The sequence below is a fragment of the Leopardus geoffroyi genome, chromosome C2 (genome assembly GCF_018350155.1).
Source record: "Leopardus geoffroyi isolate Oge1 chromosome C2, O.geoffroyi_Oge1_pat1.0, whole genome shotgun sequence".
Lineage (NCBI taxonomy): Eukaryota > Metazoa > Chordata > Mammalia > Carnivora > Felidae > Leopardus > Leopardus geoffroyi.
This window is the reverse complement of record NC_059333.1, coordinates 2,612,938-2,894,966: the sequence shown is the minus strand read 5'-3', so window position 1 is coordinate 2,894,966 and position 282,029 is coordinate 2,612,938. Positions and strand designations below refer to the sequence as shown.

General features: G+C 53.9%; 5 protein-coding genes and 2 long non-coding RNA genes across 14 annotated transcripts in view; 4 read left to right on the top strand and 3 right to left on the bottom strand.

Moving 5' to 3' along the window:
• Positions 1 to 61,145: 61,145 nt before the first annotated feature.
• LOC123610505 lies at positions 61,146 to 75,886 on the top strand. The gene is made up of 2 exons (XR_006718156.1): positions 61,146 to 61,935; positions 75,829 to 75,886. It is a non-coding gene; the product is annotated as an uncharacterized LOC123610505 (long non-coding RNA).
• LOC123610502 (heat shock transcription factor 2 binding protein) lies at positions 69,679 to 175,218 on the bottom strand. Of its 3 annotated transcripts, none has more exons than XM_045501225.1 (9): positions 175,063 to 175,218; positions 173,789 to 174,046; positions 172,867 to 173,017; positions 160,011 to 160,114; positions 147,006 to 147,155; positions 144,598 to 144,730; positions 140,322 to 140,439; positions 113,526 to 113,629; positions 69,679 to 70,413 (listed from the first exon to the last, which is right to left on the bottom strand). In XM_045501225.1, the coding sequence occupies exons 2-9, from the start codon at positions 173,822 to 173,824 to the stop codon at positions 70,205 to 70,207; spliced, it is 1,005 nt and encodes a 334-aa protein (XP_045357181.1). In that variant the 5' UTR covers positions 173,825 to 174,046; positions 175,063 to 175,218; the 3' UTR covers positions 69,679 to 70,204. The 3 variants fall into 3 exon arrangements, with proteins under 3 accessions (XP_045357181.1, XP_045357182.1, XP_045357184.1); XM_045501226.1 differs by having other exon boundaries at positions 172,867 to 173,014; positions 175,063 to 175,172; XM_045501228.1 differs by lacking the exon at positions 69,679 to 70,413 and adding an exon at positions 113,098 to 113,293 and having other exon boundaries at positions 175,063 to 175,172.
• RRP1B (ribosomal RNA processing 1B) lies at positions 175,190 to 200,316 on the top strand. Of its 4 annotated transcripts, none has more exons than XM_045501222.1 (16): positions 175,190 to 175,504; positions 182,463 to 182,545; positions 184,110 to 184,167; positions 185,448 to 185,533; positions 186,091 to 186,152; positions 186,502 to 186,631; positions 187,491 to 187,555; positions 188,001 to 188,182; positions 189,876 to 189,964; positions 190,588 to 190,685; positions 191,592 to 191,611; positions 192,283 to 192,411; positions 192,923 to 193,587; positions 195,545 to 195,700; positions 196,735 to 196,798; positions 197,577 to 200,316. In XM_045501222.1, the coding sequence occupies exons 1-16, from the start codon at positions 175,375 to 175,377 to the stop codon at positions 197,768 to 197,770; spliced, it is 2,211 nt and encodes a 736-aa protein (XP_045357178.1). In that variant the 5' UTR covers positions 175,190 to 175,374; the 3' UTR covers positions 197,771 to 200,316. The 4 variants fall into 4 exon arrangements, with proteins under 4 accessions (XP_045357178.1, XP_045357177.1, XP_045357180.1 ...); XM_045501221.1 differs by having other exon boundaries at positions 192,280 to 192,411; XM_045501224.1 differs by lacking the exon at positions 182,463 to 182,545 and having other exon boundaries at positions 175,392 to 175,504; positions 192,280 to 192,411.
• Positions 200,317 to 206,487: 6,171 nt separating this feature from the next.
• On the bottom strand, positions 206,488 to 220,887 carry LOC123610504. Its single transcript, XR_006718155.1, has 3 exons — positions 220,776 to 220,887; positions 207,832 to 207,917; positions 206,488 to 206,763 (listed from the first exon to the last, which is right to left on the bottom strand). It is a non-coding gene; the product is annotated as an uncharacterized LOC123610504 (long non-coding RNA).
• Positions 220,026 to 253,019, top strand: PDXK (pyridoxal kinase). Its single transcript, XM_045501229.1, has 11 exons — positions 220,026 to 220,317; positions 232,579 to 232,633; positions 237,666 to 237,770; positions 239,581 to 239,664; positions 240,676 to 240,722; positions 241,547 to 241,632; positions 242,214 to 242,259; positions 244,876 to 244,987; positions 245,926 to 246,062; positions 247,617 to 247,683; positions 247,940 to 253,019. Exons 1-11 carry the CDS (start codon positions 220,231 to 220,233, stop codon positions 248,050 to 248,052), a joined length of 939 nt encoding a protein of 312 aa, XP_045357185.1. The 5' UTR covers positions 220,026 to 220,230; the 3' UTR covers positions 248,053 to 253,019.
• A 4,391-nt stretch (positions 253,020 to 257,410) lies between these two features.
• Positions 257,411 to 260,622, bottom strand: CSTB (cystatin B). Its single transcript, XM_045501220.1, has 3 exons — positions 260,433 to 260,622; positions 258,116 to 258,217; positions 257,411 to 257,763 (listed from the first exon to the last, which is right to left on the bottom strand). The coding sequence occupies exons 1-3, from the start codon at positions 260,496 to 260,498 to the stop codon at positions 257,635 to 257,637; spliced, it is 297 nt and encodes a 98-aa protein (XP_045357176.1). The 5' UTR covers positions 260,499 to 260,622; the 3' UTR covers positions 257,411 to 257,634.
• An 11,322-nt stretch (positions 260,623 to 271,944) lies between these two features.
• RRP1 (ribosomal RNA processing 1) overlaps positions 271,945 to 282,029 on the top strand; it is a 19,073-nt gene continuing 8,988 nt past the window's right edge. For all 3 annotated transcript variants that reach the window (XR_006718154.1, XM_045501217.1, XM_045501219.1), the window contains exons 1-8: positions 271,945 to 272,174; positions 273,278 to 273,360; positions 274,716 to 274,773; positions 276,245 to 276,330; positions 278,015 to 278,076; positions 280,598 to 280,727; positions 280,816 to 280,880; positions 281,065 to 281,234. Coding sequence is in view for 2 of the 3 variants with exons in the window: in XM_045501217.1 (XP_045357173.1) it covers positions 272,042 to 272,174; positions 273,278 to 273,360; positions 274,716 to 274,773; positions 276,245 to 276,330; positions 278,015 to 278,076; positions 280,598 to 280,727; positions 280,816 to 280,880; positions 281,065 to 281,234 (787 nt within the window). In the remaining variant the exon portion in view is untranslated. The remainder of the gene's footprint in view (positions 272,175 to 273,277; positions 273,361 to 274,715; positions 274,774 to 276,244; positions 276,331 to 278,014; positions 278,077 to 280,597; positions 280,728 to 280,815; positions 280,881 to 281,064; positions 281,235 to 282,029) is intronic.

The window sequence follows — 282,029 nt, the reverse complement described above, 5'->3', positions numbered from 1 at the left end:
CGCTCCCAAGCCAGCCACCCTGGCACGGAGCGCAGAGGCCTGGCGGGGACACACTCCAGGGGGAGCCGGGTGGCCCTGGGCTCCCGATGGCCCACCAGGCTTTTGGCGACCTCGGGGCAGAGACACGGTGACGGCCCCGCGCAGCCCTGCTCCCCCCTGCCCTGAAGGGCACGCTCGGCCAGCGCTCCGTTACCGGCTGGGGCCGCACCCAGGAGAGGGGCAAACCCCAGGGAAACCCTCCGACCGGCTCATACCGTGACTTCATCGGCAGATCACCCCCTCCTGAGGTCCCGATGAGAGCCGAGTCTGCGTCCCCGTCCACGGGATGTGGACAGGACACGCACCGCCTGTGGACGGGAGGCTCAGATGGGGAGCGAGTGGGGCACGCGGGTGCTCTCCTGGGGACCCAGGCCGGCACCTCCCGACTTCGCCCCCAGGGTATGGCAACCAAATCCCCTCGATTTTCTATTTTGCTGCTCTTTGCTTTGCTGCTTAAGGCCAGGGCCTTGCAAGGGGCTGCTGGTCCTCGGGGCAACCTCCCCACTGCCTGACTGCTCCCCGGGCTGCAAGACAAGGGAAGAGGGAGCTGCCCCAGCAGGGGGTCTTGCCACCCCAGACCCCCCCCCCCAAAAGAGACGGGGTGGCAGCTCCCAGAAGCAGATCCCTGCATGTGATGGCAACAGGCTGGGACCATGGGACAGGAGGCGGGCAGACCGTGGTTCTGGCTGTGGCCCCAGGGACAGTGCCCTTCGGCTCACAGCTTCTTTGCACTGGAAGCTTGTCACCTCTCGGGAGCACGGCACAGTGTTCCGTCTGCCCGGGTGTCCTGGGGCCACCTCGATCGATGGGGGACAGAACCGATGGCCAAATGCAGCCGGGGGTGTGCTCGGCAGGCAGCAACTTCTCCTGCTTCTGCTTCTGGGATCATCTCCCTGATAAACCACATGCGCTCTGAATCCTTGTCCCAAAATGGAAGTTTCTGGGGCCTGAGAGCTTTAGCAGTTGCTTACACACCCAGCTGTCCCTCAATCTGAAGTCACCCAGGGGTCCAGGGAGCCTCCCCACATGGCTGTGACCATAGTGACAGCATGAGCTCCCAGCTCTGCTGCGAGACCCTGCCTACTGTGTCCCTAGAATGAAGGCCAAGGTCCCATCAGGTAGCTTCCACGAGGCAGCTCTGCCGGGCCCATGGGTTGTTTGTTTTTTCTTTTTTAGTGTTTATTTTTATTTTGAGAGAGGAGCAGAGCACAGGTGGGGGAAGGGCAGGGAGAGAGGGAGACACAGAAATGGAAGCAGACTCCAGGCTCCGAGCTGTCAGCACGGAGCCCAGCGCGAGGCTGGAACTCACGAGATGGTGACCTGAGCCGAAGTCAGACGCTCAGCCAACTGAGCCCCCCAGGCGCCCTCAGGCTCGTGATCTCTTGGTACAGAGAGTCTGTGCTCCACGCATTACACAAAGTCAACCCGTGCCGCCAACCTGGTCGCCAGCAATCACGCACTTCACCAGCCACGTGGAATCCCTCCTCCCAGTGACCCCCTGCCCTTGCCCAGAGAGCTGCTCTGGGCAGCCCACGAAGCTCCGTGCTCCAGCAACAGATGCCCTGCAGCCACCCCCCACCCGCCGGGTGACTCTGGATAGTTTGGGCTTTGCTGGTCCGGCTGAGTCCACAGCAAACCACCCTGCACGCCCCTCCCCTCGACTGGGGTCAGTGGGTCCCCCAAACATTCCACTAACGCCACCGCCATCGCCAACAGCAGCTACGCCGACCCAGTGCGTCTACATCACCACTGTCAATGCCACCGTCACAACCCTCAGCTCTGGTGGGGAAAGCCTGGCACACAGAAATGCCCGGCATTCGTTTGCTCATCGACACCTGGGGTCTCCCTTCGCTCTGAAAGTCCTCATGGCCAACCGCCGGCCCCACCGCAGAGCCTCGCTGCGTCTCAAGGGCTGTGCTCCCAGCCGGGCGCCCCGCCCAGCCCCGGAGCGGTGGGGACCTCCGGGGACCAAGGGTCCCGCCACGCCCCGGCAAGCAAGAGGGTGACCCAGATGGCCCCCTCCCACTGCCTCGCCCGTTGGAAAGGCTTCAGGAAGGGGCACGCCGCAGCCTCTGCTCTGGGGTCGCTCCCTCCAGCCCTCCCATCATTTTGTCCCTCAGGCCAGCAGTCACCGAGATGCCGTGGCTCATCCTCCAGTGCCCAGGGGCCACCGCCCAGCCGCCACACGCATGCACACGACAGGCATGCAACACACTCACCCAAGACACACACAGCACACACGCACCTCCCGGCACGCTCGCATCATAGACACGTGCACACTTGTGCTCTGATACTTTGTGCATATGTGCATGGTGCTGTACCCTGGTAAGTTGTCCTGTTGAGACCCCAGACTATGGCCATCCCCTCTGCAGGGTCAGAAGAGACTGGCCCAGTGGCCCGTGCAGAGGATTTCTATCTGCTGCTAGGCCTGGAGAAGCTGGTGACCCTGGAGAAGCTGCCGGTTCTGGAGAAGGTGCTGTCCCTGGAGAAGCTGCTGACCCTAGAGAAGCTGCTGACCCTGGAGAAGCTGGTGTCCCTGGAGAAGCTGCAGGTCCTGGAGAAGCTGCCAGTTCTGGAGAAGGTGCTGTCCCTGGAGAAGCTGCTGGCCCTGGAGAAGCTGGTGACCCTGGAGAAGCTGCTGGTTCTGGAGAAGCTGCTGTCCGTGGAGAAGCTGGTGACCCTGGAGAAGCTGCCGGTTCTGGAGAAGCTGCTGACCCTGGAGATGCTGTAGGTCCTGGAGAAGCTGCTGGCTCTGGAGAAGCTGGTGATCCTGGAGAAGCTGCCAACCCTGGAAAAGCTGCTGTCCCTGGAGAAGCTGCAGGTCCTGGAGAAGCTGCCGGTTCTGGAGAAGGTGCTGTCCCTGGAGAAGCTGCTGATCCTGGAGAAGCTGCCGGTTCTGGAGAAGCTGCTGTCCCTGGAGTAGCTGCCAGTTCTGGAGAAGCCGCCGACCCTGGAGAAGCTGCTGACCCTGGAGAAGCTGCTGTCCCTGGAGAAGCTGCTGTCCCTGGAGAAGCTGCAGGTCCTGGAGAAGCTGCCAGTTCTGGAGAAGGTGCTGTCCCTGGAGAAGCTGCTGTCCCTGGAGAAGCTGCTGATCCTGGAGAAGCTGCCGGTTCTGGAGAAGCTGCTGACCCTGGAGAAGCTGCTGATCCTGGAGAAGCTGCTGGCCCTGGAGAAGCTGGTGACCCTGGAGAAGCTGCCGGTTCTGGAGAAGCTGCTGTCCCTGGAGAAGCTGCTGATCCTGGAGAAGCTGCTGGCCCTGGAGAAGCTGGTGACCCTGGAGAAGCTGCCGGTTCTGGAGAAGGTGCTGTCCCTGGAGAAGCTGCTGATCCTGGAGAAGCTGCCGGTTCTGGAGAAGGTGCTGTCCCTGGAGAAGCTGCTGATCCTGGAGAAGCTGCCGGTTCTGGAGAAACTGGTGACCCTGGAGAAGCTGCCGGTTCTGGAGAAGCTACCACCTCCCACCCTTTCCTTGGCTCTCCTAGAAGGTGGCTGGGGCTTCTCCGGCTGCAGCCCTCCTTGAATCCTACGAAGAAAATCATCCTCTACACGAACTGCACCACCTGAGGAAAGTCAGGACCAGTTCGTACAGACTCGAGTGCAAGAGAAGAAAACCACCAAAGAAACCCAGCTGAGTCCGCACCTTTGCCTGGCCCTAGAATTTCATGCACCGCGTCCTCTAAAAAGAGTCGGGTCGGCTGAGTGTGTGTGATTCCAGCTCTGTGACGTTCTGGAAAAGGCAGAGCCATGGAAACAGCAAACACGTCAGGAGCTACTGGGGGTCGGGCGGGGAGCAGGGAGGATTTTCGGGGCAGGGGCTCCTCTGAGTGATTACGGGATGGGGCACACGTGTCACTTTACACGTGTCAAAGCCCACCCCAAGGAATGAACTCTCCAAGGAATGAACCTGAACGTGGGCCATGGGCTTCAGTTAATTACAGGACATCGAGACCAGCTGGTGGGTCTTTTTTTTTTTTTAATTTTTTTTTTAACGTTTTTATTTTTGAGACAGAGAGAGACAGAGCATGAATGGGGGAGGGGCAGAGAGAGAAGGAGACACAGAATCGGAAGCAGGCTCCAGGCTCTGAGCCATCAGCCCAGAGCCCGACGCGGGGCTCCAACTCACGGACCGCGAGATCGTGACCTGAGCCGAAGTCGGATGCCTAACCGACTGAGCCACCCAGGCGCCCCTCCCAGCTGGTGGGTCTTAAGGAGGACAGGTAGCACACTTCCCACAGGGGAAGGGGCGGGGAATCCGCACTTTCCCTCAAATCCTCTGCAAAGGGAAAACTGCTATGAAAGAAGTTAAGTCTATTAATTTGAAAGGAGGAGGAGGAGGCTGAGGCCCGGCCACTCCGAACAAATGCAGCGTCTGCAGGCTACCGACTGCCCCGCCGAAAGCCTCCTGCACCCGCACAGACACGGCCCACCCCTGGAAGCTGGGCTCGACAGTCTGAGCCCGACGGTCTGACCAGCTGCCTGGCCACGGTCCCTGCAGGCGGGTGGGGGTCCCGGGGACTCCGGGCTGAGCCTGGGGCCGCCTGCTCATGTGCATTGGCTTCGACAAATCCCCGCGTAGCTTCGCGGTGCCAGGACCTCCACGTATGGGGCACCGCACCCCGGGGTTCCTGTGGCCGGGCCCTTCTGCGACGCGGTGTCGGGGCCTCCCGGGCGAGCCTCACTCCAGGCCCTTGGCGGCGGACTTGGGCCTCGAGTTGTAGTCGTAAGGGGAGGCGCCCTGTGCACCGACCAGCCTGCCCGCTGGAGCCCTGCGCCCGCCGCGAGCCTGGGGCCAGGGCCGAGCCCTGTTGACTGAGCCCGGCCCACGCCCAGCACCGCCGCACCCACAGCCACCCTCGGGCCGGCCGGCTCTTGACTGCACGGCCTGGGGAAGGAAACCTCCCTCTTTCTTGCGTAAGGCCCGTTTTTCCGAATAAACTCCTTTTCCTAAGCAAACAATCCACATTCCTCAGCCTCTTCTCTCCAGATCATTCTTTCAGCCAGCTTTTTCTCAAGCCGGGTTCCAGGGGAGAAGGAGGCCCTGACCAAGAAATGACCCCGGTGGCCACGTCCTGGATTCACCCAGGGTGGCGGGAGGCCGGGACCTCGCCCAGTGGGGAGAGAAGGTAACCCGTGGGTGTCACGGGACGTGGGCTTGGCTCCCTCCCGGGTCCCGGGGCAAGGACCCCCAGCTCACCCTCTCCCCCAGCAACTGCTGTTTCTTACGGACGCACAGGTGCAGGCCCAGCTTCCGCTGGCCCACAGCCCGAGGCCCGGGCAAGCAAAGGACTCCCCGAGGTCCTGGGGGTGGTGGCGGGCAGGCGAGAGGAGGCTGTGTGTCGCCCTGAGGTCTCTGAGGGGCCAGCCTCCGGGTGACCCGGCTCTCGTGTCCTGGTGTGACGGGTCAGTCGATCAGTGACCTGAGTCCACTGAGAGACGACTGAGTCGCAAGCCTGTGTGATGGACGGCGGCTGGACTCACTGGTCTCTCACAATATATGCAAATGTCCCGTCATCGTGTCCTACACCTGACACTAATGTCACGCTACATGCCAGTCGCATCTCAGTAAAGACCGGGGCGCCTACGCGGCTCAGGGGGTCAAGCGTCCGACTTCGGCTCAGGTCACGATCTCACGGTCCGTGGGTTCGAGCCCCGCGTCGGGCTCTGTGCTGACCCCTCGGAGCCTGGAGCTGCTTCGGATTCTGTGTTTCCCTCTCTCTCTGCCCCTCCCCCGCTCATGCTCTGTCTCTCTCTCTCTCTCTTTCTCAAAAATAAATAAACATTAAAAAAAGAATGGGACATCATTGTCTTAGCTCTGGCTGCTATAACAAAAACACCACAGGCTGGACGCCTCAAACAATAGGTTGTATCTCTCACAGTCCCGGGGCCCGGAAGTCCAAGGTCAGGCACTGGTGGATCCCGTGTCTGCTGAGAGCCCACTTCCTGGCTTGTAGCCCACCTCTCCTTGCCGCGTCCTCACGTGGCAGAGAGAGAAGCAAGCTCTGTGTTGTGTCTCTTCTTATAGGGGCACTAACACATTCACGGGGACCCCACCCGCATGGGCCAACCCCCTCCCAAAGGCCCCACCTCCAGAGACCATCACACCGGGGGAGGGATTTCAACATATGAACTTGGGGGGCGCAAACGTTCAGACCGCAGCAATCACGAAAGCTTGGTGACCACCCTTCTGGAGAGTTCACGTGGCGGAGAGGCACCTCGCTGCCCCCAGGCCATGCTGCCCTGACACTGAGTTCCAAGCCCACCGGCCGCCCCGGCCACGGTGGGCAGGCAGCGGCTGAACACCCATGACGTGTGCCCGGTCTCCAGGCAGCTCTGACCCGCTGCCGGCCGCTGTCACCATGATGGCCTTCCACACATCGAAGGCTTCCCAGGAGCTGCTGGTGCCACCCCAGGTCTGGGCACTATGGCCCCAACGGGACAGAAATGCCAGGGTCGTATTGTCAGTTCTATCTTTTAGAAATTACCCAGCAACAGAGGGCTGGGGACTAAAACCCCCCGACACCCCTCTAGACACCCCGCAGGGGAAGCTGCAGGGTGACAGAGTGGCCCCCGACAAGGGGTCCCCGGCACACCTTCTGAGCTCCAGCCACAGACGGATCTCCCACGCGGACACGCATTCCCCACGTGGCATCCCTCTGCAGCAGAGGTCACAGGGGAGGCGCCTGGCTCTCCCTCTTCCGGGAATGAAAATGCGGAAGTTTTTAGGAATGGCAGGAATCACAAATTTCACCCAAAGGACGCACTTTCTTTGATGTCATTTCAGATCACAAATCACAAAGTCCACGTGTGATCGGTCTTTGGAAATATCCAAACACAGGCACAACGGGGAGTGGTTTAACCGGCACGTGGCCCACTCTTCCGTGAATCGTTTGGTTCTGCGGGGCCTCGGGCACAGAACTCTGGAGGTGGCCGCGGGGGTGGGGACGAGTGTAGCCACGGCCTTCCTCCCTGGTGTCTCCCCCCCCCCGCGGCCCAGCGCTGCATCACCATCGAGTCGTAGGGTTCTGCTGAGTCGTAGGGCCGGGCAAGAGCTGGGGAGCAAGTTACATAAACCAGGCAGGCAACCCCTGGCCCTGCTCGGATGCGGGACGCAGGCCAGGGCTCTGGGGTCAGCTCTACACCCAGGGGGCCTGTCCAGGCGGTGGAAGGCTCACCCACCCGGAGTCAGGGACACACTCCTCGCATTTCAGTCCCTGGTGGACGCTTCCTTAGCTCTGCTCCTTGGCTTGGGAACAAAACAGAAAGCCAAGCGGACATTTCAGGTGTCCGGAACATTCCGGAGCTCTGGTCCCATTGCTCAGGGCCAGGAGCACAGGCTGACCATATCCTGACCTCAGGACGGCTCCTTGAAGTTAATGTTGTTTTTTTCTTAGCTAAACCCCTTGCATTAAAAAGATTTTTTTTTTTGAGATTTCCGATGTTTTCCCTCTTAATTCCCAGAGTATTTATTTCAGGGCCAAACTCCAGGCTTCCAGCCCTTGGGAAACCCCATTGTCTGAACTTGGACCCGAGGATCCCAAGAACAGGAAAGCAAACCCCATACACGCGTGTCGCACATGCACACCACACACGCGTGTCACACACTCGCACACTACACAGGCACACCCACACACACACACATCCCCTCAGCCTGCCCAGACACCTGCACACCCACGTCCGTGAGCCCCCCCAAGAAGCCTCTGGCTCCAGGGGCATCCACGTGTCGCCCCACGAGGCTCTGCACCCCCAACCGCCTCCCACCGCCCCACCCCACGACCCTCCCTGCGCCCTCTGAGAAAGAGGGGGCCTCCAGCCGCCCAGAGAGCCTGGTTCCCCTGCGCCCTCCCACCCCGGGGAGCCCCTCCTCACTCCCTCAAGGGGACCGGGTAGGGGCTCCCCCCCCCCCCCCGACCCGGCCCCTTCATTGCCACAGCAGGCCCCCCGTCCCCCCATCTTCCCTGAAAACCTCACGCTGAAATGTTTGCTTGCGGCGATGCCCCTCCCCCGTGACGTCCCTCGGGGATCCTCGGCCCCGCCCCACCCCCGGGGCCCTGGCACTGCCCCTGCCGCTCTTCCAGCTCCACCCTGGCTCTCGGGAAGGCCAGCGTCCGCCTGCCTCGCCCTCCCCACCCCGCCTGCTCAGCCTGATGGCCTCGCCCTGCCGCCCTCCCTGCCCGCTGGGCCCCAGATGGGGTCATCCCCAGGCACCGCCCTCCCGCAAGCCCCGCCTCCCAGGCCGGGCCCTCTGGGGCCCCCGGACCGCATTCTACCGACCCTCCCGTCCCCAAGGAGACATCGTAGGGCCACCTTGGGGTGGACAGAGTCCACAAAGGCACAGAGGAGGGAGCATGAGAAAGGGCCGGAGTGTGTGTGTCTGTGGGGGAGTGTACATGTGGTGTGTGTGTTATGTGTGCATATGCATGCGTGTGCTAAGTGTGCACGTGTGTGCCGTGTGCGTGGGGTGTGTATGCCCGTGTGTGCTACGTGCACACGTGCTGCGGAGGACCCAGCATGCGGGGGCAGGGAAAGGAGTGAGGGGTCCCACGTGCCGGCTATCGGCCTCTCCTCTCTAGTCTGACCCGGCCCAGCCGACCGGCCCCGCTGGACCAGAGCCGCCCGAGGAGAGCAGGGGCAGGGACACCGAGCCCTGGTAGGTCCCCTTCGTTTAGCAGCTGGAAATGGCAGGAGCCCCAGTGACGCGGGGGAGGACTTGGCCCTGAAGGACACAACTGCTCCCCAGCAGGGGTGCATACCACTCCCCGAGGGCACGAGGCAGGGCCGGAGCCCCTCTGGCCTGTGAGACCCCCACACAGGGGACCTGGTGGAGCAGCCGGGGGGCGGGGGGGTGCGCGGGGACAAGTGGTCAGCTGGCGGCCCCGCTCAGCGCCCAGCCCCGCAGAGGGACAAAACCTCGGAGAAAGACCCCAGCTGGGACGGTGGTGGCCACCTGCGGTCGAAGACCCTCTGCTTGATCCGCACGGCGACGCGCCTCTGGCACCGGCATCGTCGTCCCCGTGAGCCCGCTGACCCGGCTGCCCCTCCCCGGCCCCAGGCTGGCCCCCGAGCTGGCGGAGGAGGCCCCCCAGAGGGTGAGCGGCAGTCGGGCCAATGCTGGCCCTGGCGGGGTGAGGAGGGGAAGGGGCCACGCACAGACCTCACCGGTGGCAGGGCAGCCCAACACAGAAGCACAGAGGGTGCTCCTGGGACGTGGGGCAGGCCCGGTCCCCTCTCTGCTCACGCCTCCTGTGCCTCTGCAAGCCCTCGTTTCTTTCCCGTCTGCCCCCTGCCCAGACGGCCGTTCCCCACGGTCACATCACCTAATGCCGCCCCCCCCCCCCGCCGGTACCCGGTGCCAGGGGGCCGTCGACGTAAGGGAGTCAGCAAACGGTGAGCACACTGATGAGGGTCCGTGGGGCAGGGTTCGGGGAGAGGCCGGAGTGCGGGGCCGGGTCAGCTGGACCTCGAGAGCTGGCAGGAGCCGCTGGGGCAGGCAGGCGCGGGCCTGGGGTACGGATGGGTGGCAGGTGGCTGGACGGGGTGCCCGACGGAAACGCAGGGGCACCCGGGTGGCGGGACTCTCGTGTGCACAGAGAGAAACCCAGCTTGCAGGGGGCTTGAACCAAAGGCAGCTCGGGGGCACGGGCACCGGACGCTGCAGGACGGGCACGGCAGCTGGAAGCTCCCGGCAGGCTCTCCTCCTGCTGACCTTGGACCCGGGGGACGGGAGCCCTCACCCGGACCCCTCCTGCCCCGGAGCTTCCGGCGGCACAGCGTCCTGCGCTCCCGGGGCCGCGGAGACGTGTCAGCGGGGCCCCCCTGACCCTGCACCCCGACCCCAGCCACGCCAGGTAGCGCCTAACGGGGCTCCGCGGCGGCCCGAACGGAAAGGGGGCCGTGCGGCGAGCGCGTGAGTTCCCTTTCTGCAGCGCAAACACGCGGACGGCACCCGTGGCCTCTGAGAGATGAGACGCGCCCTCCCACGCCTCGCGCCCCTTTTGCTCCCAGAGTGATGACGGGCGTCGTTCTTCACGGAAACGACTTCCTGGGGATTCCGAGCCGGCAGGCCCCGGCTGGCCGCGACACGGATGTATTTACTGCGCGTGGACTTGTTTATAACCTTTGCGCGGTCCTCCCACGGCGGGGCCTCTGCGTCCCAGCGGAGAACCCCCCCCCCCCGGAGGTAACGGAGCGGCTTCGGACGTGCCCGGAAAAGCTGCCTGGGACTCCCCCTGACCTGTGTGTGTGGGACCCGGTGTGTGTGCACGTGTCTGCGTGTGCTCCTGTGTGAGTGTGTGTGCGCTCAGGTGTGCAACGTGTGCAACGGTGTGTGAGGTCGTGTGCGTGTGACCGCACGCATCCGCGTGTGGGCACGTGTGTATGCACCCCGTGGCACGTCTGTGCTCGTGTGTGAGCGTGTGTGCGCGTGTGATGGTGTGTGAGCTTGTGTGTGTGTGAGTGTGTCCAGTGGGTGTGCCTGGAGCATCTCCGCTCAATGGCAGTGGGTTGTCACACGCTCGGCCTTCTCGGGGCCCCTCCTCTCCTGAGCCCCCCACTGGCACGGACCCACCTGACCCAGGTGCACAGGCGACTTCTCAGCTCCTCTGGGGCGGGCAGTCCCCCCGCCCCCTCGGCTGTCGGGGCCAGGCAGGCTCGTGGCCCAAAGGGCAAGGAGGTCGGAAGGGCCGGGTCCCCTTGCCGCCCTGGGCGTGCGAGGCCGGAACTCCCAGGCACCACGCAAAGAGGGGCCCCTGTGGCTCCAAACCCAGGCCGCGCGCTCGCGGGCACACGGGCGCTTCCCGGCATGGCCGGGCCAGCCGTCTGTCCTCCCAAGGACACCGGTCCCCCACGGGTTCCAGGATTCAAAGCAGAGAAGCCTCTTGCCATGCGTTTGCTCATGACTTCTTTTCTTTCCCCAAGAAAGTAAAAGGAAACAGGTCTTCCGACTATTGTGCTGGCGACCGCGTCCCTCCGAGTTTATCGCTGCCAAGAGGAAAGCCTGGGGCTTCGCCTCCGGATCAAGGCCCCACGGCTTTGGAGCTTCCCCACAGATGCCACTTCCTTCACCACCCGGCCCAGAACGTGCCCGCCGGGCAGGGAAGGACCCAGAAGGCTCAGCCAGACACGCGGCAGCCTTCTCAGGCAGCAAAACCATCCTCCAGTGGCATCCCAGGGCCGCGCCTCGACCGCCCTCTTCTGTACCCTCGCCTGACCTCCCCTCCCCGGGCCCAGCTGTAAGACCCTCCCCTGCGCCAGCCACCAGCCCCCCCTGCCGACACCCTCCCTCCTGCCTGCACACGCGAGCCAGCTCTGCCACCCGGATCCCCTCCCGGAGCTCTCTCTCGGCGCTGCACTGTCTACGCCCCGCGCTGAGGAACGCAGTGTAGACAGTTCAGCAGGTGGACGTGTTTCCACGTTAAACCACAGGGGCCGTTCTCACCGCTGGCCTGGAGCTCGGCTTCTGAACCCCGGCGCCCCCAACACGCATTCGGTGTCCACAGTAAGAACCTTCTTGACGCTCCAAGAGATCAGCTGGCTGGAGCGTGGCCCTCACGGGCCAGGGTCGCGAACCAGGCCCGTGTGGACCCCGACGAGCTGGGCAGTACGTGAGCCATGAGCTGGTCCGTGTTCCCGCAGCTCCCAATGTATGGGAGGCTGGACAGGAGTGGAGGCTGCCTATGTAATAATTAACCGCTATTTACTTGATTTCTACGAAAACACGCGCAAAGCTTGGACGGCCAGGACAGGCAGATCACAGGGACAGCCGCCGGTTCCTGTCATGGAAGAGCACCCCCAGATTCAGGGCAGACGATGGGCTGGACCAAACCCCGCAACCGTCCCAGAACGTGGAACGGAACCGGGAGAGGTCAGCGGTGGGATGCCTGAGGGCCCCGCGGGCCCAGCCCCTGAGAGGTGAGTGGGGGCACAGCTCAAGTGGACACGTGTGGTTGTCTCCTGGCCGCCCACTGCTCTCCGGGCCCTGCGGTGCTTTGGGAGGGGCGGAGACCCGCGGAGAGTAAGACAAGGCCGTGTGTGGTCCCCGATGCGGCTTTGTGACTGGGGCAAACTCCTCCCGGCTGGAGCCCGGCCCAAGGAGCTGCCTCTGGAGCCAGTTGTTGGCAGTGCCCCCCTCCCCAGAAGCCCACCAGAGTCGCCCGCTGACCATCCTATCACTAGTGCCTAAATGTAAGGCTTAAGATACGAATGACATAGTTTCCCTGGACTTGATTAAGATTACATTTCTTGCGGGGCGCCTGGGGGGGGGGGCTCAGTCGGTTGTGTCCAACTCTTGATTTCAGCTCAGGTCATGATCCCAGGGTCGTAAGATTGAACCTCGAGTTGGGCTCTGCACTGACAGTGTGGAGATTCTCTCTCTCTCTCTCTCTCTGCCCCCCTCCCAAAATAAAAGTTTAAAAACAGATTACGTTTCCGGCTCTCAGAAGGAATGGAGGTATAACGGCCTGAGAATCTCGCGCCAGCCGCACCCGTTAAAACGGCCGAATGCACAGGCATGGACCTCAGTCCTGGTGCAGGACCAGGGCAGGGCGTCCGCGGCACCTCGGGGCCTCACAACAGTGAGCACGAGCAGGACGACGGTGGAAGGGACTCCATCCTTCCGGACAGAGGAAGCGGGAAAGGGGTCCTTGTGGGGGAAATCCTAGACGGGCAAGAGCTGGAGACCCTGGAGCCCAGCAAAGGCCACGAGAGCTGAACCGAGGTGGAAAACGTGGCCCACGGCAGGTGAGACAGAACGGTGGTCTGACCCAGCTGGGCTGACTGCTTGCAGCTTTAAAATAAAAAAAAGGGGGCACTCGGGGGGCTCAGTCGGTTGAGCATGACTCTCGATTTCGGCTCATGAGTTCATGAGTTCGAGCCCCAGGGCAGGCTCTGTGCTGACAAGGAGAAGCCTGCTTGGGATTCTCTCCCTCTCCCTCTCTCTCTGCCCCTCCCCTGCTTGCACTCTCTCTCTCTCTCTCTCTCTCTCTCTCTCTCAAAATAGATAAAATATTTTTTAAAAAAATTAAAAAATAAGCAAAATAAAGAAAGAAAGTCAACATTTTCCAGAGGATTTTAACAAGACCCAGAGCCTACACAACATAATACCTAAAATATTAAGGATAATCCCAGCAACCCAAAATTACCTGGCATCCAAGGAACCACAAAAACCCTCAAGAGGATGACAACTGACGGTGCCCCCCCCCAACATGGAGCACTGCTGGAGTCACCTGATAAAGACTTTGAAGCACCTGTTGTAACTATGCTCCATGTGGTAAAGGAAAATACGCTTGAAGTGAATGGGGAGATAGAAATTCTCTGCAGAGAAACAGAAACTACAAAAAACTAAATAAAGATTGTAGAACTGAACGATAAAATATCTGAAACAAAAAACAAAACAAAACAAAACACAAAAGCAAACATTAGGTGGGCTTAATAAATGTCCGTGACTAGAACCAATCAGCGAACATATAGACAGATCCATAGAAAATTTCCAACCGATACAACAAAGAAATAAGACTGGAAAAAAGGAAAATGAACAGGACCCTGGGGACCCGTGGCGCACTATCAAGAGGTCGCCGTTCATGCCGTTAGAGTCCCAGAGGAGGGAGGGACAGCGGTGCAGAGAAGCATTTGAACTAATAACAGGAAGGGTCCCAAATCCGGGGAAAGATAAATTTACAGCTTTAACAAGCTCTGCAAATCCCAAACAGGCTAGACTGGAAGAAAACCACACCCAGACACATCACAATCTGCTTCAAAGCCACAACAAGGATAATGGGGACCTCGGAGCAGCTGGAACTTAATGGTACAACGAGGGAGAGGCAATTCCCATGATCATGGATTTCGGATGGAAAACCAGAGAGGCCACCAAAGGACCCGGAGGAACCTGAAATGCGTATTTCCAAGTAAAAGAAGTCAGTCCGAAAAGGCTACAGACTGTGTGCTTCCGGCGCAGATATTCCGGAAAAAGGCGGATCTACAGCGACAGAGACAAGGTTTCGAGGGGCTGGGGGAGGGACGACTGCACGCGTGGAGCACCGCGGGTTTTCAGGGCAGGGAAGCCACATGTAAGACACGTGAGACACGGTACGGGTTATACGTTGGTCCACACCGCAGGGGGGAACCCCACTATCAGCTGGGGGTTTGAGCTCAAAGTGATAGTGTAGCGATACCAGTCATCAGTTGTAACAAGTGTGCCTCATTAACACGGAGGGAAACCAAGCAGGGGGAGTGCGTGCACCTCCCTGTACTTCCTGCTTGATTTTTCTGTCAACTCAACCTGCTCTAAAAAAGACTGGCAGTTCAAAAGAAGTCAGGCACGGGATAAACAAGTACGAACATTTTTCCAATTTTTTAAAATGTTTTTATTTATTTTTGAGAGACAGAGTCAGTGGGGGAGGGGCAGAAGGAGACAGGGAGACACGGAATCTATTTTGTAAGTTTTTAAAATGTTGATTTATTATTTTTGAGACACAGAGCATGAGCAGGAGAGGGTCGGAGAGAGAGGGAGACACAGAATCTGAAACAGGCTCCAGGTCCGAGCTGTCAGCACAGAGCCCGGCGCGGGGCTCGAACCCACCATCGGTGAGATCCTGACCGGAGCCGAAGTCGGACGCCCAAATGACTGAGCCCCCCAGGCGCCCCCACAAACATTTTTTTAAGACAACACAGGGGCAGAAGACAGTGGGACGACATCTGCAAAGAAGGGTGATGTGGTCGGGGGCTCCTGTGCTCCGTCCGAGAAGCCAAAACAGAAACTACGCAGAGCGTGTGAGGTCGGGGCAGAAGATGACGCTCTCCCAGCAACCGCTGCAATAAACACACGGCGGTGAAGCCCAACAGCCAAGAGCGAAGTTGAAATGCAACGTGACAAAATACTGAGGTGGGAGCAGGGAAAGGGATCAGCGGGACGAAGCCAGAGGCCACAAACAGCAGGAGTGAAATGTGAGTCGGACCAGTTGCATCGAGAGCACGTAACAAACGGCCCATGTCTGTCGGAAAACCACGCCTCAGCAAATCCGCGATCACGTTGCCGGGAGGAACGTGATGGCTGGAACCGGGGGACAGCTCCAAGGCGGGTATGTTCTAGAACAGTGACCGTGGCACCAGGAGATGCACAGCAAGCCCAACGTTAGTCCTAAACTAGGCTCACGGCGGGCTTCCGGGACCCGGGGAACCTGGTGGGGGTGCTGCTCAGGGGCCGGCCGGTGGGTCTCTGGCCACTGCCCCGGGGGGGGGTCCTACCACCCCCTGACGGGTTCCCTCCCATCCCCCTGCCAGGGGAGCAGCGTCCTGGGGGTCAGTGCCCCCACACTGTGGTGGGGACAAGAGTGGGCTCCCACCACGGAGCTGGACGTCACAGAGCCTCCACTTCCCATCCTGAATCGTGTTTGGCTCCGTGCCGACAACATTCCTCGTCTGGCCATTTGCTGAGGGTGAGACAGCCAGACCCCCTTCCAGCCGCAGAGGGAAGCTGGGGCGGGGAGGCTCCCGCTGGTGGGGTGGGAAGGGGTCCACGCACGCCCGAGGCCAGGCCTGGGCACCACCCACCCTCAGGCTGTGACCGCAGGGCAAGCGGGGGCTGGGTGACCCGTGGGCACCACCTGTTCTCCAAAGGGACAGTGTGAGGCCGGTGGGGCATGTGCTCCACACCCCACTGAGCTCCCCGGGACTGGCAGCGGGAGACGGGGGCTCACGGGGACTCGTAGCAGCTGAGGGCAGGGCATGGCTGGCGCAGATAAACCGCAAACCTCCACCTGTCTGGGGGCTGTGCCCCAGGGAGCTGGACGGTGGGGGCCTGGGGGCCACGGGAGCACCCAGCCTGCCCCCAGGGAGCACGGTTGGGGTGCAGGCGGGAAGAGAAACGGGGCAGGCCCCTCAGGAGAACTGAGAATAAGTAGGCCACCCTCTTCTCTGGGCTCCCGGGGAACCGCAGGGCTGGGCGGGTGCTCCCCGGGGTCCCTGCAGGCACGGGGGGACAGGTGGGCTGGAGGCACTGGAGGCCCTGCAGGAGACCTGGGGGGTTGCGGGGGGGCAGCTACGGCCTGGATTAAGCCCCTAGGGTTCCGGGGCTTCCGGTCCCTTCCACCTCCTCTGAGACTCAGAACAGCCCTGGGCCCCCCTGCATTCCCTCCCCAGGCACCAGCACTGGTGGGGGCAGACTCCGCCCCCGTCCAGAGACGTTGGGGGACAAAGGGGAGTCTGGGTGATGCTCTGCGGAGACCCTGTTCAGGTAAGCGATGGAGATGTCCTCGGCGGGGGTGGTTGGAGATGCCTCTCGAGGCAGGAGTGGGGCAGCGGGGAGTCTGGCTGGGACGGGGCTCTCGCGGCGGCAGCCCTGCTCCTGAACCCAGCTGGCTTCACCAAGTCCAGATGCCTCCAGGGGCCCCCCTGAGCTCGCAGCAGAGCCAGGAGATTGAGGGGGTGCCTGCCCCTGCCAACTGGGGTGTGACGGATGGTGGCCCCCCAAACTATGCCCAAGTCCTGACCCCCGGAACCTGTGAATGCGACCTTATTTGGAAAAGGGGTCTTTGCATATGTGACCAAGGACCTCAGGATGGGAAGTCCCAGGTTCCCCAGGGGCCCCAACTCCAGGTGTGAAGAGAGAGACCAGCGCTGCCCTCCCCGACCTGGTTATGACAGCAGGTGACGCAGCCAGTCACCTCCCGGCCGAGGCCGAGGCCTGGAGGCTCAAGACCTTAGGCCGGCTGCAGGGCCGAATGGTGGTTTCTGGGTCCGCCCCTCTGCGTCCGTCCCTGTGCGTCCGTCCCTCTGCCGAAGCACTTTCTCCTCCAGGGCCACCCCACCCAGAGTCCTTTCCTGCCAGCTGGGGCTTTCCGACCAGTTACTCACCACTTTCCCGGTGTTTGTCCATCTGGGTTCCCCGCCCATTCATGGTTGTTTTGACTTGCCCGGGGCTTTTCGTGTGTCTTCACTGCCACTTATGTGAGGAGGGCTTCACGTGGCCAGCAGGTTACGTCGTCCCGGGGAAGCCGCGACCCAGGCCCCGGGCTGCACCAGCTCTGCGGCCCGTGCAGTGAGCTCCCGGGCCTGCTCCCACGTCCGCCTGTCCAGCCCTGCCTTCCTCCCCTGCCCCCCGGCTCCAGATCAGAGAACAAGCAGGGGCTTGACCAAGAGGCAGGCCCACCATCTGCCCTAGACTATGATGCTTGAGGGGTGGAGAGAGGCGGGAGGGGTAAGAGGACCCCAAGAAGACAAGAGGGGGTAACGAGACAAGAGCAGGAGGCAGCGGGGGCGGAAGCAGATGCTGAGACCAGATTCCAGTTTATGTGGGAGGTGACCCTGACCTAGCAGGAGGGGAGTCGGGGAGGGCAGGGGATGGGGTCCACCCGTGGGGGCCTTGGGGACACTTGGCCCGCGGCAGGGGAGCGTCCGGCAGACTTGCAGAGTCCGGGACGGCGGCGGGAGCCTTTGCCGGGGCCCGGCTCCCCAACCAGTCCCCTAGGAAAGCACAGGCCCGAGCTCCCTGTTTCCTGTGGGCAGGTCCTGTGGGGCCAGGATGTCAGCACTCGGGGCCGGGCCGACCAGCCTCCACCCCGGGAAGGCCTCACTCTTACGTGGGCCCCCCTGTTTGTACCCTCGCCAGCTGCAGCAGAAACGGGGCTCTCCACTTCCTGAATGCTCCAGAGGCTGAGCTCTGGTTTATTCCCCAAATAGGAAGTCTTCTGCAAGCTTCTGGCCAGATACATAGGGAGCTGACTTCATTTCGGCCACGACTGACAGGCAGGAAGTGTCATTACCTAAATGGGCCGATGGGCCGATAAGAAGCCCAAGGAGAAAGCCGTCCTCAGGCCTCAGCCTGGGGAACCAGCGGGAAAGGCCAGCGTGTCAGGGCCTCGGGCAGGGAGGATCCGTCCCAGAGCTCGGGCCGTCCACGCTGCCCCTCCCGCGTCCCCCGTGGGCCTCCGGAACACGCGAATGTACGAGGGCAGAAAAGTCCCTGAGTGTCAGAACAAGGGGCCCTCCCTAAAATATTCACACTTCAAAATATTATGATCAAAGCTAATAGTCCCACGATGGGGAAATCATTCTAAGAAGAAAAGGTTTGAGGGCGTGGACAGTTGCCCCATACTCAGCCGTCAAAACCCGCTTCGTGGAATCCCTCCCTCTGCCCGAGAACCACACCCGATCGCTGTCGGGCGTGTGATTAAGTCGAAGAATGTTAGCTTCACACCTGCATTCGGGCGGAGGACATCTTTCAGGCCCTGCAGGGGAGAAACGGCTCCCCAAGACGGAGGCCGCTGTCCTTGGCCCTGAGGGGGAGCGACAGAGAGGACAGGCAGGCTGGTCCCACGTAGAACAGCACAGTAGGCCGTGGTCGCCGCTGTTATTTCCACAGCCCCCACCTCCCCGCTCCTGCTTCCCCCGCTGGAGACGCCGGGGGCTCCCGGGGCAGCAGCCACATCGCCCCTCCTCTGGCATCTAGAGGCCGCCGGGCCCACAGGATGGCAGGATGGTGGCCGTGGACACGAGCCAGGCCTCTGGGCCAGAGTGCCACAGAATCGCGTGGCCGCCCAGGAGCAGGGCTGGGGCTCGGTGCACACGGGCCCTCCAGCCGACCGGCCGTACCCACCTGATGTATCCGCGTGCGGGAAACATTCCTCTCCTCCACCCAGCCCCCTCCTTTCTGGAAGGGCTCTCTGTGCCCCCGGAAGCCTCCGGCAACAACCCCCTGCCCGGCCTGAGGCTCTGAGTCCATCCGTGTCGTCCTTAAATGAGGCCCCGACGGCCAGGTTGTAGGTTTTGCAGAGAATCTCCCGCAGCTTTCCTCCTGGAGTCTGTCTCTTTCACGTAGGAGGATGCCGGGGGGCTGAGGCTGCCCCTCCTGAGGGCAGGGTTGGGTCAGGGTCAGCCCTGGACCGGCGACGGCAGAGGGCACAGCACCGTGCCGAGCGGAGGACCTCGTGAGCATTGCACAGAAGCTCCGTGGGGGAGAGGCAGCGAGGTGGACCTGGGGGCGGGGGACGGGAGGGCAGCCTGGAGGTGGCCTGCAGGCACCAGGCCAGGAGGCTCACGCACACCCCTCCGTCATGCCCCAGCAGCCCCGGGAGGAGAGTCTGGAGTTGCGGGGTGTGCCCAAGGCCACGCCACCGAAAGGGCGAAACCAGGGCCCCCCACCCTTACCCTGGAGGCTCCAGCGCCACGGCCTCTGCCTACCCTGGCTGCCCTGTGCCTGCGGGGGAGTCTCCCACGTGCCCGTGTCACTGTGGCTTGCTCGGGGCCGCACGCGTGGTCCGTGGGGGACCAGGCTTGAACACGAGCCCGTGCGACTCTGAAAGTTACGCAGGCCCCGGGAGCAGGCTGGGCCGAGCTCGGAAGGAAGAGTGACGTGCTGGCTCCCTGGAGGCAGAGGATGTGGGGTGCAGGTGTCGAGGGGCAGGCTAGCACGCGTGACAGAGCTCAGCCGGGGCCGTGGTCGGGGGTGGAGAGCCCCCAGGCGAGCCCGTGAAGGCGGGCCGTGGGACAGGTGGGTAGAGGGGGGGGAAGAGGCATCCGGGGGTTGGGGAGGTGACCGTGGCGCCCTGGTGAGGGTCAGGGCAGGCGAGTCACCCCGTGGGGGCAGACAGCCCGAATCTGCTGCTCAAGGTCACCATGGTAACCACTCCTGAGAGTGCCCCACGCGTGCGCTGAGCCAACGCTTAGCATGCGACATCATGGCAGGTTCTGCCCTGCTCCCAGGGAAGGAAGCTTATTGGCTCGGGGTTACCTGACCCAACTATGCCTTCAGCCGGAGGGACAAGCCCGTGAGGACCCCTACCGACATCGTCACATACAGACCCCAGGCCTGAAGCCCTGGCCAAGCCCCCAGCACTACATGGACGGGGTTGAGTCCTTCTCAAACTCCACCAGGTCCCCAAGCTGCCTTCCCCATGCCTGGCCCCCAGGTAGGGCAGGGTGGCCGGCTCCGGGCCTGAGCTGGCCCCTGGCCATCGTGGGAGTGCAGGTGCCTGAGCTGGGGGGAGGGCCAGATGCAGACCTGCGCAGATATCAGACGCCCCAGGTGTGACCTCGTGAGTCACTGTCTCCAGACTCAGGCCTCTTGACATCCCAGCCCGGATTATAGGAGGGTGACGTGGCTTCCAAGGACCCGGGGCACACCCTGTGCCTGCTCCCCACCACAGACAAGCCCGGTCCTGTCACCGCCGCCCCGCTCCCGGGCCTGGGCCGCCGCGGCACCCTGGGATCTGAGCCCCGGGCCTGGGCGGGCCCCCCACCCACGGGCCAGGGGCTCTGGTCCGAGGTGCTGGGCTGGGTCTCCGTGGACCGCTGTCCACCAGAGGACACTGTGGACAGAGCAGGAGTGTCCCCGTTAACCCCAGACCGGGCACTGGATGGCACAGCCTGAGATGTGGCACTTAGGGGCCCTGGGCACAATGATTTGCCACCTGGGATGGAGTCCAGTCTGCAGAGGGCGGCATGGCCCGGGGAGAAAGGCTGACCCCGGGGGTGGACGGTGCGTGTCTCCTGGGGACCACGAGGGGCTCAGGCATGGGGGGCTGCAATCTAGACCAGACGTCCAAGCGAGCCTCTGGGTGTGTCACGTGCTGGAGCCTGAAAAGCCAGGAGCAGCCTGGCCGCTTGGGGCTATGGGGGGTCCCGGGGGGCAGGGTCTGTCCCCTCTGGGTCTCAGGTGCTGGACTCCAGGGGGCCCGCTGTGTCCACCCGCAATGTCAGAGACCAGAGTGGGCCCTTCTTGAGCTTTTAAGGGCAAGAATGGGCCTCAAGACAGCCCTCGCCATCCAGGGGTCCTTCCCTTGAGCCACCGCTGCCAGCGGCCTGCCCTGCCGGGTCACCCCGCCCACATGTGACCTCCCCAAATGTCCTCGCAGGTCAGAGGCTCAAGGTCATTCCTCACAGCGGAGCAGGACCCTGGACAGTCAGAGCCCGGGGTCCTAGCGAGGCCCTCACTCAAGGGCAGTGGCGGGGGGGGGGGGGTCCGAGGCAGTCACGGGACTGGGTGGGAGGCGGGTGGGGCACGGCTGCTCCCCCACATCATCGTCAGCTTCCGATCGTTGCCTACACGTTTCGTTCCGCTCTTTCAACCACCAGCGCACTCTTCGAATGGCTGTGATCGGTCCCGCTTTGTCCCACAGCCTCGCTCGCCATTCTCAGGCGGCATCTGCGGAGTCCTGGCTGTCGCCCCTGAGCCTGGAAACACCCGGTCTCCCTCCCGCTGTGGATCCGGGTAGGATGACAGATGGCCTCCTTCCGCCCCTGCGCCTGCTGGGTGCTGCCCTCCTCCTGCCGCCCCGCCGTTCGTCCTCACCTTCTCTAGACGTGTCTAAAACCCGACCCCACCACCCCGTGGCCCCGTCCCATCGGCCGGCTCTGCTCTGGATCCTCCTGGTGGGTCTCACAGCTGCCTGCACCCTCAACCAGCCCCCTTCTGCCAAGACCAGCGCGACGGGGCTCCTCTAGCCGCCTCGACAAACCCTGACAAACCCAGCGAGCGCCCCCACTCTCCCTGCCCTACACCCTCCGTCCAAACGTGCTCGCTCGCTGGCCACTGCCCCCATCGCCCCTCCACATCCCGCTCCTCTGCCCCCTCCCCAGGCTCTTCTCTGGGGCTCCTCGAAGACACGTGCTGTCTGCACATCTCTCGGCGCCCCTGTGTGTGCATACGTGTGCGCACGTGTGTGTATGCACATACGTGCACGCACGTGCGTGCGCGCGAGCAGGCGTGTGGGTGTGTGCATGTCAGCATGCTCGTGTCTGCGCGTGTGCATGTGGGCGTGTGCACGTGTACGACCGTCCTGCGTGTGCATGTGGGCACGCACGTACATGTGTGAGCGTGCACGTGCACGAGTGTGCATGAGTGTGCACGTTTCAACCTTCATCTCTTCTTGTTCGCACTCTGGGCAGACCCCCTGAGCGCTGTCTCCTACCTCACTAACCCCCCGTCAACATCTGCTCCAGCCCGTCCCGTCTTGGGAGGCTTCTGTATCAGGGACTCTATTGTTCATCTCTAAGATCTGCCCTTTTCACGCCCAGCCATTCCTCTTCTGTGTCCGCCAGTTCGATTTCATAATTTTATTTGAATGAGTGCAGTTCCCGGGGCGCCTGGCTGGCTCAGTCGGTTAAGCATCCGACTCTTGGTTTCAGCTCAGGTCGTGAACTCACGGTTCGTGGGCTCAAGCCCCACGTTGGGCTCTGTGCTGACAGCTCAGAGCCTGCTTGGGATTTCTCTCTCTCTCTTTCTCTCTCTCTGCCCCTCCCGGCTTGCATGGTTGTGTGCTCTCTCCCATGCTCGCTCGCTCGCTCTCTCTCTCTCAAAACAAATAAACACTTGTAAAAAATGTATGAGTGTGGTTTCTTCACTTATTTCTTTGAGCATCTTACATTACTTGGGAGTTTTGATTAGACGCTTCCATAAACTTAACTCGAATGGGAATGAACTCATGTCTGAGCATGGGTTTTGTTGACTCTTTTTTTTAAAAAATTGGGATGAAATCCATATAACATAAAATTAACCATCTTAAAATGTATAATTCAGTAACACTTCATAGATTCTCAGAGTTGTACGACCATGGTTGTTTCTTAACATACAAAAGCTTGTATTTTTACATTTGGGTTTGCAGACTTATTTTCAGTAGTTTGCCTCTGTTGCTTTATTATTGGGATCTCTCTTCTGTTTTTTTGGGTGTGCGTGTGTTTGTTTTTGTTTTTGTTTTGCCTCTCCTCCCTGTCTAGAATTCTGCGCTTGTGGGAGCCTGTAGTCAGCCCCAGCCGCAGGCCTCCTGCAGAGTCAGGTGCTAACTTGTGGGGGGTGGCACCACCTTGACTCTCTCCCACCTCCAGGCCTGTCTCTGCCCCTCCCAGGAGTCCCTGGCGGGAGCGGGAGCCAGCAGCAGCCTGCGCGCCCAGCCCCCTCCCTTCCTTTACTCATGGGCCCGGGTTCTGGGAGCTGGGACCCCAGAGGGCGAAGGCAGACCCACCAAGCTCTCCCACAGCCCGCGGGCCTCGGTTCCAGCCTTGCTCACGTCCCTCCAAGATGACCCCGCTTCCAGTCTGCAGAGACGCTGGTCGTGCCCACTGAGCCCCGTGGCCATCCGCCGTGCCCCGCGGTGGGCAGAGGGTGGGTGTGAGCTCACAGGGCCACCTTGCCCCAAAGCCCACACCTGTTTCCCTGCAGACTGAGTTTTGCTTTGTTTGGTAGAAGCGAGGCTCTCCGGGCTGGGCAGTGAGGGCAGGGCTGTCCTGAATGAAGGAGGCTACAGCCAGCAGCTGGGCCCTGAGCCGTCCCCACGCTGACCCACCGAAACCCTTGCCGACGTCGGACGCGGGACCCACGTGCGTACATTCCGGGAGAAGAGACTTGGTGTCTGACAAGGGGTGGGGACCACCCGTCGGTCTAAAGCAGGTGTGGGGGGAGAGGCGGGAGGGCACGGTGGGGCCAGGCCCCAGGCATAGACACGGAGCAGGGAGGACCCATGCGCTGCAAGCCCCAGCGGGCCCAGGGGACAGCAGTGAGCTCTGCGCCACCCTCCGGGCAACACTTGCACACCTGGTGGTGGACGTGCCCGTGACCTCTTGTCCCCCCGTTCAGGGAACACTTCGTCCCCGAACAAGCCCAGGAGGGGCCTCCCTGGGCACTTGCTGAGACCCTGAGGGGATGCTCCACAGACATCACTCTCTCTGGCATCCGCCAAGGCCCATCCAAGGCTTTGGGGAGACCTGGAATATAGTTTGGAGCAAGATAGAGGAAATCAGTTCTACGAAAGCCAAGAAACAAAATGGCCTTAATGGACCCGAAGATCAATTCTCTAGATGATCCGTTTATCTAAAACTTCCGACACATTTTAAACCTGGTCTGGGCAGTTGGCCGCAGCCCTTTGCCAACAGGGGCACAGCAGGGGCTAAAAATTCTGGCCAAATGCCTTGGCCAGGATCAAGGGCACATTCAGAAGAAAAGACAGTCGGTCCAGCTGGACCAAAGCATATCGGCAAACGTAGCTGCCATAAAGCAGCAAGGAAGAAACTTGTGCGGACATTCTCAGTTACTCGCCGGAAAGATCTCTTGGGGCCACCTGGCTCTGGGCAAACGGGCTTCGGCTGACTGATGTAATTCTGAAGATGCAGGGAGAGCAGAGGTCCAGAGTGCTGCGGGTCCCAGCAGCTGCGTCTCGGCCAGCTGTGTGGCCTCGGGCCGGTGACTCTCCCTCTCTGTGACTCAGTTTCCCCCCATGGGGTGGTTGTAAGGATTCGGCGAGATCACACAGCCCAGGAAGTGGCTTTGCAGGTCAGTAACGCTCCCGGTGAGAGAGCCCCTGTTCCTCTGACCCTCTGCCACCCGCCACCCGGTACGGCCTGCCTCCACCGCGTCAGGACCTGTGCTTGAGGACAGAGGGCCACTCTCCGCCAGGCCCCGGGAAAGGGACGGGCGCACAGGTCCTCTCTGGAGTCCACATGGACTGCCAGCTGTCCCCTCCCCTCCCCACCCCCAGGGCTCCCCACCCTTCCCCCTGCCTCCCCGCCACCAACATGCACTCCAGGCTGCCCCACCCAGCAGTCCCTCCCTCCCTCCTTCCTCTCTTCTTCCTCCTCCTTCCTCCCCCGCCTCCCTCCTTCCTCCTCCCTTCCTCCTTTTTCCTCCCCCCTTCCTTCTCCTTCCTTCCACTTCCTTCTTTTTTCCTTTCTTTCCTTCCTTCCTTCCTGCCCCCTTCCTCCTCCCTCCCTCCCTCCTTCCTCCTCCCTTCCTCCCTCCTTCCTCCTCCCTTCTCCTTCCTTCCCCCTTCCTTCTTTTTTCCTTTCTTCCCTTCCTTCCTTCCTGCCCCCGTCCTCCCTTCTTCCTCTTCCTTCCTCCCCCCTTCCTTCTCCTTCCTTCCACTTCCTTCTTTTTTCCTTTCTTTCCTTCCTTCCTTCCTGCCCCCTTCCTCCTCCCTCCCTCCCTCCTTCCTCCTCCCTTCCTCCCTCCTTCCTCCTTCCTTCTCCTTCCTTCCACTTCCTTCTTTTTTCCTTTTTTTCCTTCCTTCCTTCCTGCCCCCTTCCTCCTCCCTCCCTCCCTCCTTCCTCCTTCTTCCTCCCCCCTTCCTCCTTCCTTCTCCTTCCTTCCCCCTTCCTTCTTTTTTCCTTTCTTCCCTTCCTTCCTTCCTCCCCCCTTCCCCCCCCCCCGGTCCTCCCTTCTTCCTCCCTCGTCCACCACTATTTTTTTTTTTTTTTTAACGTTTTTTTTATTTATTTTTTGGGGGACAGAGAGAGACAGAGCATGAACGGGGGAGGGGCAGAGAGAGAGGGAGACACAGAATCGGAAACAGGCTCCAGGCTCTGAGCCATCAGCCCAGAGCCCGACGCGGGGCTCGAACTCACGGACCGCGAGATCGTGACCTGGCTGAAGTCGGACGCTTAACCGACTGCGCCACCCAGGCGCCCCCCTCGTCCACCACTATTAACTGAAGTGTTTCCCCAACACTTTCCTTGTATGTTGTACACGTACATCAGAGTTCGCACACCGTCCGGGAGCGCCCAGCTCCACGCCCACCCCATTCCTCCTTCCTACTTTGGATACGTTTCAAAGGAAATCCTTGTAGCCGGTTTTTGAGAGAGAAAAAGCAATAAACAATCTAAACCTCCGCCAATAGGGGAGTAAACGCGGCGTGTCCCAGGGAATGCTGTGTGCACCTGCAGGAGGGGCTCCCCAGGACAGCTGGGCAGGCCGACGAGGGCAGCCCCGTGTGCACTGGGCACACGCACCGTAGGCACGCGTCCCCGCTTGTCCTCTGCAGGGCCGGTCCTCGGAGGGGCCGCCAGGGCGGAGCCCAGATGCCTGGGGTCAGGGTCGGGGTGGGGGAGCCCCTGCAGAGACCCTCGCTCTCGCCCTTCTGGGGCCCCTCCAAGTAACCCACTTGCACCCGAGTCCCTGTCCCCAGCTCTGCTTTCAGGGGACCCCAAACTAAGATGCGTCTCTGGCATGAAACAGCGATGGAGAGGTTCTAGAAGCGGGTCACACGGTCGTGGCTGCACCGCTTGGTAGTGTGACTAAAACTCACCAACTTCACATTTAAAACAGGTGGATTTTATGGGATATAAATTCTACCTCAATAAAGCTTTGAACAAAAGGTGCACGTTAGGCCAAGTGGGGCAGCCCATGGGGGCAGGGTGGGGGCCGGCGGCCCCGCCCGTGGTGACCCACCCGCAGTGCCCCGGCTACGGCCCTGCGGCCACAGGGCTCTCTCCTTGCTCCGGCTCATTCCTTCAGCTCAAACAAGAAAAACCTAAACAAACAAACGTGGCCGGCCGCGGAGCAGCAGCCGGACACGGTGTTCCCCGCTGCGGTGGGAACATTCTGTCTCGGAGCCCCCGCGGCTCCCTGCGCAGGGAGGTGGCCGGCCGCCAGCACCCGCGGCTGCCAACCCCGCCCCCCCCCCTCCGCGGGTTCCAGTCCCCTCTGAGGGGCCGTGACCCCAGGGGCACCTCTGCAAAGGGGGCCTGGCCCCAGGGAGGCCCGGAAGCTTCGCGCACCTCCCGCGACGCCCATCGTCCTGCTCAAGCCCCGGCCTCTCCCGGCCTCTGGCGGCCCGGCCCCAGCGCCCCTCCACCCGGACAAGCCAGACGAGTGCCCGCCCGGTGGCCCACCCCAGCGGGCGGACGACCCTGAACAAACCGGAAGATGAAAAGGGACACGGCCAGTCCCAGAAGCGCATGAAGAAACGACGCTGAACGGCATCCTTTTACGGTCTTGGTGCCTCGCTTATCAAACTTCGTACAGAAATAAAGGGAACTTGGAAGCACTTTTCTTAGCCAGCCAAGGCTTGGTTACAAGCTTACGCAAATTCCCTCAAACCACTAAAACCGCAGGCACCGCGTTAGCACGGGCAGGTGCTGCTGAACACGGGGACTTCTTGCGCGACACGCAGAACATTCGCAAGGGTGATTATCAGCCGAACTGGGGCCACAGCTGCACCAAAACTGGGTCTAAAACATCGGTCTTTGCTCTCACTGGTTATTTATTTCCGTACTTGTCTTTAAACCTCCCTAGCTTCTAACTCTGCTTGTTTTCAAGTTTTCCTGGAACTTAAGTGGTATTAGGTTGCCTTCCTGGGGTCGCAGAGTCCCATGTGACCCGAGAGGAAAATTGATGGTGATGATGGGACAGAATATCCACCTGTTGAATGACTGACTGATTTTTTACTTTTTATTAGGAAATCATCAAACATATACTAACGTGGACAGGAGAGCCCATCACCCCCATAGCCATTGTTGACAGTGACCAGTGACTGCCGGCCAGTGGCTCCCGTCCACACCCCACCACGCCGGCCAGTGGCTCCCATCCACACCCCACCATGCCGGCCAGTGGCTCCTTGTCCACACCCCACCACGCCGGCCAGTGGCTCCTTGTCCACACCCCACCACGCCGGCCAGTGGCTCCTTGTCCACACCCCACCACGCCGGCCAGTGGCTCCTTGTCTACACCCCACCACGCCGGCCAGTGGCTCCCGTCCACACCTTACCACGCTGGCCAGTGGCTCCCGTCCACACCCCACCACGCCGGCCAGTGGCTCCTTGTCCACACCCCACCATGCTGGCCAGTGGCTCCTTGTCCACACCCCACCACGCCGGCCAGTGGCTCCCGTCCACACCCCACCATGCCGGCCAGTGGCCCCCGTCCACACCCCACCATGCCGGCCAGTGGCTCCCGTCCACACCCCACCACGCCGGCCAGTGGCTCCCGTCCACACCTTACCACACTGGCCAGTGGCTCCCATCCACACCCCACCATGCCGGCCAGTGGCTCCTTGTCCACACCCCACCATGCTGGCCAATGGCTCCCGTCCACACCTTACCACGCCGGCCAGTGGCTCCTGTCCACACCCCACCACGCCGGCCAGTGGCTCCTTGTCCACACCCCACCACGCCGGCCAGTGGCTCCCGTCCACACCCCACCACGCCGGCCAGTGGCTCCTTGTCCACACCCCACCATGCCGGCCAGTGGCTCCTGTCCACACCCCACCACGCCGGCCAGTGGCTCCTTGTCCACACCCCACCACGCCGGCCAGTGGCTCCTGTCCACACCCCACCACGCCGGCCAGTGGCTCCTTGTCCACACCCCACCACACTGGTCAGTGGCTCCCATCCACACTCTACCACGCCGACCAGTGGCTTCCATCAACACTCCACCACACCAGCCAGTGGCTCCTTGTCCACACCCCACCACGCCGGCCAGTGGCTCCCATCCACACCCCACCACGCCGGCCAGTGGCTCCCGTCCACACCCCACCCACAACCCAGCTTGGGTTTACCCTCAAGTAAATCCCTGACATCAGACTGTTCCCACCACAGGGCCGCAGAAGCATCAGCAAAGACACTCTATACAGAAACAATCACACCGTCATCAGCACCCCCGGAAATGAAACGAGTGCTCCCTTAGTACCATCAGGGTTCAAATTTCCCCATCGTCTCGCGAATGCTTTGGGACAGCTTATGTCTGTTGACACCAGTCGGTGTGCTTCACCAGCTGCTCTGTCTCATGTGGAGGCGGCCGAGAGACCCTCGTGGTGGAGCCAGAACGCCCCTCTGTCCTCTGAGCTTCAGGAAGCTTCTGGAAGCCGGTGGTTCCACCGGGAGCTTCCATTTCTTTCCAGTGGACCCGAGGGGCGCTGTGCCATCCGCGGGGCACAGTGTCTGGCTGTCCCTCTCCTTGCGATTAGCCGGATGGGGGTCTGGATGTGGTTGGCGTGTCCCGCCCGTTGTGAGGGCCCCCGCAGCCTGGTCACCACCTCACTCCCGTAGCCGTTCCGTTATTTCACTGGAAGCGGCAAAATGGCAATATCTTAATTTCATTATTTATTCTTCTTCGTTAGCTGACTTACCGACTTTCTGTTTGCTGGGAAAGGCAGGACAGATACTTGCTTGATTCTGTCCCCTTATCAGTTTTTAAAGAATGAGTCGGTTTCCTAGCATCCTGCTAAGGTGAAGCTCTAATTAATTAAGTGGAAGGTAAATACACAGGATGGCAGCACTGGGCACGAGCCGTGCACGGGGAAATAAGGCAGGATCAGGGTGTGAGCAGGGCCCGCGAGCTGTGGAAGGCCGCAGGAGACAGAAAACCTCACCTCGAGATGCTGGAATGAGACCAAACAAAGTGAGGGCATGGGCCTTGTGGGAACCTGGGGAAAAGCCTTCCAGAAAAGGGAGTGTCACGTGCAAAGGTCCTGAGGCAGGAGAGAACCCCATATGCTCCAGTCTCAGCACTAAAGGAAGTGTGACTACAGAGAGGAGGCTGAGTATCTACAGCCCTTACAGAGCTCAAATCTGTGCAGGCCAGAGTGAATCCTATCAGAAAACACCCCTGAGATGGCTTCGGGCGGGTTGCGGGTCACTGGAGGGCTCTGAGCAGGCCCAGGTCTGCTGTACGTTATCAGAGTTTACCGGTGAGCAAGGGGAGAGGCCAGAATGACGCTTGGGGGTGGGTTAGGTCAGAGACGGAGTATGAACTCACGTTGGGCTTACAGAGACACGATGATACCCAGAGAACATTTATAGATGCCCATGTGCACACGGTCAGTGTTTTCTGTCTGTCCACTGACAGGGCCTAGAAGCCAGGACGCCCAGTACCGTGAGCCCGCCCAGCCCCAGACCTTGGTTTCCCCAGCCATTCTCCCGGGAAAGCAGCGGATTCTCGAGGGCAGTGAGTGTGCAAGAGGGGCCCGGAATGTCCCACACTGTGATCAGGGTGATCCACGTACCCACGCGGCTCAACAGTCAGCACAAAGGCCCACGGCAATGAACGACGTTAACACCAGGGGACACGGGAACCCCGCACTATCTCGACTCCTCTGTAAATCTAAAATGAGAGTCTGTTTAAAGGCCAAGAGGAGGGGCGCCTGGGTGGCGCAGTCGGTTAAGCGTCTGACTTCAGCCAGGTCACGATCTCGCGGTCCGTGAGTTCGAGCCCCGCGTCGGGCTCTGGGCTGATGGCTCAGAGCCTGGAGCCTGCTTCCGATTCTGTGTCTCCCTCTCTCTCTGCCCCTCCCCCGTTCATGCTCTGTCTCTCTCTGTCCCAAAAATAAAGAAACGTTGAAAAAAAAATTAAAAAAAAAAATAAATAAATAAATAAATAAATAAATAAAGGCCAAGAGGAAGCTCGGTGGGGTCTGGGCCTCCCTGGTCAGTCTCACAGGGAGGGGAGAGGTGCAGGGGGGCGGCCAGTGGAGGAGCAGGCTTCCAGGCACAAGGAGAAATGGGGTGAGGTTTGGGCCTGAGTGGAGGGCACCCCTGAGACTCCCGAGTGAGGATGGCCGTGATCCCAGCTGGGGACAGAAATGCGGGGGTGGTGGTGGAGAGATACTGGGGTCTGAAGTCCAGGTCCTGGGGAGCGAGGGGTCCTGGTCATGGGTGTAGACCGAGGAAGGCCTGCAGATGAGCCCCGGGGAGCTGACACCTGGGTGGGGGGCAGTCCAGGGGGCTATGCAAGAAGCAGAGACCTGGTGTGCGGGGGGCTGTGTCGGGCCTGCTCAACAGACCCGGGCCTGCTCAGAGCCCTCCAGTGGCCCACAACCCTCCCAAAGCAATCTCAGGGGCGTTTTCTGAAAGGATTCACTCTGGTCTGCATGGATTTGAGCTCTGCAGAGGCTATAGATACTTGGCCTCCGCTCTGGGGCCACACTTCCTTTAGTGCTGAGCCTGGAACATAATGGGGATCTCTCCTGCCTCAGGACCTTTGTACATGACACTCCCGTTTGTGGCTTTTCCCCAGAAAAGCCTTTTCCACAGAAAAGTGTGTGGCCCCATGCACTTCCTCAGACGACGGGACCCTCCTCCTGCCCAAGGGGGACAGGAAGACAGAGAGGGGCAAACAGGGAGCATGGTGTAGACAGCTCTCCTGGGACATGGGGAAACATCAGAATTTGGAGCGGGGGACTCGGGGGGGAGGTGCATGATGTTCCTGGGGAAGCAAGGGTGGGACCCAGAGATCTAAGGAAGGGTGAGCAAAGAGGGACACGCGGACAGGTCACCAGGCTGCAGGAAGGGAGACGGACTGAGGACCAGACCCCACGACCGGATGAGCCCGTTCCATGCCTCCTGCCACCAGGCCAGTAGGGGCCCCCAGGCAGGGCACTGGGAACGGCCAGGGTGGGGGTGGGCAGCTGAGGGAGGCCAGGCTGGGGCTGCCGTTCAGGTGCAGGCGAGGGACCGAAGGGTGAGCCTTCCCAGGTCAGTCCAGCGGAGGAAGAGGGACAGAGAAGTTTCCAGGCCGCACGCCAGTGATTAGAGTGATGTCCCGCCGCTGGACTGGTTGAGTGGGTGAGGGTAGGAAGGCGTCAGGCACCCCAAGGAAGCAAGCAGGAGGGGGCAGGTGCCGGGGCTGGTAGGGAAGGCAGAGCAGGGGCGAATGTCAGCAGTGACGTCTAGGGGACCGGAGCGAAGGACTGAGCAGGGTCCGCTCCAGGAAGGAAGGGGTGACGGGCCTGGGGACGCCCCCAGGGCGGCTCCGCAGGGCAGGGGACAAGAAGCCAACAGGTGGTGGCAGAGCGCCCTCCGAGGGGCCATTGAGGCCCGTCTGCCCCGAGCCTGTCTAGCCCCGCTGGCCGCATCCCATGACCTCCCGACAGCCCGGCCGCGGTGGGGTCAACACTGGCAGGCAATCGGGACCCCCCCGGAGAGCAGTCCCTGAGACAAGGTGGCTTTCATGGTAACAACAGCTGCCCTCACAGCTTCCTCCCAGGCAGTCCTCACGGGGACCTGAGCCCCTGCTGTCCCCATTGGAGAAGACGGAGCTCCCGCGACCCCGCGGTGCGTGGTGAGCGTGGGGGCCCCCGGGTCCCTCTGAGCCGCAGGCGCCCCTCTGGCAGAGCCCAGGCCCAGGGGACTCCTGGGGCGTCACAGCCCGTGCCGGCCTCCCCTGCCCGTTTCCCCACCGCCCACGGTCCGTCAGGGTGTGTGACTCAAGAGGAGGCGGGGCGGCCAGGGCAGATCTGGAAGGAGCTTCAGGAGGGACGCTGGGGACCCTCAGGCATCCCGGAGGGGTCTTCCTCTGGGCGCACTTAGCAGACGTGTCCTGGCTGTTGTCCAGCAGGGGTGCGGGGGACGAGGCAGACGGTCTGGAGGGCCCGTGGAATGCCTCCTGGGTCCGCAGCCTGTCTGTGGACGTCTCCGGACGGAGTTGTGTCTGCAGGTGTGGTCGGCAGGTGACCAGGGGAGGCCGTGAAGGCGCCGCCTCCGCGGGTGTGGCCGCCGGCCCTGCTGTCCCCACCGGGGGAGGTGGGTGGCCTAGGGAGACCCTGTGATCGAGTGATTTACAGGAAGACGTTTATATCTGGTCTTCGTCCTGTTTTGCGCAGAGCTCTTGAATCCCTCGGGATCCCTAGGCTTATCCGCAACAAGCCCGTGACCTGACCTGAGTCACATCAGCCAGGCGACTTTGGGACAGCCGCTAGAGAACCCTGGGGTGGGGCCGGCTTTGGGGGGCGTGCAAACTGCGAAGACAGGTTGACCTTTTGGCCCCTCCCCCAACTTCAGGGAGGGGCTGGGGCTGGATTGGGGTCCATCACCGTTGGCCGGGACTCAGTCAGTACACCTGGGTAATGGAACCTCCACAAATCCCCAAAAGGACAAGGTGCACAGGCTTCCAGGCCGGTGACCACGGAGGCCCCGGGAAGGGGGGGGCGGGGGCAGGGGGGCCTGAGAAGCTTGGAAGCCCTCGCGCCCCGTACCCGCCCTGGGCCGCTCCTCTACCCGGCTCCTCCCAGTTGTGTCCTTTATGACAAACTAATAGCAAGTCAAGCATTTTCCTAAGTTCTTCTTGTTTGTTTGTTTTTTTAATGTTTGTTTATTTTTGACAGAGGAACACAGAGTGCGAGCGGGGGAGGGGCAGAGAGAGAGGGAGACACAGAATCCGACGCGGGCTCCGGGCTCCGAGCCGTCCGCACAGAGCCCGACGCGGGGCTCGAACCCACGCACCTCGAGATCGTGACCTGAGCCGAAGCTGGACGCTTAACCGACTGAGCCGCCCAGGTGCCCCAAGTGCTTTCCTAAGTTCTGTGAGCAAGCGATCACACCTGAGGAAAGATGGCAGGGGGGACAGCAGTGTGGGCACCTGGGGACCCGCTCCCTGCAGGTGGTGTGAGTAAGGGGCGTCCGGTGGGGCTGAGCCCCCTGCCTGTGGGGTCTGCACCAGCCCTGCTTAAGCAGGGAAGAACTGGGTTGATTTGTGGGGCACCCCGCTGGGGTCCCTCACACTCTGTGTGCACAAACAGGCCCAGTGGGGTGGAGCCCGGGGAGCGGGCCCAGGGCCCCAGGACCCCCATGGCTGCCCTGGTCTGTGACAGGGACCACCCACCCCCAGCCTGTTGTGTCTCAGCCCAGGAAGGGCCGGCTGAGGGTGACCCACCAAGAAGAGCCTGGGGTCACGGGTCAGGCTGCAGGGGCCGACCTCACTGCCCGAGGACATTGCACCTGCCCTGGACCCTCCCTCCTCTCCAGGTGCCCCTGTCTCTCTCCGTCTGTGCTGTCTCTGCCTCTGTCTCTCTGTCTCTCTGTCACACACGCAGAGAACCAAAGTCCAAAAACACCAGACCCTCCCGTGTGGGAAAAGGACTCGTGCTTTCTCTCACTTCAGAGTATGTGGAAGGGGATGTGTTGGGCGCAGTGGACCCCGGTGGGGGGACACCAAGGCCTGAGACGCGTGGCCAGGTGCCTGCGGCGGGGACGGGGGGCGGGGGACAGAGCATTACTCAGGGCAGGGCTCGACCTTGGGAAGTCGGGTTGGGTGGAGGGCACAGTCCCTGACGTGGCCTCAGACAGGAAACGGGAAGGACAGGCCATACCTGCTCGGCTGCTTGGGGAGCAGAGAGCAGACGTGGGTCGGAATCCTGGGGTTCACACCCACTGCGGCCGACACTGGGGCTCTGGTGGAGTGCACCTCGTGCCCTCCGCCCGGGGAAGGAGGTGGAAATTAGCATCTCGGGGGGCAACTCCTAGGCGCAGAAAGTTCACGTTTAACCCCAATGGCCCTGGTGGGGTGGGGGTGGGGGGAGCCGGGTGACAGTCCCCGCTTCTGCAGAAGGCTCGGACCCGCCCGGTCTGCCTAGTGGAGCCCACGGACATCCGCAGGCCTGTGCCCACTTGGCGGGCCCTCTGCGCCCTCCTCCGGGTGACAGCGGTGCTCCCGGCAGGCCTGCGGGCTCTCGGGGACCTCGGGGACGGGACGGTGCCGGGGCTGACCACTTGTGGCGGAACGTCACAAGATGTGCGTCTGGCCTGTCCCACGCCTCCTTGGAGGTGAGCTGACACACGGGTCAAGGTGGGGGCTCTCAGGTAGGCTGAGTCAGACCGGCTGACTGGAGCCTCTGCTGTCTGTTGGGAGGCGCTCGCCTTGCAGCGAGACAGAGGGGGGAGGTCAGCTGCTCAGGACTCCTTTCCAGGTCCCGGTGGATCGCGCCATCCTTCAGGGTGAGGCCCCAGTGCCGTGAGGCCCACCTCAAATGCCATTCTCAACGGCGACGCCTGAGAACAAACAAGAAACCAATGCCCGATTTCACCACTTCTGCTCGACAGAGCGCTGGACGTCCCTGCCGGAGCAGCGCCCCGAGACAGAGAGACGTGAGGCATCCAAACCCGAAAGAGGAAGCCAAGTTACCTCTGCGCATAGAGGACACGATCTCAGAGGGAGAAAACCCTAGAGACTGCACACGCACGCACGCGCGCACGCAGAAGACAACCACCGTCGGGACAAATAAACGAGGTCGACGAAATCGTCGCAGGGTGCGGAACCAGCTCGCAGAGGTCTGTCAGGCTTCTGCACACAAACAGTGTCTGGTCCGGAAAGGAACGTGAGTAGGAAAAGAGTTCTGTTGACAGCAGCAGCACAAAATCGCTGAAACACCCAGGAATAAACACGGTCAAGGAGGCAGAACGCTGGTACGCGGAAACCAACTGAGGGCTGATTTTCTGTCCAGTCTGCGGGGCCGCAGGGCCTAGATATTCGGTCAGTGAGTCTGGGCTGCTGTGACACGACGATCGTAGGCTGGGCGGGTTGTAAACAACAGACGTGTCTGTCTCTCAGTGCTGGGGGCTGGGGGGTCCACGAGCGCAGTGCTGGCGCATTCGGTGTCCGGGGAGGCCCTTTCTGCGCTCACGGCCGGAGGCTTCTCTGTGTCCTCATGTGGGGGAAGGGCGGGTCTCCTGCTGAGGGCACGACTGAATCATGCCTCCTCCCCTATCATGATTAATCACCTCCCAAAGGCCTCACGTGACCCCTAATAACATCACACTGGGGCTTAGGGATTCAACACAGAATTTTGGAGGGATGCAAACATCCAGTCTATAGCAATGAGGGAGGGCATACTCTGACACCTGCTACGAAGTGGATGAACCCTGAACACGTCATGCTGAGGGACGCGAGCCGGTCACAGAAGGACAAAGGCCACCTGACTGCATTGGTCGGAGATCCCTGGAGCAGTCAGATCCAGAGGCAGGAAGGAGGACAGTAGGGACTGTGGAGGAGACGGGGAGTCAGCTCTTAATGGGGACAGTTCTGGACACGGACGGTGGGGATGGCTGCACAACAACGTGAGGGGCCTCGATGCCACTGACCTGGACACTTGAAATGGTTATGACGGTAAGTTTTGTGTTGTCGTTTTACCAAAAACAACAAAAACAAAAAAACAGGCCGAAAGGTCTGGGGAGAACTATGGTGTCACAGAAAAGCGTGGGACACAGTGCCCGTGTGCCCACGTGTGCTGTTTGTGACCACATGTGCCCATGAGTGCCTACGCACGCCTTCCTGTGATCACGTATGCCCTTCTTACATGCCTGTGCCCACTGGTCTGCGGTCCCTCAGCGGGGCCTCTCTGCCTCTGGAGAAGCAGAGCCTCAGGGAGGCATCCCGAGTCCCAGGGTCCCCCGCCAGCCACTGGGACAGCCCGCAGCCCCAGAGAGGCTCCTGAGAGCCTGAGCGGCGTGACCAGCTCCCCGGACGAGGGCCGCCCTGGACAGCGGCCTGGCTCCCCGAGCCTGGACAGACAGCTGGGACCCCGGTCCCAGTGCCTCCGTGCTCCCCGGTGAAGCCGGCGGGGTCCTCCCGGGAGTGGCTGACGCTCCCTTGTCCCGTGGTCACTCAGACTCACAGACGGGAGCCCGAGCTGGTACTGGGAGGTCACCTTTGAGGTCACCGGGTCAGTGCTTTAATGCAGGGATTTACGCCCGCAGCCGTGGTCAGGAACTTCACTGTTGGTGCAGCCGCGGGGTGTCCGTGGACGAGAACACGACGCATACACAACTCACAGAGAGCGCAAACCGCCGGGGCGTGCAAACGCACTGATGGGGGCTCTGTCAGAAGGATGCCGGGCTGGACACACGGCCCGGAGGGAGGGAGAGCCCAGGTGTGACCCCAGCACGTTTAGGCGCAGCGGGAGGAGTGGGCGGACAGACGGCCCTTTCTCATAAGGACACAGAAGAGGCCTTGGGACAAACGGCAGCTGCCCGCAGAGGGCCTGGAAGGACCGGCCACAAGTCCAGAGGAGGTGGCCGTCTAAACGCCACGTGCTTTTCTTGGCGGCCACGTGCTCACCCTGCGGTCACTATGCTCGCAGAGCCCCAAGGGCAGCTCTGGGCACGGCCCGACTCAGCGGGGACGAGGCAAGGCCAGTGCGGTGGCAGGGGCGGACAGATGCCACCAGCTGGGACAGACGCGGGAGGGGGGGGGGGCACCCGGCTGGACAGGTGGTCCCACCTCCTCACTGGACTGTGACCCTGCTGTCCCCCCACCATGCCATCCACTGAGCTCAGGTCTCTCCCCTTCCCGCCCCCAAGTTCACATTAACACACACCCCACCTACACACCACACACACACCCCCACACACATGCACACACTCACCCTGCCCCGTGCATCTTCCCGCATCAGGCCCATTCATCACCACCCTGCCCAGAACCGCCACCCCCTGGTTTTACCAGCAGTGGCTGCACGGCCCACAGCCCCCCCCGAACCTCGTGCGCGGTGATGGTTGGGGGTCGGGGTCAAAGCCCGCGGATCTTTCCTGCCGCAGCAGGAAGCCCCCACCACCTCCGTCCAACACCTTAGGGGTCTCCCTCACCACACACCTGCAGCCAGGGTCCGGCTGGCCGTCCCACAGCCCCCAGGCACACACCAGAGCATGAGGCCCCGCACGGGAGGAGGAGGGACTCGGGACAGCCGGGCGGGCCTGGGCCTGGGTGGGAGGAGTAGCATGAGCCCAGGCCCGTGGGGCTGCAAGACGCATGGGTTCTGCACGGGGTGGGGGGCTGGGAGCCCTCAGACCGCTCCAGGGTCCCCGTCCCAGGCACCTCACCCAGCCCCGTGGCCCTGGACATCTGTGCCCCCCAGCTCCAGCACCCCGGTGCACGGTCCACCCACGGAAGCCGTGTGGCCTCATCCCAGGGCACGCAGAGAGCCAGGCTGGCCCTGTCCTGCCCACGGAGGTAATGACGGTCCCCGCAGCTGAGGCTGGAGGGAGGCTACAGGGCCGAGGCGAGCCGCAGGGGGAGGAGGGCAGGGCTGATTTCTGTGTGACGTTAAGCACTCTGTGAGGGAGAGCGCACGAATGTTTGGCTTAAATAACAGTACAAGCACAGAGAAGACATGGAAAATGAAATGAAGTGTGGACGCTGCTCAGTCCTGGCGGCAGATATCGGGGAGGGGGGCGCTGCAGGCTGGGGGCCTGAGCACCCCACAGCCCGGCAGTGACCCAGGTCAGCAAGCCGACAGACCTGCTGACTTGGACACATCCGGCCACCAGGGACCAGGCCCCCTACCCCCCGCCGCCCATGCCCAACGAGTGCCACTCATCACCTCCGAGCCACTGCCAGGATCCCCCTCCCCAGCGTGGGGTCCCCCGTGTACGTGTGTATCTATGCAGACGAGCATACCTTGCACATGTGTGTGTCCGGCCCGAGTGTGTGCACAGCATGGGTGTGTTGTACACTGCACACAGGTGCTTGTGCCAGGAGCACACGCTTGAGATACACGCGGGTGTGTGCTGGGACCCGTGCGTGCAAGAGCCAGTGCCAGGCTGTGTGAATTCAAGCCCCCGCCTGGCGGCCACCGCACCTTCCCAGCCCGCCCCACCCTTTCCCGCAGGGCCAGGTAAGCACAGGCAGGGGCTGGCGGGATCTGGGTGCGACTGTGCTGGGCCATGTCCCCCGGCATCCATCCTGGCAGAGGGTCTGGCCTCTGTCTGGAGGTGGCTGGGACACAGGAGGTCCCCCTGACAGCCCCACGACCCCGGGAACTGCCAAGCACCCCACCTCCGTCTCTCTGTGAAACTGTCACTTGGCCAAGGACACGGCTTGGACGAGGATGCAGCCAGGCCTCAGACACCCCCACCCAGGCCCGGGTCCCCAGTGGGCTCAGAACCAGGCAGCCTCGGCAGGGGCAGCGGGTGCCGCTCCCAGGGGCAGGACGAGAGAAGGACAAAGGCTGCCATCAGCCACTGATGAGAGGGGACCTCCAAAATGGGGATGCGGCCCGAGGGAGGATCTGGTGGGGTTCAAAGAGCCCCCAAGGTGGGAGGGGCTAGGGCGACCCCAGCTGTGGGGGCAGGAGGGCCGCTGAGCACCACGGGGCTGGGGCGGAAGGTGGCCTGCTGGCCCATCCCGGAGTCACCCGCAGACACGTGCTCTGCAGCCCGAGAGCTGCTGGCTCACGCGGGCCAATGTGCGTGGAAGCTGCCGGAACACGGTTCCCTGTGCATCCAGCACGAGATATCCACAAATGTGGGAAGAGCAGGCAGGTGACCAGGGGCCCCTGGTGGGTGGAAGGTGGGAGGCCCCCCGGTGTACTCGACAGGCCACAGGCCAGGCTCGGAGGGGAGACAGGTGGCTGCCACAGCCCCCAGCATGGGGTCCCCGCAGCTCTGCTCCCATCACTGCCGTGAGAGTAGCAAAGTGAGACCCGCGGGGCTCCAGCAAGGGCCGTCACCAGAGTCTCCCGCAGAGCACTGTCCCTCAGGAGCAGCCGTGCACGCAGCAGCGCTCCGAACCCGTGGCCAGGGCAGAACGCTCTGTGTCCCCATTTGCAGGGCTGTGCCCCACCTGTGGGCAGGTTACAAGCACCAGCCTCTCTCTACCAGGTTGTCGTGCCGGTCTGTCCCCTGGGGCCCAAACCCAGCGCCGGCGGGAGTTCAGAGGGGGCCCAGGTGGGCCAGTGCCCCCAGTGCGCAGAGGCCTGGGGCCTCTACTCTCTGTTCTGGAGCAGGAGGGGCGGCCGGTGCGGGAGTCCCACGGCGCCACGGACTTCCATCAGAGCTTCCCGGAGGCCAACGAACCACTGGCCCTGCTCGCTGTGTTCCCCACCTCCCCCTTGGGTACTTCTGGGGCAGGAGGGGGATGGGCCGATTCCGGAAGCTTCTGAGGGTGGGACCCTGGAACCAAGATCCTTTCAAAGAGCAGGAAAACCTTGGCCTGAGGGTGGGGCTTTCCTTCTGGTTCCAAGGCCTGACAGCCAGGCCAGAGGCCACGACTTGTTTGGACCTTCAAAGGGACCCGGAGCCGCCCCGAGTGGTCAGCACCCCGCCTGGCTCCTATCTGTCTCTCAGCCCCAGTATGGGAAGGTCTTTGCTTTCAGATGGACATGGCCAGACGGTCGCCTCTGACCCCGGGGGGCCTGTGAGGGACACCAGTTCGTGACGGACACGTCCGAGGAGTCCGAGAGACTCTGGATGCTGGCTGGCTGTGACCCGCAGGGGGGCCCCCGCCCTGGGCCTTCCACCTGGGGCGTCTGTGCTGCCCGACCTAGACCACCATGCTGGGTCTCCAGACCCTCGCTCCGGCCCTCAGCACTTGGCAGGTTGTCTGTCTTCGGTGTCTCACCAGCGGAAGCTTCCAGACTTTTCTGCATGTCCTCGGTGCCCCCCAGAGCACCGTCTGCTGCTGCACCCGGAGCTCCAACAGCATTTCACAGCCAGACCTGGCCCCTAAATGGCCAGGTGACCATGGTGAGGCTCAACCTGGGGAGGTGAGGCCAGCGGCCTGGAGCCAGTGAGACAAGAGCCACAACACCCCATCCACCTCGTGGGCCAGGCTGGGGGGGAGGCAGCCCCACCACGGCCGCTCCTCCGGTGGGGGGCAGGCACCGTCACACTCCAGGACTGACCACCCCCCAGCCCCGGGCCGTTGCTTAGTGACCAGCACCTTGACTTCAGAGAGCAAGCAGCCGTGTTTTCACCGGAGTGGTTTTCAAATCAATGGCAAATTTCCTGTAGCAGAGGCAGCCAGACGCGGCGAACCCGAGTCTTTGCAAGCAGGCCATTCCTCTCTTGGCCTTGGCCGTGGGCAGGGAGGAGAGGCAGCGGCGGGAATGTGGTCCGAGGAAGGCCGGCGGGCCGCTGCTCTTTTCTCTTTGGCAGACACCCGCCCGGGTGGTGGTGAGGCCCCTCGCGCCCAGTGACCTTCCAGGGCCTCTGAGCCTCCGCACCCCCGACCCCCAGCATGGGTCTCCCTGCCCCAGGAGCAGGGCGCCCCCACGGGGACAACGAGGAGCTTCCGGAGTGGCCAACCATCGTCACCACTTTGGGAAATAGGCTTGGCGGGAATCCAACAGCACCTGCTAGAGGGAGGGACCCAGAGAAGTAACCCTCACGTCCTCACACCCCAGCGAGCGTGCACACACACGGGGCAGGTCCACAGGGCCTTGAAGATGGCCGTGAAGGGCAGGAGTGGATCGGGGTGGGGGGTCCTCCACTGACTGCTGGCTGTGGCACAGGCGGGCGGCCTGCCCGGACACCCCTCATTCAGCAACGGGGAGTGGAGAACACTCGGGGCGCAGATGAGTCTCAACAGAGGGCTGTGCTCAGTCCGCAGAACCCCAGGCTCATGTGGGCTGTCCCCACACCCCAAACAGACAGCAGCCTCACTTTCAGGGGATCTGTGGGGGCAGGAGGAGTCACCAAGAGACCTCTGATCCACAGGTGACTGCGGAGAGGTCCTGCATATGCTCCGTATGCAAACGGTCACAGCGGGTCGTGTCCAGGCTGGAGGCCACGGTTCTCGGTGACATGACAGATGTGGCGGCTGTCTGTGTGGAGCACCCGGTCCAGAGGGGAAGCAAGTGTTAAGTCACGTGTCAGAGTCCTGGGGCTGCCGAACCAAAGCACCCAAACCAGTGGGTTAGACAGCAGAGATTTATTCTCCAGGTTCTGGAAGCCAGAAGTCCGAGATCAAGGTGTCAGTAGGGCTGATTGCTCCTGAGGGCTGCGAGGGAGAATCTGCCTCAGGCTCTGGTGCTGGCTGATGTCTTTGGCATTCTTTGGCTTGAAGGAGTATCACCCCAATGTCTGCCTGTGTGCCCGTGTCCAAATTTCCCCTTTTTATAAGGACACCAGTCGAATTGGATTAGGACCCAACCGACGACCTCCCGGTAACTTGATCGTCTGCAAAGATCCTCTTTCCAAATAAGGTCGCATCCACATGTACTGGGGGTTAAGACTTGAACATCTTTGTGGGGGGGGGGGGGGGAGGGGACATGATTCAACTCTAACAAGTAATAAATCCCAAGTAAATATGTAAATTCAGATTTCCATAAGTGCTTGGAAGAAAAATATGGCAACCAGGGCGACATAATTAGGCTTCAGATTCAGGAGCCTGCTGTTATTAGAAGACGCCTCTCCACTGCTCTCTCTCACTGCCCGTAGTGAGGGATTGGGGAGGGTTGGGGAGCACAGGAGCCCAGGCAAGCCCCTGCCAGGCTGACTGGCGAGGGCAGGGGACCATGGTGCCACGCAGGAACGCAGCGCTGACAGGACCAGTGACCTGGTGCTCCAGCCCTTGGGAACCCTCGGGTCCCGCTCCGATGATGACCATCGGTGCCGGGGCCGCCCTACACACCGCTCTGACTTCAGAGTCGTGCTGCAGCGGTTCCGGCTCCCAGGGGAGTTCCGGCTTTAATGTTCAATCCTGCCCGCGGTCCCTGCCGTTTCCAGCAGCTGCCATCACCCCCTCGCAGCCCCTGCCCCGGGAGCCCGCTCTGGGAAACCAAAGCTGCAAGCAGAAGGCAATCCCCAAAGAGCTTTCCCAGGAGGAAGCACATCTCCCTCTTCCTTTTCCAGCTGCAGAGACCGTGGCTCCGAGGTGCCAGGTGGGCACACAGCTGTGGAATGGGACGTGCCCCACCCCCCTCGCCCGCCACCAGACTGCAGCCTTTTTCAGGGAGAGCAAGAGGAGGTGTGGGGGGAGGGGGAGGGGGCTTGGCCAGGGACTGGCTTTGGCATAAACCTACAAGGCTTTGAATCCACTTTGCAGTCACAAGACCCTGAGCCTGCACCAGGCGGACAGGAGGCCAGGTAGTGCGGCCCCCACCCCTCCACAGACAGGGAAGGCAGTGCTCCACCAAACGTTCCCTCAGGATCGGTACCTCCTTGAAATAGCAACGTATCAAGTGGGTCGAAGTTTCTGGAAATTGTATATAGAGTGACTCTGAGTATTAGGAGCATCTCTTGTGAGGGGCTTTTGCCTCCACCACCCCAAGGCTTCCCGAGCCTCGGGACCCCTCCCTCCTGACTCTCCCGCCTCTCCACCCTGACCCCAGCGGTCTCCCGGCAATCACTACTTCCTGTCACCATGGAGGAGTTTGTGCCTGTTGGATGTACAGATGGCATCAGGCAGTGCGTGCTCTGTTCTGCCTGCCTTCTTTTCACGAATTACGCCGAGCTCCATTCCGGCCGTGGCACGCCCTGGATCCCCGCGCCTTCCCCCACGGTGTGGGCGCCCACGGTTTACCCCTTCGCCTGCCGGTGCACATCTGGTCTGCCTCCAGTTTGGGGCTATTACAAACAAAGCTGCTGGCACACTTGTGGACGTGCCTTTGCACGGATCAATGCTCTCATTTCTCCAGGAGTACAACGGTTGGATGCTGTGCCTGGCACATGTTTCACTTTTAAAGGAACTCCCAGACTGTTCTCCTAAAGTGGGCGTCGGTTTGTTCTCTCAGCAGCAAGGAAGGCGAATTCCAGTTCATTCCCCACCTCGTCAACCCTTGGGATGATCAGTCTCTTAAAGCTTCAGACTTTGTAGTTAGTGCACAGTGGTTACCTTGCTGGGTTTTGATCTGCATTTCCCCGATAACTAAACACGTACACTTATTTGCTTACTTTCCATCAGTGTGTCGTCCTTGGTTAAATGTCTGTTCACGTTTTTTTTTTTTTTTTTTTTTTGCCCATGTTTTAAACTGGGTGGTTTGTACTCCCGTTTTGGGCTTAGGGAGGTCTTTGTATATTCTGGATGTACATCCTTCGTCAGGTACGTGCTCTGCAAAGACTTTTCTCCCAGTCCGTGGCTGGTTTTCCACTTGTTTATAATGCTTTTGGAAAAGAAAAAGGTCTTCATTTTGATGCGGTCCAAGGTACCCGTTTGCTTTTATGGCTCACGCTTCTGGTGCTATAGCTAAGAAACCTTTTCCTCACTCAAGGTTACAACTATTTTCTCCAACATTCTCTTCTAGAAATTTTAGTTTTAGGTTAGGTATCTTGGTCTACGACTTTGAGTTATTGCTTAGTATGTGGTGGCAGGTAAGGATCAAAGTTCCATCTGTCATCTGTGTGCCTAGGGACACCCGGGATGTTAAAAAAAAAAAAAAAAAAAAAAAAGACCCTCCTTTCTCCACTGAATGGCCTCTGTGCCTTTGCTGAGAATTGTCCGCATATTTCTGTGTCTGTTTCTGGACTCTATTCTATTCCATTCATGTATTATCTTCGCTAACGTCAACACCACACTATCTTGATTGTGAGAGCTTTATCGTAAGTCTTGAAATCAGGTACCACGTCTTCCAAATTCGTTCTTCCTCATCCCATTTACACGGGGTATGCGAGGTCTCTTACACTTCGAATGAACTTAACAATCAGCTTGCCAGCGTCTACGAGAGTCTTGGTAGGATTCTGACCGGGGTTGCTCTGAAGGAGCAGATCAGTTTGGGGGGAAGAGACATTTGCGCAAACTTGCGTCTTCCAACCCGTGAACAAAGTTCATCTCTCCATTTATTTAATTCACCTTAATTCCCTTCCATAATGTTTCCTTCGGCAATATTTTATAATTAATAGTCAGAATTAGCACATTTTTGGCAAGATCTATCCCTAAATATTTCATTTTTTTTTTTAACTTAAATTTTGGATTGTGTTTGTTGCTTGTAAATAGAATACTATTTCTGCACAACAATCTTGTATTAACCTTGCTACATTTACTAGTTCTAGAAGTTTTCCATACATTTTCCTAAGATTCCCTGCACAGTTAATCCTATCACCGGTGCAGAAAGACAACTTACTACTTCCTTTCTAACCTAGATGCTGTTTTTTTGTTTTTTGTTTTTCTTTTTCCTGCCTATTGCACATGGTAGGACGTCCAGAAAGCTGTTGAATCAAAGTGGTGAGAACAGACATCCTTGCCTATTCCCGGTCTTATGGGCTGAACTGTGTCCCCCTAAAAATTCCTATGATGTTCAAGTCCTAACCCACAGGACCTCAGAATGGGACCTTATTTGGAACGAGGGCCGTTACAGATGTGATCAGTTAAGACGAGGCCATACTGGAGTAAGGGGCCCTATACCCGATACGACCGCGTCCTTGTAAAGGGGGGTGTGGACACACACGTGCACACAGAGGAGGCCGACCGAAGATGAAGGCGGGGTTCCTGGTGGCACATCCACAGGCCGAGAAGCACTAGAGATTGCCGGCAAACACCAGATGCTGGAGGGGAGGCCTGGAACGGATTCTCCTTCGTGGTCTCGGAAGGAGCCAACCCTGAGGACACCTGAATTTGAAACCTCCAGCCTCCAGGCCGTAAGAGAAGAAACCTCCGTTGTTTAAGCCTCCGGGTCTGTGGTCCTTTATCACGACAGTCTAGCAAACTCAGAGGTGGAAAAGCATCGGATCTTGCACCATTAGGTGGATATCAGCTGTGGACTTTTCACAGATGCCCTTTATCAGGTTGAAACCCTCGTACTTGTAAGTAAAACAATAGAACGGAACAACTAAAATAAAATAATTCAGTTAAAACGCACAGCGGCGCTAACCGGTGTCCAGGCGGTGTGGCTCATCAGCTGTGCCCAACCCGGCAGACCCCGAGCCGGGCTCTTCTGCAGCCACACCTCCCGGGGCTGCTCCCCCGCCCCGCCCGGCCATGTGGACGCCACGGCACAAGCCTGCTGTACCTCGAGGAGCTCTTTGGGCAGGCCACTCTCTGGCCTCTGCTTTCCCGGCTCTGGAACAAGGGGGAAGCATCCTGGGCTGCAAGCTCTCCACCGGCCTGCTGTCTGGACAAGGCGGGACCCAGGACAGGCACGGGTGTGGTACCGGCTGCACCAGCATACATGTGCCGAGGACCCTCCGAGGCCGGCAGAGAGAACGGAGACCCAGGCCTGCCTTCGGGGAGCTGCCACGCCGCGGGAGCAGGCCTGTGAGGGTACCTGTAACCCGTGGTGGGGGGCCACGGGGCACAGGACTGGGCCTGGGGGACACAGGGAGCCCGCGCTGCCAGCTCTGGGGCTCAGAGCCTGCATTCCCTGGTGACCCAGGCTCCCGGCGTGGCCCCTTCTGCCCTGACCCTGGTGGGGCCTGGCTGAGGGACACCCAGGGGAACCTCAGAATGTGGAGGGGCTGCATCTCCAGGCTTCCTGAAATCTCCCCTCACCTCTTCCTGTCCAGCCCGCACCCACCCAAACCTGACAGGAGACCCTGGGTGGTCCCAGCTTGGGGACCCCCACACTCTCCTTCCTGCCCTCTGCAGGGATAAGCGCTGCTGGTTTTGAAAGTAGCCCAGATCCAGGCAAGGGAACGGGCAACAGGCTGCACACAGGGTCCCTGGGCCCCCCACCCAGCAGGGCTCCGGAGAGACGCCCCCACCCCTGCCGGAAGCCCAGGCTTCTCTGCAGGCGTCCTCACCTCCGTGGCCGCCCCCACCCCCCGCCACGCCAGCGGAGCAGCTCCGGGGGAGGTTCGCGCACCTTCCCCCCTCCAGTGGGGGTGGCACGTGGAGGCGCCTGCCCGGACAGGCAGTGCTGGCTGTCCGCCCAGCCAGGAAGAGTTTCCTGCCGTACTGAGAGCCAGGCTCCGGCGAGATCACATTTCAGCCGGTACAAAGACTGGTAATGGAGGTGCTGGCCCAGAAATGCCCTTAAAAGGCCGAGGCGGGCCTGGCTTCTTGTTCCCAGGGGGACGGCAGGGGCCGTGGGGGCGCCGGCCAGGGCTGCTCCGGGAGCAGGCACTCTGGTCTCTGTGGCGACAGCTGCCCCTGTCCATTTATAGCTCCCACCGGAACAGATGGCCCGACCCACGCCCTCCATTCCTGGGAGCCTCGGAGCGAGGAAGGTGGGTCTGCTCGTCACTGGACCAGTCTCCCAATCGGAGAACAGCCACCCTGGCCTGTCACTGATCACGCTCCTGGTCACTACTGCCTATCGTGTGCCTGGGGGGAGGTCACTGCCCTTCCCCGTCACCAACCACCTGCTCACTGAGAGATGGGATCAGTGATGAGCTCTGGTCTTCATCCCAGTGAGATCAGAATCCTGCACCCTGCCCAGAGCTCCAGCCCTGCTGGCCTCTTTGGGATGTCCCCGTGCCCCTGGCTCTCTCCCGCCGACCGGGCCTTTGCACCTGCTGTGCTCCTGCCGTCCTCTGGCTGGTCCTGTCCCCTGTGCCGACTGTCCGTACCCTTCGTAGCTCTCACCCAACAGCAGTATCTTAAGTCCCAGTCCCTTTCTGCCGTGCCCGCCCTGCCCTAGTGTTTACCGGTGCTGAGCTGTGAAAGGACCGGGAAGGGGGAGGGGAGAGAGAATGGCCGATGCAGTGGAGGCTCCTCTGGAAATCAAAATTCTTGGCTGCTCAGTAGAGAGGCAAAGGCCCCAAGTCTTGGCCCAGCTACCTGAGGTGCTAATACCACCACCTAAGGGCAGGGGCAGGGGCAGGGCTGCTCCCCTATCATCAGAGCCAGGGTGGGGCAGGTCTCATGCTCCTGGGGCTCCCGTCACCCCCGCCCCCCTTCCCGTGTAGCCTGCACTGTGTCCCCAGGCTCCTACCTTCACCCGAGCCTGGCTCTCTCCAGTGTAGGCCTTGGGCAGGTGGAAACCCCCAGCTGCCAGATACCTCTTGAGCCCCCCGGGGTCCCCCAGCGACCAAACGACAGCATCCAGTGGGGGACAACAGGTGCCACACACAGCAAGGACCAATCTCAGCGCAAATTCTTAAAGCCACCCTCCCCCAACACGCAACCCCGTTGGGTACATGCTCGGGGCCATCAGGACGCAGACACACCACCATCCTGGGAAGGAAGCCTTGGGGCACCCGCCCCTTGCTCCCTTGGGACCCCAAGAGCCGAGATTCAGATGCCACCTGGCCTCATCTCACACATGACTGAGGGCCTGCTAGGGCTTCCAGGACAAGACTAAGGGTCCTGGCCAAGGGAGACGCCAGGCCAAGAATCCTGTCCTGACCCCACCGGCTCTTCCTGAGAGAGGGTTGCTCTATCTGCCCGAGGCCACGGGGCCAGAGTCTGAATGTGACCCTTCCTTTTGAAGCAACGAATCAGCAAGCAGAGGTGGGCTGGCATTCTCTGGAAGTCCTGAGCGTCTCTCTGGGGGACAGCCCCGGCTGGAGGCACGCCCCCAAAACAGGCCCACAGCTTTGGCACGGCCCCAAGCCCTGGCCGGAGCCCCCTCCCTGGGCCAGTTCCTGGAAGCCTGGCCCCTGGGCCCCACAGGCTCCTCTGGGCCTGGAGCATTAACGGAAGCTGCCCCCCCAGCTGCGGCCCCAAGCCTGCGGACAGGGCTCAGCTTGCCCGCTCCCTGCCCTGCAAGGCCAGAGCCCAGGCTCCCCCGGGTTTGCTTCCAGTATCTGATCTGGGCTCCCTGGGGCCTGGCGTGTTTCCTGGAGAAGCTTCCTCAGGAAGCACAGAGAGCGACCCCATTTCCCATGTTCCCAGAACTAGCAGCGAGTGCAAAGAGTAATGGGCCTTCCCAAGTGGCCTGGGCCGTGAGGAGGGCTCGGGACCAACTGTGACCTGGGCGAGCCCAGCCCTGCCGTACCTCAGTTTCCCCCACCACAAACCAGGACGAGTCTCCCCTCCCCTCCTGGCCCCTGCGCCGCTGTGGTCTCCCAGCAGTCCCAAAACCTTCTAGAGAGAGCAGCCAAGATCTCCAAGAGCCGGTGTGGTCTCTGCACGCTGTTGTCACAGAAGGGGAGGCCGATGCCCAGGCGAGGCCTGGACGAGGGGCAGGGGGCAGAGGAGCAGGAGAGCAGCCTTTGGGCGGGAGCTGGGTGAGTGCCAATGCCATCCACACCCGGTTGTCACGAGGGCGGAGGACAGTCCAAAGCCCCCCCTGCACCCCCAGGATGCACACGTATTGTCGCAGGCCCGGGCCAGAGCCGGGTGTCCGCTCCCCTCGAGAGTCCCTGGGGTGGGGGACAGAAGACAGAGGACTGCACCCTGCCCTCGCACCCTGTAACGGCCCGTAAGAGGGGAGCCGCGAAGGAGGGAAAAGCATCCCCTGGGTTGTGGTCTGTGGGGGGCCGTCCCCCCTCCCTTCTCCCTTTGTCATGGAACCAGGGGCGCAGACCCTTGCTTCCTGACACACGTTCCGCATCCGTCCGTGCGGGCTCGGCGGTTTTCACAGCGATGCTGTCGGGGAGCCTGGTGGGCGGCCCCAGCCCCGGCCCAGCCAGGCACCAGGCAACCTCTACCCAGACTGTGTTCACCATCCCCTCCGTGACTTCGTCAGAGTCCCCTCGCATGCGCCTCTCCGCCTAACAACGTACACGGGCTGGGCCCGGTCCTGAGCTATGCCGCAAGCCCGGCGTCGCCTGCCCTCCCGCCGCACCCTGGGCGACCATGCGCTCCTAAGAAGCATGGGTGCCGCGGTGTCGCTGTGGCTGCTGGTCTCCCGCCAGCCCTGGAGGAAGGCCAGCCCCCCAAAGGGAACTGCCAGGCGTCTTAGCGCCTGCGGCCCAGTGCCCGAGCGAGACCCACCGCCTCTTCCCATGCCTGCTGGCGGAAGGGCTGAGCAGAGCTCCTGACCGGTGCCCGTGTGTCCACTGGGCTGTCGAACTTTTTCTCTCCGGTTTGTAGGGCGTCTTTATTTTTTTACGCACCGATCCTGTCGATTCAAAGCGCTACGGACACCTGCCCCACAGTGTGGCTGGCTCTTAACGTCTCCCTAAGGTGGTTTTGGTAAACTTACGCTCTTTAATTGGTAAACTTTCGGGACGTATCCATCCCTGGTCTCCTCGTTCGAGGACTCCCCTGCTCGGGGTCTGTAAAGACCCCCCCACTATTTTCTCCACCAGCCTGGAGAATACAAGGGCAGCTCTGCAACGTGGTGGCTTCTCCCCCAGAGAGAGATCCCTCCCGGGCAGATGGCCACCAGGAGGAGGCTCCCCAGCTTCGCTGCTGGCTTCAGGACAGACCACGAGCTTCGAAGGACCCTGCCGCCCGGTGACAACCAGGGCCAGGAAAGGATACCTCTCCGGGGCATCTCACAAAGCAGGAGGGGCTGGAGGGACACCCCAAAACAAACAAACCAGACAAACGGCCAGGGCCCCCTCAGTGGCCCGAGCAGGACAGGGGTACCCAGGAGTCAGGGACCCACATGCACCAAAGCCCAGGAGGGACTGCTGGGGCAGGGTCAGAGCTGACCGGGGCGGGGGGCCCCCGAGGCCCATGAGGACACAGGACCCTGGACCGGCCTGAGAAGTCAAAGCTGCCTGTAGGCGGGGCGGCCCCACCCTGTCCTCACAGGCACGTGGCCTTCATCGCGGCCCCCGGGAGCGAGTGGGCAACCAGAGAGCCCGGCCCCAGGCGGGGCCTGAGTCAGCACCAAGCGCAGCTGAGAGAACGGAACTGAACAGACCGTTCAAGTCAGCGCGGCAGCCTCGGCTCGCAGATAGAAACGTCGGCGATCAGGATAAAGCAGACCGACCGCAGCACGGCCAGCACGAAATCTGATGTACATGACCACAGGGGAGGGTTTCTCTGGACAGTCTCCTACCAACAGCAGCCCGCGGCCGGTCCCATCTGGATAAACCTGGAGCATGAACAGAAGGTCCCAGAAGCCGAGGACCGGCACGCGGACGGCCAGCTTTGCCGTGGCCGGGAGGCCGTGGCCACGTGACACGCAGGCTGCCCATTCTCGACCGGCACTCGGCCGCAAGCGGTCCGGGATTAGCAGGGTCCCTGGTGACACGGAACACACTGCCAGGGGGCGCCAGGAAACATGAGGGAAGTGCGGCCAGGGCATGATGGCCCCTTCTCGGTCCCCGTCCTCAAGTGCCACATTTACAGCACTCGTCCCTCACGCTGTGCTGAGGCGCTGCGTGCACGCGCTCTCCTCTGCTGGACTGTCACAACCTCTGCACACACCTCTCCTTGAGCCTCAGTGCCCCCACCTGGGAACCCAGGCTGTAACAGCCGCACGTTAAACGGGAAAACAGACACGGAAACACGTGCATGACAGCCGAGCGGTGCCTGCCACGGGGCTCCCGGGAGACGTCAGTGATGTGGACTTAGTCGTGTCCCCCAAATTCCTATGCTGGAGCTCGGGCCCCCAGCAGCTAGGACGTGGCTGTGTGTGGAGACGGGGACTCTGGAGAGGTAGTTAAGGTAGAGTGAGGTCACTAGGGTGGCCCTGATCCAATGTGACTGGCGTCCCCGTGAGACAAGGAGGCAAGGACACAGACACACACAGAGGGACGACCGTGTGAGGACCCAGGGAGGGGACGGCATCCACGCGCCCGGGAGAGAGGCCTGGGGAGGAGCCAGTCCGGCCCACACCTTGGACTCCAGCAGACGACAATAAACTGCTCTTTGAGCCTCCTGGTCTGTGGTTATCTGTCCCGGCAGCCGGAGCTGAGAGAGCGAGCGAGCTGGCACACGCCCAGACGGTGGCGTGCCCGGCCTGGCCGAGGTGGGCGCCGGCCTGCCCACGGGGCTCCCTGCACTGACGCAGGCAGGCTCTCCCCGCGGCCCCACTCTTGGCAGGCATCCTGATGCCATCAGTGGGGTGGGGGGTCCTCCGTTCTCCCCAGGCGATTGCTAACAGCTGTCTCCTCCCGTCACGCCCACCTCGCTCCCAGCTCCAGGGTCACCGCTCACAGCCCGGGGCTGCCGGGCCCCTGTCGTCGAGAAGGCATGTTTCACTGGGGAGAGGGGGCAGCTGGAAACCCCCAGCTCCGAGGCCGCTGCACATCCACGGAGCCGGCCTGTGTTCCCACATCTGGTCTTTCCCTGCCAGACCCTCAGACCCACAGACAGCTGTCCCTGGGAGGGAGGGCAGCGCGTACCACGCGGCCGGGGCCTCCCCGAGCCGGTGCTGCTGTGGGTGACTCTCAGGCAGGGCGGGGGCCCGCCATCCACCGAGGAGCCTTGGCCTCACCGTGTCCTCCGTCCGGAGCAGGCTCAGGCCCACCTGGTTCCCCAAGCAGGCCGTGCAAGGAGAATCCCACAGGGGAGAGCCACATGCAATCCTGCACAAGCTCCCGTGTGCACTTGCACTCAAACACGCGTGTAAGCACACACACTGTTAACACAGGGTTCGTGAGATGCTTTCGGAACCTGGTACGGAGCTGTGATAGGAAAAGACAGGCTTCGGTAGGCAGAGAAGGAAAGGATAGGGTGTGAGATGGGGGGGCAGGGGGGCATTTTGGAACAACGCGGGGAGCGTCTGACCACAGCAAAGCCCTTCGGGCATAAGGATCCTCGTAAGGACGTAACAGACACTTTCTACCCCCCGTCAGCCTCCCCTCAGGAATGTGACAAAAGACCTGACTTAAAATCAGTGGCCCACAAAACATACGACCCACGAGGAACGACTGGCCATAGACCACCCCTCACACAATGGAAACCAGCCAATCAGGAATGGACCACCCAGCACCTACAGGTGACCAGCCAGCAAGGGCAGCATCTGAGAACCTTATAAAACAAGCACCCTTGCCTACTGTCCCCGGCACTCACCGCCCAGTGTCCCCTCTCTGTAAACAGCGCTTTCCTACCATTCTCCCTTCCCGATCTGATCCTCGAATAGACTTCTGCCTGCGGCTCATTCAGTGTCCCCCACTTTGCTCTCCAAAGCGGCGAGAAGCCCGACCCCGGGTATCGAGGTAGAAGAGCCAGGTGGCAGCGACCCGAGGCTCACGGTGACCCTGGGAGGCAGACACTGCTTGTCCGAGCTACAGGAGGCGCAGCTGACCCCGAACCAGAGCACTGTTGCCCTAAGAGTGAGTCTTAAGAACCCCACCATGGGGCGGCACCAGCGAATGGGGCTGACTAAACGTCCCCTCAGTAAGCACATCTGTTTGTGCTTTCACACGGGTGTGGGCCCGTCCCCAACTGCCCGTGTCACCACGAGCCTCCCCCCGCCAGCTCAGGCCCAGGGTCCGTGCGTGGTCACCTTTAACGAAGACCAGACATCAGCCCCTTACTGCCGAGTTACCGAAGCACAAGCTCATGTCAGTCGAGCTGATGGGGCCGAGGGGGCGGAGGGCCTCCAGGCCTGTGGTGCGGAGGCCCAGCCCCGGACAGACATCGGAAACTGGGTGCTCTGGGGCCCCCCGCTCCCCAGAGGCTTCCTGGGCCCTTGTTTCCGTTCTCAGATGCAGCAGTGCACCGAGAGTCGCTGGGAAATGCAGGTGCGGCCGGGCTCCACCTCCTGGCTGCGGCCCGGTGCCCTGGTCTGCCTCCCACCGCCCCCACCCCGTGCAGGCCACGCTGGAGCAGAGGACGGGAGCAGTGCCTGCAGGGTCGCACAGGGCTGTCACCACGCCCCTCATGGCCCCTCCCAGCCCTCAGACAGCGTGGCAGATGGCGGGGATACAGCACAGCCACCCACCCTGCGGGGCCAAAGCATCCCTCCCGGCTCAGGAAACATGTGGCCGGCAGAGCACGTGGGTCTCTGTCTGGTGGGAAGCTGGGGCGGGGCGGGGCAGGGACGCCTGTTCCCGCCTTCCTTGTCCTCCTTGTGAAGTCAGCCTCCCAGCGGCCTCACCCCTCACTGGGGAGAACTCCCCTAGTCCCAGGTGGGGCCAGAGCACTGGATGTGCTGTGCTGGCACCAAGCTCTGGGGACGTGTCCGTCTCATTTCCTAGCAGAGCCGGGAAGCCGCCTTGTCACCCTGGCCGCCACGCCCCTGCATGCTCTACGGGGAACCCCAGAGAAGGGCTCAGGTGGGGGGCTGGGCAGCAATCCTCAAAGGAGAAGGGAGGGTGCAGAGGCCTCTTGCCCCACCCAACGGCACACACCCAAGAGCGTGGCCCACGCCAGCCCGAGGGCCTGGACACCCAGACACCTGTAAGGCCCCCGAGAAGCCTCTCCTGTACGCCCAGCACAGAGGCACATCAGTCCTCTGGGACAGCATGCCCACCTGTGAGCCAACTATTTCTTTCCAGTCACCCTTGGAGAACCTTCTTCCTTTATGTCTTCTCAGGAAGTCATCCTTGTTGCTTCTAGGGACTGGAGATCGGGGCGGGGGGGGGGGGGGGGACGGTGGCACTCTTCAAATACCAGAAAATCTGCCCAGTGTGGGAGGGGACAGTGGGTTTCTGAAGCACCTGGCACAGCCCGGCACCGGCCCAGCTGTCGGCACAGGAGAGGAAGGAGCCCCGGACCAGCTGTCCACAGGGAATGCTCCGCCAGCCTCTTCTAGAAGGCACACGGGGTGGGTGCAAAATATGTGGGCAGTGAATACGCACAGGCTGGGTGAGGTCCCATGGCAGAGAGAAGCCAGGGCAGGTGCGGCTCGGGCTCGGAGACTCAGACCTGCCGGCCGCTCAGCCTTGCACCCTCCACAACCAACTCTGTCCTGGCTACGCCACAGGGTGGATGGGTCCCGAGAGGTGAGCCGAGAGGGGACCGACGGCATTGTCCCCAGACGGCACGGCCCCCTGGCGGGGTTCACTCACCTAATACTTCCCGTGTCCACGTGGGCCAGGCCTGGTTCTCGGTCGGGCAGACCTCCAGGCCCCCTCCTCACGGAGAGAAAGCAAAAACCAAATAAGCAGCAAGAGCCACAGAGCCAGGCTGGCTGGTTCAGGCATCTGCGGTGCTTGGGAGCAACGGAGCCAGGGCCCGACAGCTGGGCTCTGCACACCTGCTCCAAGGGCCACGGGACGTCACAAAAGAAGTCTAAGCGAGGGAATGACATGGTCAGGTTTATTGAAAAGGTCCAGCTGGTCTCTGAGTGGAGAATGAACTGGGCACAGAGGCCAGAGCTTGGGAAGTTGAGGGATACTGAGGAGGGAACCAAGGCGCCCACGTTGGCCCTGCTGGTGGCACATTCGTGGCCCCGGGACAGGGCCGTAGCACCTGCTCGGCAGCCAGGTGCCGTCCGCGATGTTCTGAGGAGTGCCGAGGTTCTTCCGGGCACCAGCCAGGTGCCTGGGTACAGCACAGAGCCACTGAGCCGTTTCATTCCTCAGGGTCTGGCTCTGCCGGGTGACTATGGCAGCGGGCCAGCAGGCAAGGATTCGCAAGGGGGTGGCGCCCGTGCCGGCCACGGAGGGAAGTGTTCTAAGAAGGAAGTGGGGCAGGCTGGAGCCAGTGGGGACGGGAGGTCCAAGTGGGGTACCTGCTGGCCAGAGGGGGGGTCCTAGAGCGGACGAGCAGCAGTGAGGGGCAGCAGGGCCAAGGGTCTGGGTGGCCGGGGTGGCAACCAAAACTAGGGCTGGATGGATGGCTGAGCCACGAGGAAGAAGGGGTGAAGAGGCAGGCCACACTGGGAGACAAGGCGCCAGAGAGAGATCCGTCCAGCAGGAGCTTTTCCTCCCCTCTGGGACTCCAGTTAACAGGCACACCTCATGCCCTGGCCAGCCGCAGAGCCTCCTGGGGGCAGGACCCTCCCTCCTGCTCACGGCTCAGCTCTCCAGGTACCCCCATGCCCCCCCCCAGACTGCCCCAGACCACGACTGAGACTCCGCAGGCCCGGAGGTGACCTCCCTCAGCCTCCTCCAGCTCAGAGGCCCTTCCCTGGTGTGCAGGGCTGGGCTAGCCCAATCAGGGAACACGAGGAGGGGTCAGAACACAGGCCCCGAGATGTTACAACAGCCCTTCCTTGCCAACTCAGGATAGGTCTGCAATCCCACATGTGAGCCCAGAGGCCAGGACTAAGCAGATGTTTACGCGGACACACACTCAGCCTTCCCAACTATTTCCCAAGAAGCGATTGAGCCTGCAGGAAAATTCTAGTAACCGACTTTCTAGGAAGTGACGGTGTGGGGGCGGGGGGGGGGGGGAACAATGTCCAGGAAAGACAGAGCTCAGGGTCAAGGGCAGTACATTGCTGGAACATTCCGCTGCCAGGGAGCCGGCAGGCCCTGGGAGTCCTTGCTCTGACGACACCCTCTCCTGCCAGAGCACTGACCTTCGTGCCGGCCCTCTCTGCCCTCAGCCCCCAAAAGGCCTGGGGGCCTGACACCAGCGTCCACCTCCAGCCAGGCTGCACCACGGGCCCCTTCTCACCAGGCTGTATCAGCAGGAAGCGTGTTGGTGCCCAAGAGACTTCCGCCCAGAAAGAATGGCCTCGTGGGCCCGTTCTTGTCACTCGTGCCGCGCCAGCCCTATCAGGGTGTGCCAGCCGTGGCCCCCAGGCTGCCACAGGAGAAGAGCAGGGCAGGGGAGTCGGTCTCCAGCAGGCGTGGACGTGTAGAGCGTGACCTCCCTTTTCTGGCCTGGCCTCCCAGAAACAACACACCCCTCGCCGATACGGCGCTTCCTCGCGGCACAACAACCCACTTAGGCCCAGTAATCATCCCTCAAATCAAGCCTCACCGGAGCAGTTGCTGGCCATGTTATGAAACACAGCTTGGACACTGAGAGGCAGGAAGGAAAGTCGGACCCCGGCTGAGACCAGCCTACGTGCCCTCTGTTTCCCCGACTTCCCTCATGGCCCTCCTCCCCCTGGGCCTTCCTTTCCTCGAGGCAAGCGGCCTTCACCAGCGTTCAACAGCATTACAGACGCGATGCTTGGTCCAGACACTGGGAGACCAGCTACACGAGGCTCGAGGCCACGAGGGGGCCCGGCTAGCCTGCCAAGGCCGCGGGGACCCCAGCAGCCCGCTCCCGCCGAGCAACCCCTGGGGGCCCCATCCTGTCCCCTGCCCAGGATCCTCCCTTCCACCTGAGACCATGCTCTGACCCCCTGGCAGAGCCCTGCTTCCAAGCCCCAATTCCTTCTGTTGTGGCAGATCTATTGCCAGTGGCTCAGTCTTCCTCGAAATGTGACCCTGGACAAGGCATGGGTGTCTGGGGAGAACCCCTTTCCTGGGTCATGGACAACCTTCTTGCTGTGTCCTCACGTGGGAGAGGAAGAGATCCTCTCTTGTCTTTTCCTACAAGAGCACTAATCTCACCATGAGGTTCCCGCCTTCATGACCCACTCACCTCCCAAAGATCCCACCTCCCAACACCGTCACGTTGGGGGTTAGGGCTTCAACACATGAACGGGGCGGGGGGCGGGGAGGCACAAAGAGGCAGTCACCGTGACCACCGAGGCTCAGTGCCTGGGGGCCCTCTGAGCAGCTGGGGAGAACACACGCCAGCATCACCCGCCCTGAGCCGGAAGTACGGAGCACGTGCCCTGCCCAGGGGGTGCTGGCCAGGTGGGTCCAGGTGTCCCAGCGCCCTGTCCAAAGAGCCTGGGGCTAGGGCGGGGGACAGGATGCAGCTGGGGGGAGGCTGCAGGCTACATCTGCAGGCGGTGGTGGCCGGAGTGAAGACGAGCCAGGGGTCCAGGCCCCACAACAGATTGCCGCTTGGGTCACATGGAAAGAAACCCTGGGCTGAAAGCTCTCCGGGCCAGGCTAGAAACTCTGCGGAGCCCCTAGTGGCCTCCCACCTCGTTGGCACCTTTAGGAAAACCGAAGGCCGACTTGTGAGACACCAGGCACCGAGGGCAGCCAGGTGGGTCTCAGATGCATCCACACCGCCAGGAGCTGTCGAGGGCTGGCTGGCGGGACAGCCAGCAGGGTGGGGCCCGGGCCAGGCCGCCCCATCCGGCCTCCTGGGGACCTGCACCAGGACAGGCTTCTCTCAGCAGCGTCGCCTGCCCCTGCTGCACAACGTCTGCGGGAACATTCGGGTCCCTGGCTGGAGCCCCACCTCCCACGTCTCGTGTGTTTAAGGCGTGCTAAGGAAATGCAGATTTTAACAGGAGCCCAACCTAAACGCAATCAGGAAAAAATGAACACTGGGGCCGAAACCATGCGACATGACCCCAAGTCAAAAGTGGAAGCTGATCTGTGACGGAACTCACACCTGGGGTTTCTCTGCGTGGCCCTGCCCCTGTCTGCTATTAAATGAACTTCCAAGAGTGAATAGCCATCAGATCATGGAAGGACGAGCGCCCACGGAGGCCTGTGGCCGTGGGAACACACTCTCCTCTTCTGTGATGCGGCACCAACCCAGAGCTCCGTTCTCCCCACTTCCGGGGCTTTGCTCCAGATGGGGCTTCAGGACATACATCAGTGTGGCAAGAGCTTTCTGGTTCCTGCCTGAGAAGGGAGGGCTGCCCGCCAGGAGCGGTGGGGTGGTGGTCTGGCCACCGCCAGCAGGCCTGGGAGCCACAAGACATGTCTGCAGGTTCATACGGTACCCGGTCCAGACTGCTGCAACAGATAATCTGATCCCTGCCCTGGAGAGATACTACATGCAGATTTGGAAAGAACAGAAACAAGGTGAAGTTTGGTTTGTTCGATTTTCTTGGTGTGCATATCCTTTAGTCCCCGGGAAGCCCGAGGCACAAATGTCCCCCGCGCTGTCTGGAAGAGGAAACTCTGGGAGCTGCCCTTGCCCACCCCCCTCCCCCCACCGCCCCAGCTGGAGCAGCGGCCCCTGGAAGGAGGCCAAGCCCTCCCAGAACAGGGTCAGAGCCTCCTTCTGTGCTGAAGGCTGCCTCTCCCCAGCAGGGCAAAGCGTAGCCCAGAGCAAAATGTTCCAGAAGGACTTGGAAGCATGTGCTGAGCAGGGCAGGAGTTGCAATTAATGGGAAAAGCGAAGCCATCTGGCTGCCCGAAGTTCTGTGGTGCCCCCTCGGCAATGGCCAGCTGCCACCTCCAGGACTGGGGATTAATATCGGCTCGGACGACGGGTCTTGGCCCAGAATCCGTGTGACTGATTGCGGGACAGATAGGAAAGCTTTTCACCTGCCTGGAGCTCAGTCAGGGTTTCCTAGCAGATGATAGCATCGGGAGCCCCAGGGTACAGGCACTTTTGTTCCCTGCTTGGAGTCTCTTGTGCTGGTGACGTCCACAGGGCATAAGGCAGTGCCTGGTCTGGATGGTGCGGAGGGAGGAAGCTGAATGGCAGGCATCTGGGCCTCTGAGATAGGGACTCTTGTTCTAAAGCCTGGGCCTCTGGCCTGAAGATAGGGCTTTTCTGCTGGAAATTTCCAGGAATGGGATTTTTTTCCAGCACAGCAGAGAAAACAAGATTGAGAAAGGTCACAGGACAGTGGAGAGCAGAGGTAGCAGCAGAGGGGGGCTCTGCCTCAGGCCAGCCTGCAGCCCAGGACCCGTCATTCTATTGCTGGTTTTAAGGACAAATGTGAGCCTGACCTATGCCGGCCTTGGATGAGGAGGAGGTTTTAGGTTTGTCATGCAGGGCTCAGAGATGTCACCTGTCACCATCTCCTTTGGCCTAACCAAATGTCTGGCCACAAGTACACTTGATCTATAGCCAAAAATAAACAGATACACATCCCCAGAAACATGGGATACAAATGCCTTCGATGTCACTGGGAGTCCTGCACCCATGGGCTGTCCCTTGAGCACCCAAACCCCAAGCACCATCCAACATGGGGTTTCAAAGTGAGGGGTCAGGAGGAGACACATCTCCAAACCACAGCCCAGAACCACAGTCTGGTTCCCGTGGGGGAGGGCCACGTGTGCCCTGGAAAACCTTACTACGCATCTCCTTAGCTCCATGCAGGAAAAGCTTGGATACGACATCACACAGAAAATCACAACCGCTTTGTGACCCGTCCTTCTGTCAGGACTCAGGTAAGGAAACGCAGTGCCTGGCCTGCCTCATGAGGGAAGCTCTGTGGCCCAGCCGTCCCCTCTGCGCTCTTTGCTTGAGAATGTGGCCGAGGCCATGCCCTGGAGGACAATCTCCCAGGATGCTGCTGCTTCTGGAGTTTTATTCTTTTATGTGCTTCCCTTGTACTCCTAGAAAGAAATCTACACCTGGAGACTTGGGTTTTCTTGTTTGTGGTCAAATCCCCACTGGGATTTCATGGGCCTGCAGGACAGACACAACAGGGTAACCTGGCTGGATGAGAGCCAAGACGCAGGCTCACTGCTGAAGGAAGGTATGACGGACTCACCGCACGCATGCACAGGCGCGTGCACACACCCACCCACCCACCCGCACACACACACAAGCTCTGCGGCCATATCCACCCAATGAGCTGTCGGGGGCCTCGTTGCAAAGGCTTGAACTATGTCCACACCTGAGTCAGGCAGAAAGCGTCTGGGGGGAAGGCGGCGCTGGTGTCTGTGGGGGGAGCCACAGGGAGGCAGGGGACAGCTCATCAGCGGGAGCAGGTGCCCCAGGAAAGTGGCAGCTGTGGCTTTAGCCGGAGGCACCTCAGGCCACCCAGCAAGTGCTCCAGAGGAGGGGAAGGTCCAGAGCAAGAGAACCCAAGGAGCCCAGGGCCTCAGCCACCTGGAAAAGCCTCTCCCTCCTCACTCGCAGGGATTCCAGACAGGAGAGAAGCAAGGGAGGCAGGGGCTCCAGGAGCCAGCAGGGCACTGCCCCCTCTTCACCCAAGGGCGAACCTTTCGGCACAACCGCTGGAGGGGCTCCCCAGAGGCAGGAAGAGAAGGCAGAGGCTCCGCCCCAACTCCCTGCATGGTCCTCAAAGGCCCTGAGGAGAGAACCCTGGGGCCTTGTTCCCACACGCCCCAGGCTGCTATCCTGGCAGGATCCCAGTTTCGTTGGGGCAGAAAGCCCGGCCACCCCCTATGCCTGGCCAGAACCAAACAGAAACCACCCCTGCCCCCCAGGGATCCGGGCCACCGTCTGTGCCCCTGCCCCCGCCCCTGTAACCAGGAGGTACACGGAGGCGAGAAACCCATCCCGATGTGAGAAACAGCCTCCTACTCTCATAGCTGGAGGAAGTACGTTCCAATGCTACAGGGCGGCTCTAAGATATGCCCTGGCGGGGAGGCAGGCGGGGGAAAGACTGATTCATCCAGGAGAGCTCAGTGCTCCAAGTACAACGCATAAAGGCAGCCAGTGTGCGATGTGTGTATAAAGACTGCCATGAAAACGGTTCACCTCAGAACGCAGCTCTGGTGATGAAGAGGTGAGTTTCCAGCCCCAGAAAAAACATGCGTTTTTTTTCTGTGCCAGCAAGAGGGGCCTGCCCCCCTCTGTCCTCAGCGGTACCTTCCAAGCTCCAGCTGCCCTTACTTTCCCCTCCATGGGCATCTGGGTAAAGATGGGGAAGAAAAGCAGAAGTGCCAGCCCTCCGCACGGGGCTGCCTCTCCACCCCCTGCCCCCACAGCCCTGCCTCGTCAGCCCTACCCCAGCCCAGGCCCGGGCTCCGGAAGCTGGCCTGCTGGCCCAGAGCAGGCAGGAGTCTGCTCCCGGCCCATGTGCCTCAGCTCTAGGGGATCTCAAAGAATGACATAGAGAAACACTCCGTTCTCCTAGGCAAAGGTAAAACAGGTTGCAGTGACCCCAGGAACAATCAGCTCCCCGAGACAGAAGGAAATATTAATTTCGTAAATTGAACTACAGATACTGAACAGAATCTTTCAAAAATATAACATTTTAATACTGGCGATTAATATTAAATCACCAATTTAATATTGGTGCATCTGCCTCCATGTCATCTCCGTGTTACCACGTGACCAGGCAGCCACGGGAGCCTGCCACGTACCCGCGGGTGCTGTCCGAACGCCACTCAGGTGGGTGGGCCGAGGGGGTAAGTGGTGGACACCCGCTGCCTCCCCGGCCTCCCGCCACCCCTCCGTGGGCCTACCGGCAGCACCCAGAGCGTGCAGGCCAGAGGACGCCAAAGGAGCTGTAAGCCGGGAAGTTCCGAGAGCAGGACCAGGCCCCGGCCTGGAGAACAGGTGACCACAGAGGAGGGTGGACACGCCCCCAGAGGGGCGGAGGTGACATCGGGCTGTGACTAGGGACTACCAACGGCTCGACTGGACTGCCCGGGGCTTGTCCCCTGCCTGCAGACACACAGCCCTGTGACTGCCACCGCCAGCTACAGGGCCAGCATGCTCGCGGGAGGCCTCACGTTCTCCCGGAAATCACGGTGCAATCACACGCCCGTCGTGCCCAAGTACTTCGTTACGGGCCAGCCCTGCACCAGGCCGTGTGGTTCTCACACCCGGGGCAACGGGTCCCTTACCAACCACTCAGGGGTCCCCAGAAATTGTACAGGAGATGGGACACGTGCTTCCACGGATGACTGTGGAGAGAAGCTTACGGGGTTGGGTAGGTGCTCCAGGAGTCCACAATCGCTAAGAACCTCTGACCTAAGGTCCAGGAGACAGTGGGCCCGGCACAGCTGAGGCGCTGATGAGCTGGGCTGGCTGAGAGCAGGCTGGACCGAGTGGCTCTCCTCCCCCCACAGGGACACGTCACCACCCCCTCACCCGTGCTCTGCATGATGCGTGTGCATGGCAGCCAGTCAGGTGCAGGGCCCGGTGAGAACCCGCACGCTGGGCCTCAGGTCCGAGTGTGGGAGGCACTGGCCTGGGACACCGAGGCGTCCCCTGGGGAAGTGTGTGTCTCCTGGTCTGGGTATCTTAACCCCTGCGGCTTACAGGGGTAGAGCTGGCAGGCCCTAGTGGTTGAGCCACTAGGCTCAAGTCCGAGTGTGGCCACCCACTGATCCTAAGAACGAAATCAATTTTGTTTACGTTTTAAAACGTGAATCAGGGGCGCCTGGGTGGCTCAGTCGGGTAAGCGTCCGACTTCAGCTCAGGTCATGGTGTCGCGGCCTGTGAGTTCGAGCCCCGCGTCGGGCTCCGTGCTGACAGCTCGGAGCCTGGAGCCTGCTTTGGATTCTGTGTCTCCCTCTCTCTCTGCTCCTTCCCCACTCGCACTCTGTATCTCTCTCCCAAAAATAAATAAAAAAATTTTTTTAAAAATTAAAAGATAAATAAAACGTAAGTCAGATATTGCCCTGCTCCTAGCTCTCCAACAATCTGCCCTCACACAAAGCAAGCCATGAAGTCTGTCCAAAGCCTGTACCCACACCCTCCCTGCCATCTTCAAACTCACCCCAAACAGGGGTTCGAGGGCCCCTGTACGTCCTCTTCCTGCTGCGGGGACTCTCTTCTCAGATGTTCTAGAGCAACTGAATAAAACCATTTAGTCTAAAAAGCTGAGCTACAAATATGCCTTCAGTTTAAAAATGTAATTGGGGCGCCTGGGTGGCTCAGTCGGTTGGGTGTCCGACTTCAGCTCAGGTCACGATCTCGCGGTCCGTGAGTTCGAGCCCCGCGTCGGGCTCTGTGCTGACTGCTCGGAGCCTGGAGCCTGCTTTGGATTCTGTGTCTCCCTCTCTCTCTGACCCTCCCCCCGTTCATGCTCTGTCTCTCTCTGTCTCAAAAATATATAAACATTAAAAAAAAAAAAAAATTAAATAAATAAATAAATAAATAAATAAATAAATAAAAATAAAAAAAATAAAAATGTAATGAACCAGGGGCGCCTGGTGGCTCAGTCGGTTAGGCATCCATCTCTTGACTTCAGGTCAGGTCACGATCTCATGAGATCAGGACCCATGTTGGGCTCTGTGCTGACACTACTTAGGATGCTCTCTTTCCCTCTATCTGTCCTCTCCTCCCCCCCCCCCACTCAAAATAAACAAAACTTTTAAAAAATGTAATAAACTATATGACTGAGAATCTTTTTTTCTTTTTTGAGTCATTTGGGGTTAGATATGTTCTAAGAATATTACATACGCACATTCTTGGTGGGAAAGTAACAGCTGAGGGAGCTCCACTAGGAACAACTTACAATCCTTACAGTAAAAGCAACTCATGAAAAAAAAAAAAAAAAGATTTCCAAAATACAATGAGTATAATATACATGAGAAATTGTGTTCTGAAAATCATACTTGCAATAATATTTCCAAATGATGATCACAAAATTCAACAAGTGGTTGGAAAAACTGGAAGAATGAAGCTGGACCTTGACCTCACACCATATGCAAAAATTAATTCAATATGGATCAAAGACATGACCTGCAGAAAGAAAACAGTAAAACCCTTAGAAGAAAACAGGAAAATCTTCATGACCATGAATTTGGCAATGATTTTTTGGATATGATATCAAAAGCACAAGCAACAAAAGAAAAAACAGACTAAGTTAGAACTGATAAAAATTTAAAACTCTGTACATCAAGGGACACTATCCACGGAGTGAAAAGACAACCCGCAGAATGGGAGTATTTGCAAATCATATATCCGATAAGGGACTGATATCCAGAACATATAAAGAGCTCCTGGAACTCAACAGCAAGAAGCAAAGAACCCAACTCAAAAACAGACAAAAGACGTACATAGATATTTCTCCAAAGAAGGTACACAAAAAAACAAAGTAATGAGTTTTATAAAAAAGCGACAAAGTAACGAGTTTTTGTAAAAAAAGTAACAAGTGTCGGCAAGGACACGGAGACACGAGCCCTCATGCATTGGCACTGGTGGGGAGGTAAGACTGTGCCGCTGGTGTGGAAAGCAGTTCGGCAGTTCCTTTAACAGCCAAACATAGGATCGCCACATGACACAGGAATTTCACGTTTAAGGACACACCCCAAAGACTCGAAAGCAGAGACTCAGATACCTGTGCACCAATATTCGCTGCAGCATTATCCAAACGGCCAAAAGGTGGAAACAACCCAAGTGTCCATCAACAGACGAGAGGACACACAGAATACGGTACGGGCATACCTTGTTTTATTGCGGTCCGCTTTACTGTGCTGAACAGGATCTGTTCAGCAGATTATCTGTGAACAGATCCTGCATTTTTCAAAAAGGGAAGGTGTGTGGCCTCAGTCAAGTCGGTCAGCACCATTTTTCCAACAGCCTTTGCTCATTTCAGGTCCCTGCATCATGTTTTGGTAATTCTCACAATATTCCAAACTTTGTTATTACTACACATTTGTTATGGTGATCTGTGACGTTACTCTCGTACTTGTTTTTGGGTGCCCCGAACCGCACCTACAGAAGACGACAAACTTAATTGGGAAGTGTTGTGTGTGTTCTGACTGCTCCACCGACTGGCCATTCCCCCAACCCTCCCTCTCTCCTCAGGCCTCCCTGTTCCCCAAGACACATAATGTTTAAATTAAGCCAATGAACGGCACTACAAGGCCTCCAAGTGTCCAAATGAAAGGAAGAGTCACATCTGTCACTACGAATCAGAAGCTAGAAATGATGACGCTTACTTAGTAAGGAAGGCGTGTCGAAAGCGGACGGGCCAAAAGCTTGGCCTCGTGCACCCAGCGGGCAAAAGGCAATGCAAAGAAAAAGCTCTTGAAGGACGTTTTTAAAAGTGCTGCTGTAGCAAACACATAAAGGATAAGAAAGTGAAACAGCCTGATTGCTGAAATGGAGAAAGTGTCAGTGGTCTGGAGAGAAGGTCCAACCAGCCACAACACCCCCTTCAACCAAAGCCTCATCCAGAGCAAGATCCTAATTCCCTTCAATTCTGTGAAGGCTGGGAGAGGTGGGGAAGCTGCGGAAGAAAAGTCTGAGGCCTGCAGGGGTTGGTCCAGGAGGTTTAAGCAAAGACACCGTCTCCGTAACAGAGAAGGGCGCCGTGAGGCAGCACGTGCTGAGGCAAAAGCTGCATCGAGTTCTCCAGAAGATGTAGCAGGATAGTTCTCGCAGGCGTCTACACAAAACCGTTTTCTCAGCGTACAAGAAAGAGTCTTCTATCGGAAGAATATGCCATCTAGCACTTTCATAGCTGGAGAGGAGAAGTCGGTGCCTGGCTTCAGAGCTTCAAAGGACGGGCTGACTCCTCTCTCAGGGGCTAACACGGCTGGTGAACTTCATTTGAAGCCAGTGCTCGCTGACCATTCTGAAAGTCCTAGGGCCTCAGCAATTATGCTGACTCTACTCCGCCCGCGCTCTACAAATGGAACAAAGCCTAGATGACAGCACATCTGTTTACAACACAGTTTACTGAATACACTAAGTCCATCACTGAGACCTACCCTCAGAAAGAAGTATTCCTTTCTTTTTTTTTTTTTTTTTTTTTTTATTTTTGAGACAGGGAGAGACAGAGCATGAACAGGGGAGGGTCAGAGAGAGGGAGACACAGAATCTGAAACAGGCTCCAGGCTCTGAGCCATCAGCACAGAGCCCAACGCAGGGCTCGAACTCATGGACCGCGAGATCATGACCTGAGCCGAAGTCGGCCGCTTAACCGACTGAGCCACCCAGGTGCCCCAGAACTATTCCTTTCAAAATATGACCGCTCGTTGACGGTGCACCTTATCACCCAAGGGCTCTGATGGAGGTGGACAAGGAGATGAACGTTGTTTTTGGGTCAGCTAATACAACACCTATTCTGCAGCCGCGGGTCAAGGAGTAATTGTAACCGTCTAGTCTTATTACTGAAGACATACATTTTGTAAGGCTTGGCTGCCACGGATAGTGATTCCTCTGACGGATCTGGGTGAAATCAATCAAGTGAAAACCTTCTGGAAAGAATTCACCATCTAGATGCCATTAAAGAACATTTGAGATTCGTGGGAAGAGGTCAAACTATCCACGCGAACAGGAGTTTGGAAGAAGTGGACTCCAGCCCTCAGGCAGGACCTTGAAGGGTTCAAGACGTCAGTGGAGGAAGTCACTGCAGATGTGGTGGAAACAGCAGGAAAACCAGAACCAGAAGTGGAGCCTGAAAGAAGGAGCTGAGTTGCTGCACCTCAGGAGAAACCTGAACAGATGCGGAGCTGCTTCATTTTAAAAAAATTTTTTTAAATGTTTTATTTATTTTTGAGAGAGAGAGAGAGACAGAGCATGAGCGGGGGAGGGGCAGGGAGAGAGGGAGACACAGAATCCGAAGCAGCTCCAGGCTCCGAGCTGTCGGCACAGAGCCCGACGCGGGGCTCGAACCCACGGACCGCAAGATTGTGACCTGAGCCGAAGTCGGACGCTTAACCGACTGAGCCACCCAGGCGCCCCGATGAGGAGCTGCTTCTTAGGGATAAGGCAAAGAAGGTGGTTTCTTGAGATGGGATCTACCACCGGTGAAGGTGCTGTGAAGACTGTTGAGATGACAGAAGGATCTAGAACATTCCATACACTTAGTTGACAGAGCAGCAACAGGGTGTGACAAGTTCTGTGGGTAGAATGCTATCAAACGGCACCACAAACTACAGAGAGATCGTTGGTGAAAGGAAGAGTCGATCGTTGTGGCAAAGTTCACTGCTGTCTTAAGAGGTTGCCACGGACACCCCAGCCTTCAGCAGCCACCAACATGGAGGCGAGACCCTCCACCAGCAAAAAGATCACAAGTCCCTAAAAGCTCAGACAACGGCTAGCATGTTGTAGCAATAAAGTATTTTTTAATTAAGGTACATACACTGTGGACTTTTGACATATTGCTACTGGACACGTAACAGACGACAGCGTGGTGAAAACACAGCCTTTACGTGCACTGGGAAACCAAAACATTACTCACTTTATTGCCATACCCACTTTGTTGCGGGGGTCCGGAACCACACCTGCGATGTCTCCAAGGTGTGCCTGTATGTACATACAATGGAATATTATTTAGCCCCAAAAAGGAACGGAATTAGGACACGTGACACAACACGGCAGAACCCTGAAGACTTTACGCTCAAGTGAAATAAGCTGGACCCAGGCAGACAGACAGTTTATGATCCCACTTATAAGAGGACATAGTCAAATTCATAGAGTCAGAAGGAGAGCAAAGGATGCCAGAGGCTGGGAAGAGGGCAGTTAGGGACCGAGGAGACCTTGCTGAATGGGGACAGAACTTCGGTTTGGTATGATAAAAAGTTCTGGAAATAGACAGTGGCGGTGGTTACACAACATTGTGAGCCACCGAATTCTACACTTAGAAACGGTTAAAATGGTAATTTTATGCTTACCATTTCTGTCTATGTGGTAAGTTCTGCCACAATTAAAAACCACTTGAAGAATTACAAATAAAAAAAGGACGAGTCTTCATTTTGTAACAGGCACTAGCACATTCAAAGGTCCCCTCGTCCTGCACGTGGAGACGATTTTAAGGTGTGATCTCTCCGAGCGGAGGGGCGCCGGTGAGCACTGGGGACAAGTCCTGCGGGGACGCAGGTGCACCGGCGGTCTCTCAGCCCTGCACCTGACCCTGGGCTGGAGAAGTATCAGAGACTTTCCACCGGCCCCATCGCTCCGCCTTCGGAGCCTGCGTACTGCCCACGGGGTGCTGCAGCCAATGCTGGGTCTGCGCCACCCCGGGGCCTGCGCCCAGACCCCGCTCTGGCCAGATCTCGGGTGGTCAGATCTGTGTCCCAGGAGAACACAGAGAAAACTCTGTCTTCAGAGCTCCTCAGGAAGCTGGTAAGTCTACAAAAGTATCTACCGACTTGTCATGGCAGTACAGCTAACGGCAGGTCTGGCGGAACCAGTGAAACGGGCAGATTTACAGCTCTCCGGGAAACCCCTCCTTGCCCCGGTCTGCCTGCCTGCCTTGTGCGGGTTTCCTTCAAGCCCCAGACTTGCAACGCTCTGCGGGGCACCCCAATTAATTTTAAACCCCCCTGAATAAGTGAAAGGCACAGGGACATATAAACATCCAGGGCGAGGACGCCTTACTCCACTCTGCGCCACGGGCAGACCCAGCTATGAAACACCGTCCTCAAAGCCACAGCACCGTCTGCATCTGAACCAGGACCTCTCAGGTCCATGGGCACGAGGGCTGCTCTGAGCACCCGTGGGGGGCAGGGGCAAGGGCTGGTTGCGGGCCTGGGAGGCTCCAGGCTTTTCCAGAAAACACTGACAGCACCAAGGGAAAAAGAAAGAGTTCCTCAACTTAACAAGAGAGGGATTCTTTAAAAGCTAAATTTAAAAATATATATACCATTTTACTGCTTTTGTTTCTGGTTTTAAATTCGCAAGAGACTTCAAACACCGCCAAGTACATGCTTTTTTTTTTTTTTTTTTTAAGTAGGTTTCACACTCAGCACGAGGGCCAACATGGGGCTTGAACCTGAGATCAGGACCTGAGCTGAGATCAAGAGTCAGATACCTAACCAACTGAGCCCCCCAAGTGCATGCTTTTACATACTTTTTAAAAAAATATTTATTTATTTGTGAGAGAGACAGACAGACAGAGTGTGAGCAGGGGAGGGTCAGAGAGAGAGGGAGACACAGAATCCGAAGCAGGCTCCAGGCTCCAAGCTGTCAGCACAGAGCCCGACGTCGGGCTCGAACTCATGGACCGTGAGATCCTGACCTGAGCTGAAGTCGGACGCTTAACCAACTGAGCCACCCAGGGGCCCCGCTTTAACATACTTTTTAAACTGAGATTTTGTTAGTACTCGCGTGTTCCCCTTGACCTTCACGTGAAGAACAGAAATATTTGAAAGACTAGCCATTCCTTAAAACTGGCTTCCGGTACTTTTCCGGTGATATACATTCGAAACGTGCATTTGTCATGTGTTTCTCCCTGAAGGAGTTTTCATGAGGAGAAAAAGTATCCTTCTCGATCACATCCATCTACAATTAGCTGAACTACACAATACTCATGGGCTGGCCCAGTTCCGGGTCTCTGTAGACACTGCGGATCCGTCTTTGGCAGGAAAAGACCCCGCATTTCTAGAGGCAGCACAAACTAATTACACTAGTTTATCTCCCATCACCTTATCGAACACATAACCAAAGAGAGAATACCATGCTAGAACAGGTACAAACACACGACGCTCTCGATTTTATTTGCCAATAATCAGACCTGCAGAGCCACGGCGCACAGATGGACCGGTTTCTGCATCCGTGAATTTCAAATCACCTCTTGCAACATCTCTCTGGCTCTGACGGGCTAGTAGTTATTCCACAATCTGTCGGCTCGAGAGATTCAGCACCGAGCCTTTCCTCTAAGCTCCTGCTTCAGCCTCAGCCACGAACCACGCATTGCCTACAAAATCTACTTAAAAGAAAATGAAGTTATTCTAAAACGCCACACGGCAGAAAGAGCTTATACATGTATGCGAGGCCGCCACCATCCAGCGACGCCGGCCTTTGCTGTCACCCTCAGAGGATGCCCAGAGCCCGAGGGCCCACAGCGACAGTGTGCGGGAAGGAGCACAAGAAAGGAGCGAATGTGTTCCCTCAAGTGACCGTAGGGGTGATGTAGACGGCACTTCCTCTCACACGCAGGCTGTCTGTGACAGATGGGGTGTATCCTTCTCTGCTCTCTGCCAGTGGCCAAGGCGCAGCTGAGAAGGACCCGCATAGAGAGGGCACTCTGGCACACAGCCGTGTACATCATTTAAAGGATTTCGACCAGTGCACGGGCTCTTGTCCGTGAGGCCCTTTTCATGGTATCGTATGTGAAAAACCAGACTTCTGAGTTTATAGCCCAACGGCCCACAACAATATAAGGAGAGGTTTTTTCTACCGAGTGTATGCACTGAATGCATTGTAATATACCACTTCCTGATACCAAGATCATGATATTCCAGAAACAGCAGTGTGCACATCAATGACTCTTCTGGCTTTCTTTATTCAAAAATAAAACAGGCAAAAAAAAAAAAAAGAACTAAAATGCCCAATGTCACCTGAAATAGCAGGTTCACCAAAGCTTTAAAGGTAACCTTGCATTTTAGGGTATTAATTACAATTACTAAAGAGAGAATGAATTGTTTTTCAAACCATGTATCTCAGGAAAATGCTGACCAGTGGGGCAGGTGATCATTTCACCCCTTTGTACGAGGGAGCCCACAGGTCTCAGAAAGTCTCCTGAACAGCAGGGGCCACTCTAAGGCGGCCCTCTTTTAGGTACAGGACATGGGCCTTTCCAGAAGGATGGACTGTTCCACGGGCACCTTGGCAAGGTCACCCAGCCACCCACAGGAACTTCTGCTTCCAGGAGGAAGTTGTGTGGATACATATGCATTCACGTCCCTCTTGAGTCACTCACGGTCTACTGTCTGGGACACATGGCATGCGGTGATGGTTCCAGAATACAAAGTGGGGACCTGGGGGCGGGGGAAGGACACACACGCGCCCCTACACATCACGCTCCAGGGCGCGGAGGTCCTCCAGGAGCTCCTGGGCCACGGTCTGCAGGTGGGGGTTACGGCTCTTGGCCATGGCCAGGATGCGCTGCAGGGGCAGGGAGCTCCGGAACTCGGAGGCAGACTTGGAGAAGACTTCCGGCTCCAGGACCACAGACTGGACGAGCCGCAGTGCATGAAGGCACACCTCCGCGTCGGGGTCTGGGGAGAGAGGGAGCGCTTCCAGTTAGAGGGACCCTCTCCAGGACACGCGGCGACACCTACCCCTCAAGGGCTCTTGGTCTTTCTGAGGGCCAAATCCGACCACTTGGTAACTGCACACTCACCGGGAAAGTGTCCCTGCTTGACGTAAAAGCTTAGCTCACAAGAGCAACACAACTAACTCAATCACCATCCATTCTAGTAACATCCATCTTCAAATATGATTTGCAGTCAGATCATTTTAAGATGCTGAACTAAAAATGTGAGGGCCTTTCGTGTTGTCTGCTAGAATTCTGTCCACTTCTAGGATAGTTTTGAAAGGTGTTACTTCAGGGGCACCTGGGTGGCTCAGTCCATCAAGCGTCGGCCTCTTGATTTCACCTCAGGTCGTGAGCTCGTGGTTTGTCTGGCTCCGCGCTGACAGTGAGGAGCCTGCTTGGGATTCTCTCTCTCGCTCTCCCTCTCTATCCTTCCCTCTCTCAAAAATAAGTAAATAAGACATTGGATGAATTAATTAATTAATTAATGAATAAAAGGTATTGTTTCATTTGCCCTCCCAGTGCATCAAATCCCTCAGTGGCCACATACTGACGCTGAATCTCTTCAGGGCCACTGAGTTTCCAAAGTCACATTGTTTCCACTGTCCCTCCAAGGAATTCCCTCAGGAACTGCCTCTGGAGTTACAGAAGCTGGTACCCTGCACGTGTGGTGGCACCACTAAAAAGAGCCCAACACAGAGCTACAACCTTAACCGGGTTGGATGCAACTCTCCTCCTACTTCTCCCTACTGGAAAGCTTTAATATGCCATCGAGTCACTTCTTGGTGGTTTGTTGTGGATTTTTTTGTATTTATTTTATTTTTGAGAGAGAGAGAGGGAGACACAGAGCCCGAAGCAGGCTCCGGGCTCCGAGCCGTCAGCACAGAGCCCAACATGGGGCTTGAACCCACAAACCGTGAGACCATGACCTGAGCTGAAGTCAGACGCCCACCCGACTGAGCCCCGCAGGCGCCCCTGCCATCGATTCACTGTTGATTGAATATTGTAATTGGAACCTCTTTCCTAGCGCTCTACTTAAACCTTTCAAGAAGTGAATGGATTGAAAGAGTGGACTCAATCAGTCCTCAGTGGGAAGTGCCACATACCAGAGCCGCCCAGAGGCTTTTGCTGTTGACCCAGGGCCCCCAGGGCATGGCGACAGCTGCCGTGCTGTACCCAGGAGGGAAGGCAACACGGCCTGGGTGCCGGCCATTACAGCGCTCCTACTCTGGGGGAGGGGAGAGCAACTCTTCCTCGTACCAGACCCGCCAGAGACCCGGGGAAGAGCGTGGCTGCCACAGGGAAGTGTGTGCAGGGATCACCGGGAAGGCCCCACCACCCAGACGCAGATGGACAGAAAGCGAACCGAACGGACAGAGAACCTCGTCCTCCAGCGCCAGTCCGGCAAACACCGGCGGCCCAGGCGAGACCCCTGCGAACACAGATGCAAAGGGAAGGCCGAGAGCTAAGGGTGCGAAGAGGACACTGAGGAAGACACACGGGGAGCTCAGCCCTCACCCTCAGCACAAGGAGAAGAGAGGAACCCGAAGCCAGCAGTACACAGGAGGCAAGCACAGTGACGACGAAACCCACACCCTCCTCTCCCCCACGGACGTCCCAGCACGACGAGAGGCCACGTCCGCAAGCCAACGCCATGACCGTAGAGCCACAGAGCCCGGCACACCAGGCCACGCCACACCAAATGCAGCCCGGGAACCACTTCTGTGCAGGCCGGGAGCGAGGAGTGATGTGTACGTTTTGAAGAGTTACTTTAAAAAGAGAAAGAGAGGGAGAAGGATATGCAACAGAAACCACATGTGGCCCTAAAGCTTAAGATATTTACTATCCGACCCATTACACAAAACGTTTGCTCTCCTGCCCTGATACGACGTCCAACACCCAATCAGAAATGACAAAGACCAAGCAAGGGAAACCAAACACCCTCAGTGGCGATAAAGTAGTCAACAGCACCAGACTCACAGATGAGCCGGATACAGCGACAGCTAGAAAAGGAACTGGAAATAAATAGCATTAATAGACGGGAAAACACTGCTGTATGGGTCCTACGGCACACCTGAAGCAGTGGTGTACTATTTAAAGATTAAAGATTGTATGGAAACCTTAGGGCAAATCATAAAAAGTTTTTACGGTACAAATGACAAGCCAACGGTGTAGATAAATGGAATATTAAAATAATCCAACAGGGGCACCTGGGTGGCTCAGTCGGTTGAGTGGCCGACTTTGGCTCCGGTCACGATCTCACACTCCGTGAGTTCGAGCCCCGTGTCGGGCTTTGTGCTGACGGCTCGGAGCCTGTAGCCTGTTTCGGATTCTGTGTCTCCCTCTCTCTGACCCTCCCCCGTTCATGCTCTGTCTCTCTCTGTCTCAAAAATAAATAAGAATTAAAAAAAAAAAATTAAAACAATCCAACAGCAAACAAAAAAAGAAGAAAGAAACAACTAGAGATACGTTTGTATTCCTTTCTGTACACAGTAAATGAAACAGCATAGACACACCGATTGGAAGGCAGAGAACGCACAAAAGAGCAAGACCCTACTATACGCTGCCCACAAGACACCCCAGGAAAATATAAGGACAAAGGTTAAACATAAACAAAAATATTTAAAATACGCCATATAAACACTAATTAAAAGAGGGCTACAGAGCCTATGTTCTTACCAGACACAGTAGACCTCAGAACAAGAAATGTTACCAGGACTGAGGAGTGACACTGCATAATTATAAAGAGGAATGCCTCAGGAAGACAGAACAGTCTCAATTACATACGTACCTAATAACAGAGCTTCAAAAAACACAAAGCAAACTATGATAGAACTCTAAGGGCAAATCAATTCACAATTAGAGTTGAAAACTTTCATGTCCTTATTTCCATTATTGATTTTAAAAGAGGAGGAAAGGAAATCAGTAAAAACACAGAACCTCGGAACAACCCAAACTAATTGAGTTTAACAAGGTCAGCATACAAAGATCAACTGTATCCACATATCAGTAACAATAAACTGGAAACTAAATTTTTAAAGACTATCATTTACAAGAGCACCAAAACATAATACATTTAGGTCCATAAATCTTACAAAATATGTGCAATATTTGTATGCTAAAAACCATAAGACATTGATGTAAAAAAAAAAGACAACCTAAGTAAATTTGAGAGATAGAAGACTTAATATAGTTTTGATGTCAGTCTCCCCACTGATCTACGCCATGTAATCCCAAAAACCCAGTAGGCTTGTTTGTAGAAATTAACAAACTGATTTTCAAACTTATTTGAGAAAGAGAAGGAACTAAGACAGCCAAAACAATTTCAAAAAAGAAAAACACTGAAAGATTCAGACCACTCAATTCAGGACTTACTGTTATCAAGACAGTGTGATACTGATAAAGGGATAGTCACAGAGATAAATGGTATAGGGTTAGAGAATCCAGGAACAGACCGCAGTTTTGTAAAATCTCAAAAAACATATTAATACATTTTAATAATAATAATAATAAAATAATAGCCTTTTCAGGGTGCCTGGCTGGCTCAGTCGGTAGAGCGTGCGACTCTTGATCTTGGGGTCGTGAGATCAAGCCCCACATTGGGCTAGAGCTTACTTAATAATTAAAAAAAAAAAAAAAAAGATTCATCAGAGAACTCATGGCTGCCTTAATGTTGATGTTTCATTAAAGACTAAAAACAACCTATCTTGACAGACAGCCAGACCTTCAAGGTCCAGTACACTCTCCCTGCAGCAAACAGAAATTCCTCAGAAACTTCTCTCTAGCCTTGCCACTCCCTCCACAAAAAGTATATAACCAGTCACTTCTCACGATCCCAAGTGCAGGGCTTTCAGCTCACAGATCCTGTCTCCCCGCTTTAATAAAACCACCTTTTTGGTGTTATTAATTAATTAATTTAAAAAAATAGCCTTTTCTGGGGCACCTGGGTGGCTCAGTTGGTTAAGAGCCCGACTTTAGCTCAGGTCAGACTCTTGTGGTTTGTGAGTTCGAGCCCCGCGTCGGGATCTGTGCTGACAGCTCAGAGCCTGGAGCCTGCTCTGGATTCTGTGTCTCCTTCTCTCTCTGCCCCTCCCCCACTCCCACTCTGTCTCTCTCTTTCTCTCTCTCTCAAAAATAAATAGATATTTAAAAAAATAATAGCCTTTTCAACAACTGGTGCTGGAAAAATTGAACATCCATATGTAAAAACAGAGAACTTTAATCCATACCTTGCCTCACATATAAAACTTACATGAAAATTAATAATAGACTTAAATGTAAAACCCAAAACGAGAAGAAAACAAGACATAACCTTTGTGACCTTGAGCTTGGCAAGGATTTCTTAGATATCAAATGAAAAGCACAGTCCATACAAGAAAGAAAATGACAACATGAGGTACACAAAAATGGGACAGCCAACACAAAAGAAGAGAATCAGCCTGGTGACTGCACTGGAAGGAAATACAGACTAAGAGAAAGATAATCAGCTTATGTGCCAAAACCATGCAGCGAGGAGAATAACACAGAACTCGGGTCTGTTCAGGCCACAGATTAGCAAATTCTGAGTTATAACTACTCAATTTATCCTTTAAAAGAATCATGGAAAACCTTATTACCTGAGACTGAGAACATTCCTGTAGATGGCTCAATTATGAGTTTGGAGATGAGTGAATCAACCATAACGAGAAAAGGCATTCATCTGACACAGATGCAAAATGACACAGATGTGAAGTTATCTGACAAGAGTTTTTCAGCAGCCGATATTCAAGTTATTCAATGAGCAACCACAACATGCCAGAAGCAAATGAAAAAAAAAAAGGCTCAGCAAAGAAATCAAAGATATAAAGAACAATAAAAGGGAAACATTGGAACTGAAAAATAACAATAACTGAAATTAAAAACTTGACAGAGAAGGAATGGAAGGGACACAGGAAACAATCCGTGAAGAGGAAGACAGGACAATAGAAATCACCCAATCTGAACAGAGAGGAAAAAAGACGGAGAAAAAAAAGAAACAAAGCCCCTGGGTCCAGAAGGCCTATAAAGAAGATCTAACGTTCATGTCATTGCAGGGCTGGAAAATACCCAAGATACAATGGCTGAGATTTTACCCTATTTGGCCAAAGACACAAACTTAGATCCAAACAGGCGAGCAAACTCAAAGCAGGTCAGACACCAAGAAATCTACACCAAGACACATCCTAGCCAAACTTCTGAATACTAAAAACAAAGAAAATAAATCCTGAAAGCTGCAAGAGAAAAATGACACATCACATATAGGAGAAAAACAATGATACCGATTTCCCATCAGAAACCACAGAGGCCACTGGCGCCTGGGTTGCTCCGTTGGTCAAGCGTCCGACTTCCTTCCACTGAGGTCATGATCTCACGGTCCGTGAGTTCGAGCCCCACGTCGGGCTCCGTGCTGACAGCTCGGAGCCTGGAGCCCGCTTCGGATCCTGTGTCTCCCTCTCTCTCTGCCCCTCCCCTGCTCGCTCTCTCTCAAAATAAATAATAGAAAAATACATAAAAAAGAAAGAAACCACAGAGGCCAGAATAAAGTGACACATTTTCCACATGTTGAAAGAAAAGAGTCATCAACCCAGAATCCTATACCCAGTGAAAATGTCCTTCAGAAATGAAGAGGAATTCAAGACATTCTCAGATGAAGGAAAATCAAGAGAATCTGTCGCCAGCAGACCCTACTGTGACAGCCTGGCTGCGCCACACAAAAACGTGCACAGGAACGTTCACTGCAGCATGACTCGACTTACTCAGTAACAGCCGGTCAAGAGTGTGGCTCAGCTGTTCCCTGGTGGCGCTGCCTCGCCATCCGTTTCATTGGGTTAAATGGCCTGAAGGGACCTTGAACTGATGGCAGCCTCTCATGCATGCAGGTGCCCTAGACAGCAGCCCACAGAGCCACAAGCAAATGTAAGTCCCTGATTTGATTTCTCCCACAGCCCTGTGATCAACTGCCCCCCGCCCCACCGCCACCCCCACCCCCTCGCACCTTCCCCTTATGGGCCCCTTAGGTAAGAGCCCCACTCTTCTGGTTTCAACTGACCGGTCCAGCCTCAGCCCAGGGATCCCAAAGCCCCCCAGCCGCAGACCCTCATTAAGGCCCCAGGTCCTGCCTCTCTCTGTCTGCACTCTGCCTCGACTTCCCTGTGGGGCCCCCTCAAGGTGTCCTCAGGACCTCTTTTTCAGTTTCTCTTGTGGGCTACTGTTAGACCGCTGCTCACCATCCGGCAGCCTGTGCCCCACTTAGTGTTACTTTGACAATTCATAACACAGCCCCAAAGTGGAAACAGCCCAAATGTCCATCAAGTGGTCAAGGGATAAACAAAACATGGTATATCTACGCAGTGGAACGTTATCTGGCAAGGGGAAGGAATAAAGTATTGATACATGGTACAACACGGGTGATCCCTGAAAACATGCTAAATGAAAGAAGCCAGACACAAAAGGGTACAAGTTATAAAGTTCCAATTTGATGAATGGCTTAGATGAAGGTAAATCCATAGATACAGGAAGCAGATTAGCAGCCCCCAGGGGCTGGGTGGGGAGAAGGGGCGGGTGGCTGCTAATGGGCATGGTGGCTTCCACGAGTGGTGACGAAAATATTCTAAAATTACATAGGTGGCAGTCATGTTTGCACAACTCTGTGAATATATTAACAACTACTGAGTTATACACTACACACAGTTGAATTTCATGGCTGATGAGTTACATCTGTTTTTAGAAAAAGGAGATTAGTGGGAAAACTGGCAAAATTCTAATTAGAGCTGAAGATGAGGTTCTCACAGCGCACCAATGTGAACGTCCTCCACGTGAATGTGGTCTATGGTTACGTAAGGTGTTAACATTAGGGGAAGCAGGGTGAGTATCACTGAATTGTTTTGCTCCCACGGGTGATACGCCATTTCTCTGGTTGGCTTTCTACATTTTTTTCTTTCTTTGTTCCATCTCAGATGTACAATTTCTGCAACTTTTCTGAAAATCTAAAAGAGTGAACTGAAGAGAAAATAGCTCAAGGAAGTTCTCGGAATGGGAACGAATGACAAAAGAAATTTTGTCATAAAAATAAGGGTACATACAAGAAACTCTGCCTCTCCTGTTGAGCTCTCCCAATTGCGTTTGCTGGTTGAGGCAGGAATTATTTCAGTGTCCGATGTGGTTCCCAATGTAAACAGAGGGAACCTTTCAGACAATTTTAGAACAAATGGGAAAGATAAAGGATGGAGGGACGTAAAACTTACACTTCACCGGAACTGGAAAGAAGCTGCACAAGGAGACAGGGACTGGTTGTTATGTATAACGTAAAGCTACACAAATAAACACGGTTTTCTTGGACGGTGTTGTCAAAATGAAAGTAAAGTTTACACAGAGCAAACTGCACCAATTTCACACACGCAGCTCAAAAAGTTTGGACAACTGTATACACCCGTATAAACCCCAATCCTAAGGGGACGTGGAACACTTCCCTCCCCACAAAGCTCCCGCACACCCCCTGCCTCGTGGCCCATCCCCGCCCTCGCGCAAGTGATGCTCTGGTTCCCGTCAACAGAGATCCGTTTGCCTGTTCTTGAAAATCATGTACATGAGACCACACTTTTTTTAAAGCACTATTTCATCATTAAAGCTCAGGCGGCTCAAAACAAATAAAACAACATTCTGCTTGGTTTCTTCCTCCATTTTTATCAAGTCAGTCCCCTCTTGAGATTCTGGGGCTATTTTCTTCTCACAACGTCCTACTAATAAGCACTTGGATGGACAGGAAATCACTGCACCATACCGTGTTTTCCCCCAAACAACAGACGTCTTTCTTTGTAATTGTTTTTACATCAGGGAGTGGGGAGGATGTGGGGGAGAGAAGAAAGCCAGGAGAGTCACCGGCAATTATAAACCAGTAACGCAACTTCCCTGGGTGACATCCTCCGCAGCTCAGAGCTCTGATAAGCATGCAGCTCATGCAGTCACATCTGTCCCCGGCAGCAGCATCTGGAAGGAGCCACACGGTAGCCAGGCTTAAGTAACAGCATCACATCCGTGCTGCCCGCCGAAGCAACAGGCTCTGTGAGGGGCGCCATGGTGGGGAGCACCACCCACGCTGGGCCTGACGCCGGGCCGCTGGGCCGGAGCACTGACTGCTGGCCAAAGACTCAGTGGCAGGCCACACTCTTGCCTGTTACCACCTACAGGGATTTGGGGGAAAATCCGAACTGGCACGTTAGGATGTAACCATATTTTAACAACATGATAAGGAATTTCTACACTGCGTTTCTCTGAACACAAGTAGAAGTGAAATGTCTTACCGTAAAGCTGGTAGGTGCTGACCCGGGTTCCTTAGAGGGAAGCCCCTGACAGGCACACCCTCCCTCCACAGGAAGGAAGGTCTGCGAACTCCCCTTGCCCCCTTCCTACTCACCGTCCCTCCCCATTCTCCACACACACTCATCATCACCATCAAGTTCGCTCTATGGGTCCCGAGCTGGGTCCCCCAGGACACTAGTTCCCCAGACGGCGACGGGTGTTTCCATCTACCCCACACCCACCCCACTGAGCAGGGGAAGGAAGGAGGGGGCAAAACAGTACTCTGGGAATTAAGCCACAGCAAATTAAGGACTAGAGGACAAGGACGCGTCCCTGACACATCCCTAACTCCACACGCCCCCAACAGCCCGTCACAGGCCCTGACTCCGAGGGCCACACACCTCACACACAGGCACTCGAACAGACACAGACGAAACTCACCAGACCCAGCCCGATGGAGTTCCTGACAGCCGAAGCGGCTCCCTGAGGTAGAGCTCACACACACGCTCCCATGCACTCCCACACACCCATGCACACACACTCTAACACACGCTCGCGCGTGCACACACACGCACTTAAACACACCCGTGCACCCGTACTCTCAACACACACTCCAACACACATGTTCATGCTCACACACACTCAATACGCTCACACATACGTTCAGAGGGTCTTTCTGTTCTCAGTCATACTTGAAATTAAAACAAACACATTTGTCTTTCTTTAATTACCTGGTAATTACGCTTATTTTTTTAAAAATTCATATACTGAATGTATAAACAAAAATCGGAGGTGAGCCGGCAGCTACCTCCGTGACAGGGCAGTAGCAGCATATAGGGGACACATGTGATTCAGAGTCACTCACCACCACTGTCTTGGCAAAACTGTCTTTCTCCCTCTTTTTTTTTTGTTTTAAGTTTATTTATTTATTTTGAGAGAGAGAGTGAGCACGAAGGGGAGAGAAGCAGAGAGAGAGAGAGAGAGAGAATATCCCAAGCAGGCTCCACGATGTCAGCACAGAGCCGAAGGTGGGGCCCGATGAGGGGCTTGAACTCATGAACTGTGAGATCATGATCTGAGCCTTGGAGTCACCTAGGTGGCCCTTAGCAAAACTATTTAAACAAAGGCTTGCTGGGTAGTTGTCTTCTCATCTACGAACCGAGGGCTTAAATCATCCACAGCATTAGCGTAAAGACCAAAGGAGGAGGCGTATGAAAGCAGCTATCACAACGCCTGGCATGTGGCTGGTGTCCCGTACGTAGCAAGTCCCACGGTACACAGAACAAACTCACCCCACTCCCACACTTGCAACAAGGGCCTTCGGTGCCCTTCCAACAGAGCAGGACGCCCCGGCCCCAGGGCTCTTGCACCACCGATCCCTCTGGCTGCAGGGCGCTTTCCCAGAGATCCTAAGGTCCTTTGTGTGGAAGTCAACTGTTCAGGAGCCTTCCACAACCACCTTAAAATTAAGGTAAAAAACAAACACGGCCCTCCTATCCCCTTTGCCAGCCCTCCTTTTCTCAACAGCATTGTAAACATCACAAAACACACAGTATGTTTCGTTTATTTACTTTCTCTGTGGTCTCTCTTCACTCACCAGTTCCACAAAGGCAAGGATTTGGCCCTGACTCACTGTGGCATCCTGGTAACTAGAACGGTGCCTGGCACACCGCAGGGGTGGGCACGGGATAAAGGTGTTCTGGGTGGATTAAGGAATTACATAATTAGAAGAATGCACCGCTACCAGAAGTAAATCCAATATGAAACACTCAGGACCTCTATGCAGAAAGCACCACTCACTATTAAGGGAGGGAAAGATCCATTACGTAGTAACAAGGTAAGTGACCTACTGAAGCATCAACACTGCGAAGACGTCCGTGCAATTTCAACCAAACCAAAAGGTTTTGCAGCTTCCTCTGTGAAACCTGACAGGCAGATCTAAAACTGTGGGGCAGCAAGGCCATTTCTGAAGAAGAATAAGGGAGGAGGCAATGTCTGTGCTGGCTATCAAGACTGACCAATCTTGACAAGAAACCACACGAGACTGCAGAACGACAGAGAGACAGGGAATGGAGGGGAGGGCCCGGGACACATGCGGAATGCTGACAAAGGAACAAAGGCTGCTCTGAAGAGCCATGGGATGGGGTCAGGGGACATCCATATGGGAAAACGGTGAAACCGGATCCCCAGGACATAGCATACGCCCAAATCAGGGAGACGGTGCGACGAAATGTGAAGGGCAAAAAGAGGCGGCTTCCAGGAGATGACCCAGCACAGTACGTTCATGACCCTGAGACAGGCAAATCCTCCCTTAACAAGAAGCAAAAAGCATCCAGACTCCATTCAAACTGAGACCTTCTGGTTCATCAAAACACACCATTAAGGGAAATAACGTAAGACACAGAGCAGTAAAAAATATCTGCAACTTTTACAAAAGCAACAAAGATCCTGTTTCTGGAATGTAAAAGTTAGTAAGACAACAGACAACCCAACAGTAAAACAGGCAAGAGACTGGAACAGGACCTGACAAAGACAATATCCAAAAGGCCAAGTTGAAGTGGCCGAAGTGAAGGAGGCCGACAGCAGCAGGTGCTCGTGAGAATGGAAAGTACCCGAATGCTCCCATGCCGTTGATAAAACTTGCACTTGGGACAGTGGCCCATGACAAACTACTGGAGTTGAAAACACGCACTCCCACGATCCAAACTTCCATTTCTAAGAGACACCTGACAGGAAGGTATTTACCAGAAGACATGCACAAGAAGTCTTGGAACAAAAACCAGAAAGGATCCAAACAGTAACTGGAAAAATTCACGTAACGGAATACTATTCAGCAGTGGTTCTCAACTGAGAACCCCCCAGGGAACATTCCAAACATCTGTGGTTATCACAACGGGAGGCCGGTGGCGGTGGGGCGGGGTGGGGAGGGTGCTCCTGCCACCTAATGGGTAGAGGCCAGGATGTCGCTCAACATCCCAGTGTGCGTCACAGCCCCCACAACACAGAGCTGTCCTGCCCTAGTGGCCACAGTGCTGCGAACCCCGTGGCACGGCAGCGAGCACGTCCACAGAGACGCTCAGCAGCATGAAAACCTCACGAACAAGCTGTGGATACAAAAGCCCACGTGGAGGCACGATTGCATTCATACAATGTTCCAGAACAGGCAAAGGGGACGCAAGAAGCGATCAGGAGGGGCACGGCATTTCTGGGGTGCTGACAACTTCCCATTTCTCAGCCTGGGCTCTGGCAACAGTGCCCTGCCTGTGCAACACTTCTCTCTGTCACTTTTATCTTGTGCACTTCTCTCTAAACACACTGCACTCACTGAACTGATTTTGAAATCAAAGGAAATTAAGAAAGAAAGGAAAGGGGCGCCTGGGTGGTGCAGTCGGTTAAGCGTCCGACTTCAGCCAGGTCACGATCTCGCGGTCCGTGAGTTCGAGCCCCGCGTCGGGCTCTGGGCTGATGGCTCAGAGCCCGGAGCCTGTTTCCGATTCTGTGTCTCCCTCTCTCTCTGCCCCTCCCCCGTTCATGCTCTGTCTCTCTCTGTCCCAAAAATAAATAAACGTTGAAAAAAAAAAATTAAAAAAAAAAAAAAAAGAAAGAAAGGAAAGAGGAAAAGAAAGGAAAAGAGGAGGAAAGGAAATGAAAAGAAAGGAAAGGAAAGAGGAAGAAAAGGGAGAAGGCAGAGAGGAGGACAGAGAAAAAGAAATACCAATCTGCCCAAATCATACCAGCCATCTCCGGGCCAATGTAACTGCCGTGGTCCCCCTGACCCGACAGCCCGGCACCCAGCTCAGTCCTCGGGGCCTCCCACTGTATCCATATTTCTCCACCCTGGGTCCCCTGCTTGGCCAGGGGCCCCACTGCCTGGCTCAGCTTCCAACTCAGCCACTTGAGGCCTGGGTGGCACCAGCAACGAGCTCACAGGGCTGGTGAGGCGAATTCATGGCTTGAACGCATGGGACATCCTCAGGAAGAGCCCCGGCCCTGAGCAGGCGCTCAGAAAGGGGGGCTAAGAGCATCGCCTCATCAACTATGGTTGTCCTGTCTCAATGCAGTTATGTCTTGTCTTCTGGGATGGTCAATTTTACGTGTCAACTCCACTGGCCCTGGAGATGCTCCCGCTGGTGAAACACTATTTCTGGGTACATCTGTGAGGGCTTCTCTGGGAAGGGCAGCCCTGGGATCTCCAGAGTGAGCACAGAAGCCTCTCACAGTGTGGGTGCACATCATCCACACCCCGAGGGCCTGAGGGGAACAAACACAAGAAGGAAGGGCAACTTCATACTGCTTGTGCTGGGGTGGGGGGGAGGGTCGGCTTCTCCTGCCCTCAGGCACCGGCACTCCTGGCCCTCGGACATTCGGACAATTCAGTCCAAAACGCTGGCTTTCCTGGTCCTCTGGCTTGCGGAGCGCAGATGATGGGGGCTTCTTGGCCTCTAAAAGTAGGTGAGCCAATTCCTATAATACATCTCCTCATAGATACAAAGGTAAGAAAGGAGGGAAGGAAGGAAGAAGGGAGGGAGGGAAGAAGAAAGAGAAAGAAAGAAAGAAAGAAAGAAAGAAAGAAAGAAAGAAAGAAAGAAAAAGAAAGAAAGGGAGGAAGGAAGGAAGGAAGGAAGGAAGGAAAAAAGGAAGGAAGGAAGGAAGGAAGGAAGGAAGGAAGGAAGGAAGGAAGGAAGAAAAAAAAAGAAAGAATGAATGAATCCTATTGGTTCTGTTTCTCTAGGGAACCCTGATATACCTTCCCTGCAAATTTCCTGTTCTCGAATACAGGGTATGAGGCGGTAGCCCCCGTAGACCCAGATCCAGGGCTGTGCACGCTCCCGGACGCTCCTGCCTGGACAGACTGACTGATACTGCACGTGAGGACCAGCTGAGTGGGTGCGAAGCTTGCTACATCACAGTTTATGCCCCACTGTATACAGAGCGCATCTAGCCTTCCAGGCAGGCAGGAGAGCGGCTCCATATCCTGCAGCAGGGGCCTCTGTCCATTAGACTCAAGTCTCACCTTGGAAAGATTCTGAAGACAAATAACACCCAACATGCCTTCAAAATAAGCTACACATCATCACAGCAGCATATCAGCCAAGAAAGGAAGTATTTGCTTGGCTTTCCTTTGTTACTTGTGGTTCTTTTTTCTTTAGGTTGAAGAAATTGGTGCCTTGGGCATTAACCCACAATGTACAAGTATCTCTGAAGCCACCAGTGTCCTCAATGAAAATCTAAGAAGCAGGAATTCAAATGATACTCTGTACATCATTCGTTCTAAGTGACATGTGAGCATTTCAGAGAGTGTCTGGTCTCTGTCACGTCCTCTGTGAATCTTTTCGGCCGTTCACTGCATTGTTGCCTCAGGGACGGCTGTTCTTGCCCCTACAATGACATCTGACTATTTCAGGTTATTAACGGCGCCCTCTAGCCCTTGCGTGTAAATTTAAGGGTTTCTTACGCCACAAAAGACTCTCTACAATTACTTCTTTGTGGGAGAGGAAAAATTCATTAGATCAAAAGAATCCCATTAAAATAAAACCAAAATCCACCTTCACGAATCAACCGAACCTGACTGTCTAGTTCTCTACCCCAGAGGCAGTTACTGAGCCGTAAGCATGAAGCCAGGTCGGACTCGCGGCGTTTGACATGGCCACAGGAGCCTCGTGATAAAACAGCAGTTTGGGCGTATTTAGCATTTCGATATAAAAACTGGGAGCAAATACTTGCCTGGGTGACGTCTAATCCTGGCCGAGCGTCTTGTCACCCTTCTACGAACGGTCCCTCGGCCAGCTGCAGCACCCTTTTGCCACCGGGTGCCACTAGGAGAGGAGTTCCAGAGAATCCAACACCTTACCCTATCTTCTCTCAAAAAGCTGATGAAAGATGAAACCAACACGAAAAGGCAACGTGCCTGGGAAACACAGTAACGACCTTGACACGCACGGACACGCACGCATGGGAAAAGGGAGGCCAAGCAGGCTTCGGCACATCTGGAGTCAGCTCTGAAGACAGAGACTGAGAAAACCCATCATGGGGACTACAAAAGGTTGACCACAGAATCCTGTTAAACTACAAGAACAGTTAAAGTATAATTTTACTTTTAACATCTCTTGACAAGAACCAAAAGCTACCACGCGGAACAAAACCAAACAGAAGCAGTCGGGTCTCTCCATCAACGGTTGGCAAAGGCAGAAGAGGGTCTGTGCCTCTGCTCTTCAGCCTGGAGGGTCCGGCCAGACGGCCAATGTGGGAACTGGAAACAGCCTGGGGGTCTCCCGGCCACTTCCGGTGGTGAGAGGAAACCTTCCATCAGAGTTCTGGACTTGCCACCAAAGCAGTCAGCAGTGAGGACTGCATCGTCGTTCCAACGACACCACCACTATCCAGAACGTTTTGGGGGCCAGTCTGAGCCACACCCAAACATCGGTGTCACCACCTTCGATTCAGACCCCGGGTGCCCAGGCATAATGCTGAGTGTGCACCTGGTCGTGCCACACTGAACCAACAGCTTATTATGAGCGTTGCCCATGCGCTGCTGACAAAGGGGAGGGACCTAGTGGCTGGGCTTTAGCCCCCAACACACCTAGCACCCACACAGCTGGACCCCTGGCCTCCCCAGCCTACCAGCTCACCCACCGCAGCTTCGTAGCCCGGGAGCGCACGGCACAGCCCTTGCTTCATCCGGCAACGCCGTCTTCTCTGGGCTCAAGGACACCACATCCTCCTGGTTTTCCCCCCACCCTGTCTCGCTTCTTTGTGCACCCTCCTCCCCTTCCTCCCGCACTGAAGATGGCCAGGCCCAGAGACAGTCGTGAAGGCCTTGGGCGGTGCTCTGAGCAGGGGCAGAACCCGGTCATTCTGGCTCTCCTGACATCCTCCCGCCCTCCCCAGCCACACCGGCCTTTTCCACTCCAGAGCTCTCATCGCCCTGGGCTGGGGGCCGCCTGCTGCCCGGCCTCAGCCTGTGATGCTCTGCCCTCACATCTCTGCACAGCCTGCCCTTCACTTCACTCGGGCCTCACTCAAATACCTGAACAGCAGGTGTCACCCTCTGGCCCCTCACGCCGCCCCGCCGTTATTTGTATCCTATGACGTCCGCCGTTCCACGCACCGGCAAGTCTGTCCACCTGCACAGAAGTTCCATGGGGGAAGCACTTGGTCTTGTTACCTTCTGAACCCCCAGTTCCCGGGACAGGGCTCAGAGCTCAGTGAGCACCTGCAATAAATGAGCCGGTGCCACAGGCCACTGGGTGCCCTGCCCGTGACACCAGCCAACGCGGGGGCGGGTGAAGCCTCCCAGCTCAGCCGCACGGAATGCAGAGGAGGTGCCGAGCGCCAACAACATACTTCGTGGGAGACAAAAGAAATACAACCGCTAGTCTCGACTCTTTCCCAGAGATTTTTTTCCGAATCGGAATAGTTCCGGGCCACTAACAAGCAAGAGACCGGAAAGTGCAGATATGACTGCACTTACAATAAATACCTGCCGCGGACACTACGGAAGGAGTGATCACACTTGGGGATGGGGCGTCTGGACAGGCTCTCTAGACAATGGCTCCAAGTGGATTCTGAAGGTCTGGGAACACAACGTGTCTAACTATCGGGTGGCTAGGAGATGGATTAGTATAACTCCAGGGAGCAGGCTGCTTTATTTACTCTAAGTTTGTCTTTCCAAAGTCCGAAGAGAGATTACAGCTCCGACCCTCATGAACGAAAACGCCCGTAACGGCTGTGAGCGCCTTGGCGTCTTCCAGCGACTCATCTGTGTCTGAACTGCACTCCAGCAACAGACTCCTCACTTCTCCTTCCAAAATCACTCAACTTTTTCAAACCAACACTTTAGACAACAGATCACACACGGAAGAAAGTGGAAAAGGTGTCACTGAGCCCAACTAGGAATTTGCTCCTTTTCTAAAACACTCTTTGCATGGCAGATGGAGGAGCTCTGACACACGGGCAGAGCCTGAACCACGACCAGATCGGTCCCGCCTCGACACGTGTCAAAATACATTCAAACAAGCAGCTGTCAGTAGCCGTGACAGAAATAGCGCTGGCAAACACAGTTCTCAGAACAGCGTCATCATCCATTAAATGAAGGCGACGCGTAATTTCTACATGTCAGATTCGGCGCAGGGGGACCTGGTGCGGTCAGCCGGGCCCAGGAGGAATCACACAGGCTCAGGCACAGGGTCTGCGGTCAGGAGGCCAGGACGTGAACGGCAACTGTGGTACTTCTGAACGACAGGCCGCGGCAGGGGAGGCATTCACATCCTCTGAGCCTCGGTTTCCTCGTCAATAAACAAGACCACCCACCACCTGGAAGAGTCGTCAGGGAGCGCCGCAGGGAGCGCCTGGAAGGATGTGCCAGGGAGGGTACTCGAACCAGGACCCTTCCTGGCTATCGGGCCCCCTTCAGCCGTGGGATTATCACTCGCCCGTGGCCTGACAGAACTCGGGCATCTTATCCGAAAGAGACTTCCAAGAATCACCTTTTGGTTTAGTCTTCTGGGAAGTTGAGCTTACGGGCAATACACTTGAGATGTGAGAGTTTCTGGCAGGAGACGTGTTTCTATTTACTGGGCCAGCACGACGTGGGGACAAGCGGAGGCAGGAATGTGCAGCTTTAAGTGACTCTGGAGGAGACCATGGCTGTGACCCCAGAGGAGAACGTAAAGCTACCAAATTTCCTCACTGTGATCTTCTTCACTGGACTTCTGCCCTCACACGGAGACGAAAAAAAGACTGAAAGAAACACAAAAAAGCCAAAAGCAGCAGTGACCCATGGGAAGGCATTGAGCACGTCCCCGGACTCCCAGAAGGAGAGGAGGCCAAGTCATAAAAATTGTGAAGAAATCACGGCCGAAAATATCCAAAGGCGAGGAAGCTATAAAGCACAGCCCCGGGCAGACAGAAGCACACGCGGCCCCTGAGAATCACGCGGCCACGAGCCGGTGATGCGGACACACTCAAGAGTGACGGGGGTGTGTCACAGACAGGCCAGGTCCAAGGCCACGGAGCAGCAGCGTGGACAGAAGGCCAGAGAACGCCCGCCGGCCGCACCCCCGCACGCGGCCCGGATGATGACGGCGAGGGAACACTGCGCGAGCCGGGGCCCGAGCCCGAGCTGCAGAGCTCCACGCCCGCGGACCTGCGCCTCAAAACGGTTCGAAGTCCTGCCGGCAGAAGGAGAGTGATCCCAGGTACAAACTCGGGTCTGACACACAGGAACAGAGAGAGGCAGAAACAGCAAATATATGGATATTTTTTCCTCGTACCTTTTCTCTTTTTTTTTTTTTTTTATTTTTTTTAACATGTATTTATTTTTGAAGGAGAGAGAGACAGAGTGTGAGTGGGGAGAGGGGCAGAGAACGAGCGAGACACAGAATCCGAAGCAGGCTCCAGGCTCCGAGCTGTCGGCACAGAGCCCGACGTGGGGCTTGAACTCACGGACCGCGAGATCGTGACCTGGCTGAAGTCGGACGCTTAACCGACTGCGCCACCCAGGCGCCCCCCTTTTCAACTTCTTTAAAAGGCAGCTGTTTAGGGGCACCCGGCTGGCTCCAATGGTGGAGCATGCGACTCTTGACCTCAGGGTCGTGAGTTCAAGCCCCACACTGGGTGTAGAGATTACTTTAAAAAAAGTAAACCTTGGGGCGCCTGGGTGGCGCAGTCGGTTGAGCGGCCGGCTTCAGCTCAGGTCATGATCTCACGGCTAGTGAGTTTGAGCCCCGCGTCGGGCTCTGTGCTGACAGCTCAGAGCCTGGAGCCTGTTTCAGATTCTGTGTCTCCCTCTCTCTACCCCTCCCCCGTTCATGCTCTCTCTCTGTCCCAAAAATAAATAAACGTTGAAAAAAAGTAAACCTTAAAATAAATTAAGTAAATAAATAAATAAATAAAATAAAAGGTAGCTGTTAAAAGTAAATATAATAAAAATGTTTCTGGGGTTTTCCACACATGTATGGCAACAATTAGAAAAGGATGGAAGGGGGAAGGAACAGCAGTGCTGTAGGCTTCTTACCCTACACCTGAGCAGTAGAGTAGGTTTTGAATGTGGACTATGATAAGTTAAACTAATAAGCTAATGAGCCAATAAAGGAGACAAAATGAAATCACAAAATAATACTAACTTAATCCAGAAGAAAGCGGACACTGAAGGTAAAGAGAGAACAAAGAAAATATAGAACCAGTAGAAAACAAACAACAGGATGACAGATTTAAATACTCAGTAATATTTAATCTTCAAAATACAAGGCCCAACAATACATGGTTTACAAGAGTAATAATTTAATAAATGATTAATAAATAATAAATTAATTAATGAAGTAAAACCTTGTTTAGAACCAGAGGCCAGCAGGAGCAGCTCTCAGCCCCACCGCCCCTGGTCCACTACAGACCCAGCAAGGAGAGACTCCTGGGGCAGGAGGAAGGTTTCTTCCTGACCCTGGCAACAGCCCAGCCAATGAGAGGTCATCACAGCCCAGCCAATGAGAGACAACCTTTCTTTCCCCTATAAAATAGCTTCCTCTGCTCTATTCTTCAGACGTGTCCATAGTGTTGCCCTAGGTAGTTGGTACTGGGCTGCAGTTCTCTGTTACTCCAGAATAAACCCATTTTTGCTGGTAAGATAACTGGCAGTTTTGGGGCGCCTGGGTGGCTCGGTCAGTTAAGTGTCTGACTTGGGCTCAGGTCATGATCTCACAGTCCGTGAGTTTGAGCTCCGCGTCGGGCTCTGTGCTGACTGCTCAGAGCCTGGAGCCTGTGTCAGATTCTGTGTCTCCCTCTCTCTCTGCCCCTCCCCTGTTCACGCTCTGTCTCTCTCTGTCTCAAAAATAAATAAAAATAAAAACATTAAAAAAAAAAAAGATAACTGGCAGTTTTATTTTTAAGGTCAACACGTGGAAGTCACATTAAATATAAAGGGAGCATAGGTTAAAAGGATGGAAATATGGTTTTTTTTATTTAAAAAAAAATCTTAATGGTTATTTATTATTTTGAGAAAGAGAGACAGAGAGAGAGACAGAAGTTGGTCGCTTAATCAACTAAACCACCCAAGCGCCCCTCAGGTGACCTCTTGATCCCTGGATAATTTGCAACAAAGAGAATGCTTATGAATCTTTACGTTCTGTTCTGAATATATGTGAACGTATTAGGAAATACGACATTATTATCTATGACTAACATAGTGTGCCACTGCATGTTGAATACAAGCGTTTCTGCCTTTTGGGGAGCTGTGACGCCACCTGTTTATTTGCTTTGTGACACCACCTTACTTTTTCATTTGTTGTATGTGGCACGTGTTCTACTTTAGATTGGCTTATTTAATTTACGAATGTTTGGAGATTTTCCAGATATATTTCTATTGAACTCTAACTTAATGCTACTGTGGTCGGAGAACATACCATGTATAATTCCAACCCTGCTAAGTTTATTGAGACATATTTAAAAATTTTTTATGTTTTTTATTATTTATTTTTGACAGAGAGAGACAGAGCACGAGCAGGGGAGGGGCAGAGAGAGAGGGAGACACAGAATCCGAAGCAGGCTCCAGGCTCCGAGCTGTCGGCACAGAGCCCGACGTGGGGCTCGAACCCACCAACTGTAGGATCAGGACCTGAGCCGAAGTCAGGCACTTAACCAACGGAGCCACCCAGGTGCCGCGAGATGTATTTTATAGCCCCAACTGTAGTCTGTCTTGTAAATGTTCCACACGCTCTGAAAAAGAATGTATGCCCCTCTGTTATTAGGTGGCATGTTTGTAAATGTTGTACTTTGAAGGTGGTTGATAATGTTGCTGAGGTCTTTATCCTTCCTGGTTTCCTGTCACCTCTTCTGTCAGTTATAAAGAGAGGGATGCTGAAATCTGTGACCACCTCCGTGGATTCAGTTTTCCATTCACGTCTGTCAGTTTTCACTTCATGTGTTTTGCAACTCTGCTGGTAGGCGCATACACGTTTAGGACTGTTACGTCTGCTTAAGGAATCAACTCCTTGAAGGTTACACAGTGTCCTTCCTTATCCCTGGTCATGATCCCCCCTCTGAATTCCACTTTGTAGAGGTCAGTATAGCCACTGCAGTTTCCTTCTGATGAGTATTAGTATATCTATTTATATGTATGCATATATAAAGCACACATATAAAAACACATAATATATATTTATATATCCATTAAAAACATATTTCCACCAGGGGTGCCTGGGTGGCTCAGTCCGTTAAGCATCCAACTTCGGCTCAGGTCATGATCTCACAGTTTGTGGGTTCGAGCCCCGCGTCGGGCTCTGTGCTGACAGCCCGGAGCCTGGAGCCCGCTTCGGATTCTGTGTCTCGCTTGCTGTCTGCCCCTCCCCCGCTCACACTCTGTCTCTCTCTTTCAAAATAATAAATATTAAAAAAAAAAAAAAGAGGTCCCTGATATAAATGCAGACCCTAGAAGACACAGGAAGTCTAAGACCCTGCATCACTCCTCTGCCTTAAATGCACTCACAGACACTCCTCTCTTTGGTGGCTGCTGGCTTCCTCTCCCCCAGGCTTGCTCACTCCTCTCCTATCTTCTGCTACACAACGCACTCCGTCCATCCCGAGCCCTTCAGCCTCTCGTTCCCTCTGTCTTACTGCTCCTCTCTCAGACTGGAATGATGCCCTGGATGAGCCACCCCTCACCAGAGCAACTCTGAGGCCCCGCCTTCCCCACCCACTCAGTACACCTGTGCTGGGCCTGGTCACTCGTAGGCTCGCTAACGTTTAGAGAATCGATGAATGACACCACAAGAGAGCGAACACAGGAGTGAGCATGTTCCCCAGAAAATCACCCGCCACACCCCTGCATGGGTGCACAAAGCAGGCTTTGATCCTGGTTCCCCCACTTGCTGGCTCTATGGTTCCAGAAAAACCATCTTCTGAAAGCCACTGCTCCACAGGACAGATGGGCAGCCACAGCCCATTCCACGTGTGCCAGGCTCCTGGACGCTCAAGCACGTCATAAACTGGCTGTGTCCTGTGCAGTCCAGGGGACACAAAGTCCCCCCAAAAGCTTGTCCACAGTGCTGACTTCCCAGGGGACAAAAAGGAAAACCCACATCCTTTGAATGTAACAAATTAGGAACCTAACTGGAAACGTATGGCTAAAAGGTTGCGGACCTTGTTGCAGTCTCCAAAAGCCAGACCAGCCTCCTTCATTCACCTGATAGACGCCGATGGGACACGATGGGCCTCAAACCGCAGATTTGTCTGTGTACCGGGCAGGGACAGGGCAGACGGTGTGGCCTCCCTGGTGAGGCAGACCGGGTGAATGGAGGGCTGGCGGGGCTCGAGCAGGGCGACAGGTCACAGACAGGCAGTGCTAGGGAGGCCACTAAAGGTGGCGCAGGACACGGACCCACCCCTGGAACTAAGTGCCGTGCTCAGGGACGAGGGAGACGCCCCAGGCGTCTCAGTTCATCTGCCTCCACACCCCTGCACATCCTTTCCTCAGCTCTGATCCCCACGCTTTGGGGAAAACTCTGTGATGGGTAGTTTGCTAGGGAGTCAGAACTCAGGAAGAAGATGCTCTGGATGGAGACAAGAGGGTCTCAGTCAGCCCTCAGTACTCCATCAGCCGCCTTGCCTAAAACCCTCAGTTTCCATGACTAAGCATGCCCTGAGGCAGCCTTTGTTATCCCGACCATTCCCCGAAAGAGGGAGGGCCCTAAAAGAGGGAGGAGGCCCAGACCATGGGCTGGGCAGGTGTCTTGGCGGACTACCACCATCAAGCCTTCCCCTGGAAAACACTGCAGTCCCCTTGCCGTGCCCTTTCAATCCATGAGTCTATTCAGCGCTGAGATCCAGCAACACCCAATCCAGCATCCTACTCTCAGCTGCCACACACTGGCTGACTCCTCTGAAGACACCCGACAGAGCTACAGGTTGAGTGTTTGCCTTGAGAGCGATGGTTCCCAAGCCTCCTCCACCCGACACGCACACACCCATCCCTCCAGGACCCCAGAGTTACAGGGCACTGCCTTATGGAGGCAGCCAGCAATCCGCAGGACAGATCTCGGTCCCGCCCTCATCCCGCGCTCGGGACTGCTGCAACCGGGCCAGATCAGAGCCACTGCGCCTCCTGTCCTGCCTGGGGGTGGCTGAGGAGGGCCGGCAGACGCACACCCCCTGCCACACACCCGCTCTGCTCCCAGGCCCGAAGCACCCGCGGTGCCCATGCCGGCGGCCGATGCAGGAGCGCGTGAGGCCTTCGCTCCCCTTCCTCGCCTCTAACAGGGCTCCCACTGTGCCTTCACAACGGCCTGCCCACGTGTGCTTCTGATTCAGAATCGGAACTCAAACCGTCTGCGCCTCTAGGGTTTGGTCTTTTTCAAATGTTGCAGCGTATTTACAACGCAGTGCTGGAAACGGGCGGTGGGCCACGGACGAGGAACGCACACGCCTCGTTGGCACGCACGGGCACCTCACCTTCCTCGGGCTCCCCACCCTCCCTCCGCAACTTGCTTCAAAGCCGTGCAGTTTCGTGGAGAAGTCCTCAGCCTGCCGGGAGAACTACACCCTTCACCTGGGCTCTAGACTCCTTTAGGAACTTGAGATGTCTCTCTCCAGCTGCCACCCGGCTGCTGCCGGCCACCCTCTGAGGACCCGGTCCTTCCCACAAGGAGACGGTGGTAAAAACCACTTACGTGTGACCAGCAAGTTACCACTTACGAGCACTTCCACCCACGTTACGCAGTTTTATCGCGGGGAAAATCTCCTTAGGCCAAACGAAAATGAAACACTGCTGTCAAGTAACCCCGCCAAATCGATACGAGAGCACCTCGGCTGACTCTGCGGGGACAAGGAACGGACCGTCAGGATCCTGCTGTGGGAGGAGAAAATTCTTAAAGGCATCTTTCCTCCAATCCACAGTTAAGAGAACGAAGTTAGGTCAGAACGAAAGCCAGTGGCAGGTCCTGAGGGTACCGACATCGTAACTCAAAAGGCATTCCCACATTCCCTTGTCCAATTTCACGTAAGGATATCAGCGTCAGGTGTGGGCTACGTCCTCCTGGGCCCAGAGCTCAGTGACGTGAACTTCTATGTGGAAAAGAGGCTGAGCATTTGCAAAGTCGTTTTCTGCCTTCGTGACTGTCTGTGGCATTCAACCTGCCTTCCCCCACGCACTGAAACCCGCTCTACTAAAGCACCGCACTCCTGCCCGCGTGGCCTTGGAGCCTCCACACATCCACGAGCCTCAGTACCTTCGCGGGTAAAACACAGCTGCGGGGAAGGCTGCGCGAGATGTGGCGAGTGAGGGCGCCAGCCCCGGGCCTTCCAGGCAGGAAGTGCACAAGCCCAAGTGTGGTATTCGTATCCGCTACCCCTGCGGTTCACGCAGAGACGACACGGGCTGGCGGCGACGAAAATGTGAGCCGGACACACGTATTTCACAACGTTATATAGAAGTCGACCCTCTACTACCTTCCCTCACAGATCAAAGCCTTGCCTTAGTGATGCTCAGCTTTTTATTTTTTTAACTTACATCCAAATTAGGTAGCATACAGTGCAACAATGATTTCAGGAGTAGATTCCCTAATGCCCCTTACCCATTTAGCTCATCCCCCCTCCCACAACCCCTCCATCAACCCTCAGTTTGTTCTCCATATTTATGAGTCTCTTCTGTTTTGTCTCCCTCCCTGTTTTTGTATTATTTTTGCTTCCCTTCCCTCATGTTCATCAGTTTTGTCTCCTAAAGTCCTCATATGAATGAAGTCACATATTTGTCTTTCTCTAATTTCACTTAGCATAATACCCTCTAGTTCCATCCATGTTGTTGCAAATGGCAAGATTTCATTCTTTCTGATGGCTGAGTAATACTCCATCGTATATATATACCACATCTCCTTTATCCATTCATCCCTCGATGGACATTTGGGCTCTTTCCATACTTTGGCTATTGTCGACAGTGCTGCTATAAACATGGGGGTGCATGTGTCCCTTCGAAACAGCATGCCTGTATCCCTTGGATAAATGCCTAGTAGTGCAACTGCTGGGTCGCAGGGTAGTTCTATTTTTAGTTTTTTGAGGAATCTCCACACTCTCTTCCAGAGTGGCTGCACCAGCTTGCATTCCCCACAACAATGCAAAAGAGATCCTCTTTCTCCGCATCCTCGCCAACATCTGTTGTTTGAGTTGTTAATGTTGTCCATTCTGACAGGTGTGAGGTGGTATCTCAGTGTGGTTTTGATTTGTATTTCCCTAGAGATGAGTGATGTTGAGCATTTTTTCATGTGTCGGTTGGCCACCTGGACGTCTTCTTTGGAGAAGTGTCTATTCATGCCTTTTGCCCATTTCTTCACTGGATTATTTGTTTTTTGGGTGTTGAGTTTGAGAAGTTCTTTATAGATTTTGGATACTAACCTTTTACCTGATATGTTGTTTGCAAATACCTTCTCCTATTCTGTCGGTTGCCTTTTAGTTTTGCTGATTGTTTCCTTCACTGTGCAGAAGCTTTTTATCTTGATGAGGTCCCAATAGTTCATTTTTGCTTGTTTCCCTTGCCTCTGAACACATGTTGAGTAAGAAGTTGCTGTGGCCAAGATCAAAGAGGTTTTTGCCTGCTTTCTCCTTGAGGATTTTAACGGCTTCCTGTCTCACATTGAGGTCTTTCATCCATTTTGAGTTTCTTTTTGTGGATGGTGTAAGAAAGTGTCCAGGTTCATTCTTCTGCATGTCGCTGTCCAGTTTTCCCAGCACCACTTGCTGAAGAGACTGTCTGTATTCCATTGGATATTCTTTCCTGCTTTGTGAAAGGTTAGTTGGCCATCCGTTTGTGAGTCCATTTCTGGGTTCTCTATTCTGTTCCATTGATCTCAGTGTCTGTTTTTGTGCCAGGTGATGCAGACTTTTCAAAGAAAGCCATGATTCTGATCTATATTCCTAAGAGCTAAGCACCCTGTGCACGGTCTTGAAAATCAAATGTGTAAGTTACCTTTTTGGCTGACAAGTAAAATCGTGTAAAGTCAAGTGAAACAGCTAACTCAGTTTAAAAAGAAACTTCACTGCACATTATTTGATGCCAAAATAGTGCTTTTAATGATCCTGCTGCCATCCTCGTCCCCGTTCCTCACTGTTGATAACACAACAGCCAGCACTGTTAAGAAACTGCTCGGCTAAACCAGGGAAACTTGTCACTCGTGGGTCTGAAATGCACCAGTGCTGGCGACTCCGTGTGGCCCCGTGCTGGCCGCGCTCGGTCTGCAGACTGACTGAGCTCTCATACGTGCTCTGAAGCACACGTCAACATCACTGTTTTGTAGGTGAAGACTGGAGGCACAGGCCAGTCACCAAACTTGCTAGAGACAAAACAAACAAGCAGGATTCACACTCCCACCTCTCCTTGCCCCTTCTCAAGCACAGTAGTGGCTCCGTGGACTTCTCTGGTCTTGTACTACATATTTTGTCAAGAAGAGAAAAGCCCAGGGGCGCCTGGGTGGCTCAGTCGGTTGAGCGTCCGACTTTGGCTCAGGTCATAATCTCGCGGTCCGTGAGGTCAAGCCCCACGTGGGGCTCTGTGCTGACAGCTCGGAGCCTGGAGCCTGCTTCGGATTCCGTGTCTCCCTCTCTCTGTGCCCCTCCCGCGCTCATGCTCTGTCTCTCTCACTCTCAAAAATGAATAAATGTTTAAAAAAAAGAAGAGAAAAGCCGGTATGATGGCGCTGGTGGGATGTGTTTTAAAGCAAATACAGATGTCCCTTCCAACTCTCCCACCTGTATATGCTTTCACTCTGCGTTTGGAGAAACCTGAAACTGGTTTAGAAAATGTTACTGGATTTACCACAGAGCAGTGAGTCAAAATGGTTCAGCTCCAAGTATCAAACTGCAACTCAGAATGGCCTGAGCGGTGATGATTTATCATCTCACGTCAAGTGCAGTAGGGTTGGATTCGGTGGCTCGGTTGTATCATCGACGGCCGGGACCCTTGCTTCCCTCTGTCCTCTCCCCCACAGCATCTCCTATGAGGTAGCTCACGTTGCTCAAGCTGAGGTATAACGTGCTTCCTTGCCCATATCCAGTGAGGGAGAAACCCCTGCACCACCCCTGCGGTCCGGATGGGCCCACCTAGCTCATGCGTCCATCTGTGGACCAGTGACTGCAGACAGAGGATGCCATGCACCGAATGGCATAAGCCTTGAGGCTGAAGCCACTCGGTGGCACGGTGGCAGGACTCCCACGGCTGCCTCAGAGCCCTAACCCTCCCAGCTGCCTTACACATCGAAGCGAATGGGCAGATGTGAGAAGCTGGACGCCTGGGCCCCACTCCCAGTAACTAAATTGTGGCCTTTAGGGATGGAGACCCAAGCACAAATATCAGGGCACATGTATGTGTTTTCTTTCTTTCTCTCTCTCTCTCTCTCTCTCTGTTTTCTTCCACAAAAACCCCTACTGGAGTTTAGGTTCTACCTCTACGTCACATCGTCCATAAAAGGGAAAGTGAAGCCTTGAATAGTTAGATCCAAGGAAGAAAACAAAGGTGCTGGATAAGCCATTCACAGGGTCCTGCACACACAGCCACAGCCAAATACATCATGAAAGAAAGACAGTGTGGTTCCTAATCCCAGCTACACCAGGGTGCAGTGCCCCTGCCCAGTGCCCAGTTTTATGCCATACAAAAGAGGAGTGGTGATCTCAGAGTGCTATGATCTGCCCCATCGTGAGGGAGACGACTTTGTAGCCCGCAGTGATGCAAGCAGAGCTCTCACGGGTACTTTCCCAGATTACAGTGCGGGGGGGGGGGGGGGGGGGGCGGGCAGAGGATCCCCGCCTTCTGTGCTGTTCCTAGGCTGAAGTCACAATGGCCTTTGGTGCCTTGGCAACGTCTCTGCTCTACACAGGTTTCTGTGGCCTGCTGGGACACTCGGCTGGGAGTGTGATGCAGGCAAGACTAGAGGGTGCTCCGGCCGTGTGCCTGCTGGTCCAGCCAGGACCTCTACTGGGACCCCGGGACCTTGGGACACAGAAGTTTTTCTCTACAATTATAGCACTTGCGGTGTTATATTTGTGTCCAAGAAATATAACCCAACGAATACTTGGTAAACACTAACTCCCCAGTTAGAAACCTTCTAAAGGGTTTCTTTTGACTTCTGAATAAAGATGGCTTCCAGAAGGCTACATAACTAATGTCACTGACAGAGTGTGTTCACAGCTGGAAGGCATGCAAATCCAGTGGGAAATGTCATCAGCTGAGGATGAATAATCTGATAAAGAACAATAATCCTAAGCACCAGATCCTTCATCAGTGAGTCAATGAAGAATAGGCAGTGAGGTCTCTTCTTAAAGGATACAGAACCCATGTGGAGAACGTGATCATAAAAATCATTCTAGTGTTAGTGGCCAATAGTATAACAAACTACCAAAAACGAAGCAAATTTCACGCTGTAGAAACCTACTTTTTTATGTTTTGGGTTTTTTTTTTTCTTTTTTGAGAGAGAGCACAAACAGAGGAGAGGCAGAGACAGAGACAGAGAATCCCAAGCAGGCTCCATGCTGTCAGCACAGAGCCCAACACAACAGGGTTCAAACTCACGAAACTATGAGATCATGACTTGAGCAGAAATCAAGAGTCAGACACTTAACCAATTGAGCCACCCAAGTGCCCCCCACATTTTAGTAACCTACTTATATGCCAGAAAAGAGGTCACCATTTAAAGACAAACTGCAAGGGAAAGTAACTCCTCATCCAAGAAAATGTTACGTCACAGTGTGTTTTGAAGTAAGACATACTAATTTTTGTTTAGTTTTTAATTACTTCTTTCCTATTCGAAGTTGAAAATCTGCAAAATTAGAATCTGACTGCCGTTAGCACAAATGCCCGAAACTCTCTTCTTGCTACGCTGACCAGGGCAGCACTCACCTCCACACAATCGCCTCCTGTCCCCACCCCGCCATGTGCCTCCTGCTCTTGACTCTGTGCCCCACAGACACTCGGCTCACAGGTCACCAGTGAGTCTCCGTGTCCAAGCCTTTTCTCCATTCCCATTTTCTTCAAGTTACATCTGACACCATTAGACTCTCTTCTTCTCAGAGAACTATTTTCTCCCTTTTAAAAAATTTAGACAGCATTTCCATTTACTCCTCCACTGAATTCTCATGGCCTCCCTTTGAGGAAGACAGGAACAGTATTATAAATGGCAGCCTGAGTACCGTAAAATTACCCCATACCCCATGCCTCTGGCCTATCACATAAACCCCGAAGTTTCTCATTGCCAATGACCTGGAGAGTTCCATTTGGATATACAGTTTTTACTGTTACTTCAAACTGAGCATGTCCCACACCAAATTCATCTTCCCACATACACTAGCTCCCCTTCCTAAATTGCGACTGTGAGTTCATTATACCTACGTCAGACTATGGTAAATTTTAGATGGCTTTCAACTTGTTGGGTTTGACACATGTAAGCCAAATGTTTCCCAACATCCTTCAAGACATGAAGCGGCTGGGGCACCTGGGTGGTTTAGTCAGTTAGGTGTCCAACGCTTGATCTCAGCTCAGGTCATGATTTCATGTTTCATGTCGAGCCCTACATCAGGCTCTGCACTGACAGCATGGAGTCTGCTTGGGATTCTCTCTCTCCCCCTCTCTCTGCCCTTCTCCCATCTCTCTCTCTGGAGCTCGCTCACACTCTCTCTCTCTGAAAATAAATAAAACTTAAAAAAAAAATCCTTGTAGGGGTGCCCGGGTGACTCAGTCAGTTAGGTGTCCAAGTTCAGCTTAGGTCGTGATCCCACAGTTCGTGGGTTCAAGCCCCACGTCGGGCTCTGTGCTGACAGCTCAGAGCCTAGAGCCTGCTTCGGATCCTGTGTCTCCCTCTCTCTCTGCCCCTTCCCCACTCGTGCTCGCTCGTGCTCTCTCTCTCAAAAATAAACAAACATTAAAACATTTTTAATTAAAAATAATAAATAAATCTTTGTAAATAAAGGCCATAAATATTTTGCTCTTCAACCACACAGTTATCACCAACGTTCATGTGCTGGAGATGCTGCCTACTGGGACTATGACGTAAGACAGTACTCTTGAAAAGCCACACATCTGGGCTGACAGGGACACTGAGGTCATAACTCAACTTCCCCTAGCATCCAAACCTTTCAGTCTCCCTCTGTGAAAATAACCCAGAGACATACAATCAAACCCCCAATCTTCTCTGTGATATAACCAAATTTCAAACAATGGCTTTTCATCTCAAGATGATGGACAGCTTCACACAAACTGGTCTTTCACTCACTTGAGACATATTTTTGGTTCCATCTGTGAACCAAACGAAGATCCCTATGCTCTTGAAGCTTCCGTTCCAGTGTGGAAGACAGACAACAACCCCCATGGAACGAGGAGGGAAACTGTATTTGGTGTTAAAGGTGACCGGTGCCATGGAAGAAGATGAAGTGGAATCAAGGTGTGGGCTGCACGGGAGAGGTGCACTGCCCTGATGGAGAGGAAACTGAGGCTTACACTAACTGAAGAAAAGCAAGATGAGTGAGTCATAGAAGATTCCAGAGTAACTTGAAATTTGAGAAAGAGCTGGAGACCAGGACTTGGGAAGGACGGGACCAAGCTGACACCAGCTACGGGGCTCCTTCCAGCATTTCTTATCTCAGCATCCCTACCCTGGCTTCGGTGATGGTCAGCACGGATCGACTTTCCCCAGGCAGCCAGGACCGCCACAGGCGGCTCTAGACTCACGCCTGGTAGTTCCACAGCCCAGAGTGGGAAGAATACTCTTCCTCGCCGACTCCAAACCAGCAAAGTCTGAGAAGACGACTCCGGTCCTGCTCCGCTCACACACCCATCACTGAGATCATCACTCGGCACTGCTGGGTCCCTCCCTGACCAGGGTAGAAGGCCCGCTCCAGAGGAAGAAGGCAGGAGCACAGGGGGCAACCAGGGTGACAGCCCCAAAGAGACCGGGTCAAGGGCTCACTTGCCCAGCCCAGAGGCTAATCCCGCCAGCGAAGCCTAACTTGGAGATTCGGTCTCGGTCCGGGCTGTGTGATCGATTTGAGGGATCTGCCCGAAGAGTGTGCGGAACGGGAGGCGTCTTCGGGTGACGCTGGGCCAGCCGTGAGCCGCCACTCACCGTTTGCAGGCCACGGCGAAGAGCCCCAGAGGCTGAAGAGAAGGTTACATGGATTCAGAAGACCCCGAGATCCAGTCAGGGCTCAGGCCGATGGCGAACTGGAGAGCAAAGCCACAACGGAGGCAAGAGGCCGCGCAGAAAGCAGGATGAGCACTGCCGGCAGGGCAGCCACGGCCCGAGGGAGAGCAGACGCCAGCTCCCAGGGTGCCGAGCCGCACAGGGCCGCTTCCGCGGCACGAGGGCCGAGGCCACAGCTGAGGGACACTGGGAGAGGCAGGCTTGTGAGAACAGGAATTCCAGAGAAACCTAAGATCTGGTTCCTACAAAAACGCAACGGTCTAGTTGGAGATAACTGGCATTTGTGACACAAAAGAACAAGAAAATATGAAACTGTCTCTAAGTAAGATGGGAAACCAGAGCAGAGAGAGCGCCACGCGGACCGGGGCAACAGCAGAGGCCTCCTAAGAGGTACAACCTGAGCTGAGCCTCCAAGACGAGCGGGAAGAGGAAACAACGGACAGATGGGGGGATATTCAAAGTTGTGGGGATTTCTTATGTTTCTATGTATAATACAAACGAGGTCATATTTACACATTCTGGGGAAGCTACTTTCCCTGGGCAACGATACACTACAACTATCGTCCCACATTGTTCTACACTTGTACGACGGACACTTCAAACAGTTTAATTGTGGTAAAACTTACATAAAATTTACCGTGTTGACCATTCTCAAGTGTGCGGTCCAGCGGTGCTAAGTCCATTCCCAGCCTTTGCAGCCGTCACCTCCGTCTCCAGGACTCTTTTCATCTTGTAGAACCGACACTGCCTCCATTAACCCTTCTCCTTCCCCTGCCCCTGGCAACCGCGGTTCTACTTCCGGTTTGTGAGTGTGACTGCTTTACACGCCTCCAATGAGTGGAATCGTGCAGAATTTGTCTTTGGGGATTGGCTTGCTTCACCGAGCATCACGTCCTCAAGATTCAACCATGTTGTAGGTGTCAGAAGGTCCTTCTTCTCTCTGGCCGAAAAACATCCCACTGCGTGTATACTCCACATTTCCTGTAACCATTCATCCATCAGTGGACATTCTGGTTGCCTCCATATCTTGCTGCAGTGAACACGGCTATCCAAATACCTCTTCAAGATCCTGTTTTTCATTCTTTTGGGTAAATAACCCAGAAGTGGGATAAGATCCTTCACTTCCGCTAGGAGTCTTTCAAGCAACAGTTTCAACAGAGTTGCTCCGAAACACCAGCCCTCCCCAGGTATCACACTCGGCACGTGGCAAGGACTGGCGTTATGTTCTGCTGTCATGTTCTCCCATCTTGAAGAACTTTCTTTCTGGTAAAGAAGGTCTGCCAGCAACAAAATCCCTTGGACCTGGTTTACCCGGGAATGTATTTTGCCTTCACTTCTGAAGAATAGTTTAGCTGGACACCAAATTGTTAGTAGACAGTCTCTCGGAACTTTGAAAACCGCATCCCTCTGCTTCATGACCACCGTTTCTGACAAGCAGAGAGCTGTTAATCTTGCTGTGGTTCTCTTATACATGTTTTTCCCTTGCTGATTTCAAGATGTTTTCTTTGTCTCAAGTTTCAACAGTCTGACTGGGATTTGTCTAGACGTAGATCTGTGTTTATCCTACTTGGAGCGCACTATACTTCTTGGATGTTGTAGACTTGTTTTCATCAAAGTTAGGAAGTTTTCTGACATTGTTTCTTCAAATAATTTTTTTCTGTTCCTCTCTTGAATTTCCTTCAGGACTGTGCACATATTGGTGTGTCTGATAATGTCCCACAGGCCTCTGAGCTTGATCATTTTCTTCACTCGTTTTTGTTTCTATTCTCCAGACCAGATACTCTCTATTTATCTAGCTCTCAGTCTGCTGGTTCTTCCCACTACTGGCTCAAATGTGCTGTGGAACCTGCCTAGTAAAGCCCATTAATTTCTACTTTTTTCTAGATTTCCTCCTTGGACTTTATTTGGGTTGTTTCAATTTTTTTTTAATCTTTATGCTACATGTTTAGTTCATTAATCTTCTGCTTTCCTCCTTAAACTAATAAAATTTCTAGTAAATGCTTATTTGGGTGCATTTCACCATTTTTGATATGTAATATTTCTATTATTCAGTTCAAAATATCTGATTGATATTACGATTCCTTCTTCTACTCATGGGTTACTTAATTTTACTCATGTTTTTGTCACTAATTTCCAGCTTCATTGTACTGTGGCCGGAGAAGATATTCTGCATGATTCTGATCATCTGAAATTTGTTGAGACATGCTTTCTTTATAACCCAGAACGCTACAGTTTTTTGTTTTGAGACTATATTAGGAAGTGCATAGAGAAATTCACAATTGTTGTAGCCTTCTGATGAATTGATAAGAATATGCCTCGTATTGTCTTCCTTTTACTCTGAACCATTAACATACTATGGAGTTTTAGATGGAACTATATAAACAACATGTATTTTGTTGATTATGATAGTTTCAATCCAGTCTAACATTACTACCTTTTACGAGTCATTTAGTCCATTTGAGCATATACTTGGATTGAATGCTGCCAGCATATCTTTTCTTTTTTTGTTTTTTCTCTCGCCATCTTCTGAATTCCTTTTCACCTTCCACTTTATCCAGTATTCATATTATTTATAGGTGTATGTTTCGTTTCTATTATCTACACGTTACCCTAGAAATTTAAGCTGCGTGTTAATTATCAAAGTCTGAAATGAGCCATCACTACTGCTCTCCTCCTGGACAGCACTGGACTCATAATGCTGTAACTCAGCCTATCGCCCACCCAGGACACGGGCCACTGTTCTGCTCTTGGCGTTTCTAATTCTATCGCTTTGGTTTTGTTGGCTTTGTTCCATACAGTCCACGCCTACTTCGATTTATCCCCACATCTGCCACTCTCTCTGGCCCTCATTCTCTCCTGCATACTTTCCGTCTGAGAGGACCCTCCTCCTGAAGCACACCCTGGGAAGGTCTGTGGAGACAAAGCCTCAGTTCTTGTTTGTCTGAAACGTCTCCATCTCACCCCTGCTCTGAAAGAGACTGGCGGGAGGGGGAGACCTGCAAATCCAGGCTGACACCTATTCTCTTGGCATCAGATGGGACACTGTCGCTGTCCGGGGTCAACCAGCAGTCTAAGTGCCACTCCTCTGAAGGCACACCGTTTGCTGTCTGCCTGCCTCTCAGACCTTCTCCAATACTCTGTGGTTTTCATCATGATGGCTCTGAGGGGAGGTTGCATTTATCTTGCTTCCAAGTAGGTGGACTTCTCAAATGAAGTAACGAGTCTGGAGGACTCCTTCAAACATTGTTTCTGTTCCACTCGCTCCCCTCCCTTCCCGGACTCTGGTTGGTCACATGTGAAATTCGCATCTCTCTTCCACGTCCCCCGTCTGCTCCTATTTTCCATCTCTGTGCTTCATTCTCAATCACTTCTTCAGATCTGTCTATGTCAATTGAATTATCTCTTCAACTATGTATAATCTGTGTTAAACTGTCCCATAAATTTATAATAGCAATCATTATACTGTTTATCTCCAAAAATATTATTTGGCCCTTTTTCAGATCTGCCTGGTCATTTCTACAATGTCTTACTCTTTACTCATATATTAATCCCTCTTTTATTTCTTAAAACACATTAAATTTATTTTATAGTGACCCAATAATCCATATATCTGAAATCTTCTGCAAGTCTATGTTATGTGTTATTTACTAATGATGTTTCCCATGCCTCTTGTGATTTTTAGTATGTGAGCTCAGGTTCTTAAAACCTTATCTGTAAGAATTCTTTAAGGACTTGGTTGACGTCAAAAGATTCTCCAGAAAAGATCTTCATTGTTCTCTAAATGAGGACCACCCAGGAGGTGAGAATTAAGGCTTCAAAGCTGCTTGAAAACCAACCTATGGTGGTAAATTCTCAGAAGAGATTATCCTCCAGTTTGCTCAGTGCCAAAGATCAAACAGACAATTATCAGTTCACAACTTCTTGGGAGCTTCCTGGGTGCAATCTGAGATCAGCCCCTACAGACTGAGGGCAGGAAAAGACCAAAGAAAAAGGCTGCCACTCCAGCCTGGTAGCTGGCAGGTTTAATAAGCAAAGGGAGCTTACACACGAGGCTCGTCTCGGCCATCCACAAGATTTGCGGATCCCTGCACTCACCCACCAGAATAGAAGGTTAAAAGTACAACTATCCTATGATCTTGCAACTGCACTACTAGCTACTTACCCAAAGAATACAAGAACACTAATTCAAACGGATACGTGCACATGACGTTTATAGCAACATTATCTACAACAGCTAAACATGGAAACAACCCAAGTGTCCATCGACCGAGTAAGATAAAGAAAATGTGGCATATGTACATGTATGTATATACATGTATATGTACACACACCCACACCCCCCCCACACACACACAGGAATATTACTCAGCCATCAAAAAGAATGAAATCTTGCAATCTGCAATGCCATGGATGGAGCCAGAGAGTAGAATGCTAAATGCAGTAAGTCAGTCAGAGAAAGACAAACACCATATGAATTCACGCATCTGTGGAATTTGAGAAACAAAACAAAGGAAAAAAAACAGAGGGAGACAAACGAAGAAACAGACTCTTAACTACAGAGAACAAACTGATGGTCACCAGAGGGGAGGGGAGTGGAGGAAAGTGAAACAGGTGATGGGGATCAAGGAGGGCCCTGGTCACGATGAACGCGGTGTTGTACGGAAATGCTGAATCACTATCCTGAAACTAATGTGACACTGAATGTTAAATAAGTGGAATTTAAATAAGAACTTTACAAAATAAAAGAAATAAACACATAAAAACACTTCTATCTTCCCCCCAAAAAAGTTTACACAGAGGCCTTAAGTGGGTTCAGCCACGTACACTGTCCAGTCTCAACGCCACATCACCATCTCCAGGCTACGTTCTTGGGACGGCTTCTGGGAGCAAGAAAGACAAGCAGAGGGCACATTCCGAGAATGAGGTGGGGGGTGAGGAGCCTCCAGTTCCCCGGGTCCAACCAGGTCTCAAGCAGCAGTCGTGTCCTCTCGACGACCTCCCCTAAGAGCAATTTTCCTGCAGTCCCCAAGGGTTGGAGGAGTATCCTCAGTTTACCCCTCCAATGCTGGTAAATGCCTTTGGGAGTCCCTACCGGGCTACTCATCTGGGATGGGACCTGGGCTTTGTTTCTTGTCCCCACACCCTGGGAGGCCATGGAAACTAAAGGTCATTTTGACAAATGCCCTCAAGGCAGGAGTTAGCTCAGGTCTATAACTTCTTTGGTGTCCCACTTTCGCTTGTTTTTTTGTGCTTTAGATACAATTACTTTTCTCCTAGCTCAGGGGAGCATTTAAAAAACTTTTTTTTTTACGTCTCACTCAACATTTTGACCGTTTTCAATAAGGAGAGTTGGTCTGGGATCTATCCCATCATACCGCTGGCTCCCCACTCATGCCCTGCAAGAAGGGACAGAAGGGAGATCTGTAGGAGGCTGCTGGGAATTCTTTAAATGAAAGATGATGGAGGCTCAAAGCCAGGTGGGGTTGGTAGACGGCGGTCAGTTTCTGGACATATTTTGAAAGCGGAGCCATCAAGATCTCCTTACAGGTTGGATGTGGGTGTGAAAGGAAAAGGAGACAAGATTCACTATAAGGTTTTTAAAGGCCTGAGAAATCAAAATAGAGCTGTCATTAACGGAGACTGGGAAGGCCATGGCAAGAGGTCAGTGTGGGGAAAGATTAGGAATTTAGCCTGAACACGAGGAGTTTCGGTATCCATTAGACGTCCGCGGGGAGACGTCTGGATGCCTGCCAGACAAGGTCCGCACGGAGAGGTCTGAATGTTTACTCAGATATCCACGTGGGGACACCGAGGAGGCAGGTGGACGTATGTGTACGGAGTTCAGGACAGAGGTCTGGGCTAAACATACAAACCTGGTGGGATGATCAGTGTCTCGCACTGCTTACACACACTAAATAAATGTAAGACAGAGGCAAGTGCCTTCCTATTCAACATCGTACACACGGCCAGGAAACACAGCACAGAAGAGTTACAAGCGTGATCACGATACTAGTCTGCGCTCACGGTGACATAACCTGTGGTCATCATCCCGATACATTCTGTCCTCACCAGCCGTTTACTAGCTCTCCGTGCCAGCTCTGCAGCTTAAGAGGAATGTTGAGAATGTAGAGACGGCATGGGGAAAAGCCAGTCACAGAGGCACACAGAGGGAAGGAAAATGCAATCCGACAGATGTTAAAGGAAACGAGGTTGTTGGGCGAGGGGTGATTCACAGCAACCGGTTCTATACTCTGGGGTGGGAAGTCCAGACACGTGCTAGCGACCTGCTACCTTTAGGTCAAAGGAAATAAAAGGAAGTGAGCTTTCGCTGCCGCACAAAAGACTTACCTGCGGCACAACGTACTTCACACCGACTCTGTTAGGTGTTGGCCCTGGCGCTGCTGCATTTTAATACACATTAAGACTCTTGAGGTAGGAATCTCCATTTTGCAGAACAGAAGAGCGGGATTCTAAAAGGTGAGGTGAATTCCCAAGTGCAAAAGCTGCAATTCTAATCAAATGCATCCCAAGTCGACATTCTTCAAAATACATCAAATCTCCCAACAGGAGAGCTGATAAAAGCAGGACCCTATTATTAAGAGAAGAAATGAAATCTGTTTTCCTAGATCTCCTAAAAACTACAACAGACTCTTATTTGTCTGGTATATTTTCACAGGGCAGATCCACCTAAAAACAAAGGGATAGAACACGCCGGTTTTCAGGTTCTGTCCCAGCTCTAAGCAGTTACAAGAGCCTAGAGCTCTGACAGTCACACTAAGTCCACTGAGCACCAAGAAGCATGGATTACTTTTCAGGGAACTATTTTTGTTCCTATTTTCCTATTCTATAATAAAATATAGAATAGAAAATATATTCACCTTCCTATCATATGCACCAGATTCTATAACAAATTTCAAGGTTTTTAAAAAATGTTTTTAATGTTTGTTTATTTTTGAGAGAGACAGAGCACCACCAGCAGGGGCAGGGCAGAGAGAGAGGGGGACACAGAATCCGAAGTGGGCTCCAGGCTCCGAGCTGTCAGCACAGAGTCCAACGTGGGACTTGAACCCACAAACCGTGAGATCATGACCTGAGCCGAAGTTGGACACTCAACCGACTGAGCCACCCAGGCACCCCAACAAATTTCAATTTTTAAGCTGAAGTAATTCCACCAATAATTCGAGGGTCAAACGTCCTGGGTTTACTAGACCTTGCCTTTGTTTGACTGTGATAACAGCTCTAAGATACCAGGCAAGATGACCTTGTAAAAGATTTATTAGGGTTTGGGTTGCGTCCACTGTGTCAAAAGAACAGTTGTCTTCACGGACAAGAAAGACTGATGCCACAGTGGGGAAAAGTGGCATTAAGGCAACTTCACCACGGTCCCCTACTGGACACAATCCAAAGTTTAAGCAGAACAGTCCATTCGGGTCAAAGAGCACCATGTCCAGTGAGCGTCAGGGCCACTCAGACTGCTCATGCCTAGAGAGCTGTATAAATTGAAATCAGACCCAACAATTCTCTCTCAGCTGCAGACAATTTCTGGAGTACCATAGCTAAACAGGACCCTGTAGAACGTTTAAGGCCCTCCTTTGATAAGAAAGTAAACAGCGGACAGAAGGTGCTAGCTTAAAAAGAGAGGAGCATATGGTTGCAGGACCCCCCGTGTCCAAGGCCAAGCCCAGCCAGCTTACAGGCAGGTAAAGGCAGGGAGGCACCCAGAACTAGGCTGCCACGTCTGAGGTGCTTCTGCAAAGCAGCAGTCCAACATGGAGGCCAAGAGATGGGGTCTGGAGCCCACCTGTCAGGCTTGCCACTCAGCGGCTATACAACCTTGAGCAAGTCACTTCGCCTTTATGTGCCTGTAGTTGCCTCATCTATAAAAGAGAAGTTACAGGGGCGCCTGGGTGGCGCAGTCGGTTAAGCGTCCGACTTCAGCCAGGTCACGATCTCGCGGTCCGTGAGTTCGAGCCCCGCATCGGGCTCTGGGCTGATGGCTCAGAGCCTGGAGCCTGTTTCCGATTCTGTGTCTCCCTCTCTCTCTGCCCCTCCCCCGTTCATGCTCTGTCTCTCTCTGTCCCAAAAAAAATAAATAAATGTTGGAAAAAAAAAAATTTTTTTTTTAAAAAAAAAAGAGAAGTTACAGTATTTGCCTTATAATGGCATTTACAGAATGAAATCTGTGAATATATGTAAAGCATTTACAACAGTGACTGCCACTCAAAAAGTATCTAGTCATTGTCTCCCTCTCACCACCTCCTCCCCCTCCAACTGGCATCGTGGGCATGATGTGCCCATGACAACTGGCCTGGATGGGCACCTGACAGGTCAGGTCCAGGACACATGCTGGAGTCCACAGCCCTTAGTTCACACTCTCAAGAGAGTAAAAGCTGTCTGGTCAAGCATCCAACCCCGGGGGCTGGGAGTTATCACGCTGTACAGAACACAGCCCTTGAGACTATGGAAGTCTGGTGTTTTATCCTACTTGCCAGCTAACGGCTCAGCAGGTTGTAGTTTCACGGGTGCTGGAAGGAGAGACTCGAAACTCCTGAGTCCAAGATAAAGGACTGCACTACTCACCAGCAACCGCCACATCCACACTTGGGCCAGTTCAGTGAGACCCAATTCTATAGCGCCATGAACAGGCCATGGGTTGCCTTACACAGGAGGAACCCCAGATTTTTCATAATGGGCAGTAAGCCTACCTGACCTTTGCCCTAGAGGGAAGCATTACCCTTACTGCATGCTTGTAAACAAGCCCACCCTTTGCTCTGGAGACAGACAACATCTCTACCTACTAAGGGTGCTCACTATGCAAGCATCCTTGCAAAAACAGCTAGGAACAAAGGAGGTCAGTTCCTCTATTCTTAAGACATAAAGAAACATGAGAGATCCCTGTTTCCAACAAAACTAAATAAATGGACATATATACTATGTTCATGGACTGGAAGGCTCAATATTGCTAAAATGACAATTCTCCCCAAATGAAATGTCAATTCAGCACAACCCCGATAAAAATCCCAATAGGATTTGTTTTTGGTAGAAGGTGGCATGCTGATTTCTCAAATTATCTGGAAACACAAAGAACTTAGAAATAATGAAAAAAAAAACTTTGAAAAATCGAACAGTGTTGGAGGATTTACATTACCTGATGTAAGATTTATTATAGAGTATGATACTGGCATAAAGACAAAAATGGATCCACGGAACAGAATAGTAAGTCCAAACCCACGCTCTCACATACACTGTCGTGAACCTTTTCAGCAAAGGTTCAGAGGCAATCTGGTGGAGAAAGTAGCCTTCACAACAAATGGCATTGTACCAACCAAGCAGCCGTACAGAAAACAAGAACTGGGATTCTCACTTCCTGCCACACGCAAGTATTATTCCAAAATGGATCACAGACCTAAATCTGTAAAACTCAAAACTTTAGAACTTTTAAAAGAAAACAAATTTAGGGGCACCTGGGTGGCTCAGTCAGTCGAGCGTCCAACTTCAGCTCAGATCATGATCTCACATGAGTTCAAGCCCCCCACCTTGGGTTTGCTGCTGTCAACGCAGAGCCTGCTTCGGATCCTCTGTCCCCCTCTCTCTACCCTTCCCCTGCTTATGCTCTCTCAAAAATAAATAAAACATTAATACACCAAAAGCACAATTCATAAAAGAAAAAGAACAAGTTAAACCTCATCAAAATTAAGAACTTCCATTCTTTGAAAATGCTTTAAAGAAAATGAAGAGACAAGCCACAGACTGGGAGAAAATATTTGCAAACCACATACTGACAAAGGATTTGCACCTAGAATATACAATGAACCCTCGATACTCAATCAAAACAACCCAATTTTTTTTTTAATGGGCAAAAGATACGAAACGATACCTTATCAGAGAAGATACACGGATGGGAAATTAGTACATGAAAAGGTGTTCAACATCGTTAGTCATAACAAAAGTGCAAATTAAGACCACAGTGAGGTGTCACTATCTAAAGTCTAAAGTTAAACAGAGAGACCAGCGAGCACTGACAAGGTTATGCAGCAGTTGACATACTGCTGGGGGGTGTGCAAAATGGTAGCATACACTTACAATACACCTAGACGTTCCACTCCTAGGTATTTACCCAAAAGAAATGAAAACATATATCCATGCAAAGACATACTAGAATGTTCACAACACTTTTATTTATAATAGCCGAAACCTAGAGACAACCCAAATGTCTATCAACACCTGAATAAATAAAGCAACTGCAGTGCACCCACATCACAGGGCACTATTTAGCGATAAAAAGCAGCCAATTATCAGTCCACAGTAACAACACGGACGGATCTCAAAATAATCATGTTGAATGAGAGAAGCCAGGCAAAACAGAATACAAGATGCAGGAATCCAGGAATATAAACTCGTGGAAAATGAAAACTAACTTATAGTGCAAAAAGGTGATGAATGAGTGGGAAGATAGGAGCAGAGGGATGGGAGGGAGGGACCACCAAGTGGTACAAGGTACCTTTTGGGGGTGATGGCCACGTTCACTATCTTTATTGTGGTGACAGGTGCATATTTACACCAAAACTTATCAATTGATTGCCTTAAACATGTGTTTATTGTATGTCAATTATACCTCCAAACTGCTGTTACAAAAAATCAGCATTCACCAGCAAGTGGAACTGAAGCTCCAGGAGAGATTGACCTAAGTTATGAAAAAATAAGGAAAGTCTATTTTTGCACACTTGAGTGAAATACGTACCTACTAAACACACAGTGTTAAAAGTTATGATGGTGGCGCCTGGATGGCTCAGTTGGTTAGGTGTCTGACTCTTGATTTCAGCTCAGGTCATGATCTCACACTTCGTGAGATTGAGCCCCATGTCAGGCTCTCTGCTGACAGTGTTGGAGCCTGCTTAGGATTCTCTGTCTCCCTCTCTCTCTCTCTCTCTCCCTCTCCCCCCACCCCCACTCCCACTTGGGTGCATGCACATGCACACTCTCAAAATAAATGTTAAAAATAAATAAATAAAATAAAAGTTATGATGAACAGATTGGGACAAAATTTTGTTAACTGGGTGGTCAGACGTTGGCCACAACATTGTTCTAGATGTGTCTCCTGAGGCAAGAGAAACAAAAGCAAAAATAAACTGTTGGGACTTCATCAAAATAAAAAGCTTCTGCACAGCAAACAAAACCAATAAAATAAAAAAGTAACCTACAGAACAGGAAAAGACATTCGCAAATGACATGTCTGATAAAGGGCGAGTATCAAAAATACACAATAGAACTTATAAAACTCAACACCCCAAAAAACAAATACTTCAATTTAAAAATAGGCAGAAGACAGGAACAGGCATTTCTCCAAAGAAGACACACAGATAGTTAACAGGTACACGAAAAGATGCTCAATGTCACTCATCACCAGGAAAATGAAAATCAAAGCCCCAATGAGATCCCACCTCTCACCTGTCAGAATGGCTAAAATCAAAAACACAAGAAATAAGAGCTGTTGGTGAGGATGTGGAGAAAGGAGAACTCTCATGTACTATTTATTGGTGGGAATGCAAACTGGTGCAGCCACTCTGGAAAATAGTATGGTGGTTCCTCAAGAAGTTAAAAGCAGATCCACCTATGACCCAGTAATCACACTACTGGTTATTTACCCAAAGAGTATGAAATCGCTAATTCCACTAGCGAAAGCATATATGCACCCCTACGTAAACTGCAGCGTTATCTGTAGTAGCCAAATTATAGGAGCAGCCCAAGTGGTTTCATCTATTGATGAGTAAAGAAGATGTGGCATACGTATAATGGAATACTACTCAGTCATAAAAAGGAATAAAATCTTGCCATTTGCAATGATATGACTGGATCCAGAGAGTATAATGGTATGTGAAATAAGCCAGTCCGAGAAAGACAAGTATCATATGATTTCACTCACAATTAAGTGGAATTTAAGGAACAAACAAAGGGGAAAAATAGAGACAAACCAAGAAACAGACTCCTAACTATAGAGAACAAACTGGTGGTCACCCGAGGGGAGGTTGGTGGGGGGGGGGGGGGGAGATAGATGAAGGGAATCCAGAATACATTTATCATGAGGAGCAGTGAGTAACACAGAGAAATGTTGAATCGCTATATCATACAGCGGAAACTAATATAACACTGAAGGTTAACTACACAAAGACAGTAGACAGAGGTTTTATTTCAAAGAAAATAACAACCCCACATACACATACTACATATGTAACTCCAGGGCTGCAATCTCCCTGATGTCTTTTTCCCCACGTTCTTTCCCTGACATTCGGAGCCGCAGACGACACACCCAGTGCTGTACTGCCCGCAGAGAAAGGGATGGGTGAACGCCCCTTGCCAGCTGTTCTAGAAGATCATTTTTCTTTGTGTCACAGAATCATAACTGAGAGCAATACTCCAGAAGCAGAACCAGAAATAACCTAGCACCCCACTGAGCTCTTTATAGTTTGAAAGCTTTCTTTAAAAAAATGCTAATACCCTTGGGCCCGCCATCCCAACCTTACAGCTTCCTCCAGCCACAGAGGGGCAGGCGCCCAGGCTGGACAAGAAGACGCACGGGGGAGCCCTCTCTCCTCACCACTCAGCAGCCACCAAAGCAGCGGGATGAAGCCCGGGCTCTCGCTGATGTACTTCAGGCCTTTCAGGTTGATGCTCACGTTGTACAGGGACATCAGCAGTAACCTGAAATGTAAAGAAGGCAGGTTGAGTTGATGCCCCACGTGGAGTCTCGCCCCCAGCACACCTCCTGGTGAACACCGCAGGGGTCCCACTCAACAGGCCGGGTGACAGGGGCCGGAAACAGGGTGTAGGCCTCCAGGACGCTACAGGAAAATGGGAAGCTCCGGCAACAGGGCCACATAAAACCACCTTCACAAAGTGCACCTAATCAAGGGACACGACTGCAGAGAGGGTCCCACAGGAAACCTCAAGACCAGATTTATGCAGTCATCTCTTATTACCAGTCCTGCATTTACACACAGGCAACCCTCAATTCACAAGCATACTGTGTTCTAACAGTTCAATTCAGCTGCTTACAATTGAATCCTATCTTCTCATTCAATGGAAATTATCCAGATGTCTGGGTAGCCCACTCAGGCCATACAAATGTGTTTAATCCACAGCATGAGGGATGAAGAATGCCATAACCCCATTTCTAACACCGACAAGACAGTATCCAGAGTTAATCAGGATCTTAGAAGCTATCGTAAGAACTGACCACAACTGCTAAGTTAGAGTCTAATGAAAACTGGAAAACTGCCAGACAGATTTCTAGTAATACTGCAGAATACAGAGATCCCAAAACCTCACATTGCAAAGCAATTTAAAAGAAAAGAAATGAAAAGAAAAGAAAAAACAAGCTACACAAAGATTTTGCAAGCCCCTGAAAGAATGGATGAGCTTGCCAGAAGTAAAGGGAAAATACCCCTGACCAGGAACTCGGTGAGAGTGCAAATTCAGGGAGGCGTGACGACAGATTCCAGAAGCACACAGCTATGGTGCAGCAGAGTGGCTATGGGCAGCAGGACAGAAGGAAAGGTCTCAGACCCACGTGAGACAGGGGCTCAGATCACAGAGCCCTGCGGAAAACCAGAGAGAGTGAGCTGTCAGGCTGGGCATGAGTCCACACTTTGTGGATGGCCTGAAAATCCACAAGCCAATAATTTTAAGACAAAGGAGAGCCGGAATAGAACCCTCAACCCGATCTTCAAAGAATTGCCCCAAATACAGTACCAACAAATGTGAGTCCATAACAAAAATCACAAAAGCCATGAGAAACGAGATGTCACAAGTGAGAGCACAAAGAACCAATGAGAGTCAGAATTTTTCTACAAAGAGAACTGGCACACCCTGGAAGTGTCAACCACAGAACAGAAAATGGGTATATTTAGTAGGTACAGAGAATACAAAAAGAGGGGCGCCTGGGGAGCTCAATCGGTTGAGCGTCCGACTTCGGCTCAGGTCACGATCCAACGGTTCGTGAGTTCGAGCCCCACATCGGGCTCTCTGCAGTCTGCACGGAGCCTCCTTCAGATCCTCTGTCCCCTCTCTCTCTCTGCCCCTCCCCCACTTGCACACATTCTCTCTCAGAAATAAAAATAAATATTAAGAAAAATACAAAAATAAATTTAAGAAACGAGATAAAGGAGCTACGGAGTATTACAAGTGGCCAGCCCATTCAAAGGAGGACCTAGAACTTACAAAAAGTGAAAGGGTAACAATCAAATGGTGAAACTCAAGGGAAACTGAGGCAGTGGCAAGGCTGGTAAGGAGAGGCCCCACACAGAGAGAGAGAAGGAGTTAAAGGAGCTACGGCAAGCAGAGCACAGGCGGGGAGGAGGGAGCATAGGCAGGCGGGGACTCGGCCCGGGACGCCGCCCGGGAGCACTACAGTGCAGGGCAAAACCTCCGTGGCCCCGGCCCAGCCTGCACGGACAGACGGCGCCTCCACAAGGCAGCCCCGAAGAGGCCCCGTGAGCAGTAGGGGCTGGAAAACCAAGGACAGGGCCCAGAGTGTGTTGATCACCTCAGGGGAGCCGGAGTTTAAGAGTCAGGTAAAGCTAACCGCCTGTTAGGACAAACTCTTTCCCTTCAGGAAAAGATAACAGAACCCAGAGCCCACAAAGACAACCTGCAAAGTCCAGGAGACGCTGGAAGATTTACCCGGCAGGGCCCACTAGGGTGCAGAGAGAAGGCATTTCTTTGGGTGCAAATGCAAGGGGTGCCAAAACGGTCAGTAAACAAGATTTTTTTTTAATGTACCGTACGGCGAACTTTTAAAAAATCAAAACCACTGCAAAAACTCCGTAATAAGCAACACGTCAACATTTTAAATAAAGAAGGGATCAGTAACAGTGTCATGCCAAGACACATTGGAGCCTGAAGCAAAAGAAAATCAATAATAGCGATTCAGTCCATTAACAAGGGACTAATTAAATCAACTATGGTACATGCACACATGCACACCACAGAAATGTTTATTACGGTTTTCTGTTAAAATAGTTGGTTTCTAAGCTCCGTGGCTTATTCATTTTTGCAGCCACACAGCCTGCTGCAGGGCCTGTAAGCACTCAGTTTGAATATGGAAAGGGCACCAACCCCCAGCGACTGAGAGCGCCAGCAGGGCAAAGCACGCAGAGACAAGGCGTTCTCTCCCCGTATTCCCATGGGTGTTTGCAAAGTCAAAGTAATGCTACCAAGTTCAAGAAGACAACGCTAGACTAGCGCCCTCCAGGGCAGTGATGCCCAGTTCTCAGATGATGATCCTCTGCCTTCTCACGGGCCACAAAAGGAGCCAAACTTGCAAATCCTTTCAAGGTTTCCCGCGAATGTTTGCACGTATCCAAAACCTATTCATTAGTAATCTATTTAATGAGTTACTAAGCGTGGTTCAAATGTCATATTCATGAGGAAAATTCAGCACTTTAACTAGAACTTTGAGGCCTCCAACCCAGGAATCTAAGAAGAGAGAAGTTCTTTTCTCAGATCACCAACACAGGTAGTTGGAATTCCTCCAAGTTACACGTAGTGTCCCCGCGTTTCCATATGCTACAGCAGCACGGCCGAGTCACTGCTACAGAGGCCATGTGGCCCGCAAAGCCTAAAGTATTTCCTCTCTGGCCCTTTACAGATAAAGTTTGTGACCCCTGCCTTAGAGAATGAAAATAAGCTAGCTAATCTTTTTTATTTTGTTTTAAGCTAGCTAATCTTTAAACCTTAAAAGGCAGAATCGGCACGTGAGTGACAGCTGGAATACAGGGCAAACCCAGGAAATACAGCCAGTTGAAACGCTCCATTGACTGCCATTAAAGGTGGCAAGAACGACTCACAAAATTGATAAATACCTTTAAAATGCGCATTTGGTCAAAATCAGCCATCCGGAGGCAGCTAAGATGGGAACAAATGTGATCACAGTGATCTCATGTCATTGCCAGGCTATATCTCACAGAAGACCAGAGACTTCTCCAAGGTCACACAGGACTCAGCAAACAACAAACCCAGAAAACCTTCTGTTCCAAGATTTCTATTCTAACCACAAATATTTTGTAAATAACGTATCAAGTTTCCAACTGCAAAGTCAACAGAAACTGCACCATCGACTCTTCTGGCACTGAGGTATTAAAAGTAAACGTCATCTCCCAAACTGCTGTAGCACCAGGAGTCCGACTTCCCTCCAGTGACAAAAAAGGTAGGCAGATTCTGCTTCCTTCCACGAAGCTAAGCAGAAGATTTGTTACAAACAGATGCGAAGGCTCCAAAGGCTGGGAACTGCAGACACATCTGATATCGACAGAGAGAGGACTGAAACCCAGGCTACGAAAGAGACACTGGCAAACCCACTCTTTCCACCCGGCTTCCCCAGGCCGGGCTGCATAGATCGGCCTGATAAGAAGTCAGGAAGCCCTCCTGACAGTCTGACGGACAGGCTGAGTCATTACAAGTAAAGGTGACACTCCTGGATTACCTTACTCGTCTTAAAAGAAATGACAACTGGAAGTAGCAAAGAACAGGGACACCCAACACTTCAAAACAAGCCAACAACAGAAATAAACAAAAAGGCATAACCTCAGGAAACAAAGCCCCGACTGGTCATCTGGACTAAAACCAAAAGCAGCCAAATTAGCACCGTCAAGTAAAGCTAGGGAACAATGAGCGATAAAATGCTTATAAAAGCCCGCACATATTAACCGAGAGAGGCAAACGGCAGAGCCTTACCACCATACTTCAGACGAAACAATGCACAGAAACTGGCAGTTTAAGGCCCACCAACATATACATACTTTTTGAAATCTCACTGAGCATTTGCCATGGGCCAACTGTAGGAGCAAGTACCTGTCCCAGTAAATATTTTTGAAGCTTTTACTCAAATCCCAGTTAACATGCAGTGTAGTATTAGTTTCAAGCGTACGATATAGTGATTCGACACCTCCATACATCGCCTGGTGCTCAACACAAGTGCCCCCCTTAAGCCCCATCACCTATCTCACCCATCCCCACCTCCCCTCTGGTGACCAGCAGTGTGCTGTCTACAATTAAGAGGCTGTTTCTTTCTTTGCCTCTCTTCTTTTCCCCTGTGCTGCTTTTGTTGCTTAAATTCCATACCTATAAGTGAGATATGGTATTTGTCTTTCTCTGACTTATTTCACTTAGCATAATACTCTCTAGATCCAACCATGTTGTTGCAAATGGCAAGATTTCACTCTTTTTTAAGGCTGAATAATATTCCATCACACACACACACACACACACACACACACACACACACCACATTTTTATTCATCAATGGACGTTTGGGCTGCTTTCATAGTCTGGCTATTGTAAATAATGCGGCTATAGACGTTGAGATGCATGTACCCCTTTGAATGAGTATTTCTGTATCCTTTGGGTAAATACCCAGTAATACAATTGCTGGATCATAGGGTAGTTCTATTTTTAACTTTTTCAGGGAACCCCATACTGTTTTCCAGAGTGGCTACACCAGTTTGCATTTCCACCAACAGTGCACAACACAAGGCTTCCCTTTTCCCCACTTCCTTGACAATACTTGTTTCTTGTGTTGTTGATTTTTGCCATTCTGACAGGTGTAAGGTGGTAGCTCACTGCGGTTTTGGTTTCCATTTCCCTGATGATGAGTGACACTGAGCATCTATTCATGTGTCTGTTGGCCATCTGGATGTCTTCTTTGGAGAAACACCTGTTCGTGTCTTCTGCCCATTTTTTAATTGGATTGTTTTTTGGGTGGTAAGTTCTATTAGTTCTTTTTATATTTTGGATACTAACCCTTTATCAGACATGTCATTTGCAAAGATCTTCTCCCATTCGGCAGGTTGCCTTTTAGTTTTGTTGGTGTCCTTTGCTGTGCAGAAGATTTTCATCTTGACAAAGTCCCAATAGTTTACTTTTGCTTTTGTTTCCCTTGCCTCTGGTGAGATATCTAGAAAGTAGTTGCTACCACTGATGTCAAAGACCTCACTGACTGCATTCTCCTCTGGGATTTTGATGGTTTCCTGTCTCACATTTAGGTCTTTCATCCATTTTTAATTTATTTTGTGTCTGGTGTAAGAAAGTGGTCCAGTTTCATTCTTTTGCATGTCGCTGTCTAGTTTTCCCAACACCATTTACTGAAGAGACTGTCTCTTTTTCCGTTGGATATTCTTTCCTGCTCCGTCAAAGATTAATCGACCATATAGTTGTGGGTTCATTTCTGTTCCATTGGTCTACGTGTCTGTGTTTGTGCCAGTACCATATTGCGTTGATAACTACAGCTTTGTAATATAACTTGAAATCTGGAAATGCGATGCCTCCAGCTTTGCTTTCCTTCTTCAGGGTCACTGTGGCTAGTCAGGGTCTTTTGTGGTTCCATACACATTTTAGGATTGGTTGTTTCTTTTTTCCAATAACTACAGTAATTAAATACATAATCTGCTTGCTTTAGACTCTGCACCCCCTTATCAAATTAGAACCTACAAATCAGCGTATGTAACCTTAACCAAATGTCTACAGATTAATTTTTACCTACTGTGTAGCATTAAAGGCCCAGAAAAGATAGAAAGAACGATACAATACCCACCTCCCTGGTTAAGAAAAAAAAGTCTTATCACCATAGTCAAATCCCCTTTGTGAACTCTGTCTAAATGCATACCTTACCTCCATTTGTCCCATGACACAGCCACGCACTTTTAGACATTTTCACAGCACACGTGCAGAGCCCGACAATCCCATCTTCCGTGTCTGTATCGGTGGCAGCATACCGTACCGTAATATTGCACACCACAGTGAGATGTTTGTCCACATTGACTTGAATAGTATTTTCACGTGAATTAATCACACTCTATCTATTCTGTAGCTGACAAAGGTTTAGATAATTCCTAGTACGTGCTATTACAAATGCAGATGCCATGACATTTGTGCACTAGTGTCCTAGTGTTTACAGCTAAAACTTTTTCTGGAGTATGTACGCAACAGGGGATTACCTGTTCCAGGCATAAGCATATTAACCTCAACAGATGCTGCCCACCTGCCTTCGTCTCCCTCCCACCAGCAGCGGACAGGTGTAAGCATTCTCAGGCCTCACATCTCTCCACAGCTCTTAACTGTCAGACACTGATTTTTTTCAATGAGACAGAATGAAGTTATCTCATAATGGTAATAACTTGCATTATGATTGAAGCCAAGCATCTTTTTCCATATTTATGAAGCTTGCCAGTGTTTCCTTTGTGAACTGCCTGATGATCTCTTTTGCCCATATGTGTATTACATTATTTGCTTTTTTCTTAATGAAAATGCCAAATATAGTTTTTTTGTTTTTTTAAAAAGTGTACATAGAATGATCAAACTGGGTAGGCTGAAACCCTTAAAATGCCTTTAAGAAAAATCAAGGTTATATTCAAACTACCACCTACCAATTGAAAACTTAGTATTTGACTACTTCACTGAGTGTTAAACATTTTGTGGCTGCAAGCTCTACCGCCTGAAAAATAAAACACAGTAGCTCCCAGGCCCCAAATGTTAGAAACATTTTAGAAGCTTTGTTGACCTTTGTTAGTATCTGGAAATGCTGCCAACTCTAAGGAACTTGAACATAACCTAAGATTCTGTCCTCAAACGTATGTCCCTCTTCAAAATATTTAACCATTAACCAACATCCTAGAAATACGCTCTCATGTCCTTAATAATAACTTCCCAGGGCACCTGGGTGACTCAGTCGGTTGAGCGTCTCGACTTCGGCTCAGGTCACGATCTCTCGATTTGTGGGTTCAAGCCCCACGTCGGGCTCTGTGCCGACGGCTCAGAGCCTGGACACTGCTTCAGATTCTGTGTCTCCCTCTCTGCCCCTCCCCTGCTCATGTTCTGTCTCTGTCTCAAAAATAAAAATAAACACTAAACAAAATAATAACAATAGCTTTCCTACTACTTAGGATTAATAAAGTTTGGTAACAATTAAGAAAACGCAATCATGTTTGAGGATTTCTTTTCAACTGGAATTAAGCTATTCCTTATGTGAAGGTTTCAGCTCACCCAAATGCATGGTTACACTCTGTACGACTTTAACAACAAACAGGTATAACCAGACCCTAGAAAGTGAATGTCTGCCTCCTTTGCTCATTTAGCATCATTTACTGAGTACCTTCTGTGTATCGGGCCTTGGGAATACAGAGCTGAAGCACGGTCTGTGGCGCCCAGAAGTTTCCAGCAAAGGGAGGAGAGATGAGCAATGCATCCACTGAGTGCACTGTGGTGCCTGCAGAGTTCCCTCTCCAAGCTTAGAGTCCTAAGTGTAGTCCTAAAACACGGCCACTATGACATTTGGGGGAAATGCTTCTAGAATCATCTTTATAAAGTACAGTCTGGGTTCTCACCTTCCAAGTTCTCTCCTCTTTGGAAACTGGGATTCCACGGGAAAAATCAGCCCAATGGTCCTTAGGATGGGGAATCATCACTCAAGGAGGCTCAGCTCTGCAAATGTAGCTATGACCACGCAAGACTGCATCCGTTCCAAAACATAATAATGCTAGTTTGGCCATAAACTATGAACTGGTTTTCTGCAGAACTCACAAGCTGGTTCTGCACCAGAGGAAATCTCTGCACCTGGGAGACTGCAGGTACAAGACTTCTCACTGACTAAACCCTGCTGATGACATCTGGGAAGCCGTCAAGTGGACCAACAAACAACTTCAAGTAGCAGGGCCAAGTACATCCCCTACTGCAAAGGTGCTTCTGTAATCGTGCCTCCACGTGCCTGGGCGAAAAACACCTTTGCGGAGCTTCTGTCCTCTCCAGTCTTCCCTGACCGTCAACACCGTATGTTCCCCGGGCCCTGAACTGTGGAACATGCTGTGTCGACGACCTATGGCTGGAACCGAGGAACCACACCCCCTTCCTGGAGCACGCAGATGAACCCCAAACCTGGGGATGGTGTTCCGCTGAGAACCAGTGGTCTTTGTTCAGGAATATGGAGAAGTCCCCCCACCCCTGCAACCTCCAATAGCTTGCCCTGCCTGAGGTCCCCTTTCGCCAGCCGGGGAGCCACCTTGAACCCGGGGCCTCCAGCAAACCCGTTCAGTGGCCCTAAGTAGCAGGTACGACAAGATGCTAAAAGGCCTCGAATGGTCTATTTGATAGGATTGGTAAAACCACAATGAGAGGCAATGACAATCAGTTACTGAGAAAATCAAAAGAAATAGAAGGTACTTAGAAAGGCCCAAGTTACTCTGATTCCTGAAATCCAGATCCCCCACACAAAACAAAAATTTTGTTGGTCAGCTCTCGAGTGTCAAGAACAATGACAACACCTGTGTCACGCCACAGCAGTGGGGAGGGACAAGACCCAACCAGGAGAGGCTCAGCGTCCACCACGGCAGGCTGAGTGCCAGCGCCGTGCACGTTGGCCTGTGCGGCCCCAAGGTCCGGGTACAAGCCGGACACGGCAGAGTGTGCCAGGTGCCGCGCGCACGCCTGCGTGACCCGAGGCTGGAGGCGAGGACGAGAGCTGGCGCCGGTGGCGACGGGGGCTCCCGACCCGGACAGCACGGGCTGCCAGGTGATAACGGAAGTGCTGGAGAAGAGGTGGACGGGAGCCCCCGCGGCTTGCCGGCAGCTGGTAGCGCTGACCTCCCCCGCCTTGGCTGACGGAGCCTGGTGTAGGGCCGGCCTGGGCTGAGAGGCGGAGAGGCGGAGAGGCGGAGAGGCTGCTGTGTGAGGACGTGAGAAACACCCACAGGGAAGGCGGTCCCCTCGGAGGCCCCGATGCCAAGGCTCGCGAGATACACCACTATAGCGAACGGCAGTCTGGCCATCCTGCTGGAACAGAACAAAGCACCCGAGAGGCCCAGCAGCCGCTGGTGCGTCTGGCTACCAGATATAGGAAGTTTCTAGATTTGGAGTTAAAAAAGGGTCTTCCCCCAAAACAGGCAGATAAGCCAGGACAAGTGAGAAATCACACAAGCTGAGAGGACAGGACGCTGAAAACTCACCGAGGCCAAGTCACAAGAATGTCTCACTTGTCACCCTGTGGGTGTGTGCCACCAAAGAGACCTATTGGGTCCCACAGTAGGATCAGGTCTGTTACAAGGCCAGTGGCCCACGGGGCCCACAGGGACTTCAAGAGGAAGCAAAAGGAACGAGGCACCATGAGACACCACCCTTCATGTTATGTCAGGTAAACCCAAGGCCACCCAAACTCCAGCAGAGCTGACAAATGGGCCTGGATGAAGGTTGTCACAGCACAAATGGGAGCAAAAAGGCTGATAAGGGCCAGTAGAGAGGGAGGATTTGAAAATGCCGAAGCAAGAGATGACAACCAACTGAGCAAAACCGCAGAGGGCAGCTAATCAAAACCAGAGGCAGAAGGACCAGTCACCCAAAATCCCAGAAGGCCACAGGTTCCTCTGACACACAGAGAAGAAAGAGAGTGGGTGGGCATAAATGAGGCAGCCGCCATAAGTAAGGTCACAGCCACCCCCCAATCCTCCCCGGGTAGCAGGAAGGAAAGCCACTTGCTGGGAACACATCTGCAAGGGACTGAGGAACGGTGAAGTGGTCAAGGTCACAAAGAGTCTGAAGTCTGACCTGGCCACTCTGAAGACCAAAGCGGAGACTGGGGAGGACACAGACAAGGGGCCCGGCAGGGGCTTCAGACCAGGAAAGGGTGAGATGGCATGGCTGCACTGGGAACCTTCTGGTCAAGCATCACTGAGCAGCCCTGGCGTAGGAAAGGAGAAGGCCCATGGCCGGTCCGAGGCTGGAGCATCAGGAAAAGGGGGGTTGGGGGGGGGGCTGTGACCGCCAACAGGCAAGTAGAAACCTGGTGTGTTCCACAACGGGATCCCGGCGAGTGCGACAGAAGGCAAGCTGGCCAGGGAGGGTGACAGTCAGAAGGAGCAGGAGCTTAAGGGGCAATGAGGGGGGAGCAGGAACAGAGAGGATATGTACCTGAGCGCCGCAGCGGGCTCTGCCATGTCAGAGGCTGAAATGCGTGGCGGCAAGACCGGGTTATTCACGGTGTGGAGCAGCAGCGTCTCTGGAACTGAGAAAGGCAAGCAGCCTTGACATGAGAGCACTGAAAGCACCACCACAAACACGATCAAGACATTCAAGACCGAAGGGAACGGCAGGCAGGGGAAGCCACGACCCCCGTGCTTGCCGAGTGGACAAGGGGAGGCAAAGGTGGACGGGGAGGTAACTGGCTGCTTGAATTCCGAAGAAGGAAAAGGTTTGTTTTTTGTTTTTTTTTTAATTTTTTTTTTCAACATTTATTTATTTTTTTTTTTTTTTTGGGACAGAGAGAGACAGAGCATGAACGGGGGAGGGGCAGAGAGAGAGGGAGACACAGAATCGGAAACAGGCTCCAGGCTCTGAGCCGTCAGCCCAGAGCCTGACGCGGGGCTCGAACTCACGGACCGCGAGATCGTGACCTGGCTGAAGTCGGACGCTTAACCGACTGCGCCACCCAGGCGCCCCGAAGGAAAAGGTTTTTTATGAAGCGGAAGAGAAATGGATTTTTTTAAATGGACTTTAAAAACGATGGGGCGCCTGGGTGGCTCAGTCGGTTGAGCGTCCGACTTCAGCTCAGTCATGATCTCGAGGTCTGTGAGCTCGAGCCCCAAGTCAGGCTCTGTGCTGACAGCTCAGAGCCCGGAGCCTGTTTCAGATTCTGGGCCTCTCTCTCTCTCTGCCCCTCCCCCACTCATGCTCTGTCTCTCTATCAAAAATAAATAAACATCAAAAAAATTTTTTTAAATAAAAAAAAAATGAAAGCTAGGACTTGCAGTTTCCAGTTCTGCATGTCAGGAGCTGGGGGCCATCACGCCATCCTAACGATAGGTAAAAAGCTCAACAGACTGAAAAGTCCACAACTGCTCCTCTTGGATCCCAAGGAGAGGGGAGGACACAGGGCAAACTGCTGTCCCCAAGACTGGAGAGACAGGTGGATACGGGGCCACAGCTCACCGGAGCAGAGTCATGAGCAGAAACCAGCGCAGGAGCAACTGCTGGGGCAGGAAATCCTCAACGGTAACCGGTGAACCACCAGAAGCTCGGTGTAGACAAGCCTGAGCGTTAGAAAGTGCGGGGCTCCCAGCCAGGGTGGCCTCCACAGGGTGGCCTGTGGCGTGCACCTGCAGGGGCTCACCTGGGTGTCCAGGGCTGGGTGAGGGAAAAGGACCCGTTCTGAAACACACCAGGGCACTCTGTTCTTCCCAGCAAGGCCTGCCCTCAGGGGAAACTAGTTAACTGGACCCTAACTGACCTAGGAAAGGGAGATACCCAAGAGCAGCCCACTCCAGCCATCCTCTTCCACTGGGGGGGTGGGGGGTGGGGGGAGGGCAGGGGAGGAAAAAGCTGAGAAACACTCACGAAGTTCACAGTCCAGAGGCCCAGGCTCACTGTTAGACTGAGCCCGGGTCACGGGACTACAGAATGTGTCCTCCCCGTGACACCTCACCACCATGTTACTAAAAGGCTGTTTACAGCACTTCCTTCTACCCAGGTCACCTGCCTGGTTATCGAGAAAAAAAATCATAAGGCAAAAGGCAAAAAAAACCCATTCGCAGACAAGGCAAGCAACAACACAGCCAGACACGGCCGAGATGCCTGAGTTGTCAGACCAGGAACTCAGAACAACCATGACGAATACGCTAAGGGCTCTGATGGATAAAGCAGACCGCACGCAAGAGCAGATGGGCAAACGTAAGCAGAGAGATGGAAATCCTGAGGAAGAACCAGAAAGAAATTCTAGACACAAAACCACTGTGGCAGAAATAGAGGATGCCTTTCATGGGCTTCCTAGTGGGCTGGACATGGCTGGCAAAAGCATCTCTGAGCTGGACGACGTAGCCACAGAAATGTGCAGAACTGAAAAGCAAAGGGAACAAAGACAAAACCCAAACAGAACACCCAAGGCCTGTGGGACAGTAAGGGAGGTGTGACCTCCGGGCGGCGGGAATACAGGAGGAGAAGAGAGAGAGAAAGCTGCAGAAACATGCTTGAAACAACGATGGCTGAGAATTCCCTACCCTGACATCAGACACCAGACCCCAGATCTGGGAGGCTCCGAGGACACCAGCCAGGGTAAGTGCAAAAATCATGTGCCCCTGGGCACAGCACTGCCAAACTGCAGAGAATCAAAGAGGAAGAAAAAGTCCTGAGAGAAGCCAGAGAAAAGAACACCTCACCTACAGGACCAGAGACGAGATTCCATCAGCTTCTCTACAGAAGCCACACAAGCACAGAGAGAGGACAGTGAAATTTTTAAAGGGTTGAGAAGGGAAAAAACAAAACAAAACAAAAAAACCCAGAATTCTGCATCCAGTGAAAGTATCCTTAGAAAATGAAACCGAAACAAAGACTTTCTCAGACAAACAAAAATTGTAACGTGTTGCCAGTAGAACTGCCTCGCAAGAAACGTTAAAATCTCCTTAAAGGAACATAAGTCACTGAAGGAAAAGTTACAAGTTGTATTTCTCTTTTCCTTACTTGATCTAACAGCAGTTCGTTCAAAGTAACAGCGAGGAGGGTAGTCGTGATCATGACTGAGGAGTATGTGAAATGAACGACGGCGCTGTGCGAGGCTCGGGACGGAGGAGCAGGATGGTCGTGTTGCCATAAGGGGCCCCTGTACCTGGGAGCAGGCAGCGTTATCCGAAAGGGGATCAGGATTACCTGTAAATGTATTGCAAGCTGCAGGGCGACCACCGAAAAAGGTAAAAGAGAGATAACCTGAGATGCTAAGAACGGAGAGAAAATGGAACCATATCAAATGCTCAGTTAAAACCGTGAAAGGCAGAAAAAGAGTGGAAGACAAGAACAAGACGAAGACCACGGGCAACAGAGTAACAAGGGTGGTAGACAGTAGGCCAACTACACCAGTCGTGTCTTGGAATGTCCAGGGTCCAAGTGCACCAACAGAAAGACAGAGGTTGTCAGAGTGGATCAGAAGACACAGCCCAACCATCCGTAGTCTACAAGAAACCTACTTTAAATATAAAAATAAATATAGATTAAAAATAAATGGATGGAGGAAAATATAACATGTTATCACTAATCAAAAGAAAGCAGGAGCAGCTCAATTAATTTCAGAAAAAGCAGACTTCAAAGCAAGGAAAATTATCAGTGATAAAAAAGGGTATTGCACAGGGGCACCTGGGTGGCTCAGTCAATTGAGCGTCCAACTCTGGATTTCAGCTCAAGCCATGATCTCAAAGTTCGTAAGATTGAGCCCCGCATCAGGTTCTGCACTGACAGTGTGGAGCCTGTTTGAGATTCTCGCTCTCCCTCTCTCTCTCTGCCCCTCCCCTGCTTATGCCCTGTCTCTCAAAACTAAATAAATAAACTTAAAAAAAAAGAAGGGTATTACATAATAATAAAGGGGTCAATTCTCCAAAAAGACATAACAATTGTTAACATATACGCACCTAACAACAGAGTGTCAAACTAAGTGAGGCAAAAGATGATAGAACTACAAAGAGAAATAGATGAATCCACCTTACAGCTGGAGACTTTGACATCACTGCAACCACAATGGAATGCAACTAGAAATTAGTAACAGAAAAATAACTGGAAAATCCCTAAATACTTGGAGATTAAAGAACACACTTCTAAATAACACGAATTAAAGAAGTCTCAAGAAAAATTTAAAAATATTTTGGGGCACCTGGGTGGCTCAGTCAGCTAAGCATCTGACTTCAGCTAGACTTCATGATTTCATGCTCTGTGGGTTTGAGCCCTGCCTCGGGCTCAGTGCTGACTGCTCAGAGCGTGGAGCCTGCTTCAGATTCTGTGTGTCACTATCTCTGTGCCCCTCCCCTGCTTATGCTCTCTGTCTCTCTCTCTCAAAAATAAACATTAAAGGGGCATCTGGGTGGCTCAGTCAGTTAAGCGTCCGACTTCGGCTCAGGTCATGATCTCACAGTTTGTGGGTTTGGGCCCCGCATTGGGCTCTGTGCTGACAGCTCAGAGCCTGGAGCCTGCTTCCGATTCTGTGTCTCCCTCTCTCTCTGCCCCTCTCCCCCATGCTCTCGCTCTCTCTCTCTTTCAAAAAAAAAAAATAAATAAAGATTAAAAAAGAAAAAGATTGGGGCGCCTGGGTGGCGCAGTCGGTTAAGCGTCCGACTTCAGCCAGGTCACGATCTCGCGGTCCGTGAGTTCGAGCCCCGCGTCAGGCTCTGGGCTGATGGCTCAGAGCCTGGAGCCTGTTTCCGATTCTGTGTCTCCCTCTCTCTCTGCCCCTCCCCCGTTCATGCTCTGTCTCTCTCTGTCCCAAAAATAAATAAACGTTGAAAAAAAATATATTAAAAAAAATAAAATAAAATTGACAGAGAATACATATTACTAATATCAGAAATAAAAAGAGACATTACTACAGATCCCATGGAAATTGAAAGGATAATAACCTAATACTATGAACAACTGTATGCCCACAAATTTGATAACCTAGATGATATGAATCAATTCCTTACAAGACACAATCTGCCAAAACTCATACAACAAGAAACAGATAATCTGTATAGGCCCTTATCTATTAAGAAATTGAGAAAATAATAACTTTCCAAAACAGAAAGCACCAGGCCCAGATGGGTTCACTGGTCAATTCTACCAAATGTTTAAGGAAGAAATTATACCAATTCTCTACAATCTCTTTCAGAGGAGAGAAACAGAGAATATTTCCTAACTCATTCTTTGAGAACAGCATTACCCAAACACCAAAACCAGACAAAGACATTGTAAGAAAACTACAGACCAATACCTCTCATGAACATAGATGGAAAAACCCTCAACAAAATATTAGCAAACTGAAATTAAAAAAGTATAAATAGAATTTACACCATGACCAAGTGAGATTTAACCTAGGTATCCAAGGCTGGTTCGATATTCAAAAATCAATTACTATATGGGGCGCCTGGGTGGCTCAGTTGGTTGAGCGTCCGACTTCAGCTCAGGTCATGATCTCGCGGTTCGTGAGTTCAAGCCCCACGTTGGGCTCTGTGCTGACAGCTCAGAGCCTGGAGCCTGTTTCCGATTCTGTGTCTCCCTCTCTCTCTCTCTGACCCTCCCCCATTCATGCTCTGTCTCTCTCTGTCTCAAAAATAAATAAACGTTTAAAAAAAAAATCAATTACTATAATCCATCATATCAACAGACTAAAAAAAAAAAAAATCACAAAATCATACCAATAGATGCAGAACAAGCATTTGACAAAATCCAACATCCATCCATGAAAAAGTCTCTCGGTAAACTAGGAATAGTTTGACAAACTTGATAAACAGTATTTACAAAAAACCTATAGCTAACATACTTAATGGTAAGAAACTCAAATGTTTTCCACTAAGATCAGGTACAAGGTCAGGATGTCCCCTCTCACCACTCTTTTTCAACATCATGCTGCAAGTCCTTATTAATGCAGGAAGTTAAGAAAATATAGTAAAAGATATACAGATGGGGAAGAAAGAAATAAAACTGTCTTTGTTCACAGGTAACATAATCATCTATGTAGAAAATCTGAAAGAATCAACCAAAAAAGCCTCCCAGAACTAATAAGATTATAGCAAGGTTTTGGATACCAGGTTGACATACAAAAGTCAACTGCTTTCCTATATACCAACAATGTACAAGTAGAATTTGAAATAAAAAATGCAATATCATTCACACTTAGCACCCCCTACAAATTAAATACTCAGGTATATATCTAACAAGATATGTACAAGATATATATGTAGAAAACTATAAAACTCTGATGAATTAAATCAAAGAACTAAATAAATGGAGGAAAGAAAGAAAAGAAAGAGAAGGAGAAGAAGGAAGGAAGGAAGACATATAGACAGAGATATTCCATGTTCATGGATAGGAAGATTCAATGTGAAGATGTCAGTTCTTCCCAACTTGATCTTTAGATTCACCGCATCCCAATCAAAATTCCAGCAGGTTGTTTTGTGGGTATCACTAAACTGACTCTAAGTTTATACAGAGTGGCAAAAGACCCAGAATAGCCTACATAATATTGAATAACAACAAAGTTGTAGGACTAACATCACCTGACTTCAGGACTCACTACAAAGCTACAGTGATCAAGATGATGTGATACTGGAAAAAGAACAGACAAACAAATCAATGGAACAGCATAAAGAGCTCAGTAATAGATCCACACAAACAGAGTTAACTGATCTTCAACAAAGGAGCAAAGGCAATACAACGGAGCAAAGACAGTCTCTTCAACAAGTGGTACTAGAACAAGTGGACATCCACACGCAAAGAAATAAATCTAGACGTGGACATTACACACTTCACAAAAATTACCTCAAGGTGAATCACGGGCCTAACTGTAAAATAAAATACTATACGGCTCCCAGGGTGTAACACAGGAGAACACCTATGACCCATACATGGTGATGCCTTATGTAGACACAACACCAGAGGTCCAGTAAAACAAATACTTGATGAGCTAGACTGCATGAAAATTAAGAGCTTCTGCTCTGTGAAAGACCATGTCAAGAGATTAAGAAGACAAGCCACAGACTGAGAGAAAATACTTGCAAATGACACAGCTGATAGAAGAATATTATCCAAAATATACAAAGAACTCTCAAAAAACTCAAAGCCATGAAAAGATATGAAAGAACCTTAAAAGATTATTACTAAGTAAAAGAAGCCAGTCTGAGAAGGCTTTCAACTGTATGACACTGTGGAAAAAGCAAAACCATGGAGACAATACATAGATCAAGAACTGCCAGGGGCTGGGGCAGGAAAGAAATGAACAGGTCGAACACAGATTTCCAGGGCAGTGAAAATACTCTGTACACTGTTAATTAACATATGCCATAATACATTAGCCCCAATCCACGGAATGTGCAACACTAAGAGTAAACTTAGGTAAATTATGGTCTTTGGGTGACTATGTTGTGTCAATGCAGGTTCACTGCTGGCAAAAAAAAAAAAAAAGAAAAAAAAAAAAACCATTCTCGTGAATGATACTGATAGTGGAAAAGGCTATGTATGTGTTGGGACACAGTATATGGAAAAATCTCTGTATTTTCCAGTAAATTTTGCTGTGAAACTAAAACTGCTCTAAAATATTTAAGTCTTTTAAAAAAAATTCCCTTCTCTGGGTCTAAGGCACCCAAGCTGCTGAAAATGAGTAGCCTTTAGCCACAGAAGCAGAAAGGAAAGCAAACTTTCCAGGATAGAGGCAAGTTACAGTCAAGACAGGGAGAGGCCAAAAAGAAAAGTTTACTTCCAGTACAAAAAAGGTCCTGGTTCCAGAGGACTCAAGGTCACGAGTTAGCAGTGAAGAAAAGCATGAACAGGAGAGAGGGAAGATGGCGGCGTAGGAGGACGCTGGGCTTACCACGCGTCCTGCTGATCACTTAGATTCCACCTACACCTGCCTATATAACCCAGAAAACCGCCAGAGGATTAGCAGAACGGAGTCTCCGGAGCCAAGCGCAGACGAGAGGCCCACGGAAGAGGGTAGGAAGGGCGGCGAGGCGGTGCGCGCTCCACGGACTGGCGGGAGGGAGCCGGGGCGGAGGGGCGGCTCGCCGGCCAAGCAGAGCCCCCGAGTCTGGCGGGCAAAAGCGGAGGGGCCTGACGGACTGTGTTCCGACAGCAAGCGCGACTTAGCGTCTGGGAGGTCATAAGTTAACAGCTCTGCTCAGAAAGCGGGAAGGCTGGAGGACAAAGGGAGGGAGAGCTGCTGAGCCCCCGGACGACAGAGCTCAGTTTGGTGGGGAACAAAGGCGCTCGCCAGCGCCATCTCCCCCGCCCATCCCCCAGCCAAAATCCCAAAGGGAACCAGTTCCTGCCAGGGAACTTGCTCGCTCCGCGCAAACACCCAACTCTGTGCTTCTGCGGAGGAGCCAAACCTCCGGCAGCGGATCTGACTCCCTCCCGCTGCCACAGGGCCCCTCCTGAAGTGGATCACCTAAGGAGAAGCGAGCTAAGCCTGCCCCTCCTGCCCCTGTGCACCTTGCCTACCCACCCCAGCTAATACGCCAGATCCCCAGCATCACAAGCCTGGCAGTGTGCAAGTAGCCCAGACGGGCCACGCCACCCCACAGTGAATCCCGCCCCTAGGAGAGGGGAAGAGAAGGCACACACCAGTCTGACTGTGGCCCCAGCGGTGGGCTGGGGGCAGACATCAGGTCGGACTGCGGCCCCGCCCACCAACTCCAGTTATACACCACAGCACAGGGGAAGTGCCCTGCAGGTCCTCACCACGCCAGGGACTATCCAAAATGACCAAGCGGAAGAATTCCCCTCAGAAGAATCTCCAGGAAATAACAACAGCTAATGAACTAATCAAAAAGGATTTAAATAATATAACAGAAAGTGAATTTAGAATAATAGTCATAAAATTAATCGCTGGGCTTGAAAACAGTATAGAGGACAGCAGAGAATCTCTTGCTACAGAGATCAAGGGACTAAGGAATAGTCACGAGGAGCTGAAAAGCGCTTTAAACGAAATGCACAACAAAATGGAAACGACGAGAGCTCGGATTGAAGAGGCAGAGGAGAGAATAGGTGAACTAGAAGATAAAGTTATGGAAAAAGAGGAAGCTGAGAGAAAGAGAGATAAAAAAATCCAGGAGTATGAGGGGGAAAATTAGAGAACTAAGTGATACACTAAAAAGAAATAATATACGCATAATTGGTATCCCAGAGGAGGAAGAGAGAGGGAAAGGTGCTGAAGGGGTACTTGAAGAAATTATAGCTGAGAACTTCCCTGAACTGGGGAAGGAAAAAGGCATTGAAATCCAAGAGGCACAGAGAACTCCCTTCAGACCTAACTTGAATCGATCTTCTGCAGAACATATCATAGTGAAACTGGCAAAATACAAGGATAAGGAGAAAATTCTGAAAGCAGCAAGGGATAAACATGCCCTCACATATAAAGGGAGACCTATAAGACTCGTGACTGATCTCTCTTTTGAAACTTGGCAGGCCAGAAAGGATTGGCACGAGATTTTCAGTGTGCTAGACAGAAAAAATATGCAGCCGAGAATCCTTTATCCAGCAAGTCTGTCATTTAGAATAGAAGGAGAGATAAAGGTCTTCCCAAACAAACAAAAACTGAAGGAATTTGTCACCGCTAAACCAGCCCTACAAGAGATCCTAAGGGGGACCCTGTGAGACAAAGTACCAGAGACATCACTACAAGCATAAAACATACAGACATCACAATGACTCTAAACCCGTATCTTTCTATAATAACACTGAATGTAAATGGATTAAATGCACCAACCAAAAGACATAGGGTATCAGAATGGATAAAAAACAAGACCCATCTATTTGCTGTCTACAAGAGACTCATTTTAGACCTGAGGACACCTTTAGATTGAGAGTGAGGGGATGGAGAACTATTTATCATGCTACTGGAAGCCAAAAGAAAGCTGGAGTAGCCATACTTATATCAGACAAACTAGACTTTAAATTAAAGGCTGTAACAAGAGATGAAGAAGGGCATTATATAATAATTACAGGGTCTATCCATCAGGAAGAGCTAACAATTATAAATGTCTATGCGCCGAATACCGGAGCCCCCAAATATATAAAACAATTACTCATAAACATAAGCAACCTTATTGATAAGAATGTGGTAATTGCAGGGGACTTTAACACCCACTTACAGAAATGGATAGGTCATCTAGACACATGGTCAATAAAGAAACAAGGGCCCTGAATGAGACATTGGATCAGATGGACTTGACAGATATATTTAGAACTCTTCATCCCAAAGCAACAGAATATACTTTCTTCTCGAGCGCACATGGAACATTCTCCAAGATAGATCATATACTGGGTCACAAAACAGCCCTTCATAAGTTTACAAGAATTGAAATTATACCATGCATACTTTCAGACCACAATGCTATGAAGCTTGAAATCAACCACAGGAAAAAGTCTGGAAAACCTCCAAAAGCATGGAGGTTAAAGAACACCCTACTAACGAATGAGTGGGTCAACCAGGCAAGTAGAGAAGAAATTAAAAAATATATGGAAACAAACGAAAATGAAAATACAACAATCCAAACGCTTTGGGACGCAGCAAAGGCAGTCCTGAGAGGAAAATACATTGCAATCCAGGGCTATCTCAAGAAACAAGAAAAATCCCAAATACAAAATCTAACAGCACACCTAAAGGAAATAGAAGCAGAACAGCAAAGGCAGCCTAAACCCAGCAGAAGAAGAGAAATAATAAAGATCAGAGCAGAAATAAACAATATAGAATCTAAAAAAACTGTAGAGCAGATCAATGAAACCAAGAGTTGGTTTTTTGAAAAAGTAAACAAAATTGATAAACCTCTAGCCAGGCTTCTCAACAAGAAAAGGGAGATGACACAATTAGATAAAATCATGAATGAAAATGGAATTATTACAACCAATCCCTCAGAGATACAAGCAATTATCAGGGAATACTATGAAAAATTATATGCCAACAAATTGGACAACCTGGAAGAAATGGACAAATTCCTAAACACCCACAAGCTTCCAAAACTCAATCAGGAGGATATAGAAAGCTTGAACAGACCCATAACCAGCGAAGAAATTGAATCAGTTATCAAAAATCTCCCAACAAATAAGAGTCCAGGACCAGATGGCTTCCCAGGGGAGTTCTACCAGACGTTTAAAGCAGAGATAATACCTATCCTTCTCAAGCTATTCCAAGAAATAGAAAGGGAAGGAAAACTTCCAGACTCATTCTATGAAGCCAGCATTACTTTGATTCCTAAACCACACAGAGACCCAGCAAAGAAAGAGAACTACAGGCCAATATCCCTGATGAATATGGATGCAAAAATTCTCAATAAGATACTAGCAAATCGAATTCAACAGCATATAAAAAGAATTATTCACCATGATCAAGTGGGATTCATTCCTGGGATGCAGGGCTGGTTCAACATTCGCAAATCAATCAACGTGATACATCACATTGACAAAAAAAAGAGAAGAACCATATGATCCTGTCAATCGATGCAGAAAAGGCCTTTGACAAAATCCAGCACCCTTTCTTAATAAAAACCTTGAGAAAGTCGGGATAGAAGGAACATACTTAAAGATCATAAAAGCCATTTATGAAAAGCCCACAGCTAACATCATCCTCAATGGGGAAAAACTGAGAGCTTTTTCCCTGAGATCAGGAACACGACAGGGATGCCCACTCTCACCGCTGTTGTTTAACATAGTGCTGGAAGTTGTAGCATCAGCAATCACACAACAAAAGGAAATCAAAGGCATCAAAATTGGCAAAGATGAAGTCAAGCTTTCGCTTTTTGCAGATGACATGATATTATACATGGAAAATCCGATAGACTCCACCAAAAGTCTGCTAGAACTGATACATGAATTCAGCAAAGTTGCAGGATACAAAATCAATGTGCAGAAATCAGTTGCATTCTTATACACTAACAATGAAGCAACAGAAAGACAAATAAAGAAACTGATCCCATTCACAATTGCACCAAGAAGCATAAAATACCTAGGAATAAATCTAACCAAAGATGTAAAAGATCTGTATGCTGAAAACTATAGAAAGCTTATGAAGGTACTTGAAGAAGATTTAAAGAAATGGAAAGACATTCCCTGCTCATGGATTGGAAGAATAAATATTGTCAAAATGTCAATACTACCCAAAGCTATCTACACATTCAATGCAATCTCAGTCAAAATTGCACCAGCATTCTTCTCGAAACTAGAACAAGCAATCCTAAAATTCATATGGAACCACAAAAGGCCCCGAATAGCCAAAGTAATTCTGAAGAAGAAGACCAAAGCAGGAGGCATCACAATCTCAGACTTTAGCCTCTACTACAAAGCTGTAATCATCAAGACAGCATGGTATTGGCACAAAAACAGACACATAGACCAATGGAATAGAATAGAAACCCCAGAACTAGACCCACAAACGTATGGCCAACTCATCTTTGACAAAGCAGGAAAGAACATCCGATGGAAAAAAGACAGTCTCTTTAACAAATGGTGCTGGGAGAACTGGACAGCAACATGCAGAAGGTTGAAACTAGACCCCTTTCTCACACCATTCACAAAAATAAACTCAAAATGGATAAAGGACCTGAATGTGAGACAGGAAACCATCAAACCCTTAGAGGAGAAAGCAGGAAAAGACCTCTCTGACTTCAGCCGTAGCAATCTCTTACTCGACACATCCCCAAAGGCAAGGGAATTAAAAGCAAAAGTGAATTACTGGGACCTTATGAAGATAAAAAGCTCCTGCACAGCAAAGGAAACAACCAACAAAACTAAAAGGCAACCAACGGAATGGGAAAAGATATTTGCAAATGACATATTGGACAAAGGGCTAGTATCCAAAATCTATAAAGAGCTCACCAAACTCCACACCCGAAAAACAAATAACCCAGTGAAGAAATGGGCAGAAAACATGAATAGACACTTCTCTAAAGAAGACATCCGGATGGCCAACAGGCACATGAAAAGATGTTCAGCGTCGCTCCTTATCAGGGAAATACAAATCAAAACCACACTCAGATATCACCTCACGCCAGTCAGAGTGGCCAAAATGAACAAATCAGGAGACTATAGATGCTGGAGAGGATGTGGAGACACGGGAACCCTCTTGCACTGTTGGTGGGAATGCAAATTGGTGCAGCCGCTCTGGAAAGCAGTGTGGAGGTTCCTCAGAAAATTAAAAATAGACCTACCCTATGACCCAGCAATAGCACTGCTAGGAATTTATCCAAGGGATACAGGAGTACTGATGCATAGGGGCACTTGTACCCCAATGTTTATAGCAGCACTCTCAACAATAGCCAAATTATGGAAAGAGCCTAAATGTCCACCAACTGATGAATGGATAAAGAAATTGTGGTTTATGTACACAATGGAATACTATGTGGCAATGAGAAAAAATGAAATCTGGCCTTTTGTAGCAACGTGGATGGAACTGGAGAGTGTGATGCTAAGTGAAATAAGCCATACAGAGGAAGACAGATACCGTATGGTTTCACTCTTATGTGGATCCTGAGAAACTTAACAGAAACCCATGGGGGAGGGGAAGGAAGAAAAAAAAAAAAGAGGTTAGAGTGGGAGAGAGCCAAAGCATAAGAGACTCTTAAAAACTGAGAACAAACTGAGGGTTGATGGGGGGTGGGAGGGAGGGGAGGGTGGGTGATGGGTATTGAGGAGGGCACCTTTTGGGATGAGCACTGGGTGTTGTATGGAAACCAATTTGACAATAAATTTCATATATTAAAAATAAATAAAAATTAAAAAAAAAGAAAAGCATGAACAAATGGCACGCAAATCAGAAGGCAGCCAAAAATGATAACGTGAGGAGACCCACAAGAGGCTGGTGCAGGCTGAGATCCCAAGCAGGTCTGAGGCGAACAGTCTATCCACTGTCGCTCCAGGCTTTGCTCTCTGTCAGGTGGAAAACTGCCAAGCAGGCAAGCAAACGTCTCTGAATGCAAGTCTGCCCATCTCCCAGTGCAGGACAGGGGCTGCCTAACATGCAAAGGCCCAGAGCTTCACGTACTGGAACCAGAGAGACAAGACACACAGACCCTGTACAAAGCCTTGCCTCGGAAGTGCAGGAGGGGGCTAACTGGCCTCCAAACACTGACCTTGTACGGACCACAGAGGCACGAGAGACAACGGTGTAGTAACCAGAACACAAAAAAAACAGCAAGTCATTATGAAAAATACAACCCAACAGAAAACAGGCAAGAGACATGAACAGGTAATTCATAGGAAAAACAATGTTACGAAAAAGTGAAAAGAGTTTCAACCTTACCAGTAATATACACCTAAAGACAGGCAGACGGATGTAGATAATACAAATACCCTTTATTAGAAAATAATAAACAGTGAAGTGCTGAGGAAGGTGTGGGAGACACAGAACTCTGATGCCCTGTGGGTGGAAGTGTGTACTTTGGTGACCCATCTGGCAGCGTCTTATCAAACTAAAAGTGTGCACGTCTTCTCAAATATTGCATCTTTGGGAAAACTCCTAGAGAAAGAAAGCCTCACACAGGTTAGCAAGGAGATATTTGCCCAAGATGTTCACTACACTATTACATTTGCAGAGTAAAACCTGAAAATAACCTAATGTCCATCAATCTGGGATAAGATAATCCAAATGTTACATCTTTTTGGTGTAAGATATTTCAAAGGAATTAACTACGGGCACAGACAACTCGCAAAAATATACACAAAACTATACAAGTTATATGTTATGTTGTATTATATGTATCACTCGCGGACATGTATTTGTTGGTATAAAATACTGGAGCAGACTCAAGAATCTGGTTCCAGATAAGATGGGGGTGAACATGCCCCACCCTCTTGGTTCCACTGAATGCAGCTCTGAATTCTGAACAGAATGCACGGAGCAGCGATGTGAAGCCCCTGAAAAGGAAACAGCAGCAGAAAGAACGGGCACAAGTCCAGAGTTAGAAGAACCACCAAACACGCAGCGAGTTCACCACTCAGCCCCCAAGCCCAGGCGTGGCAGCGACTCGCATAAGAACGCGCACCGGAAGACCTCTTGTTGGGCTCCAGCAGTAGGAAGGGGCTCTCCCGGCAGCGGGGCCCCCAAATAACTCCCACTGTGTGGGCAGGAAATCTTCCTCACCGCCGGAAGGAACTGTGACCCTCTGAACCCCTGCTGCCGGGCACAGCTGCAGAAGCACAGGACGCAGCAGGGCATGCGGAATGCCGGCACTCCAGGCGAAGGGCTGGAAGGGGAGCCCTGGGTAACTAACAAGTACCAAGCACACCGTGGAGAGTTCAAGAGCTCACGTGAGTGACCCCGCAAGGTGGTTCGTAAACCCCGGCCTCACGCCAAGCTAGGCATGTGTGATTCTAATCAGAAAAAGCATACCCCAGCCTGAGAACTAAATTGCCAGCGATCACCAGGGTTTTAGGCTGACGCGGGTGGTACACGGGAGGGGCAGACCCAGCTGTCCTGCGAAGGCTTTCTGAAACTGCAAAGGACGCTGAAAACACAATACAGAGGAGGCAGGTGAGAACCTGTCACTTGGACCCAACCACGCTGTCTGCTCAAACAAAAACATCAACATTTTCCACAGTTTAAAAAAGACCAAGGGGGGGCGCCTGGGTGGCTCAGTAGGTTGAGCGTCCGACTTCAGCTCAGGTCATGATCTCACAGTCCGTGAGTTCGAGCCCCACGTCGGGCTCTGTGCTGACCGCTCAGAGCCTGGAGCCTGTTTCAGATTGTGTGTCTCCCTCTCTCTCTGACCCTCCCCCGTTCATGCTCTGTCTCTCTCTGTCTCAAAAATAAATAAAAACGTTAAAAAAGACCAAGGGTCTCAAAATATAATATTCAAATATCCACAGTACAACCCAAAATTACTCAGCACACAAAAAAATAGGGAAAATCCCAACTCACGTGGGAAAAGATAACCAAGAGACACCATGCCAAGATGACAGAGACAACAAAACGTTCCAAGGAGGAAAAGCCACCACTCAGAATGAACAGTGTAGGAGGCAGAATCCTAAAGTGGCCCAAGTCCTCCTGCCCTGACCCCCAGGCTGAACACGTTCAGTTACACGGCGGAGAGTCTCGGCACACCTACCTGAGGTTACCAGTTGGGTGCCTCTGGCTTATCAAAAGGGAGTTTATCCAGTTATGCCTAAGCTACACCCCCGAGCCCATCCACGTACAGCATTTTCTCTGGCTGGCAGTGGAAGGGGAAGTCTGAGAGCTTCCAGGTTAAGGACTCAGTGAGCCACTGGACCTTGAAGACGGGTGCCTCACAGGATCAGAAACTCCGTCAGCCCAGGAAGCTGAGACGGCCCCACAGGCCAGTCGGCGAGGAAACGAGGACCCGAGTCCTATAAGTGCAGGGAGCTGGATTCGCCAGCATCCTGAACGTGCCCCAGGTGGGCCCTCTGGAGCCTCTGGAAAAGAGCCCGGCCTGGACAACACCTCGGCTTTGGCCACGTGAGGCCCCGCTCAGAGAGCCCAGGTGAGCTCTCTCGGACTCCTGACCCGCAGGACTGTGAAGCAGGTGCTGTTTGAGCCACGAAGTTTGTTACCCAGTAGAAAACAAAGGCAGATTTTGGCACCTGGAGGTAGGACACTGCTGTAACCATCTCCTATTTAAGTTCACTTTGAGGTAATTAAGATGACCTTAAAGTGTCACATGATAGCATTTGGGACTCACCGATTGCTCTAAGGTGAGAACGAGAACACTCTTTTTGTTTATTATTTTTCTAAAATAGTACTGAACAAAGAGTGCATCCCTTAATTCTCCGGGCAACGTGTTTCTTCTATTTTTTTAGAATTATTGCCAAAGTAACTGTGTTTACTTGAAAAAGAGGCCCCATCGGCAAATTCTAACTAATAGGTAAATAAACATGAGCTTTTTAATATCATCCACCATACACTTTGAGTTTCGTGCACTGTCCTGGCTTCAAGTCTCCCAGAAGCTGCAGAAAGGTGTCCAACAGCACCCGACTTGAATTAACCAAGAATTCTCGACCACATGCTATGGCAGCAACATCTGCAACAGGAAGATAAAAAAAAAAAAAAAAAAAGCATCAAAATCACGGTTACTTCAGAGTCCGGAAAAGTCTGCCCAAGATGGGATGCAGAGACCAGAGAGCACACAGGGAAGCCCTGGGACCACCTGCAGAGAGAAAGAGAAAGACACCAGGTGAGTCCCCAGCTGTCCCAGCCTCCGGAGGCAAGCGGAGCCGCCTCAGCTGAGGCCCCGCACAGCGCAGAGTGGCACCTCACCCTCCAAGCCCGAAGCAAGAGAAGCGACTGTCCTTGTTTGAAGACCTGAAGTTTCAGGTGCTTTGGTACAAGCGATGGACAACAGGACATCGCTAAGGTACCACTGAAAACACACCTCGATAGGCAACGGCACCCAACGAAACACAGCAAATTTACCGGTAAATAAAGTCCCAGACCACGTGTCCCGTATCGTGAGAGCAAACGCCGAGCCTGTACTTCACTGACTTACCAACAACTACAGAGCAAACTACAAGGTAAATAAACGTGAGTAAATGCCTACAAATAGCTCCAGGATTAGTCCATCTGTCCGGGAACGCTCGGGAGTCAGCTCTAAGACTACACCATAAAGGGTTGCTCTATTGTAGTTTTTGCAGAAAACTGCTAAAATGTACCCATTTTTTTCTCGGTTTATTTTCCTTTAAAATTATTTGTAGGGGGGCAGGCGGCTAGGTGGCTCAGTTGGGTAAGCGTCCGACTTGGGCTCAGGTCACGATCTCACACTTTGTGAGTTCAGGCCCCGTGTCGGGTTCTGTGCTGGCAGCTCAGAGCCTGGAGCCTGCTTCAGATTGTGTCTCCCTCTCTCTGTGCCCCTCCCCAGCTCACACTCTGTCTCTCTCTCTCTCACTCAAAATAAATAAACATTAACAACATTTTTTAGATATTTATAGATACTTCTGTTACCATAATAATCATATAATTTTAATAAGTAATAAAAAATAATCTTTAAATATATATATTTTAAAGTTTTCTTTTTTAATATATGAAATTTATTGTCAAATTGGTTTCCATACAACACCCAGTGCTCATCCTAAAAGGTGCCCTCCTCAATACCCATCACCCACCCTCCCCTCCCTCCCACCCCCCATCAACCCTCAGTTTGTTCTCAGTTTTTAACAGTCTCTTATGTTTTGGCTCTCTCCCACTCTAACCTCTTTTTTTTTTTTTTTCTTCCCCTCCCCCATGGGTTTCTGTTAAGTTTCTCAGGATCCACATAAGAGTGAAACCATATGGTATCTGTCTTCCTCTGTATGGCTTATTTCACTTAGCATCACACTCTCCAGTTCCATCCACGTTGCTACAAAAGGCCATATTTCATTCCTTCTCATTGCCACGTAGTACTCCATTGTGTATATAAACCACAGTTTCTTTATCCATTCATCAATTGATGGACATTTAGGCTCTTTCCATAATTTGGCTATTGTTGAGAGTGCTGCTATAAACATTGGGGTACAAGTGCCCCTATGCATCAGTACTCCTGTATCCCTTGGATAAATTCCTAGCAGTGCTATTGCTGGGTCATAGGGTAGGTCTATTTTTAATTTTCTGAGGAACCTCCACACAGCTTTCCAGAGCGGCTGCACCAGTTTGCATTCCCACCAACAGTGAAAGAGGGTTCCCGTGTCTCCACATCCTCTCCAGCATCTATAGTCTCCTGATTTGTTCATTTTGGCCACTCTGACTGGCGTGAGGTGATACCTGAGTGTGGTTTTGATTTGTATTTCCCTGATAAGGAGCGACGTTGAACATCTTTTCATGTGCCTGTTGGCCATCCGGATGTCTTCTTTAGAGAAGTGTCTATTCATGTTTTCTGCCCATTTCTTCACTGGGTTACTTGTTTTTCGGGTGTGGAGTTTGGTGAGCTCTTTATGGATGTTGGATACTAGCCCTTTGTCCGATATGTCATTTGCAAATATCTTTTCCCATTCCGTTGGTTGCCGTTTAGTTTTGTTGGTTGTTTCCTTTGCTGTGCAGGAGCTTTTTATCTTCATAAGGTCCCAGTAATTCACTTTTGCTTTTAATTCCCTTGCCTTTGGGGATGTGTCGAGTAAGAGATTGCTACGGCTGAGGTCAGAGAGGTCTTTTCCTGCTTTCTCCTCTAAGGGTTTGATGGTTTCCTGTCTCACATTCAGGTCCTTTATCCATTTTGAGTTTATTTTTGTGAATGGTGTGAGAAAGGGGTCTAGTTTCAACCTTCTGCATGTTGCTGTCCAGTTCTCCCAGCACCATTTGTTAAAGAGACTGTCTTTTTTCCATCGGATGTTCTTTCCTGCTTTGTCAAAGATGAGTTGGCCATACGTTTGTGGGTCTAGTTCTGGGGTTTCTATTCTATTCCATTGGTCTATGTGTCTGTTTTTGTGCCATAAAGTTTTTTTTTACATTATTTTATTTTTTAGAGGCAGAGAGAGACAGAGCACAAGTGGGAGAGGGGCAGAGAGAGAGGGAGACACAGAATCTGAAACAGGCTCCAGGCTCTGAGCTGTCATCACAGAGCCCGACATGGGGCTCGAACTCACAAACCACGAGTCGTGACCTGAGCTGAAGTCAGATGCTCAACCGACTGAACCACCCAGGTGTCCCAATATATATAAATATTTAAAAGTTTATTTATTTTGAGAGAGAGAGAGCAGAGGAGGGGCAGAGAGGAGAGAGAGAATCCTAAGCAGGCTCCATGCTGTCAGCACAGAGCCTGACGTGGGGCTTGAACCCATGAACCGTGAGTTTGTGACCTGAGCTAAAATCAAGTATTGGAAGCTTAACGACTGAGCCACCCAGGTGCCCCTCTCACTGTGGTTTTGATTTGCATTTCCCTGATGGCTAATGATGTTGAACATCCCTTCATGCGTTTACTGGCCATTTGTATGTTTACTTTGGAGAAATGTTTATTCAAGACTTTTGCCCATTTTGAATTGATTTATCTTTTATTACTATCTTTGAAGCTTTCGACCAACGTGTAAGCGGAAGTAGAAGTGCGCGCTTTCTCTCTGTGAGTTCCCAGGTAAGCAACTCCAGGCAGGAAAAAACAAAGCCAAGTTGAGTTTGTAAGTTGGGCAATAGGCTGCTTTACCTGCTGGCCAACTGCCCCACCCCACACACTAACCAGTAATTCAAGCGGTTCAGACTCACAACCCAACAGAATGACAGATCATATTCATCACAGACCTCTGGGTCCCCTGAAAAAAGCAGAGAACCCAATCAAGTCTGCAAATGCCTTTGGTTTAAAAAGAGACCTTAAAACAACTTTAAAAGAGCAACGCGAGCCCCCTCCACCCCACGGTGCGATGTTGGAAGCACGCAGTGCCGTCCTGGAAAAGGGCTGGGCTCGGTCAGGACCGCCCCAGACACCACCCGCGTCTCAATATCCACCTCAAAGAAGTATCACCAATTTGGCAGGAATTATGAAGAACATGTCTACACAGGATCTGCCTCATTAGGATTTCAGTAGATGAAGGATGATGCCATGAGGAAAATAAGACTTCCTCTGTCTTTAATAGCAGAGAATTACCCTAAGAGTAGCACAGGATACAGCAGAGAGGACAGAGCAACGTAACAGAGAAGATTGTAAAGAACAAAACAGTCATGGCAACACATCTCTTTCACTGACTTCAGAACTGTGACACTCACCAGTATGTATCACTTCCCACTATACTGAGATATGACTTACTACATTATTTAGTCACTTGGCTTTATCCCTTACAGTAGTTTTATCACGTATTTGTATCATAAGAATAACTATAATCTTTGGGAAACAACTTAGGTTTCGTACCAAAACGACAGCAAGAGCCTCACTTAGGCTTAGCTTAAGGCTTCTACTTTAGCTAGACATTAGCAAAATAACCAGATCTCCAAATAACAAGTAGCTAAACTTAAAAGTTTTGTTTTGACTTCTTTCCATGTGCAGAACTGAACGGAACACACAGACTCATCTTGTTTCCTGGATCCGTCACCTTCCTCACCGGTGGGTGCTTATCAGAATCACCTGGGTACTGGTACTGGCCCGGCCCCACTGAATCAGACCCTCCAGGGTCAGGACCACAGGGCATCTAGAACGTTCCTGGAGATGCTCCTGCACACACACCCCTGGCTGTAATCACCACTCCAGCACACCTCTGACAGTTCACTGCATCTAAAAAGAATTACTTACTTGTTACGATCCCAGCCAAAGCAAACACAAACTGATTTTCATCAGAATCGAGCTCCTTGACATCCCCGTCCAGTGACTTCACAAAACTCTCCATTGTTTGACCAGTGATGTTGAAAAACTTCAAAGCTTTATCCTGAAAGTTTGGAAATGAAAAGTATCACACGTTTGCACCAATACCAGTACAAAACACAAGAGTGCAAGGGCGCAGAAGAAAAGCTTGTTTTAATTATCAGAAGCAGTAGTTAGAAGTCTGCTCCTTCATGACAAGTTCCCACTGAAAAGACCAGAAACAGGACGTTTGGAAAACTGTAGAAAAATTACCCTCGCAGACAGAAAGTAAAACAAAATCCACGTGAGGGAAGAGTTCAAATTTGTGCAGCAGTGGAAGCATCAGAGTGGGCTCACCCAGCATGCACCAGGAAGAGCTAGAAAAATACAGTGTTTGTTCTAGGCATGAAACCATAGGTTGCAACCTTTGGAGAACGGATTTTCAAATACAGTCGCAAGAGAAACTTCAACTTGTCAAGAGATGAAGGCAGTGAGCAGGCTTGTCTGGCAGTTTAATAAATCTGCGTTACTTGGCAAAAGCATCTCCCAGTTTGCAGAACCTCTGAAGCATTTCCTGGGGGGGGGGGGGGGCTGGGGCTCTAAGGAATAGCTGAGAAGCCAACGTGCTTGCAGATGGCGCGAGGCTGCTTCGTGGACTGATACAAGTGTTCTCAGACCGGGCTGTGGTGATGATCACACAACTCTGGAAATGGGCTAAAACCACTGAATTGTACACTCACAAATGGGTGAATTATATGGTACGTAAGTTACACCCCAATAAATGTGAAGATACAACCAATCTCTCCACCTAAAGTCACACATGTTTGGGGCGCCTGGGTGGCGCAGTCGGTTAAGCGTCCGACTTCAGCCAGGTCACGATCTCGCGGTCCGTGAGTTCGAGCCCCGCGTCGGGCTCTGGGCTGATGGCTCAGAGCCTGGAGCCTGTTTCCAATTCTGTGTCTCCCTCTCTCTCTGCCCTTCCCCCATTCATGCTGTGTCTCTCTCTGTCCCAAAAATAAATAAACGTTGAAAAAAAATTTAAAAAAAAAAAATAAAGTCACACATGTTTATTTCTCTAAGTCATAAGTAATTCATTGCAGGTCTCCCGCCAGACATCCCTGACTTGTACTTCCGTTCACGACCACACCACTCTCCTCGAGGGCAGCCACAGCCTCCCTGGTCCCTCTGGTCCTCTGGCACCACGCCTGCCTCAGGCGCCGAACCCCCCCTCCCGCCCCCGCCAACCCTGGCCCCTGCCCCATACCAGGTGCTGCCCGAGGCACCACAGGGCCCTCTGGGCTGGTATTCCTGGCCCGCCTCCATGCCCACAGCCCGCCTCCCATCTATCCTCGCTCACGGTCAGGATAGTCTTCCCAGAGTCTCCTGCCCCACCACTCTTGTACTCAAAACCCTCAGGGAATCCAGTCTTACCACCCACCGGATAAAATCTATGACCTGGCATTTGAGGGCTTCCAAAATCTCACCCTACTTCTGGGGCCTCATCTCACCATGATTTTACCATGCTGCCCCTCCACTGTGTGTCAACTGACCCACACACAGGCCCTAAAACAAATCTCAGACTTCTCACCCCAGGCTTTTGATTAGGCTATTTCTCTCTCCTCCTGAGATACTCCCCATTTTCTGCCACTGCCACGTATGCAAGTTAATCAAAGCCCACTTCAAATCTCTTTTCCTCTGGGAAGTCTCTCGGGGGATGTGTGTGTGTGTGTGTGTGCGCGTGTGTGTACTATTAACACAGGTATGTTAGAAAAACATATCACTTTCAACAAATCAATTCTTATGTTACCCACGGGGTAACATATATAAAAGCACTTTAAACTTTGTTAAAGGCAAGGCACCTGGGTGGCTCAGTCAGTTAAGTGTCCGACTTCGACTCAGGTCGTGATCTCACAGTTCATGAGTTCAAGCCTCGTGTCAGGCCCCGTGCTGATGGCTCGGAGCCTGGAGCTTGGAGCCTGCTTTGGATTCTGTGTGTGTCTCTCTCTGCCCCTCCACTGCTCACATACTCTCTCTCTCTCTCAAAAATAAACAAACATTGAGACAAAAATAAAAAAATAAAAACCTTGTTAAACGCGTATAGATGCCAAGTAACAATACTGGAGTGGCACTGTCTCCGCGAACACTATACAGATTGTGGGAGATGAGGGACCTTATTCCATTGACCTGACACACCGCCTAGAGCAGCTTATGCTGGACTCTACACAGCGGGTGTGCCGACACCTGATGCGTGAACAAAAGACGTGGATTTCACCTATAGGTGCCTCAGCAGACACACTGTACCCTCGGTATTCCATAAACACAGATCCACGATACGTAGGGAGCCGAGGGGCCATGCTTACTCCTCCCAGGATGGCCTTGACGACGTCCTCGCTGCTGGAGACACCCCACAAAAGCGTGCAGGCTGCCGCCCCCATCTCTGTACAGTACTCTGCCTGTTGCAGGAGTTGCTGCTTTGCTTCATTCAGCTGCTGTCGGAGAGCGAGTTTCTCCTAAAATCAAAGCGAAATCAGCAAAATAAATACCATTCAACCTTGAGATATCTCTATTGTGTTTCTCATTCAAAGGTTGAGAACAATGCATACGGAGTTATAGGAAACAGTTGGCAAATGAAAACTGGTCCTTAGACAGCTACAACCCGTATTTATTTTTAACTTTAGAGGAAAAATTGAAAAATAACACTCTGGAAAAACAACATACTGCTGTATTAGAGTTTATAAATACCGCCAAGGGGCACCTGGGTGGCTCAGTCGGTTAAGTGTCTGACTTCTGCTCAGGTCACGATCTCAAGGTTCGTGGGTTCAAGCCCCGCGTCAGGCTCTGTGCTGACAGCTCAGAGCCTGGAGCCTGCTTTGGATTCTGTGTCTCCCTCTCTCTCTGCCCATCTCCCACTCCCACTCTCTCTCTCAAAAAAATAAATAAATGAACATTTAAATTAAAAAAAAAAAAACCTAAAACATAAATACTTGAAGTTGAGTCTTCAACTTCAAGTAAAATGAAACATAAGGAGCCTCAGGCCCCCAGTGGCCACACCCAGAATCAAGGGCGCCTGGGACACCTCAATGAAGTAACCACAAACACAGCAGTCCGCAGAGCAGCATTTGTAGTAGAAGAGCCAGTCACCTCCAGATGGCTCACCCCACTGGAAACACACCACCTGGCACAGCCAAGCCCAGCTAGGACAGATGGGACAGAGGCAGGGAGAAGTGCAAAGGAGGGCCTCCCAGGCACGCCGTGCACAGCAAGATGAGCACCAGTGGGACACCGAGATGGAGGCCACCGGCGGCTTCCGAAGAACAGAGCTGGCAAGTTTCGGCCAGGCCTCTTAGCAATGAACTATCGTCCCGATAGTCCCTCTGACCACACAAACAGTCCTAAAGGTTCACTTCAGGTAGCTCTTGGGCAGGAAAGGGCTTCCTGACCCTCCCAACCACCACCGCTGGTTGCACTATTTGTGTTACCTGCAGTTCCCCCAAAAGATGAGAGCATTTCCTTACTTGGTAAGAGATCAACTTAAGAAATACAGAAGCCTGGTTGAATACATCTATACCAAAGCACGATTAGAACAACAACCCTCAAAGTTAAAGTATTTTAGATGTTTTAGGGGTTTCTTTTGGAGAGGTGAATGCAGAACAAATCAAGGGGAAAGAAAAGGAAGAAATGGGGCACAAATCAAACTTTGTTGACTTCATAATTTGGCCTAGGTGGCCATTCACATCTACTAGGGATGATGTATTTAGTATGCAGAGTTTCATATACATCCGCACATATATTCACACTCACTTTAGGAGAAGGATGGTCACTGAACCTGTGACACATGCTAATGTTGTCTTAGGTGATTACAAACACTCGCTGTACCCTAACAGGAGTCTGGACTCCTAGACTCATTCTTCAGGTGTCTATAGCTGAACCCACTCAAGTAGTGGGAATGCGTGCAAACCTACGTCAGGCATGTGCTTTAGGAACTCTAGCCTCTCTCACAGTTGAAGCAGTCTGCATCCCAATTAGTCTGGTTATGACAGTTCTTCGATAAGATCGCTCAGTAGCTGCTGAGAATGACCGGACAGGATGGTCTTCACTACGGTCACATTTGGTGGCTGCATGCAGATATGCCCCAACACAGGGCTGCACATACAGTACTGTATCAAAAGAAACTCAATGAAAGTAATTCCATTCACAGTAACATCATAAATAAAAAAAAATACTTAGGAATAAACTTAAGAAAAGCAATTCAAGAGGTGCCTGGGTAGCTCAGTCAGTTAAGCATCTGCCTTCAGTCCAGGTCAGATCTCATGGTTCACCCACATCGGGCTCTCTGCTGTCTGTGCAGAGCTTGCCTCAGATCCTCTGTCCCTTTCTCTCTGTGTCCCTCCCCTACTTGTGCACTCTCTCACTTGTGCATGCTCTCTCTCTCTCTCTCAAAAATAAATAAAAACTTAAATAAATAAAAAAAAAAAGATGTTCAGCCAGCTCAAGCTACTCTACCCCACCTCAAGGCCAATTTCAAAATGACAAATTCAAAAAAGAAAATGAGAAGAGTGGGAAACAGAAAAAAGAAAAACAAATGCAGTTCAAGACCTGTACAAAACTGTAAAAACTATAAAGCATTACTGAGAAAAAATATAGAAGATCTAAATCAATGGAAAGATATACCATGTTCGTGAGCTGGGAAAGTCAATATTGGTAAAATGGTAATCTACCCAAACCGACCTACAGATTCAATGCAATTCCTATCAAAATTTCAGCAGGTTTGTTTGTACAAAAGCATAATCTGATTCTGCAATGCGTATGGAAATGCAAAAAAAAAAAAAAAAAGCTTATAAAAAGAAAAACAATCTTAAGGAGGAACTAACACTGCCTGATTTCAAAAACAAAACACAAAAACTTACTAGAAAGCTACAGAAATCAAACCAGTGTGGCACTGGCATAAGTACAGACATACAGATCAATGAAACATTAATATTTATGGCAACTGATTTTAACTGAAGTGTCAAGGCAATTCAATGGAAAAAGTAGTCTCTTTGACAAATGATCACAAAACAACTAGAGAGATGGTCATATGCAAAGAAATAAAAATAACAGTAACTCAAAATAAATCACAGACCTAAATGTAAAATTTCTAGAAGAAAACCTCTGTGGCCTTGGGTTAGGCAAATATTTCTTAGATATGACAACAAAGTCATAATCCATTAAAAAAATAGCAAATTTAACTGCATCAAAATTTAAAACTTTTACTCTTCAAAAGACACCATTAAGAAAGTAAAAACGCAAGCCATAGACTAAAAGAAATTATTTCTAAATTGTACAGGAAAAAAAAGACTTATGAGTAGAAAATATAAACAACTCTTGCAACACAAAAATAAACAATCCGATTAAAAATAGTCAAAAGTGGGGCACCTGGGTGGCTCAGTCGGTTAAGCGGCCGACTTTGGCTCAGGTCATGATCTCGCGATCTGTGAGTTCAAGCCCCGCGTCGGGCTCTGTGCTGACAGCTCAGAGCCTGGAGCCCGTTTCGGATTCTGTGTCTCCCTCTCTCTGACCCTCCCCCATTCATGCTCAGTCTCTCTCTGTCTCAAAAATAAATAAACGTTAAAAAAAATTAAAAAAAAAATAGTCAAAAGATTGTATACCTGAAACTCATGTAACATTGTGGGTCAAATATGTTTCAATGACAAATAAAACAATTTAAATAGAAGATGGGAATAGGTATTTAACCAAAAAAATGTATGAATGAATAATAAACACATGAAAAGATGCTCAACATGAGGATAATGCAAATTAAAACCACAATGAGTCACCATTACACTCTCACCAACATGACTGTAATTCAAAGGACCAACAATACCAAGTGTTGACAAGAATACAGAAAAAGTAGGACCTTCACACATCGCTGGGTAGAATGCAGAATGGCACACTCACTTTGATAAACAGTTTGGCAGCTCCTCACCAAGTTGACCATATACTTACCACATGACCCGCAACTTTGCTCCTAGGTACCTGCCCAAAAAAGACTAAAGTATACGCCCACACAAACACTTGTGCGTGAATGTTCACAGCGGTATTACTCATAAGAGTCACAAACTGGAAACAACTAAATGTCTATCAACTGGTGAACAGATAAAATATGGTACAATAAAAAGGACAATTGACACGTGCTAAACATAAACGAACTTCCAAAGCGTTACACCAGACATACAAGACTACATATTGTATGATTTCATTCCTATAAAATATTCAGAAAAGCCAAATCTATAGAGACAGAAAGCAGATCAGTGGCTGCTTAGGGCTGGAGCAAGGACTAACTACAGACATGTGATGGAAATGTTCTAAAAATTGAACAAAATCCAGCACGCACACGTGATAAAAATTCTCAGCAAACTAGGAATAGAAGGGAACTTCAAGTTGATAAAAAGCATCCACCAAACACTGTAGCTAAAATCATACTTACGTTTATGATGGGGAAGGCTACAAATGAATGGGGGCAGGCGGTACATGGGAACATCTCCCTATTTTCCAGTTTTGCTGTGAACACTGGAATATTGCTCAGCCATAAGAAAAGAGTGAAATCTTGCCATTTGCAGTGACATAGATGAAGCTAGAGAGTATATATAACATTAGGCAAAAGAAGTCAGAGAAAGACAAATATCATATGATCTCACTTATATGTGGAATTTAAGAAACGAATGAGCAAAGGAAAAGAAAAAGAGGCGAACCAAGAAACAGACTCTTAACTACAGAGAACAAACTGATGGTCACCAGAGGGGAGGTGAAGGGGGGTGACACAGCTGATGGGGATCAAGGAGGGCACTTGTGATGAGCACCAGGTGATGTATGGAGGTGTCAAATCACTATATTGTACACCTGAAACTAATACTACACTGCATGTTAACTGGAATTGAAATAAAAACTTTAAAAAAAAGCTCTATTTTTTTAAAATCATAGTTAATGGTGAAAGACTGCTTTCCCCCCAAGATCAGGAACAAGGCAAGATTGTCCACTCTTGTCTCTCTTATTCAACATAGTGTCAGAAGTTCCCTACAGTGTAATAACACAAGAGAAACAAAAAGTACATAGAGCAGAAGGAAGAAACAGAACTGTCCCTGTTTGTAGATGACATGATTATCTGAAAGAGAGAAAGAAAGAGAGAGAGAGAGAGAGAGAGAGAGAGAGAGAGAGAGAGAAAGAAAGAAAGAAAGAAAGAAAGAAAGAAAGAAAGAAAAAGAAAGAAAGAAAGGGAAAGAGAAAAGAGAAAAGAAAGACAAACTTGGGGCACTTGGATGGCTCAGCTGGTTAAGCATCCAACTTCAGCTCAGGTAAGGATCTCATGGCTCATGAGTTCGAGCCCCATATCAGGCTCTCTGTCATCAGCACAGAGCCTGCTTCAGATCTCTGCCCCCCTACACACACATGCACACGTATGCGCCCTCTCTCTCTCTCAAAAATAAATAAACATTAAAAAAAAAACTCAAGGAATTTTTTTTTTAACTCTTAGTTGGGGCCCCTGGGTGGCTCAGTCGGCTAAGCGCCCAACTCTTGATTTCGGCTCAGATCATGATCTCATGACTCATGGGATTGAGCCCCATGCACTGACGATGCAGAGCCTGCTTAGTATTCTCTCTCCTTCTCTCTCTGTCCCTCCCCTGCTTGTGTGTGAATTCTCTCTCTCTCTCTCTCTCTCTCTCCAAAGAAATAAACTTTTTTTAAATTAAAAAACAGGAGCACCTTGGAGGCTCAGCTGGTTGAGCATCCTGCTTCAGCTCAGGTCATGGTCCCATGGTTTGTGAGTTCGAGTCCCATGCTGGGCTGGCTGCTGTCAGCACAGAGCTGTCAACGCAGAGCCCGCTTCGGATCCTCTGTCCACCCCCTCTCTGCCCTCTCCCACTCACACTCTCTCGCTCTCAAAAATAAACATTAAAAATAATAATAAATTAAAAGTAAAAGTAAAAAGTAAATAAAACTTCTAGACTCATAAGTGACTTCAGCCAGGTCACAAGTTACAAGATCAGCACACACAAAGCAATGACATTTCTATACATTAACAACAACAAAATGAAACCTAAAATTTAAAACACAACATCACTGGGGCACCTGGGTGGCTCAGTCAGTTAAGCGTCTGACTTCAGCTTAGGTCATAATCTCACGGTTTGTGAGCTCTAGCCCCACATCAGGCTCTGAGCCTGCTTCGAGCCCTCTATCTCCCCCTCTCTCTGCCCCTCCCCCATGTGTTCTCTCCCGAAATTTCCCTCTCTCTCTCTCTCTCTCTCAAAAACAAACATTTAAAAAATAAATAAAAATTAAAAAAATACAACATCATTTAAAACTGGTCCACATGGGGCGCCTGGGTGGCGCAGTCGGTTAAGCGTCCGACTTCAGCCAGGTCACGATCTCACGGTCCGTGAGTTTGAGCTCCGCGTCGGGCTCTGGGCTGATGGCTCAGAGCCTGGAGCCTGTTTCCGATTCTGTGTCTCCCTCTCTCTCTGCCCCTCCCCCGTTCATGCTCTGTCTCTCTCTGTCCCAAAAATAAATAAACGTTGAAAAAAAAATTAAAAAAAAAAAAAAAACTGTTCCACAGAAAATGAAAAGCACCCTGGCCGCTGGTCCCATGCCTCCCGGGGCCAGTTTGCCGAGTGCTCTGAGTCAGTGCCACAGGCCCGGGCCTTGCCAAGACTCCCCGCTGTCTGCCCGGCTCAGCCCTGCAACACCGGGAGACCTGAGCAAGTGGCCTGGGACTCTGAGCCTGCAGGAAGCAGACAGGCAGCTGCAGAATCCCACTGAAGGTCAAATACGCTGGGGCAGAGGTCAATGAGGTGGACAAAGGGGGACGCCCACCCAGGTAAGGAACTGGCCCACCAGGATCGCACGGGAGGCCCCGATCCAGGCAAACGCTGCCACTTGGTCATGACAGACCCAGATGCTCCCAGCAGGAAGGACCCCAAATACAGGGAATGGCACCATTTTCTGGTGGTCAACATGAAGGGCAATGACTGACATCGGCAGTGGCAGAGTCCTCTCCGATTACGTGGGATCTGGGCCTCCCGAGGCCTTCACCTTTACGTCTGGCCGGTTTATGAGCAGAATGGGCCGCTGAAGTATGCCGAGCCAGTTTTCGGCAACCAATCTGGAGACCGCTGTGGTAAACTCGAAGTGGCATCTGCCTGCAAAAAGTACAAGCTCAGGCCCCTGACGGCCAGCACGCGTTACCAGGCTGAATGGGATGGCTGTGCGCCCAGCTCTATGAGCAGCTGTCTGGGAAGCAGAGGGAAGCCAGGAGATGGAAGTGTCCTGGGGGTCCCCAGCAGTACTCTCAAGTTCAGTGACGCATGTAGATGTCCCCCCTTCCCCACTCCCATTCTCACAGACGAGACCTGAGCCATCACATAGTGGGTCAGGACGACTTTTCCTTCTGCCTACCCTTTATAATTCTACAGTGGGGTATAATTCTACACCCCGATTTATGTTTTGATCAAATCTGAACTCCATTCTGGGGGACATTTTGGTACTAGGATGGGATCATCAAACTGTTAACATAATAGCAACCCAGAACTTAACAAAAATTTCAGGTAAAAAGACCAGGTCTACAGTAATAGAGCAGAGCATCAAAGAATCTTTAAGGAAGGTTTGAAAAACAAAACAAAACAAAAAACTGATTCACTGCCTCTGCCTTTGTGAGGCAGCCCAAGTCGGGAATTGTGCATAACGGCATCTTCTAGGTCACATTTTCATGACAGTGTCTCTCACCAAGACAGCCAGAGGCTGGCATGTCCCCTAACCCCCAGTGTGTTACATCTCAGACTGGTTACTAGGGGTCAGTGTCTCTGGTTCCTTTAAAGACCAGTACTGGAAAAAGCAAGAGGGAGCATCACTTTGCAGTTAAGAGGCAGCCATCTAGATGAGCTGCATGCCGGGTGAGAGGTTGTCAGAAATCCCGTCTTCGCCTGTTAAATTGATCACTCTTTTCTGGTGTAAGAAAAGCCAATCTGGAGTTTTAGAACGTTCTACTAATTCAGCTATTCGCTTACAGTTAGATAAAAATTAAAACATTGGAATCAAGAAAGGAAAAAAGAGAAACGCTTAGGTAAAAATCTAACAAAACGTGTAGAATCTGTGTGCTGAAAGTTACAAACCACTGATGGAAGAAATTAAAGACAACCTAAGTAAATGGAAACACACACTTTGTTTGCAGACTGCCAGATGCAACAGAGACAACAGTTCTCCCCAAGCTGATCTACAGAAATGACACAATTCTCATCTGAATCCCAGCAAAAATTTTTACAGACACAGATGATCTTATGATAAAATGTATTTGGAAAAGCACAGGACCTGTCTAGACAATTCTGGAAAAGAAAAATTCGACGGGAAGAATCACTTTATCTGATGCTGAGGCTCACTATGTAGCCACAGTGATCAGACAGTGAGCTCTGAGGGAAGAACAGGTCGATGGGCCAGGGCAGAGAAGCCCGAACAGACCAGGCAGATGCGCTAAGGAATCGCTGGCAGAGCTACAAGAGGGAAGATCACCTCCCCCACAAAGCATGGGAGCAGCTGGACCAAAAAAAAAGAACCTCAACCAAAGTTCATACCTTACACAAAATTTAACCCAAAATGCATTGCGAACGTAACTGTGCAATATAAAAATATAAAACTGTTAGGGGAAAAAAGTCCTTAGGACCAAGGGCTACAAGAACAGTTCTTACAACACTAAGCGCATTGATCATGGAAGGGAAAACTAACAAACTGGACGCCACCCAGATTGAACCCTTTAGCTCCATAAAAGCCCCCATGAAGATGATGAAACAACATGGTCCACACTGGGAGAATCTATCTGCAAACCACGCGTCCAACAACAGACTTTTATCTAGGGTATGTCAAGAACTCTTTAGACTCAACAGTAAAATATATATATACATACACGTATATAAATATTAAAAAGATTTATATATAAAAAAAGACATGAACAGGTATTTCACAGAAGAGGATACACAATGGCCAAATAAGCGTGTTAGAAGATCTCAGCATTGTCAGCCACTAGAGAAATGCAAATCAGAGCCACAACTCACCTACCAGAATGGCTACAATAAAACCAGTGATAATACTAAATGCCAATTAAGGTGTGGAAGAAATGAATCACTCACACATGGCTGGTGGGAATGTAAAATGGAACCACCGCTCTGCAAAACAACTTGGCAATTTCTCACACAAGTAAACATGCATTAGCACATAACCCAGTGACTGCACTCTTGAGCCATCTATCCCAGAGAAATGAAAATGTACAATCGCACAAAAACCTATACTCGGATGTTTATAGCACCTCTACTCCTAATAGCGAAAAACCGGAAACAACCCACCAACTCCTTCCCTGACAGAACAGTTGAGCGAAGTGTGATCTAGCCATACCATGGAATACTACACAGCAATAAAAAGGAACAGACTATTGATCCAAGCAACAATTTGGATGAATCTGAGCGGAAAAAGTCATCTTCATGACATTCCATTTTCATGACATTCTTGAAATAAGATGATAGAGATTAAATTTTTTTTTAATCCTTATTTATTTTTGAAAGCGAGAGGGACAGAACATAAGCAGGGGAGGTGTGGAGACAGAGAGGGAGACACAGAATCTGAAACGGGCTTCAGGCTCTGAGGTGTCGGCACACAGCCTGACGCGGGGCTCGAACTCACAAACCGTGAGATCATGACCTGAGCCGAAGACCGACTGAGCCACCCAGGCGCCCTAAAATGATAGAGATTAATGTGTGACAACTATGTGCAGGTGGTTGCCTGGAGCGAAGTACGGGGCACAGGGTGGGTGTGGCTGTAGCAGGGAAGCATGGAGAGATGTTTGTTTGGTATCTTCAACGTGCTGGTGACGGATACGTGAATGTATACATGTGTTGAAACGGCACAGAACTGAGCGTGCGTGCACACGTACACACACACTTGAGGAGATACAAACGAACCCAGGTAAAGCCAGTGAACCCAAATAACTTGCGTGGGTTGTGCCAGTGTCAGTTTCCCGCCTTTGACCCCGTGCCGGAGTGATGCAAGACGCTACAGCGGGGCAAACTGGGTGGAGGGTACAGGGACTCCCCTGGACTTGTTGCGCCTTCCTGCAAATCTGTGATTCTTTCTGAAACCTTTTAACCAAAACCAAACTGCATTGTAGCAAAAGCTGGAGGGCTGCATGCAGTTACTAAAAATGCTCCAGTTTCACTTTTACAGCACATCAAGTCCATGTTGTGCAAAACACGTCTCAATAAAGTTGCTTTTAAAAAAGGAACAATGGGGCGCCTGGGTGGCGCAGTCGGTTAAGCGTCCGACTTCAGCCAGGTCACGATCTCGCGGTCCGTGAGTTCGAGCCCCGCGTCGGGCTCTGGGCTGATGGCTCGGAGCCTGGAGCCTGTTTCTGATTCCCTCTCTCTCTGCCCCTCCCCCGTTCATGCTCTGTCTCTCTCTGTCCCAAAAATAAATAAACGTTGAAAAAAAAAAATTTAAAAAAAAATAAAATAAAATAAAAAAGGAACAATAATCAAACCCTGATATAGTCACCTGTTTTAAGTGAATACTCCTACCTAACAGAGTACCGAGCATAAAGCTTTCAGGATTCCTTCAAAATCCTCTGTAGTTCATTTCTGATTTTAACTGAAACATACGATCAGTTTTTCTTTAAAAAGTTTCCCGAAATAATACAATGTTTGCAACAGCTTCCATTTACTATCACAAAAGTAGCAACTCTTTGCTAACAAATCAAAAACACAGATAACAAAAAACAGGCAGTCACATGCAAGTCTGTTAACTGTGAAAGGAGTGCACACAAGAAGACACACAGAGAAAATGAAACCACAGGCAAGCGACCGAAATGCCCCTCAGCACAGGTGAACTCGCACCTCATGTAGGCCAAGTTCACACACGTGGGACAGCCAGGTCAGACAGTAAACACCGGCAGACCCTTTGTGGGGAGCCTCGTCTAACCTCACAGAGACAGCACAGTCCTACGAAAAGCAAGTCAGATGTCCTCCAACAGCTCTGCCCACACCAGGAAAGCTGGGCTCTTTCCTCTCCAGAGTTCAAAGGTTGCCACTGCCAGGAGGACTCTCCTGCACTGTGCCAGCCCCTGAGTGCACATCAAGGCCCAGCTGGACTCCCATTGACCGGATTCAACTACTGCTGAGGAAACAGCTCAACTGAGGAACTGAGGCCGGGAACCAAGCTTCCCCTGTCCGGCAGCCATTCTCCGGCGGTGGGGGGGTCAGGAGCTGTTGCTCCCCCATCACGCTTCTTTATGACTTTGAGTCCACGCTGTGTTTTCTCACCTTTGCTTACATGTGGATCCAGTAACCGCTGTCTTTTCCTAATGACGTCTACCCATACTGTGGTTCTTACTAGCAGTGCTCTAATGTGGGATCCAGTCCCCGAATTCTTTCCTGGTTCCTCAACTCTAAAATAAGCTTCCAGCGTCCAGCCCCGTGATCTGTAGACACCTGGGCAGAGACCAGAGAAGAGGCCATGGAGGCAGCTCTCAGTTCTCTACAGCAAAAAGAGATGCGGCCTTGTTATGGCCAACACGAAGGGACTCCCATCTGTATCAAGTTGGCAGGAGAGTTAAACAGGAAACTTAGCTGGAAATAGGAAATAGTTTAATCTACAATATTCCCATGTTGTAACTAAGGTCAAAGTGTCAGGGCAATAACACGCTGGTGATCTGACACTACTTTACCAAGGTCATTTCATCCATTCTATACTGACTGGTGCTTTACCAGAATGGCTTATTTTTATGCACTGCATCTAAAATGCCCACAAAACATGCACTTTTTCCCTACGCTTAACAATTAAAAAAAAAAACAAACAGGAAGATTCTGCCCAGTTAAGTTTCAATTTAACAAGGATGTTTAGCAATTTGAGTAAGTATATTGAACCAACAGGTGCGTTGCTGATTTTTACCAAATTCCTTCTTGTATGTTGGTCAACTTCTTTCAGACCATGAAACTTTCAGGCCCAAATTAGCCACACTGGCATCTTAGTTGATCATGATCCAAACCATGACAAAACTAAAACTTCAATTATGTGACACTCAACTCAGTTTTGAGACTAAAACTCTTTCCCTTTTCCTACTTGCTCAGTATTCAAGTCTCTACAGACCCACCAGTTTTGGAACGCCTCGACGGCAGCCTCAAGCATTTGGAATCCCTTCACTAGAGGAGGCAGCGGGCCTGTGACCGGCTACCACACACTCCTTCACACTAACAGCGCCTGCTGGTCCCGCTGAGCCAGGGGCAGCACCCGCCGGGGCCCAGGGAACCAAATACCTAGCTGCTGTTACTAATACTGTTACAGTGTTATTACTGGGAAAACAAAAAAAACAAAAAAAACATGCACACTCCGAATTTTATCATTTTATCCAAAGTGACAGGATAGTTCTAGCTTCACAGAAAAAAGGGGGAAGTATTTGTTCCATAAAGTAAAAACGTGTAATTTTTGAGAATTTGAGAATATCTTAAATATTAAAATACATGGGTTATTTCTAAAATGTTACTAAATGGGGGTGCCGGGGTGGCTCAGTCGGTTGAGCATCCGACTTCAGCTCAGGTCATGATCTCACGGTTTGTGGGTTCGAGCCCCACGTCGGGCTCTGTGCTGACAGCTCAGGGCCTGGAGCCTCTTCGGATTCTGTGTCCCCCCCTCTCTCTGCCCCTCCCCCACTTGCGCACACACTCTCTCTCTCAAAAATAAACATTGAAAATTTTATTTTAAATAATAAAATATCGGTGAATGATCCCTTAATTATTAATATTTGTAGGTAATACATTTATCTCTGATTATGAATTATGATGTGCACTTTTTAAGATTCTTACTATACTCTGACTTTTAAAGCTTTGCAATGGTCTTTTAAACATAAAAATCGGGGCGCCTGGGTGGCGCAGTCGGTTGAGCGTCCGACTTCAGCCAGGTCACGATCTCGCGGTCCGTGAGTTTGAGCCCCGCGTCAGGCTCTGGGCTGAAGGCTCAGAGCCTGGAGCCTGTTTCCGATTCTGTGTCTCCCTCTCTCTCTGCCTCTCCCCCGTTCATGCTCTGTCTCTCTCTGTCCCCCAAAAAATAAATAAACGTTGAAAAAAAAATTTTTTAAACATAAAATTCAACAGAAAGTGACTATCACAAGTCACCCAGTGAACGTTCTCCACGTTAAATGGTCATAAAGGCCAACGTTTGACTATGTTCCAACCCATCCGCAATATATGCGTTTCAAGACACAACCTCTCGAGGCTGAAGGTCTACACAAGCTGTTGGCAACGCCACTTTGTGGACGCAGCCGTGACACGAGTGTGTTAAGCGGTGGCCCGTGAGCATCGTACCTTCTTCTCTCTCATGCTGTCAGCCTGCACGGTCTCCAGGCGGGCTTTAAAGTGCTCACAGTCCATTCTCAGTCGCTCTAATTCTTGCTCTTTCCTTTCCAGGTCTAGAAAAGAGAGGCATAGCAATACTCAGTGTCTCAAATCGCTACTCTTTGGTAAGAATCCGTTTTGCCTAATCTTGTTTCAGGAAAAGCAGCACTGCTTGTTCACAACCAGTCCTTGACCGATATTCTAAGAGTCCTGCTCGTTTCGGTTTTCATCAGTTTGCAGCCCGTAGCAGAAAGCACTATTTTTGTTGTCGTTTCTGGTCGTGTGTTTTTAAGACCTCGTTCTACTGCCAGACTTGTACTCGAGGCTTTAAGAAAGTGGGTTATTTAAAGGACTGAAGGCAGGGCTGAGAAGCCTGACTGTCTCGTGGCACAGACTTGTATCTGCTCCATAAAAAGCAGAAGGCAGCTCAGCGAGTAGACGGTGCCAGCCGGGGCTGATTCACAAAGCGCGTCTCACCAACTGGCAGACTGACTCAGGAGGAACAGCGGCAGTCAATGGAGGGTGGGAGCAACGTGGTCACACAAAAAAGGCCACGGTGACAGCGTGGCACCACGGCATTCTTCCTCTCAACCACATTCGCTTAGATGGCGATTCAAACAGCCAACACAATTCCCCAAAGACATTTATGTTAATAAGTCTGAAATCAAAAGCATTATCAACTTTAAATAAAAGCTATTATGACATTCATAAAGCAAAGAAGTCTAGAGCTTAAAATGTTAAGTGCCTCGACTTCAGGGACTAAGAAATCATCCATTTTTATGCTAATGTAAACCAAGATTTGAGGTGGAAGAACACAGTCCGCCCGTGCCCTGCTGTGTCCCTCGTCAGTTTCCTATTCGGAGGACTGAGTGGGGCTGAAAACCTACACTTCTAGCAAGTTCCCAGGTGAGGCTGATACTGCTGATCTGGGAAGAGACTCTGAGAAAGACCGCTTCGGGACCACGGCCTGGTCTCTGGTCACTAACGAAATGCAATCGACACCCATCAGCACCAGCAAATGAGGGAGCCCAGCCACAGGAGCACGGGGTGCGGAGAAACGGAGGGTGGCGGGGGCAGCAGCCTGAAAACTGGTGCCTTCCCCTACCTGAGAGGGGAGCTGGCTTACAGCACTCCCCCCAGTGAAGAGCAGACCAGAGGGGGCTGTGGCTTCATCGCCCAGGGTCTGACAAAGAGGGGACCACCAAGAACAGCAGGGGCATCCCAAAAGCTCTGGAGAAATGAATGCAGTCTGCATTTTCCAGGGGCTCATTACCCTAGAAGGGAGATTAGCACCTGAAGCTAAATATTCAGTTACAGATTATGAAACTGGCCAGAATTTCTCACTGAAAATGTGTTTCTGAGAAACCACGTGAATATGGGACTATTTCTTCTCCCTTAAATCAGTTCTCTTTCTCCCCTTCGATAACATATCATGCCACAGCAGGACTTTCCCGATTCTACACTCTGCCCTATCAATTGTGGCCACCGAAGAAATCAATGATCAGTCAAATGCTTTACTGTTTTTTTTTAATGTTTGTTTATTTTTGAGAGAGAGACAGACAGACAGAGCATGAGTGGGGGGGGGGGGGGGGGAGAGTGCAGACAGAGAGACACAGAATCTGAAGCAAACTCTGGACTCAGAGCTGTCAGCACAGAGCCCAATGCGGGGCTTGAACTCACGAACCCTTAGATCATGACCTGAGTGGAAGCCAAACACTTAACCGACTGAGCCACCCAGGCACCCCTCAAGTACTATGCTTTAAAAAAACTACACAGTTGCGCTTTGTAACAATGTTAAATTAAAAACATATATTATTTACAATTATGAATGAACCATAAATTGCATATGGTAGAAAGAAAGAAAGAAAGAAAGAAAGAAAGAAAGAAAGAAAGAAAGAAAGAAAGAAAGATCAAAAAAGGAACTAAAGTAATTAGTGGTGCCAATTTTTTCTTTGCAGTTCACTTTTAAATTTTCTTGTATCATTAAGCGGTGTATCATTCAAACATGGCAAAGAAGATAGAAAATTACATCCTTACAAGCTTTACCATGTATAAAATATGGAGGAATTAATTCTGACCACCCAGAAGATTTTCATTACAGTAACTTCATAATCTCTCGCTCTATATACCTGTATACAACTTTATCATAGGCTACCATAACACAGGACACAGTCAAAACGTCCCACTCTCCTACAGGTGCCCCACAGAATTCAAAGTCAGCACCAGGGAAGCCACACCCGCCCACCATGAGCCCACCCCAGCCCCCTGAGGCAGAGGGTGCCTTTCTGCTGTCCGAGGCCGCCGCCTTGTGGCCGGATGGGAGCACTGCCACCACTGTCCAACAAAACCCCCACCTTGCATTGTCAGTTTGGCCCCCAGCAGGGCCTGCGGTGTTTGCCAGAACCAACACCACAAGGGCAGGGATTTTCATGTTTTGTTTTCTGATACATCCCAAATCCCTAGAACAGCACACGGAATTTTATAAATATCTGTCACATAAATAAATTCCACTTCTCTACACATTCCTTCTGCTAATCCTTGAATAGAGAAAAATGCACAGCTACTTTGATTGTCTCGTTCTCATAATGAGAATATACCTTTCTTATGATTTTAATCCAGGGACAGAGGGGCGCCTGAGTGGCGCAGTCGGTTAAGCATCCGACTTCAGCCAGGTCACGATCTCGCGGTCCGTGAGTTCGAGCCCCGCGTCGGGCTCTGAGCTGATGGCTCAGAGCCTGGAGCCTGTTTCTGATTCTATGTCTCCCTCTCTCTCTGCCCCTCCTCCGTTCATGCTCTGTCTCTCTCTGTCCCAAAAATAAATAAACGTTGAAAAAAAAAAATTTAAAAAAAATAAAAATAAAATAAATCCAGGGACAGAAAGAATATGGACAGTAAATGATCCACTATGTGTAATCAAGACATTATCCTACCCAGCCTCAATATCAGAATAGGATCACCCAGCCTAAGATTCTTTCAACTGCTCACCTTTAGTGTTCAGAATGAAGGAGAAACCTTCTCCATTTAACTGTTGACTAATTAAAAGAGCGGCCAAGACAGACCACCGATGTATAAACACAACCTACATCACAGGCTACTTCAACGTCGATCTGGTTTGAAACTTACAATCCTTTTTTGATAGTTCCAATAACATGAGAACACCTGTATCTCTTAATGTTTAAGTTACTGGTGGGAAGGGTACAGTGAACTATTACAGGCAGGAGACAGAGCTATAACTGAAAAGCAGCATTTCTACAACACTGAGCCAAGAAATGTAAACCACACAAAAGAGATCGATTTCCCCTACCCTTTTTTTTATCACCAGGTATGCTTATAATAAGAAAGCAAACTATCAGTTGTTCCATGTACATTAATACGAAAGTATTGTTTTTGATCAAAATAGCCAAAAGTCTCAAATCCAAAATGAAAGCTTTTAAACAGCCCTTAACTTCTCCCTTTGCATCACTCTCCAATAGGTTCAGAAAAGGATTTACAGTTAGCCGCTATGGACTCCATTTACTTTGAACTGAGATTTGGAGGGTGTATAACAAAGCACCACAAACTGGGCAGCTTAGAGCAGAAACGTCTCCTCTCCTAGTTCTGGAGGCCATGGGTCCAAGACCACAGTTCAGCAGGCCCATGCTCCCTCTGAAACCCGCGGGTGAGGATCCTCCCTTGCCTTCTCCAGCTTTCAGCAGCCCTGCTGTTCCAAAATTCCCATCCGCCTCCGCTGTCATTGGCCTTCTCCTGGTCTCTTCACATCAGCTTCCTCGTGCACATCTTGTTTCTCGGTGTCCAAATTTCCCTTTTGTAAGGACACCCGTCATACTGGATCAGGGCCCACCCTAAAGACCTTGTCTTATCTTAACATAATCAGCCTGTCAGCAACGTAAGTTCAAAAAGTGATAAAATGAGAGTTCAGAATTCATTTTTAAAAAATCCTTCGGTTAAAGACATTACGTGAATTTGAAATCCTGCTACCCACTCTAAGCCAGAAAAACAACACTTTGATTAGCCATCGAATTTTTAAAACAAATCGAAGCGGGTGGGGGAAAAGAGGTGGAACCGGAACATGGAAATAGCATTTTTTTCTCCTGCACTGCCAAAAACCTGCTCCCCAAACCACTCTTCTTTCTCTACCTTAAAGGCCATTGGAGTTGTCTCTTGCAGGATGAAGAAAATGTGTGACTAACGGGAATTCGTTCTACTGTGGCACTGCCAATGGATGTGGCAGCACCTTGGATCACTAACTTCAACATCCGTGTGTTGGAGCCCCTTAGTCCACGGGTAAATGCCAAAGAAAAGGGGCCAGATTTCATCCTTTGTATGTCCGTACATTACCTAGCAACGCTTGGCAAACACCAGGCAGACAGGGCACCTCTACCTGAGTGACTCATCCACCACGTTCGCTGGAAGACTTGAAAATAAACACCATCACAAAAAATAAGATCAATCTTGCCAAATTCAAATGAATTCTGTTAAAGCATTTCTCAAACTGTTGAGTTGGGAAACGTTTCATTTATTGGCATACAGAGATAATGTTAACGACTGCGTGTCGACAGCGATTCGTTCAAATAACGTACGTCTCTGCCTTCTCCATCGCGGCTACATCCCCACTTCCTCTGTCCAAAAGCCTGTTAGGTCTCTTTTCCTCTCTCCCAGTCCCCTGTGCTCTGGACCATCTCCACGTGCCCCTGAGATCCACTCTCCTCCGTGCTCTGTGCTCCAAGACGCAAAAGTGAACACCCACAGCACCCAGGCTCCTGTTAGACCAGGACAGGGGCAGGGGCAAGAGGAGACACGCTGGGGCACTTACTCCCCACTGCATCATCGCTACCCGTCTTCCAGTGGCAGCAACTCCCCTTCCGGGTGAGGCAGGCCCCTGCCCTCCTGCGCATCTGGCAGCTCTTGGGGAGGCCCTGGAACCCCACTCCCCTAGCTCCCTAGCGTGGGTTCCCCAAACCTGGACCACACCCGTCCCTCCACAGCACACTCCATGTTACCCCTTTTGTTCCTGCCAACACATGGGGAAAAGACACTCTGACATTATCTCATTTGGGTCACAATAAACTTTCGGTTGTATCAAATAATCTTTTTTTCTTTTTTAAGATTTTATTTTTGAGTCATCTCTCCACCCAACGCGGGGCCCGAACTCCCAACCCCAAGATGCAGCGAACCAGGCTCCACCTGCTGAGCCCGCTGGGCACCCCGATAATGCCCTGTTGGCACTCACTCTTCCTTCCATCCCACTCTTCGCGATTCTCTCTCTGGTTCACGTTTCTGTGGTCCAGAAATTATCATTCTTCTCTGAGCTGTAAACAGAGGTCTTCCTCTTCTCATTAATACTACACTTGGGAAATTAATCTCCAAACACCCGTCAACACTTGAGAGACCATGTGGTACTAGTGGTTTTCCAAACCCGCTTCTAACAACCCAAGAGCGCCTAAGGGACACTTACAGCTCTCTGAACAGTTTTTCCACTTTTGCAGGTTTTTTACACTTTTTATTTGGAAACAATTTCAAACTTACAAAACATCACCCAAATAAAAATCATACAAAGAATACCCACATTCCCTTTCCCCAGACTCATCTACTGGCAACATTTCACATCTGCTCATCCCTTGTACCATGGACACACACACACACAATACGCACTATGAGCCAGCTGAGGTAACTTACATCTATCACAGCCCTTTACTTCTAAATACTTCAGTGGGTATTTCCCAGGAATAGGGATGTCCTAGACACCTACTCTATACAATTGTCAACTTCAGAAAAATTAATACCTCTATCTAATCTGCCACCGACATTCAAATTCTCTCAAATGACCCCAAACCGTCCTTTATAGCATTTTCTTCCTTCAAGGCACAACAACCAGTCAAGTGTCAGGCATTCCCTTCGATTGTCATTGTACTTTTGGCCTTCTTTAATCTGGAACATCTCCATAGTCTGTCTTTCCTGTAGGACATTACCAAATGTTTTTAACAATTTAAAAATCACAACCACATATATGGAAGAACTTACATTTCCAGCTATAATGGTGAGGGAACAGATCAATCTACCCACCAAGAATAATTACAAAAGCAGAACTTAAAAAAATGGACTCCTCTGAAAGTATGTGAGAGCTCCTGAATCACACAGGCCTTTAGGCTATAGGACCCAGAGACGAGGAAAGTGCCCTGAGGTACAGGACCCCAGCTTCCCACTTCATTCTTCCCAAAGACCCTGGCATAATCCAAAGCAGTACAGGGAAAGAGACAGCAAAGCTGGGCAGAGCAGCCAGTGGTGGCACAGAGCTGGGAAGTGAAAATAAATTCCAGAGCTATCAGACAGCCAAGACTCAGGGTGGGCCATGATCCCAGAGGAGATAGGAGCACAGAAAAATGAGCTGATGTCGGAGCCGTCTCTCTCCTGCAGGCACTCAGCAGAGCATAAGCAGAACACAGAGGCTGTAGAGGAAAGCAGACAGTGAGTGGGGGGAGGCGGGGGCACCACTTGCTGGAGAAAAATAGCATCACCGAAAGCCTCTACAAGTTTCACTTGAAAAACCCCACTAATCAATAAAAAATTACAAAGACTACCAAGAGGGAAATTAGACAATACAAGCAGATCAACAGGTGATCCAGATATTAGAATTATCAGATTCAAGGGCACCGGGGAGGGCTCAGTTGGTTAGGCGTCCAACTTCGGCTCGGGTCATGATCTCACAGTTTGTAGGTTCGAGCCCCGCATCAGGCTCTGTGCTGACAGCTCGGAGCCTGGAGCCTGCTTCGGATTCTGTGTCTCCCTCTCTCTGCCCCTCCCTAACTCACACTCTGTCTCTTTTTCTCTCTAAAAAATAAATTTAAAAAAGTAAAAAGTAAAAAATAGAATTATCAGATTCAGACTTTAAAATAACTAATTAATGTTACAGGAAAAAAAAAGGCAAAAACAGAATTTCATCAGGGAGCTACAATAAAACACAACCGAGTGGATATCAATATAAAAACTAATAAATACTAATCATAAGTTACATAAAAAAAAATAACAGAACTAATAAAGAATTCAGAATCAAATTCACACATACACGGCCATTTACAACAAAGCCGTCTCTGTACTAAAGGAAGGAAAGACTGTCTTTTTAATAAATGGGGCTGGGTCAGTTGGCCACATATGTCTAGTGACTTTTTTTTTTAATTTTTTTAAATGTTTTTATTTATTTTTGAGACAGAGAGAAACAGAGCATGAGCACGGGAGGGGCAGAGAGAGAGGGAGACACAGAATCCGAAGCAGGCTCCAGGCTCTGAGCTGTCAGCACAGAGCCCGACGTGGGGCTCGAACTCACGGACTGCAAGATCATGACCTGAGCTGAAGTCAGACGATTAACCAATTGAGCCACCCAGGCGTCCCCCCCACCCTTTTTTTTTTTTTCAATTTTTGTCTAGTGACTATTTTTTAAATAGACAGGGACAGCATGAATTATACAAGAAATTCATCATCACAGAAAGTTCTATTGGACAATGCCAACAGAGGCAAGATGTTGCTGCACAGGTGCAGCAGCAGGTGCTGTATTTTAAAGTACACAAAAGAACTTGTTTCTATTGCTAAAGAAAATTAGTCAAATATCTCTCCAGCATATCATGGCCACACTAGTTTGTATACATTACTGATATTCAAGGAACAAAACAAGGCTGGTTCACAATATTAACACGGTAATAAATAAATAAACATATTTCAGTAAATTTTAAAAGGTTAAAACTAATGTTGCAGATTTTAAAACGTTAGAAATAAGACTGCAATTTATGTTTGGTGTCAACACGAAAAATTATACGATCACAACTCAAGACTCTGAGGATCTGACTGCCACTAAGACATCAAGTTGTTTTTACATTGTATCACCTAACATCTCAAAGGCAACCTACGCGTTTGAAAAGTGGTCTATAGGACAATGGAGATTGAAACAGGCTGAATGTGGTGCTGGGAAAACTGGACAACAACATGCAGAAAAATGAACCTGGACCACTTTCTTATGCCATATGCAAAAAGAAACTCAAAATGGATGAAAGACCTAAATGTGAGACAGGAAACCATCAAAATCCTAGAGAAGAACACAGGCAACCATCTCTCTGACCTCAGCCACAGCAACTTCTTACTCGACATGTCTCCTGAGGCAAGGGAAACAAAAGCAAAAATGAACTATTGAGACCTCTTCAAGATAAGAAGTTTCTGCACAGTAAAGGAAATAATCAACAAAACTAAAAGGCAACTGACAGAATGGGAGAAGATATTCACAAATATCATATCGGATAAAGCGTTAGTATCCAAAAATCTATAAGAACTTACCAAACTCCACACCCAAAAAACAAATAATCCAGTGAAGAAATGGGCAAAAGACATGAATAGACACTTCTCCAAAGAAGACATCCAGATGGCTGACAGACACATGAAAAAACGCACATCGCTCAACCTCAGGGAAATCAAATCAAAACCACAATGAGATACCACCTTACACCTGTCAGAACGGCGAAAATTAACAACTGAGGAAACTATAGATCCTGGCAAGGATGTGGAGAAACAGAAACCCTCTTGCACTGCTGGTGGGTATGTAAGCTGGTGCAGCCACTCTGGAAAACAGTATGAAGGTTCCTCAAAAAATTAAAAATACAACTACCCTACGACCCAGCAATTGCACTACTAGGCATTTATCCAAGAGATACAGGTGTGCTGTTTCAAAGGGACACATGCACCCCTTTGTTTACAGCAGCATCATCAACAATAATTGAAGTATGGAAAGAGCCCAAATGTCCATCGATGGATGAATGGATAAAGAAGATGTGGTATATATATACATATATAGATATATAGATATAAATACAGATACACACACGTATCTATATTCGTATCTATATCTATACCTATAGAAGTATCTATAGATACACACAAACACACACACACACACACACACACACACACAATGGAGTATTACTCAGCAATCAAAAAGAATGAAATCTGGCCATTTGCAACTACGTGGATGGAACTAGAGGGTATTATGCTAAGTGAAACTAGTCAGTCAGAGAAAGACAAAAACCATATGACTTCACTCATATGAGGACTTTAAGAGACAAAACAGATGAACATAAGGGAAGGGAAACAAAAATAATATAAAAACAGGGAGGGACACAAACCTTAAGAGACTCTTAAATACAGAGAACTGAGGTTGCTGGAGGGGTGGGGTGGGGGGATGGGCTAAATGGGGGATGGGCATCAAGGAGGGCACTTGTTGGGCTGAGCACAGTGTTAAGTGTAAGTGATGAATCACTCAATTCTACTCTTGGAACCATTATTACGCTATATGTTAAGTAACTTGGAGAAAAGAAAAGAGGCTGAGTGACTTTTTCACTGTTTCTCTAAATGAACCAGTGCCAATCAAGAAAGACAAGGAATTATCAGACCTTGTGATGTAATTATGAAACAAAAGTATCTAACCCTGATTTCAAGCTTCAAGATCGGTATAACTGAAAAACACCCTGAGGTTGCACAGCAAGGGTTTAAAATCTTGACCATTCTTGATTTACGTCAAAGTCCACTTTGGTCCTCCCTTTCTCCCAGCACCGAGGGGCCTATGGCACCTTAGCTTCAAGAGATAGCAAGCAAGTTGGACAGAAGAGCACGCAGACACCGGGCGAGAAGTAACCTCAGGACCAAATATTCAGGCACAGAGAATAAAATGGGAGGCAAAAACAGGGGCCCTGCCCTCCCACCCACTCTTAACGTAAGATGAGAATAAAACTTTATCTGAAGGAAAAGAACGGTGTGCTATAACATCTAACAGGACTAACAGGAAGACAGATCTAGACAGTCAGATAAGAAAGTGAATCTGAACCTGAGTCTAAGTCCAATAACAAAATCTTTTAAGCCATGGTACAGTTTTGCTTAGGTTTTCGGGCGGTATTGCTTTCTTGGGGAAGGGGGTGTTTTTCTGGTCTTTATCCTAAAAGCAAGGAGAAGCCATTGAAGAATTAAGCAGGGGAATGACACAAGCTAACAACGGTTAAAAACTACATGGGCTGCAGTGCACACGACAGACTGGAAAGTGACGACGAGCGGACGCTGCCAGGAGGCAGAGCTTCAGGCAAAACACAAAACAAGACAACAGTGTCCTGGGCTTGGATCGGTGGTGGCCGTGGCAGTGGCAGTGGCAGTGAAGGCAGGCTAGTGAATTCACGATGCATCCATGAGTGGCAACGTACAGGACTTAATGGGAAGAGAGACTGGGGGTGCGGGGGAGGAGAGGCGGGCAGTGAGGAGGATCCCAGGTCTCTAGGCGGATGGAGGTGCTGGGGAGGCTGAGCAAGCCCAGCGTGGGGTGGGGTAGGAGGATGGATACCACGAGTCAGAGGTCAGAAAGTAGCCATGTGTCCTGCAGTTTGTTAGGCTGGGCTAACAAACACATAGAGCCAGCTGCCAAGTTAACAGGAAAGAACACACTGCAATGTCTTAACAGCCCCTCTTTCGGTGACCACTCATTCATAAAAAGCTTGTTTTGAAAAATCCCAGACTATCAGAAATTCTGCTGTTTGGAATTATACCACTAAAAAGAAAACATCCTCCTGTTCCCTGCAGAATCAAAGTCACTGGGACACAGAGCAGCAGCCTTGATTTCCTGCTGGCTGCAGAGCTTCAAATAAGGCACTTCAGACACGATGTTCCACATCTATCTACATTTTGTGGTTTTCAAAGACAAGGCCCGGGTCCACTGTAGTAGGATATGGCGACAGCCCCACACACGGCCCTATTTTACTTGGAGCCCATCAAAACATGTTTAAGGTGCACTTCACCTGAACTCCGTCCCTCCCCAAATCCCTCGGCAATGCCGGCCTTTTGTTGTCAAGAGGCCCACCGTTCCTCTGCTGTGTGGTCTCCCTCGTCGGGCTGCAGGTCCCTCCTGACGGCTGCAGGCTGGCTGCTTGTAAGACAAATGGTGAGAATTTGAAACTATCGTTAAAAAAAAGCAAGAAGAAACACCAAGGAGGAGTCGGATACAGGACCGCAAGCCTGGGGGTCTGGGCCGAGCCGAGGACCAGAGATCAACCCGGGAGCCACCGGCATGGAGACAGACATGAAGCTGTGTGTGCAGGAGACCACCCACGGAAAAGCCACGGAGTGAGGGGAGAAGGGGCCTAGGCCTGAGCCTCAGGCAGCTCCACTAGCCGAAAGGCTGCCGCACAGGAAGACACATCGGCAAAGCAGGCCAAGACAAAATGGCCAGAGAGCGGGAAGAGATGGCCGCGGGGCCTGAGGAAGACCAGGGGATGGGCGGCAAGAGCTCCCAAAGCCTGTGATCGAGTCACCGCGGATTCTTCTGTGGCCCTCGCTCCTGCACGCACCGCAACCTGACGTGGTGTCTCTAAAGACTGCCTCGTGCTGAGCAATCCGTGAGACCCCGAGCGCAGGATGATTACCCCGCGGAGAGACATAACCACCCAGCACGCTGACATACCCTGCTACGGGTCAGCACGTCGCCTCCCCAAAGACAAACGCGTGCGGCGACTGACTGCTCTCAGAGGCTCGTCGGATGAGCACGGGACCAGAAGCAGGGACTCAGAGGCCAGTGACCTGGAGCGACAGCGTAACCAGTGACACGAGCACATGCGGCAGGGTCCCAGCGGGAAACAGAGGTCCAGACGTTGAGATTCACGGAAAGGACTACTTACAGAGAGGAGAGCGGCACAGGGGACACAACGGGGTTGCTGAGGCACCCAGAAACTGGCAACAGCGCACCCGACGAGGGAATGGGAGAGACTCAGCGGGAGCTGAGACCGTCTCCGGGGCCCTGAGGTGGAAGCCACAGCTGTGGAGGCCGCAGGAGGAAACACCCCAACCCGTCTCCACCCCTGACGCCTTCCACTGGTGAGCCCTGGGCAGCCAGCAAGAAGTCAGAGGCGGGCAGTCTGCAGGAGCCCACTGCTGGGGGCACACACCACAGGGCAGAGGAGAGCGGGTCTGAGGATTCCCAAGAGAAAACGAACAGGGCAGGGAACTCCGGCAGCCATGCGCGTTTCCCCACCCAGCGGACGCGGCTGCGCCCTCCGCCGGGGACTCGTGCACAAACCTGGCGTGCTGTCCCCACACCTTCTCGTCGGCACTAGCGCTGGGGACCTGCCGCCTTCCTAGAGACCACCGGTGATGGTGAGCGTTCCGACGCAGTGTGGCGCGTCGGCCTGGAGCGCTGCGGGCGGACTCAGCTATAATTCAGCCTCAGCTACGCAAGCGCACAATCAGCCCCAGAGGCTGCCTTGAGGACGTCAACGGGCGCCCAGACTGCTACCCGACGGGCAGCCCAGCTCACATCTCCAACTCTGAACGGACAAGTCCTGGCAGTCCCGGACTTAAATCAGGGCTAGACAGTGACCTGTCCGTCCACCCAGAGACAAGTCCGTCCACCCAGAGACAAGTACGCACGCGCCGGTCTCTCCACACACGCTAAACTCCATGCAACCCGTCCACGGGGCGAGATCTTCAACTGACACACTTAGTTTTCAGAGCAGCGCTTTTCAATGACAAAAGCGTCACACGTGTTTGCCAGGGACGGGAGGTGGAGGGGAAGAGAAGCTGGTGAGATACTCCAGAAGAGCTGGCAGCCCTTCTTCCAACACGAGCTTAGGTGTCTGAGTCCCTCCTGTGAGGGCACCTCGGTTCCTTAGGTCCTATCTGACTCTCCCAAAAGGAATTACAAGGACTGTAGCAGCACCTCGAGGCGTATTTACAGTTGCCCTGTGGTTGTTTACGGGAGATTAGTCTGCTGGAACAGACAGCGTCGCCGTCGATGGCTGCTAAGGATAAGACTCACTTTTCTCTACAATCTTTAACTTCTGGAAGCTTTCCAGCACTTCCCCATTTAGTATTCTGGGCAAGAAGTCCCGGATTTGCATTACTTCAGTCGTCAGGCGTTCCAGGTCCTTCTTTCTGACTTTCACAAATTCTTCTTTAGATCCCACCTGCTAAAACAACAAGCAGATCTTAAGATGATTAACGTTTCTCTGTGGAGGACAACGACCGGCAGCCCAAGGCAGCCTCCTTTCCCTAGCGCCTCTATGTTCCTGATGGTTTCGATAGCGGGGCTCTGCTCTACCCAGCCGCCCTCTGCTCTGTAGGGTACATCTTGACAGCTGGAGCCACAGGCTGCAAGGGGAAGCCAGTTTTTGTCTTCTCCCTGCACCGAGGCCTGAAGCCATCCTCCTGAAAGCCAAGGACAGGCCCGGCACCCGGCTCCTCGGCGGCTCCTCGGGAGCAACGGGAAGGTCACTGCACTCCTGCTGGGGGCACCTGGCCCGCGGGGGGTCAGCTCACTTGGCATCCCCAACCCCTCAAGGTTGTCCGGGTCACGAGCAGAGGCACAGGCAGGTTAAGTGACCTCCTTAGGGTAACGCCGTTAACGGGACAGAACCGGACCCTGAACCCGGGTCTCTCCCGCATCACCTGCTGTGGAGGCGACAGCGTGGCGACCTGTGGCCTGCGTTCTCCCTGCACCTTGCACTGAGCCTTGGAAGGCGCGTTAGGGCCTTGCGAGGAGGGCCGGGCTCGGACGGCATGTCCCGCCGCCGCGCCCACGGCCCCCGCGCGGGGGTCCCCGCCACGCCCCCAGCCCCCCGCCCGGGCCACGCTGCCCCGCGGACGAGGCCCAGGGCTGTCCAAGGAGCCCTGGACAAGCCCAGGCGGGCCGCCACACGGCGCGAGAAAGAGAATGGCGGCCGCCCGGACCCCTCACTGACCCGGGAGGCCTCCTCAGCGCCGCCCGCTTCGCCCATGGCCGCCACAGCCAAGGCTCCGTGCGCCTGCGCGGCAGCGCACCCTCTGACCGCCCCCCCCCCTCACGCCAGAAAGAGCGGGAACGTATCCGCGCCGGGGGGTCAGGACGGCGAGCCACGAGGCTCAAACCTCGCAGAGTTCGCGCTGCATTTTCGGTTTTACGGACGAGGGTTGGGCATGGTGAGATCCCGCGTCGGTTCTCCTGGCTTAGCCGGGGCTAACTGCAAAATAGAAGGACAGTGAAACCCAAGTGTAAGTGTCAAGTTAAATAAGTCAAATCGGGATTGGGCCTTTCCTGTTTGGCAAGGGACGCTAGACCAACGGGCTGTGTGTTCAAAGGAACAGCCGCCACGCAGCCGGCGGCCATGCTCCCACGCTGGGCTCTAAGCTCCAATAGCAAGGCTCGAAGCTCTCCGACAACAGACTCCTCGCGAAGTCAGCCCTGGATAGGGAAGGTCAGTCTAGCCAGCTGGCTAAATAACTGAGACGACCACCATATATTAGAAGATGCCACCTAGTCCATTTACTTGCCCCAGTATGACCACTAAATTCACAAAATAGGGTGCAGCCTGTAGGTTCAAATGTACTGGGTTACTACGATAACTAAGACGTCGTTTATTTCTAAGCTGGCAGGAAGCCAACACTGCCAGAGTTCCCTGAATGCTCTCCAGGCCTAAGGATGGATTCACAAGCACTCCCTCCAAACTCCTGCCCCACACCGGGACCTGCCCCTGCCATCCTCTGCATTGGTTCCTGACCCTGTCCCTGGACCTGCCCTGCCCCTGCTATCCTCTGTACCAGGACCTGCCCCTGCCATCCTCTGCACTGGGACCCGACCCTGGCCCTACCATCCCCTGCACCAGGACCTACCCTGTCCCTGGACCTGCCCTGCCCCTGTGCCAGGACTTGTCTCTGCCCTGGGACCTGTCCCGGGACCTGGACATTGGGAGATGCTGGAGGGCCCTGCCTCCACCAGCTGCAGAGGCTCAGACCTGGACCCCGTCAAGGCGGCCCCTTAATGGGGCTGTCCCCAACATCCCGCCAAAAACCCCAAGGACTGCCATCTTCTCAGTCTCCATCCGGCAGAGGCGGCTCGAGGAGTCCAAGACAATTAAAAACTCAGTGCTGTCTATCTCGTAGGTGAGTGATCGATCGGATGGAGATTTGTAGAGTGAGTTTAAAGATTGTAGACTACGGCCATCCATCTCTTCCCGGCCAAGACCCATCGCTAGCTAACCTCGCCGCCAAACGCCCAGAGATGTGGCGACAAGAGACAGCGGAGGCGCAGGGGAGTGAAGCCGAGACCGAACTCGAACTGGGCCGCTCCGCCCACTGCCTGGGTCTGCCGCGCTCGCACCCAGAACGCGCTGCGAGCTGTGGCCGGCGCCTTTGTGACGCCATCAGCCCGCGCGCCGCCCCCGCCCGCCGCCCGCCGCCGCCGAAGCGAGCCGCCTTCTGCGCAGACGCGGCCCCGGGCTGTTCGGCGGCGGCGGCGGCGGGAGGCTGCGGGCGGCGGGAGGCTGCGGCCGGGGATGGTCCAGCGGGCGCGATGGCCCCCGCCATGCAGCCGGCCGAGCTCCAGTTCGCCCAGCGGCTGGCGTCCCACGAGAAGGGCATCCGGGACCGCGCGGTGAAGAAGCTGCGCCAGTACATCAGCGTGAAGACGCAGAGGGAGACAGGTGGGCGCCCGGCGGTCAGCCGCGCCACATGGCGGCCGGGCAGGGGGGCCGGGGGGAGCCGGGAGAGCGGCGGGCGCGGACTCGCACTCCCGCCGCGGCCCTGTGTGCCTCCGCGCGGTGGGACCCGCTTCCTGCTGGGGCCAGCCGGGTGTGACGGTGGAGGGGCTGCAGCCCGCAGGGGCGAGATGGTCTGCCGGAAGTCTCGGCGAGTGGCGAAGCCGGGAGTGGACGAGTCTGTCCGACCCTGAGCCTGCCCCTTGAGTCACCAAACTGAGCCCGGTTTCTTCTGCTGTGCTCTCCGTTGATGCACGTGTTTATCTGGCCCACACCCACCTGAGGTGCGGGAGTTACAGGGGACGAGAGAATCCCTACTTTGAAAGTTGCACTAGTAAATCGGGGCGGGGGCTGGATAACCAAAAGAGAGTTTTACAAGTGGAGGCAAGGAAAGGAAAGGAAAATCACGGGAAGAGGGAGCTCCTCTACATAGGCTGTTCCAGGAAGGCCTCTGGGTGACGTTCAACGGATTCCAACAGGCGGGAGAGAAGAGCGAAGCTGCCCTAGGAGTGGCTGGAAGACCAGTTAAGTGAGAGAGGGGGAGGGTGTTAGGACTTAAAGTTGGAAAAGACAGCAGTGGCCAGGTCACACGGGGCCTTCTAGTTCGTTTCTTAACTGCAGTGGGGTGCTGTTGAAGGATTTCATTTACCTGAGCCAAGGTGCGTTCTGTAAACCCTCGAGAGCATGAACCACCACAGGCGGTGGAGCTTTTACGTTGTGCAGGGATGAATTTGGATTTACTGCTAATGCTAATGCATTTAGAGTCTACTTGAAAGAACGGGTACTGTCTATCCCAGTACTGACTTTCTTTGTTTTGTTTGGAGGAGAAATCCCAAAAAGACTGCCCAGGGAAAAGAAAGTAACAGTCTGATGGGAAGTCAGCTAGAAAGGAATGAGGACCGAATGCCTAACGTCAGTGCTGTTAGGGACCTCCCTGAGGGATTTCATTCACATGGTTTCGGGCATCCCCAGTACACTGAAGGTTCCTAAGTCTAAGTCTCTAGAGCAGATCTGGCACCTGCGCCGGGGTGTCCCATGGGCACCTCGGACTCAGAGGCCCACAAGTGACTCGTTTTCCTGCCCCTAAAACCCGTTCTCTCCTGCTTCTCCTCTGCCGCCTGTGTTCTCGTATCTTGGATGCTGTCCCCACTATCTACTCACTCTGGCTGGACATGTGGTGACGGCCTAGACTCCTTCCGTATCTTCGCTCCCCACCCCTCACCCATTGTGTCTTGCTTCTACTATCTTTCACCGTCTGACATCCTCTGACCTCACTGAAGACCCCCTTCATCTCAGCCAGACCTCTGAACTTGATCACTTCCTAACCAGTCTCCTTAACTCCCTTGGCGCCGCTCTTAAACCCATCTTCGGCAAACCAGCCCAGGGCCATCTTCCTAAGGCAGTTCTGATCATGTCACCTACTTGCCTGGGTTTCCAGGTCTGCAGGTAATGGTCCGTCCTCCCTTTCTCTTCCTACCTCGGCGCCTACGTGCTTCGTCCTGGATCCACATTGTTTCTCACCTCTCTACCTTGGCTTCTCTTGTTCACTCCTAGCATCCCGTTCAACACAGCTTCCTCCGGAGTGCCTTGCCTCCCGTCTCACCCCACCCCTCCAGGATTCCAAACTATCCAGTGGGTCTCAATGGCAACACTTAGGTTGCTTCTTCCTAATCTGTTAGTGTATCATTCTGCGCCCCCTCCCCCCACCCAGCGGTGGAAGTTTCCAATCTGTCTGCTTGGCTGGAAGTGGGAGCAGTGGGGGCGCATGCAGGCATCCGCGGACTCACCTGTCTGAACACAAGAATGGAAGAGAGGCCAGACGCAGTACATACGGGCCAAGATGGCCAGAACCTGTTGCTCAGACCTTTTTGATGAGCAGGCTCAGGATATGAAACGCTGAGGGGACACAGGGCCATGATGCCAGGGGGTTTACACCAGTGCCCCCAGGGTCCTGTCTGCTCTGCGCCCATCACACTGAGAGTGATTTGTTTCACGCTTTTGTTTGCCACCATGTCCACGCTGCGTGGAGTACGCTGGGCCTGCATAAGAGGAGCTGCAAGGCGAATGTCGTAGGCGCGGCAAAATAGGCAAGGCCTCTGCCTCCACTATGCTCCCATCAACGTGAGATGCAAGGTGGGAAATAACTGGTCCTGACATTTGCATCTCACCGGCAGGCCCAAAGTCTGTTGCCTTTTGTCTCGGGCATAGTAAATAAAATCTCAAATGTTACTGATACAAAGAACTGCCCGTGAGCAACATAAATAGCTTTGTGAGATTTTTTGTTTTTAAGTAATCTCTACACCCAGCATGTGGCTCAAAGTCAGGACTCCAAGATCAAGAGTAAGATGCTCTACTGACTGAGCCAGCCAGGTGCCCCCGTAGCCTTGTAATTTTGGAAACAAATTGGAAATCTTTGTAGCGCTTAAAGGAGCTAAATGTTGCTCTGGTGCTTTAACTGTTCACACAGAGCACTCACAGAATGACCACTGTCTGCGGTTTTACTCTTGAGAGATCATTCGTCTGTCTTCAACAAATACAAAGCACTTACTGCGTGCTATTGTTATTCTTGGCCCCAGGGATAGGGCAGTGAACAAAAGAGAAAAATCCCCCCCCCCCCAGTTTTATTGATTCTGCAACTTGAAACATTTGACATCTACAGAAACTGAGATGTATCTTGAAGTCAACCTTGTGACTTTTATTTGCCCTCTTTCATTTGGTGACACAAAATAACTGTACAACTGAGAGTTGCCTGGGTCTCAGATACAGTGATGGGGGAAGTGTCTCTTCATTCTGACACGTTTGGGGGTTCCTGGACCGAGAAGTGAGAATAAATGAGAGCTGTGGATGTGTGTGTGGATGTGGTTTTGTTTTTTTTGTTTTTGCTTTTTTTTAACATTTATTATTGAGAGACAGACACAGAGTGTGAGACAGACACAGAGTGGGAGGGGCAGGGAGAGAGGAAGACACAGATTCGGAAGCAGGCTCCAGGCTCCGAGCTGTCAGCACAGAGCCCAACGCGGGGCTCGAACCCACAAACCGTGAAATCATGACCTGAGCCGAAGTTGGACACTTAATTGACTGACCCTGGTGTGGACTCACCCCCACCTCACATGGCTCCTGAGCTCATCGTGTGCTGACAGTGGCCGTCAGGCTTTCTCATTTCACAGCTTGTTGGAATTTACCCAGCCCATGTCTCACTTCATGTTCACCCCGTTTGTTGTGAAATAACTAAACCTATGTTGTTGCCAGAAACTTAAGCGACATTAACTTAAAGAAACTCAACCCCAGGGGCACCTGGGAGGCTCAGTTGGTTAAGCCTCTGAATCTTGGTTTTGGTTCAGCTCATGATCTCGTGGTTCTTGGGATCGAGCCCCACATCAAGCTCCCTCACGGGCCTGCTTGGAATTCTCTCTCTCTCTCTCTCTCTCTCTCTCTCCCCCTTTCTCTCTCTCTCTCTCAGTCAGTAAATAAACATTTTAAAAGACTTAAAAACAAGTTTAAAAGAAACTGGTATTTGGTTTTTACCACCTAAACTCCTGGGTGAAAATGAGTGGTTTTTCTACGTGTATTGAAAACACATGTTTCCAAAGGGAAAAGAGCTCCAGTGGCCTATGGGTGGAGAACAGACAATCCTTACACCTGCCAACTGGGTCGTGCTTCACTCTTACGAAGCGCTTCTCATACGTGCTTTTAGTTTTGTTCCCGACCATAAGCCGTGCACGTATTGTAGGCGAGGACACAGGCCTACGGGCTCGTTGACGGTTTTCTGCCGCAGCACAGCTAGTAAGTAGCAAGCTGGGGCCTCACCGTGGGTTTGTGACCACCACACTTTTGCTGCCTCACGTAGGATGAAACACTGAGAATATGTCTTCACGTGCAGCCCCTTTCCTGCCCGCCATCTGGGATCCACTGTCGCTCTGCTACTCTGCTGAAATCCACAGTCTTCCGTTACATAAGCCTCTCCAGAGCTAGCCGCACCTCCAACTCCTACAGGCGTGGGTTCGGCACAGTTACTTGGTCTGTCGCATCGTCACTCGGTGCTGATTTGACACACGGGTGCACTTAGAACAATCCTCCGGAGATAAACATACACTGTGCTATTTTTAAGCGAAAAAGGCCAGAATTTGGAGTATGTAGAACATGCGATGCTTTTCGGGTTATATACACAGCTATGCATCTGTGCATTTCTGTGCTGCATATAAGTATTATGTCGAAGCACAGGAAAGATCTGGATGGAAAGATGTACATTAGGCAGATAGCAGTGGTCCCTCTGGGGTCCAGGAGGTAGTGAACAAGGCACCTTTGATTGTGTAACTTCTGGTGTAATATATGAATAGGAATTTTTTGCAATAAAAGTGTGTTATTGAATGGGACTCTTTCAGTTACAACTTGACAGAACGTCCAAGCCAAACTAGTTTTAAGGGGAAAAACCAAGCACAGCCTCATGCAGGAGCTCGACTGATAGTGCCAGAACTGTTTCCTACACAGCGGACTCTGCTCCCCTAGATCGGCTCCCTTCTCAGGCAGGCTCCCCAGCAAGTGGCATGGTGGCCGAGTGCAGGTGCGGACTGTGTCCCCTTCCAGTCTGCTGGCAGAGAGCGACTCTCCTGAAGCCTGAGCAGGAGCCTCGGCGAGGAGGTCGTCTGTGCCTTGAACCAGCCCTGTGGCCAAGAGGACTCACGCTAATTTGGAATAAGCCCAGCTTGCCGGCTCCCCTCTGTGTCTGGTGAGCCCCACCTAGACCCCTGCCTCCCCCGCTGGGCCCTGCCTGGTAGGGGGCAGCGCTGGAGGGGCAAACGGTATGGCAGAAACGGGGATAGCCAGCACCAGGCCTCACACAGGAACCGGCGACATTCAGTCTTGTTTGCTCGTAAGTTTGCCTGTGGTTATGGCTTTCTAGTCCCCTTGTGAAGAGTTTTCTAGACAAAGAGAACGGAAACAGCCCATGGTAACACTGTGGTAACCTCATACAGTACTTGTTTCCTTGTTTTTTATTACGACTCTTTCAAACATATAAAAAGGGTACCCATCACTCTGCTGCAGATCTGTTAATACCTGGTTTGTGTAATCTGCCCACTTCCTCCTCCCACGAAAGCCTTAGGAAGCAATCTCAGACATCTCATTTCTTCTCCACGTACCTCAGTATGTGTCTCTAAAAGATGAGGACTCTTTAACATGACCACAGTACCCTTATCACATCTTTCTTAAAAAAACTCCTTTATATGAAATTCCTAATCTGTTGGGTTTTCCCATCATCATCTCCATTTTTCCAGGATTCATCAGAATCCAAGCAAGACCCGGTGTGCCTGTGGTCGTTCGGTCTGCAGCGCCCTTCCGTGGTTTTTCCTCTTGCAGCTTGCTTGTTGCAGGAACTGCGCCATTTGCCCATGGAGTCTCTCGTGTTTGGGGTTTTGCTAGCTACATGCCATGGTCTCACCTGACATACTCCTCTGTCCCCTGTATTTTCCCCCAAGCTGATATTAAATAGATTCGACATGATGTCAGTTCGTTTGGTAAGGCCATTTACTGGGTGGTGCTGTGCCCTTCTTTTGCGTTACATCCTGCATTGAATGGAGAGTCGGGTCTGCAGGCCCCGAAGGACCAGCGGGCGTCGCGGGCCAGATGGGTCAGTAGGTTTGGGTGTTGCCAGCCTCATGTATCCATTCCAAGTTCCACTGTGCTTTTTCATCTGATGCTTTCCCAGCCATTGGTGATCCTTGCCCCAACCCCAAATTCATTGGTCTTTAACATGACTGAATGTAAGTACAGGTCACTTTGACAGAGTTCCTGTGGTCCTGACTGCGGCGGTTTCCGATCTGGGGGTCTGGGGGAATCAGTCACCGGCGCCATAGTTGTGCCAGCAATAGGCGCCCAGGCGTGGCTCGTGCCATAACAACCGTTGGGGGGGGGGGGGCAGTTGCCACATGATTTGCCCAACCCCTAAGGGAAATGTATTGCAATAAACTTCACTGTAGTTTCTGGTATATGGATTTTAAGTGAGAAACTATCACAAAGAATAAAAATGTGCCCTAATAAAATTGTTGATATGAGAAAGGTCTTCAATAACTTGGAAACCAATACCTAGGTATGTAAATATCTTTAAAGGTACAAAGCTCACTCCAAATATACTAAGTAAACTTCAGTACATCAGAAAGGATTTGTTTGCCACTTTTTAATTCTCTTTTGGTATGTTCAAATTACATTGATTCCAAATGTATACGTATCGTGAGGTACTTGTGAGGTTTAGCTCGCTTGTCCTACTTTGATATCCCGAAAGATTTTTCCTAGTACCTGCTAGTGACGTATTAACACAGGCCATTTGTAACATGCCCCAAGACTCGAGGATTGTGTTTGTTCTCCATGACACCTGGGGTCTGCCCAGGACCTAGAAGGCTATGTGTGACTCGTAGCTCAGTCAGAGGTATAGTGCAGGGCTTGAAAATGAGTCAGAAGAAGGCTAACCAGGTTGATGTCCCTTCAAACAGGCTATCATTGCCCAGTAAATGAAAACCATAACCAGGAGGGAAAGAGATCAGGGTTTCGCCAAGTTTGACCTCGTGGCAGGATCCTTAAAAAGGTATCCTTGCAAAAATATCCCAGAGCTCTGCCGGTTTCCGTGGGGCCGGGTATACGGGACACGAATCCTCATCTTTCGTAGGATTCGCGGTTTTATTTTGGAAGACTGATGAAAGTGTTGGTGTGCAGGATGAGATGATAAAACGACATAGCCTGTGTGTGTTTATTTTTTACCACAAGGAAGTGTGTGCCTCAAATTTAAAAAGACATTGCGGGCGAAAGAATGAAAATGTGGTATTGCTGTCGCTGCCCGTGAGGCAGCGCGAGATGCTGGGACAGGAAATGGGAGGGTTCTGAAGTAAGACGTCTGTGCTGTTTTGTCCCCTAGGAGGTTTCAGTCAAGAAGAACTCCTAAAAATATGGAAAGGGCTCTTCTATTGCATGTGGGTGCAGGACGAACCCCTCCTACAGGTAACACACAGTTCCCTTGTCCTCTGGCTGGGTGTTGTGGCCCAGATGGATGGAAGGGGCTTGCTCGTTCCCTGCTGTGTCGGTCCCCCGTGCACAGAACCAGCTGGCAGTCACCGCCCGGGGTTCAGTTGCCCACCTCTCGTCCACCTAGAGAGGGACACGGTGCCCAAGTCACCTTTTCAAATGAAGAATATGGATAAAGGGAGATTTGGTATTTCGCTGTCATGCTTTCATAGGCTGGTTCCATGGTAGGTGTCACGTGACTTATTTTAGTTTCTGTTTCCTCTTCTATTATTCGTGGTCGATAAGGGCACGGCACTGGTCCGAGAGCCTGTGAGCACCGGGCTCTGGGCTCACCTCTGCCATGATTTAAGTGGGTGCCGGGACCGGGCAGCCACCTTGCCGGGGCCAGGATCTCTGTAAAGCAAGTGGTGGCCCCCCACCCGACATCCCACCCTTGAAGTCCGTGGAGACGCACAGATGTGCACGTGCTTCTGGACCCGTCTGCCAAGCACCCTGAGCCCCACCACCAAGGCGCTGTAGGGAAACAGCTTTCAGTGTCCACAGACCTTTGTTCTGGTGTGTAACAGCTAGTGGAGGCTAAGCCTTGAGGAACGCGGTGTGAAACGCTTCGATAGATAAAACGCCACAGATTGTATTTGTCTGGATTTTAATGTGCAACTTTGCCACTTTCCCAGACCGCGTAGTAGCGGGCTTTGATTTATTGCTTTTACTGCACTGAACATATTTTGAGTAGGACAGCAGGGCAAAATATTTGTAAGTTACATTCAAAAGTAACAGCCGACAGCTTTAGTGGAGGAAGAAAACGTGAACGAGAGCGTCATTTTCCAGTCTGGAGTTCAGTTAAAATGGGGGAGGAGGACTCGAGGCCAGGTGAAGCGCCAGGAATGCCCAGGAGGACTGTTCTTTTCTCACGTAGCTTGTGAAGAGGATTCTCTCGCTGACGCTCCCCAGGGTGGGCCTCTTCTCAGAGCCAGCCCGCCCAAGTCTCCCCACAAATGAGCTTTGCTGCGTTGTAGCAGGCGCTCTGCACCTGACCCCTTGCCCTGGACAGAGCCTGGAGGGGAGCCGTTAACCTCTGCTTCACCCCCCCACCCCGCACCCCCGCCTCTGCAGCCTGCCTCCGAGCAAGCCCAGCACAGGACTTTCTGGTTCCACACGCACCCCTGCGGAGTGGCAGTCCCCGGGTCTACCCATCGGCGATCCCCTCGCCGGCTCCCGTGTTCCAGGATCGGGGGCTTAGAATAGAATCTCACTTTAAGATCTATATTTTTGAAGCCAGGAATTGACAGCTCGTTTACTCCTGTAGGTCATTGGAGCTGAAGCTAGAGATACTTTTCTAACCAGGCAGCGTGACCCTCACGGGCATGTTACGTTGTAGTCCGCGGGGACCAGAAGTTCCACGTCCGGTAAAATTCAAATACTGACGTGACAGGAGGTCCAGACCCCAGCAGATGCGGGAGGAGAGCAGGCTGGGTGCTGTCCCCTTCACCGTGCTGCCGCCTAATAACCCCGCTGTCTCTCCCCGACCCCGCCTTTGCAGGAGGAGCTAGCAAACACTATTTCCCAGCTCGTCCACGTTGTTAACAACTCGGAGGCCCGTAAGTCCTGACGTTTTCATGACTTTCCAAACTTTCTTGTTCATCAGCTTTGGTAACTTGCCTAGGAAACTAGGCAGTATTGTTTCTTCTCCTTCCTTCAAGTTCCAGTTTTCCAGGGGGCTTGTTGCACGTGAACCTGGGGCTTCCTTCCAGTGTGCAGATGTCAGGCGACAAACCTTCCCTGTGGGAGAGCCGTGATGAGCTTAGATGTTGATCCCAAAAGAGGGCAAATAAAAGAGGCACCTTGTGCGGTTGAATCACGGGTGACATCTCAAAAGATTTCAAAACAGTGGTTTAAGAAATGAAAATCTCCAGAGTCTCCAGATTCTGAGTTGCTTTAACACTCCCAGGGGCCATGTGTGCTTGTGCCCATGTTTGCTATAAGCTCAGCATGCTTGGCTGTCCTCCTGGAGACCGGAGCCAGTTGAGGTCGCCATTGGTAATAAACCGTAAAATAGCCCCGCTGTACCAAGAAGAGCGGAGGGAGAGGTGAATCCTTCCTGAGATGTTCAGGCTTTGATCCCTGACAAGGGAAGAAACAGACGGCAGAGTTGGTGGGTGCTGCTTGGTGCTCCTTGGAGCAGAGCCATCCACCCGGCCTTAGTGACCCCAGTGGCTGTCCAGGTCTCAGCCAGGTCCCAGCCGACTTCCACACGTGGAATATCGTCTAGGTTTTCACTTATCAAGAAAGAATTACGCAAAAAGAAGTAAAACAGACCAAGAAAATCAACAGCTATTTTTGGATGGAAAAGTGGTAGTTTCATGGCCCAGAAGAGAAAAATAGAATGTTCTGTCAGAGCTCATCCAGCTGACGCAGAACATGAAACAAAAAGCTGAGTTTCTACGCAGCTCGTCCAAGTGTTCATCAAAATTAAGGGCTTTGGATCCATTGTTAGGTGTAGGTGGGTGGGAAGGGCCCGTAGACGTGGCTCAGAGAGTTTTTTATTTTAATAGAAATATTTAATAGACCAAAAATATTTTAGTAAAATATTTAATAGGAATATTGTAATAGACTTGGCCTTGTAAGTCGATAAAGACAAAGGCCACACGGAGCATTGTAGTTGAACATCAAGATAGTACCAGCCTTCCTGTCTTAGTAGGTTTTTATTCAAACATGAAGGAGATCACCGAGCGTATTTAATTATCGACCAAATAGCTGCCGAAAACCCTTGGAGAACGTAAATGATAAGTGATGCTAGTTTGTTTCTCTGTTACTTTCTTGCTTTATGGTAACGCATGAGCGTGAACATCAAGCATTCAAAGCCTCTTGTTCACTGCAGAACACCTGTTCATTCAAACCTTCTGGCAAACGATGAATCGAGAGTGGAAGGGGATAGACCGGCTGCGCCTGGGCAAGTACTATATGGTAAGATCTGAGCACCTTACCCCGTCTGCTTCAGAAGCCCCTGAAGGGGGGATGTTGAGCGTCTTGAGAACAACGGGAAAAGGTTTACCTGTGAAGCAGAGGGGGCTCCAGGCTTAGTGTGTTGAGAGGTAACACGATCAAGGGAGGGCGTTTGAATATGTGCTTGAAGGCGGCTCTGCTCTTTCAGCTGTTGGGGAGGAGTTTGGGATCCTTAGTTAACACTCTGCGGAAAAGGAAAAGGTAAATGCAGGGCGCCTGGGCGGCTCAGTCAGTTGAGCGTCCGACTCTTGATTTCCGCTCGGGTCACGATCTCACGGTTCGTGAGATCAAGCCTCGCGTCGGGCTCTGTGCTGACAGTGTGGGGACTGCTTGGATTCTGTCTCCCTCTGTCTCTCTCTCTCTCTCTCAAAACAAACATTGAAGAAAAAAAAGGTAAATGCGGTTGTCGTGACGATATTTTCACTTCGGAGATGCAGCTGTAGCAGTTCCATTGGGGTCTTTGCTGTGCCGACTGACCTTTCTTTTCCTTTTGTAACCAATTTGTTGTCCGTCTTTAGCTGATCCGTCTGGTCCTGAGGCAGTCCTTTGAAGTTCTCAAGCGAAATGGCTGGGAAGAAAGGTCGGTAAAGGGTCTGGGAAGGCACTGGGCAGCCTCGAAACCTGCGAGGTAGCAGTGGGTTCTTAAGCCTTTCCATGAGCTCGTACAAAGTGCCTCCTCTTTGCCTCCCGTTCTCTTACCTGCTGTGAGAGGCAGAGCTCCCCACGCGTGAAGAGCTCACAGCCCGGTAGAGGCTTCTCGAGGGGCTGAGCACACACGCAGCTCTTCAGACCGATTTCGGTGGCTGCTTTTCCCTCGTGGGACTGTTTCAGCCTTGCGTCGTGTTAGGCGGTGTGGCCCCGGGGGTGAACGTGACTGTGTTCTTGGGCCACGCTGCGGTTAACGCAGCCGTGTGCTTTGTGTTCCTCAGCCGAATCAAGCTATTCTTAGACGTCTTGATGAAGGAGATCTTGCACCCTGAGAGCCAGTCTCCTGATGGAGTGAAGTTCCACTTCATCGGCATTTACCTGGACGAACTGTCCAAAGTGGGAGGGAGAGAGGTAAGGAGCAGACTTCCCGCCAGCGGCAGTGACACGGCTGCTCGCCTGGTCCGGACTCTGGCTCTTCCCCACGTGGGCCTGGAGGGCGGAGGACAGGCTGCTGTCGGCACCTGTGTCCCCAGCGCCGCTCCCACCCGACTTGACAAACCCTTCCCCGTGCGGGAATGTATCCTAAGCGGCCAGTGGGCACGTGAACGAAGATCATGCACTGAGGGCGCTCTCGGAAGGCTTCCTTGTAAAACAGTTGAAAGCCGCCTACACAGTCCAGTGATAACAGCAGGATGTGCTCGCGGCGTTGACTCTTTAAAAAGCAGGAGGGAAGAAGCCATAGACGCAGCAGTGCCAGTGGCACGCCTCTTCCGACACTGTTTACGCGTGAATGGACAGTGCGGGAAAGGAGACGTGTTTTTAGCCTGCAGGTGATCTTCTGCATTTGGAATTAGCAGGCCTTTTTTATTTTTTTAGTTTCACACTATTTTACGAGTGTTCCGCGGCGAACACGTGTTCTTTTCATTAAAAGAAAGCAGGGATAGTTCCTTGGTCCGAACAGTTTCCGATGGTGTCCGAGCAGAGCCTGTCTGTAGGGGAGAGAGCGCAGAGCAGCACGGGTTGATGGGGGGGGGTTTCTTTGATGCCCCGGTGGCTGGAAGACAGCCGTGACCCTTAGATGACCTTTAGCCTGGCACGGAGCGTCTGGATGATTCCCGCAGAGCGGATCTTGGGAGCGGCTCTCCGGGAGAGGTGTTGACCTTCGTCAGCCTACGTGAAAACTGCAAATGCCTCCTCTCTCTAGGACCCATCGGGAGCAAAGGCTCTTTTTCTCCCCTCATTGTTTCCCTATTTTGTTTCTAAATTTCAGCTTTTGGCAGATCAGAATCTCAGGTTCATTGATCCATTCTGCAAAGTCGCTGCCAAGACTAAGGAGTAAGTGATTGCCATGTTTGTTTTCTCTGTTTCATTTGGTGCTTCATTGTGGGTGATGGTGGTAAACTTGTGAAGTGCCGTGCGAGTACCTGGGCTGATTAATCCAGAGCCGGGGACGGCTGAGCTCCGAATTTCTGGAAGCCGGACTCTGGAAGCTCAGAATCCTAATTGGGCTCCACTGGCTTTGCGGTGTGGTCTCAGGCATTCAGGAGCCCCGCCCTCCCTCGGCCACAGCCCTGCCTGCTTTCACCACGAGCCCCACCTCCGGCCTTGCACAGCCACAGCCGCGCCTGGCCGGCTCTGGAGCGTGGCAGCCGGTGGGTGACGCCAGTGGGTGACAGCAGGTGCCCGGTGGCTTCTCCCCGCCACACCCCTCCCAGGCCAGGGCCAGGGCCAGGCCCTCTGTTGTAACCAGCTTCTCGTCGCTCTTCTTACACACCCTCAGCCAGACGTTGGTGCAGACTATAGCTAGGGGTGTTCTTGAAGTCATCGTGGACCAGTCTCCTCTTGGACCTGAAGAGACCCTCGAGGAACAGAAGCCTCAGGTGGGCGAGGGTGAGCCCTCTGAAGAAGAAACGCCTGAAAACGAGGTGGTGTGGAGACAAACCGTCAGTAGAAAGAAGACCGGTAAGAATTTCCTGCGGCAGCCTTTTTTTTACACAAAGTTCTCATCGGATGAGCACTTTTTGGTATATGTGTTGGAATCTTGCTGACTACGACCTGGAGGTCAGCGCAGGTGGCTCGGCCGTGGGCTCCCCCAGAGAAAGGGCGCAGAGCTGCGTGGAAGGCCCACACCTGCCCAGGGGCCCCGGGTGGCGGGCACGTGCCTTCTCCCGGGACCACGACTCCCTCGAAGGTTTTACGTCGTTTTGCTCTTCCTTTGGTTTTTATTTGTTTTTATTGTTTTGGGTTTTTGGATGTCTAAAACATCCTACTGTTGACTTGTGTCTGCAAGGGGGTCCTCAGCAGTCACACTGCAAACACACACTTGTTTCTGTAGCTCTGCTGCCTGGTTTCCCAGGTCCCTCCAGGGCCCCTTCCCTTTGGGTGGGTAGCACTCGCTGTGGGCGGGCACTGCGCGGACTGCTCCTGCGTCTGTAGCGGCTGCACGTGGAGCCTGCGTCCCAAGTTGCAGACCATCCAATCTGGCGGTGGTTCACGGCGTCTCAGCGCGGCACTGACATGTCATTTAGCCCTTAAAAAGCAAAGATTTCAAAAAGTAATGGGATTTAATTTACACGTTTTTTAATAACAGAACACCAAACTCTCTGTACAAGGAGCCAAGTGTGTTTTTAACATTGTGCCTTTAAAAATCTGGAAAGAGGGGCGCCTGGATGGCTCAGTCAGTTAGGCATCCAACTCATGATTTCGGCTCAGGTCACGATCTCACGGTTCGTGGGTTCAAGCCCACATCGGGCTCCACACTCCGTGAAGAACCTGCTTGGGATTCTGTCTCTCCCTCTCTCTTGGCCCGTCCCCTGCTCGTGCTCTCTTGCTCTCTCTCCCAAAATAAATACATAAGCTTTAAAAAAATAAAAATAAACCTGGAAAGATACCAAAATGTCAATTGTTGGTCGTGCGTGGCAGTTATGGGTGACTTCTGTTTTCTTTGTACTTTTGTCTGTTGTAAGTTTTCCACAGTGACCATACGTTATTTTTTAACCAGAAAAATCATTATCTTAAAAAGGGAGAAAAAGTCTCCTCTTAAATTCCACGTAGGTGACAGAATTAATCAGATGACCTTGAGCAAGTGTCGTGTGGTCACGGGACCTGTCTCTGGCTCACCCCTGCGCACCAGGTTTCTGTCTGAACCAGAGACGCTCTCCCAGCCTCCTCTGTCGTGCTTGCTAGCAAGCACAAGGTCCTGCTCTCTTCTCCAGGCTGTGCCCTGAGGCCACACCACTAACGAACTCACAGGATTTGAAAAATTGTGAGTCTTTATCTACTTCTTCATGGGCCTCAACACTCCTCGAATTATCCTTTGACTGCTACAAGTTGCATTGGTATTAATTTGTCTCCTGCAGCTGCTCCGCGAGAAGTTAGTGTAATAACGGTGTGGATTTTTGCCACAACCGCAGGTTGACCCCTTGGCCTTGGGCCGGGGGCGCGGAGGGCAGCAGCTGAGGTGTCTGTGATGTGACTAAAAGGCAGAATGTGTAATGTGTGCTTTCTCCCAGAGTTCCTCTAACGAGACTCCTTGGGGAGATCATAAGTGTGTTTGCAGGGGCTTCTGTGCAAGGAGACGTGAGTGAGGCAGTGACTCCTCCGGAAGTAGTTGTTGCCGTGTGTTTGCAGCTATGTCTTGGGTGTGTTTTGACAGCACTGAGCCAGCAGCACTCCAGGATGGACGGCGTCCGCGACGACGCGGCGAGAGGCGGGCGCCTGGAGGACGCCGGGCCCCTGCTCCAGGTCGGTACGACGTAGATTTGCCGTGGAGTGGCCCGGCCGGCTGGGAATTAGGGTCAGAGCTCATTATCCACAAGGCCTGCCTGTTAAGTCGTCTTTAATCCCTCCACTCGCCGAAGTCACCTTCCTTACACGAGCTTATTGGAGACAAACGTAAACGTGACAGAATTTTGAAAGATGTCAGTCTTCACTTTGGCTTGAACCGTTGGATCTGTTCCATTCGTACGACAAGGCCAGCTCAGTGCTTCTCCCGTAAGGAAAGGTTCCCGTGTCACCGAGTGTAAGTTGGACACCGAGACTGAATTTGCAAAGAAGCACACACCCAGGCAGACTTTATGTGGTGTGTTTTCCCACAGGTCTTTTGTCGTTGTTGTTGTTGTTTAAATAAACAAATAAAGCAGATAAAGAATAGTTTCCCCAAGAACAAACAGCAAATTTTTCAAAGATACTGCTTAACCATCTGGTCGCCAAACCTTAGCACTCGTTTGTGTTTAATAAGACCGTCTTGTTGCTGGATGCTTCTGGAATCCACGCTGCTGCTTACTCTTAGCAGTGGGAATGACTTTCTAAGTCAGCGGTCTGGCTGCGGGTTTACGTCTCATTTACGTCTCATTGTTCTCACGCAGTTCGACTACAAGGCTGTTGCTGACCGACTCCTGGAAATCACCAACAGGAAGAACACCCCTCCCTTCAATAGGAAGCGTCTCTCCAAACTCATCAAGAAGTGAGTGACTGGCGGGCGCTCCGCTGACGTCCGCCCGGCCTTCCTCACTTGTAGCCAGAGCAGTGCTGCGCGCACACGGCTGCCCCCCCACCCCCCACCCCTGCAGCGGATGCTTCACGTGCCCGTAGCTCCCCTCCCGGGCCGCGTCCTGAGGGCATGAAGTATGCTGCTTAGGTGTTCGCGAGGTGGGCAGGGGTTTCGAGAACCCACTCCCTCACCCCCACCGCAGCCGGGCCAGATGTGGTAGTGGGTGTCGCTGTGGCCATCCCAGCGGTTCGGCACGGAGCACCATGGTTGGCGGCAGGGGGCACCCGAAGTTAACTGTCCTCCGTGTGAACAGGCGCCCTTCGGGGCACTTGACATGCATCATGTCATGTTCGGAGAGGCCCCGGAAGACCTGTCACTCCTGACCTCACAGATGGGCCGGCCAGGGCACAGGGCTGGTAACCGGCTGGCCCGAGGCCGCAGCCACCAGGTGACAGGGCTGGACTCAGACCTGCTGTCCGCGCCCCCTTCCCCGGTGCTCTGCCGCCGGAGTCCTTGCCTCCCGCCAGCACGCGGCCCCTCACCCTTTTGTCCTGACACCAGCACCGGGTGGAGCGTTTTCTCCTCTGGGCAAACGGAGAAGAGAACGGGCAGCTTCCGCCTGCAGAAGGAAGTTTTCATCTCTTCGGTTTATGTGAACGAACCAAGATGGAATCTCTGGGTCACCACATCCTGGAGGATGTTGGCGTTGAGGGCGATTCGTCCTCCACTTTGGGCCTTTGCCTCAAGCCTCCCCTTCTAGAGGGAGAAGGAAGTGAACTTAACACACGTCCCAATAGCACATCTTAAAAGTTATGTGCAGGTGTTTGCAGAGCATGGAAAGAAGGGGTTTCTCAGAACTTCTCTTGATTTCTCTTTCAGATTTCGGGATCTCTCCGAAGGTGAGAATGTCTGAGGATTACCCCTGACGACGTTACGTGAGCAGGGCCCCACTGAGACGCTCATGCCAGCTACTGAAACACGGGCTTGAGTGACACTGACTGGGAACACAAGACATAGCAGCCTTTCCCTGTGAAAGGTGTCAGCTCGGCAGGGCCCTTGTGAGAGCCACAGTGCCGGGCCTCTTCCAGCCAGCCCACTTTCCCGTCCCGGGGACCCAGCGGATCCAGACCTGAGGCCGGAGGGAGGAGGGCATCGTTGTCTTAGCGGAAAGGATTTCTGGTGGTCGAGGAAGGTGCCAGTTTGATTCCTTAGCAAGAAGAGAAGTTAAGCTCTCGGGGCCCCTTTCCTTTGTTGTGGTCAGTTGAGCCCCTGGAGCAAAGCTGTTGTCCACAGGGACACGAGCGAGCCGGTGGCTCCCCCAGCCCCCTGTGCGCCTGGGCACTTAGAATGGGGGGCAGCTGCCCCACCCCGGTTGCGGTGCAGAGACGGGCAGGCCCCACGGTGTCACCCGTCGTGCGCTGTCCCCATCGGTAGCTGGCAGGTTTGGGCTGGGGAGGCGGTGAGGAGCCCAGATGAACACACAGGACTCAGGTGGGGAATCTTCCCGTGTCAGGTGGGGACAGAGTCTGCCAGTCTCTAAGCTGACCAGAGTGGCTTTGGTGTCCAGCAGGCAGCCTATCCCGGCTCAGTTTTGCTGAGGACATTTCTGCTGAGGGAGATGACCAAACGCTCAACCGAGGAAAGCACAAGAAAAAAGGAAATAAACTTTTAGAGAAAACCGACCCAGAGGAAGGAGGAGGTGAGCTGCACAGCTTGCCGTGGACGCGGGATGGGGTGGAGGACGCGGGCAGCCCGCGGGGAGTGGCGTGCACCCCTGCAGCCCTGGCAGGCTGGGCCGGGTCTCCCCAGGTCCTTCCAGAGCCGAGCGTCAGCTTTGAACGTGTGTCGTTTTCTGTGGAACCGCTACGGCCTCCTAAGCTACAAGTGTTCATTTCCTCCTCGGGGCCGCTTCAGGTGGTGGCGAGGAGGTGGAGAACCAGATAGACCCCACCCTCGGGAGCCTGTGTTCTGTTTCCGCCTCAGGCCCGTGGGGAGGGCCGTAGGGCCTGAAAACCGTGGTGATGGCCGTCCCATCCCTGTGGGAACAGGCCTTAGGAGGGTTTGTGGTCCCAGCTGGGACAGGGAATGGCGCCCACGACAACGCTTGCGGGGTGTGGGGGACACAGAGGGCCAGGGCCCTTCTGGGGGTGGGACACAGGGAAACCGTCTCCCCGCCGTGGGCGCCTGTGTATTGGCGTGTGTGTCTCTAGGAAACAAGTCCTTCCTTGCTGAGGAAGAGGAGAGCGAAGGCAGCGTTCAGAAGAGAAAAGGGAAAAAGAGGAAGAAGGTCCATCTCCAACCAGAGCATTTAGGGTCGGGGGCTCCGGCCCTGCCCCCAGAACAGAACGGGGGCGGGGAGCCGGAGGGAAGTCCGGAAAGAGCCCAGAAGATGCCTGCGGCTGAGCCGGGGGCACCAGCTGCCCCTCGCCCCGAGGAGCACAGCGTTTCGGGGCCCGCCCCAGCGCAGGGTAAGAGGAAACGACCGAGGAAGAGAAGCCTGAGGGTCCAGGGCGAGAGCTCGGAGTCCACACCACCACTGCCTCGGGGGGACGAGGCCCGGGAACCGTCCCCTCCGGCATCCCCTGCCAGCGGAGCCCCGGTCCAGAAGAGGCCAAGGACGCTCGGAGCCCTCCCGATCAACGGCAGCGGCCCCCCCGCGCTGGCCTGGCCCCCACCCCAGCAGCAGGGCCGTCCAGCCGGCCTGCCCCCGGGCAGGAGACTGAAGAAAAAGAAGGGGGAGCCCAGCGGCCTTGACCTCTACGACGCGTCTCATCAGAAAGCCGCCATCTTGAAGAAGAGAAAGAAGATGAAAGAGATGTGTAACTTGGAGCGCCGCGGGGTGTTGAAGGCCGAAGCCAGGCTCGTCCAGGCTCCGGTAAGGCAGCCGTTGCGGGGGCAGGCGGGGGACACGTCCAGCCTCGAGGAAATACAGACTCTTGGTGGCCCTCCCCGTCCCCCATGAGGCTACTCCGAGGCTGTGGGAGGGTGGGCACCAGGCCGGGACGTCGTGCCCACGGCCGTGGGGGGCGCCGCCGTCCCACAGCGTAAGTGCACAGACCGAGTCGCTGTCGGGCGCTGGCCTCGACTCTCATCATCAGCTCCTGGCCAGTCCTTAGGCCCTTTCGGCAAAAGACGGAGCCCAGGATTTTCTTCTCTTTTGCTCTTTAACGAAGAGGCCGCCCCTGCTTATAGGTCTGAGCCAGCGTAAGCGAGCGGTCAAGCTCTGGGAGGCATCTGTACCCGTGACGGCACAGTTCCGCTGGGACACCAGCCACGCCAGTCACGTGGGGGCCGCTCAGGGCAGCCTCACGTCTCAGCGGTGGTGGTAGAAGCGAAAACCTCGTGAGCCACGAGGCTGCAGTATTTACTCCCCGCCCTTCCAGGACAGGCCTGCTGACCGCGTCCCCCTCTGGTACTTGCAGGCACTGCCGTGCGCGGTCAGCTCGCCGAGGCCTTGCTCAGCGGGAACTTGAGTGGGTTGGGTTACGTGCTGATCCCAGAACGATGGCGTCTCCGAGCGGTTAGCTCAGCTTGTGGTCAGAACAAGTCTTTGCTGGGGAAGCCCTCGGAACTCACCAGCGGGCTCCAGGAAGCCTTTTCTCACCTTTGACCTTTCCCTGACCAGCTCTGTCGCCTGTACCATCGCCCCTTGGCCCTTCACACGTTCACTTGCTGTCTTTTCCTTGCTGAGAACATCAGGGAAATCTGTCTCGTTCCTCCGGCCCTTGGCAGCCTCTCTCAGGATTAGAACTACCGCGAAGTAAGCCCCGGGGTCACGGGAGGTTTTCCTCCCAAACGAGGCCCTGTGTCTCTGCCAGTGGGGCTGAAGGTCCGCAAGAGAGGCCCCCCGGGTCTGCCCCTCGCCGGCAGCGCTGTGGGCTCTGCGAGGGCAGGCAGCCCACTCCCCAGCTAGGAACACCAAACCTGGTGGAAGCTGGCAACGCGACATCCGCTACGTTGGGCTTCCCGGACCCCGGGGACCCCAGAGCCAGAGCAGGGCCCTTGCCGTGGGTACTGGTCAGCTGTCAGACACCCAGTGAATGTTCCTCATCTGCCCGTAAGGGACCCGCAGGGCCTCACTGGATGTCACCCTCGCCCTTTCTTACCGAACTTTCAGTGGAGGACAGTGTCTCGGATCAGAAATGAGAAAATGGGGGCGCCTGGGTGGGTCTGTCAGTTGAGCATCAGACTCTTGGTTTCGGCTCAGGTCGTGATCTCGTGGTTCGTGAGTTCAAGCCCCTCGTTGGGCTCTGCGCTGATAGGGTGGAGCCTGCTTGGGACTCTCTCTCCCTCTGCCCCTTGCGTCTGCCTGCTCTGTCTCTCAAAATGAACTTTAAAAAAGAAAACGAATTACTTAACAGGTGGCCTTTGAAAGGCAGAAATCCTCAGAACAGGGGACCTAAGTTTAAAGATACACAAAGGCGGGTCTTGTGGGTGGGAAGACAGGCACCCTCTGGCCCGGTGGGCACGGTGCCACGAGAGCGAAACCGTGTGCGCGTAACTGCGCCCTGCCACGTGAAGAGGTGCCGTCAACCTCATCCAGGAAGCGGCGGGCGTGGGGTGTCTGAGCTGCAGACACTGCATCTTGGGGGTCCCGCCTGGCTGCGTGCACACCCCTTCCCCCGTCCCGCTTCACCTCCTTGTGCTTGGGTGTGACCCCTCCTCTCCCCCCTTCTCCTCTGCCCCCCCTCCTCTCCCCCCCTCTCCTCACCTCCCCTCTCCTCTCCTCCCCTCCCCTCTCCTCCCCTCCCTTCTCTCCCTTCCCCTCCCCTCCCCTCCCCTCTCCTCTCCTCTCCTCTCCTCTCCTCTCCTCTCACCCCTCCCTCACGTAGGGCGGTGGGGGGGCTCTCAGCCCCTCGAAGAAGCAGCAGCTGAGGACGGAGAATGACTTCGTGAGGTTCGACACCCCCTTCTTACCGAAGCCCCTGTTCTTCAGAAAAGCCAAGAGCAGCACTGCCTCTGCCATCTCTGTGCGCCCTGCCGGGCAGGTCCGTGAGCTCTGCCCAGCGCCCCGGGCCCCCCTGCCCCCGCCTCCACCCTCCCCACAGCCGCACAGCCCCTTCCTGCCTAAAGGCCACGCCTGGGGCTCTGTGCGCCGGGACTCTGCTTCTGCCCACGGCATGGCACGTGGGGGCCTGTTCAGGGAGCCCGGGTCTGCTGGGCAGAGGGCCCGAGCAGTCCTGGGGCTTGTCTCCTGGTGACCTGGGAGGGACTGAGGGATTGGTCGGGGCACCTGCAGGTGCGGCGGGTGGTGCCTCACCTTAGAATTCACGAAACGGGCCTAGAGGACGGGGGGAGGACTGGGACAAGGGCCCCCGCCCAGGACTCGGGGCTGGTCAGGGTGGGGGGAGGAGCAGGCACTGTCCCCGTCACAGTGGCGGGAGAGGGCGGCGCGGCGGCTGTCGTGGAGCACAGGGTCAGCTCTGCCAGCTGCCCCTGGGTGCTGCGGATCGAGGGACGGGCCGGGGCAGAGGCTCGCCGGGGAGTAGCTGCTGTGTAATAGCCTTGGACCCGTGACTGCCATGTTAACTAGTCCCAGGTAGGGCGTCCTAGGGACACTCGCCTGAGGGCCTGAGACTTGGCACACAGAGGACTAGTTCCTCCGGTAAAGCATTTACGGTGCGGAGTGGAATCGTGGGATCCACGCAGCAAAGGCGGGTGCTTCGTCATGCAGAGTGGTCCGCATCCAGGAGTTTCCCAAATGAGGAACGACTTAGTTAACTGATAAATTGCTGGGACACCGAGATGAGTCTGGGAGACTCTGGGAGGCGCGTCCTGCCCCCCTGAGCAAGAGCCCGTCCCGGTGCGTGGTCCCGTCCCACGTACGCGCTAAAACTAAAACTCGGTGGGGTCCTCACGGCCTAGAAGTGTGAGCTGCTTGCCGTCACTTGGAAGCTGTTAGACACCACCGTTCTCGGCTTCCCTCCCCAAGGACGTAGCACAAGGCCGCTGTGTGGCCAAAGATGCCAGGTCCGGGGCCTCCACCGCCACCAACTTACTCGCCTTTGTTCTCCTTCTGCAGCGAGACAAGACGCCCTCAAGCTCCAAGAAGGTCACCTTCGGGCTGAACAGAAACACGACTGCGGGTGAGTGTGGGGCGCGTCTCCCGCGGGGCACCTGCAGGTCCTGCTGTCCAGAGTTGCAAGGGTCGTGGGGACTCGGGGCCTCTGGAAGGAGGCTGTGTCCCCGGACCTGCCCACCCAGACGCTTCAGAGCCTGGGGGGGGCATCTGACGGCCCCCCAGCCATAGCTGCCTCTGCTGACATGTGGAGTCACCTGCCCACGAGGAGACAGGAAAAGAGAGACAGTCTCATCTCACTGCTTTTGGCGTTGGTGCCGCTCACTGCTTTGGTTCGGTTCAACGGAAACCACACGTTCTGAAAGTACACGATGAGTTTAAGACCTGACTCTTCATAGGGACCACAAGTAGTTGCGTGTGCGCGCGCAGGGTGGGGAGGGACCGTCAGGGAGGCCTTGTCCCGGGAGCTGGGGACGGCCGGAGTGGCAGGTCACCTGCAGAGAAAGGCTCCTCCTGCATCCGCTCGAGCCTCGGGTCCGTCCGCCTTCTGCCGCCACCCGGCCCCCAGCGTCCCTCTCAGAACCCGACCCCCCCCCCCCGCGCTGTCCTCAGGCACCTGTTCACGCGCTCCCGTGAAGCATCCTCGATAGGGACTCCCGTTCCCTCGAAAAGCTCCCGGCCCGCTGTCTGCAGGGCCTCGTGACGGAGCGGGCGGCCCAGCCCGCGCGGGGCCACCGGCGGTGTGAAGCGGCAAGAGCACCGACGGGGGACGCTGCTCGGGCGGGCGGGAGGGACGGACAGGCGCGGGTCCTGGTGACGCGTGGCCTTGCTTTCACCCGCCACAGAATTCAAGAAGACAGACAAGAGTATCCTGGTCAGCCCCACGGGCCCCTCCCGAGTGGCCTTCAACCCTGAGCAGAGGCCCCTCCACGGCGTGCTGAAGACCGCCACCGGCTCACCCACCGGCGCCCCCCTGGGGACCAAGAAGCCGCTGAGCGCCACGCCAAAGAGAAGGCCCACGGCTATGGACTTTTTCTAGGGCAGCAGCAGAGTCCTTTTAGAGACTGTTTTTGTACAGATATTCTATAAATTATAACTTTGAAAAGGTGGGCGGTTTTTATTGTTTATAAATCACCGTAAATCGTACAAACAAGGTCTGAGCAGAGCCACTAGCCCTCCACCCCTCTGCGGGCATCTTGGTGGTGGTTTTGCCACGAACGCTGTTGGTGCGTGAGCCCTCCGGGGTCTCACGATCGCGGGTGACTTCTCTGACCCCCACCAGTGCGGGAGCTGAGCTGTGTGACCATCACTCCCCCTGCTGCAGGCCCCGGGGGAGCCTGGAGGGGACGTCCTGGCCAGCCGACTGTTTGGAGCTTGGGTGCTCAGCGCTGCGTCTGCCGTGCTGGGCTGGTTTCCAGTGGCTTTCCACTTTCCCCTGGACTTGTGGGCATTTGGCAGTTTGTGTTGGGCTCAAACCCCAGTCAGCAACTCGGTGGTAGTTTCTCTGCGTGCCCAGCGCAGGGGGGGGTGGGGGTGGGGGAGTGTCCCTGCAGTGGGGGCGGGGAGAGAAGAGCCTCTGTCCTCGGGGCGCCTCTTTCCGGCCCTTGGGCCCGTCTCCTTCCCTGTGTTCCTACCTCTCAGGCCAGCCCAAAGTGTCCTCACCGGTGAGGGCCCCTCCTCGGCTCTCACCTGGGACCGCGAGCACGCGCCTTCTTCCCGGTCTCGTGCTCCGGTTCCCTTCCTCTTTACACGCGAGCCTTTGCGCCAGCACCCAAAGTGACTGGTGTCCCCAAAAGCAGCTTTCCCAACTCAGATTAAAATTCATTTCTTCAGAGGTGTGGCAACAGCGTCTGAAAACCCGAGTTCTTGCCAGAAGGCAGAAATAAGCAGCCGCTGAGGGTTCCTTGTGCATATTTATTTGCTCGTAGCTACCTTTTATCTGGAATACTGAAGCTTGCACTTGAGATTTTCATAGAGTTCTGATTTTAGTTAATTACACACATCAGTGGGAGGCACTCAGACTTCAGTTGGAAAAACAGGAACAGAGCATAGGGAAGCTACGTCTGTCCCTTGAGCCCGCGTGATGGACGGGGCGCAGATTCAGACATCAGGTCTTTGCCCAAGGAAAGTCACCGGGGCCCCCCAGCTCCTTTTTGAGTTAACGAAATAACAAATCGCACGCTTGAGGAAGAGATAGGAGATTTGGGGGTCTGTAGGCCTGGCCCGCGGGTGCCCAGTGTTTCCCTGGCCCGCTCTCTGCCCAGGGGACCTCCCAGGAGTGACAGCTGCCACCCCTATCGCTCCTCCCCCAGAGGGGACCCCAGCATTGCCTCTGTGGGACCAGTCACCACTTCGGGTGACAAGGGGCGCCCGTCGGGATCGTGGGACTGTGTTGATTTGATTTTAGTTTCTTAATCACGTAATCGTAGCAGGGCTTCATCTTCAATACTGCTTCTGCAGGGTCAGGTGACCCCCAGGGAAGGAAGTGTAACCCTTGTCCTTTGCCTGCTCTGTGTTAAAGTTGTCACAATTAGGCCACAAGGAAAATAACGAACACTGAACTGTCAAGTAGTCATTGTGACGAGAAGTCTTAACGTACGAGGTGACTTTGTGGTGGTGCTTGCATGGGGTTATGTGCTGCATTTGGTAAAATACTTAAAATCACCTTCAAAACCAAATCGGATCGTGTGAAAAGGTTAGATTTGAATATCCAAATGTTTTTAAGTTTTTGTTTAAAAAAAAAACGTTTTGTTATCCTTGGCCAGATTATTTTTCTAACAGTTATCGCTTTAGCTTTAAAGACGGGCCGTATAATCCAGCAGCGTGAAGGTGTCTTAGCAAGACTGCGCACCAGCTCTGCGGCCGAGCGCGGGCCTGCCCTTCGTGGCACACGCGCGCCCGTCTGCTCAGAGGCCCCCACAGAGCGTCCTAGAGATGCGCCTGCCGGTCCCACGATGCTTCTGGACCCGGGTGCCCTGGACTCCATCCACCCTTGTCTCCATCTGTCCTGACTCCATTCTGTGGGTGAGTTCAGTAGGTTTGCTGTGGTTTACTTTTAATGCCTACGTTTTGGCAAGAAAGGAAGGAAGAAGAAAAAGGTTTTCATTCTCATTACCTACACCCACAACAAGAATGTGTCACACGAAGAAAACGTATTTAGAATACCAATTTTCTATTTGATGCATGTTATTTTCCTAGGAAAATTGCTAAGGGGGCTTGGAAGTCCAAAAATGGGAATGATTTACATTAATGCTGGTGGTCTTACGGTATTTTGTAAAACGAGCATCTTCCCTCTTCCCCCGTTCGTCTGGTCGGGTTTGTACGATTGGGTTTTACACTTTATACACGTATCGTCCTTTCCGACTCCTGTTTACCCGAAAGCACAAAGAAGGGTCAAGGACACCTGGGAGCGGTTGTTAGTGTCGGAAAGAACTCGAAGTGGACCCTGCCTTTTGATCTGTGTGTCTTTGCATTTGCCTGACTCTGCTGGCACGATCCGTCCGTTTACAGTCCGTTTGTACTCACGTCTGCAGAGTGTGTCCGTCACGTCAAAGCCAAGGCCAATAAACACAACCTGTCTTTGCACTCGGGTCTGTACTTGACATGGGCTGTCCGTGGGCGTGAAAACACACGTCTCGGGGAACAAGTGTAATGGGGGTTGCGGGATGTTGACATCAGCCCTGGGCGCCCGACAGCAAGCCTCTCCAGGCACCTGCCTCTCCGCACGTCCACCGCCCGGAACCAGCGAGCGGTTGCTCTGGGGTCTCCTGGATGATTGAAGCAGAGACCCCACTGCTAGGCCTGACGCCTCTGCTCCACACCGCGCTCACTCTCATCTGCACCTGTTCCCAAGCAGATTTCCCGGCTGCATGTGGCCTGAGCCCCAACAAGTCCACAGAGGGTCACTCAAACCAGAAAACGACCAGAATACCAGGAAAGCCTCTCCCTGCTTTCCCAGGACCCACAGTCCTGACCTCACCCCAGGTCTCACCACCACACCCGCGTCCTTCGTCCACTTCTCTGATAGTGGGTGGTCAGGTTTCAGGCTCTTGCTGGCCTGAAACGTAGCTCGAGTATCAACTGGGGCTTCCATTCGAAACCTTGTGGAAGTTTTGAATAGTCCCAGTTCCGAATTCAAACTCCCAGAGGAGCTCTAAGGACACCCAGGCCTGACTGTCTGCCCAGTTCTCCCTGCACCCAGGGCCTCGCCCCGCCCTCCCTGTCCTAAGATGCTGCCGGCATCGGGGAGCGAACCGGTTCCCATCACTCATCCGCCACAGACCCGAAGTCGTGCTTAAACCATCGCTTTTCAGAGTGGTCTGTCACGGGCTTCCTCACGGTTTCCGCGCCCAGGCTCCGAGCTCCCTGTGGGTACCTGCTGTCCCATGCTGCCGTGACGGGCTCTGTGCGGTCCCTGTTTGTCCTGAGCTCACATGGGGTGCAGCAGAAAGCCGATGCCACGACAGGAGCCACCGTCCTTAGGAGGCAGGTTCCAAAACCACTATTTTCGCCCCGTATACAAACCCCATTCGTTCTTGGCCATTGCTCCGCTCAGCTGTGCCTGCTCTGTTCATGCTGCAGGGGCTACAGCCCGCGGAATCCGTGCCCTGGTGGCGCTGACCAGTGGGGAAGATGCACCGGGGACACGTGTGACGGCTCAGCTGGGGATCAGATCTGTCTGGGGAGGAGGAGAGCAGGGAACACATCAGGGTCTGGTGCTGTCCTGTGATCGAAAATCCCCCACCCCACACATCTGGCCGGTTTTGGACAGATCAGTGTCAGGCTTCACACCGTGTGAGCCTTTTTAAGTGTCTACCGAACTCAGCAAAGAAGTAGAGACAGTCTAGAAGGAGTGTTTCTTGTGTTGAGTGTTGGAAAGAACTTGAAATTGAATCAGTATTTTCATTTGTATGTGGTGTTTTTTCCTTAATTTAACTGACTGCTGGTGAGGACTGTTTACAAGAAGGTGGCATTTGAACAGAGGCTGCAAGAGCGTGAAAAGTGAGCCATGTGTTAGGTGCCTGGAGAAGGTACTGTGAGCAGAAGGGGCAGCACGTACCAAGGCCCTGAGGCAGAAGGAGTGGCACATACCAAGGCCCTGAGGCAGGTGCCTGTTCAGGGAAGTCTAAGAATGGTAAGGAGGCAGGACTTCCGGAATGGTAGTGTGAATTGCCCAGGGACACCTCTCCCCAGGAAAGACATGGGATAACTGGTCAGAATTAGCAACAACAACCATTCAAGGTCTCCGGAGATTGATCAAAGGGCTTACAAGTTGAGAAGCATTTATTCGATAAAGTCCACAGCGGCTGGGTAAGGACAGCGGGAGGGAGGCTGTGACGGCTGGAGGCGGCAGCATGGGGAAGCCCTCGGTGGGTGGGCTGACCTCTCCCAGGGAGGAGGCGCGACTCCAAGAGCAGGGCAGCGGAGGGGCCCACGGAGGAGCCAGAGGCTGGAGGAGGGCCGGCGTGGTGCCGCGGGGACGCTCCCAGGGCTCACACGCGGCAGGACTCTGTGACGCGGAGCAAAGTCCCGTCTCCAGCCCTGGGGTGTGGGAGCTCCTCCCACCCCCACCCCAGGCACCTTCTCTCCTGCCAGGCTCTGCCCTTCGCATGTAGCTGCGTCCACGCCTGACAGCTTCCAGAAGGTAAGTCCTCCTGTGGGTCCCTGCTCACAGGCTTTCAGGAGCCACGGAGGCATCAGGCCCTACGCAGGCACGGGCTCCCCGGGGCTGTGGGTTTGCCCCCTCGCGGCCCGGACGCCGGCCAGCGACAGGGCTCCACACCCACTGGTCAGGAACACACGATCTCAGGTCCCACCCAGACCCGCTGAACCAGCCGCGTCTCGCCTGGGCTGGGGGATTTGTTCCCGCACACGTGGCAGAACCCCAGGTCCAAAGCCCCGCAGCCCTTAGCCGGGGCCCTTGGTGCAGACCGGAGCTCAGCAAACACCGGCCGGACCGAACCGAATCCAGCTGGAAAACCACAACATCCAGGGGCTCTTCCTTTGCCCTACCTCCACAAGGTCAAGCCCGAGAAGCTTCGCCCCAGACCCGCGGCCCCGGCTTCCTTTCAGCCTTCGGAGAGCCGCCATCTGGGCTGGACCGTGTGAACATTTGCTGTGTGTTTTGTTCACGTTTTCTGTTTGAAGCCGCTCCAAGTAAAATATGGGCAACGTGACGTTTTATCCCCAAACGCTCCAGCCTGCTTTGCCAAAGAGTGACGTTCTTCCCCTGGAACCTGGTCACCGCAGCCACGCCTCCCACGAGGTCCTGCCCAAATGTCCCCGAGTTCTTGCCGACACGTTTTTTCTAACCAGGAGGGGGTCGGCCACTCCCGTTTGCTTACCGTGCCTTAGTCTCTCTCATTCTGGAACATCTCCCCTAATTTTTCTCGTGAGAGTGCATCTTTTGAGGAGTGTGTCCGACCTTGGCCCTGCAGCCCCCGGGTGGACTGGAGTGTCCGTGAGTGCCGGGGTGGTGCGGCAGGGCCCAGCACGGGCAGCCTGCTGAGCCAGGCCCCGTGGGCCCACAGCCAGGGCTGACAGGTGCCATCTCCCGGGTCCCGCCTCGAGCACAGACCGTCCCTGACTTTTGTCGCTGGGCCCCAAGAGGTCAGTAAGTCCTGGGTTAGCCCGTCAGGCAGCAGACACGTGGTGGGAGTGCACGGCCAGTGGACAGAAGCCACAAATACACGTTATCATTACGATTTCACCAACGCCCCAACTAAATATCACTTTTCTATAAAGGAAACATAAGCCAAATCAAAGTGTTATTTGAAAACAACATGAATGCAGAAAGGTGACGGGGCGTCCATCTGCTTTCTGAGCCCGGAGAGCCTGCCAGAACCAGGCCAGAACACCGGGTCAGACTGTTCCGTAGTGACCCTGCTGGGGGGTTGGCGAGGCTGGGAGGGGGCCCAGCCCCCACCCTGAGCCGCCCACCACAGAGAGCCCACCCGCTCCCCATACTCACCCGCTGAAGGAGCCCCGGGTCTCTGTCCTGGGGGCAGTCCCTGGGAAGTGCCAGCACCGTAATGCAGGCCTGAAAGGCCACGGGCTGCTCGGGGTCCAGGACCACAGGCACCTCAAGACATAAGGGAAGTCCGGGGGCGCCTGGGTGGCTCAGTCGGTTAAGCATCCGACTTCGGCTCAGGTCGTGATCTCGTGGTTCATGAGTTCGAGCCCTGCAACGGACTCTGTGCTGACAGCTCGGAGCCTGGAGCCTGCTTTGGATCCTGTGTCTCCCCCTCTCTCTCTGCCCCTTCCCCGCGCTCACTCTCTCTCTCTCTCTCAAAACCAAACATTAAAAAAAAAAAAAGTAAGAGGAGTGCCTGGGTAGCTCAGTCGGTTAAGCCTCTGACTTCGGCTCAGGTCATGATCTCACGGTTCATGGGTTCAAGCCCTGCATCAGGCTCTGTGATGACAGCTCGGAGCCAGGAGCCTGCTTCAGATTCTGTGTCTCCCTCTCTCTCTGCCTTTCCCCCGCTCATGCTCTGTCACTCTGTCTCTCCAAAATACATATTAAAAAACGTTAAAAAAAAAAAAAAAAAAGAAGAAGCAAAGGGGCTTTGTAGATTTAGTCGACTTAAGATGAGGTCATGAGGGTGGGCGCTAAACCAACACAGCACGTGTCCTCACAAAGAGGGGAGACGTGGACACAGACACACAGGAGGTGGAGACAGATCGGGAGAGGCAGCCACAAGCCGAGGAACAGTGAGGACGCCAGCGGCCACCAGAGGCTGGAGCAGAGTCCCCTCCGGGGCCTCAGAGGGAGCCAGCCCTGCCCACACCTTGATCTTGGGCTCCCGGCCTCCGGCGCCGGGAGAATGAGGCCGCCCGGCCTGTGGTGCTGGGTCACGGCCTCGGGGTCACGGGCAGTGCCGCACGCGAGGCAACAAGCAGAGAAAGGCCGCTGAGTCCGTCAGAGGTGGGACTGCCCGGGCGGGTCTCTGCTCCCTGTGAGCGCAGACCCGCTGAAGGAGGCTGGAGTCAGACTCGGAGGCCGGCCTCTCAGGGGCCTGGGTGTCAGCCCCTGCCACTGGCGGGGTGATGCCACGCTGGGACACGCTGCCTCCTGCCACACCCCAGCCCCGAGCAACACACAGAATGCCTCCTCCCGGGCAGGAAGTGGACCCACAACCTGCTACAGCCACAACTTGCAGTGCGGCCCTGATTACCGTACAAAGGACAGAGACGTTCCTGATGAGAGCGGCTGGCTCGGGCCCGCGCTCCGCCAGGCAGGCGCGGGATCAGGCGCGGGCTGGCCACCCAGCGCCAGAAACAGTGACTGGACACAGACACGCAGGCCTGTACTGAACCACTCAGAAGCCAGCGGGCGTTGCCCTTGGAAACACGGTTCCACCGGCCGGTGAACGGCTCCAGGTAAAGGTCAGCACGAAACAAAGTATGATCTGTCAATTTGCACGGCACTCGCACCCCTGCAAAGTCACATTAAAGCCACGCAAACACTTCTCTGTGCCCCAGTCGGTCACTCGGGCGGCCCTAACAAAACACCGCAGACGGGGGCTGAGACAACAGACTATTCCTGGCTGCTCCGGAGCTGGAAGTTGGGGATCCGGGGGCAGGCACGGTTGGCGTCTTGGTGAGGGCCATCTCCCTGGTTTGCGGACGGCTGCCCTCTCACCTGGTGGGGGGAGGGACAGAGAGCGCTCCTGGCGTCTCCTGTCATAATAAGGACACTGACCCCATCGGATCAGGGCCACCTTTATGGCCTCATTTAACCCCAACCACTTCCTTGGTCCTATCACAACACACTAGGGGGGACAGGGCTCCAACCTATGGGTTTGGGAGGACAGGCTTCAGTCCGTCACGGTGTTTAGATGTGAAACACACGTAGGTTCTGGGCTAAGGTCATCGGTGACAGGATTTCACCCACGTGAAAGTGTGCGGGGCGAGTTCTGTCTGCGTGGGACCATCTTGTGCTTTGCTGGGTGGGAAGCCTGGCTCACCCCAAGCGCAAGCCACGAGGGTGCCCTCACCCTCGGGCACACGACACTGGGCGCATGGCAGACGTACCCCGAGCAGGGCCCACCCAGCCGGGCGCCGCTGTTTACACACGTCACTGGAGCGCGTTCCGTCGGGACAGCATGTGGTGGGATGAGTCCCAGCTGGTTTCTAAGGACGAACCTGGGGGTGGCTTTCCTTGACTCTGTCCTGCTCAGGGGCCACTGTGTTTCTTCAGTCGGTGGGTTGGCATCCTTGGGGGAGAGTCTTGCCTACTATGTCTTCAAGTAACCCTTTCAGCCCTGCTCCCTCTATCCTTTAACCACACACACACTATGCCCTTTTTTTTTTAAAGAATAAATTCACAGGGGCGCCTGGGGGGCTCAGTCGGCTGAGCGTCCGACTTCGGCTCAGGTCATGATCTCACGGCTGGTGAGTTCGAGCCCCGCGTCGGGCGCCGTGCTGACGGCTCGGAGCCTGGAGCCTGCTTCGGATTCTGCGTCTCCCTCTCCCTCTGCCCCTAACCCATTCGCGTTCTGTCTCTGTCTGTCTCAAAACTAAATAAACATTTAAAAAATTAAAAAAATAATAAAAGAATAAATTCACAGATCTTATTTTTTAGGATAGTCTTCAGTTTACAGAACAATTGAGTAGATGGTACAGATTTAGAGTTCTCCTATACCCCTCCCCCCACACGGTTCCCCTTCTTTGAGCATCTCCAGTGCATGGGGCACATTTGTTCCAATGAATGGATGAGCATTACTTCATTATTCCTAACTGACGCCCACAGTTTATATTAGGCTCCCTCTTGGTGGTGTGGACTCTGTGGGTTTGGACAAATGTGTGATGGCACGCACCCATCGTACAAGCCTCATATAGTTTCACTGCCCTAAAGACCCTCTGTGCTCTCCCTACTCATCCCTCCCTGCCTCCCCTCCGCCCCGTGGCAAACACTGGTTTTCCTTTGGCTGTGTCCGTAGTGTGACCCTTTCCAGAAGGTCACGCGGGTGGGATCCTTCACGTTGCCTTCTTCCATCTAGCGACATGCAGTTATGTTTCCTCTGTGTCTCTCTGTGTTTTGAAAAAAAAAAAAAAAATTATTTATTTTTGAGAGAGAGCGAGAGTGAGCGGGGAAGGGGCAGAGAGAGAGGGAGAGAGAGAATCGCAAGCAGGCTCCAGGCTCTCAACGCAGAGCCAGCCATGGGGCTCGAACTCACACACAGTGAGATCATGACCTGAGCTGAAGTTGGACACTCAAGCGACTGAGCCTCCCAGGCGCCCCTGGACATAAGTTTTTCAACTCACTGGGCAAATATCCAGGAGTGTGATTGCTGGACTGAATGCTAAGACTATGTTTAGCTTTTTCTTTTTTTTTTCAGTTTATTTATTTTGAGAGAGAGAGAGAGAGACAGAAGCACGAGAAGGACAGACAGGAGAGAGAATCCCAAGCAGGCTCTGGGCTGTCAGAGCAAAGCCCGATGTGAGGCCCGATCCCACAACCTTGAGATCATGACCTGAGCCGAAATCAAGAGTCAGATGCTCAGGGGCACCTGGAGACTCAGTGGGTTAAAAGCCCAACTCTTGCTTTTGGCTCAGGTCATGATCACACGTCTTGTGGGTTCGAACCCTGTGTCAGTCTCGGTGCTGACGGCTCGGAGCCTGGAGCCTGTTTTGGATTCTGTGTCTCCCTCTCTCTCTGCCCCTCCCACCCTCATGCTGTGTCTCTGTCTCCTCCCAAAATAAATAAAAACATTAAAAAAAAAGAAAGAAAGAAAGAAAGAAACTTCCCTACTGAAATGCAGAGAGAAAAAAGAATGGGGGAAAAAAGTGAACAGATGATCCAGGAGCTATAAGACAATTACAAAGGTGTGGCACACACCATGGGATCCCCAGAGGAGAAGGAAGAGAGAGACGGGGACGGAAGAAATATTTGAAGTCATAATAGCAGATAACTTTCCAAAGTGAATGACAGACGCCAAACCACAAGTCCAGGAAGCTAAGGAAACACCGAGAAAAATAAATACAAAAAAAAAAAAAAAAAAAGAATCTACTCATAAGCATATTATATTGAAACTGCAGAAAATCAGAGACAAAGAGAAGATCTTGAAAGAGGTCAGAGGAAAAGAAAAGCCACCTTACCTGGAGAGCAGCAAAGGTCACCAGGTGAAGGAGAAGAGAGACGTGAGCCCCCACCTAGGGTCCCAGCCCATTCCCGTGACGTTTCCCTGCAAATGGAAGGAGATATAGACTCTCGCTGACAAGGCCTGACAGCATTTGCTGCCGGGAGACCAGCCTTGCGAGAAATGTTCAAAGACGCCCCTCGGCAGCGACACTCAGAAGCAGTCCTTAGCCTGTTCCCCCTCCCCGAGACGGGAGCTGAGGAGCCTGCTCAGACTCACACAGGCTCTGGTAGGTGACCCCCCCTCCCCATCCCCCGCCCCAGGCCCACGACGAGGCCGCTCAGGGCATTTCAAACCCATTGCCTCCCTTCCTACTTCGCCAAGCACGGCGGACTCTCTCTGGTCTTCACAGCTGGGCTCCTGGAGGTGAGCCCACCAAAGGCCCCCACCCCACAAGAGTTTGGACCCTCAAGTTGGTCCACACTCAGCCTCCACCAGGTTGTCAACTACAGTTTAACCGTTCCTATGGTTCCTGGTTCTGGGAGCTTCCGCCCCGGGGTGAGTCAACCTCAGCTGTGACTCTGTGTTCCCTTCTTTCCCTCCGGATTTGGGGGTGGCGGTCTACTCAGGACCTCAGTGCTCTGACAGGTCTAAGGAAAGTTACAGACTGTCAGTCTGCTTATTTTCCCCACGAGGGTGGAAGTGATGGCGTCCGGGCTCCACGCACGTCCGTGCTGTGGCCGGAGGTCCCGACCTGGCTTGGGTCTGAACAAGGAGAATGCGGTTTTGCCCACCTCTTTTCTAAGTCTGCACTTTTTTTTTTTTAAGCTTATTTTTATTTCTTTTGAGACAGATACAGAGAGCAAGCAGGAGAGGGGCAGAGAGAGAAGGAGACAGAATCCCAAGCAGGCTCCACGCTGTCAGCGGTCAGCACGGAGCCCAGTGTGGGGCTCGAACTCACGAACTGTGAGATCATGACCTGAGCCGAACTCCAGAGTCAGACGCTTCACCGACTGAGCCACCCAGGTGCCCCTAAGTCTCAACTTCACCTTGAAGAACTGTTTTCTTTTTTCCTTTTGTTTGCTTTGAATGTCTTTTTATTTCTTTAACTTTTTAAAAAAAATTTTTTTTAATGTTTATTTTTGGGAGAGAGAGAGTAACGGGGTGTGAGTAGGGGAGAGGCAGAGAGAGAGGGAGGCAGAGAATCCGAAGCAGGCTCCAGGCCCCGAGCTGTCAGCACAGAGCCTGACATGGGGCTCAAAGCCACGAACCACAAGATCGTGACCTGAGCCGAAGTCGGACGCTTAACCTACTGAGCCACGCAGGTGCCCCTTATTTCTTTAACTTTTAAAACAGCTTAATTGGAATATATCTGATACACCCTAGCGGTCACCCATTTGAACATGTACGACTCAGTGATTTTCTGTCCATTCACAGAACTGCACATCTCTAACAATAACCTAATTCTAGGACATTTTCCTTTTATCCCCCCAAATCACCACCCCCATCCCTCCCCATTCCTTCCCCTTTACCCCCACCCCCCACCCTTGCAACCACTCCCCTACCTCCTTTCTCCGAGGGTCTGCCTTTTCTGGACCTTCCACACAAATGGACTCCTACCCTCTGGGACGTTTTTGTGACCAGTATCGGTGTTCTTTGGGGCAGAGAAGTCATCTCTCTCGCTGGTTCAGCCTGCTGTCAAGTGCAGGTCCTCATTGGCTGAGTGCCTGTTCTGCCTGACCGTCGTCCAGAGGTAAGGTAAGGGGCCCCCAGGCTCCGTCTCCAAGCTCCTGGCTCACCCCCGGCAGTGTCCGGCCAAGCCTGGGAGTCCTGGTCACAGATATGTCGGCCACCAGTACACCTCTCGGTGCTTTTCATTTGTATTTGATTACGTCTGCCGTCCGGGAGCACGCCTGCCAGGGAGGACACCCACACAGGTTGCTGTCCCTGCCCCATGTCGGACAGCAGAAGGCAGGACACAGCAGAGGAAGAAAGCAGAAAGGCTAGTGAAGGGCCGGAAACGGGGTGGGGGTGTGGGGTGGGAGAAAGGAGGGAAGGAGGCTCTGTGTGCCCTCGATGGACACGGCACGGCGACAGGGTCTGTGTCTTCTCCCCCCTGTGGCCACACCCCAGGGGAACAGAAGGCACAAGGACCAGTTACTTCGCCTGCTGGGACGCATGGCTGAGAAGGACCCTCTGGGGACTGTCAGCCCGAGGGGAGCAGATACTATGCACAGACCGAGCACCAGGCCACCCTCGCCCTGGGGACCTCCGGGGACAGGCCCCTCCCTGGCAGGAAGGCTCTCGGCCCCAGTCCCCAACCCAGCCTGGCCGCCCACAGGCCCAGTCTCTGCTTGTGCCAACAACAGCCCTCCAGCAGCGTCCGGAATGAACCAGAACCCCCAGCCACAGCCCCGGTTTTGTGTTTTGTCCTAAAGGGATGTTTTTCAGCCCTTGATCCATCACTTGGGCTTATTATGCTAAATCTGATACGGAGGCTCTGGGAGAATAGGGAACTTGCTTTCATTACACTGGATCTTACCCCAAGCTTGCGGTAGAACATAGGAAACGTGCTTTTACCTTCTTGACCATTTTACGTGGACAGGCCGGTGGCGTTGAGTCCATTCACTCGGTTGTGCAGCCAACCCCTCCCTCCGTCTCCTGGACTCTCCATCTCCCGGAACAGGAACTCTGTCCCCTCGATACACAGACCCCCCAGCCCCTCCCCCAGCCCTGGCGCCCACCGTCCTGCCTTCCGTCTCGGCGCCTCCTCGTGTAAGTGGACTCGCACGGTATCGTCTTTTGTGTCCGGGTCATATCATCGAGCACCGTGTGCTCAAGGCTCATCCGCGGTTCAGCCGGTGTCAGAACGTTCTTACTTTTTGAGGCCGAACAATAGTGTGTCGTATGTATTGCTCGTAGAGGCTGCTTCTAGGCCACAGGCTGGCGAAAGGGCCCCCAGTGACCACGGCCACCTCGACACCCAGGCCTGTTGCATCCACACGACTCCTGAACAGAATGCTACAGGCACCAGTGACAGTCCCAGCAAAGTTTATTGCAACGAGAGGCAAGGCCGACTGATCGGGACCGATACTCTTGATCAGAGTGCAGCCTCGAACAGCCAGGGTACAGAGTTTTTATAGCCGAAACCACGTCGTCTGATCATCACCTGGGAACAGAACAAAGAGATAGTTCCCAGATGGGGGTAGAAACAGTTCAGACATGCCCTTGCCCCAATCCAGTCAAACGCTAATCCAGTTGATTTTCCTTGAACTTTGGTTCCCTTGATTGATAGGACAAGGCTGTTATCTCCTAACCTACAGTGTCAAAACAAAGCTGTTATTTCTCAAGGCTACAGGTTAGCCCTACAGTACCACTTAACCCTTACAGGCCCATCAGGCGACCCGCCTCAAAATACCCAGAGGCCCTAACCGACCAATGGGCTACTTTCATCCAGACACAGGTACCAAGAGGGGGAAGATTCCATTTGTCCCCATGCCCCTGCCCTTCCCCCTTTAAAGACAGCCCCCACCCACTGCCTCCATGCACACAGTCCCTCCTCCGCTGCCCTGTCCCCGGCCATGCGTTCTATAAACCTCTACCTCCTCTGTGCTGCCGCGGGTGATTTCTTTCACCACCTGGGCAAACCAGGCAGTATAGGGATCATCATGCCACATTTGGGGACCCCCACGCGATCGGGGAGACACCGCATTGTTAAATAACAAACATTCAACGAATCAATTTAAAAATCTAATTATTAACCGATTCACGGATCGGGCAACACAGCCATCTGGCAAGTAGAGGGGGTGCTCCAAGGAGGTGTACGAATCGGAAGGTTTTAACGGAAGGAGGGTGGGATAGAAGGTTATTCACGAAAGAATTTTTCCAGGCAAAGCCAGTTTCCCGTGCGGGGAGAGGCGAGGGGTCTTATCATGCACTTGACCTCATCTTTCTCCGGAGGAGGGAGAGGGCCCAAGCGGTCGGCTCGTTGGTGCTGATTGATGGACCACATTTCTGGGGGAAGTTGCAACCGCGGTGAGGTTAGAGCCGAAGCCCCGGTTTGGGAGCTCAGTCTGCGTGATGCCGTTTCGGACCTGCGGTTTTCTTTTCAACAAGCACGCACCACGTTTTGTCGATCCGTTCCTGCCTCGATGGATACTTGGTTCTTTGGCTCTTGTGAGCGAGTGCTGCTGCGAACGTGGGTGTATGGTATCTGGGAGTTCTTTTTTCCAGTTCTTTTGGGCGTCTCTCCAGAAGTGGGATTACCAGATCATATGGTAGTTCTACGTTTAAGTGTTTAGGAAACTGTTCTCAACACGCACACACGCACCCAACCTCCCGCCCAACCCTCCCCCCACCTCCCTCCACCCAACATTTATTTGACCACCACCAATCAGCACAGTGAAGATGTTGGGGTACAGGACAGCCCTGTTCCCCGTGTTAATGGAGTTCCAGTCTGGTGGGAAAGCGGGTTTGATTAACCCCCAGCATATATCGAATGCCCCACGTTTATGGCCAGGGGTGATTTCCACGAGAACTGTGCAGGACCTGACCTTCCTCTTCTCCACATGAGGTGCTGGTGAGCGGAGGGGACCTCGGGCATAGTGAGGACCGCGGGCCCTGAGATGTGTGCACTGGTGGCTTCTGACGATGCACGACCCGGTCCAGGTCAGCCTTCTTCGTGTGGTTTCGGAAGCAAACGGAAGATCCTCTGCCTCTAAAACTCCAGCTTCCACGGGGCGCTGAGCCTGCTTGGGACTCCCCACCCCACCCCACCCACCCACCCCCAGCCCTGCCAAAGAACAAATAAAGTTAAAAAACAAACGTTAAAAATTCAGCTTCCACAGTTAGATTAACCCCTTTTATTTGCACTTTTGATCTTCCATAAAACTCTAGGGAGAAATTGTACAAACTCGTACCTGAAAACGCCTCCTGTGTTTTTGGCTTGCCAATTTTCAAGGAGTCTTTAAAAATACAGATACCTAATCCTGACAAAGCTGAGCTGAAATCATCATTGAGGGCTGACAGGAATGTACATTACACACATGCCTCAAGTGCAATTTGACAACACGTCTATATACTAAGAATCAAAAGATGCAAACTACTTTTTTACCTGTCTTTCCACTTCAAGGAAGTTATACTAAGAAAGTCATCAGAAATGCACACAAAGATTCACTTACAAGTAAGGCCAGTGAAATATTTACAACAGTGAAAGACTGGGCCCAACCTGACTATTCAATAAGAGGATTCATTAAATTCTTGTAAGTTCATGCGATGCAAGTCACGTAGGCATCAAAGGTCACCGAGAACATCAGACGACGTGTGGGAAGTAGAAAAATATACGAATATACATAATCAACTACAATCCCAATCTTTGTCTACAGAGCATAATGTCGGTATGTTTCTTAATTTTTTTGAATGTTTTTATTCATTTTTGAGAGAGACAGAACACGAGTGGGGGAAGGGCAGAGAGAGAGGGAGACACAGAATCCGAAGCAGGTCCAGACTCCGAGCTGTCAGCACAGAGCCTGACGTGGGGCTTGAACTCACGAACTGTGAGGTCACGACCTGAGCTGAAGTCGGATGCTTAGCCGACGGAGCCCCCCAGGCACCCCTAACATTGTTGTGATTCTTGAGCACTTGCCACGTTCGTGTAAAAGCACACCGACGTGCCCGGAGAGAAGACGAGAAAGCCATATACGCCTCCAAGACCATGGGACTGCGAGCAGCTTCATTTTCTTCCTTGTAATGGTCATCATCCCCCCAAGTTCTCTGCGACATGAGCTTCTCTTACAGCTGGAGGCCCCCGAGGGATGTTTGCGAATCTCTGTGGGGCACAGTAAGGAAGAGCAGCTGCCATGAAGGGAACCCCACGCCATCCAGGTCAGCCAATCGCTTCCCATTAGATGGGATGAAAATCCAGCCACTCCCAGGCATGGAGCTCCCAGTACAAGAGCGAATCCCCTCACTTTCCCTCTGTTCTTTCTCTGTGAATAATTTGCCCCAACAGGCCTCTTGAGGGTCTGATTTCCTGGCTGTTGGCCCAGATTTGGAGTCTTTTCTGAATTAAAGTATTACTAAGGAGAACTAAGGAGGAAGAAGAAACATTTCCAATAGAGTCTGGTCAGGAAGAGACAATGAGGCTCAAGGTTATTTCTCAGGTGGGAACCTTGAGCAGAGACCGCCCCACCCTGGGTTTAAGACGACACTTATCACACATTCTTCTGAACCCTCGGGAGAAAACTCTCCAGATGGTGTGGAGCTGTTTCAGGTGGAGACTGGGGATCAAGGACAGCCCAGCCCGGAGGTTGTCATAGTGACCAGCTCATTGACCTGGAGACTGCAGGGTCAGCTTCAAACCAGACGAGCGTGTTCGAGGATTAAGAAATAGAAAACCACACCCGGAACAGGTCAGGAAAGAATCCAGGGCGTTCTCTAGTGCTCCTAGAGTCACTGAGCCAAAGCGCTCAAAAGGTTCCAAAAAATCTTGGCTATTCCCCAGAGGGAAGCAAAAAAGATAATCTGTTCAAATAAAAAACAACCTGTAATCCAAACTTCAGGTTCAGTTATTGCCTGGTTGTTGTTGTTTTTTTCAAGTAATCTCTACACCCAACATGGGGCTCGAACTCACCGCCCCGAGATCAAGAGTCACACGGTTCATCTCCAAAAGGAACAGAGACCCTCCACTGTTTGAGCAGTGAGCCCGCCGAGTGCTGACCCGGACCCGGCAGACAGAGGCCTTATCTCAACCCCAGGTCCGCAGACTGACTTCGAGTTCAGTTCGTTAACTTCCTAACCGCTCTGTTATCTTGCGTGTTGTGTGGCCTGTCCTCGGTTCTGCTCTGTCCGCCGCGTAAGAAGACACATCTGACCACGTGGTAAAATATCACTGAGTCTGGAATCCTGAACCTGCTTTATAAGTATGACTAACTTTGCTTTACGACCGAATAAAGCCGGCGTTGGGACAGACACACCTCGTGTGCGCCTTCCTGGCCCGCAATTACAGTCTATGAGGCGGTGTATTCTGAAAGCAGCAGCAGGGCCTTGAAGAAATGCATGATTTGTAAGGCAAAAAAAAGGATGCCCGCTCAGGCCACCACAAAACACCACAGGCTGGGCGGCTTAAACCACCCACCTTTATTTTCTCACGGTTCTGGACGCTCAAAGTCGAAGATTCCACTTGGACTTGCTCTGATGCAGGTCCCCATGTGAGCCCCCCGCTCAGCACGTGCTCTCGCTCCTGTCCTCCGTGCTTCAGGCACAGAGAGCCGGCTCTCTGCTGTTCCTTCTTCTATGTGATGAGGGAAACAAAGCAAGAGAAATGTCACTTAAATTAAATCTCCTGACAGCTCACAGCCCGCTGACAGACACCTGAAACATGCAGAGTGTGACCTTCCTCGAGCAACTCATGGCTGCCTTAGAGCCTTTAGGTTTATGTTTTATTCAAGACTCAACATAGGAGCACCTGGGGGGGGGGGGGGTTGCTCAGTCAGTTGAGCAGTTGAGCGTCCGACTTCAGCCCAGGTCACGATCTCACAGTTTGTGGGTTCAAGCCCTGTGCTGGGCTTTGCACGGACAGCGGGGAGCCTGCTTTGGATTCTCTGTCTCCCTCTCTCTCCGTCTCTCCCCTGCTGGTGCTCTGTCGCTCTCTCTCTCTCTTTCTCAAAAATAAATAAACATTAAACAAAATTAGAAAAAATAAAGATCAAAAATAACTTTATCTTAACAGTAACGAGTCCCTCAAGGTCCTGAAAGCCTTGCTTCCAAATTCCTTAGAGACTTATGCCATCCCTAACCCCCCACTAACTTATATCATCAGTCTCTCCTCACAAGCCCAGTGCAGCTCTTTCTGCCCACGGGCCCTGTCCCAGTGCTGCAATAAAATCACCTTTTTGCACCAAAAACATCTCAAGAATTTTCTTAGCCGTTTGCTCGCAAACCCAAAACTTCCAAATTTCATCATAAGGATCCTAATCCTATCAGATCAGGCCCTGCCACTTATGACCCCCGCGATCCTGTTTAACTTTAATTACCTCTCAGGGGCCCCAATCCAAAAGCCATGACTTTGAAGGGGTAGGGCTTCAACATAGGAATATGGAAGTGGGGGGGGGGGTGGTGGATACAAGTGTGTCTGTAACAGTGGTTAAATCTCCGGAGACCGACATCCCTTGTCGCCAACATCAGAGACAGCACTCTGGCCGGGGAAACCTGGGGACAGCGATGACTTTTTCTGGGACTAACATCCGTATTCACCGTCTCTGGTGACATTTGAACATTTGAAACTGGAAAGGCCTCGGAAAATCTGGGACACGCGATGTCAGCTGAGCCCAGCCAGCCTGTGCTTTCAGGATGGTCAGCTCCTTCGGGACCAATGCCGGTCACCTTGGACCACGAGGGGCAAGCTTGATGGCTAGCGGGTGGCATGCCCAAGCGAAGCTGGAACTCGGACGCAGGTAGTGGGTGCGGCCGTAACTGGCAGCCACAGACCAGGCGGCTTCACCAGACAAAAGTGATTCTCTTCTGGCTCTGGAGGCGAGAGGCCCAAGATCAAGGTGTCCCCAGGGCTGGCTCCTTCCGGGGGCTGTGAAGGAGCGTCTGTTCCATGCCTCTGGCCGCGGCTTGCGTGTGGCCATCATCTCCCCGTCTCGTCTTCCTCTCTTCCTAAGGACACCAGCCATGTTGGATTTAGGGCCCACCCTGACGATTTCATTTTAACTTGATTACATCTGCAAAACGCCCTGTTTCTAAACAAGGTCACATTTTCAGGTACCGGGGGTTAGGACTGTGGCATGTGAATTGTGGGGAGAACACAGTTCAACCCGGATCAGGCAGCCTGTATGTAAAGTTCACCTCCAGGGGAAGGTGGGATCAGCCAGCCTTTTCCCGGGCCACGTCACAGCATCCCTCTGGCGTGGCGGGTGGGGGGGACACAGGGGAAGACGGTGGATGTTTCAAAGACTGTCCCCAAACTGCGGGAAATACGTGGGTTTGGGGTCAGGAAAAGTGGGGCAAAGGTGGTAGGTCCGTGCAGGTGGGCAGCGAAGGTCAGGTCCATCACTGTCTTGGGGTCAATCACGCGGGGTCTCCCCAGCTCCGGGCGCTGCGTGTTGCCTGAGGGGGGTAGTTGGGGCTCCCACCAGGGGGCGCTTCGCCTGAGTTAAAAGACAAGCTGGAAACTAGGGCATAATCAGAAAGTACAGACCGAGGCAAGAATGGCTGTGGCCAAAGTCCTCCCTCAAAGGTGTTAGGCGCTGGGCTGTGCCGGCTGTTGGGGCACAGGCGCCCATCCAAACCTGTGGGCCTCCACAGACCCGAGCACCACCGTTTCGTCAAAGAACACGACTCCTAACACCCCTTACTGGATGAGCCTCTGCCCAGGCTCCCTCTGCGTGTGCACTCTGGATTTGGGCATTTCAAATGCCACCAGGGTTTAGGTGAAGATGTGCTTGGGGTGCCTGGGTGTCTCAGTCGGTTAGGCGTCCGACTTCGGCTCAGGTCACGATCTTGCTGTTCGTGGGTTCGAGCCCTGTGTCGGGCTCTGTGCTGACAGCTCGGAGCCTGGAGCCCCGCTTCGAATTCTGTGTCTCCCTCTCTCTCTGCCCCTCTCCCTGCTCATGCTCTGTCTCTCTCTGTCTCTCAACAATACATAAATGTTAAAAAAAAAAAAAAAAAAAAAAGATGTGCTTACAGGGTTTACCCATCACTGCGTCCAAATGGAAAGCTTTTTCTAAAAAAAATTACCCATCAGAGAACCTGAGTGGCTCAGTAGGTAAAGTGTCCAACTCTCAGTTTCAGCTCAGGTCACAATCTGCAAGTTTTGTGAGTTCGAGCCCCACGTCAGGGTCTGTGCTGACAGTGCGGACCCTCTCTCTCTTTCTCTCCCTCTCTCTCCCTGCCCCTCCCCTGCTCACGCTGTCTCTGCCTCTCTCAAAATAAATACATGTAAAAACAACAACAACAACAACAATCACTGACCCATGGTCACCAAAATCGTGGTCATTTTCCAAGGCTTCGTGTCCTTCCCGGACACATATTAGCACCAGCTGCTCAGAGAGCAGTGGTAACTCAAGTGCTCTTTTGGAAACCGAGCTCAGAGTATGAGAGAAGTCTCTCAGTTCTCGGGTTCTTTCTTGGTAGACGACCCTCTTGGACCCTCCTGGACCCCACCCACTTGCGGCTCCAGCCCTCCTCCCTGCTTGGGAGGCAGTCCGCTGCCTCTTCCCAATCAGCTAAGAGCTGGGGACAGCTTCCTGTCCCGGGGAGGGCAGGTCTGCCCCGGAGGGGCACAGGAGTGGGTGGAAGGGGTCCCGAGGGGCTCTGCACCCCTGCCCGAACAGACACAGAGGTGAGACGGCCCACCATCACTTGGCTGGCCAGGATTGGGGTATCTTTCCCACAGACTGGTGGTTTCTGAAGGTCTTCACTTTCTGAGTCATCGGGAAAGAGCTTTGTGGACTGATAATTAGCGGCAACCAACGGGGCTCCCAAAATACCAAATTCACTTATCTGCCTAATCTGAGAGGCCCCAGTTGCAGCTGTAGAGTTGAAAGGCTGCCCTGGGGCCCAGGCTCGGTGAAGTGGGACTGGGCTGGGCCTTGGCCAGGTTACCGGGTTCTCCAGGTGACTCTCCGGTGACTAGTTTGAGAACCATGGGCACTGGGAGTGAGGAACCTAGAACTTTCCGAAGCTCAACGAAAAGTCGATTCACCAAAATGTCATTCCCAGGCTTTTGACCTCTCCCTGGGCCCTCTGTCAAGGAAGAGGGTACCAGAGCCTGAAGTCCCAGAGGCCTGTCAGCCTCTTCCCCTCTTAGTGCTCTGGATTTACCTGGGCTGAAGGTAGGAGGGGGTGGGGACGAAGAATGGGGGAGGGGGCTTACAGGTTTGCCCAGAAAAAGAGGGACAGTGAATGAAGGATCAAGGTGGGGAGGGGGTAAGATCGGCTGCAGAGAGAGATTCATCAGGCCCTCCCAAGAGCCAAGGGCAGCTGACCTCACGTTGTAGGAGAGAGAAAAGGCAGTGAGGGCGACGGCTAGCCTGCTGGTCGCTGCGGGACCGCAGGGCTCTCTCCCAGCAACAGTTGCCACTAATTCTGTGGCATTCAGTTTCTCTTCCTGTTTCCCCATTGGTAAAACCGGATGAACCTCTCTCACATAAGGTGCTGTGGAGTTTAAACGTTAATGTGTGAAATAGGCTTGGCACATAGTAACCGCTCAATAAATGTTAGCTGTTCTTATTCCTGCCACTGGTTTTAATTACGACAGGTTTCCTCTCGACAGTCTGGACGGTCTGGACAGTGTGGACAGCTAAGGCACTGCCCCCTTCCTCACTGCCCCAGCACCCGTGGCTGCTCCACCGGCCTTCTCCCCAGGCTGCAGAGGTTTAAGCACATGCAGCCTTGGGTCACCACAAGGGACCCAGATCACCCAGTCTGGAAGTCTGAAGCCCCCGAGACAGCGCGGGGACAGTGTGGGGGAGCCCAGGGAGTGCCCTCAGCCTGGTGGCAGTGGCAGTAGGAGGTGAAGGGCAGGGTCGTGACTGTTGGGGGTGTGTGTGTGGGGGGGGGCAACTCGTGCTTGCTGCGGGCTCTGAACGTGGATAATGGGTGGAGGTACTGGATGGACAAGGACCACGGGGTCGGCCAGGGGCACCCTGCGGCAGGATTGGCCACGTGTCCCGGGACGGGGCGCCTTGGGGTCCCCAAGGGTCTCGAGACACCGCGGAGATGTGGCCCCCGCCCCCCAGGCCTCTGCGGGGGTGGCGGCACGACGGCCTGCTCCGCGTCCCCTGGACCGGCGCCCCCCGGCGAGCAGGGCGGGCTCGGGGCTAGTGCGTCGCGGCACCCGCCAGCACGGTGGCCGGAGGGGTGGCCCCGGGCCCGGCCTGACGCCCCTGGAGCGGTGAGCGGGCTATACGGGGGCGAGGCCCCGGCGACCCCCGGCCCTTGCGCACTGTCGCGGCGCAGGCTGTCCTTGTCGCAAGCGCTCGGGTCCGGCAGCGCGCCGGGGTGTGCGGCCCGGAGGTCAGAGGCGAGGCCCGCGGACCTCGTGCCAGGAAGGGGCGACGCGGCAGCGCCCTCGCCCGCCGGACCGGAAAGAGCTAGCCCGGCGTCTCGCAAGGTGGCTGCGCCCGCCCACGCGCCGGGAGCCGCCGTGACACCGCCCCCCGGGCCCGGCGGGGCGCGGCTCCCGCTGTCCCGGTCCCCGCGCGGGCGGGCCGGTGGGCGGGGCTGCGCGGCAGCCCCGCCCCCGCCCACCCCCGCGCCGAGCGGGACCCGCGGTTGCCGGCCGCGCTGAGGTCACAGGGAGGCGGCCTGGCGCGCGAGCCGAGCGCCTGCGCCGAGCGAAGCCGAGCGGAGCCCAGCGAGCGGCGCACACGGGGACGCCCGCCCGGCCCCGCGCCGCCGCGGCAGGCCCGGCATGGAGGAGGAGTGCCGGGTGCTCTCCATCCAGAGCCACGTCGTCCGCGGCTACGTGGGCAACCGGGCGGCCACGTTCCCGCTGCAGGTACGCGCCGCCAGCCGGCGCGGCTTACGTAACCGGCCGGGGGGTCCCCGCGCCGGGCGTGCGGGCTCTGTGACCTTGGCTCGGCCGCCGGGCCCGCGTTCTGCGGGGGCGGAAGCACTGGGCTGGGGGCGGGGGGGGGCTGCCGAGGGCCAGGCCCCCCGCGCGCAGGCTGTGGCGCACTCGCCACCCGCACCCCTGCCTGCGGCGGGGGGCCGGCGACTCCCTGGAGGCGGGAGAATGCGGCGCGGGGCCTCCGGACCCTGGCCGGGGGGAGGGGGGCGGGGGAGGGGGGAGGCGCAGGGCGAGGGAGGGAAGGCAGGTGTTTGGCGCGTCCACCTGCCAGGAGGAGGAGCGAGCTCGCGGACCCTGGCTTCTGCCGGCCGGGTTGGGTCCCACCTTGCGGCTGGTTCTTGGGGGAGGTGGTGGCCAGAGAGGCGGACAGGGCAGAGGTGGCCTACCTGCAGGTGTTGTTGAAGAAAAGCCCAGAGAGCGACTCAGGCGCCTGCCTTTTTGGCTTTAGAAGCTGCTTTTCAAGTACTGTAGCCTTTACTTAATGACAGACCTCCCGCGCCTGTCCTTGTTGGGGCCTCACTGGCCGGGCACCCACTGCTTCCTATTCCAGCCGCAAGGTTATGGCTGGGTGGCTCTTGGAGGTGCAGAAGGAGGCCCGGGTGGCGTGGGCTCTCATGCCAGGCTGGAGGCAGCACCGGTGATGGGCGCTTCCTTCCCTTGTCTGCCCAGCAGGAGGGCTGGGTGGTCATGACAAGGTCATGGCTCCCCTGGACTGCCCACCTTTGGCCCGTTGTCCCTGGCCTGCACACACACACACCCACACCCCACAGCAAGAAGCAGGTATGGCCCGTGGATTGCCTGCTCCTAGCTCTCTGGGGAAGGGGAAGCTTGGTTACATGTAGGTGGATTATGTGGGCAGGGCCGCTGGGGTGGCACTGTGCTTGGGAGAAAGGTGCAGGGGCACACCTGTCAATCAGAAGCAGGAAGGGCTCAAGAACAACTTCAGCCTGCTGTCCCAGGAGGGACACCCCTTCTTGGCCACACAGCCGTGGGAGCTTTGTCCTTGGCAGGGGTGTGCGGCCCCCCGCTGGCTTCCTTGTGTCCTGTGCACAGTCCCTCCTCCGTGTCTGTCTACACTCCTCCTTTCTCCCTGCACTGGGTACCCGTTCCCCTCCTCGGCTCACCTGGGTCCTGCAGTGATGCCCTTCCCTTCCAGGCGTGTGCTCTCAACTTCCGCACCGGGGACTCTAGGGATGGGGCTAGACCACCCACCCGGGGAAGTGGTTCTGAAGGTCAGAACTGCGATTCTAACCTGGGCTTTCCCCAGTGCCCAGCATCCTTCACCTGTGTGCTGGGGGTCGGAGGCTCTGCCTCTGATTTGACTCATCCTGGCACTTCCTTCTGGGGTTGCGAGGCCCAGGAAAAGCCTGGCAGGGGGGGTGTCTCTGAAGGCAGGGGATATTTGTTAGGTCCCTGAACTTGAAGAGGCCACCTTCCACACTGAGCTCAGTTCCTTTGTCTGTAGAACAGTCACGATGCCTGCTTCCCAGGTTGTTTTAGGGGAGATGCGGTGCGTGAATGGGGTCTGTCGTAGAGGCTGCTGAATGAGGTGGGCCAGCAGTGCCCAGGGGTGCTGTGTTCTCCCCCACCGTACAGGAAGACCGCCGAGGAGAGCAGGGCCAGATGGCCTGGTAGTGTGCCTGGGGCGTCTCGTAGAGGCTGGGACCTCTGCCAGCAGTGGGTGTGGGCTGGGGCCTCAGGTACTTACTTGTGTATGTTTTTTTGGCCTTAATCACCTTCTTCCTAATTACAGAAATAAGATGCAGTCTCAGGGAATGGAGGGGAGAAAACCAGGGGTGGGGGTCCTCCAAACATGCTCCCCCCCAAGCTGGACCCCAAACAGGGCAGTATCGGTGTGATTTCAGGCAGCCATAACAAAGTACTGCAGATCAGGCTGTGTAGACGATAGTTTGTCCTCTCTTGGTTCTGGAAGTCCAAGATCGAGGTGTCAGCAAGGCCGTGTCCTCCTGAGATGTCTGTCTCTCCGTGGCGTGTAGGTGGCTACCTTCACTTGGTCCCCCTGTGCGTGTCTGTGTCGTGATCTTTCCTCATGAGGACACCAGTCAAATTGCATCATGTGGCCACCCTACTGACCTCATTTTATCTTAATTACCTCTTTAAAGATGCTGTCTCTAAATACAGTCACATTCTGAGGTGCTGGGGGCCAGGGTTTCAGCAGAGGAATTTGGGGAACACAATTCAGCTCATAACAAGAACAATTTCCGGAAATTTCTTAGTCCGTGGGGCACTTTCTCCCCGCAGCTACTTAGAGCTTCCTTGATGAGAGTCTAGATTCCTTATCAGCCTGCAAACACTTGCCAAGGCTGGACTGCTTAGCTCCGGTAGGATCAATCTGTTAATCCTGCAGGGTGCTCCACAGGGTCCCACGCTGGCATCTTGCAGCCCTCCCACCCCCCACCTCTGCGCCCCGCTGGGGCACGGAGGGGTGGGACGGCCTGCTGACTGACCTCGGACCAGCCTTGGCACAGCATGGGCGGGGTTGGGCAGAGCCTGGGATAGCCGTGAAGCCACACACTTGCAGATTCCAGCGGGGATTCCGAGGGGACGCGTCCCGCAACGCCCAGAGCTGTGCTTAGTCGGGGCGGGGGGATGGGGTGTAGATGCTCAATTCTGGCCGACGCCATACAGCTAGAGTCCGGTGCACTGGTTCACACAGCGCCCGACTGTTCTCACGGGAGGAGAACTTGCAGAGGGTGGCAGAAGGTGGACTCCGGCTGGACTCCACGGGTTTGGAGAGACTGGAGAAGCCCCGGTGGGGACTGACTGCAGTGTCCCTTTGTCCCGGACTTCTGGCTCAGGGACCGGGCCCTGCCTGTGGAGCCTCTCCAAGCCTCACGAGCAAAGCGAGAGCAGTCCTCTTGGCAGTCAGATGGGGCCAGGGCTCCCGGGGGCACCGCCCGGACGGAGCTCGGCCCGTGGTGCTGGCATGGCGAGGGCCCGTGCCCGGGGAGCTCCCGCCGCTCCGGGGTGAGGGTGGCACAAGCCTGCGAATCCCGGGCGTCAGGGGCCACGGTTCCCAGCCCGCTTTTTGCCGGGTCCGCAGAGCTCGGCGCTTGCAGCCGCCTTCCCCAGGCAGAGGAAAGCGTCGCACGGGAGAGAAAGGGGCAGAACCTGGCCCTGGTTTTGGATTTGCTTCCAGGCCAGCGTCCCAAGTACATTTTAGTGACCAGCCGCAGAGGAGGTCGAGTGTCAGGCGGGATGACCCCATGTTTGCAGAGTGAGGGGAGCGAGGGCAGGCTCGTGGACTCCGTGACCCCATCCACGGAGGGAGGGCCGCCAGGTCAAGGTCACACAGGCCAGGGGCGCGCCTGGGGTGCCTCCCTGGGCGGGGCGGGGCCTTCCCGCTGCTCTGACCTTCCGTTCTAGGGGTGGGAAAGCGAAGGGAAGGATGTGGTGAGGAGAGACGGTGTGCAGGCTGCCGCTGGCCGCCTCACGCACCAGACGCTGCTGGGGTCGCCTCCTTTTGGAAGTTGGAAACTTAAAATTCCCCCAAGCTGGGAGGTCCAGTCGCTTCCAGCCCCACGGCGTCTGTGTGTGCGCATGTCCGTTCGGCAGCCACTCCCGCGTCTGCGTCGCCCCCTGGGGGAGGGGGGACCCTGGGATCCCCCAGGCAGCCCCGCAGCCCGCTTCCGTGCCGCTGTGTTGAAGGTCCAGCAGGTCCCGAGGCTTAGGGTGGCGTGTGCGTGTCCTGGGGTCGCTCTCCCTCGTGCTGCAAGCCGGGGGGTTGAAACCACAGAGATTTACTCCCTCGCCGTGCTGGGGGCCAGAAGCTGATGTCAGGGTGCCGGCGGGGCCGCGTGCAGGCTCCCGGGGAGGAGCTTGCATCAGACACATGTGACCTGTGTCCTGGGAGGGGGAGTAGCACTGGAGGGTCACCGTGGAGAGGTGCGGCCCTGAAGGGTCCCGGTGGCAGGGAGACTCGAGATTCCTGAATTCCAGCAGCCTGGAGGATGTGACTTGGGCCTTCGCTCAGAACCCGTTTAAACCCCCGTGTTGCTGCTGAGCCGGGAAGGCAGGGCCCTGGGGGGGTCCTGGCAGATCCTGGGGAGATGGCTGCCTGCGGGGCCTGCTGCAGAAACAGCCTCGTTCTTTGACTCTCTGGGCCTGTCGGTGCAGAAGCAGACCTGAGACCTGTGACGTGTCTGGTGGCCGGTGGAGATCGTACTCTTTTGTGCAGGGACGCGTTTGCCACCGTGGACTGGCTCAGACATCCCTCGGGAGGAGGGCAGTGGGTGGGCAGCGGGTGCATTGAGAGGCCGCTGGCCTGGAACGTGGATTGAGACCCCTACCTGCCGAGCGACGTAGGCTGGGGCAGAGGGATGGTATGCCCACCGCTAAGCCGCAGGGTGGCGGGGCCCCGGACGCGTCAGGATCTCCTAGAGACGCGTGACGGGGCGGGGGTGGGCGTGGCGGGGGGTCCTTTCGATTCAGCCTCTCATCTTTAAGAACCCCTGGGGCCTCAAGGTGGCTGCCTTCAGAGGAAGCGCTTTACTTTTTTTCCTTAGCAGTCCTGGGATAGAAAGGGCCCTTCTGCAGCCTAACTGCATTTGGAAGATACCGGAAGAATGTCAGCCTGCCCTTTAAAAGATGTGGCCTTTGCCTTAATGTCTCTCCTGGGGACACGTATGTTGGCAAACAGCACAAGAGACCTGGCATCAAACAGTGCCCGCCCTTCCTGCCCGGTGTGGACGTTCAAGTCCCTGGAGGTCCTCTTCCGGACTTTCCCTCGTGCTCCGGGACGCACGCGTCTGCTCTCTTCCCTTCCTCCATTTGAGATGATTCCCGTTTTCCCGGCCTCTGGAAGTCCCCGGTCTGATCCAGCTTGTTGTGTTCCAGTCCTGGGACGTAGGTGGTGTTTTTGGCTCTTTCCCCAGGAAGGTCCAGAATTGCTTAATCTCTTGATTTCCTAACTCTCTGTTTCGGTTGGGACTGGGGTTTCTGTTGTTTTTTCTTTTTAGTTTTTTTTAATGTTTATTTATTGAGTGAGAGAGAGAGACAGAGAGAGTGAGCAGGAGAGGGGCAGAGAGAGAAAGGAAGACAGAATCCCAAGCAAGCTCTGTGCCTGACACGGGGCTTGAACCCACAAACTGTGAGATTAAGACTTGAGTCAAAAGTAAGAGTCAGACACTTAACTGACTGAGCCACCCAGGCGCCCCTTTTAAAAAATTTTTTTAGCGTTTATTTATTTTTAAGACAGAGCATGCACATGAGGGTAGGAGGGGCAGAGAGAGAGGGAGACACGGAATCCGAAGCAGGTTCCATCCAGGCTTTTTGAGCCATCAGCACAGAGCCTAACGCGGGGCTCGAACTCACAAACCACAAGATCACGACCTGAGCCGAAGTCGGACGCTTAACCCACCGAGCCACGGAGGCGCCCCCTCTGTCGTTCCTCTCTGCGTGTCGTAGAGAAAGCAAGAGCTTGCTCGGTCCTGTTCTCTGACCTTTTTCTCACCGTGTGCGTGCCTGCGTACACGGGTGTTGCGTGTTGTGGCCGTGCTCCGAGTGGGGCCCTCTCTTCTGTTTAAGTGCTCCCCCCGGGGGCCTGGGGTGGCACCGTGCTCTCTGGAAGGGCGAGGGTGCGTCTGTGAGCAGGGCGCTTACGTGACGCGGGAGCCGTCGGCCTTGTGGCTCATGGGCTTGATCGTCCCCTGGTGCATATGCCTGCGTGGAGCTTTTGATGTAGAACCAGCCAGTTCTGCTCGTAGAGGGATCCGGAAGAGTGACACCAAGGAACAGAACAAATGGAGTTTGTCAAGGAGAGAGGAAGCAGGTGTGGGGCCCTGGGCCATGTGGTAGAATCCTGCAGGGCCGAGGGGGGCAGTGCCCTGTTCCCCGTGCATATCCAGGCGCTGCCGGGTCTTGGGGCGAGACCCCCTTCTCCTAGGGCTCTGCAGTGCAGCCCAGCCCCCTTGCTAGTGTATGGCCCCTGGGCGGGGCCTGGCCGGGGGCCAGGGTCCTGCCACTGAGCACTTCGAGCCTGGAAGTTGGGGAGTGGGCTGTCCCGGGACCGGGGCCAGGGTCGCTGGGGTCCAGGGTGGTGACGGCTGAGGCAAGGGTGCACACACACGGGCCAAGGTGGCCTTGGGACCAAAAGCGAGCTGCAGGCTCCTTCGGGGATGCGGGGCTGTTTCCAGCAGAGGTTCCCGTTGGAGGTCAGGGAACAGTGGACGTGGGTAGAGCTGACCGGTCACAGGTGGTGGGCAGGACACTGGGCACCGAGCCCCGAGGATGCCAGCAGTCCCTTGACATCTTGCGTCGTCTCGTTCCTAATCCTGATTTCCTGTGGAAGCAACTGATGGTCTTGCAGCACAAGCCATAGTGAGGGTTCTTGGAGACTGTGACCCCTCCCTGCCCAACACGAGCCTCTCCCGCAGAGGAGCCCGGGTGGTCCAGACAGGGTGGGGGAGCTGCGCTGGAATGTTCCAGAGCTTCCCCTCTCCTGCTATTCCCCGCGAGGGCGGGCTGCCCGCCCAGCTGCTGAGTTAACGGCCGTGTCTTGCTGGCTGTCAGCAGAGTGGGTGATGATTGCAGCAGTGAGGGGGATCTGGCCTCGGAGAACATGCGTCACCCGCCCAAGGCCCCTCCTCCCTCTTTCGGGAAAGGCCACAGGTCTGCGTGGGGCGGGAGATGACAGCCGTGGGAGTCGGGCCACCGAGCTGGAGTGCGTGCCGGCGTCCCTGCCGTCGTCGCTCGTTCTGGGTGGCCGGATGGCTGTGACTAAGTGTTTGAAAGCCCCCTCCCGCCACAGTCACCGCAGGTGTCGCGTGCACCACCCCTCCCCCATCCTGCACACTGAGCGCACAGAACGCGCAGAGAGGCACGGAAAGCGGGAGCCATCTCCAAGCTGCCCCTCCCACCTGGGCTCATTTTGACCACCCTTCTCTTGGTAGGAGGTGGGGTGCTTCCTGTACGCCATGCACACGTCTGCACCCCCCGTCCCCTGGCAGGTCGAGGGGCCGCTCCCACCGGCAGTGTGTCCGATGCTGGGACCTTGTCAGAAGTGCCTCCGGTTTGGGCTGGCCGTGAACCTCAGTGGTCCTCTCCATCCTGCGACTCTTGTCGCCTGGGCTTGGTTGTGCTTCCGTGGTCATCGAGCAGCCGGGTTTTCCTCCGCAGCCGCGTGGAGGTGCAGGGGCTCGCTGGGGAGAGGGGCGTGCTTTGTCGTGGGACTTCTTGGCCAAGGCTCCTCGCGGTTTCTGAAATGGGTGTGGCTCTCCTCACGTAGCCCGGGGCCGGGCTTTGGCCGCACCAGCCTTCATTCAGAGGTGCGCAGGGTGGTGGGCGCGTCCTAGGGGCTCACGGTTGGTGGGGGGAGTCCCAGGGCCCAGAAACCCCACCGAGTCCTGGTGCTGTGACAGAGGCTGAGAAGACAAGGTTTTCAACAAGGTCCTGGTGTTCTGCAATTCAGGAGATTGGCTCGCAGGCATAGAGGTTTCAGAGATTTTGGGGGGGTCGGGAAGTGGTCAGCAGCTCTGTGGCCACAACGTGGCATTGGTGGAACGTTGGGACACGCAGCCCGGGGGTCCCGACCTCATTCCGTGCGCAGGGGCAGGCCCCCATAGGTTGGGGTTTCACGGGTATATCTGGGGGCCGGGGGGTGAGGACAACGGAGAGTCACGGGGAGGGTAGTGAGGACAGCTCAACACGCCTGCGCGGGGCTGTCCGCAGAGATGGGGGCACACTGAAGGCCGGTGGCCGCCAGCCTGGCGGGGCTGGGGAGAGGGGACTCTGTCCCCGTGTGTGCCGGTGAGAGTCGGTGGAGGTGGCGGTCCCGCTTCCGTGGCGAGGCCTCGCTTCAGCCGTCCTCCCTGGGCTGAGCGTCGTTTCTCCCCCTTGTTCTCACGGTGTCTTTTGCGTCTTTCGCCGTGTGCTGCAGCCGTGCTGCTAGATGTTTAAAAGGCGACCCGGGGGTGGGGGAGGCCGATTCCTGTGTGTGCCCGTTTCCGTGGTGACCGCACACTTCCAGCGTGGGTGGAAGAGGTGCGCACACCGTGGCCTCCGTTACGTGGGATTCTGCCAGAGCCATCGGTAGGGAGCGTTGCTGAAGGGCGAATGTAGGGAAGTCCCCGGGGGGTGGTGAGGCCGGGCTGGCTGGTGGCTCTGGTTTTCCTACGTAAGCGTGTTTAGTAACAGCTGCCATGGCTCCATGCAAGACGGTCTTGCACACCCGCATTGCTGCCGAGTCCTTCCCTCATTCAGGGTGCTGGCCCCCCTTCTGGAGCTCAGCCCAGACACCCGCTTCTAACGCACGCCTGTAACAAGAGTAGACTCGGCTGGGTGGGATCCCTTGTGCCACAAGATGGTGACCGTGGGAGAGAGACCCCCTCCCGGGAGCCACCCACACTCGGACACGGTGGTGCAGGGTGAGCGAGGGCTTCTGGGGCCCCGTGGGCTCCAAGGTTCACTGTAGAACGACATGATTGTCACCCACAAGAATACACAGACCACCAGTACTGTCCCGGAAGTTAGCCCGGTACGGGGAGGTCGTGTCCGTGCAACTCGAGGGTTTCTTCCCAGGTAATGTGACTTGTACACAGCCTGTCAAGGGATGGGAATTTGGACGTGTGCCACATGCTGAGCGGGAGGTGAGCATGGCCGGGGAGAACCCAGCTGCCCACGATGTGCGTCCTGAACACTGCACTGAGTCCCAGACCAAGGGTCAGCGTGTGTCCGGCTCCCTCGGCGGGGGGGTAGGGGGGAGGCGAGGTGTGACCAGCGGGGTCCAGTCCAGAAATGGGGACCAGAGCAGTTATTTCTACAGGGAATTCGTTCGGTGTTATCCAGGTCCCGGTGTCCCCTGCTTTCCAGAAGCTCACGTTAGCCACTTCGCTTTTACTCAAGACGTTCGCCAGTACCTGTTTGTGCTAACGGAGGAAACCGGAGAGGAATTTTGCTGTTGCGAGAAAACGGTTACCGTACTAATGCAGTTCCTTGCAGAGTGGAGCAGCGTGAACCTGTGGGAAGCAGGGGAGCGCCCGCTTTCCACTGCTGTTTTGGCTTAGGCAAGGTTGGTTTGCGAAGGCTTCCTGCTTTCTGAAATCCTGGGTTGGAGCCACGCCCTCGAGGAGGAACCTGCGGACTGCCCCCCCCCCCCCCCAGGCACCTGCCTTAGCAGCTGTGGGCCAGCAAGGAACTGGGAGGGGTACGGGGTACTGGGTCCCAAGCAGCGGGGGGGGGGGGGGGGGGCGGCAGGTGCTCTGTGCCCCAGGAGGGGGGCCATGGAGGGCGTGAGGGCAGAGCCTCCTCGGTGTCCCCTGGCTGGGCGGGAGCCCGCGCCTGCACAGTGGAGCGCCCGCGGTCGTGCGTGCCCTGCACACGGCACGTGCACCGAGGAATAAGCCGCATCGCTATCATTCAGAAGCACCAAGTAGGGACTTCGTTCCCGGATCAGTTTGCCAGCTTCAAAGGATTAATTATCTATACATCCGGAAGCAATGGAGCAGGATATTTTGGCAGGGGTTTCCAGATTTGTGTCATGGCCGCTTCAAGTCTGTTTCTTGAGCCTTGATTAGAATTCTAAGGGATTGGAAGCCGCGCAAGCTGGATCTGGGAATAGGAGGCCGTGCATCTGGCAGGCAGACTTGCAAAGGGCCCGTTTTAACTGTTGGGTTTAATAAGACTGGCGATTTTTATTTTATTTCTTTGAGTTTGGGTAATACCCGCTTAATTATTTTGGAGAGACTTGTTAGATGTCAATCTTTTTTTTTTTTTTTTTTTTTTAAAGTTTATTTATTTTTGGGACAGAGAGAGACAGAGCATGAACGGGGGAGGGGCAGAGAGAGAGGGAGACACAGAATCCGAAACAGGCTCCAGGCTCTGAGCCATCAGCCCAGAGCCCGACGCGGGGCTCGAACTCCCGGACCGCGAGATCGTGACCTGGCTGAAGTCGGACGCTTAACCGACTGCGCCACCCAGGCGCCCCTAGATGTCAATCTTAAGTGTATGTAGCACAGTGAACCGTCACAGAGGGAAGGCCACCGGTGGGCCACGGCAAGGGTGAGCAGTGCCCACTCCCCCCCCCAGCTGCTGGAGGCAGCCACTCCTGACCCCCACACGTACTTCTGCCTATCTCTGAGCGTGCAGGGGAGACTTGAAGGGTGGTCAGTGGTGTTCGAGTGAGTAGGACACAGAGGGACGGCCGGGGACTGTGTGCTCATTGCTCTCGATCCCTGTCCTCTGTCTCTCACCTGCCCACCCGCCCCTCTCCTTCCATCCCCCCATCCCTTTCGCTGCCTCCTCCTCAGCCACATTCCACGGGGCATTGGCCCAGCCCCTCTGTGGGAACTGAAGTTTTAGTGTCCCCGTGCCCTGTGGGGTATCTGTTTCTGTGTCCCCAAAGTTCGTCGGAGTCTCACCCACTGGGGCCCTCTTCCCGGCCTTGTGGACCAGGGCCATAAAAAGCTCCTTTGTTCTTTGTCATTTTCCGGGGGCTGCGGAGGGAGAGGGTCCAAAGGTCAGTGGGACTCCAAGAGCCAGACGTCTGTGGTCTGTGGGATGTTAACACCCCACAGGACTTGGCCGGGCCCTGGCATGCTGTTCACACCGACTTGGCTTTGGCTTGCTTCCGGGCATTCGGGCCTCACCTTGCGGGGTGGGTGGCAGTTCTGGCTGTACCCTTCCCCCGAGCTCCAGAGGCCTCTGTGCGGCCCCGGGCAAGTTTCCTCAGGCGGCCGGCTGTGCAGAGCCACCCCGAGGATGCTCCGAGAGACAGCGAGGACCACGTAGCAGGGTCGTGGGCCTGCGCTGCCTGGGGTGATGCCAGCCAGGGCCAGCCCGGAAGGACAGGTGAAGGTGGCCCGTGGGGCCTGGCAGGGACCCAGGGTCAGGGGAGGACACGAAGGCTGAGGGATGGGCAGGGAAGTGTCCCGATGCCTGCCACCTCTGACCTCCAAGGGGCGTGGGCAGGGCCCCGCTGAGAATGTGCCTCGTCTCCAGAGGGCTCTGCAGTGTTCTGTAGGTCATGTTGCCTGAGTGAATCTCGCCTACCTGTTACATGAGGAAAAACGGGAAAGATGAGCAGAAGGAAAGATCCCCCTGGGATTTGCTGTTCCACAGGCAAACAGCTGTCCACGCCGGCTGGTGTAGACCTCGGCCATCTGATTTCATTTTTAATTTCTTTTTAACGTTTGTTTATCTTGAAAGAGTGAGCACGTGAGTGGGATGGGGCAGAGAGAGAGGGAGAGAGAGAATCCCCAGCAGGCTCCGTGCTGCCAGCAGAGAGCCTGACTCGGGGCCCGATCCCACGAGCTGTGAGGTCATGACCTGAGCCAAAATCAAGAGTCCTGACACCTAACCGACTGAGCCACCCAGGTGCCCCTGGGCTATTTTAGGTAGAAGCTTTCTTCCCCTTCATTGAAAAAGGAGTTCCTGGGGCGCCTGGGTGGCGCAGTCGGTTAAGCGTCCGACTTCAGCCAGGTCACGATCTCGCGGTCCGTGAGTTCGAGCCCCGCGTCGGGCTCTGGGCTGATGGCTCAGAGCCTGGAGCCTGTTTCTGATTCTGTGTCTCCCTCTTTCTCTGCCCCTCCCCCGTTCATGCTCTGTCTCTCTCTGTCCCAAAAATAAATAAATGTTGAAAAAAAAAAAAAAAAGAAAGAAAAAGGAGTTCCTGTTCTTTATAAACTTGGTCCCTGACTCAGCGGCACCTGGGACTCTCTGTGCTGAGAGGTGCGCGACGAAACTGTGTCGCAGCCACAGGGTGGCCACCCGACCCCAGGCCAGGGTGGCTCTGCGGTGGGCTCCCCGCTTGCAGTGAGCGGGCGGGGCTGATACTTCAGTGGAGGCTCAGGGGGAGGGGCCGGCCGGCTGTGCCGTCCAGTGGGGAGCCCCTAGGCCCTGCCTCCCCAGAGGGGTCGGGGCTTCAAACGCACGTTCTGGAAACCGAGACGGCCTCACCGCTCTCTTTCAGCATCTGAACAGACGGACGCCTTGTCGCCTCGCACTTTCGAGCATTTTTGCTTGGCGGGAATTCCAGAAGTGAGTTCCCACGGGTGGGCAGCGGCTCAGAGGCTCGGCTCTCCGGGCTGCTTGCTGCCGACATACTTCCAGACGAAGCCCCTCACCAGACACGCACGGCACCAAAGTGTGGGTGTGGAGCCCCACTCAGGGAGGCACTGCCGCCCGCCCCCGGGGTCCTGGCTCTCTCACACCTGGGCCTTCTCTGTGTTGCAGGTTTTGGGATTCGAGATTGACGCGTTGAACTCCGTCCAGTTTTCAAACCACACAGGTAAGGCGTTGGCCCCAGCAGTCGCCGCAGAGGGCGTGTGGGCATGAGACGTGGCCTTCAGAAATCCGGGGCCCCCACCCCTCATCTGATGGTTGGGAGCTGGAGCCAGAGGGGCCGCCCAGCACGTGAGGGTCGGAGGGGCTGGGTTGGCCTGTCCGGGCGTGGACACCATTAGAACCTCGGCCCGGCTGCGTGCAGCCGAGCCACCCGGGACCTGGGGCGGGCTGGTGTAGCCGCTCAGCCCCTCGGTCTCCTCTGAGACGAGGTTGGCATCCTGGCACCTGCTGCGGGGCCCTGGCCTCTTCCAGTGACGTGACGCCACGGGCCGTGAGCGGGACCCGCGTGTGCGCGTGCCGCTTGTGGGTGCGTAGGTGGATCCTGATTTTCTCTGTTACGAGCCCACGCCTCGGGGGCCCGTGTGTCGTCTGTGTCAGCACAGAGGGGACCCCGAGGACTTGTGCACAGAGGCCTTGAAGCAGAGTCGCCGATTCAAGGGCACGCGAGGGTCGCGGCCCTCAGAAAGGCTTCCTGAACCCGCTCCCCACGCCCCTGGCTCCATGAGGGGGGCGGGCCTGTCCTGTGACCCTGCAGTGCCGTCGCAGCAGGGGAACGAGGCCACTCCCTTCCTGGAAACATCCCAATGTCGCCTCTTCTGAAGTTACTCTGAACCCGGATGGAAGCTCAGGAGTACGGAACGTCCCAGAAGCAGCCTGGCAGTGCGCCGGCAGGGTATGCGGGTGGGCACCTGGGCCTCAGCCCACGCTCTTAGGAAAAGTTGCCTGCAATTCTCCTGGTGTGGCTTTTCTTGGAAGGGGTGGGGTATCATGAGTCACATATCGAGGGGAAGAATGACGTTCAGGATTCGGAAGGAGCCTGTGGTTCTTATGGACAGCCCTTCCGTTGCGGCTTTGCTGACCGTTCTGGGTCCTGTGGATTTGGAGAAGCCTCCAAAACGTTTATTTATTTATTTATTATTTATTTATTTTTTTTTAATTTTTTTTTCAACGTTTATTTATTTTTGGGACAGAGAGAGACAGAGCATGAACGGGGGAGGGGCAGAGAGAGAGGGAGACACAGAATCGGAAGCAGGCTCCAGGCTCTGAGCCATCAGCCCAGAGCCTGACGCGGGGCTCGAACGCGCAGACCGCGAGATCGTGACCTGAGCTGAAGTTGAATGCTCAACCAACTGAGCCACCCAGGCACCCCAAGCCTCCAAAACGTTTAAGTCGACTCAGTGAGCTTCCCTGAATCCCACGTGCTTTATTGGCCGTTGTAACCACCTTCCCTTTTGTTTGTTTATTTAAGTAAACGGGCCAACTGCCTTGGACACTGAACGTTAGAATTGAATTTCTTGCTGCACGTAGCATTGTGACATAAGCAGCATTAGTTCAACATAAGCACAGACCTGGCTCAGAAACTTCCGCCCTTTGCACAGACACCGGCGGAGGGGAGGGGGCTTCTGGGGCCTCTGTGGCCAGTGGCTGCCTTCTGGGCCCCCATACAATTCTTCAGGTGCTGGCGGACTGCCCATCCCGAGGGGTCCAAGACTGAGGGGCGGATGGAGGCCAGACCCTGGAGTGCTGGGAGCCCACGCCGCTGCGGGGTGTGGTCGGGCCAGGAGAGAGATGGGGGGCTTCACCTCCTGTGGTCCCTGGCAGGGCCCCCACCCCAGCCTCCAGATGCCGTGCGGCGCCTGCCTGGCGAGGGGACCCCCGGGGCCTGGGAGTGACTCGGAACACCCCGTACTTGGACACACGCGGCTGTCGTGGGTTCAGTCCTGGGCTTTGTACCTGGAAGTACTTGGGGTGTTTTTTGTTTTTGTTTTCACCTCTTTTCAAAGTGTTTCTCTTTCTCTCTCTCTTTTTTTTCTTTTTTTTCTTTTTTTTGAGCAAGAGAGAGCGTGTGAGTGAGCAGGGGAGGGGCAGAGAGAGAATCCCAAGCAGGCTGCACGTTCAGCTGGGACCCCAGTGCAGGGCTTGATCCCATCGACCCTGGGATCACGACTGAGCCAAACTAAAGAGTTGGATGCTTAACCAACTGAGCCGCCCAGGCGGCCCCAGAAAGCTCTTCCTTTCTTAAATAACGTCTCTGTCCGGTGTTTATGTGCCGTGGAGTCAGGTCACCTATTTACGTGTATCGCTCGCTAAATACAAGCATACTCCCAGAGGTTTGCACCGCTCCAGCGGGAGCCGTACCTGTCCCTCGCCCTTGCCCCCTCCTCCTGGCGGCTGGACCGCTGTCCCACTTTCTGTCTGTGGATGTGCCCCTTCTGGAGGTCTCCTACACGCAGAACCCTGGGGTAGGTGACTGTTCGTGTTCTCCAGGCTCGTCCGTGCAGCGACAGGTGTCCGTGCCCCGCTTTAAGGCTGGCGTAGGGATACATCACGCCTCACTCGTGCGTCCGTTCGCTGATGGACGCGGGTTTGTGAGTCGTGGCTGTCACGAAGGTTGAGGCTGTGAGCATCCGTCTGCACGTACTTCTGGGGACCATTTCCCCGTTTTTCCCAGATAGATACCCCAGAGGCACATTCGCTTGATCGGAGAGTAACTCTGACCACGTGAACGGCCACCAGTCTGTTTTCCACAGTGGCTGCGCCGTCCTGTCCCTGCCAGCGGGGTGGGAGGGCTCCCCTTTCTTCGCATGCTCATCAGCACGTGTCGTCTGACGCGTCTGCTTTTTTCATCCTACCCGTCCTGGTGGGTGTGACGCGGGATCTGTTGAAAAAACGAAATTCAACTGAGTAAACTGGAAGGCCTACTTGGTTTTGTTAAATGACTCGTGAATTGGGCGGCATCCCATCTGGAAAGTAGAGGGGGCTCTGCCAAGCTGAAGGAGAAAAAAAGGTTTTTAAAGACAGAGAGAGAGCATTAAAAAAAAAAAAGAGAGAGGAATTTAGCAGCAGCGAATGCCTTGGGTTTAGGCAAGGTTGTCCTTCCGAGGGGAACAGAACGGGTCCATCGGTAAGTTTCCCAACATTGGCCAGGAAATTCCACACTGGCCGGCTAAAGGCTCCACTCCAGGGTGGAAGGTGCAGTGAGGTATTAGGTCTTGGTGTACTGACGTGGGGCGTTAATGGAAGACACCCCATTTCGGGCCTGTTTTTCTTCAACAGAGCTCGTTATGGTTCGACTCAGAGATGACTTTTTTTTTTTTTTTAATATTACTTTTTTTTTTTTTTAATTTTTTTTTTTCAACGTTTATTTATTTTTGGGACAGAGAGAGACAGAGCATGAACGGGGGAGGGGCAGAGAGAGAGGGAGACACAGAATCCGAAACAGGCTCCAGGCTCTGAGCCATCAGCCCAGAGCCTGATGCGGGGCTCGAACTCACGGACCGCGAGATCGTGACCTGGCTGAAGTCGGACGCCTAACCGACTGCGCCACCCAGGCGCCCCTCGACTCAGAGATGACTCTTAACATGGAGGCCACAGACCCCCCCCGTCCTGGGTGAGCAGGGCTGGCACACTTACCCTGTTATGGGCAGATAGTGAATAATGGAGGCTTTGCAGCCTCGGTGCCCTTGTAGCGTGAGAGCCGCGAGGGACCCCATGTGCAGGGCTGGGCGCGGCTGAGCTTCAGGAAAACTCGAGCTTCCTTCGTGACACGGAAAATGGGATTTCATGCAATTTTCACAGGTCATAACGTATCACTCCTCTCTTTGCCCCAACCATTTAAAAATGCGAAACCGGGGCGCCTGGGCGGCTCAGTCGGTTGGGCGTCCGACTTCGGCTCAGGTCACGATCTCGCGGTCCGTGAGTTCGAGCCCCACGTCGGGCTCTGTGCTGACCGCTCGGAGCCTGGAGCCTGTTTCAGATTCTGTGTCTCCCTCTGTCTCTGACCCTCCCCCGTTCATGCTCTGTCCCTCTCTGTCTCAAAAATGAATAAACGTTAAAAAAAAAAAATAAAAAATAATAAAAATAAAAATGCAAAACCTGGCTGTGCAGAGGCGTGCAGCGGGCCAGACTTGGCCCACGGGCCCTCGTTTGTGGACCCCCTGCCCTGGGTCTGGGCCTCTCGGATGCGTGTGTGCATAAGAACCTCCTGAGGCCTTGCTGAAACCGAGTCCCGGGCCCGCCCCCAAACACCGTGACTCACGGGCTGGGCAGGGCCTGAGAATCTGCATTTCAGACAAGCCGCCAGGGGTGTGGGTGCTGCTAATGTCAGAGACCCCACTGGGGATGGGAAGAGTGGAGACCCACAAAAGGTGGGTGTGCTTTGGGGGAGGGATGCTTTGGAGCCCAAGGGGTCGGAGGCTCATTCCTAGGGCTTAGGGATGGACCCCCGTGTGCCAGGGGACCTCCCAGGACTCAGCACAAAGAGCTAACACAGCCCAGGGTAAAGGCCCGTGGGGAGAAGCCGGGCACCAGGAACACAGTCCAGAGCCGCCAGGACCAGGTTTTCATGGGTCAGCTGCAGGGGGTCCACGGTGGGCAGGGGTCCTCCTACATGGCGGGACGGTCCCCTAGGAGGCCGGCAGTCCTGCCTGCTGACGAGCCTGGGGCGAACACTTCACCCGGGGCACGCGTTAGGGCCGAGAGCCCGCGTCGGAGCCTCCTCCTAGTTCACGTTTGGCTCTTGGTCACGCCTTGACTTGGGGCTGGCCTTGGTGGCCGCCTCAGTCTTGTAGGGCTGGGTTGGCAGGACGTGACGCGGCCTGGATGGGGGAAACACGCACAGGGGAGGCTGGCAGAGCCAGCCGCCGTGACCTGGGGTGGGGGCGCCCCCGGGAGAAGGTGCGCAGCTGTGCGTCGTGTCTGCGTGTCCGCTCGACACAGGCTGCTCAGGCCAGCGTGGAAAGCTGACCGGCCTCGCTGCATTGGGTTGACTCCGGAGGGGCTGGCAGCGGGAGGGGGCCTGGAGCCGGGCAGCACGAGAGCCGCGGTGTTTGCGGGGGGCTTTGAGGTGCACCCACCAAAGCACGGCACCGAGGGCCGGCGAGCGAGTGTCTGGGCCACAGCCGGCCGTCGGGGAAGGCCGTGTTTCACGCGTGTGCCCTGGTGTCAAGGCCCCAACTGTCCTGCTCTTCCCCTAGGCTACCCACACTGGAAAGGTCAAGTGCTGAACTCCAATGAACTCCAGGAGCTGTACGAAGGCCTGAAACTGAACAACGTGAATAAATATGACTATGTGCTCACGGGTAAGTGTCCAGGGGAGCTGGGTGCTGGACCCCTGGGCCTTGATCCGGTGGGGCTTGGGCTTGGGGAGGGACCCCCCGCCCCCGGGCTCCACCCTGGCCCCTGCCTCCTTCGAGGACAGATGGGCTGTGCCACTGTGGTGCACTGATGACGGCCGTGCCCCAGTCGCGTGGCCTTGGATGCCTGGGCCCATGGTGCTGTCTCAGATGAGCCGTGTTGGGCTTCTGGGACCCGTGTAGGGTCGGAGGATACGTGGGGGGTCGGCAGTGAAAACACCCAGGTAAGCAACTTGCTGCCACTTGGCACATTGGTTCGTGAGTCACCGTAACGGTAAAAATATTTATTTGCATTTATGTATGTCGTTAGAAGTGAATGTACTTATTATTGAAAACGGAAAAGAGGGGCGCCTGGGTGGCGCAGTCGGTTAAGCGTCCGACTTCAGCCAGGTCACGATCTCGCGGTCCGTGAGTTCGAGCCCCGCGTCAGGCTCTGGGCTGATGGCTCGGAGCCTGGAGCCTGTTTCGGATTCTGTGTCTCCCTCTCTCTCTGCCCCTCCCCCGTTCATGCTCTGTCTCTCTCTGTCCCAAAAATAAATAAACGTTGAAAAAAAAAAAAATTAAAAAAAAAAAAAAAAAAAAAAAAAAAGAAAACGGAAAAGAGGCGTCCGGGTGGCTCAATCGGTTGAGCATCTGACTTCGACTCAGGTCGTGATCTCACGGTTCGTGAGTTCGGGCCCCGCGTCAGGCTCTGTGCTGACAGCTTGGAACCTGGAGCCTGCTTCGGATTCCGGGTCTCCCTCTCTCTCTACCCCTCGCCCGCTCACACTATGTCTTTCTCAAAAATAAATAAACATTAAAAACGATGTTTCTAAATAAAATGGAAAAGACAAAAGAAAATATTCTTTGTACACCTATCGCTCATGGCTTTTTCCCTTCATTTAAAACTTGATGGGGCACCTGGGTGACTCAGTCAGTTGAGCATCTGACTCTTGATTTTGGCTCAGGTCATGATCTCATGGTTTGTGAGATTGAGACCCCTCATCGGGCTCCATACTGAGTGTGGGATTCTCTCTGTCTCTCTCTCTGCCCCACTTGTGTGTGCGTATGCACTCTTCCTCAAAAAAAAAATAAAAAAAAGATTCTAAAAAAAATAAGATAAAACTTGACTTTACTTTTGGGAAATGCATAGTGTCCCCTCAGGGACTATAGATATTGAGGACACTTTGTCTTAACCCTGGTCACAGGATCTGAGAACTGCCTGCCCTTCTCAAGAGCAGAATGGGGTTTTTTTCATTTGTTTTGTTTTTTTTTTTCAACATTTATTTATTTTTTTTGGGACAGAGAGAGACAGAGCATGAACGGGGGAGGGGCAGAGAGAGAGGGAGACACAGAGTCGGAAACAGGCTCCAGGCTCTGAGCCATCAGCCCAGAGCCTGACGCGGGGCTCGAACTCACGGACCGTGAGATCGTGACCTGGCTGAAGTCGGACGCTTAACCGACTGCGCCACCCAGGCGCCCCTCGTTTGTTTTTTAAGTTTATTTGAGAGAGAGCGTGCGCTTGCTTGTGAGCAAGGGAGGGGCAGAGAGAGAATCAATCCCAGGCAGGCTCTCTGCTCTGTGTGGAGCCTCACGTGGGGCTTGATCCCACGACGGCAAGGTCACGACCTGAGCTGAGATCAGGAGTCGGACACTTAGCCGACCGAGCCCCCCGGGCGCCCCTGCAGCGGGTGGTTTTGGCGGTGCTTTTTCTCCTTGGGCCGCGGCCAGGATGGGAGCCTTCTGATGAGGGTGGCCCGTGCGTCCCCCCCCACAGGCTACACGAGAGACAAGTCCTTCCTGGCCTCGGTGGTGGACATCGTGCGGGAGCTGAAGCGGCAGAACTCGGGGCTCGTGTACGGTAGGTGCCGGGCTCTCCTGCGTGCACGCTGGGGCGCCACCTTATCCGGTGGGGTTGACCCGGGGAGCGGGGGCTCGACCTCCTTCCTCCCAGACGCCCCTCCTTCATGTCCCGCCTCTCCCGGTCCGAAAGCTCAGAGCTCTGGGAAGGGCTCAGAACGTCCTCACGGTGACCCTGGCAGAGAAGCGGGTTATATGCGTGCTGTCATCCGTGTCCACGTGTGCCCGTGTGTGCAGTGTGTGTGGGGGGGCTGGGTGGCCACACTTGACCCCTGAGAGGATGGGGTGGATGTGCATGTCGTGGGCGGCGCCTGGCCGGTGAGGGGTGGGGGTGGGGTGATGGTGGACACCCAGCTGGGACAGAGCTGAGGCGCACGCCGGGCCTGTCCGTCCCACCCCCCGGGGCTGCAGCGCCAGCCCTGAGCGTGTCCCGCACAGAGGCCTCTCCGGGCAAGACCCACGTGGGAGGCTTCGGTTACTCTTTCCCCTCTGGGACTCAGACGTGCACATTCAGGCCTCTGCAGGGTCTGACCACGTGTGACACTTCTTCCGTCCTGGCGGGAACCCCAGTGTCCTGACGTGTGGGTCCCCCCGTCGCGAACGGTAGCTGGGTTCGGGGGCCCCTGCGGTACCGGTGCGTCCTTGCTGCCTCAGCCGCGCAGACTCGGGGGCCTTCCCTGAGGCGCGGGCCTCCCAGGTGTCCGCACCTGTCCCCACCCTCAGCTGGCCTCACGGCAGGTCCCACACGGCATGTGGACCGTCGCGGGAAGGGAACGTGCTTGTGTGGGGGCCGGAGGGAAAGGGGATGCTGTTCTGTGCCACACTCTCGAGAAAGGCGCAAACAAACGATTGTCAGAAATCGATCAGAGTAGTTGGCCTCGGACCACAAACGTGGAATCCAGGAAACGAGGATCGGCCGCACACGCGAAATTTAACAGCAGAAATAAACGTTGAGCGTCCTCCTCTCAGGAGCCTCACCCTGTGCTAACAGATGCCCTTTCTGCCTCCGCAGTGTGCGACCCCGTGATGGGCGACAAATGGAACGGCGAAGGCTCCATGGTTAGTGATTTCAGGCGTGTTAATCCAAGTGCACACGTCTCACTGGGCGAGACACCGCTCTGGGGCTGCACATCACCCTTGTCGGGAAGCGGGGTCGGCAGACGAGGTTTTCTGTAAAGGGCCAGGGAGCAGACGTTTGGGGCCATCCGTCTCCTGGTTCAGGCTCCTGGTGGAGCCTGCGACTCTCGATCTCAGGGTTGTGTGTTTGAGCCCCACGCTGGGTGCAGAGATGACTTAAAAATAAAATCTTGGGGGTGGGAGGGAGGGGAGGGTGGGTGATGGGTACTGAGGAGGGCACCTTTTGGGATGAGCACTGGGTGTTGTATGGAAACCAATTTGACAATAAACTTCATATATTGAAAAAATAAATAAATAAAATAAAATCTCAAGAAAAAAGTAGTCAAAGTTTGCAGACAGACAGACACGGCTGTTTCCTAATAAAATCCTACACAGGGACCCTGAAATTTGAATTTCCTGTAGTTTCTGTGTGTCACAAATGTTCTTTCTTTCCTGTTTCCCCCTTAGCCGTGTCTTAGCAGAAGGGCCGTAGCTTACCGCCCCTGACTAGTGTAGGGCAGGGTGCCGTCAGTCCGCTGGTAGGAGTCACCCCGTGGCCAGCAGGGGAGCTTGGCGTGTGGGGCACGGAGGGCGCTGGCCCCGGCCCTACCCCAGGACCCCGGGGCCTTCGGGTGAGCGCGTGCCGGCCTGGCCGCAGGGCACCAGCGTCTCGTACCCGCGTTGGGCTCACGGCGGGGCTCAGCAAACGCTCGCTGGCCTCGTTCCCTCTGCTGTACGCGTCAGCCTGTGTCCCTGTCGCCCTCTAGTACGTTCCGGAGGACCTCCTTCCAGTTTACAAAGAGAAGGTTGTGCCGGTAGCAGACATCATAACCCCTAACCAGTTCGAGGCTGAGTAAGTAACTTCAAACCACGGAAGCTTTCAGATCTCCCCATGGGGAGGGCTGTTCCGGAGCCAGTCAGGCCACTGAGGCCCTCCTCCCGAAGTCCTGCCTCAGGGGGTGGGGGGCAGGCCATTCTGAGTGGGGGGCCAACCCGGTGCCCTGGCCCGATGACGGTGGGGGTGGTTATTTTCACCCTGACTTCCTGTGGTCGTGCTGACCCCCAGCCGTTTTCCCCGAGCAGCACAAGCCTTTGGGGGCAGAAAGGGGAGGGGCTGAGGGCATATGTGGGTGACACCGGCCATGGGATGGGGATCCCACGCCACCTAACGCAGGCGGCCACCTGGAGCTCCAAAACCCACGTGGATGTCAGTCACCCTCACTGGCCACTAAGTAGGGCTGTGTGCTGCTGTCCCTTGCTGCTATTAAATGTTACTTACCCCTGACTGGTCCTTGGGGGCATCACGGGGCCAGCAGACACTGAGTGAGTTCCTGTGGGGATGGGAGGGGGTCCCCGGAGCCACCGGAGCTTCGGGGATGTTTCCAGCAGGACCCAGAGAAGCAAGGTCTCACCCACGCTTCATCTGCCTTCCAGGTTACTGAGCGGCAGAAAGATCCACAGTCAGGAAGAAGCATTAGCGGTAAGGAGACCTTCCGAGGCCTGGCGTGGGACAGGTGCACCGCTCGTGGTGGGGAGGGGACAGCCACATGCCCTCGGGGAGGGGAGATGGGCACCCCAGGTGGGCAGCACCCCGGCTCCCAGCCAGCCGCCCGGTGGGGCCTGAGGGACGTGCTGTAGATTCTGCCTTAGCCACTGGGTCGGGCAGCTGCAGCCACAGTGCTTGTCTGGGTCCGCTTAACCCCCCGCCTGCTCTGCGCACAGCGGCTGTCCCCGTGGGAGCTTCCCGGGGCGTCCGTGACAAAGTGCCACAGACCGGGTGGCTGACAACAACACAAGTGCGTTCTGTCCGGTTCTGGGGGCCGGAAGGCCAAGATCAGGGTGTCGGTGGGACTGTCTTCGGCCCAAAACCTGCAGGGAGGCACCCATTGCTTGCCAGCCTCCCAGCTTCTGGCAGCCACTGGCCATCCTTGGCGCCCCTGGGTTTGTAGACCCGTCACCAGCCTTTGCCTGTGTCTTCAAGGGGCCCCCGCGGTGTGTGTCTGTGTCCTCGTCTTTCTTACTAAGGGTGCCAGGCAGATAGGACCCAGGCCCACGCTAGTGACCTCGTCTCAGCTCAAATCTGCATGGACCGTGTTTCCTTTCGAGGAAATCAGAAACGCTCGGAGGTTCTGGGCTTAGGGTTCCAGCGTCCGTCTCGGGGGGACACAGTTCAGCCCGTGGCGGTCACGGCATTTAGTGAGTGCTTGCTGTGTGCCAGGTACCATGAATCCAGCTTGCTGGGTGTGGCTCTCCCGCGCACCCGTGACCTGTGTGTCTGCGGAGAGGCAGGGGCCGGCCTCCACGGGCAGCAGGGGCCAGCCCTCCAGACGCGCTCACCACCACCCCAGCCCATGCACGGTCAGAGAAGCAGGGATCAGAAACGGCCAGTCAGGGTCCGTCCAACACCAGCGAGAGGGAGCGCGCGTGTGCCCATATGTGGGGTGGTGTGCGTGTCTGGGCACACGTGTGCAAACGCCTGTGTGCGTGCATGCGTGCATGAAGAGATTTATGGCCAGGAGCTGGCTCACACCTTTGGGGGTTGGCTGGGCACGTCTGGAAGCCACAGGGCCTGCTGACGGGAGGGGCGGCTGGAAGTGAGGTAGGCAAGGTTTCCTCTCCAAAGCTCTTCAACTTTCCCCTGTCGAACTTGTTTAACCTCTTTCCCCTGCCTGTCGTTTAACCTCTCACATGGAGTCCTGGGCCACGTGTCCCAGCAGCAGACCCGGGTCCCGCACACCAGGGCCCTCGCCCCGTCATGGCGGGGCCTCATCAGGCGCGCACGCTCTCTCCGTCATCCAGGAGACAAATCCGAGCGCCAGGTCTAGTCCTGGCCACACCCGGGCCCGAGGGGCTGTGGGGCCTTTGTTTCCCCAATGTGCAGAGGGCTCACTGTGGCAAGGGGAGGAGGGTGCCCTCCTCTCTGCTCTGAGGGTCTCGCTCTGAGCTGGCACAGTACCCGGGGGCCTCAGAGTCAGGTGACACCGGGACAGGAGAGCAGGTGGTCTGGGGTCACAGGTGACCCTCCTCTGCTGTGCGCCCGTGTGCTCCGAGGACTGCAGGGCATTCCCGGTGTGTGCCTGTGTGGCGCCCCGTGCAGGGTGGGGCCGGGTAGGAGACACACTCCACGCGTGTGGCAGGGACACGTTTCCCACAGCCTGCCCCAGACTCTGGAGCGGAGGGTGCCTGCCGGCACGGTCACCAGCCCAGCTCTGAGGCCCTTGTACAAGGAGGGAAGGAAAAGCCACTTGCAGAAAGCTTGTTCCTCGTCACATGACCCCCTGGCCTGTCTTCTCCCCAGCCCGCAGGCCCCGGGCTGACGAGGGGGGGACGTAGCCACGTGCTGGGACTCGGGAGGCTTCTCCTGGGCCGGGGAGCCTGACTCGGGGTCCACACTCGGCCAAGATCAGACGCTCTGAACGCCTATGCACGCTTCGGGGTCCATACGAGAGCCTTCCCAGCTTCCCACAGTGAGCCGTGCGGGGCGGGAGGCCCAAGGGGCTTAGCTGGCGTTGCCCCCACGGAGGCGAGAGGAGCACCCCTCTCCGGTGTAGCTGGTGCTCTCCCGAGCCCCCGGTTTGCCCCGTGGGTATTTTGTCCCAAGTGTGTGCTGTGGGAGGCCGGGGAGCCTCCAGCCGCCAGCGTGTTGCTGGGCACACAAAAGGAGAGCTTCACTGAATGAACAAGTGAGGGAACAAGAGGCTTCCCAGAGTGGACAGGACGTGACCGCCTGATGGTGGGCCTGGTTTTGCCGCCCTGGAGCCAGATGAGAAAGGACAGCCAGTCTGGGGCCTGGTTGATGCCTTCCTCTGGAATGTGGGCACAGGAAGAGTGTGGGGCCCGGCAGGTGTGCTCGTGGGAGGGAATCGGGGTGGTGGCTCTAAGCTGCCAAAGCTGCCACTCGGCATGCCCGGGCTGGCGGGGGGCAGGCGGGACCCGGGCATGCCATTCCTCGTGTTCTCGGCCTCTGGTGTCCACTCCGTCAAGTCAGACCCCGTAGAGGGGCGTCCTCCTGCCGGTCGGACCCGACTGCTCGGGCTGCCGGGAGCCCTGGCGCAGGGGGCCGCGGCGTGGCTGACGCAGTCCTGTGCTCCGGCAGGTGATGGACGTGCTGCACGCCATGGGCCCCGACACGGTGGTCATCACCAGCTCTGACCTGCCCTCCCCGAGGGGCAGCGACTACCTGATCGCGCTGGGGAGCCAGAGGATCCGTAAGTCCTGCAACCCTGGCTCCCTCCTGCCACTTTGCCGCGGGTTCCTGGAGGCCTCCCTGGCTTTAGGCTCCGTAGGGAAGAGAATTCGGGCCTCACTCAGCAGGCGGTCGGTGTCCTGAACTCCTGTCACCCCCTAAACACACTGAGAACAGAAACCGAGAGAGGGTTCTGTGAGTCGAGGTGTGGGAGGCCTCCCCGCGGTCACCGAGCGGCGAGCTCTCCGTACCCATGATATGCCGTCGGCTCGAGGAGAGCCACTGTCTTACAGGCTCAGGGTCGCGTGGATGGCCCGGCTAGGGCCCGGGGCTTGGGGAACCAGGCGTCCACACCGTCCCCTCCCACAGAGCCGGGGGTGCCTGTGTGGCCTCACGTGTCGACTGTCGGTTCACGTAAATACCGCCTGGGATGGTGTTTCCTGCGAGGTGCTGAAATGACACAGGAGGCTGGGGTCACAGCCGCTGCCCCAGAGAGCACGGAGCTCTCTCACCACTCCCTCTGTGTCTTCGGGAGAGCATGCCCCTGTGCACACCCATGCACACACCTACATGCACACCTACGTACCCTCGTACATGCATACCCATGTGCCCCTGTGCACACCCGTGCACACCCGCGCATGCCCCTGTGCGCTCCCATACCATTTCATTAAGCTCACGGCCCCCACGGCTGTCGGTGCCCTTGTTACTGCACCGGCCTGGGGCTCCCTCCGCACCCGGTCACACGTGCTGGTCCCTCACGCCCAGCTGTGCGGTTCTTCTCCCCCGGGCCATCCTGCTAGGGGTTCTGGCATCTACTCCCTCCCTTGTGACAGGCGACACTAGCCCTCCCTGCCACCATGCGGGGGAGGAGCAGGGAGGAGGGCAGGCTGGTTCCCAGACGAGGGGCTCGTTCTCTGCTGGCCCAGGGTCTCAGGGCCCATCGGCTGTGCTCTCCTCCAGGGAACCCCGATGGCTCTGTGGTGACGGAACGCATCCGGATGGAGATGCACAAGGTCGACGCGGTCTTCGTGGGCACCGGGGACCTCTTTGCCGCCATGCTCCTGGCATGGACACACAAGCACCCCAACAATCTCAAGGTCAGCAGGATGCGCCCCCGCCCTGCCCCCATCGGGGACCATCTGGGTTCTGCGGGGGCTCAAACAGGCCACCCGTGTACCACACGCTGGAGTCGGCCTGTCGGGCCGCGGAGCAGGCGTGAGCCCCGGAAGGCAGAGCCTGGGAGGGGTTACCGCAGCCTCCGCAGGTCCGGAACTAGGAACGTCTCCCAGAGAGCAGCCCGGTGAAAGTTGGTCCTAAGATGTCATCGCCCCGGTGAGTCGAGAGACTCAGAGGCTGGGAGCCCCCTCGGGGGCGTGAGGGACAGGGCTCCGAAGTCAGACTTGCAGAGAGGCTCAGCTCTTGTCAGGCACTGTCTGCGCGTCTGTCCGTCCCTCCCCCATCCCTTGCTTTGTGTGTAAACGTCCACAGATGCGTTTGTACGGAGATAAAGCCATAGTGTGCGGGCTCTGCTGGGCGAGCAGATCCCTTGCTACCGATTCTGTCAATGGGGGTGTGGGGTGGCGGGGGCCCGCGTGCCCCTGTGGTTAAGCTCAGGAGTGATGGCTGCGTTCTGCACGGCGTGCGGGAAAGTTCCTTCGTGACGTCAGATCGTGCCGTGGCCTCCTTCAACGTTGTTGGAACCACGCAAGTGGACAGCTGTGCACGAGGCTGTCCCCGGCCCCTCTGTTATTTCCTTCTCCACTTACTTGGTGGCCGTCAGGGCCTGCCTCCCGTCTCTAGAACGTGCTCGGGAAGGGCAGCCGTGCAGGGTGGTTAGAGAGGAGCCACGCCCCCGTCTGTGCTGGGTCCACCGAGGGAAGGAGGAGCCCCAGGTCGGGATCTGGAAGTGGATGCCCCTAAAGCTGCCTCTACCCGCTGGAGGCTGGCACGCCCCTCCCATCCCATCAGTTAGCTTGTCTGTGAGACGCAGGGCTGGACCGGAGCCCTGCCCCTCTTACCTGCCCCCCCCCCCCCAGGGACCAGGGGGAGCACAGACCTGCTGTGTCCTTGCCTGCCCCCCCCCCCCGCCCCCCAGGGACCAGGGGGAACACAGACCTGCTGTTGCCGTTGGCAGCCGTGGGATCTTCATCTGGTACAGGGCACCTTGGCCATCTGGTGCGCAGTGGAGACCTTGCTGCTGGGCCACCTGAGGCCAAACTGGGTTCGGCACATCCCCGGGTCGGGCGGGAGGGGGTTCCACTCGCTTCCCCGGCTCCTGCTAAGCCCCGGGTCTTTGACTTTGAGGTGCCAGTAAGCAGTGACCTTGGCCAACTCTGGGGTAGAGTCATTTTTGATGAAGACTCTTTATAACTAATTCCTTCCAGAAACACCTATTAAGCGTCTACTGCACGGCAGACAGTACCGAGGAGTGCTAGAGCCCAGCCCTCCCCTAGAGGGCACGGTCTGGAGGAAGGTGGTTAGTTTTAGTACACAGGCATCTGCCCAGCTCTCCAGGGAAGGTTGGTGGGGAGCATGTGACGGTAAAGCCAGTGCCCTGCTGTCTCGGGGCGGAGGCAGGGTCTGGGTGAACGGAGAATCCCATCCGGGCCCTGGGCAGCACCGACCACGTGTGCGCATCTCCCGCCCTGCAGGTGGCCTGTGAGAAGACCTTGTCGGCCATGCATCACGTTCTGCAGCGAACCATCGCATGTGCAAAAGGTACCTCCTGGCTGGGCCCCCGAGCCCACCAGCAGAGGGGGCAGGGGGACTGCACTGAGAGCAGAGCGGGGAGGCAGGAGGGAGGGAGCCGACAGCGGGGTCCCGAGGCTCCCTCCGCCTCTGCTAGCCTGCGGAGCTCGTGCCCCACACGGGAGCCCCAGAGGGGACATGGACCGTCAGGGCTCAGGCGAGGGAAGGGGGCACGAAACTGGAGTGTCTTCTGGTCTGTCCCTGTCACCCATGCTTTGTCTTGCAGCCCAGGCAGGGGGAGGACTGAAGCCCAGCCCGGCGCAGCTGGAGCTGAGGATGGTCCAGAGCAAGAAGGACATCGAGAACCCGGAGATCGTGGTCCAGGCCGCGGTGCTGTGAGGGCCCGCGTGCCACCTCCTAACGCACAGCGTGTCGGTGTCTCCATCGTCGTCCCTGTGAAAATGTAGCATCTGCCTTAGAGCCGTGACCGAAACTTGATATTTTTTTCTTTCGTGAGTGTCCAGCCTCAACCGGTCTTAATTGTGAAAACGTGCTGGTCGTGCTTTTTAAAAGTCACAAAGTGATCACAGAAATCTGTAAATCTGGGAACCGAGCTCCCTGTCCCCCAGGGCTCCTGGGCCTCCCGGGAACCCCGCTCCCCGTGGGCCCCCCGGCGGCGTCCCATCCCTGGCGGGCGAGGGCCGGGGAAAGTCCTGGAGTCTGAGCGTCCCTGAGGAAGAGTTGGGTTTTAACCATCTGCGTCTGGGCGAATCCTGCCAAATGCCTCTGTTGTCGTTGTGACCCGACCCCCTTTGTTCCTGCTTGAGAAGTCTCGTTTGTCACCTAGCTGTGGGGTAGGTCGCCGGGGACTGCGTCACTGCGGGGACAGGTGGAGACCAGCTGGCCCGGACGCGCACCGGGGATGAGGAAGGGCTCCCGAGGCTGGAACAGCCTGTGGCGAGACTGGCCCGTTGTGTTCCTGCCGGAAACCTCCCCTGGTCTGCGGCACGCCGGGTTACGTCTGCGCGCTTGCCACCCTTGGCTGGCGACAGATGCCTCGTGCTACGTGGTCGTGCAGAGACGGGTAGAGGGCCGTGGATACCATTGGCATATTTAACCCCACGAGCCCGTCACCCTGTGCGCTCGCCCCTGCCCGCTCAGTCCTGCCTTCCGTGCCACCGGAAGCCGGGGTGCGCGAGGCCCCCTGAAAGGCAGCCGCAGCTTGAGCCCCTTCTCCGAGGAGAGGGTGTTGGCACATCGGGGGAGGGGCCGGGGCAGAGCGCCGGGCTAGCAGCTCTCAGACGCCTCGGGCTGCGACACCAGGCCAGGCGTCTACTGCCCGGGGCACCCCCAGGCGTGGCTGCAAGCGAGGGTGCCCCTCTCCGCGCCGCCCTGGGGAGAGCAGAGGTCTGCCTCCCCCAGGAGCCTGCGGCCGGGAGGGGACAGAGCCTGCAGAATGGGGGGGGGGGGCCCTCCCCATCCCACAGGCGGGTCCTCTCCTGCAGCCCGCGCTCTCCTCTGCAGCAGGGCCAGTGTCCCCAGGATCCACTGCCGCCTCCCGGGTAGGGCGGTGTTCACTCTGTTGCAAACTCCCCGAAACAAAGAAATACCAGCGTCCGTGCCGTTCTGCCTGCTCTTCTTTCTTCCCAGTCTGTCCACGTCCTGAGTGTGCGCTCTCGTGCGTTAGCACCCGGCAGCCCGTGCACGGGCCATGGTATCTCTCTGCGACGGACGAGATGGTGGAAAACCCACCGTGAGGATACCCTGTAGGGCGTAGGGGCTTACTCTGTGTGTACCATGGCCTTGGGAACACTGCAGACGCTGATCCTCTGTTCTTTAAGTTTTATTTCAGGGGCTCAGGCTTCGTGTTACACTTGATGCTTTTACCTCCCCCAACTGTACATACAACGATAGTTATTCTGCCCCTAAACTTCCTGTGAAACTGTGAGCTTTCTGGCTGGATCTCGGACGTTCTCCTCCCAAGTTCCTCCGACCGAGAAGCCCCGACCGCTGGGAGTGGTGGGGTCTTGAGCCCTCTGCCCCCAGCAGCGGGACCCCGGCATCCCAAGAGCCCCTGCAGGGCGCGGGGCTCCCGTAGAAACCGCAGCAGCTTCTCCCAGCGAGCTGCGCTGGCCACGTGCTGCTGCTGAGCCCACTGCCATCCTGGGCGTGGTCCTGCGTAGACACGCAGGCCCTGGCTTGTCTGTGCTTAGAATTTCGCACCCAGAGGTCAGCCGTGGTCACTAGCAGCGGTTTTTTCTTTCTTTCTTTTTTTTTTTTTTTTTTTTTTACATAGGTTGGGTCCAAATTAGAGTAAATCTTTGTTTTTACTTCCCATAGTTTAGTAACATGCAAAGTAATAATTATATATTTTAAAATGAGAAGTGTATCAGTCCTAAGTCGCCTGCTTATTACCAGAGTACAGATTTCAATATGGTTTCTCAAAGCTTCTGTAGGCCTTAAAGATGAATTACAAACTACTCTTTTTTTTAAAACCATTTTCAAATCATTGCCAAGTCTTGCTAAGGTCATCGTGGTAATCCGCGTTATTTTTTAATGTATGTCAGCGATGGTAAAAATGATGCTTTGTTGTGCTGTTCTTGACCTTGTCGGAACCAATTTTTTAAATGTCGTCTAACTTTACAATGGACTGAGCCTGGTTTGGCGTGCTTTTCGTGTTCAGAACGGAGGCCAGGGCGCCCCGCCAGCAACATGATGCCTGAGTCCCCGTGTCGATGCAGAATCCCCCTCCTCCCCACCTTCACCGTCCAGGAAAGTAATGCTGTGTGATGGAGCCCTCGAAGGGTGAATCCTTGCCTCTGGGGAGCAGGCAGGTGGGGCAGGGCCAGGCGGGTGGGGCCCTGGCCTCACTGGGTGTCCCAAGGCCACTCCTGACTGCCATTCCCTCCTTGCTGGACCTCACGTTCACTGCTAGTTGAAATGTACAGTAAAGGAGGTGACAGCGTTCTAGCTGTTGGACCTGCGCTGTGAGCACGCCCCGTCCTTTATCCCTCCTGCCCTTTGATGGGACCACCTGCCCCAGGGCATCGGGGCTGCGTCTGCCTGAATCACAGGCACCTGTGAGCACTCTGGATTCCGGCACCAGGATAGCCAGAATCTCTGTCTTCCTTCTCTGCCCCCCAGCAGGTTGCTGGGGTCTCCGTGCACATGTCCCCGTGGGACAGGGTTTCTGTAGGAACCGCCCACCCTAGCACCTGCCTGGGCCGGAAGGCGGGGAAGGAAGTTTGAGTGGGCAGAGGGGCGAGTGTGCAGGCCAGGATGCTGTGAGTGGGGTCCTGGCTGTCTGAGTCTCATGGGAGCCGTGGGGCCCCCAGATGCCACTCTGCCCCCAGAGGGGCGTGGCCACCAAGCCCACCCGTGTTCATTCCACACCAGCTCCTGCCGACCGGCTGCAGGTGATTTCTCTCATCCCGTCACTCCATGAACTGTTTACATTAGGACTTCCTTCAGAGCTGGGTCCCGTGTGCTCAGAGGGAACACATTAGATGCCTGTGCCGGGTGGGCACTCAGAAGGACCCCCATCCCTGGGAGGGCAGCTCTGGGAGCCCAGGAGACCTCCCACTTCATTTCTGCCCCGAGGGTGCTGGTCAGGCTGGACCCTCAAAGCACAGTGACCCAAGTGCACACATGTGGCCAGGAAGCTGGTGTTGCGTGTGTGTGTGTGTGTGTGTGTGTGTGTGTGTGTGTGTGTGCTGCAGTCGCTTTGTGGCAGGGGCGGTCGGGTGGTCGGGGGGCCTTGGAGGGTGAAGAGTGTCAAGAACCTTAGTGCTTGTTTATAGAGCCCCCTCCACCCCCCCCACCCCCCCTCCAGGTTGCAGAATCCAGCCCTGCACTTCCACCCTCTGCCGGCAGGGGGCGGGGCAGGCCCCAGCCTGGAGCTTGCACACATCGCCACCCCGTGGCGTAGTGGACGGGGCTCTAGTGCTAGTGACAGGCCCTGGGCCTCGGGGTCTGTGTCCAGGCTGGCCTCAGTGCTGCCCCATGGTGGCCAGGTTCCTAAAATCCCGGGCTTCTGGTGCATGAGTCTCCCCGTGGACTTCTGCAGGTGATTCTCGGTGCAGGACGTTTCCTGTCTTACTGAGGGGAGGCTCTGACCAAAGCACAGGCTCTTACAAACCACATTCCTGCCTGTCTTAAGAGGTCGTGCTCACAGACACCACCCACCACATGTTCCTTTGCTTAAGACAGAGTTTAACAAGTTAACTTTAGTTCTGACTTCGAGAATATTTCCAAGCTTTGTATGAATGGAAAGTTCTTCCTAGAATTTTCTCTTTAAATTCTGGCAGAGTAAACAGCTGTTCTAGAAGCTTTCCTGCTGTCCCAGAAGAGCAGAGCCCTGTGCTCAGAGCAGGCCACTTGTTCGGTCGCTGAACCCTGGCTGCAGATGAGCCCTGGGTGGGGCAGCCCCCACACCACGGTGGGCAAGTTTCCACCTTCTGCCTCCGGAAGCCCATTCTGGTGGGAAGAGACTTCCTGAAGCCCCTGACCACTCCCTGTACCGGCCGTCCCTTGTTGCCCTGCAGGTGTCCTGGGGAGCCGGATGGCAAGGGTGCAGCAGAATGGGGCTGACGGTGAGGAGGGCCTACCACCCTCTGTCTGCTCCGCGGAGTCCGGCGGTCTGGGGAGGGAGCGGGGCGCACCCCACCCCCACGCTGTTCCGGGCTGTGGGACAGGGCCTCTGGCTCCAGAGAGCCACTACATGTCGATTCTCGTGCGGGACTCCGCTCCCAGCATGAGGGGGTGAGTGCGGCGGGGCGGGGGAGAGGGGCAGAAAGGGAGAATTGGCGGGCTTGGCAGCGGCCTTCAGGACATCCCAAAGAGCACAGGTGGGGAGCGAAAGGTGCCTTGGTGCACCCCGCAAAGCGTGTGGGCCTGTTGTCCTGACGGGTAGCACAGATGTTCCTGTTTGGGGAACTGAAAGTGAATTCCTAACGTACAACGTGTAGGCTCCAAGATGAAGTGTGTGTGGATGGTGTTTTGAGTGCTTTTGGCTTTATAGCTGCATACTTTCTGATGTCGAATTTTAGTTGGGATTCCAGCCAATGACTACACGACTGGGCGGACAGGAGGGTTGAGGTGCTGACTCAGAGCCCAGCGGGGGCTGGCCTGGGCCTTCCTGGAAATTAACTCAGACTGTGGAGGCTGTGTGACCCCCTCGGGTCGGAGCACGTTGCCCCTGGGGCCCGGCTGCGGGGGAGGGCCAGGGGGTGGTTTCTCCAGTGCTGGGGTCTCCAGCCCTCCGTCCTGTGCACGTGTTTGTAAAGTCCCTGTCAGCGCTGTAGAGGCCGTGTCTGTGTGCTGGTCCTACTGACTTATGATTATCCGTAAATAAATCTTTTTCTGGCCATGGTGTTGAAGGGTAATGATTCCTCCCGCCTCAGGAACCCCCCGTTAATTATCCCCTGGTACCCGAAGCCCCTGCCACCAGCCAGCCAGCCCAGCATGGGAGCTGAAAAGCATGGGAACTGAGGCCGTAAATGCGTGTGTCCTAAGGGAAAGAGATTGCCCAACCCACCCACGGTGGCCCAGGTGGCCCAGGTCCTGTCGTCCCACCCACTCTGTTCTGTGCCCTGGGGGCTGGCCTCTAAGCTCCTCCTGCGGGCAGGGATCCCAGGAGGGTGGGTTCCCTTTCTCAGGCCCCGCCCCCAGCCCTGCTAGAGTCCAAGGACCAGCCTCATCCCTGATGAATGTCACTGCTCCTGGGTTTCAATCCCTTCACACCTGGGTGGTGACAGCCGGTCCTACAGGCCGGGCAGGTACTGTGCTCCCGCTGTGATTCACCCACACCTTTGTGAGTAGCTCCCCAGGCAGTCTCCAGAATGCCAGGCCCCTTGCCCTGGAAGGAAAAGCAGGAGAAGGGTGGGAGAGAACGAGGGATCTGCTTCATGTCTGGAACACCTTGAACTCCGCCTCTCCACCCCCCTGCTGACTCCTGTGCCCCTTAGCTGGCCCGCAAGGCCCTCCTGGTGGACGACCCTCTGTGGCTGCTGTGGCACACTTCCACAAATGCAGTGGCTTAAAGCGACTCTGGAGATCAGACTTGTACAAATGGGCGGGCGGGGCTGGGTCCTCTGGAAGGTTCCAGGGAGAATGTGCCCAGCCTCTTCCAGACTTTAGAGGGGCCCTCATGACTTCACAGCCGTGGTGTGGCTTCAGTCTGACCCCGACCCCTGCCTCTTCTTCTGAGGACCCTGGGATGACATTGGGGCCCCGGAGAGTCCGGGATCACCTCTCCAGCTCAAGACCCTTAGCTTAATCACATCTGACAAGTCCCCTTGCCCTGTGAGATAACATCCACAGGCTCCGGGCACTGGGCCAGGGATATCCCGGGGGGACATTATTCAACCCACTGCCTCCTGTGATGGGGATGGGGGTGAAGCCCAGTGAGTCCCGACACGGTCACCTTTCCCTCTCTGATACTCCGCATGAGATGTCCAGCAGAGGACACGCACGGCCTTGAACCTCAACCATTAGGGGGATTCCTGCCGCAGATGTCCCCTGGGGAGGGTGGGAAGCCTGGCCTCAGGTGCAGGCCCCACCCTGGAGACCACACCGGCCGGGGCTCCCTCAGGCCGCGTTCCTGGAAGGGAGCCCAGGCCCCACCCTTGCACTAAGTGGTACGGGGGGGGGGGGGGGGGGGGGGGGGGGGGGGGGGGGGGGGGGAGGGGTGCCCTCTCAAGGGGCAGGTAAGAACAGGAAAAGGGACAAGGCAGGGAGAGGGGGGAGAAGATGCATGGCAGCGTGTGACCTAGCTGGCCAGGTGGTCAAGCAGGGGCATCTCTCCCGTCTTCTCCAATTGGTCGAAGTTCACCCCACAGGGGCGGGCACCCCTGGGTTTTTGAGGTGTGCTGCCTGGCCTCGGGCAGGTGTGGGCCCCACTGGGTTGGACGCTGGAGCAGAGCCACTACGGCAGAGGCCAGGGCAGGTCGGGACGGACAGGCGAGGGGGGCCCAGTCCCAGGCCCTGCAGAGGTGAGCCGAGAAAGCCCGAGTTACAGAAGTACAGCCTCCTGCGTATCTGGTCACTTTGTCAACTGCCTGCCCGGTGCCAGCCACTGGGGACCCCGTGCCCGTGGCCAAATCGGGGAAGTGAATGACCGAAATATCCGCACCAGTAATCCAGGCTCAGAGACCAACGTGCGGGGGAGCGCCAGCGGGAAGGGCACGTGCTGTGTAGTCCCGAGAGGTCACCCGGGCGTCTGCGAAGGGCTTGTACCTGTTTGCATTCCCGGCCCTCGGTGGGGTCAGCAGGTCCGGACGTTTGCCTGTGGGGCAGGACAGAGACCGGCACCCAACGTGGTTTCACTCTGCTCTTCTCATTGTGTGGACGTGTTACAGATTGTCATGGCTGTTCAGGTCTTTGCCCACTTCACTATAGAATTTTTCAGCCTTTGCCCCGCTTTTTTTTTGAGAGCGAGAGAGCGAGCGAGTGCGCATACAGGAGTGGGGGAGGGGGGCCCTTACTAAGTGCCCTTCTTCCACTCACCCCCCCGAGTGTTGTGTTTCTCCAGGACCGAGAAGGCTGCTACAGGGACCGGTCCCACCGCTGGGAGTCAGACCCCAGTCCTCATGCTCCCCGGGTGGGACCGAGCACCCTCTCCCCGGGCCAGCAGGGGGCACCTTTCCCCGTTGCCCTCAGCGGAGGCTCCTCTCCTCCGCCCGGGATTCTCGGCGAATGTCACTCTTCCCAAGGCCTGACCCCGCGCCCCCGCTCGGGCCGAACAGGTCAGTGCGCCGTGCATGCCCTGCTTCTGCCCTGGCAGAGCCGCCCCAGCTCGGAGCACACCCCGCAGCACCCGGTCTCGGAGTGCTCCCAGAACCCGGTGCCGGCACAGATCCAGCCAGCCGGCTCACAAGGGAGCAGACGCACGTTGGCCTAGAGATAGAGGACCAGATAACTGATGTCACTTGTGCACTGGACACAATCGTTGGTGTCACTAACCCGTCATTACCAGGCGGGGTGCCTCGGAGGCCCTAACGGAGCTGCCCGGAAATGGCATTAATGCACATTTTCTGTCCTTGCAAAAGCAGGGCCGTGGCTCCCGCATACAAGGGCTGGAAAAAAAAACCAGAATTCTAGGAGCGCCTGGGTGGCTCAGACGGCGTCCGACTCGACTTCAGCCCAGATCATGATCTCATGGTTCGTGGAGTTCGAGCCCCGCACTGGGGCCTGCTTGGGGTTCTCTCTCTCTCTGCCCCTCCCCACTTGCTATTTCTCTCCAAATCCATAAGAAAAAATTAAAAAAATTAAAATTCTAGAGGAACGGGTGAGTTTCTCTACAGTCTGGGTCTGGAGACAGGCTTTTAATCTAGGACTCAAAACAAATTACAACTTGGAGAAAATATTTGTGACTTACTGAGGCACGACATTGCTAATGTATCAATGACTCTTAGGAGTGGGGGGAGGGGCACCTGGGTGGCTCAGCTGGTTAAGCCTCAAGACTCTCTTGAGTTTTGGATCAGGTCGTGATCTCAAGGTTCATGGGATGGAGCTCCGCGTCGGGCTCTGTGCTGACGCTGTGGAGCCTGCTTGGGGTTCTCTCTCCTCTCTGTTAGGTCTTCATTTCAACCCCAAATTGCTTCACTACCAAGAACAAGAGCCTGTTGGGAAAACTCTTCATTCTTCTAGTTCAAGAACGGAGATTGGGACACACACAGCTGGCATTAAGGTGTTCTTCTTGCCACTTACATTTTTTTTAATGTTTATTTATTTTTGAGAGCAGAGGGAGGGGCAGAGAGAGAGGGAGACCCAGAATCGGCAGCAGGCTCCAGGCTCCGAGCGGTCAGCGCAGAGCCCGACGTGGGGCTCGAACCCACGAACTGTGAGATCACGACCTGAGCCGAAGTCGGACGCCCAACCGACTGAGCCCCCCGGGCGCCCCTCTTCTTGCCGCTTTCAAGCTGCTTGCTCCCCCTGCGACCCCGGTGTGCTCTTCCTTCCCTCGCGATCTGGACAGCCCACTCCTTGCACTGCCGACCCTGCACCAAGCGCCACATGCCGCCGATGCAGAGTGGTGTGGTGATTGGAGACCAACTTGAACCCTCGGGGACGGTTTTCTGCCACGACCTGAACCACACAGATGTCTCAGCCCCTACTCTGCAACGATGTACGTGCTCTTTATTTGCAAAACAGACACAGGGCAAACCACTGCACTGCCTTCACTCACGGCAGGGACCCTGTATCGAAAACCAGGGATGTGCCGTTGCCCAGATGCTCAGAGGCTAAGTTCAAGAACCCTTCCAGGTGGATGGTGCTCAGCGAGGCCTCACAACTATTCCACACGTACACGTACACCTATGGCGTCCTCTGCACACGCGTGTGTGTTTCTACTGGGGTGTAAGGGTGGTGTGGGAGCGCGTCTAAGTACAGCCAGAGCTAATGCTCTAGAATCAGATTTGCCCGAAGCCTTTTATTTTATGGGGGAGACTAAGGCCTGGAGACAGGACACAGTGAAAGCTGAGCGTGGGGAGCTGTGGTTGGAGCACAGGCTCCAGGAGTCCTGGGTCTACCATCCAGTTGCGGGGACCTTGAGCGACTCCCCCGGGAGGCAGCTCTGTAGGGAGAAGAGGTATCCGGCCAGCTCAGGCCAGTACGCGTGACCCAGGAGGGGCGCCACGTGGCACAGCGGTCACGTGGCCGTCAAACAACCACATTAGCACGCCACTCTCACGCTTCCTGACGCTTCTATATGGGACTGTGGTTTCCGACGAAGCCAAAAAAACCCAAAACGAAGGAATAAATTTGCCAAGACTTAAAAATATGTATTTAAAAGAGAATATAAGCCTTCTTTGAAAGTAATTAAGATCACTGGTTGGGTTGACTTTGTCTCTCCCAACGCAAGTCAGAAGAGCTGCGTGACACCCCCCCCCCACCCCCAGTGAAGAAATGGCACCCGTTTATGACCCCAGACGTGTCCACAGAGGACAGAACCACAGGGACGGGCCATGTTCAGAGCAGGAACTAGAAATACGCCAGTTCGTCGTGCCTGGCTTTGTGGGTCTGATAGCTGGACAAGGCCAAGGGTTTGTTTTCGTGCGGGAGACTCTGAAACACTCGAATGTGCACAAACTCATCGTCATCGACTTGAACCTGGAGACGGACAGAGAGGAGAGAGAACAGTGAGGGGCAGGCCGGAGGACCTCTGACCCCAAGTGCCCCTGCTGGACCAGCCTGCATGAGGAGGGCCCCGGAGAGGGGCGGGGCCCTGCCCCCCCCCCCCCCCCGCCCCCCACCGACCCAGGGCCCTGCCGCCCCCCCCCCCCCCCCCCCCGGACCCAGGGCCCTGCCCCCCCCTGCCCCCCACCGACCCAGGGGCCCCCCCCCCCCCCGACCCAGGGCCCTGCCCCCCCCCACCCCCGACCCAGGGCCCTGCCCCCCCCCCCCCCACCCCACCCCCCGACCCAGGGCCCTGCCCCCCCCCCCCCCCACGGCTGACCCTCACCTTGATGAAGTAGTTCCTCCCTGCGACCACCTGGCTCCTGAACTCCACCGCCTTAAAGATAGTGTACTTCTTATTCTCCTGCTCCTCCAGCTGGGGCTTCACCTAGGGGAGGGGACAGAACGGAGAATTTAGTGGCTTCCCTCCTCACACAGCCTAGTTCTCCTACAGAACGTTACAAACGGGATTCCTGCGCCCGCCCGTTCCAGATCTTCTCCAGCAAGAGCGTTCTCGAGAGCGGAGAGGGCCATTCCACGGTCAGCTCTACCGATAGAGTGCGGAAAGCTCCTCAAATCTACCGGCTCCCGCGACAGTGCTGGAGCAAGTCATTGGCCCTTCGTGTTCTAGGCATGGGTGATTTTTAAATTTCCATCATGACGCTATATACGAGTTGATGCCCCGTTTTCCTTTCCAGTTCACAGCCGAACAGTTTGACGAAGAGGCTGTATGTAATTATTCCCTCTTAAAATTCGAAATTTTAAACTAAGTTCAGTCATAGATTCAAATTTCCCCTTCTAGTCTAGAGAGGTCATGAGTGTCTTTGCGGCTCCTCTCCGGAGGGCATTACAGCCTCCAAATGTGTCCCCAGACACCGGAGGCGGCAGGCACAGGGCTTCGCAGGTAAAATGCACTTGACTGCATGTTTATTTTATTTTTAAATGTTTATTCATTTCTGAGAGAGAGAGAGAGAGCGTGAGTGGGGAAGGGGCGGGGGGAGGGGGCAGAGGCTCCAAAGCCGGCTCTGAGCTGACAGCAGCGAGTCCGATGCGGGGCTCAAGCTCTCCAACAGCGAGATCGTGACCTGAGCTGAAGTCGGAAGTCACCCAGGTGCCCCTACCGCGTCTTAAGATGTAGAGCCTTTCGTGGGGCGCCCGGGGGGCTCAGTCGGTTGAGCGCCCGACTTCAGCTCAGGTCTCGATCTCGCGGTCCGTGAATTCGAGCCCCGCATCGGGCTCTGTGCTGACAGCTTGGAGCCTGGAGCCTGCTTTGGATTCTGTGACTCCCTGGCTCTCGGTCCCTCTCCCCCTCCTGCTCTATCTCTTTCTCTCAAAAATAAATAAACGTTAAAAAAACAAAGATGTAGAGCTTTGGGGCAGAAGTTGATCCTTATCTTATCTGTGCAACTCACGTGCTCCTTGCGCCAAGTGCCTTTCTCCGGGGCGGGGCTTACCTGTGTCTAAATACTCAGACACAGGAGCCCCCTTCTTTGTGCAAAACGCCAGCTAGGTCTGCAGGGAATGGACTCTGCTGACAGTTTACGAAACGGGGATGGGGGGGTGGGGAGGGGATGGGGTGGTTCTGGGGGGGGAGGGGTGGTTCGGGGGGAGGGGTGGTTGGGGGGGGAGGGGTGGTTCTGGGGGGTGAGTGACAGGGCTCACCCTGTCAACGGCCCAGGGCTTTGGGAGGGATTCACCTCTCTCTGTCTGCTTCAGGGGGGGCCGAAAGCCCCAGGCCGCTGGCAAAGAATGGAAAGAAAACCCAGGCGCCAGGTGGCAGAACAGGTAACGTGCCAGCCTCGACTGCCAGGCCCGGCCCCTCCCTACAGAGTGGGAGCTCATCGTCCCAGGACTGACCAGGAGAAAGACAGGCTGGGCTGCAGCCAAGGGGGCACAGAGGCCCAAGGCCCAAGCGCCCAGGGCTGGTGGCGCTGCTCACGGGGCGGGGGCCGGCGCAGAATGTCTTCTGACCCGGGGTCAGTCACAGACGCTCCCTTTGCGTGCCCCAGAGTGCTCCAGAAAGGAGGCAGCACCAGGTGCAGAGGTGGGGATTCTCCCTGCCCCTGTCCTCTTAGACACCTCCAGCAGACCGGCTGGCCGCCTCGGTGCCTGCCAGCAGCAACACCTCCGCCACAGGTCACTTTCACACCAAATTCAGGAGCAAATGACCTCACACCCGCTCCAACTCCCCTGACCGGAGAGGACCCTCCGGTCCCGGCGAGGAGGGGCTGCGGGGGCAGGGCCGGGAGCCGCGGCCCAGGCGGGGCTCGCACAGCATCCCTGCGAATTCCTCATTTCACGGGTCTCGTGGGGCTGAGTCACCAGCCTGCACTGCGGTCTGGCGGCGGAGCCACCCGAGCGAGGCCCGGGGCGGCCGGGGGGCAGCGGGCTGGCGGCAGGGGAGGGGCGCCGCGCCGAAGGAGCCGTTCGGGTGCTTCCGCCCGCTCTGGCCCCGACCGGCCCGCTCGGCCCACCCTGCCACCACCTGCCTGCGGCCGCAGAGGGGAAACCGAGGCGGGGCCCCGGGGACCCCAGGGACAGGCTCGCACCCGCAGGCCTCGCAGCCGGGAGCGCCTTCCGGAGCCCCACCCGCTCCCTCCTACCTGGTCGGCGATGGCCTGGGTCTCGGCCGTGGCGGGCTGCGTGGCGGAGGGCGCCCCGCACATCATCCTGGCGGCGGGCGGAGGAGCTGCGGCCAGAGAGGAACCCCGGCCCGAGGCGCCCGCTCCGCTTAAAGCAGGCGACGGTCACGTGACGCTGGGGGCGGGGCGGGGCGGGGCCTAGGGCCGGGGGCAGAGGCGGCGTGGGGCGGGGCAGGGGGCGGTGCTGTGTGGGGCGGGGCGGGGCTAGGGCCGAGGACAGGGGCGGTGCTGGAGGGGCTGGGGGCGAGGGCGGGGCTTGGCCGGTCGCCTACTTGCCCCTAGGGCGCGCGTCTCGCGGGCGACATCCTGGGTCCCCCGCTGCCCGCCATGTGGGTGTGGTGTCGTCCTTCTCTGGCCGGTCAGGATGGGGTGGGGGCTATCCTGCAGGGAGCAGTTGGGGGCAGGTCCCACATGGGGTTGGGGTGGGCTCTGTAGGGGACTGTGTGGAGTCTGCCCTGTACGCGGCAGGACGCCGCGTTGGAGGGGGGCGGGTGCGGGGAGCGGGTCACAGGCAGGTGGTTACCTAGACCTGAGATGACAGCTGCGGAAGGGCAGAGGGGAGAGAAGCTCGTACCCAGCCAGAACCTGCAGGAGGCTGCCGGGGCATCCCGGAGTCCAAGATCAGACCCTGCCCGGCCTCAGACCCCCTGTGTAGTCAACTACCCTGCACCCCTCATCTGCAAGGCCTGGCCCAGCACCCCACTTGTGCCGGCCACTCTGGGGGTCACCGGCCTGTGACCCAGAGGCACAATGGAGCGCTCGTGTGTGTGAGCAGAGGAGGCACAAAGCCATCCCGGGATGGGGAGGAGACGGCTGCCAGGGCTTCAGGCTGGGCAGGGGTCGTGGTCAGATCGAGGGTATCAGGAAAGGGCTAGGCTGTGGCAGGATTTGGGTTCAGACTGGGCAGATTCAAGCACCCAGGGAACGGAGGGGTCCCACACTTTATTTGGGGCAGGGGTGGGGCCCATACTAGGGGCTGACTGGACAGGATTGGTCTCTTAGAAAAGTCCAGGCCCTCCAGCCCTGTGGCCCAGCCCTCAGTGGACACTGGCCTTTCCCATCCCTGGGTGCTGACTGTGCAGGACCAGGCCCGGCCTTGCCTGCCGTAGGCCCAACACAGAGCCCCAGCGGGAGTGACTGGAAGCAGGTGTGTGGGGGAGACAAGCCTTTCTGACACCTGCCAGGGGCAGAACCTGGTTTGTAACTTCAGGAAAGGTGAAAGTCAGGTGTGGTTGAACGGTAAGGGGAGAGGAAGGGGAGATCTGACAATTCATTCATAATTGCATGAATGTATGATCAGTCAGATTTGACTCCACAAAAATGGAAACCGGTTCTCCTGCCTTTTCCTATCCTGCAGCTCAGTGGGCTTTCCTCCTCTCCCTCCTCCCCTCCTCCCCCTCCTCCCTCTCCTCCCCCTTCTCCCCTCCTATGCTGGATGGCATAGGACTAACTCCTGACAGCTCTGTCCCGTCTGTGGGAATAATACTCGTGACCAATCTCCAAGGGTTTTGAGTTTTATAAAGTTCTAAATGAGTTAATAAGTGTAAAACGTTTTGAGCCCCAGGGTGGGTTGATAGTGTTATTACTATTACTGTCTGTAATTAGTACACTAGCTTAAATCTCTCCCATAATTAGCATTACTTTTTCTATCCAAAGGCCCTGGAAAATGCTGACATTTATCTCTCATTCCTTGATGCCCCGGGTGCCCTTCTTGCTGGAGCCAGAGAAAAAGACCAAATAGCAGGTCTCCTCACCCAGGGTCCTGGAGCCACTCCAGGGCCTTGGACGTCACTTCGTCTTGAAATCTGTGAGGCCTCGCCTGTGAGGTTTCCGACTTTCCCAGCATAAGGAAGCCAAAGGGTTCTTTTCTCAGCGTCTCAGTGTCCCTTCTTCCTCAGCAAGACACAGCTCCTTTGCCTTCCTCTTGGTGTTCTCAGGCAGGTGATCCACACGCCTGTTTCTGGAGCTAATCAGTTGCTTGTGTTCCCTCATGCAAAAATTTGTCATCAGAATCCATTGCTAATTAAATTCTAGCCCAAGAAATCCTAAGAAAGAGAGAGAGAAAGAAAGAAAGAAAGAAGAGAGAAAGAAAGAAAGAAAGAAGAGAGAAAGAAAGAAAGAAAAAAGAAAGAAAGAGAGAGAGAGAGAGAAGGAAGAAAGAAGTTACAGAAAGAAAAGGAAAGATGTAGCATTTACTCAACTAAGCATTTACCAGCTACCGGTTCATCTTTGCTAGCAAGGGAAATAATAGCGGAGGTAAACCTAAAAACAGGTGCAGCACTGTCCTGCCTCCCATCACAGGCCTGGCCACCTGGGGACGCTACAAACTGAGTGGACTGTGGCTTTACTTCCAAGCTCCTTGAAGGGAGCCAGCCCCCAGCCCCTCTGGAGGGATGGAGGGAGCTGCAGGAAATTGAGACGCGTCAAGGGAGGGAACAGATATACAATCTTAGAAGGCCTTGCTGTAAGCTAAGGCAGGCAGAGGGTTTCCTAAGTGGAGAAGCGTCAGCAGAATCAGAGGGAAGGCTGGGACCCAGGTGGGGGGTACGCCCGGTGCACCTGCCCTGGGCACGCGAGAGGCTCTCTCTCACTAACCGCCTGTGTCTCTAGTGGGATCCCCGGCAGGCAGACAGGCAGCGCTGATCTGTTCCTCACCCTCATACCTGTCACATAGGAGGCAATAAATAAATAACCGATTCTCATACACCTCTGTAAATTAAAAAAATAAATAAATAAAACCAGAGTTGGAGACCTCAATGCCAGGAATTAAGGAAAATTCCTGGATGGACAGAAAGTTTATAAAAATCTCCATCCTAGAATTTAGAAGCACTGCAACGTCCAGCCGCCATCTATAGCAAGGGGCTGGGCCGGTGGGAGCAAGAGCTTCTAGAAAGGCATGGCCCCACTTCCCTGCTCTGGGCTCCACCGGCTGATTGCCGAAGCACCAGTCCCAGGCTTCTCCCTGGCAACCCAGGTTCCCGGCGGCTCAGTGGCGCCCGGGCGCCGTGGGATTGACGGATGTTCTCTGAGCCGTGAACAGTAGCCATCTCGGAGGGTGGGATACGAGCATGTAATAACTTAGTTCTCTGTGGTTTTCTGTATTTTTCCAAAGTTTTATTTAAACAAATTTTGTTTTTAGAAAAAACGAGTTGTTTTGGTTTGGAATACTGCATATTCTTGAGAAAGTACCAATGCCACGGGGAAAATGCCAGGTATGGTTATTGAGAAGCAGTTTCAAAACTGTCAATAGATGGGGCGCCTGGGTGGCGCAGTCGGTTGAGCGTCCGACTTCAGCCAGGTCACGATCTCGCGGTCCGTGAGTTCGAGCCCCGCGTCAGGCTCTGGACTGATGGCTCAGAGCCTGGAGCCTGTTTCCGATTCTGTGTCTCCCTCTCTCTCTGCCCCTCCCCCGTTCATGCTCTGTCTCTCTCTGTCCCAAAAATAAATAAACGTTGAAAAAAAAAGTTAAAATAAATAAATAAATAAATAAAATAAAAATAAAAAAAAACCTGTCAATAGAGTGTAGTTAATATAATTAGCAAGTTTTATTAATTAATTAATATGTAATTAACAAAAGTCTTCTGCACAGAAAAGAATAAGCGGGTGTGTGCAAAGCTGTTCCTTTAGACCATGAGACTATGTCTGGCTCCTTCCTCTAACCTTATTTCCCTAATTTTCTATAATAAAAAATTGAGAGCATACACAGGAGGAAGATGCGTACGTATGAAACAGGGGTGAATGAGTTTGAGTCCGGAGAGAAGATCTGTGGGCAGCAGGCGCGGGGCTCCGGTGAGGAGGGGGGGGGGGGGGGGTCTGGGAGGAGGGGGCTGGGCTGTGACAGTATCTAGAGCCAGTTTGCTGTCTAACTGGCCAGGCCCAGACCAAAGTGAATCTTTGGGCCCCTCATTCAGAAAATATGAAGAATTTGGGGTGCCTGGGTGGCTTAGTCAGTTAAGCATCTGACTTCAGCTCGGGTCATGATCTCACAGTTTGTGAGTTTGAGCCCTGCATCGGGCCCTGTGCTGACAGCTCAGAGCCCGGAGCCTGCTTCGGATTCTGTGTCTCCCCCTCTCTCTGCCCCTCCCCTGCGCGCCCTCTCTCTCTCTCTCTCTCTCTCTCAAAAATAAACATAAAAAATATGAAGAATTTCAAGGTGGCAGCGACAGAGCCACACCAGCCCTCCTGAGGATGTGGGTCCCCTGGAGGGCACACACACGGATCACCTGTGGAGCAGTCCCATCTAGGATGCGAGACTCTCACGGGGCTGGGCACCATGGGCCAGCCTGGACGTATCCTTGGCCTTGTCTCTTACAGGCTCTGGGCTGAAGGGTAACTTGCGAGCCAATTTGCTCGCAAGTAACATGGCAAAATCACGCCTCCCTAGAAGCATTGTTTTAAGGTTTACGAAGGGTGTGCATAAAGTCTTAGGCGCCTAGTAGTCGGCCTTTCGATGGCAGTGACTATTATTTCTCTTATCTTCTTTGCCCCTTTCGTGGTGGGATGGCTAGCAGCTCCCTGAAAGTCACATGCACTGGAAACTGGCAGTGTGATGTTAATTTGGAGATAGGGTCTTCCCAGATGTCATTAGTTAAGAGAGATTCCTAGTGGATCAGGGAGGGTGGGCCCTACACCCAATGACTGTCCTTGTAAGAAAACAAGAAGACACAGAGAGACGGACGGAGGAACAGCACGGGGGAGAAACAGCTGCACAGGGGAGGGGCCGCACGATGCGGAAGGCAGGGCTCGCAGCAGTACAGCGACGAGCCACGCCAGGAGCCTGGGAGAGGCAGGAAGGATCCTCCCCTGGAGTTTTCCAGGGGGCCATGGCCCTGCCGACCCCCGGATTTCAGACTTCTGGCCTCCAGCTTATGGCGCCTCGTTCCGGCGGCCCCCGGGGAACTGATACACCTTCCCTGCACGTCACACACTCGCTTCCTAGCACAGATGCACGACCACGCTTCACGGATGTCGCACACACGCTCCAGGGCCTGTTTCCATCAAGTTGAGCTTGGAGTTGAAAGACCAAGACTTGGGGCGCCTGGGTGGCGCAGTCGGTTAAGCGTCCGACTTCAGCCAGGTCACGATCTCGCGGTCCGTGAGTTCGAGCCCCGCGTCGGGCTCTGGGCTGATGGCTCAGAGCCTGGAGCCTGTTTCCGATTCTGTGTCTCCCTCTCTCTCTGCCCCTCCCCCGTTCATGCTCTGTCTCTCTCTGTCCCAAAAATAAATAAATGTTGAAAAAAAAAATTTAAAAAAAAGAAAGACCAAGACTTAGGAGAACACACACGATCCACGAACACCGGTTTTTCTATGTTCTAGAAAACAAAACACAAGTGGGACAAGGATGAGAAGTGGGTCCACGTGATATTGTACGGCAATGTAATGGTCCTTATGATTTGTGGAACACACAAGCACCCTTCTGTTGCTAATTTGTACCCAGTGAGGTGTTCACAGCCCTTCTTACACACTGTCACCACCTGACCCTGACCCGGGGCTGGGTGTGGGCAGATAGACCGCCGGGGCTCTGCCTCTGCGGGCAGACCTCATGCAGTACTGTGTATGGAAGTTGGAAAATATCTGTTCCCCGAATTCCCATCAGGCTTTCTTTTTTTTTTTTCTTTTTCTAATATTTAAAACTTTTTTACACTGAAATAATTTTAGGGTCCAAAAACTGTATAGTTTCTGTAAACCCCGCATGCAGTTTCCCTGAGTGTTGGCACTGTACCTAAGCAGAAATAGCAGTTACCAGAAGCAGGAAATGAGTGTTGGCTTACAGCAAACAAGCTGACCCACAGAATTGACTCATTCACCATTGTCCCCATGAAGTTATCTTTCTGATCCAAGTTCCTCCTACATGGGGTTGGGGGGGGGGCACTCAGCTCTTAGATCTTGGTCTTTCAAGACCTTGATACTTTTTCCTTTAAAAAAATTGTTTTAAATGTTGATTTATTTTGAGAGAGACAGAGCACGAGTGGGGGAGGGGCAGAGAGAGAGGGAGACACAGAATCCGAAGCAGGAGCCGGGTTCTGAGCTGTCAGCACAGAGCCCGATGCGGACTCAAGGTCACGAGCTGTGAGATCATGACCTGTGCAGAAGTCGGACGCTCAACTGACTGAGCCACCCAGGCGCCCCAGGACCCTGATACTTTTAGAGTATAGATGACCTTTTTTGAGGACGGATCCTCATTGGGGCCTGGTGGACATTTCCTCATGATCAGGTTGAGGTTATGCATTTTGAGCAGGAATACCACTGTCGGTACAAGATAAACAAAACTTGAGAATCTCTAAAAGAAGGAAAGAGAGTTTTCTTTGAACCAGGGTTAGGACAGCTGTCCGGGAAACACGGTCTTCACAGGGAAGGAAGTGCTCCGGAGAATGAACGGTTTTTACCAGACTTATATGCTTTTTTAAAATGTTTATCCTGAGAGAGCGAGAGCACCTGAGGGAGGGTAGGGCAGAGAGAGAGAGGGAGAGGGAGAGAGACAGAGAGAGGGAGAGAGAGAATCCCAAGCAGGCTGTCAGCACAGAGCCTGATGTGGGGCTCCATCTCACAAACTGTGGGATCACGATCTGGGCCGAGATCAAGAGTTGGAGGCTTAACCGATGGAGCCCCCCAGGTGCCCCCACATTTGTATACTTTTTGACATCCTGTGAAGGCTCAGATCGTAGAGCAGCGTGTAGGCAGGAGTCACGGGTTTTGTCGTAAAGGAACGTGGGGAGCAGGAAAGGTGATCAGTATGTCAAGGACGAGATGGTCTTCCTCTAGCGTAGTCATTCCCAGAGCAGGCGCCCGGTGCAGGGGCGGCGGGCTGTAGATCAGGCTCTGGGTCCAAACAGACTTTCCCTACAGTCGTGCTGACTGAGAAACAAATCTAAACTGGCCCCCCCCCCCCCTCGTAAATCAGGCCCTTAGAGGGTTCCTCTCTCATCACCACCAAAGTGATGCTGTGCCTTTCAGTGCCTCTTAGGGAAGGTACCTGGTATCTGTGTGCTTCATCGCTGGTGACGTTGACTTCCATCCTGAATAAAGTTACCACTTTCCTATTGTAACCGAGTACCTATGAGACCATGCAAATATCATGGTCCCTATCATACTTTGCCTCTAATTTTAGTATTCATTGCTGGTTCTTGCCTGCAATGCACAGCAAACTGAAAAGTTTCCTAAAGAGGGATAATTTTGCATTTAGGACAGAGCACATTTATTTTTTTGGTACACTGGTGCACTGATGCAAACCTTTCATTAGGTGCCAGCATCTACCAGCTGTATATACGGTAAAGCCTGTTTTAAAATTATACATTGGTGCACTTCATTGCATGATGTTGGTGAAATTTCGCCTCACAAATACACTGTGTGTTTGTTAAGATTGTTCTTTTGGGGTGCCTGGGTGGCTCAGTCGGTTGAGCATCTGGCTTCAGTTCAAGTCATGAGCTCATGGTTCATGGGTTCGAGCCCCGCGTCAGGCTCTGTGCTGACGGCTCAGACTCTGTCGGATTCTGTGTCTCCCTCTCTCTCTCTCTCTGCCCCTCCCCTGCTCGTGCTCTGTCTCCCTCTGTCTTTCAAAATTGAATGCTAAAATTTTTCTTTAAAAATTGTCCTTTTCTTCAGGTTTGACTGTCTCCTGCCTTCTGTCTGGATAGCGCATGGATGTGCGACTTCATTGACCAACCTTGTCTTGTTCATTGCATCACTGTTTATCAATGGGACCTAAACAGCGGGTGGAAAAGCACATTCTGATTCTAAAGCCAGTTTCTAAAATATTTCCCAACTTTTTTCATGGAAATATCCAAAAATAGAGACAGTTGGAAAAATACAGCACCACACACCTGTACTCCTGACCCCTCCTTTGCCAATGTCAGCCTTTGTTAACATTTTGCCACGTTTGTTTATGTACTACGCATGCTTATTTATTTATTGAATTAACTTCCAGATATCGCAACACTTCACTATGGTTCATGGCCCAAATTCATCACACCACCTGTTTTTTTTTTTTTTTTTTTTTAAGTAAGCTCTATGCCCAACGTGGGGCTCAAACTCACAACCCCAAGATCAATAGTCGCACGCTCCACTGACTGAGCCAGCCAGGCACCCCACGTATCACCTGGTTTTGAAAGTAAAGTTTTATTGGAACACAGCCATGCTCATCACTTACATGTTGCCTATGGCTGCTTTTGCACCACAGTAGCAGTGGTCTGGCCCATAATTCTGAAAATATTTACCATCTTACAACTGTGTAGAAAAGAGTTGACTTAAGTCCTGACTGCTTTCCTTAGAACCTCCTGCTCATACACGGTTGGCTGCTGTCTGGGAACGTGGATGTCAAGAGGGTTCCTACCACCATGTGATGAGAGTGCCTCGCTGGGCCAAAACCATTTGTATCAACGATGGGCTCATTGACCTTAAAAATAAAACCGTTATGTTACCAGCTAAAATGGCTTTATTCAGGAATAGCAGAGAATTACAATTGGGAACAAGCAAGCTACTAAAAACCCCACACGCTAGTCCAACAGAGGAGAGAAACTTTATTTCGTGGGGAAGAAGGAGGAAATGGGAAGGGGCTGTTTTGAACAAAAGTCCATTGGAGAAAAGCCCGAGTTCATGGTGATGGTGATTTCTCATTAGCTGAATGGCACAGGTGGCCAATTCCTGGTGGGAGATATGCAAGTACATCTTCTCCTGTCGGGTCTGTAACTGACAGCTGTTCCTGTAATCGAAGTTGAGTGGTAGACATCCCCCTTTTGAGTGAGATTTCCCTTTGCTAATTTTCACAGGCTTACGCTGAACACTTGCTTTCCCTCTGGGAGTCGGAATTTTGGTACAAGCCAGGCAGAGGGTTCCCATGTGATTAGCCCCTGATAAAAGCCTTGGGTGCTGATCTCTGACCAGCTCCCTGGTAGATGACATCTCCCATGTGTGTCACAGCTCTTTGCTGGGGAATTAAGTGACTTCTGTGTGACCCCACTGAGAAAAGCTTCTGGAAGCTTCCTCCTTGACTCACTTCACAAGCCTTTCCCCTGTGCTGATTTTGCTTTATATCCTTTTGCCATAATAAGTCATAGCCATGAATCCTCCTAGCAAATCAGGGAATCTGGGGGTAGTCTTGGGGTCCCTGGACACATAGCCCTTTAAAGAAAAAAGCTGCTGATGGGGCGCCTGGGTGACTCAGTCGGTTAAGCGTCTGACTTCGGCTCAGGTCATGATCTCATGGTCTGTGGGTTTAAGCCCGGCATCAGGCTCTGTGCTGACAGCTCAGAAACTGGAGACTGCTTCGGATTCTGTGTCTCCCTCTCTCTCCGCACCTCCCCCACTCACGCTCTGTCTCTCTCTCAAAAATAAACAAACACTAAAAAAAAAAAAAGAAAAAACCTGCTGAACCCCATTCTACATAAACACCAGTCACACCTGGAAAAAGAAACAATTATTCTGTACTATAATCTAACATCTAGTCTGTATGCACGCTTTCCCAATTGTTTCCCAAATGACCTTTTAACTTTTTCTTTGAACCAGGATCCAATCAAGATTTGTATGTTTCATTCCCCCATCCTTTATATATTCATCCATTCATTCCTTGTTTACGACATTAACTTTGCGAAGAGATCAGGGCAGCTGCCCGCAAACTGTCCCAGACCCGGGTTCACGATTGTTTTCTCGTGCACTGTGGGTGGCCTTCCTCTGTGTCCTGAAAGCAGGGGTGCAGACCTAAGGGCTGGGCAAGGTTTAGGCTGGACTGTGCTGCAAGTGATGCTGGTGTTAGCGAGCCCTCTTGCTCAACTGTAGTGGCCAACGGTTATTTCTTACTACACTCTCTTGAGACATTGACAATGACCAAACCATCGTCAACGCTTGACCAGAAAAGTCCTAATAGCAACAGAATGCTTGTAGAGGACCGCATGCAGCACGTCCCCTTCCCTGCCCACGACCAGGGGCTGAGCACATACCGAACCCCACCCATGATTATGCACTCTCTGCCTGCTCTCTTGCACGTACCCCCTGAACCTCTCTCGAGAAAACTCTAGGTGTCCATCTTGCCAGCAGCGGAGAGGTGGGTTGGTGAAGCTCGAGCCTGCTGTGTCCCCTGGTTGCCGGCACCCAGAGGATATTTCTACCGTTCTCTTTTCCAAACCCTCCTCTCTTGAGTGCTTGGCTTCTCTTGCAAGATGTTTATCCACGTTTGTTCGACAACACTGTTGGCAAACCCGGCCCTGAGCTGTGTTTCCACTTGTGTAGGCTCCTCGATTCCTGGGAGGGAGCAGTTGACCGGGCAGCGCCAGGGCTCCCCTTCCTTCTCTGAGTTACTGGCTGTGATAGACCCTTCGGCAACACTGGTACACGGTGCCCCGGTGGTGCCAGACATTTGGGGTGCGGCTGACACCCCCCTCCCCGTGACATCTTTTTCCCTCCGTTGTTGCATTTTCGGGTGACCTTCGCCTGCACCAACCGTTCATGGGGGGCTTCACGGGGTCTGCCTCCAATTCGACCACTCCTGTGCTTGCTCTCTGGCATCCTTCGCCCACTGGCGGGGTTGTTGCATCCACACGACTCCTGAAACAGAATGCTACGGGCACCAGTGACAGTCACAACAAAGTTTATTACAATGAGAGGCAAGGCCGACCGATCGGGACCAACACTCTTGATAAGAGTGCGGCCCGAACAGCCGGGGTACAGTTTTTATAACCGATCACATCCTTTTATCATCACCTGGGAACAGAACAAAGAAAGTTTCCAGATGAGTCAGAAACAGTTGCCAGATGAGTTAGAAACAGTTGCCTAATGAGGTGTTTATTTTAGACTTTCTGCCTCTAAGTTGCAACCAGTGGATCTCCTTGACCCTGCCTCTGATGCTCTTTTCTTTGAACTTTTGTTTCCTTAATTGGTGAGGCCTAATTTACAAGAGTGTGAAGCTAGTTTACAAGAGTGAAGCAAGCCTGTTATCTCTTAACCTTCAGTGTCAACACAAAGCTGTTATTTTTCAAGCTAAGCGTTAGCCCTACACTACAATTTAACCCTTACAGGGTGAACTACAGCCCCCCCCAAAGACTGGCACACGCTTAACGACCTCTTCCTCTTTTTTTTTTGAAGTTATTTATTTATTTAGAGAGGGAGACAGAGCCCACGCGCGCGCAAGCAGGGGAGGGGCAGAGAGAGAGAGAGAGAGGGAAAGGCAGAGAAGTGCAAGCCCACTCCGCGCTGCCAGCATGGCGCCCCACGCAGGGCTAGACCTCACCCACGGTGAGATCACGACCTGAGCCTAGATGAAGACTCCTGACGCCGACCCGATCGAGCCACCAGGCGCCCCATAATGGTCTCTCTTTAACCCCGAGTGTCCAGGGGCAACGGCCACCCGCAGAACCAGCGAAGCGGCATCCCGGACCCGCCGCCAGGCGGCGAGAGCTCACGCTCCGAGAGAGGCCCGCGCGGCCGGGAGGCGTCACTCGCAGGCGCCGAGGAAGACGGGCGGGGCCGATGACGTCACGCGCACGCCCCAGAGAGGCCGGCGCGGTCCTGTGACGTCACGCGCGCGCGCGCCCCGGCGAAGCGAAGTGGTCGCTGGCGCCGGAGGGTCGGGGGCGTTCGCCATGGGCCCGCGCGTGCCGCTCCCCCCGGAGATCCAGCTGGCCCAGCGCCTGGCCGGGAACGAGCAGGTGACCCGGGACCGGGCGGTGAAGAGGCTCCGGAAATACATCGTCGCCAGGACTCAGCGGGCCGCAGGTTGGCGTGGGCTGGCGGGGCGTGGGCGCCCTGCGGGGGTGGGACCGCGGCGGGGGTCGCGGGGCGGCCGGAGGCCTGCGGAGGCGCGGGGCCGGGTGGGACCTCCGAACCACGCGGGACCTCCACGTGGCCGGGCCGGCGCGGCCTCCGTGTGGTGCAGGCCCCCCCCCCTCCTGCCCGGCGAGCTCTCGCCCTGCGCCCGTCCCCTCTCCGGCCCCTTGCGGCTCCTCCAGGTGGTGGTGGTGACCACGTGTCCCTCTTCGTGGACACCCCCCCCCCCCTCCAGCCCTTACCTCCTTTTCCCAGCTCAGACCTCCCTCTCCCTGGGAACCGGTGCCGTCATCAGACCGTGTGTCCTGATATCTCTGCTACCCGGTGTTCCGGCACTCGGTATTTTTCCCTCAGGGCGGCATTTGTTGCCGTTGGTAGTTTTCTCTTTGTGTAGTCGCTGGGTTGTGGTGTGAGTTAGGTGTAGTGTGGCCTCCGCCGGGGCGGGGAACGTGCTTCTTGTGAACTGATCTCTCTAACGCTGGTTCTGAAAGTGTGGCCCCTATCAGCAGCTTCGGCGTCACCCGGGCACGTGTTAGAAATGCAAATTATTGAGTCCCATTCCAGCCCTAAGGAGTCAGAAACCTTCCAAGTGATTCCATTCCTAGTGCTAAAGTCTGAGAACCATTGCTTCAGGAACGGAGTGCCGGGCACATTTTTAGGACCCCTGTAAATATTTCAAGTGCTTTTCTGTATCTCCCTTACTAGTTTGAATGAATTAACTTTTTCATTTGAAATTTGAAGCTTAACACAAAAATGCACAAATCGCAAGTGTAGAGCTGAATGCATTATGACAGACGCATGCAGTGTTGAGAGTCCAGAAATGGAGTATGGATACTTGTAGATTCTTGTTTATCGGATGAATGAAATGGCTGTTACCTGGGAGACCAGGCCCAGTCCCAGCGGGTTCTGAGTTGAGAGGATTGCGCTGGAGGAGAGGGCCAGGCACCTGTACAGTGAGAGGCTTTGGTGTAATTCGGGCGGTCGCATTTCTCTGGCTTTGTTCCCGGCACTAAAATCTGGGTTTACCTCGAGTGTTGCTGTTTCTGGTGCAGGTGGTTTCACTCATGACGAGCTGCTGAAGGTTTGGAAAGGACTGTTTTACTGCATGTGGATGCAGGACAAGGCCCTCCTCCAGGTGAGCGTATGAGGCGGTAGCAGGAGAAGCCGGAGTAGCCGTGCCAGTGGGAGGACAGATGGGCATTTCAGGTAGCCTCAGACACTGGGTGCACTTTCACAGCTTCGATGCTGTCTTTTTTATTTTTTGCTAAAAAAACAAAAAACTGTGTTTTTTGTTTTTTTTTTTTTAATGAAAAATGGAACTACCCTACGACCCAGCAATTGCACTACTAGGCATTTAGCCAAGGGATACAGGTGTGCTGTTTCAAAGGGGCACAGGCACCCCCATGTTTATAGCAGTGCTGTCGACAATAGTCAAAGTATAAAAGAGCCCAAATGTCCACCGAGGGATGAATGGATAAAGCAAATGTGGTGTATGTACATATATACACACACACACACACACACACACACATATACATACAATGGAGTATTACTCAGCAATCAAAAAGAATGAAATCTTGCCATTTGTGACTACGTGGATGGACCTGAAGGGTATTATGCTAAGTGAAATTAGTCAGAGAAAGACAAATATATAACTTGACTCGTATGAGGACTTTAAGGGACAAAACAGGTGAACATAAAGGAAGGGAAACAAAAATAATATAAAAACAACAGGGAGGGGGACAAAACTGAAGAGACTCTTAAATACAGAGAACAAACAGGGTTACTGGGGGGGCTGTGGGAGGGGGGATGGGCTAAATGGGTAAAGGGCATTAAGGAAGCTACTCCTGAAATCATTGTTGCACTATATGCTAACTAACTTGGATGTAAATTGAAAAATAATAAGTGAATAGACAAAAAACCAAAAAAACCCCCAATATTGTAATAAATATCCTTTTATATTAAACTTTTTTTTTTTTTTAATTTTTTTTTTTCAACGTTTATTTATTTTTGGGACAGAGAGAGACAGAGCATGAACGGGGGAGGGGCAGAGAGAGAGGGAGACACAGAATCGGAAACAGGCTCCAGGCTCTGAGCCATCAGCCCAGAGCCCGACGCGGGGCTCGAACTCACGGACCGCGAGATCGTGACCTGGCTGAAGTCGGAGGCTTAACCGACTGCGCCACCCAGGCGCCCCTATATTAAACTTTTTTTAGCGTTTATTTATTTTTGAGACAGAACATGAATGGGGGAGGGGCAGAGAGAAAGAGGGAGACACAGAATCGGAAGCAGGCTCCAGACTCCGAGCTGTCAGCACAGAGCCTGATGTGGGGCTTGAACTCACGAACCGCGAGATCATGACCTGAGCCGAAGTCGGATGTTTAACCTACTGAGCCACCCAGGCACCCCTCTCTCTCTCTGCTGATGCTTCTTGTTGTAAGACCACGTTTCTTCAGGGTCTGAGAGCGGTTTTTACTGTTTACCACGCAGGAGGAACTAGGGAGGACCATTTCCCAGCTCATCCATGCTTTTCAGACCACAGAGGCACGTGAGTATCCCTGCCCTGGGGTAAGGGCAGAACGGCTGAGCGTTGGCTCCCGGACGTGGGAGGCTTGCGTCCTGAGACCTAGAGAAAAGGGAGGCCCCGTTCTGCCTGGCGTCTGCTGGTGCTTCACTGCAAAACCCTGCTCTAGGTGTCCGACGGTATTAACCTGTTTATCCACCGTGGACCCAGCTGGAGTCTAAAGGGCCGGTATCTTACGTTTTAAAATAAAAACGGAGACCTAGAAATGGAGACCTAGTGCAGGGTTGCCAAATTGCTTGGCTGAGTCACCTGATCGCTGGGGTGTTCCCTCAGTGTTTCCCCAGCGCTTCTGTTTTTGTCCTGCCCCAGATGCGTAGTTCTCAACCCTGCTGCCTGCCCGCTGTGATCACTGGGGCCTTTTTACAAATCTTGATGTCTAGACCCTGGTCCAGATGATTGTGGCTCTGGCGTTGGGGCCGGGCACCGGCAGTGTTGACCTCCCCACGGTGTTCAGGTGGCCACAGCCAGGGTGGCCCGGTGTCACCCTGTAGATAGTGTGGCTGTTGCTGGTGAGGACCGGGCAGGTTTAGTTCAGTTACACTTACGTGGGTGGAGTAGTTGCAGTTAGGGGTGCACAGGTAGTCGAGGTAACTACATCTGAGCAGACAGCGGAGGTCTGTGCTTTCTAACTTGTTCTCTCTGAGAGCCTGCAGAAGGCCAAGTAGAAAGACTCGCCTGGTGATAGTTGTACGAGTTGGACTTGGGCTTGTCCGTTATTGAAACGCCTGACCAACCTTTGCTGTTGGAGAAACGTGTCCCAGGAGATCAGGGAGGCCCCACGTGTGTCCCAGGGTCAAGGCGTGGGCAGGGCTGGTTCCTGGAGGCCTTGCTCCTGGGCGTGCAGACACCGTCCTCTCCTCGTGTCCTCGCCTGCTCGTCCCTCTGTGTGTCTGTGTCCTGATCTCTTCGAGTCAGATTGGCTTAGGGCCCCCATCGCTCGCCTCATTTTCCCTTCGTTCCCTCTTTAAAGACCCGATCTTCAGAGAAAGTTATTCCGAGGTCCTGGGGTTAGGGTTCGACGTGAATTTGGGGGACACAGCTCGTAGCACTGTGTGTGACTTCCCGCCATTGGTGGGGTTCTGTGCCCGAGCGGGTTAAGGGATGTGGGGGCCGGGCGTGGGTGTCGGGGAGGGGGCGGGGGGACTGGCTGCAGCCGCTTCTCTGCTGCCGGCTTTGCCAGCTCTCTGTGCCTGTTCTTCAGAGAACGTGGCTGCGGTTTGAGGTTGTAGCTGGGCGCTTGCTTTCTGAGGTCCCTCCTGGTCCCGTTTCTAGGCCCGCTTCCTAACACCGCTTCTGAGCTCCGCGGCCTGGGGCAAGGACCCCAGCGGTTGGTTGCGCGTGGCGTCCTGACCGGGTTTCTCCACATTCTCTCACCCCACTTTGCAAAGCAGCATCCGTGTTCCCCTGTGATTCTCTTCTGGCCTTTCTCCTTCAGAGCACCTGTTCCTTCAAACATTCTGGCAAACCATGAACCGCGAGTGGACGGGCATCGACAGACTGCGCCTGGATAAGTTCTACATGGTGAGGAGGCTCTGCGTTCTTCTCTGGGCCCCGCCGTGCCGGCGGCAGCGGGCATGAGGGCAGGTGGGGCAGAGCTGGGGGCACGGCACCGAGAGATGTGGCCTCTGAGCCTTTCCTGCCCTGCCTGGGCAGCGCGGTGGCCCTGAGGACTGTGACCCTCGAGGGGAGCACGGGCCCGCGATTCCACAGCGTCTGCCCCATCTCAGGGTCGGTGAGCGTGCAGACGGCTCAGAACGTAGTGCACGGGCTTCGGTCTCAGGCAGGGGTGTCAGAGTCACCCGTCTGGGGAGAGTCGGTGGTGCAGCCATCGCATCCCTGCTGGAGAGGCCGTGGACCTGTGAGCCAGCAAGCCTCCGTCGGGTTCGTGCCCGAGACACAGACCTCGGGTCCACGGTGGGCTCCAGCCTGTGAGGTTTTCCTCTGCGTGAGGACGATTCACGTGATAGTTGTGTGCGGAATCCCCTTTTTCTTTGCTGTGCTGCATTCCTGTGAACTTCGGTTACTTGTCTGCTCTCAGAAATGCAGGACAAGTGGAGTTTTACGCACTCAGGGTCTTGCCGTCCACTCCCCTCCCCCCCATCTGAACCGCAGTCTCGTTACTCTAGTGGTATCCGCTGGGACTTGGGGCAGCGTTGCCGTCTGAGGGCAGGGGACCCAGGGGGAACCCAGTAGGGCATTGGCCGGGCCTCACTGAGGACGGCCCCGTGGGGCTGTAGTTACTGGGGATCGGCTGCCAGCTCAGACTTGGCCCAGGGCTGCGTGGACACTGTGTATCTCAGATGTCAGGGCGAGGACCAGCTAGCGGGCAAGGCCCGGAGCCCAAGAAGGAAGGAGGGTGGACGCTAGGGCAATCGGGGTGGGGCCAGGGCCCGAGCTGTGCACGTGCACAAGATGCAGGTTTACAAGACAGAGGAGCTTCTGTGTAAGTCAGCTCCCCGTTCCCTGAGATGCAGTTGCCGCGACCTTGGAAGGATGGCTTCTGTTGCTTGGTGGGGGCCCGTGTGAGCGCGCCCAGCAGCACAGCCCCCTGTAGAGGCCAGCCCTCTTGGTGGCGCCGCCGGCCCCAGGAGTGATGTCACATGAGACCCCATGTTCCTAGGCACGGGTCTTCTGGCTGCCAGCTGTGCCCTGTGCACCCTCTGTGCCTTTACCACTGCCGGACCCCTCTGTGGGCGTGCTGCTCGGCCTCTGGACGGTGGGGAAACTGGGTGCAAAGGCTGTTGCAGCGGGAAGCGGGGAGTTGTGGGGGGGAGCCGGGACCTGATGTGAAGGCGAGAGAGCGAGCCAATGCTTCCGTTCTGTCGGGACAGCAGCCCTGTTCTCCGTTTCAGACCTGGTTTTCCCAAAGCGTTCTGCCTCCCCAGGGGGGACCCACGCTTGGTTCCCTGCTCCCACCCCTGAAACGAGGACACTTCCGTTTGGCTTTTGTTGATGGTGCTGCCGGTGCCCCCGGATGTGTCCACTGTGAGCTGGGATTCCGGGTGCTCTTGGAAGGTGGGAGCATCCCAGCCTGGGGGCAGCGGCGTATCCTCTGGACTCAGGGTCCTGAAGCTTGGTGTCCTGTCCACCAGCAGCCCTGGGGGGCCTGCTGTGCGCTCTGGGCCACAGAGACGACCAGGGTGGAGGGGATTCTGGGAAGTCGGGGCCTTGCTCCCACTAACGGGGGTCTCTGTTCATGCCACAGCTCATGCGGATGGTCCTGAACGAGTCATTGAAGGCCCTGAAGATGCAGGGGTGGGAAGAAAGGTTGGTACTCGTGGTGCATCCTGAGAGCCGCTGTGCTTCTCACGGGCGAGCCCACATTCCTTCCCTGGGGGTTGGGTCATGTGCCTCTTCTTTAGCTCTTTGTCATAAAGAGATGTCAGTCTTCCCGTTAAAGGGTGACCCAGTGGTGCTTCATAGGAAGGCATTTGTAACATCATAGTTGGTTCTTGTGTTCTCAGAAGTGAACGTTTTCAGCCTTGATGGTGAGTTCTTACTCTGAATCCCAGTTGAGTTCTCTCATTGTAAATAACGTAGTGTCATTTCTCAACATAGTTAACGCACAGCCAAGGTGGTTGGTTTTGTTTTTTGTTCTGTTTTCATACGGGGTGGCATAGTTGGCTCTGTTATCAGTGGTATTTGCTTCCAGTCACAAAATTTTTGATCATTCAGACTTGTCACTTTTGACAGTGGTGCTTGTGATGGGGGAAGTCCGCGTCCCCCACATTAAGAGGCCCCCTCGGTCTGTGGCCGGCCTTGGGCTCCCCCGGGCTCCGGGCTGGGGGGCTGTGCCGAGCCGCAGCCCTCCTCCACCTTCCTGGGCCCCCCGGGACCATGCCCGGCAAGGCCACCTGGGCCGTGCCTCCCAGGTATGTCACCACTGTCTACACCTTCAGGAGGCAGGCCGAGGTCTGCGGCTCCAGATCGGTTTCTGAGCTGCCGTTTTAAAGCTTTTAAAATTAAAACTGTTTCTTTACACTTTTTTCTCATCGTGAGAGTGACACTTCCCTGTATAGGAACTCGGAACACATTTAAGATGCTGAACAGCAACAGGTAACGACCTTTAAGGTTCTGCGGTGTTCTGTGTGCGGGACACAGAGGGGCGTGGAGCAAACACCATGTTTGCAGAGCGCTTTTTTATTTATTTATTTATTTTTTTAAATTTCTTTTTTTTTTTCAACGTTTATTTATTTTTGGGACAGAGAGAGACAGAGCATGAACGGGGGAGGGGCAGAGAGAGGGAGACACAGAATCGGAAACAGGCTCCAGGCTCTGAGCCATCAGCCCAGAGCCCGACGCGGGGCTCAAACTCACGGACCGTGAGATCGTGACCTGGCTGAAGTCGGACGCTCAACCGACTGCGCCACCCAGGCGCCCCATGCAGAGCGCTTTTTTATTTCACTGATGATGCCTCGAAGACGCCCCCTGTGTCCCGTGTTCTGCTGCAAGGTCTGGGGAGCGGGGAGGGTCGGAAACAACATATTGTGAGTGGTTTCGTGATTAAGAATCGTATGTATGCTAAAGTGCTCATTTCAAGCATGCGGACCCTAAAACCAGTGCCACTGGCCTAGCTGCTGCCCCAGGCGTGTGTCCCAGCCCAGGCGGTGCATCTTCTGGAGAGTGAGGGACGTCCTTGCCTCTGGCCCGCGTTTTCCCAAATCAACATGGATCAGCAGCAGTGGACCGTAGTTCCCTGATTATGAGTGACTTCATGTTTAGGGCAAGGGTGCCTCTGCTTTTGAGTGATTTTCATCCTTTACTTCCGGGGGGGGGGGGGGGGGGGGGCGGTGCCCGGGGTCAGGCGCCCACCAGACGGGACACTCAGGATTTCAGTCCCCGTAGGTGGCTGGTGCCTGAGCAGAGGGGCATGTTAAAGGGACGTCTTATTTCTGTTAACTCTTCGGTTTATCATTGCGAGAGTAGTTCCAGCCTCGTTGTGGGGAATTGAATGCAGAGGTCCTCTTGAAGAAGCTGGTAGCCTCCCATCGGCCTGGGGTCACCAGTGCTGTCCGCCCCGGCTGTCCTTGCAGCCTGTCCCCGTTCTCGCACAGCCGGATGGCGCCGGTTGCCTGGCAACGTTCGTTACTGGCACTGGCCTGGGAGGAGGGGTCCCGGGGCTGAGCCGCAGACAGCATCCTTTCCTAGCCAGCGAGTCTCCGTGCAGCCAAGGGTCCGCTTCAGCCGCGGAGCTCGTTAAAGAAGGCGCGTTTTACAATTCAGGTGAAGGGAACACTACGTCACTCTGCACCTCGATGCATCGGGACCATCGAAGGCTGGTCGCCAGGGCTCTCTGACCTTGGAGCCCCAGGCCTCAGACCACTGAAACCAGCATGCTAGGGGAGGGCAGACGTGGTCTGCCCGGGCCACGTACTCCGTGCAGTGGAACCGGGGAAGCGGCTCTTCCCCCTCGCTGGCCTCCCCTCCTTTCTTTGCCCTGTCCTGGCGTTCCTTCCCCGTGAGGACGGAGCCGTGCGAGACGTGGTGGTGCGGCCTCTTGTCACTCCAGGCCCCCGGCATGGTGATGGAAGGGAAGGCCCTCGTAGCTGAGATTGTCTCGCCACGTGTGCTGGTGCCGACAGTGGTCCCACGTCTGTAATGACGAGTCCTTTGTGCTGGAACAGACCCTCCCGGGTCACCAGATCAGCACCGGCGGAAAGCGGCACGTTGGGAGGATGGGCGCTTGCCTGTCACCGTGCCCCGTCAGAGTTCCGCTTCAGGTAGAGGGACCTCACTGGCTCGTGGCCGGCTGTGGCCGCCTGCTGTACCTGCCCGTCTCCCTCCTCAGGCAGGCGGAACGGCTGCTGGAGCTGCTGACGACAGAGATCCTGCACCCTGACAGCCAGGCCCCCAGCGGGGTCAAGAGCCACTTCCTTGAGATCTTCCTGGAGGAGCTGAGCAAAGTGGGCGCCACGGAGGTGAGGGCGGCGGGCCGAGGGTGGCGGCCGAGCCCCTCACCTGTGCTCAGCCACCAGGGCCTCAGGCCACGCCTGTCTCTCCTCGTAGCTGACGGCGGACCAGAACCTCAAGTTCATCGAGCCCTTCTGCACGATCGCCGCTCAGACTAAGGAGTAAGTGGCAGGGGCTTCCTCCGGCCGGTTCTTTCTCGCTGAATTCCCCGGATGCCCACCTCCGGGAAGAGAGGCTGAGTCCCGTCCGGGTGCATGACAGGGCCACTGGAGGGTGGCTGCCGTGGGCGGGGCTGGATGGATGGGCGCGACCTAACTGGCCTGCTCCTGTGCGGCTGCCCCTCAGCTCCCTGGTCTTGCATAACATCACTCGGGGCGTCTTTGAAACGATCGTGGAGCAGGCCCCGTTTGCCATCGAGGACCTTATGAATGAGTTGGAGGCACCAGAGGAGGAGGAGGAGGGGACGTCGGAGGACGAGCGGGAGGAGGACGTGCCGTCCAAGGAGCCACGGAGAGGTGAGGGTCACAGCACATCTGGTGTGCCGGCACCCGTCCTGGCCCGGCAAGCTTCGGTGCCTGCCGGGGTTCCTGCATTCGCCTCTGGCCTGGTCCCCTTGTTCCTGAGCTTACCCCCAGCTTTTATCCGTGGCCCGGCAGCCGGGTTGAGTTCCAGAAACAAGCACGTGTGTTTTTCCTCTCCAGCCTCCCTTTCCCAGGATGCGATCCTGACTCCCTGGCTCCTTTCTGACTTACGGTTCCTCCCCGCTCACCCTTCCTCTCCGGTCCCAACCCTCCATCACTGGGCCCACCCGGACCACCCTGTTTAAACAGCCTCCCAGCCCCTGCCTTGGCTCGCTCACTGGGTTTCCCGACAACACATCTCATTTTCTGGGATAAATCACTTAGATAAATGACGTTTGTCATTTGTGGCCCTTTCTCCCCACCGGACGTGGGCTCCCCCAGGACGGCGAGTGTTGTCGATCACAGCTGCGTCCCCAGTGCCGGGAGCGGCACCTGGCACAGACGAGGTGCCCACGAGCCGGGGTGGGTGAGTGAGTGGGTGGAGCGTACCACGGGGAAACCTGCCACGGGGGATGTCCCGGGGAAGGGCTTTGGGGTCTGTTCACCGTCTCGATGTTCATGTGGGTCCTTGTGGGACGTCAGTTGATCTCAGGTGGCCTGTGGCCTCGGTTGTGGCCTGTGGCTGCTTTAGGACTCTGCCTGCCTCTGACTCTTTTTGTGCGAAAATGTGCGTTATGTGAAGCTTCCCACTTTAACCATTGTTAAGTGTTCAGTTCGGTGGTGGTAAGC

What these genes read in the sequence shown, in the direction of transcription:
- CSTB (XM_045501220.1), bottom strand. Translation starts at nt 260,498, where the DNA reads ATGATGTGCGGGGCGCCCTCCGCCACGCAGCCCGCCACGGCCGAGACC. An exon ending in CCCAGGCCATCGCCGACCAG is followed by an intron (nt 258,218 to 260,432) that starts GTAGGAGGGAGC and finishes CCCCTCCCCTAG; the next exon opens with GTGAAGCCCCAGCTGGAGGA. An exon ending in GGAGGAACTACTTCATCAAG is followed by an intron (nt 257,764 to 258,115) that starts GTGAGGGTCAGC and finishes GTCCGTCTCCAG; the next exon opens with GTTCAAGTCGATGACGATGA.
- PDXK (XM_045501229.1), top strand. Translation starts at nt 220,231, where the DNA reads ATGGAGGAGGAGTGCCGGGTGCTCTCCATCCAGAGCCACGTCGTCCGC. An exon ending in CGGCCACGTTCCCGCTGCAG is followed by an intron (nt 220,318 to 232,578) that starts GTACGCGCCGCC and finishes TCTGTGTTGCAG; the next exon opens with GTTTTGGGATTCGAGATTGA. An exon ending in GTCAGGAAGAAGCATTAGCG is followed by an intron (nt 242,260 to 244,875) that starts GTAAGGAGACCT and finishes GTGCTCCGGCAG; the next exon opens with GTGATGGACGTGCTGCACGC.
- RRP1B (XM_045501221.1), top strand. Translation starts at nt 175,375, where the DNA reads ATGGCCCCCGCCATGCAGCCGGCCGAGCTCCAGTTCGCCCAGCGGCTG. An exon ending in TGTTAACAACTCGGAGGCCC is followed by an intron (nt 184,168 to 185,447) that starts GTAAGTCCTGAC and finishes TGTTCACTGCAG; the next exon opens with AACACCTGTTCATTCAAACC. An exon ending in CGACCCAGAGGAAGGAGGAG is followed by an intron (nt 192,412 to 192,922) that starts GTGAGCTGCACA and finishes GTGTGTCTCTAG; the next exon opens with GAAACAAGTCCTTCCTTGCT.
- LOC123610502 (XM_045501225.1), bottom strand. Translation starts at nt 173,824, where the DNA reads ATGGGCGAAGCGGGCGGCGCTGAGGAGGCCTCCCGG. An exon ending in GCGCTGAGGAGGCCTCCCGG is followed by an intron (nt 173,018 to 173,788) that starts GTCAGTGAGGGG and finishes TTGTTGTTTTAG; the next exon opens with CAGGTGGGATCTAAAGAAGA. An exon ending in ACAGCATGAGAGAGAAGAAG is followed by an intron (nt 147,156 to 160,010) that starts GTACGATGCTCA and finishes CTTTGATTTTAG; the next exon opens with GAGAAACTCGCTCTCCGACA.